The sequence below is a fragment of the Heteronotia binoei genome, chromosome 6 (genome assembly GCF_032191835.1).
Source record: "Heteronotia binoei isolate CCM8104 ecotype False Entrance Well chromosome 6, APGP_CSIRO_Hbin_v1, whole genome shotgun sequence".
In the NCBI taxonomy this organism is placed as follows: domain Eukaryota; kingdom Metazoa; phylum Chordata; class Lepidosauria; order Squamata; family Gekkonidae; genus Heteronotia; species Heteronotia binoei.
This window is the reverse complement of record NC_083228.1, coordinates 108,408,000-108,647,675: the sequence shown is the minus strand read 5'-3', so window position 1 is coordinate 108,647,675 and position 239,676 is coordinate 108,408,000. Positions and strand designations below refer to the sequence as shown.

Below are 239,676 nucleotides of genomic sequence, written 5' to 3'. Positions count from 1 at the left end.
CCTAGTAACTTTGAAAGCTTGCACACAATTTTGTATTATTTTTAGGTTAGTCTTAATAAAAGGTATTGCATGGCTGTTGTTTCAGCATTTTGCTTTGGAACAGCATGGTTGAGCTCTGCAAATTAGATGCTTTTCACACGGACCCTCACAGGTTCTGTCCTTGACATATCCAGTTAAAATAAAATGTAAGTAACAACAGAGAAAGAGATCTTCTCCTGGAATCTGGAGAAACTCCTGTTGGTCAAAGTAAACGGGCAGTATCATATATTCACCCATTCTGTCTTTAGCCATTCTAGCCTACAGACCCCGAAGTATCTATAATCGTGTCATTCATAAGCTATGGTGGATGAGGTAAATGCATTTTGTGGAGCAGAGATTGTTTTCTAAGTGAAGTACTTAAATTAGTAGTGTTATTAGTTAGTATTTACCAGGTGAAGGATATCATATCATAGGACTTCCATGAGTTTGTGGGGTTTTTTTCCATCCACTGCAATAACTGGGGTCATTGCACTTCTCTTTATTTGCACCCCATGAAGAGAAACTAGAACTTCAGACTACTTTAATTATGCATAACAACTTATTGTGTTACTGTGTCTTACATAGAGAATCATACCTGAAAGACAGAAGACTGAATTTATGCCAGTGGTCTCTCTGCCCTCAACTCCTTCCTTTTCCCTCCTTCCCTTCTGTTTTCCTCACAAAAATGTGGAAAATAATATCTTCAAAGCTTCTGAAGAAGTGAGTTTTGACCCATGAAAGCTTATGCTGGAGTAAATGTTAGGTGCTACTGGACTTTTGTTTATTTTCATTTCAGTGTACATTGTAAGGGAGCGAGAGGGAAAGAGCTAGGGTCCTCTCATGCACCCATGAGAGAGGATGGATTCTGTGAATAATGTCAGCAAGGGCCCCCTCGCTTTGATTCTCTCAAGTAGCCTTTTGGTGGTTTCTCTTTTCTCTGCGTGATCGAGCACAAAGAATGTTCACCAGAGCAGCAGAATCAACTGGGTGGGATTTGTACTGTAGAGTATCACAGTGAGCTGCTGAATTGGATCATTTAGAGTTTTGGGATTGGGTATTATTCATAAATGCTGATGACCACCTTTTCTGTATTTCATTTCCAACTTACAGATGAATCCATGCTGGTTCTGAATAGGTGCTTTGAGGCCATGGTTAGATGGCTGAGACTGAACAAGATGAATCCAGATGAAGCTGAGGCAATGCTTGGCCTGGATGGAGTGGAGCTAGCTTTTACAGAGCAGGTTAAGAGCTTGGGGCTGCCCATAGACCCAGCCTTGCCATTTGAAAAACTGGTTGGCACAGTGGCCAAAATCTGTCAGCTGGGTCCTGTTCACCACCGTTCTCCTTTTTTTAGACTCAGCCCATTGGGCCATGCTGATCTATGATTATGTAAACTCATGGTTGGATTACTGTAACATGCTTTGCATGGGGGGCTTCTCTGGAAGACAGCCTGGAAACTGAAGCTGGCCCAGAGTATAGTGCTGGGGAACGTCCCAGTTCCCAGACCCAAATTCCAATTTGGAGTGTAGGGCTGGCTGGACAACATTCCTTGCTAGGGGGAGAGAGAAAGAGAGAGACAAGCCAGTGCTCTTTTGTGAATTCAGCTTATTAGATTCCAAGTAGTAAAGATTCACTCAGAATATATAAAGAAATATACTTTGTACACTCACTGTAAGTTAGGGAATATATTCTGGCTACACACCAAGGCCCAGTGTCAACATGTGGCTTTGATGAACGGCCCCAACCATAAGTAAACCAGAGGTATATATCTTTCTTGGACCTACAGCTGCTAACATAATTACTAATGTATAGATGTGGTAAATATGATGCAGGACAAACTGGAACTGACCCAATGTACCAACCCAAATCCCTCCTTTCTGTCTCTGGAGCCAGGAAGCTCTCAGTCCTGGAAACTAGGTTCTGATACTCTTGACTAATTAAATGTTAATTGTGGCTCCACTAACTCCTGGAATGTATAAACATCCTCTAAGGCAAAAATCATGTACAGGGTTATCAGTACCAGAAGGCCACAGCATCAGCAGCCTCCTGAGACACAGAACCAAAAATTCAACTGTAGATGTTAATCTACGATAGAAACTAAAGTAACAGGTTTAGTAGGGGACTGAGGCTCAATCCAGCCCTAATTCTGTGTAGAGCACCCCAACTACTGCCAGGAGTTAGCCAAAAAGAGCATATTTTGTACATTCTGAAACAGCTGCATTGGCTGCTATATCGTTTCTGAGTTCAATTCCAGGTGCTCCTAAAGCCCTTCAGAGCATGAGACCCACATAGCAGACAGACTCCTTCAGTGTATATTCTTGTGTGCCAACTATAGTCTTCAGGCTATCACCTGGCCTCAACCACAGTCCAGCCCTCTTCTATCTTGTCTATGGAATGGGGAGGCGAGGCCCCTCAAGTCCCGCTTATTTGCCAGGACTTTTGATGGGCTATGAATAGAAGGCATTTGGGGAGGGGGTGGTGTTTGGGGTTTACTTATTTTGCTTTTAACGTGATGTTTGTAGTGGCACCATAGCTAACCAAAGCAGTGCTATCACTCTACACTGGTATCTTCCTCTTCAAGATCCTGTGGAAAGTTGCATGATTGCGCCAGCCTGAGAGTATTCCTCTTAGAAAGCAGACAAGCATTCTCACATGTAGGTAGTGATCGAGCCCTCTGACTGACCGGGAGCCTGCCGTTTGTGTCTAGAGTGCTCATATCATACTAGTTTGAAAGCCCCATTGAACTGGTCTTTTTCAAAAAAAGTCTTAACTGTGGGGGATGCTATAACTTTAGGGGAGCAGGTAGATGCAGCGAATCTGATCATCCCCTTAGTTGGAACTGAAAGTCAGGCGATACGGACCCGGATAAAATCTTCAACATTGTACTCCCTTGTAGGGGCAGCAGCCCCAAAGGAACCGCGGAGAAAGGCTGGCGACGCTCGCCTTGCCGGAGCCGATTTCCGCCTGAGAATCCCGAAAACTTCCTTCACCCACCCCCAGGAGGCTCCTCTTGCCCGGCTGAAAATCCAGGAGGGTCTGGCTCTCAGCGAAGCCGTGGGAGGACTAGCAGTGGGTGTAGCGTGTAATCGGGCCGGTCCCAGACACTGAGCTCATGAATAATGCAGCTGCCAAACTTTCTGCGCCGCCCTAACTCTGAGAGTTTTGGGTAACTTTGTTTGGGATAGTCCGAGAGCAGTCGCTGTTGCCGCCGCCTCCTCCGCGGAAAGTAGTTAGGGATTCAAGAGCCGGAGGATGGGTATGTAAAAAGGGCAGGGGGGAAAGAAAATATTAAACTCCCCCACCCATTCGCGGATTTGGCCGCCTTTAAAGAAAGGCTGACAGATCAAACACTTTCGAGCCTGATCGCTCTTCTTTGCTCGACCCCAGCGGGAGGAAGCGTCGGGCAGGCCTGGAAACGAAGGCTGCAGCAACCGAGGAAACACCAACGTTCTAAATCAGAACTTTCGCCGACCCTCCAGCGTTCTAAGTCAGAACGTTCAGCCCCCCCCCCCCTCCCCTTCCTCCGATACTCGCTGGCGCCCCAGGCCGCTTTGGAATTCCGGCAGCAAGTGAGCCCTCCCTCCCGTGACAGCCGCGAAGCGGAGAACTTTTCCTGCGTCCTTTAAAGGAACTGCCTTCTTAGGGTGAATTGGAATAAGTCTGTAAAGTTGCGGGAGGGGGGTGGATTGCATAACTTTCCGTCGGGGCCTGACTTGGACGTGCTTCATCTGCTTTCGGAGATCCTGTGAGATAAAGATAAATTCGGAGAAGGGAAGGGGAGGCTGTCTTGGGATTGCTGCTGGGCCTTTGGAAAAGCGGCCCGAAGAATTTTTTGGTTCCTTGGTTGAGTGCCTTCTGTCTCGGAGGAGGAGGGAGTTCTCTTGTATCTTTTGACTCTTCTGTCGAGTAACTATTTGCCGGAGGACGGGCGGGGAGGGAGGTTAGAAGTTGGAAGGGCGTTTTTGAGAAGGTGAGATCCTGACCCTCCCGCTCTGTTTCTCTGCAAGGGCTTCTTGCAGTCAAAGTCCTGCCAGCGCAAGGTGGGAAAATGAACCCTGCATCCGTCCCTCCCCCGCCGGGACAGCAGGTGATCCATGTCACCCAAAATCTGGACACGGATCTCGAGGCTCTCTTCAACTCGGTGATGAACCCGAAGCCCAGCTCGTGGAGGAAAAAAATCCTGCCCGAATCCTTTTTTAAGGAGCCGGACTCGGGATCGCACTCTAGGCAATCCAGCACCGACTCGGGCAGCCACCCGCCCCGACTGAGCAGCGCTGCTGCCGGGGTCCACCACGTTCGCTCGCACTCTTCGCCCGCCTCCTTGCAGCTCGGTGCCGGGACTGGAGCCACTCCGAGCTCGGCTCAACAGCACGCTCACCTCCGCCAGCAGTCCTACGACGTGACCGACGAGTTGCCGCTACCTCCTGGCTGGGAGATGGCGCTCACGCACACAGGCCAGAGATACTTCCTCAAGTAAGTGTGCAGGGGGCAAGAGTGGAGGCGGCGGCCATAATAAGAAGGCCTCGAGGGCGACTGGAGAATTATCGAAGGGGTTGGGGGAACTGGATGTTGCAGTTGGTGCTCAACTTCTGAAATGCAGGCACTCCCCTGCCTGCAGGTCATGCCCTCAGCACTGGTGCCTGGTTAATGCTGCTTCACACCTGGTGAATTTTCTACACGGAAGTCGCCTTTGTCAAGGAAACCGTAGGCTTCTCCCGTGCAGTTGCATCATGGTTGCTGGATGCATTTGTGTATCTTGCTACAGGGCAGAACAGTTGCGCGTGCCTCATGATGTGTGCCAGAGAACATTCTCACTTCCTACCTGGAATGGCAGTAATTATTGTGGAGTGAATTTTCACTTGTACAAAGTGGCCCTTCTTACTGGGAAGAAAGGCAGGGCTGTACATGCTCGGAGGTGTTCCTTTAGCACTTTAGACGTTTACGGTGCAGGAAGTAGGCTCTGTTTCTTTTACAGGATGCTTTCCAAAGGCCCATTCAAATATAGCCACTTTGGAAGGGGTCCTAGTAGTGGTCTGTGACAATTATGCGTGTGTGTTGAACTATGTGTTGATGTTTCATCCACTTATATGTTTATATCCCATTAGTTACTAATATTAAGTGTGCCCTTTAATCTCTAAAACTGATAAAAAATTAGGATGATTTATTATTTATTTCGGATGAATTTTCTGTTTTCTTACACATTCCTCTTTCCAGATCCTGTATGCTCTCGGAAGTTCAGGTGATTGGTTTATCCACTCTTCTTTTCTGTGTAACTGATGCTCTGCTATCCTCAATACTCTGTTCCTTCTGGAGCATATTTAATTCTCATGGGCCTGAGAATTCTCTCCCCACCCTTTTTGTTTAATTTATAGAGTCGTGTTTTTCCCTGTATGTATACACAGAGCGCTAAGTAGATAGAGATCCCAGCACTGACTGTGGGTGGCCTGGTTTTGCTGATGTCATTATCCAGCTAGAGGCCAGTCAGTGTACAATTGAATATAGCAATGGGATTTCCACAGAGCATCTGTACGCTGGGTTGAGGGGTAGGTACCTAGGAATGATTTGGACAAGACAGGGAAAGGACAAGACAGGGACAAGCCACAGTGTGTGCATGGCATCCCAGTCCTAACCTTAGGAACAGACCAGGCCCGTAGCTATGGGTGGCTCGGGGAGGGGGGAAGACCGTTCCACCCAACCCCCCTCCACCTGCATGGTTCCTCTTTACCTGCTGCTTTCGCCACCACTGCTCTTGCCGCCACACACTGGCTGCTGCTCTCCCTGTGCTCTCGCTGCCCTGTTCTCTCCGCCGGTCTCCTCACTGCTCTTGCTGTCACTGATCTCCCCGCTCTCTTTGCTGCCCCTGCGCTCTTGCTGCTCTCTCTACCTCCACTCTCCCTGCTGCTCTTGCTGCCCTGCTCTCCCCACCACTCTCGCTGCCCTTGTTGCCGCAGCCACTCTCCTTTTTTATTTATCTTTTTAAAAAAGTGTGTAATGTCATTTTGGGCCCCAGGGCCCCTCCACCTACAATTTTATTCCCTGCCCCCCCCACTTAAAGTTTTCTGGCTACAAGCCTGGAATAGACTAGAAAGGGAAATTGCTGAGTTGCAAGTTATTGTAACTCTCAGAACAATGGAATCCCCAGGACTTAACAGGGATATTGGTTTCTTATCTCACTACGTATGCTAATCCTTACATCTGTATTCTCACCAATCCCCCATAAGGATTTCTTATTTGGAATAATAGATTAGAATAGTAGATTGTAATGCAACATAATGAATAGTAGAATGTAATGCAATTTGGAATGGTAGATTGGAATGTATTTCTCTGGTCTGGGGACAGGGGATATAACTACACAGCCAGTTGCCCCACTTCAAAGAAGATGATGCAGTAAGGTTGCCTCCATGCTTGAGAGGAGAAGATGTAGCTTAATGGCAGGGTCTCCGTTAATTACTCTCAGCATTCTCAATGAAGTATACATCTGCCCATAAATCTTCAATTTTTGGCATATTTATTCCCCAGTAATTAAACCCAAACAAATAGTAACCATATAAACTAAGCTTGTTATTCCTGTTTGTTCCTTAAACATTTTCATTATGCTGTATGCTAATTTACTGCTCACCCTCTACCTATATGTATGGACTGGTAATTTCCATTTCATTGTATCTGAAGAAGTGTGCTTGCACACAAAAACTTATACCAGGGGTGGCCAAACTGTGACTTGGGAGCCACATGTGGCTCTTTCACACATACTTTGTGACTCTCTCAAAGAAGAAGATATTGGATTTATATCCTGCCCTCCACTCCGAAGAGTCTCAGAGCGGCTCACAATCTCCTTTACCTTCCTCCCCCACAACAGACACCCTGTGAGGTGGGTGGGGCTAGAGAGTGCTCTCACAGCAGCTGCCCTTTCAAGGACAACCTTTGCCAGAGCTATGGCTGACCCAAGGCCATGCTAGCAGGTGCAAGTGGAGGAGTGGGGAATCAAACCCGGTTCTCCCAGATAAGAGTCCGCACACTTAACCACTACACCAAACTGGCTCTCACTGTGTTGGCTGGCTTGATGAAGGGAAGGCATTTGTCTCTTTAAATCACTTCTCCAAGCCAAACCAGCCAGCCTGGAGAATGCATGTAAAGAAAGTTGCTTTCTTTTCACCTCTCCCTCCCTCCTCCCTCCTTCCACCTCTACCCCCACCCTTTTGCCTCCCTTGCTTCCTTGCAGCTCTTAAACATCTGATGTTTATTCTAGGCGGCTCTTAAGTTAAGCAAGTTTGGCCACCCCTGGCTTATACCTTGAATAAAACTTTGTTGTTCTTAAAGATGCCACTGGACTCAACCTTTGTTTACATTGCTCAGAAGTAAGTCCAGTAATTTCAGCCAAATTTACTCCCACTTGCTATGTTCAGGGCATAATTGCCTAAAGCATGTTGAAGGGTCATCACAAATAGAATGAATAGGAGATTCTGTACCCCAGGCAGTTGAAAGAGGATTTGGGTTGCTGTGTTTTTGACAGGATAAGTCAGGGAATCACAGGGATACTGAATGTTGCCATGGCTTGACTGGGATTGAGCTGGTTGCCCAACAGCTGCCATAAAGGGAAATCTGGGTGACAGAAGCCTCACCACTGCAAAGAAAGTTGATGTTTAGGAATTGTCCTGAACCCCAGAGGCTTCAAAATACGTGGATCCAACCACCTGCTTCTCTAGAGAAGTTCTTGTTAACTGCTTTGTTCTGCCTGCACTCAACTTGTGAGCTTTTGACCCTTTCCATCTTTATTCTGTCCAGATTAGGGCTGCTTTCTACATAGAAGAGACTTCTGTTTACAAGGTATACATTGGTCCAGGCCTCAGATTCAGTGGGAGCTCATTGGTCTAAGGCAGTGTCATGTAGACAGAAGATCCCAGGTTCAGCCCTTGGCACCCCTACTTAAAAAGATAGTTATAGAGAGATCTTATCTCTGTCTGGGAACCTTGAAAAACTTTGCCAGAGGGCAATACTAAAGCTAGACAGGTCAAATGGTATGATTTGATAAAAGGTCAAAGTAATAGGGCCATTTATACACAAACTGTATATGTCACTGGGTTACTTATCTGGTACATTTTATTCTGTTCTTTCGAGGAGCTTAGCACCGTGGCACAGAGTGGTGAAGCTGCAGTACTGCAGTTGAAGCTCTCTGCTCATGACCTGAGTTCGATCACAGCAGAAGCTGGATTCAGGTAGCTGCTCAAGGTTGACTCAGCCTTCCATCCTTCCGAGGTCGGTAAAATGAGTACTCAGCTTGCTGGGGGGAAAGTGTAGATGACTGGAGAAGGCAATGGCAAACCACCCCGTAAAAAAGTCTGCCGTGAAAATGGCATGATGCAACATCACCCCAGAGTTGGAAACGACTGGTGCTTGCACAGGGAGCTACCTTGGAGAGCCAGTTTGGTGTAGTGGTTAAGTGTGCGGACTCTTGCCTGGGAGAACCGGGTTTGATTCCCCACTCCTCCACTTGCACCTGCTGGAATGGCCTTGGGTCAGCCATAGCTCTGGCAGAGGTTGTCCTTGAAAGGGCAGCTGCTGTGAGAGCCCTCTCCAGCCTCACCCACCTCACAGGGTGTCTGTTGTGGGGGACGAAGGTAAAGGAGATTGTGAGCTGCTCTGAGACTTTTCGGAGTGGAGGGCGGGATATAAATCCAATATCTTCTTCATCTTCTTTTTATTTTTACTTTCAAGGAGCTCAGGGCAGCATATGTGCTTCTTTCTCCCTTCCTCTGTTTTTATCTTCCCAACAACTCAGCATGATAGGTTTGGCTGAGAGCAAATGACTGGCCCAAGGTCACCTAGTATAAATGAGCATGGCCCACCCTTTGCGGGGGTGGGGACACATGATATTGGTGTTAGAAACTGCAGGAAGTAATTTCCATCATAAATGAGACCTTCCAAAACTGGGGAGTAGAATAGTGTCAGTGTGCTGGTACAATATCCAACAGCCTATCTGTTATCAGGGTTAGCCACTGATGCTAATGTCATATTACTTCTAACTGAAAGTCCCTTCAGTGGCTACCTTGTTTGTTCTGGGTCCAGTTCAAGGTACTACTGCTTACCCTTTATTACCTGTGGCCTACTACATGATCAAGGAGAGCAATTGTAATAGTGGGAGGTCTCCAGGCCCCACTTGGAGGTTAGCAACCCTAGATTCTGGCCCAGGCTTTTCCGGTGGCTGCTGCAGTCAAACAGAACAGCCTTCCAGAAGAGGTCAGGTGGGGTTTTGCCTTCCTGGATTTCTGGTGATGCTATAAAAAACATTTTGTAGAACATTTGGTGTGATATGAGTCTGAGCCACTGGGAATAGGTACTTGAGTGTTTTTTAAGTGGTGATTTCAATGGTATTTTATTAATGTTATTGTTTAATAATAAACATAAGATGTTTGAGAGCTGCAAGGAAGGAAGGTAGATAGATGAAGGAAGTGGAGGTGGAAAGAAAGCAACGTTAAATGCATTCTCCAAGTTGCCAGCTGGCTTGGAGAAGTAATTTAAAGAGACAAAAGCCTTCTCCAAGCCAGCTGATGGGGGAGGGGGGCTTCAAAAGTTACACAATGTGTGCGAATAAGCTGCAGTTTGGCCACCCTGACCTATACACTGTGTGAACCATGTATGACTTGCAAGTTGGATGTTACATCCTACCCATAGCTATTGTAGAGCTCTTGAGAGATCCTACAAATTACTCCAAGCAATTATATCTGTTTGATGCAACAATCTGACTATTAGTAGTTACAGGTTCTTTAATAAAGGATGAAACTCTCTGGAGGCTAGGGTTGCCAGCCTGGAGGGCCCTGGAGATCTGCTTTTGCAACTGATTTCCAACTGGCAGAGATCAACTCCCCTGCAGGAAATGGCTGCTCTGAAGGGTGGCCTTGTACTATACTGAGGCCCCTCCCCTCCCCCAAGCCCACCTTCTCCTAGATCTACCCCCAAAGTCCCCAGGTATTTTCCAGCACAGACTTGGCAACCCAAGTGGAGGCCAAGTATTAAGGGAGTGCAAGAACTGGAATTTACATAATGTTTCTGGCAATGTTGGTTCTCCTGCCTCCACATCTTTGGTTTGCAAGTTATCTTGATGGTGAATTCTAAAAAAGTAAAAATATGCCTGCTTCAGCCAGTGTACTCTTAAGTGTGGAGACTTGTGAGCAAAAATTCTATTTTGTGAGCTACTGGCATTAAAGTTGTGAGCTGCTACATACATTAGCTTGCTCTGTGGCCGTTTTTCCTGAGCTAAGACAAAATTGTGTGAGCTGGAGGCTACAACTGTGGGCTAGCTCACACTAACTCAGCTTAGAGGGATCACTTCTCTGCAGTGTATCTAGCTGGCGACGGTATTGCTGTGTTATGTTTTCATGAACTGGGAATTATCTCAAAAATTTGTCTTCAAGGACTTTTACAATTTGAGAGTCTCCCCCCCCCCCACCCTTCCATTCATGGTACCATAGGTGCTTCAGAGGCACAGTGGTCCCTGTGTGTGCACCTAAAAAGTGCGCTGGCTGCCACCAGTGTCATGGCTTGGCATTGCTTTTGCAAAGGTCCTAATTCTCACCAGCAGTGCATCCATGTAACTTGTGGCTATTGTGCAACCTTGAGCTGGTGACTTGGGGACCACTGATTGCCAGCAGATCCTGCTTTTCTGTGTCTACCCAGTTTCACTGCTGTCTTTTAAATTCTTGTGTCTTTTTAAAATGCATGCTGTCAACTTATATATGTGCTGTACCAGTGTATACTAAATATTGAGTTATTTCTTCCCAACCTACTGAATTGAAGGCCAGAATGGAAATAACGATAGGGAGTGTGTTTTCTTACGTGTGTGTCTGTTCGAGTTGCAACTAAACTGGGGATGGGAATCGGAGTTAAAAGCAAAAGGAATGTGTGGATGGGGATTACTGTACAGGAGAAAGGTGTGTGTGTGTGTGTGGAAATCCCATCCTTTTCTCAGGGGCTTTCCCATCTACTGGGCTCACTTCTGTTTGTGCCTGGCAGAGAGATATTGAAGGGTTTACTGTGAGGCAGAATAGATTCAGTGAGTGTTGGTCCACAGTAGATTTGAGTGCAGTAGCACCTTAGAGGCCAACAAGATCTTCAGAGTGTAACCTTTCGAGAGCCAGAGCTCCCTTCCTCAGGCAGGAGTAGGAATGGAGATCTTTGAGTCTTATTATCCCAGTCAGAGGGTGGGAGGGATGTTGCAAAGAATGGTGGTAAAGGATGCAAAGGATATAATGCATACTGTAATCAGCTTGATGAGAGCAGAGGGGAAATGCTAGGAGGCAGAAAATTAGCATCTGTACTGAGATAAGAATCCTATAACCATATTCAGCACTGGCCCATTATTCTAAACGTGTGAATGAACCCCAGTTCAGCAATCTCACATTATACTTTTCTCTTGAAGTTTCTTTGTTTGAGGTCTCCCACTGTTAGATCAGCAGCGAAAAGACCTGGAAGACTGGGGAATGTTGCACATTATGGGGAGAATTCAGTGTACTTGCACATTTCTTTGGCTCTTTAGATTGGATTATCCCCTTTAAGTTTAGTTTAGTTTAAGTTATTTATTTTTATTTATTTATTTATCAGATTTATATCCCACCCCCCACCCCCCGACAGGCTCAGGGCGGCTAACGTTTGGTTTTATTGGATTTATATCCCACTCTCCCCGCCGGAGCAGGATTGGGGGAGCGAAGAGATCTGCATTGAAAAAGATGCATCTACTGGCCTTGTTTCTGCACATAATTGCCAAGGGCCAAATTAGATAACTGAACTGTAAACATTCTGAACTGTGCAAGCACAGTAAGGGCAGTGCTGCCTTTGCCCTGGATTTGGTTCTGGTTTTAGAAGGAAACTGCTTTAAACAAGACTCCTGACCTTGATCCTCGAAGACTAAAGCAACTGGCCCAATTCCCACAGAAGTGGATAAATTTAGGAGTGGTCTCTGCTCGGCACACCTTTCTTAAGTCTCTCCTGGCCTACATTAGAGAGAATGGAGGGCGTACCGAGCAGAGAATATCAAAAGCCTGTGACTGAGTATTGTCTGCTGCTTCACTGGTCAGAGGCATATTTAATTATTCAACACTACATGGATTCTGAAAAGAACCGTGATTCAGCTACAGGAGGGAGTGGCTGACAGGCAGGTATATAATCCTAAATGACAAAATGTGATGCCACACCTGAGATACCAGATAGTTTGAAATGGTGTTAGCTTTCACCAGTATGGACTGTGAGAGCTCTTTTTGTGTAGTGGTAGGGGTGCCTATGTTACCGTGTGCATGGATCAGCAGGCCATGCCAGTAATCTGTTTAGTGATGCCTGGCCCTATATGGTTCCTACCCTTTATTGAGAACTGCAATTGTAGCTCCAAGTTAAGATTCCGTATTGGAGAGCACTGGCACATGTCTATGCGCAGTTTCCTTGCTGGCAAAGTATCTCTCTAAAGAAGTCCACTTCTGTCTGTATATCAAAGGCATTTATATTAGTCTGGTCAAATTTTTCTGAATTCTGCTGGAAGTTTCCAGCTGTGGGAATTAACCTAAGTATCATGACCCAAAACCATATTTTCTAAATCCCCGATGGCAGTTGAATTTTGTAGTGTGGTTTCTCCTCCAACAGCAACTCTTTTTCTTGGTCTTTGCTCCCCTTTGCGTGAAAGAGACTTTTGGCGTTCAGTGTAACTGCTGCACTTTGGAGCAGAAATAGCTGGCAAAGTTGCAAACCTTTACCCTTCCTTGGCAATAAGCCCCACTGAACAAAGTGGTACTTACTTCTAAGTAAACATTAATGGGCTCCATCTGCAAGAGTTTCTTGAAAGGCTGCATCCTTCAAGCTCTTTGCAAAAGGAATATCAGATAGCTGCTGCTTTTCTGAACTTGTGTATCTTATCATCCCAACAGAGGGCTCTTCCTTTGGAAGGGGCTGTGGGAACAATCCCAAACTTGAATAGCATGATTGCTGCCTTCAGTGGGTAGTAAACTAACGTTGGGAGGGAAGGTGACATGGTATAACCCATGTCAGATGGATGTGACCCATGTCAGATGGATCTTGTCAGATCTCAGAAGCTACTTGGACTGCCAAGGAGGACTCTGCAGAGAAAGGCAGTGGCAAACCACCTCTGCTTCTCACTTGTCCTGAAAGCCCCTTGATGGGGTTGCTGTAAATTGGCTGTGACTTGACATAAGTACATATGTAAACTATTGTTGTTTGGAAAGATAGGCCTTTTCGTTGCTTTCGTTTGAGAAACCTGACATTAGGCCACTAGCTAATCCAATAGTATACATTTCCGTCGGCAAACAAATGAAAGTGAACATGGAAATCTGGATCAACCATAGGTTTTGCTCAGCTTTGTTTACCAAGAATCAGCTGCAACTTACAGAAATTGAAGTTTGACGTGTCTGTTCCTGTATGGAATATTTTGCTACTATGATTTTAAGAAATTCAAGTAGCTCCAGACCAGGACCACCCCCATGCTATAATGAAATGTCATGCCACAAGGGGGATGGAAAACAGACTTAGAGCACATCCAGACCTGTTTATCTGAAACACTTTTCTGTTAGAATTGTTTGCACTGTGCTCTCTAGACATTCACATTTTTTAAAAAAAGCCTGCTTGCTGTCAATTTAAAGCAATATTGGATGTTAAAAGTTTGGAGGGAAACTTTAAAAAGCTCCAATAAAAATCTGTTAGACATAAGAAGTTTGGAGGAAAACAAGACAGTTGTAACCTTTGGGTATGTCTGGCATGCCTCCAAAATGTGCAGATTAATTTCATTTGGAAGGCTTATAGCTTGATATCACAACTGACCCCTTTTGAACATCTGGAAATGAACTCAGAAAGTGGAAGAACACACCTGGAACTTAAAAAAACCAAAAGAAGTTGGAAGTGTGTTAAATTCTCCCAACATAAACTATTAAAAACAAAGAACTGGAAAGAGATTTCCTTTTGCAGGGCCAGAGGATTTCACATAAAGACTGTTCACAAAGGAAATATAATTTGCAGGATAGTTTGCAAAGGAAAAATTAAAATTCTGTATCCACATGATCTAAATATTGTTGCCTGCTTAAATTATGCTCATGGAAAAATGTGTATAATATTTCTCCTTTTTAAAAAACTATATGGTGTAATTATATATTTACTTTGTTAGCCATGAGGTGTGTTCACATTACACTAAATAATGTGTTTTGCAACTAGATTGTTTCTATTCTTACACAGTATAAATCCAGTTGCAAAATGCATTATTTAGTGTAGTGTGAACACACTCATGGAAGGCAGAAGAAAGTTTTGGAGAGTAATGAAGTTTTGCCTCCAAGTGCTAGAAATTTGCTGAGTTGTTTCTGTGGCTTCTGAGATTCCAGCAAGCATTTCCTGCACATCTCTAAGTACTTAACAGTCATATGATCTAGAAACTTGCTTCTTGTTAAAGCTTGGGAGCTGAAATCTCTTTTTTCTTCCCATGTAGTATGTTGTCCTGTTTTTCTATGCTCCTGCAGAATTCCAGCATACACATAGCAGCCCAGACTACTGGGAAATAGGGAGACAGAATAATCCAGGGAAATGGTTGTGCTGATTGTGACGGAAAGCAATGGGTTAACCATAAACTGAAGACGCACAGGGCTGCGTCAGGTGACCTGAGGGTGAGGGCAAAGTGCTTAGAGCTCTCAGGGAGGGAAAGTAGTGGAGTGAGAGAAGCTGCTGAGGCAGGGGTTCAGTCAGCTGATGTCTGACAGAGTGGAGGCCTGTCAGAGAAGTCTGTCAGTGGGGACCTGACAGAGACTGAGAGGGTCAGTTCGAGCCTGCCAGAAGGGCTGAGAGGGCAGCTGATCCTGTGAAGGAGCTTGAGACAGAGACGGGGAAGTCTTCCAGAGACTGCAAGCTCGACAAAACCAGCCAAGAGGGCTGTGTGTGTGTGAGTCAGTCAAGACCTGAACGGTCACAGACACCTATAGACAACTCTGAAGATCTAGTAAGGTGGTTGAGGGAGTGGATGTGGGTCTGAGACACCAAGAAGGGCTGCGAGAGGGACTCCAGTCAAGGGGTGAGACTTGGCACATCATTCCCAAGAGGCCAGACCTGTGCTAGAGGTGGAGAGAGCAAGATATAGGGAAACTGTGAACTGTGTAACTGAGAAACTCAAAGGAAGAAAAAGTTTATGAAAAGCCTGAAACAACTGAGCAACGTGTTAGCCTGTGTAAATATCTCCCATATCCCCAGTTTAAAGACTTTGTGTTATAATAAATCTGTGGTTTAAGTTAAAGTTCTCGAGAGCCTATATTTTTGGGAAAAACAAACAAAGCTGCTGTGGTCCCCTATGAAGTGAATTATATTTCCATCAAATAAACAAGTAAAACACCCCGAAGAGACTGAAATAAAGAGATCCAGTGAGGCCGTGAGGCGGGCGCTGCTATACTGATGTTCTGGGTTGATGGCTTTCAAGCTATTAAGAGATTATCTCGTGGGAGGCATGGCACCAGAAAGGGACCCTGTTACCACCAGTATGTCCAACTTGCTGGCAAAGATCAGTTCATTGAATGAAGCCGTGTGTTGATTAATTAGAGATAACAGGTATCAGTTCGGTTTTGCTTACCTGGAATCTCCCTCTGAATTGTCATATGGGTTTATTAAGTACACTCCTTTTTATTTTCTGCTTTTTTGATCTGGGAGAAGAAAGGCAACACACCAAAGGAACTTTCCTGATTTTAACTTAAGCTGTATTTAAGATGTTTGAGTTGGTTTGGGGTTGGTTTGTTTTTGTATATCTGGGAATAGTCCCTGCATCTGAATTCATGAGATGAATTAACATGTGAGCCAGTAATATGGATTTCAGCCGCAGGAACTTCCATGGCTGTGGAAATATTGGCAGCTGAGATCCGTGACTTAGCAACTTGCATGTTATGTTACTTGAATGAATGCAGACTCTGGTATGGCTCCCAGACCTGCAAAAATGTGAGCCAGTGTAAAGTCTGGAGATGAACTTCCTAAGTACTAACTAAATGCCATCCTTTGCTTTCTTGGATTAGGAAGGCCAGCAGAGTAGGAAATTATCTACCATTTGACCAGGATACACTCTTTTTTTTTTGCCATCAAGTCACAGCTGATTTATGGAGACTGTGTAGGGTTTTCAAGGCAAGAGATGTTCAGAGGTGGCCATTGCCTACCTCCATGTAATGACCCTGATGTTCCTTGGAGGTCTCCCATCCCAATACTAGCCAGGGCTGACCCTGCTCAGCTTCCAAGATCTGAGAGGATTGGGCTAGCCTGGCCCATCCACATCAAGGCAGGATACACTCTATGGCCACTGATTTTTGACCAAGAGCTGTATGTTTAACTCCTGCACGTTGGGGAGGGGCCATGGCTAAAAAGCCCACATCTCCCTCTTCTCCATCTTCTATCACTTGGTGGGATGGCAGGGGGGGAGAGAAACTGCTGGAGAAGTAGCATTGTGCCAACAGCACAACCACACTCCAGCAAATACCCCACAGTGACATGATGCTGACATGATGCTCTGGTATTTGAACAAAAATTTATTTGGTTTTAACATAGAGTTCTGGCAAATCCCGGAGCATTATACTGGCACCTATGTTGGTAATTTGATGTCATTCCTTGGTATTCATCAGAAATGGTGCTGTGCTGTTGTTCCTGTCTCCCACTGGTTGGCAGACAATAGTTGGCAACAGGCAGCTCTAGCCATTGCTCCATAGCAGAGCTCCTGCTTTGCATTTAGTCTCCAGTGATGTGAAAGACTTCTTCCCAAGATCCTGGTGAACTGTTGGGCATCTGAGTAGACAATATTGGCCTTAATAGATCCGTGGTCTGGCTCATTATAAAGTGGCTTTATAATGGAACCATAAGATAGAATGGCCCATAAGGGGGCGCCATTTTTTAATTTTGCCCCCCTTGAAAAACATGTCGATCTGGTCCTGTGAGTTAGCGTGTATCTGCTAACTTAGCCCACTTAGGCAGCAATATTACTTTAAATCCAAATTTTTGCTAGGGGAGGGCATCATCTTAGAAGACACATTCCTTTCTCTCTCCCTCTGTTTCTCTAACTCTCTCTCTCCCTCCTTCCCTTTCTCCCTCCCAGAGAGAGTGAGAGGACACACACACACATATAGACAGGAATGAGAGAGAGAGAGAGAGAGAGAGAGAGAGATCAGAGAATGTTTCTCTTTTTCATCCCATGCCACTTTTATACAACTTTCCAAGGTGGCTTACATTTGGATAAATCTATCAAGTACATATATAGCATTAAAATTTAAAATCACCATGTGCACTAAGAAACACTAAAACAGACAATGAACCAAATAAGGAGGTGGTACATAAAGGAAAATCAAGTGAGAATATTTCCCATTCAACATTTGAGTTTATTCATTACCCCTATTTGAGTGCCAACATGGAAAACACCCCAACTCCAGTCATATGTGTACCTTATCTAAAAACAGAAGGGACATGATCCTTTGCCTTATTTATAAGAACATTTGATGCAGATTTTGCAGCTCATATGGGTTTTGAAATGTTAGCTGCAGTTAGTTTTAATTAGCACATTTTATGTAGGTTTATTTTAGTAAGCACATTTTATGTAGATTTTGCTGTTTATGGGATTTGAATTGTTAGCTATGGTATCTTTTAATGAATGAAAGCCCCAGGCATTTCAAATTTAGGAATGGCAGCCTTCAAGTGGGATCTGGGGATTCCCTGGAATTACAGCTCATCTCCAGACTACAGAGATCAGTTCCTCTGGAGAAAATGGATGCTTTGTAGGGTGGACTCTATGGCATTGTACTCCACTAAGTTTCCTATACTTGCCAGACTCTATCCCCAAATCTCCAGGAATTTCCCTGGATCTGGCAATCCTACCCCCCATTCCCTGCCAGAGCCCCGGGGGGACCTGACAACTCTATTTAAACTGTTTAGGTCATTCTTAGCATTTGTGAATAATATTTCTAGCTTATAACATGGTACCTTTTCATTCTTGTCCACATCAAAATTTGTTGTGTCAGTAACAGTGCATCAAAATGCTGTTCTTTTCTTTGTGGTGCTTTTACTTTAAGACCAACATTGGAGCCACAGCCAGGACTACCGGTATATGCTGTAGTGTATACTATTTAGAGCAGGGTTCTTCAATGTGTTACCTTTGGGTACCATGATGCCTGGCAGTACTTTGGTGTCTGCTGAGCTTTTCAGAATGTGGGCAGGGGTATTGTAAGGCAGGTTTTCTTTTGGGTTTCCCTCATTCAAATGAAAGGGGTTTCCATCGGAGGATGAGGATGACTGTCAGGCGTCTGGGATTTCCTCAGTCAGAGTGTAGTTGTTTTCCCTCTTCAGGCTCTCCTTCTTCCCAGAAGGTGTGAGGAGGGAGATATTCTGTTCAGCTCAGCCTTGTCTCATTTTAGATTTGGCTCCAATTCTTCTGGCAGCCATTTTGGGGTGGCACTCATCATTCCCTCACAATTTCAAAAGTGCCCAGAAGCTCAAAAAGCTTGAGGATCCCTGATTTAGAGTATTTTTGGAATACTTCTAAAGTTCTTTGTTCTTCTGCACTAAAGAAAAAATGACTTCCTGGTCATTCTGAGTAATTTTCCCATCTTACATTAGTGTTTAAAAGTCATCTTGATGGATCTTGCAAAGCAGAAGTATAATGCCTTGGTTGCATTCAGGACTTGTATAAACATGTAGCTTCAGCAGGAGAAAGAGCAGGCACTAATTCAGCTTAGTTTAGTTTCCTGAAGGCACATTGTCCTGTTACCTTTCACTTGAGCTGGGGTTTGAAATGCAGATGGTATATCCAGGACTTTTTTTTTGTAGAAAAAGCCCAGCAGGAACTCATTTGCATATTAAGGCACACCCTCTGATGTCTCCATGGTTTCACACAGGGGTTTTTTGTAGGAAAAGCCCAGCACGAACTCATTTGCATATTAGGCCACACCCCTGATGCCAAGCAAGCTGGAACTGTGTTCCTGCTAAAAAGTTCCCTGGGTATATCAATACTGTACATTGTACATGGCACGATTAATTTAAAACTTGCTTTCATCTCTAATTGACTCATTTTATTTCTTTGCCTCATTTGCAAGTACAAAAGAAGATTACTGTAAAAAGGGTTAGCTTGAAGAGGCTAAACTTGGGGAAAATGAGAAATAAATTCTGAACAAGTGGAATTATTCTTTTTTTTTTTTTAAAATTGTGGAAATGTATGAAGCTAGCAGAATCACAGTGTGCATCAGGGGATGAACATGGAATATATGCTAGAGGGACTGAGCACCATGCTTGTACTACTGGGTAACCCAGTTAGGTCTGCAAGTTCATAAGAACTTGGCTTTTGACATCCCCTCCCCACTTCTTGTAGCATCAGAAAAATGGTGTAGTTGGTGTCATTAATGGGCAGGGAGGTTACGGAGTTTGTTTTCTATCTGTTACTCATAGAAAATGTGAAAACTTCTCTTTAACTCCTGTTGATGTACAACTATGCATATTTACTCAGAAGTTCTGCTATGGTGGATAGATTCAGGTGGTTAGCTGTGTTGGTCTGAAGCAACAGAACAAAGTTAGAGCCCAGTGGCACCTTTAAGTTCAACAACGTTTTATTCAAGGTATAATCTTATGTATGCAAGCACACTTCTTCAGATACAGTGAAACAAAATTTCCTTCAACCTTTACATATAGGTAGAGGGGGGATTAGTTTCCAAGAAGGACTAGTTAGAGACAAGATGCATAAGTAACTGGGCGATTATAGTTGAAATTGGATTAAGGTGGTTTGTAAGATCTGTGAATAGCATTAAATTAACATAAATACAAGAAAAGAAATAATGTGAGAACAAAGTTTTGAGTCCAGTGGCACCCCCAAGACCAGCTATGTTCAATTCAGGACATAAGTGAAAAGAACTGAGATACTTAGCATGTGTAGATGCACACTCCTTCAATAAATTGAAACAGATCTCCTCAAGTGTTACATATTGGTGTGGGAGGATTAGTTGCCAGGAAGGACTAATTAGAGTCAAGATGCGTAAGTAACTGAGCAATAAATAGCGAAGACTGGAGTAATGCATTTGGTAAGACCTGTGGGTAGCAGCCAATTGGTATATAGATAATAAAGGAGTTAACAACAGATGCAAGAACTACATTTTGAGTCCAGCGGCACCTTATTTATAAATGGGGTGTTACTACAGCACTCAGCACAATTGATCCCTCAGGGCTTAACAGAGATATTGGGTTCTTATCTAACTACTCATGCTAAGTCACTCAGATCTTCTACGTGGTCTCTGTGCATCACACTGATGGGATATAGGCGCCCGCGCCGATCTCGATCGGTATTCTTGAAAGCTGCGGATTTCCGCGCCCCAGGCCCAGTGCGCATGCGCAGAAGCCCCACCGCGCATGCTCACAGGGACCGGAGCGGACATCCCGCCAGTTCTCTTCTGACCGCCGCTTGGATCAGTCGATCTCTCGCCACGGTCGGTAGAAATCCTTTTTGAAAGTTGCGAGCTATACTTTTTAGATTCTATTGAAACTTTTCTTTGGCTAAGACCACACAACAGTCTTTTTAAAGACTAAAGAGCGTGGGGGTAAGCAGCTTTATCTTCTCAGAATTCGCCTCAGCCCCCCCCCCCCGCTCCCTCCCTCACCCTCCCCGCATGGAAAAGCGGTGGGGATTTTTCAAAAGGTGCAAGAACTGTGGAAGCAAAATCGCCCCTCCAGACGGGCACGATCTCTGCCTTTTCTGCCTAGGGGAAACACACATCCCGGAGACGTGCACCCACTGCGCGAAGTTTTCCCGCCAAACGAAGAAAAACCGCGCGGGCCGTCTGGCAGCGGCACTAATGGAGAAGGCACTCTCGCCCAAGAAAATGGCGGCGGAGACACATAAGCCGTCGACATCGGGACAAAGCGGCACCGACAATACCGCCCCCGACGCCGATCGCCCTTCTAAGGTGGGCTCGGCATCTAAGTCCGACTCCTCTACTCCTGTAAAACGGATAAGGGAGGAGAAAGGACTTCAGCCGGAAGCAAAGAAAAAGAAGAAAGCGGACAGACATACATCATCCGCAACCTCGCTTCCGACGTCGCCATCGAAGTCGCTGGCGAAAATACCACCTCTGAAGCTCTTTGCTTCACCACGCCGCCGGTCAAGCCCCCCGGTATTGGCATCGATGTCTACACAAATCGCCATCTCCTCGGACTCCGATCGAGACTTGGACTTGACTCAACAATCGGGAACGGAGGACAGCCCGCCAGACCACACTGTCGAAGACACCGCTCGGACCCGAACACCGACTCGGGACCCATCGGTCAGCCCTGATCGTCGACGAGCCCGGACCCCGAAAAGAGACCGGCCTACCTCACCCAGACGGAGAAGCGTCGGGCGCGATTCTTCCGACAGTCCTCATAGACATCAGCGCAGCCCTCGGGGTCGTCATCGATCCCGAGACTCGGAGGAGAGATCCCACGATAGGGACCGTTCCCCCCTTCACAGACCACCACCACCACCCATGTCATGGGACCAGAGGCAGTGGCAGTATCTGTACGGGTCCTGCGCCATGCCCTCCATGTTCCCGTGGTTCCCTCCTAAACATTTAGACTGGGACCAACAGTCCGAAGCTTCGGTAAGATCGCGGACGTCGTATCGGCCCAAACAAGCATCTGCATCAGCTTCGAAATCTTCGGACGCGACGCCTCCAAAGAGACAAAAAACCCCTCCACGTACGGGGAGCCCGGATCGCCGAAAGACGCCTGGCTCACCAAAGGTCCCAGAGACACCCAAATGTTCTCCCGGACGTTCTGAATCAGGAGACGCCTCTCCTGAATCTAACGAAGGTTCCCTTCGGGAAGAACAGGATATCTCCTCCCCGGACGAACCTACCCCATCGAGCAAAGTAGGTGAGGAATTACCCATATCTCCTTCCGAGGATTTAAAATCCTATGGGGACTTAGTTAAGAGGATGGCGATGACCCTATCGCTACCGACGGTCCAACCGACGCCGATAGTTACGGACAATGTATTCGATGTTGTACAGCTAGATACCTCGACGGCTATCGCCCTACCGCTCACGACGGTCATGCTTCATACGACCAAATCCTCATGGGATAGACCAGCCTCAACACCGATAAGCTCCCGAAGGCTCGACCACATGTATCGGGTGCAGGAATCCACAGCAGAATTTTTATTCAACCATCCAAAACCGAACTCTGTAGTGGTAGCATCCTCCTCAAAGGCCAGAAAAACGCACGCTACTCCCCCAGATAAAGAAGGGAAGAAACTGGACAACCTAGGTAGAAGATTCTACACTGCAGGTTCGTTAGGCGTGAAGGTGGCAAATTATGGTGCATGTATGGGTTGCTATCAGTATGCCCTATGGGACCAGTTGTCATCCCTCCCGGACCTGTCGGAACAGGCTAAACAGGCAATAAAGAAGGTCCAAAAAGAAGGTATCGCTCTTGCCAAACAGCAAATCAATTCTGCCAAGCATGCAGGTGACATAGCAGCAAAAACACTCACCTCAGCGATTACTTTGAGACGTCATTCCTGGCTCAGATCAACAGCACTCCAGCCAGATACTCAATCCTATGTTGAGGACCTCCCTTTTGATGGAAATGGATTGTTCAGCTCCAATACAGATTCTGTATTACAGGAAATGGACAAAAGCATTAGAACGTCACGCAATTTAGGGGTTCCCATCTCGGCTAAGTCCCAAGGCAAACGCAGTTGGAATAAGCCATGGAACAAGAAGCAGTTTCCCAAACAACCAGCTGAACAACAATGGAGGCCCAAGGGCTCCACATCATACTCCAAACCACCTTACAACCCCAAGTCAAAATATTCGCCGACTTCTTCACAATCGGCCAGGCAAAAGGGGAATAGGCCCTCCAAACAGGGCCTTTGACTGCCTTCTCCCCTATTTTACCCCTTCCCCCCTCCACTCGGACCATACCAGACTTTTCCCATATTTCCACACTTGGTCCACAATTACTACGGACAAATGGGTTTTAAGTATAATACTCAAGGGCTATCAGCTAGAATTCAAGGAAAGGCCGATAGTTCCCACCGTCATCCACACCAGAACATCCACCACTCTGCAGATGGAGGTCCAATCTCTCCTCCAAAAAGATGCTATCGAGCAAGTACCAATCAACCAAATTGGGGAAGGTTTCTACTCCCGATACTTCACCATCCCCAAAAAGGATGGTGGCCTTCGACCCATTATGGACCTCCGGGGCCTGAACCAATTCATACTAACCCAAAAATTCAGAATGGTCTCCCTACAAAACATCTTGCCCCTACTAAATCAAGGGGACTGGATGGCCACCCTGGACCTGCAGGATGCATATTTCCACATAACTATACACCCAGATCACAGGAAGTTCCTCAGGTTTACAATCGGAAACACCCACTTCCAATACAAGGCCCTACCCTTTGGCCTCTCCACGGCACCGAGAGTGTTTACAAAGACTATGGTGGTGGTGGCGGCTCACTTGCGTCTACAAGGGATCAATATCTTTCCCTATATAGACGATTGGCTGATAGTGGCAAATTCCAAACCTCTGTTGCTACAACACATACAGCGCACCCTAGCCCTTTTGGAAAATCTGGGCCTACGGGTCAACCCTCGGAAATCAGCACTACAACCCTCTCAAAGGGTACAATTCATAGGAGCCATACTGGACTCACGAATCTGCACAGCTTTCCTCCCGACTCAAAGAGCGGAGGACATCGTCTCACTGACGCGTGTGTTTCTTACAAACCCGACGGTTACAGCGTTCCAAATACAACGCCTCTTGGGCCTAATGGCATCGACCACAGCAGTGCTCAAATTTGCCAGATTCCACATGAGAACATTGCAGTTATGGTTCCTGCGCGTGTTCAATCATCAAAGGGATCCACCCTTATGCCAGCTGACCGTCCCGATGACTGTACTCGAGACCCTGTCTTGGTGGCAGGAAGAGGAGAACCTCCTCCAAGGAGCCCCGTTCCACAAACAGACTCCCACGGTGACCATAACGACAGATGCGTCACTATGGGGCTGGGGAGCCCACATGAACGACATATGTGTGGGGGACAAGTGGCCCCAGGATCTCCTCCGCTACCACATCAATTTTCTAGAATTATTAGCCATACACCATGCCATTGTCTCATTCAAACATCTAATTGGGAGGAAAACGGTGGCGATTCTGACAGACAACACTACTGCCATGTCTTACGTAAACAGACAGGGTGGCACAGTCTCGAGGAAGCTGTGCTCCCTAGCCTTAAGAATCTGGGAAATTTGCAGAGAATCAGACACGACCCTGATAGCCACGCATCTTCCGGGCACTCTAAACACCTGTGCGGACTATCTCAGCCGCGGGGGAGCTTCGCTCCACGAGTGGGAGCTCAATTGGAAGTTTCTCCATCCCGTGTTCCAGAAATGGGGCACACCGGAAGTAGACGTCTTCGCCACACGCAGCACCTCGAAATGCAACATGTTTTGCTGCAGAGGAGGCGCGGACCCCCTAGCACTGGGAGACGGGCTGTTGATAACATGGACTCACTTACATGTGTACCTCTTCCCACCGGTACCGCTAATCACGAGGGTCGTCCACAAGATCCACCTCGAACGCCCCAAAGGGATCCTCATCACACCATGGTGGCCCAGGCAGCAGTGGTTCTCCCCTGTAATGACGCTGTCTCACGGGATATTCCATCAATTCCCGACGAGCTCGGACCTTTTATTGTCCCACGAGGGGCAAGTAATCCATCACGATGTGCCCCACTTGAAACTGACGGCGTGGAGGCTGGCGTAACAAGTCTCTCTGACAGGGTTCTACAGGTTATACAAAACTGCAGAAAGTTATCTACTAGGAAGTCATATGAGTACAAGTGGAAGACATTTGTCCGATTTGTAACCGGAACAAACAAAGAACCGAGGAAGGCAGGCCTTCCTCTAATATTGGACTTCCTACTCTCACTTCTGGATAAAGGGCTAACTGTAACGTCAGTGAGAGTATATTTAGCAGCCATATCTGCCAACCACGATCAGGTTGAAGGCTACTCGGTGTTTTCACACCCTAATGCCAAAAAGTTCCTGAAAGGGTTATCGAGGTTATACCCTGCGGTGCGAGACCCAGCCCCTGCCTGGGACCTCCCAGCTGTATTACAAGCACTAACGGGGAAACCCTTTGAACCCATGGCAACATGTTCTTTACAGCTGTTATTCTGGAAGACAGCCTTCCTAGTAGCGGTAACTTCGGCTCGCAGGGTGGGAGAACTTGCAGCCCTACGCTGTGACGAGCCATATCTGAAGTTCAATGCTGAAGGAGTAAGGTTGCGACCTGATGTAACCTTCCTGCCGAAGGTGACATCGCCTTTCCATCTGAATGCGGAAATATGTCTACCCACATACTTTCCTAACCCAGGTTCAGACCTGGAACGAAGACTGCATACCCTCGATGTGAAAAGGGCACTCTCATTCTACCTACATAGAGTAAGGCCGGAACGCAAGGACACCAGGCTCTTTATTTCGTATTCCACTACACCGCGAGGTGTTAGAGTTTCGTCACAACGGATCTCGAAGTGGATAACTGAGACCATAAAGTTATGCTACTTACTCAACAAAAAACCTCTGCCGAGACAAATTAGAGCTCATTCCACTAGAGCCCTAGCAACGTCAGCAGCCTTCATGAGAGGGGTACCACTGAAAGACATTTGCGACGCTGCCACGTGGTCAGGGTCTCATACGTTCGTGAGACATTATGCATTGGACCTGCACTGGCGTAGTCGTTCTTCAGTGGGCCGTGCGGTGCTTCAAGAGGCCTCTCGCTGATGGACCGTTGCACCCTCCTCCAGGTATGACTCTGGCTTGCTAATCTCCCATCAGTGTGATGCACAGAGACCACGAAGAAGATAAACAGGTTTCCTACCTGTAACTGATGATCTTCGAGTGGTCATCTGTGCAGTCACACTACCCGCCCTCCTTCCCCTCCGCTGCCGGTCCATCTCTAAGGGCTTACGCAGCGGTCAGAAGGAACTGGCGGGATGTCCGCTCCGGTCCCTGTGAGCATGCGCGGTGGGGCTTCTGCGCATGCGCACTGGGCCTGGGGCGCGGAAATCCACAGCTTTCAAGAATACCGATCGAGATCGGCGCGGGCGCCTATATCCCATCAGTGTGACTGCACAGATGACCACTCGAAGATCATCAGTTACAGGTAGGAAACCTGTTTTTCTCACTCATACTCAAAAAATTAATTGTTAAAATTTATATTTATCTGTAGCTGATGCTAGCCCCTAATTGTGGTATTAGGCAAACCACTGTTCTCTTAGTCTTGAGCAGAATCTGAAATATGGAGATAATATTGTTCTATCTTGGCAAGTGGATGTAAAGATTATGGAGAAAATACATATGAAGCACTTAGAACCCATGAAATTCTAACATACAGTGCAATCCTGAACAGTTATCCCCTGCTAAATCCATTGAAGATAGTGGGCTTAGAAGGGTGTAACTTTGTTCAGGATGATACCGTCCTCAGAGGTGCTCAATGAAATGAATTATTTTCATTTTCTGTGGTGTTCTTACTAAATCCACAACTTCACTTAAAATATATTACAGTAATATTTAAATTAGAACACCTAACATCAGGAGGTGAAACTTGGAAGGCTGGATTTGCAGAAACACATTCAAACAAATATAATCAGTATTTCTTAAAGCAGAACAATTGTGCTTTGTATTTATTTTTCACTTATACTTGAGTAATCATTCATTATGGGAGATTATTAACTTGGTTTGTAGTTAATGAAAGATTACAGAGTTCATGATGGTGCATAGGAAATCTGATAGATTCTCTGGCGCCTCTGCTCCAGCAGCTAGCTAGCTTGCTTCCTTCCTTCCTTCCCAAAGTTTATGGAAGATGACAGATGTATCTGTTTTACTGTAGATGTATAAGTAACTATTACAATGTGGCAGACACCCCAATTACTAATGAAGCATTGGGGTATATTAGTACATAATGACACTTCTTATGTTGGCATCCTTCCTTCTGTCCCTCTCCAGTCAGCTGATATTTATGTCATATAGATTTTTGTCTCAAGGGCTGGGTGAGGGCATTTTGCTGTGTCATGTGACTACATGGTATTATCACATGAGGTTTCAATGAGGAGTTACTTTCTCTACAAAGGATGTTGGGGCATAGTGCTTGAATCTCGTGTTGCTTCACTGGTACCCAACACGGTCAGTACTGTGTATGAGGTACCCATTCCTTTCTGTTTTATAGTCGGTATGTAAGATTGGCTTCTGCTCTGAATCCATGTAGAAGATTAATTCATCCTCAGCTGTGTGTGAAGGTGCAAAATTGACACAAGAAACCACGTTCTATCCTACTTTTCCTTCCCTGTCTACCCTTCCGCTCGTGCTTTAGAGCAGAGACCTTCTAGTGCAAACATAGCTGAATACTCCCCTCTTGTACAGGATGTACAATACATATGTCTCCTTATTAAGGAGAAACAAGTAGAGTATGATATGGCATGTGTTTAAAGAAAAATGGTATGGGCATTGCCTTCTATGTCAAAGAAAGGCTGCTTGCGCTGGAGGTAAGTATGGCTGTTAGTGGAACAGATCCACAAGATCAAGCCCTGTATGTTTTTGATGCTCTACTGCAGTTATCTATTAATCCAAATATGTAGGAGGATTTTAATTATGGTGGCTGTTCTATTCTAGCAAAGGTGGAGTAGAAGTTAAAAAAACAATTTCTGGAGTTCTAAGAAGGCTTGTTTGAGACCTGTTTGACATCTTGTTGACTGATAGGCATCTATTTCTGGTATTGGCTTGAGAGCAGCTGAAAAGAGCAGAGTGGGCAGTTCTAACTTGGTGTGTTATAAACTGATTCCCTTGAGCTGCCACAGCTGAAAATGACAGATTGCATTTACTGATGCTAATTTTCAATGGACTGTTTAAACAATGTTTGTTTTGTACATGAAGGAAGTGGTCTACCAAGTGTAAGGCTTAAAATATAATTACAATTTTAGAGTAAAATGAAAAGCAAAAAAAGTGGAACAATGCTTAATTCCATTAAAATATAAGGTTTCCTCATCAGAGACTTATCCAAAAGCTTGGAGCAGATAATTTTAGAATCAGTAGTATTCACTTGAGAAAACTGCAAGTATGTGGGCTGACTAGATAAATGAGTTTCCCTCACTTACACAAAGATGCATTTTTTTTTAAAAGGGCTTTTTAAATCCAGTCTGCTAGAATTTAGATACCTGTACTTAATACTGAGGTGAGACTGGAAAGCTACGGTATGAAAGGAAAGTAATTAACTGAATAAAGGTACATAGGGACTTTTAGACTGCCTCATCCCTGGGCTAGACTACAGTTGCAAATGTGAAATACTTGTGGGGTCCACAGGCAAAGATTAACTTGGTACTATTTGGGATAGGTGTGGACAAGGAAAATGAGACAGGAAAAGCATGCTGGTGACTCATCAGACAAAATGCCAGGTTTCCCTACAAAGTTTCTACTGGTAGCAGCAACTTCCTGGCTTAGTTATAGTTAAAAGGACAGGAACGAGTGGGATTCTACTCTTCCTTTGATCAGATTCCCACCCCCACACCCCAAAGACCACATCTGCCAGCATCAGCTTGGTAAATCTATGGAGATTTGGGAGTAGTTCTTGGTAATGTTCCCAGTCGCCAGGTAGTAGCTAGAGATCTCCTGGGATTACAATTGATCTTCAGTCAACAGAGATTAGTTCATCTGGAGAAAATGGCTACTTTGGAAGGCAGATGCCATGGCATTTTGCCCACTGAAGTTCCTCCGCTCCCTGCCCTCTTCAGGCTCCACCTTCAAAATCTCCAGATATTTCCCAACCCAAAGCTGGCCACCCTAGTTCTTAGAGTTGGTGAAATTTTGGGAGAGGAGGGTGCTCAGCAGAGATATGATTTCACAACTTGCTGTGTCACATCCAGGCCATAGGTTAGCTCCTCCAACTCTTCTCTTTCCAGTTACGTCACTTCTTCCCGCCAAATTCAGGTTTTGAATTTCCATTCTGCCTTTTTCTTCTGCTCTGTTAAGATTCATAGGAGGACGCTAGCCAACAATATTTCTGCCACTGTGTTGATCCCAACCAATCTCTGGCATTGTGTGTCTGTACAGGTGGCAAGTGATCAGTTTCTCCTAGTCTTTGTGATATACCACAGTCTTTTATGGTATGCATCCACTTTCTGTAGCCGCTCCAGACTTTGGGGGTGGAGCCAGGAACAAGTGTGTGACAAGCATAACTGAACTCCAAGGGAGTTCTGGCCATCACATTTAAAGGGACAGCACTCCTTTTTAAATGTCTTCATTCCATAGGAAATAATGAAGGATAGGGGCACCTTCTTTTAGGGCTCATAAAATTGGACCCCCTGGTCCAATCGTTTTGAAACTTGGGAGGTACTTTGGGAAGAGGCGCTAGATACTATACTGAAAATTTGGTGCCTCTACCTCAAAAAACAGCTCCTCCAGAGCCCCTGAAACCTCCAGATCAATTCCCCATTATACCCTATGAGAATCGATCTCCACATAGGGAATAATGAAGTGCTCAGCAGACGTTTCCCTCCCCCCCCCCCCGTTTCTGGCAACTCTGAAGTGAGGGATTGGCCTTTCTACTCACGAGTTGCTGCCAACTTCTTCAAAGTAAGACACACCATCCCAAGAGGAAGCCTTTCAATCGGAGCCTGAAGCCTCCAGAGGTAGAAAGGCACATGGTCCTCTGGGGGCGGGGCTTCCCCCCCTGCCGGCCAGATGACTGGGGGCGGGAAGAAGCCAGGGAAAGCAGAAGAACCCCCTCTGGGACCTGGGGATTGGCAAGCCTACATATACCATAGCCTCTGCCCTCAGAAGTTGGTGGGCTCTCCAGGAGAATTTATCTCTTTTGTTTGGAGATTAGTTATTCTGAGAGCAATTCAGGACTCATCATGAGGCTGGTAACCCTGCTTAGCTCTATATACACAAAACAGTGAATATATGGAGTATATAAGTGAACTTGTGTCTGAAAGGGCTGCAATGTAGGGTATTGTTTTAAGTAAATGTTGGCACCTGTGTGAGTCACAGTTAAAAGTTCCACTTAAGCAGGGCTTTTTTTGTAGCAGAAACTCCTTTGCATATTAGGCCACACACCCCTGATGCAGCCAATCCTCCAAGAGCTTACAGGGCTGTTATTACAGGGCCTACTGTAAGCTCTTGGAGGATTGGCTACCTCAGGGGTGTGTGGCCTAATATGCAAAAGAGTGCCTGCTGCAAAAAAAGCCCTGCATTTAAGTAGGAATGTGGACTAGCCTCAGGGCTTTTTTTTGAGCAGGAACACACAGGAACGCAGTTCCGGCTGGCTTGGTGTCAGGGGGTGTGGCCTAATATGCAAACGAGTTCCTTTTGAGCCTTTTCTACCCAAAAAGCCTGTGTGAAACCATGGTGATGTCAGGGAGTATGGCCTAATATGCAAATGAGTTCCTACTGGACTTTTTCTAGAAAAAATGCCCTGACTAGCCTCATGCCTTGATTAGACTTAACGGACTGTTAATGACAGTGCCAACATATAATGTTTAAGGTGTGAGGGAAGGGTTGTGAAAAAGGAGCACATGTCCCATAGCCAGCTCCTAATCTCTTTGCCTTGATTAAGAGATCAAACCTGTTACACCAACACTAACTACCAAGGAGTTTTAGTGAAGGGAAATGTAGGCTTCTGGCATGGTTGCTTTACTCATCCTGCAAAGTCTATTCTTACCAGCATCAGTAATCCAAAAGTAATTCCAGAAATGGCAACAGGGAGACTTTGGGAAAAGTTGCTTCCTCATCCCTTATGCAACAAGACATAGCAGTAGAAACCATCTGTCCTGCTGTCTAATAGTCATGGGCTGGCCACTATGGAGATCAAAAAGTCTGCAAGATGGAGGCCAACCTTGGCTATAATTTAGGGTTCCCAGGTTTGCTGGAAATTTTTTTTTTAAAAAAATAAGGAAGTCAAAAATTCTAATGGTAAGAGTGATATCCACAGACACTGCAAAGAAACACAAGGTGTGGTGACCCAAAATAGGAGGAGGAAGTGGGGGAAGGAATCAAGCCAGAGCATTGGGGGGGGGGGGGGGGCGGTAATAGTGACAAGGCTGTGGGACAGGGACAGGAAGGGAGCCAACAGGAGGGAGTGTGGGCAAGTGAAGCTGAGAAAAGTACAGATGGATTCTGACTCAAGAAATATCTGGGGACTTTGGGGGTGGAGCCAGAAGCAAGGGTGTGAGAAGCATGATTGGACTCCAAAGGGAGCTCTGACCCTCACATTTAAAGGGACCGCACTCCTTTTAAATGCCTTCCCTCCATTGGAAATAATAAAAGATAGGGGCACCTTCTTTTGGGGTCCAACCCTTTTGAAACTTGGGGATTGTTTTGAGGCAAGGCACCAGATGCTATGCTGGGGATTAGCAACCCTAAAATGGAGACTGGGGAATAAATGAAAATGGAAGTGGGGTGGAGCAGGAGCCAGTGACGGGGACGGTATATCAGGTGATTTAGATGTGGGTCACCTCACCCTTTCTGCATGTCACTCTAACTGGCTGGGAGATATCAGAGAAGATGAGCTAGTAATCCTACCTGCACAGGACTTCATGCCTTTTTCATTCCTTGGCATCACTTTGGTGCTCACCTTTTGTTCATGAGTCATCTCTGTTCTCTTTTCTTCACACGCTCGGGAGAAGTAGCTGCAGTTATTTAATTCTTCCAAACCATGATGGACCTAACTTGGTGAGTTGTATTCCTAGAGCAATGTGCTTCAAGGACTCTGTGTATGTGAACTTGATGAGGATTCTTGCAGGAAGGACTCTAAACAGGAAGCAGCCCAAACTCGGTGTGTTAGCAAACGCTTGGAGCCAAACAGTCCCAGAATGGCTGGATTAGTGGTATAAGGCAGCTTCATAGGAAGAGGTACAAGAATGACCCATCACAATACCTCCAACACTTAAATGGGGAAGAATATGAAAAACATAATGAAAAACCAACAAAATGATTACAGTTAGTGGCATATTTTTTAAAATCTCCATAATAGTGACCCACTTCAATGAAGTGTTTGGGATCAGTCCAGAGGTTATGTGCTATATTACAGAAAAGGAATAGCCCTGGCTAGCCCAATCTTGTCAGATCTTGGAAGATAAAGAGGAGATAGCCCTAGTTAGTGGTTGGATGGGAGACCACCAAGGAATGCCAGGGTAGAGGCAGACCATCACAAACCATTTCTAAACATCTCTTGCCTTGAAAGCCCAACATCATAAATTTGACAGCATTTTATACATAACACGCAAGAAGGAAGAACCTACCAGGTTTCCTCCCCACATAGGTCTGTAATATGCTGAACTTGTTTCCAGTTTCTAAACTCATTACATTTTTTATTTAAAAAGATTTAATTTTAAAAGATTTCCATCTGAAGGAAACTCAAGTCCCTCTCTAAGCACCTCCAAACTGCTCTGCTTCAACTGGCTGAAGTTGGCATGACATTCCATTGTTGATCAGCTATCTCATTCCAGCTGTGTCTGAACATGCAGGGTCTGCATACAGTCTGGTAGTTTTCTTCTAATCTCTCTCTGCCCTGATGGAAGAACCCATGGTTAGACTGGACTTGCCTACTGTTTGAAGTGTGCTTTGGATACAGTTGAAGACCTGTTTATTTCACTCTGGCTGCTCTGCCTTTCCTATAATTCCTTCACTTTGATTATTGAGGTTATTATAGGACAAGAGCTCCTTTGTAGAAAGTGTATTGAGCACTCTGGGGCCTAGCGTGACTAGCAGATATAAATTGTATGGAAGCAATTAAAGTGGGAGGAAATGTCATCCAGGCGGAATTTAAATGTACAGACTTGTGGCATTGATTAATTTCTCCTTCTCCTTTCAATTTTTAAAGAAAGAAATAATAATCTCTTTAAAATGTCTGCCTTATCTATGCTCTGATCAAATGTTAAGGTAATGCAGGAGTCTTTGACCTGTTGGTACTTCTGGAATTTTGGAAACAGGTAGCTGGCACCACTACAAAATGGCTGCCATGGGGGCTGGGTCATCACAAAATGTTGGGTGGTTCCAAACTGAGCCTCCTCCTGTGATCCAGATGGATGCTTCTTACAGACACAAATGCCTCCTGCAAGCATGTCTTGCTCCAGTGAAGTATAAGAAAGACAGGATTTGGATCTTTAAGGGAAGAGGTGCTTTGAGGAAGAAAGGTGGGTGCCGGGAAAGATATTGATGGTCATCCATGGACACTTCATTGAGGATCCCTGTCCTAATGCCTCTGCTGCGGCTGCTCAGGAAGAAAAATCCCCTGAGGGTTGATATGCATTGGAATAGAATAAAATAGTCAACAGGAAGGGAGCTGGTGTTGTGCAATGGTTATAGTGCTGGACTAGGTCTTGGAAGACCTGACTTTAGGTTCTGACTCAATCATGAAGCTCAAGGGTGACCTTGGTCCAGTCATTCTCTTAGCCTAACATATCTGTTATGAAAACAACGTTTGAGTCCAGTGGCACCTACATGTATACTTCTTCATATATCTTCATAAGGTTGATGGAGTTCAGTTCCATGCACCTTAATGTAGTGCCTTCTGTGAAGGTAGTTTCAAGTGGGTAGCCGAGTTGGTCTGAAACAGCAGAACAAAGTTTGAGTCCAGTGACACCTTTAAAAACCAACAGAGTTTTATTCAAGGTATCTGAAGAAGTGTGCTTGCATAAAATGTTGTTGGTTTTAAAGATGCCGCTGGACTCAAAGTTTGTTCTGTTTAGACAGCACAACTACCCACATGAATATGTTTGTTATGAGGATAAGATGGAGGAGACTAGAACCATGTGCACTTCTCTGAGGTACTCAGAGGAAGAATGGGGGAGGGGGAGTGATAGAGTGGAAGATGGGGCTTCAAGAGGCAAGGTTTTTCAGCCTGGCCATTGGAGATTCTCCCAATATCTGCTCAGTAAACTTAGAGCTTGGGGCACCTATTGTTTTTTTAACTTTTGTTTTAGAATTACCATCAAACCGTCATGAGGCCTAGAAACTTACTCTCTTCAAAAACAAAATGGTGGGGTTCTTTTTCAATTGCAGTGACTGGTAGAATGATTGTGAATTTACCATAAACAAGCAGCCCAGCTCCTAAGTAACCCCTCATTTTTATTTCAAAGGTAGCTTTGTACTTCTGTCCATACTTCTACCACAGTAGATCTTCAAATAGCTGTTCCCTTGAATGATGGAGTTTTGATGCCCTAACCTTGATGTTCTAGATGGGGTTTCCAGCCTCCAAGTGGGGCAGAAGATCTCCTGCTATTACAACTGATCTCCAGTTGGCAGAGATCAGTTCCCCTGGAGAAAATGGCTGCTTTGAAAAGTGGACTCTATGACATTGTATCATGCTGAGGCCCCTCCCCTTTACCAACCCCACCCTCTCCCAGCTCCATCCCAAAAGTCTCCAGGTATCTTCCAACACAAACTTGAACCTGTCTAGAATGTGAATGCTGGGAATTAGGAATAGGCTAAAAACTGCCAGTCTGAAAACTAGGTAGGTATCACAAAATATATCTTACACTGAACACAAGGCTTTAGCCTGGGAACAGGCATGTGGAGTGACCGTGAAGTTGCAACTTGAGACAGTGGTGTTTCCCCAGTTGGGGAGAAAAGCAGGGTATAAATATACCAATTATTAGCTGCTGTAACCTACATCCAAGCTTGAAACTGGTCTTTCTCGCAAGTGTTTAAAATATGCAGAAATTTAGAATCTGCCTAAAGTTGAGGACATGCTGTGCAATCCTATGTATATTTACTTGGAAGTGATTCCCACAGAACTGAATGGTGCTTACTCCCAAGTAAGGACACAGCAGTGTAAGAAAAATGTCAGAAACAATTAAGGCTGGAAAGAATAAGATCTTTTGTACCAAACTCCCACACTAGAATCTAGTTCCATTGGCTTGAAAATGTTGACCTTTTAATACATTCACAGACAAGGCTTTACAGTTTGGCCTGCAGCAGTGACCGTACAATGCTTTAGACTAATTTACTGCTTGTAAGACCAGTTTGGTCCATGTTCTTTGTCAGGAATTTTTCATAGGTGATGGGGCAGAACAGGACTATGCAGAAGCCACCTCAATTCCCCAGATACTGCAGAGCCTTCCCTCTGGCCCGGTTTAATTTGTTGCCTTCAGTGCTTCTAGAAGGGAGATACATCTGCATTCCATACTCACAGCACCTCTGCCAATCCTGCACAAAGTGGTTGAGTGTGTGTTATTGCACTGTAAATTTTACAAGGACATAGGTTTGCCTGGGCCTGCCTCGTCACCAGTGGGGGACTTTGGGGAGAGCGTGGCGATATCCCCAAAGCAATGATGTCATGCAGAAGTGATGTCAGCACATTAGGAACCTTCCCTTTAAATTGCTTTTGCAAGCAGGCATGCTGGTACCCTGCACACTAAACTCCAAGTGGCAAATCCACCACCTGGAATTCAAGTGCATATGGGCCCTGATTGCAAAAGGTATTTTAACGGATACCTTAAATACTTTTTTGCCAGTGGAGGCCACGGCTTGGGGTAGGGCTTCTGCTGCTGGCCTGCCAGCTGGTGGCAGACAGAAGCCTGTGAAATCAGGGGATCCCCTCCCCCCATCTGGGGATTGGCATCCCTACAAGGCCATATATCCCATATACCTCACCCTTATTCTAACTTCCCAGGTAGATGGGATCAGGACTTTGTAGCAGGAACTCCTTGCATATTAGGGCCCACATCCCTGATGTAGCCAATCCTCCTGGAGCTTACAGTAGACCCTATATTAAGAGCCCTGTAAGCTCTTGGAGGATTGGCTACATCAGGGGTGTGTGGCCTAATATGCAAGGAGTTCCTGCTACCAAAAAAAAAATGCCTGGTAAGACATATGGCAAGACTCTTATTATTTTGGCTAACATGGCTACTTTGGTGGAATTTGTATTATATGTTATTTTTTGTAGCCCGAGAATCTATAGGTTGGATCCTGCAATTTTATTCTGCTATCAGTGCTCCTTCTGCTCCACTAATTACTAATGCCTAACAGTCAGAAACCATAAGTAACTACAAAAGACATGTACAATCAATTGACTACAAATATATCAATTTTCATATTTCATATCAGCACATGGTCCAGCATTACAAAATCACATCAAATTATCATCAGTATTCATTATCATTGCAAATCACATCCAGTTCACTGGAAGCCATAAATGTAATGAAAGCTGATGTGACAAATAATGAAACACAGTCTCTTTCAGAATGGAAATTAATCCATGCTTCAGGAACTCACATCTTCTATAGTCAACTTACAATAATAGTCTTTCAGCAGGACATGAACATGTCCAAATATCAGTTGTAAGAAGGCTGATGAAGGTACCACTTCTTCGTACCATCCCGGCTGACAAACCTGTTGACTGGATAGTTTGTTTCCCTGATGGCTTTCTCCCAGTCGGGACAGATAACCAAGATTCACTGAAGCTCAAAATGCATACATTCACAAATTAAATCTTCAGCCTAGTCAATTTTGTATCAATTTGGAAGGCGGACTCTGTGGCTGCGTTGGAAGGTGGACTCTATGGTATTATACCCCTCACCTCCCCAAATAGGCTTCCCAAACCTCCCGCTCTGGTGGGAGACTTCTGGGTTCCCAGCCTCATCTCCCGCTCTGCAAAACTCTGGAAGCGGGGGTGGGGGTGGAGGGGGGGGAGAACATACCTTTAGGCTTCATGTTGTAGAGCTCCTGAGCCGTTTGCAAAATGTCTGCCCCTTTAAGGCTGGGCAGGAAGCTGGAAGCAGGAAGGGCTTCTGAGAACGGCCCCTCCCTTTCTTTTGCTTTCGTTTTCACAGGAAGTAGAGTTGTCCGGAGGAAGATCTGGTAAGTGTGTGTGTGTGTGAGAGGGAGGGGGCAGGGGATTCCGTAGTTTGGAGGCCCTCCCCCCCTTTAGAAAGCGTAGGGGGGGAGGGAAATGTCTACTGGGCACTCTATTATTCCCTATGGAGAACGATTCCCATAGGGAATAATAGGAAATTGATCCGTGGGTATTGGGGGCTCTGGGGGGGCTATTTTTTGAGGTAGAGGCACCAAATTTTTAGTATAGCATCTAGTGCCTCCCCCCAAAATACCCCCCAAGTTTCAAAACGATTGGACCAGAGGGTCCAATTCTATGAGCCCCCAAATATGGTGCCCCTATCCTTAATTATTTCCTATGGAAGAAAGGCATTTTAAAAGGTGTGCTGTCTCTTTAAATGTGATGGCCAGAACTCCCTTGGAGTTCAATTATGCTTGTCACATCCTTGTTCTTGGCTCCACCCCCAGTGTCTCTTGGCTCCACCCCCAAAGTCTCCTGGCTCCACCCCCAAAGTCCCCAGATTTTTCTTTAATTGGACTTGGCAACCCTATCCCCAAATCCCACCCTTCTCAGGTTCCACCACCAAAATCTCTAGATATTTCCCAACCCAGAACTGGCAACACTAGGTAAGTCCCTCTGTCTCAGCTGAACCTTCTTTGCACCCCAGCAATCCAGCAATCCAGTGGGGAACACAGTACAACTTCTCTTCCCTTGGTCACAAGAGAGGTCCCATTGTGTACCAAATACCAAGCACAAACATGTAATTGAAACTATTTACACAGCACCTACAAGAACAGTAGTGCATCTGTTCCCTGGACTCTAAGCTGCTTACAATGTATTTGCTAATAAATAATTAAGAAATTATGATGAGTAAAGTAATATTTAGATGTTGAAATTTTTTCTTCCTTAGACATTTTTAGTACAGCAGAGTCAAGACACAACCACAGCTTTGTGGATTCTGTAAGGCAAGGGGCTGGGATAAGGGTCTCACACACTTATTTATTTAACTTAATGAATCACCCCATCTCGGCTGGTGCTGGGCTGTAGGTGATGTACAACTTCGGGAGAGGCAAGCTTTAAAGTGAAGCAGTGCTGGTGCCTTAAATAGAACATTTGTCCTTCAGGTCTCCTTTTCTTGCTTGAGTTGCAGGAGCAACTGCTCCACAGCCTGCATTCTGCAATGAAACCAATTGTTTCCTAGAATGCTGAGGCAGTTTTGTGGTATTTTCCTTCAGTGAGATGAAAAGGACACTGAATACCCAGGATGATGAGCCTGGATGCAGGGCAATTGTTCTAAAAATGACTGGACATTCATATCTTTGGTATCAAAATGTGTCAGCGAAGAATGTATTTAATGCTCATGAAATTAGAAGATCAATATACCTAACTTGGAAGTGGGTAAAACCCCAAATATACAAACATATTCTGAAATGGATATCACCTCTAGAAGCATTAAGCCAACCAAAACTATTAAATTTTGAAGAAATTCTTATGAGAAGATACTGAATGAGACTGATAGCTTAAGAATAGAAGAACATAAAGCATTAAATTGGTGGACGAAAATACAATTAAAATCCAGATATATGAATGACAAAGGAATGGGTTTTGCAAAACAGAAAAATGAATTTGACCAAATTATAACAGGACCAGAAGAAAAAATGATTAAAACATTTATAATTATTTACTAACTATGAAAATGCAAGATGAAATAGTAAAAGACAATATGGTGAAATGGGCACAAAACATTGGTTATAATATAGACTTGGACACTTGGGAGAGATTATGGAAAGAAAATAACAAGATTACAAGATCAGTTACTTTCAAAGAAAACTTTTATAAGATGTTTTATAGATGGTATATTACACTGGATAAATTGGCAAAGATGCACTCAAACGTTTCAAATAAATGTTGGAAGTGTCAAAAATCGAAAGGATCATTTTATCATATGTGGTGGTACTGTGATTTAGCAAAAAGTTTTTGGAAACAAATTCATAGTTATCTACAAAAAAATTTAAAGATGGATTTACAGCATAAATCTGAGATGTACTTGTTAAATATTTGCCAAGATTCGCTTCCCAAACCGATAATTCTTGATCCATGCTGTAACTGCAGCAAGAATAATCTATGCAAAACAGTGGAAAACACAAAAAATACGTAAACAAGAGGACTTTGTTCTGAAACTTTTAGAAACAGCTGAAATGGACTTGCTGTCTGCAAAATTACGAGAAGGAAATATACAAGACAACAAGAAGACTTGGCAACCATTGTATGACTGGTTGGGTGCAGTATAGGTGTGGAAATTGTGACACTAAGAAATAACATGTTTGTACATAAAGAATGCATAAAATAAGGAGTGAGTACTGTATAATATACTGAATAAGATTAAACAATTTTCAGGAAATGTGTAGCTGAAATGTGTAGTTGTAAGCCAAAGTAAGAATCCTAGAGAGCAGAAATGTTATAAGAGACAAAATAGAAAATACCAATTGTAAATGACATATAGACTGATTATGTTTGAATCAGATGTATATGAAATGAGAAAGAAAATGTAATTAAGAGAGGTTTTTTGTCCTCATCTTCCAACCGTGTCTTTCCCAAATCCCTTTCCCTATGACTGAAATTCAATAAAACTTTTAATTAAAAAAAATAATAAAAAAGGCTGGACACAAAAGGTTTTCTTAGTTACTGTACAAAACTTTATTATTTTATTTTTATTTATATTTTTTCCATGATTGAGACCCGAAGTGGTTTTTCACACCCTTCTCTCCTTCCCTATGATATCCTCACAACCACAACTTAAGATGCAGCTAGATTCAAGTCTAGTACTACTTTAGAGGTCACGTTTTTCAGAGTGCACACTTTCCAAGAATCAATGCTCCCTTCATCAGGACAAAATGCAGTGTGGAAATATGCACAAAAATATAATAACAAAGGGAGAGCCAAAAAGCAACAAAAAGAGGTTTTTTTACATTACACAATCCTCTTGCAATTAATAGTAATCCTCCTTTATGCAAGGAAATTCTCCAGCAGAGTTTTTACAGAACTTTCGTAACAACATATGCCTAAAAAATGAAAATCTAAAACTTGCTTAAGTAATATGGCAGGCAGGTGGTGCATCACACTCTCTCATTATTTTTCCAGCACCTTTTCAATTCATCAGCATAGGGGGGGTGGGAATAATCCACAAAGGACCCCAGGTGCAAGTTTTTAAAAGAACACTGCTCAGTCCTAAATGTTATGGGTGGAATATTTTACTGCAAAATTACCATATTGCTCCTGTGGTTCTAATGCACTGATTTGTAATACTGTGCTCATATTGCAGTCAATGCTCACTATCCATATGCAGTTATTTACCCAGCAGTCAATCTTAAAAATGGGTCTATATACCTGCAAGTATGACTAGTTTTGAAAAGTATAATCTCTTGCTGAGGAATAAGTAAGTGTATGGGGATGGTAACCGAAACTCACTATCTCCTGTTGTCTTAAACTTCCCACATGACCTGGCTCCAGATATTAATGTAAAGTTAGGAAAAATAGCAAATTATTCCTCAGGGTATAAAACAGCAGTTATCTTTTTGTATACAATATTCCCACCAATTCAGACGCAACTGTGTGGTTCCGATTACATCAACAGTCCTTGAGTTTACAATTTACCAAGAAGGCCGTGATATAAAAGATCAGGATAACTTTTAAAGCAGGATTGTCAGACTTAACTCTAAGCATTCTGAAGAGGTCAGGAGTTGCTAGTTCAAAAACTGAGAAACATGCAGAGCAACATGGAAGAGGGAAAAATAAACCCTTGAAATAGATTAATTAATGAAGTAACTAATTTAATTTGTACCTTGGGTTAATCCTCAGCGGGAACCCAAAGTGTCTTACAGCATTCTGCTCTCCTCCACTCGAGAGCCAGTTTGGTGTAGTGGTTAAGTGTGCGGACTCTTATTTGGGAGAAGGTTTGATTCCCCACTCCTCCACTTGCAGCTGCTGGAATGGCCTTGGGTTAGCCATAGCTCTCGTAGGAGTTGTCCTTGAATGGGCAGCTGCTTTGAGAACTCTCTCAGTCCCACCCACCTCACAGGGTGTCTGTTGTGGGGGAGAAGATATAGGAGATTGTAAACCACTCTGAGTCTCTGATTCAGAGAGACAGGTGGGGTATAAATCTGCAGTCTTCTTCTTTTCTTCTTCTTATTCTCACAATGTTCATTACTTGTTGGCACCACCTGAAGGTTTGCAACCCAACTTGCCTAAGGTCACCCAGTGAGCATCGTGGTTGAGTGAGTATCTGAACCTGGGTCTCCAAGACTCTAGTCAGGCTAACTAATACCACACCATATTAAACAACCTCTGTGACTGTATTGGGATAGAAGGTGACCCTGGAGATGGGGAATATAGCAATATATAGCAGGGGTGGCCAACAGTAGCTCTCCAGATGTTTTTTGCCTACAACTCCCATTAGCCCCAACCAGCATGGCCAATGGCTGGGACTGATGGGAGTTGTAGGCAAAAAAAAATCTGGAGAGCTACCGTTGGCCACCCCTGATATATAGAAATATTCAGTCAAGAGAATAGAATGCTTTAGTTTGTGCTGGTTCTGTTGACATTTCAAAGAGCACAGCCATTAGTGGAACAGATCTATGAGATCCAATGTGACATTTAGATGGACTTGATTGAGAGTCATTGTGGTGTAGTGGCTAGTGTTGGGCTAGGGTCTTGGAGACCTAGGTTTAGGCTTCCCAAGTCCAACTCAGAAAATACCTGGGGACTTTGGGGATGGAGCCAGGAGACTTTCCAATCCCCTAAAATAGAGACTGTGCTCTAGCTCTCTCTCTCTCTCACTCACACACAATGCACACTTACTGGCTTTGGTTCTTATGCAAAGCGAAAGCAAGTAGGGACTGATCTTCACACTTTCTCTTACATGGGGCTCTGCTGCTGGCCCTTCCCGATGCAGCTTTCACTTCTTGCTTAAATTTAAAAGTGTGCACACATTTTTTTTAAAAAAAAGGCGTTTTCAGGCTTCTAAACCTGCAGAGATCTCAAGGCTCATGGTGGCTGTGGGGGCAGGGCTTCCCCCACTGGCCAGCTGGTGGGGGGGGAGGGCGCAGTGAAGCCTGGAAAACTGGGAGTTTCCCCACTGTGACCGGGGAGGGGGGTTAAGGAAGCCTACCCAGGTTTGAATGCTTGAATACAATCTTACACCAGTCAAATACTCTCAGCCAGGGCTTTTTTTGTATCAGGAACTCCTTTGCATATTAGGCCACACATCCCTGATGCAGCCAAAAAAGCCCTGCTATCAGCCTAAACTACCTCAAAAGATCGTTCTGAGAATAAAATGCAGGAGAGCAGAATGTTGTAAGTCACTTTGGGTCCCTGCTGAGGATAAGTGTGAGGTACAAATGAAATTAGTTAATTAATCTATTTCAAGGCTTTATGTTTCCCCCTTTCATGCTGCTCTGCATGCTTCTCATTTTTTGAACTAGCAACTCCTGACCTCTTCAGAATGCTTAGAGTTATGTCTGAGAATCCTAGTTTAAAAGTTATCCTGATCTTTTACATCACTTTCTTGGCACCTTCTTATATTGCCTTCTTGTAAGCTCAAGGACTGTTGCTGGCTTCCCAAACCTACTGCAGGGGATGCCCCAAGAAAAGAGTGCTATCATTGCCTGGGACTCATCCAGTATGCCTGACTTCAAGCCAAACCAGACTAGACGGCAGCAGATTGTTGAACCACCAACAGAGGGGAAAAGATTTAAAGTGTGTCATGATTATCAAAGATTTCAGGTTTTCACAGCTGGTAACATCATTAGGGTTTGTAGAATCTTTCGGGCTCACGTGCCGTGTTCTACTGGAGAAAGTTTTCCTTCCAGACGTTTCACATTCAACAGCCAGTTTCCTTATCACTACCCTTCCAGGAAGCCCCACCAAACAATGGGCACATCCACAAACCAATTGCCCTTTCACCACACCCCCTCCAGCCTAGAAATAGCAGCTCTCCAGCAGCCCTGGCCCCACTCAATGCACAGCAGCCAAGAAGGTCAGAGCGCCTGCTCCAGCTGCAACGCCACTGAGGTTGTTCTCCGCAGTTGAGAACGAAACGTCTGGAAGGAAAACTTTCTCCATTCGAACACGGCACTTGAGCCCGAAAGATTCTACAAACCCTAATGTGTCATGATTGGGTATATATGTGAGGAATTCCGAGCTGTACCTAGGGGCTAATGAAAGACTGGTGAGCCCTTGAGGAGAGAGTAAGAGTGGAGATGTTCACACCAGGGAGATCATCATGTCAGCTTCTGAATTGACTACCAGTTGCCTAAGAGAAACCAGCTGAGGCTGCTTTTCTCTCACCTCATATTCATGCACTCTGAAAGGAAGGCAAGAGAAGAGAAACCTAGGCCAAGAAGCTCATATCAGCAACTCCTGAGGAGACAGCTATTTTCTTCACGGGACCTAATCTCTGTAGTCTGTAATTCGGGGAGAACACTAGCTTCTGTTTGGAAGTTGGCAATTCTATCTGAGACTGTTTTGGGTGTTCCTTTCAGATTGTAAATCACCCTTCACCCCACCCCACCTTCAGAGACTCTGCACTCTCTTGAGTTGGTTCATGCTGCCATCATGTCTAGCTAGGCCCTGTGTGTCCAGTTATGCACTGACCCTGGAAACCAAAAGCACACAGGAATTTCCGAAGAATTCATTGAGCCTGCTAAGAACTGGAAATCGACTGGTTAAATACTGCAAGTAACTGAGACACAGCATTATGTATAAAGTTTCTGTTTGCCAGGTCCCCTGTAATCATCATAGCATTGTGGAGGAATGGTGGAGAGCCATGTTGGATATGCGCCAAATACATGTTGAAACAGAAGTCCAGGAATGTGGAGGGTTTAATGGCAAGCCACTAGCTCTTAGCGCATTGTTATGCTGCGAGTGACCCTGCAAGTTCAGATGCTGTGTGTATGTTGGGGGCGGAAGTGGGCTGGGAAGAAGGAGAACTTGAAAATTCCTACAATTAACATTTAACTCTGGTTGCACAAAGTCAAGATTGCTGTAGTAAGAGTGCATTCATCTGAGTGGCTGATTCTGCAGGACCTGAGATTAATCTTTTATGAGAATTTGGACAATTTTGAACTGTAACTTGATAGAAAAGCTCCTTCCCAGGCCTCTTGCCTTCTCTCTTTCTGTAACTGTTATCAAAAATCTTGATAAACCTTGTCCCAGCAACATACGGTGGAAACAAGAAAGAATTTCTTACTCTTAAATTAAGAATGTAGAATGACTAAGGATTAAATCCAAACCTTTTGAACAACATAAGTTATTTCCAGAAGTGGAGGATGACAGTTTTTGTTAATTTCCCCCCTCTCACTGCAGCGCATAATTTTCCCCATACTCTATTCGTGAGGGATTCCACCCACCAGGAGCAGTATTTCAGAGATCTCAGTTTGAAGGTGGCAGCTGGAAAGTTCTAGTCTGTTAGTGGAGCTCCAGTGATGGTACTTGGTGTCACTTGGGCTGCTTCTACACAGAGAATTTTCTCCACTTTGATATCCAAACTAGAGCACTTCAGTATTTGCCCATCCTTGATACTCTCTTTTCCAAACCTGTTTTGCTTTGAGCCTTGTGGGAAGAGCTCAATCAAAATGTGATCTTATTTATTTATTTGGTAAATTTATATTCTGCCCTTTCCCAGACAGGCTCAGGGTGGATCACATTCAAGTAAAATAGGTCACATACAATAAAACCAATAAATACAATTAAAACAACAGCATTATATAACAAATGGGGGTGGGCACATAGTGCAAATTAAGGTATAATCATTCAGTAGCCCAGATGTAGTCTGTGGGGAGGATAGCCGATGGTATAGGCAATACAGTAAAGGATGCCTGCTTGCCTCGACTAAATGCCTGGTGGAACAGCTCTGTCTTACAGGCCCTATGGAAAGGTAACAAATCCGGTAGGGCCCAAATCTCTACAGGGAGCTGATTCCAGCAGGTTGGGCCCAGGGTTGAGAAGGCCCTGGCCCTGGTCAAGGCAAGATGGACGTCCTTAGGTCTAGGGATGACCAGAAGATGTTGGTTGGCCGATTGCAGCGCCCTTCAGGGCTCATATGGGGAGAGGCGGTTCCACGGGTATGTCGGTCCCAGGCCATGTAAGGCTTTGAATGTCAGTACTAAAACCCTGAAGTGGATCCGGTATTCAACTGGTAACCAGTGCAATGTGCACAGCATCAGTCGACTGCTTACCCATACAGGCAATCCAGTTAGGAGCCTTGCTGCTGCATTTTGCACCAGTTGGAGTTTCTGGATCAGTCTCAAGGGCAAGCCTTGTAGAGCGAGTTATAGTAGTCCAACCTGGAAGTGACAGTTGCATGGATCACTGTAGCTAGGTCCTGGGATGTCAGATAGGGTATCAGCTGTTTGGCCTGCCCTTTGGGGAGCCAGGGCTTCTAAAATTGCCCCCTGTTCCCCATTACCACTTATCAGGCCAGTAGGGGGAACATGGGAGGCTTGCAGGTATCATTGTGATGCATGTCACTTCCAGCACAAAACCAAACGTGAGGTCCAGGGCCCCTCCTTTTTTTTAAGCATTAATGCACAGGAATGCACTTCTGGTTGGTTTGGCACCAGGAGGTGTGGTCTAATATGCAAATCAGTTCCTGCCAGGCTTTTTCTACAAAAAGTGTCCTGGTGATGTTGTTGTGTTATGCTGATACTGAAGGATTTGCCCAAAACTCTATGGTAAAATCAAAGAACCTTAGAAACTACAGTGTTGGTATGACATGATGATTCAATTTCCTGTTTGCTCTGGAGGTGATGTAGTGTGGTGTGTCAACACCAGCACAACTATCTCTGGTCTCAGGATATCCTGGCAGGCACCTCAGGATATCCAAACAGGTTGCCAGAGGCAGCTGGCATCACTAGCTGTCATGCCATCTCAAAGGGAAGGTGCACATTTTCAAAAGCTTGCCCATATGAGAACCATCTTCCTGTCATCTGCACCTCACAACCATAATTTTCCTCCCCATTTCCTCATAGTCAAAACTGTTCTGCAAAAAGATAACAGATTTTCCCTACCAGCAGCAGCAATTTTGCTGTGTGTGAAGCTGGGGTACATAACCAAGTGAGAAGTGATATTTGAGACTGAATGAGGGAAGCATGATTGTAAAGAAAGGGCATTCAGCAATATCCAAGGAGCCATTCTTAAATTCTTTGGAGGCTGATATGTGGAATTAGCAGTGCATTTATAAAGCATTTATATTTGTTTAATAACTGTAACAGTTAATGGACACCATTTTTTTCACCAAATGGATTTGTGCAAGTATAGTAGTATAAAGCCCCAGTTAATTTGTAACAACTACAAAACAGCTGGCCTGAGATATAGGTACTTCTGAAGCATAATTGGATGCAGCATGCAATTGATTCAAAAGAATTTCACATATGCACATACCTTACTTGGTATCTCATTACTGATGGCTGAATGTGCAATGTGCTTCTTTTGAAAAGAACTGATATGCAGTTTAACATAGGAGCAGAATGGCTGTAGGATTGTCTCTTCCTTTTGGTCAGTTGTTTTAAATCGGTTACACATGGAGGGCAGTTTTAGCAAAGCGAAAAAGCCAACTTGAAAAGGAGGTCTTGTGCAAAGGATGTTGTCTCATATATGTTTCCTCTTTGTATCAGGATAGTCACTATTATAACAACATTGTTATCAGGCTTCTCTCTTTTTTATCTCTCTGAAACACAGATGTCTGATTCATTTTCCTAGGAAAAACAGGATGCAGTAAAGCACCCCAAGTGACAATGAACATTCATCGTAATAATATTTCTTTAGGTACCAAACAATGAGAAAATAATAGTAACCCACTAATATATGTAGTACCCTCTGTTTCCTCCATATGTTTTCTTAATCATTCCAGGACTCCCCCCCCCCCCAAATATTTACCCTTGGTGAAGTTCTCCAATAAACAAGGTTATTGCACAGATAAACAAGAGTGGGTGCAAATGAACAGTGATTCTGCATCTCTGATCTCGCTCCATCACTGAAATGTGGCAAGTCTAAGCCTGCCAGATCTTGCCCAGCATGGTACAGTGGTTAAGAGTGTCAGAAGAAGATCTAGGAGAGCCAGATTCAATTCGCCAGTGTGCTATGGAAGCTTGGGTCAGGCACACATAATTTTCTGCATAACTCACCTCTTAGAGATGTTGTGAGGAAAAAATTGAGAAGGAGAGAACAATGTTGGATCTCCACTGGAGAGAAAGGCAGACCATGAACAAATGTATAAATAGTTGGACACCACTATTAATAGTGTGGAACTTGCCTTGTGGAGTCCCACGAGGCTAAGTTTGACCACCCCCCACAGTGTTTAATCTCTATTCAGAGCCCTTCAGAGAAATTTATAGTTTTGGAGCAGGCTGCCACCAATATGCTGATAACACTCAGCTCTATATCTCTTTATCCAGATCATCTGGTGAATCTCAGGAGATCTTGAACCAGGGCCTTACTGCTTTGGTTCATTGGCTAATGCTGAATAAGCAGAAATTTTACCTTGATAAGACAACAGTAATGCTGGTTAGGAAGGCTGAGGTCTTCAATATGGTACTCCCCATTTTCTAGTAGGATCCAGCTGACCCTTTTGGATTCAGTTAACCTAGGGGTTTCAGTGGACTCAACAAGCCAGTGCAGATGCAAGAAGTATTCTTATCAGCTTCACCAAGCCTAGCAGTAGGCCCTTGACTCAGTCAGTCTTGCCAATGGATCCATGCTGTGGCTTCCTTGAAGCTAGACTACTGTAATGCACTCTACATAGGTCTTTCTTTGAAGTCAACTCAGGAACTTCAGTTGGTACAGACTGTGGCAGCCCAATTACTAGTGGATGCCAGGCAGAACTAGGGTTGCCAATCCCTAACTGGGGGCAGGGGATCCTCTGGTTTGGAGCCCCCCCCCCACTTCAGGGCTATCAGACAGTGGTGGGGGGATGTCCACTGGGCACTCCACTATACCCTATGCAGACCGATCCCCATAATGAAGAATCAATCTGTGGGTATCTGGGGCTCTAGTGGGGCTGTTTTTTGAGGTGGAGTCACCAAATTTTCAGCATGGCATCTGGTACCTCTCCTAACCCGCCCCCCCCCAATCCCAAGTTTCAAAAAGTTTGGACTGAGGGTCCAATTCTATGAACCCCCAAAGAAAGTGCCCCGTCCATTATTTCCAAAGGAAGGAAGGCATTTAAAAGGAACATGGTGCCTTTAAATGTGATAGATCTCCCTTTGGAGTTCAGTCGTACTTGTCACAACTTTGCTCCTGGCTCCACCCCCAAAGCCCCCAGATATTTCTTGAGTCAGATCTGTCAACCGTAGGCCGAACAAGCATGTCACACCTAGCCTGCCATCACTCCATTGACTACCAGTCAGTTACCAGGCTCAATTCAAGGTATTGGTTATCATCAACAAGGCCTGTTGAGCTACTTCTCCTGCCATGCTGTACTGCAGCAGCAGCAGCCATCTTAATAGATCGGCAGCTGTCTGCTAATGTACATTCACTGTGGTGCCTCCCACCTTGTGGAATGGCCTGTCTGAGGTCAGGAAGGCTCCCGCAGTACTATCATTCCTCAAAATGTGCAAAACAAAAATCCTCCAGAGGCCATTTTTATAATGGAATAGATATGTAGTTGGTCAGAATGGAGCAGAAGGGCACCTTTGTTTGGGGAGTGGGAATTGCATTCCCTTTTACGATTTGTGTTCCCATAATCTGCACTACTTATGCTATGCCAGCCTGGACAGTTTGCTGTTTACATAGGCTACTCATTTTGTAATCATAGCCCAAGTGCATTGGTGTTGGCATTCAGTTTTGTATTCTTAGTTCTATTGCATTCTTCATGTGCATTCTTCATTGTATATTTTATACTGTATGTCCATATTGTTGCTTGCATTGTTATTTGGTTTTGTGTTCCTAGTTCTATTGCATCGTTCATTTGATGCCCTATACTGTAAGAGTACTTCTCTTTTGTTCTCAGGGCTGCTCAGACAAGACCCGAAGAAGGAATTTCCATAAACTGCTGACAGAAATTAGAAACCAAAACAGGAATATCAGGGAGGAAGTGGGGCTGAGGACTAGAAAGGGAGCACAGGAAATAAGGAATGGAAGCACAGTATATGGAGGAAAAACAGTGTTAATACCTAAGGGAAAAATAGCATGTAACTGAGAAAAATAAGGGTCAGTGGAAAAGGAAGCACTGAGGGAAATCACCTCACAAAGGTACGAACGGATTGTTCAGCTTGTACTCTAGATAACCTTGGCAACAGGATCAGAGGCAGGCAATTTTTTGGCTGGCAATTTTTTGGCTGAAGGGCCAAGATAATAAAATTTTTAAAATTGCAACATCAACTTGTAAAGACATTCATATACCAACAAACAAAAAGTAGAAGTGTGGTTGTGAACAGAGACAAGTGTCCTTGGCTGGATACCCTGGGAGAAAGCTGAACTTCAGTGACTCTGTCAGCACCTTACAAATTCACCTCCGGCCCAGAAAGTGACTGCATGGGCATAATCCATAGCCAGTTGCTTCTCCCATACTACCGGCCCCTGAGGTACTGCCAGCTCATCTTGGTTGCTTGGGCAGAGAGAACTGGCCCTGCGTTTTGAACAGAATTATCTGGCATGTTACTGTTTGGCATATGTATCTGGGGCTGCCTAGCTCTAGGCTATTGACCTGTTAAGTCAGAATAGCAGGTAAAGCCTCTGTATGGTGAGTTACTGTAGCCCTGTGGATATGTGTGAGGGGGCTTATCAATGCACTCAGTCCTGTTTTTTACATACGGTGGCAAACAAACATGCTTCTCCTACAATCTTATAAGGAAAACCCTGCTGGATACTTGGCCCCAGGGTGCAACCCACCCTAGTGACGCCTCTGCTGGATCAGTCTAGTGGCCCATCTAAGTCCAGCATTCTGTTTCATACAATGGCCAGCCAATTGGAGGGCCAAAAAAGGGGCCTTTGAGGCAAAGGCCTTCCCTTGTAGAACTGGCATTCAGATGTTTGCTGTCTCTGGAACTGCAGCTTCCCTTTAGTACTTGATGGACCACTCTTCTATGAATCTGTCTGCTTTTCTTTTAAAGCCACCTGTGCTCATATTTCCACTGGCAGAGAATTTCACAATTATTTGTTGAGAAAAGGTAGGGTTGCCAAGTCCAATTCAAAAAATATCTGGGGACTTTGGGGGTGGAGCCAGGAGACATTGGGAGTGGAGCCAGGAACAAGGGTGTGACAACCATAATTGAACTCCAAGGGAGTTCTGGCCATCACATTTAAAGGGACAGCACAATTTTAAAAATCCCTTCCTTCCATAGGAAATAATGAAGGATAGGGGCACCTTCTTTTTGGGCTCATAAAATTGGACCCCCCTGATCCAGTCGTTTCGAAACTTGGGGGGTATTTTGGGGAGAGGCACTAGATGCTATACTGAAACTTTGGTGCCTCTACCTCAAAAAACAGCCCCCCCCAGAGCCCCCGATACCCGCGGATCAATTCCCCATTATTCCCTAAGGGAATCGTTCTCCATAGGGAATAACAGAGTGCCCAGTAGACATTTCCCTCCCCCCCACTTTCTAAAGCGGGGGGAGGGCCTCCAAACTAGGGAATCCCCTGCCCCCTCCCTCTCTCTCACACACAAACACTTACTGGGTCTGGTTCCTGCACAACTTTCCTTGCTCTGAAAACAAAAGCAAAACAAAGGGAGGGGCTGTTCTCTGACGAAACTGTTACTGACCCTTTCCCATGAAGTGCTTCCTGTTTCCTGCTTCCTGCTCAGTTTTAAAGGCACACAGTTTAAAAATGGACCTGTTTGCAGGTTTCTAAACCTGTGGGAGCTCTAGAGGTACATGGTGACTGTGGGGGCAGGGCTTCCCCCACTGGCCAGCTGGCTGGGGGTGGGGGGAAGCCTGTAAAAACGGGGGATCCCCCGCTGGGACCTGGGGATTGGGAAACCTAAGAAAAGGAGTATTGCGGTTTGTTTTTATTGTATTCTTATGGTTTTAGTTTGTAGTTTTTAATTGTTTTAACTTTTGTTGTTTTCCGCCCTGAGCTCATTCGCGGAAAAGGGTGGAATACAAGTTAACAAAAATAAATAAATAAGGGTATGAACATGGTGGCAACGCACAGGTGTCTTTTCTCTTGTTATTCTGAAAAGCTCACATTCCAAGGCTGCAATACTGTGGCACTTACTTGTGAGTAAGTCTCACAGAATTTAGTGCAAACACTTCTATGTAAACCTTCATAGGATCAGGCTGCACATGGAAAAGACTCTTCTTTAAAATATGTTTGAGGTTGCCTTGTTCAAACAAAATACTGTTTCAGATCCAAGAAACCCTCTTATCAGTGTAACATTTGAGAGTTTACACATCCCAAGCTAACATTTGTAGGAGGGCAGTTTCACAGGCTTCAGTAAACATACCACCAGTGAAAAGCAATGTGGGGCAGCATAACTCGAGGAGCAGGGTTCACAGCAGCTGCCAGTGACGTCAATGAATACAATTGCCTTGAATGTAATAGGCAGGATGCAGGCAGCACAAGCTGAGACGTTCTCATATGAAAAGTTTTAAGGCTGGCCTATAAGCGAGAATTGATGTCATGCTGATTCTAGAGAATAAGAAAGTATTGAATGCAAAGGATAAATGATAGTCAGAGTTTCTAGGTCATTATAAGAGTATGTAACCCCCTGCTGATCAATGGGTCTTTTTGTCTTTTTACAGTATTCAATAGCTTATGATTGTTCAAGCATCATTTATTTGTTTTTGGAATCTGATTGTGTAAAGAAGTCAGAAAGACTTATTGCTGCATCATGCATTGGAATGCAGCTATGCGTGCTGCAAATTGTTGCAGATATCCACCATTATCACACTACTGACTTGTAGTGAGCTCAGAAGGTGAGGACATAGCACAAGTGCAAGTGCTGGGATCGGTGTCTCTGTGGAAGAGCACTTGCTATGCAGACCAAAGGTCCCAGGTTCAATCCCTCAGTATCATCAATTAAAGGGGATCAGCAGGTAACATAAAAGACCTCAGCCTGATAATAATAATAATAATAATAAATTTTATTTCTATCCCGCCCTCCCCACCTCAGCAGGCTCAGGGCGGCTAACAACATTTTATAAAAACATACAATAATAATAATAAAACCTTTAAGTTTAACAATATAAAACATCAACAATAAACTTAATAACATTAAAAACCAGTTCAATAAATACAGTTATTCTGCGGTATAGTTCTTCAACCGCATTGGCGGCTCCTTAATTTCTGATCTTCCTAACAGTCCGGGTGTGCAAATTTAAAAAGGACGGTCTTGCAGGCCCTGCAGAGCCTGAGACTCTGGAGAGCCAATGCTAGTCCCAGTAAAGAACACTGATCTTGTTGGACCAGTGCTTTGACAACTGCTACATCCACTTTTCCCACTGCCAAATAAATAGTTGGCTGCAGAGCTTTTTTTTTGTAGAAAAAGCCCAGCAGGAATGCATTTGCATGTTAGGCCACACCCCCTGAGATCACCACTGTTCCACACATGGCTTTTTGAAGAAAAAGCTCATTTGCATATTAGGCCACACCCCTTCACCAAGCCCTATCTAGAAGATCGAGGGCAAAGAAGGAACAAAGTGCTTATTTGTGTTCAGCTTTGTCTTTAGGCCTAGCTCACTCCTGAGTCACTGAGAAGAACCAGCAACTGACTGTTAGTACTAAGGGCTCAAACACAGAGGACTTTAACTCTTCAACCTCCACTTTGTCTCACTAAGTGAAATCAGGCACTGTGTTGTTAGTACTCTGTATAGTACCTGTTACTATATGTATTATCCTATGATGTAATTACCACATAATTTAATATGCCTAGTACTTACACTATTTTTAGTATTTACACTATGTCAGGTTAGTACTTACACTATTCTAGATCTTTACTTAGTTTTAATTTCCTAGTCCTATTTCATTACCTATTGGCTATCACATCTTATTGACTGTGTAATCCGCTTTATTCTTCATAGTCCACCTTGAGAAACATAGAGTGTAACTAAATAAATTGTAACTAAATAAATAAATGTTAATGGCACAGAGGGCAAGACAGTTTTGATTGCTGAAACTGGATTTTGAAGGGTTAAACCCCTTTTCCCTTTCCTGCGTGAACTGGGGCAAATGGAGGCCATAAACTGCTGCTCATTTGCAGATGGAGATGCTCCTATCTGTTTGAGCGGTATGTTTCAGCAGCATAGTTTTGTTGCTACATCACAGTGCTGTAAATTTTAAACTGTATTTTAACTGTATCTTTTAACTGTATGTAACTTTTAAACTGTATTTAAACTGTATCTTTTATTAATTGTATAATTGATCATGGTATACCATGTCCTGTTAGCCGCCCTGAGCCTGCTCCGGCGGGGAGGGCAGGATACAAATAAAAATTATTATTATTATTATAAATCTGCCATTAGGCATACTGTTGCTTTAACAATTGTTTAAATCAGTTTTGACTCACATGGCAAAAGCACACCAAGGGTTAATGCAGTAAGAGTTTGCTTTATGACAGGACAGTGTATATGATGACTATTCATCCGTGTCCCCCTCCCCCCACCACCTATCCCATGTCCTGTGCTAAAGTGCCAGCAGATACAATAAACCTGGCTCTTCTACCTAGAGGATTAGAAGGGTGGGAGAGAAGCTGGTTCACGATTAGGATACTACCTAGAAATGCAGGTGGCGATAGCTTTCATTGGTATCGCCACCAGAATAGCACTAACTCAGTATTCTGTTTTAACTGTTTTAATCATTGCATATTTATTTTATTACTGAATGTGTAATTTTAATACTTATTAATTTAATTGTTTGTGGGATTTTATGTTGTGAGCCGCCCTGAGCCTGCTTTGGCGGGGAGGACGGGATATAAAATAAATAAATACATAAATATTCTATACCTCAAAACCTCTCTTGAGTGTCCAGAAGGGCAACAGGTGCAGCCTCACAAAGGCAGAGATCCTGGTATCCACAGGCATTGTTGTCTGGTCTACAACACAAACTATCCTTGTGCAAGCTTCCTCCTCTTCTCCTGTGCAGCCCTGTAGTCACTGGCATCTTTTGCCTGTGTGAAGCTGCAAAAGTCAGCCTTCTGATCATCCAAGTGGCTTTGAGGCTTTGAAAGGCAGTGACTTCTTTTTCCTCCCCTCATCTCCCCAGTCAGGAAGCAAAGACTAGCAAGGACAGGAAGATCCCTTCTTAAAAAGAGTGAGAAGAAAGAAATGCCAGATTCATGAGGAAGAGAGTGAGGAAAAACTCTTGGTTGTCTTCACCACTGATAGTGTCTCCCTACCCCTCACCCCAGAATAAAACATTTGTGAGAAGCATCTGCAATAGTTATTGTGGGACTGGAGGTTACTTGGATATAATTTCCACTGTATTCAGAGGGGCTTACTTCCAGCTAGGTGGGCATGGAGCAGAACTGAGCCTGAAGGAAGTGGGTAGCAACATCCAAGAAATAAAGACAAAGACAAATTCTGAATCAAAATATCCTCACTACCTTCTGTTTCATCTATTTTGCCTCACCCTCCCACCCCCTTTTATTTACCACAGTCTTAACTATGGCTCTGTGTGGTATGTGAATGCTGACATCCTGAATTGTTCTTTCATGCCTCCCTCGCTACAGTGCAGGCTGGGATACTAGCCAGGTCTCAGTGGGGGAAAGAGCGAAAGTAATAAAGCCAGCATTTTTAAAAGCAAACAAAGATTTGTGCGAGTGCCTGTGAGCCAAGTCACAAACTAACATAGTGAAAATAAACCATGGTTTTGTGTTATGTCTGAACCAACCCCATTGAATAATTTCAAAACTGAACAAGTAGGGGGGGGGGGACACAGCAAGGAGGCAGTGACTGGTTTTCACCCCACATTTATATTTTGTACTAGCTGGAAACCCGTGCTTCGCTATAGTATTTAACTACTTTTAATCCAGTTATAATACTGAATTCTGAGTGAACTCCAGACCTCACCTGGAGAGTGGCAACAATAGTTCCCCAGGAGGAAGTGCCTGGTTTGGAGGGTGGAGTTTATGGCATTGTATCTGTCTGAGGCCCGATTCCTACTTAAACCCCACCCTCTCCAACTCCAAGCCTCCAAATCTCCAGGAATTTTCCAATCTGGAGTTGGCAACCCTATCTCCTTCCCAGCAGCAGTAGCAGTATTATTATACAGGAGACAGAAACTCCCTGAAGACCAGCTATCTTCAACTGTCTGCAGTATCCTTGAAGTGATTTTTACCTAAGAACATAGAGCTTCACAGCTGAGCAATCAGAGGGGGGGGGGGAGTACTTCAACTGCCTGCAGTCTCTGTCAACTGATTTTCACCTCTGAACACAGAGGCTCCACAGCTGACTAATCAGAGAGAGGGGTGTGCAAGCAGGCAGCAGCCTGCCACAGCACACAGCAAAGCTTTACCCCTTAGCAAAACACTTCTTAGGGGTCAGACTTCTAAAAAACCCTTCTTAGTGGGTGCTTACATCATGGAAGGAATGCACTCCTAGGTCCAGGGGTTTGGGCTGGCCGTTGATGAGTAAGTCAGAACACTTGTGTGAATGGATGGATGGCTATAAAATAAAATGAACCAACTGATGCAGCACTATTGTTGCCATTTTGTGTTTTTGCCAGTCAGCATTAGCTCCTTAACCTCAAAGGTACACATCCACATGAAGTAGAAGGCTTTGTGTCTTAATATGTCAAATGATGTTGTCAAGTGACATAAGAGCCTGGAAGAGTGATGTTCGATCATTTCACAGTGCTGTTTGCTTGTGAAAGCCCCTAGAATGGTGGAGTCAGTGTTTTGCATATAGTGTCTGTGGCCATCATCTAGTTGGTGTGCCCAGATCTTGGAAGGCATGAGATGAATACAAATAGTTACTGTATAGGCCTGCTCCTCTGTTGCTTCCAGGTTTGCATGATTCTCCGTCACTTGGAGGACTTCTTTGCTGTGAGATTGATCCCAACTATTTGGATGGTCCTTCTTGCCCATGCTTTAAGAAACTTGCAAAAGTAGCGCAGCAGAGATTTGCTTGGACCTCCAGTTCAACAAGGGTCCTCTCCCAAAGTAAGCTCCAAGGGTCCACCTGAGGCCCATAGAAGGGAGAGATTGAGAACTAGGGTTGCCAACATCCAGGTGGCACGTGGATATCTTCCTCAATTGTTCTCTAGGCAATTAAGATAAGTTCCCCTGGAGAAAATGAATGCTTTGAAAGGTGGGCTCTATGGCATTCTACCCTACTGAGGTCCCTCTCCTCCTCAAAACCCTGTGCTTCCCAGGCTCCACCCGCAAAATCTCTGGGTATTTCCAAACCCAGAGCTGGCAACCCTATAATGAGAACAGAGGGGTTTTAATTCAGCTCCGTAACTCTCTGTAATCATTTAAATTATCCTGAGTGAACAAACAGGAAATTTACCTGCTATAAAATCTCAAGAGGTTTAACAAACAAGATGTGGGAGGTATTTAGTGATACCCAACTGTGCTTATATCTTATTGTTTCATTGTTATGGGTTACTGAAACCCTCTGCCACAATATGAACAGACTCTTATGTTTTGGGAAGTGACTTAACTTTGCCTGAATACACAGCAGGCTAAAAACAAAAAAAATTTAAATATTGGTGGATTTTATCACATGGATGTTTATCTCCTAATTTATGTGTTACTGGAACAGAATGCCACTTATTGTTCTATACTAAATAGACAAACAAGAAAATGGTATAAAATAGAATCTGTGAACCCATAAGACCTCATAGGGTAGGCTATAGTCCATTCTGTTCTCTCCTTCTGGTTACTGGTGTCTCATGGAGACCAGCAGCTTGTGATGGAAAGCCTTCAGAACAGTAAATGTGTCTGCTATGCTTTCTTCTCCAAGGTACCTCTGAGTTGCCACTGAGATGTCCTGAGTCTGACACTAGGGCTGGCAAGTTCCTGGGCCAGGTGGGGTTTTCCCTACCCCAGAGGTTCCCAACCCACTGGTCCACATTGGGCTGCTGGGGGGATCCTCCCCCAACATCGCTGGTACGATGACAGCACTTGCAGTGACATCATTGTGCTGGCGACATCACACACTGGCTACTCTAGGAGTTTCCAGGATGCTGGATGCTCTAGCAATTTGGGAGGGAAAACTCTATGGTACCAGAGTTTCCCCTCCCAAATTGCTAGAGCATCCAGGAAAACCATAGAGTTTTCCTGAAAGCTCCTAGAGCGGCTGGCGCATGATGGTGCGATGATGCCGTATGTGCATGCGAAAACAGTCCCCCGACAGAGGCTGCAGGGGACTTGGCAACCCTACCTTATACAGGGTCACAAAATTTCCTTCAGCTTTTGTTGTTGTAGTGGTGTCTGTGCTTGTGTAGGCATTGTGTTTGCATTTGAGTGCTGGTTTTACCACCACCCCCCTTTAAAGTTTTGGGAATTTTCTACAAAATTAGACGTTCTTCTAGGTTTGTAGAAACATTTTCCCTCTCTGTTCCTGACCCACTGCAGGGATTTTTAAAAATCTGCATATTGAGGCCAAGTTCAGAATTAAATAGATGATGTAAGTACACTCATGATTTCCCTTTTACCATAGGTCACAGCCTTCAGGATACAGAAAATATGTGTATTCTAGGTCATAGGTATCACAACTGAAGAAAGAACTTCCCTGTGATTTCTGTTTTGATAGAGAAACACAAGTGTTCATTTAGAAAAATAAAACGATGGCTGTTAGAATATCTGTTTTTATGTAGGATTAGAATTGATAATGGTGACGATGATAAAATCTAGCATTTATATATCACTTTAGAATGGTCATGTCACATTTATTATCTTGGTAATCCTAAAAAGAGTCCTGTGAGGTAGGTCAAAGTGTCTTGTCTGCCTTTCTTCTCCCTTACTCTTCCCTTGTGTTCCTTATCATTTTAGTTTGTAATCCTGAGGGATGGGATTTGGGAGTCTTGGCTGATGTGAGCTATCTTGTCAGTATAACTTTTGTTAAAAGGCCCTATATGCCCTTGTGTATACCACAGGGAATGTGAGATTTCCACTGCTGGCATTGGTTTTCAGCTGCTAGACTCCAACACAGAATTAACCACCCCCTTGCTTTTCTGTCAGGTTTTTTTGGGGAGTTTTTTCCCTTCAGTTCCACCACAGTCATTCTGATTGTCTGAGCAAGATAAGTAGCTGTGTTAGTCTGTCTGTAGCAGTAGAAAGGAATAAGATTCCAGTAGCAGTTTAAGGACTAACAAACTTTGCGATAGGGTATGAGCTTTTGTGAGTCACCGCTCACTTCTTCAGCTACATCTAGAATGTGAGTCCCTCTGTCCTATATATTGGAAAGTGGGATTATTTCAAAAGCCAAATGACATTAATAGGCAAATGACAATAGACAATTCTGTTGTGGGAAAAAGCAAAGACTGCTCCACTGCCTATGTGACCAGACCAGAGTAAATGCTGTTAATGTCTTTTTGAGGTGACCCAGCTATCATATTAAATTGTTTTATTGGCCTCTCCTCGCCTTGGAATTTAGAAAGGGAGGTGGGGAGTCCATCTCTCCCATCTGATCCTGCTTCTGCTGGCATTCTGACCTTCTCTGAGGTAAGTTAGGCTGAGAAAGAATGGCTAGAACAAAGTCACATCCAAGCAGGGAACCAAACCCAGATAGTATGTTGGATTTAGAAGTCATTCTTTGGTTGACAAAAGGAACTTCTGTTAGCAGAATGGAACTCCACTTGCCCCCCCCCCCCCTGCTTAAGCACCCTACTGAGCTCTGTGAAATTATGCTATTGTGTGACAGGGGGTCCTGGAGAACAGTAGGGGGGGGGAGGTGAGAATTAAGACCCTGCAGTGAGTGGAAAGGGGACTGGCAAAACCTATTCTCTTTTTTTAGTGGCAGAAATAACATTTTGGTCCACCCTACTGAATGTATGAGAACTTGATAATATAAAGAAAAATATCTGTGAAGCACTGTATACTATTTGTATACATTGGGTTGCCAGCTTCCAGGTGGGGGCTGCAGATCTCCATGAATTACAGCTGATCTCCAGACTACATAAATCACTCATTTATTTAAAACATTTATTTCACTTCTCCTGGAGAAAATGGCTACTCTGGAAGGTGGACTGCATGATGTTATACCCTGCCAGGGTCCCTACCCTCCCTAAACCCCGCTCTCTCAGGTTTTGCCCTCAGATCTCCAGGTATTTTCGAACCTTGAGTTAGGAACCCTATGTATACAGAGTGGCTGTGTTCACACACATTAAATAACATGCTTTGCAACTGGATTTTTACTGTGTAAAGAATACCAAAATCCGCTTGCAAACAGTTGCCGTGTGAAAGCACCCAATGCCTGCAAATCTATCAACCCAAGCTGAAGAAGCCTTCCTTCCAAGGATGATGGTCGGCTACCATGCAGGCCTGAAACCTGGCTTTTATAAAATTAGGCAATACTTTACAGAATTTTGTGGGTGGGAAAATGATTTGCATGTGTTCACACTTTTTCAAGATTGTAGCCCTCTGGTGAATCTTAAGTAAACCTGACTGTATCTACTTAACTTTTTGCCTCTTTTTTAACCTAATTGCTGAAAGAGGGAGGGGCTCATTTGGTAGAGCACATGTTTTGTATTGCAAAAATCCCCAACACCTTCACCTTCACTTGACTACTCTTAGGCAGCTGGAATGGGAACCGACCTCTGCTCCTAGACAGCTCTGGGCTAGACTGACTAACGGTCTGTTTGAATATAGGGCAATGGCTTGTATTCATAAGCCTCCTCATCAGTCCTCCCTTGCTGTCTCTCCTTGCACATAAGAACAAAATACAGGTCTACTTTAGAGGAAGGTAGTTTTGGATAGTGTCACAAATGCACAGTCAAAACTGGCTGTACTTGTACCTTTTTAGTGCAAGACTGCTTAAATGTATATCCACCCCCTTCACATCCTTGAAGCAGGGTTTAAAGGCTGAGCACTGGCATGGATCTTCACCCTTCTTCAGTTGAGGTCAGCTAGCAGCCAGCAGACATTCTCTTTATTTTGGAAAGGTTTCATTTGGGCAAAGACGGGTCTCTTTTAACCAGATCCTGCATTTCATCTGTTTTTGATGGCAGAAGACCATATTTCCCAGCCGTTTGCAAACACTGACTGTCTGACAGGATTTCCTGGATACACAGTAGTTCTGAGATTGTGAAAGGCTAACATTCTGAACTTCACAGATTAGTCTGGTTATTTGTACTGCCTCTTTTTTCCCCTTATGGGAATTAATCAGTTTATCACCGGGGGATGCAGGTGTGTAGCCTGACAATAAGTTATTGGCGATTTTGTCCCCTTCTGTTCACAAATTGGTGTCTCAGTCTGTCAGGGGGGAACGTAGCCCCATTCCTGTCAATGGAATTTGCTTCCCAAGAAGGTATGCTTAAGATCATGTACTTCAAAGTAAAACCCGTGGAGTCAACAGGATTTATAAGGGTTCACCATCCTTCAGACTGAATTCTTGCTTGTGTCTGCTAGAACTGTTATCCTAAATGCATTTGGATGTTAGAAAGAAAGAGAATAGTACAGAGGGATTTCTGGGCAGTCCTCAGGCAAGTGTGTCCTCAGGCAAGCTCCTACTCTATGGTCAGCCCTTACCTAGGTAGATCAGGCCGGCCCAGTCTCATCAGCTCTAGGAAGCTAAGCAGGATCAGCCCTGTTACTATTTGGATGAGAGATCAGCAGGCAATGGCAGACAACTTATGAATATCTCTTGTCTTGCTATTACTTGGCTGTGACTTGACAGCAAAAAAGGAAGGGAAAAAAAACCCATGTGGTTCCTTCTGGTTTATCTAGGTTGGGGCCAGGGATTATTTTTCCCCCAAAGAGTTGAAAGAGGAAAGTAAGATGGAGATAATTGTGGTTTCTGGTATACACTAGCATCCCACTCTTTTGTTCATAGGTTTTTCAGGCTTTTGTAGTTTTTAAAAAATCCACTCCGGTTGTTTTGACCGAAAACAAAAGAAGTGTATATACACATCACAGAAATGATGCTTCTATTGTACTACCTTCAACTTTCTTTTCTCTTCTTTTCACCACTAGGTATTTTTAATACATCTAGACCGTTTATGGATTTGGCAGTACATAGAATATGTTGGATTCCTTTGATCATTCAGACTCCTATTAGAATTGTGGAAGGTCTTAACTGCAGAGGGTGTTATACATAAATCCCTGAAATGGGGGGAGATGACAACTCTCATTCTCATTAGAAATGGCATTGCTTTAATATGGAGTCAAATTGGTGTACTGGATGAAGTGGGGGAACTTTGGTTCACAGCCATGACAATGTTTGGTAGCTGACTTTGGGTCAGTCACTGTCTGTCAGCCTAAATTTAGAGTTGTGTCAGTAAAAGAGTAGGGGCCCAGGTGTATTCCCCCCCCCCATTTTTTTTTAAAAAGCTGGAATGAAAACTGAAAGGCAGACATATTGCAAAATATAGATTAATAGAAGGACAAAAGTCTCCTTGTTATGACCATGCTATTTTCAAACTGTTGAGGACTGTGACTGCAAATAGTCACCATGACTAGATAAAAAGACAATTGCCTTTAAAAAAAATCAGAGAGACTTAGAGAAGGTTTTTGTTTTGTTTTTTGAAAATTAATCATCCAGAAAACTGGAGCTGTAGAGAAAAATTGGCTTGCAAACAAGAGATGTGGCAGTACTAAGACCTGTTTTGTATGAACTGTTATATGAATGTTCTAAGGAAATAAAACTTTTTTATTGGAGAAAGGAATTCCTAGAGCCCATTGTGTTGACATTTGGAAACTCTGACTAGAATTGGGAGGGGAAAAGTATATTGTCATAGGAAAATCTGAGCAGTGCTAAGCACATTTGCCGAAATGGCATAACTGAATCCTGCTGGAGTTCATTTTGTTGTCTTTTCTGTGATGGACTCGCACTGTGATGGACCCTCTGATCAGTCATGTTGTTGATGTGTTCTCCTCTCCCCTTTGCAGTCCTGGGCAGGCTGGAAAACAAAGAGGCTGATCCAAGCCCCTGACAGACCACAATGTACAGCTGGTGGGGCTGCATTTAGTTTGATGGCTCACAAGTAGCATGTGAACTTGCTCTAAGTCGTTCCTAGTTGAAGAATAAAGAATGTGTCTGGTGTGTGGCTCTGTAATGAAATGCACAGCCAATTCCTTTCTTCTGTACCTCCCTCATTCCAGTTTGGCAACAGTGATCAAAACACTGTAGAACAAAATTTGAGTCCAGTGGCACCTTTAAGACTAAACTAGTTTTATTCTTTATTGTGGAGCTAGAGACCTGATCTGCCAGATACATCTCCACGATGGAGCATCACTGGAGAGATCAAGGCTATGATCCATGGGGATCCTTAAACAGCAGTAAGGGAAATCAAACTGTGCTCCAGAGCCTTCTGAACAAGTAGATAAGGGGGTAAAAGGGACAGGCACCTCTGAAGAAGTGGTTGTCAGCTTCTAAGTCTTCTCAGCCTTCCGAGGTGGAAAGGCACATGGTGGCTGCGGGGGCAGAGTTTCCCCCACCAGCCAGCTGACCGGGGGTGAGAAGGAGCCTGCAAAAGTGGGGGAACCCCCTCTGGGACCTGGGGACTGGCAAGCCTATTCTGTAGTGAGGCCACAGAATCAAGCAGTAGATCAAGGAAACTCCCACTAACACCAGTGCTATGACCTAACTCAGCTCTGGTGCAGCAGCAACTATTACAGCTGATATGCCACACCCCTCTGAGTCTTTAGACAGCCCGGCCATGAAGCACTAGATGCTTGTGTGGCTTTGATAGTGGAAAAGTGGGATACAAGGTAGGGGTGACCATTTTCTCTTGTATGGCACACGAAGCAATTTGGGAGCCTGCCTTAAATGTGTATTGGAATAGGGAAAATCGGGATTATAAATAAAACTTCTGAAATAAATTGAAATATAACAACAGTACTTTCCTTGATATATGGTATGCATAACCAGTTGGGCAAAGAAATTCTGTAATGCCATTTGGGTGGGTTGTGTCATTATGTTCCATCACTCCCACATGTTCCTCTAACACAGCATGCCTCCTGCTAACACAGAATGCTTGTCTTGTGTCAGTGGAAGGTGCCTTGCACCAGAGGAACAGGCAGGAACTGATGGAACAAAATGGTTGGATCCAACGCATGATACAGTATGTGCACTTGCTTTTTCTGCTTTACCTCAATGTTATCTATAATGATGTCATTCAATGCCCTTTCTCTCCCTCTCCCAAAAAATGGGATTTGATCCAAAATTTAAAGGTTAAATTATCAATAGAACTCAAAGAATGTTTTGTTTCCAGTTGTGTAGGTTCGCAGCATATACTAACAATGAAATCAGTCAATTACTTGGGAGGCTTTAGCAGAGCATTCTTGAAAAGTTCCTTGTAGATGCTGCTGAAACCGATTGAGGAAAAAAAGAGCAATTCTTTTCCATGAAGAAGTGATTTTAATTAGTAATTCATGTAGAATAATAGATTCTGAAGCACTTCAGTAATGTGCCAGCTTGGAGATAAAGTAGTTGTAATGACCGTTGGATGAGAAGATTGTGTCACAAACCCAATCTGTTAATTAAGCACAATGACTTTATATATTGTCTGTTCTTTTAAAGGTCCTAAAAAGTCATGGTATCTGCAGAAACAAAATGTATTGTATAAGGCATCACTGCAGGTTGAGATGCTGCAATGTGAACTGAGAGGCAGAAGATCTGTCGCCACCCCTGCTTTAATAGAAGAAGCAACATGGACTGATTTGCAGTAGGGTGGTGGTGGTGGAATCTAATACTATTAGCCAAATTGGTACTGGGTTATTTTCCTATACTCACCTGTACTGTCTAAAATTAAATAAACAAATTTGGCTGGCAAAAACCCAAAACCATCAGCCCAGCATGATTTTCTTTTTAAAGTTAGGTGGTAGATCTGCTTAGGACTATATATATATATATATATATATATATATATATATATATATATATATATATATATATATATATATATATATATATATATATATATATATATATATCAGATTCATAAGAGTCACTGTAGTCAGATTCAGTGTAGTCCTTAGAACCTTTTCCTGGGAGTAAGCCCTATATATATCAGATTCATAAGAGTCACTGTAGTCAGATTCAGTGTAGTCCTTAGAACCTTTTCCTGGGAGTAAGCCCTAAGCAGAATTCTGAATAGACGTACCAAGGCTTGCTCCCTGTATCAAATTTCAGAATCCCTCAGCAGCAATTAAAATCCAAACATTTTCAGATGTATGTGTTAAGATGTCTAGCTGTTTTATGAAACCTGAAGCTGTTTTGGATGAAACAGATTTCAGTCCCATTCCAGGGCTGAGTTTTTGAGGGGCTATTTTGGACCAAAGTACCCTTAGTAGTCCTGATGGAAGATCTTCACCAAGAAAGTGGCCGGGCAAGTGCATCCCTGTTGATTCTTCTTGACCTGTCATGGTATCCTTCTGGTTAGGCTTATTGAGCAGGGGGTACTGTTTTCTGGTGATTTTGCTCCAGACCTACTCGGCTGAACATTTCTGGAAGGCGTTGCTAGGGGGACTATTGCTCAGCCTCATGGCATTTTTTTTGTAAGATCCTCCATGCCACTTAACTTTTGCTTGATGCTTCTGGAAGTGATTGTTCAGCTATTGAAGTAAGTTAGCCTTTACTAGTTGAATCAGGTGGCCTGTGGAAATCTTAAATAGATTCTTGGAGAAAGTGGATGAAGGCCAACAAACTGAAGTTCAATCCAGATAAAATTGGGGGACTACTGGTCAGTGATATAACCAATCAGGGGCTAGAGATGGTAATACCGTTCATAAAAGAGTAGGATCATAGACTGAGTAGTACTGTGCCATCCAGACTTGATACAGTTGGAATCTCAGGTTTCCTTTCTATTGTCTAGCCTGCTCTCATCAGATCTCAGACACTAAATAGGGTCAGCCTTGGTTAGTATTTGGATGGGAGTCCACCAAGGGATTGCAGGGTTGTGATGCAGAAACAGACAATGGCAAACAACCTGTGTAAGTCTCTTGTCTTGAAAACCCCATGGGGTCACCTTGAGTCAGCTGCAACTTGACATCACTTTACACGTATGCACATAGTACCTTTTACAAACTTTAGCTGGTTCTCCAGCTTCAACCATTCCTTGAGAATCAAGAGTCTAGCCTCATCCATACTCTGATCAAGCGAGATTCAGATTAGGTTTCTGCAATGTACTTTGTGTTCTCACACTGTTATAGGACTTATTTGCTGAGTTGGGGAAGGTCAGTGTCTTAGTATTCCATGTGCCTGAAATCTTGTACTTCCTAATAATAGCAGTTTGTTTATGTATTTTTAATCTTACATTCTTAAAATACTAACTGATATAAAAACAGAGCGTTTAGTCCATAGAGAACGGAGATTTGCAAAGCCAAGACATGGGTTCAGATTCATGCTCAACCACAAATTTAATTGAGAGAATTTGGGGCAGTCACTCTCAATGTAATTTAATTTCAGAGAGCTGGTTGCAATAAAGATAAAATTAGATAACCCTCATGTGTGCTGCCCTGAGCTCTTTGTAGGAAAGTCATGATATACATATGGTTAATATACATAGGCAATAAAGTAACTACCCTTTTATGGTTCATGTTCACAGCTGCATTAATGCACTGTGGGTGGCTTGTGTCAATATCTTCGAACTGATGGGAACTAAGTCTCAGGCACTTGGGGAAAAGTAGCAACAGCTGCCAAACCTTATTATTTGCTAACTTTAGCCTGCTATTTATTTCCTGGTACGGACAGGGTTGCAAGTGAAAACTTTCAAAAATAAGACATGCTATGGCATTTTTGGCATCTGTTGTACTGAGTGCCAGGAGAGGGAAGGCAGCATGGTATAGCCTGGGCTGCAATCACACACAGCAAATAATGCACGGTCAATCCATTTTCAATGTACTTTCCAACTGGATTTTACTGTGTGAACTGACAAAATCCAGTTGGAAAGTGCATTGAAAGTGAGTTGAAAGTTCACTATTTAGTGTATGTAATCACAGCACTGATCTCAGATTTCAGAAACTAAGCATATTGAGTATTTGGAAGGGAGACCACCAAGGTAAACTCTGCAGAGGAAGGCAATGGCCTTGAAAGTGTCTGTTTTCAACCTACCTTGAAAGCCCCATGCTGAGGTTGCCATAAATCAGCAGAGACTTGATGGCACTTTATATGTGCACACACACATGTTGAGTGCTGTGAAACTGTCATATTGAGCAGTGGGCAACATGCTTTGGGTATATATTCAAAGTGGAGGGCAAATAAGATAAGGGGTGTCTTTTGAAGCCATGGATTCCAGTGTAGTGGCCATGTAGATCTGAAGCAGCAGAACAAAGTTTGAGTCCAATAGTGCCTTTAAAACCAACAAAGTTTTCTTCATGGTATAAGTTTTCATGTGCAAGCACACTTCACCGTATATCTGATGGAGTGTGCTAGCACACAAAAGCCTATACGTATGTTCGCCGTATGTTCCCCAGGGAACACTGTGTTCAGGGACACAAAATCTACTCTCCATCCCTGGACCAAGGGAGGCCAGACTGTGTTCTACATGGGCTAGGGCCTTCTCAGTGGCAGCACCAGAAATGTGGAATGTTCTCCCGGAGGCCATAAGGACCCTTTCTCAATTCTGCAGGGCCTGTAAAACCGAATTATTTCGACAGGCCTTTAACACCTAACCGGGGAAGGACTGCCATCCTACACTGCTGAGGAACTACAATCACTATAGGATCACTGTCAGAGGAAAATAAGATCCCACCTGTTTTGAAGTTAACAGTACCACAAATGTTTTAAATTGTATTTTACTGTATTTTATTGTTTTAAACTTCAATTGTATTGTCTGAATTTGCTTGTTAGCTGCCCTGAGTCCGCTTGCGGAGAGGGTGGGATAAAAGTTGAAGGTAATAAATAAATAAATAAATAATATACTGTGATTAAACCTTGGTTGGTCTTAAAGGTGCCACTGGACTCACATCAGAGACCCTCACATCAGAGGAAAACCCCTCTTGCCAGAAGACAACACTTCAGCTACTGGGTCACATCTGTCAGTAGGCTTACAAGAGTGTAATTGTACTTATGATGGGACAGTTAATGTGCACATCTAACAACTATCATCATAAAAGTTTTTTTACAATGTATATTTGAAACGAACATAATACAGTCTTGGCTCTGGCTGGATTAAGATGATGACTACCATAAAGGATATGCAGACCAGAGACTGTGGATTTAAAGAGACAGGTGTAGGATATAAAATGTCCTGTAAATGCTGGGGAAGCAGGGGCAGTTCTGAAGATTAATTTGATCTGGCCATAGACAGCATTCTGAGCTAATGTGGAACACACACACACACAAATACACACCATCTCACTGGTTTCAACAGCTGTCAAAAGATTATTATTGGGAAATTAGCTCAGAATGGCTCTGCCTGACCAGATCAAATGAAATGCAGATTTTCTTTGATTGTTTCTATTTAGATCTTTAAAAACAAAACAAAACAAAAAACACCAACCACCCCCTTCCCTTCCACACCCAACACCATTCTTTTTCATAACAAGTTACCATAAGCCTTTGTATTCATAGTAAGAAAAAAAAAAGTAATACCATTTTGTCTCTGGCTTTGAGGAATTGTCATAGTGCTTCTATGTCCAAGGGCATTGACATTTTAAAATGTAGCAATAAATAACTTTTATCTTATGATTTTAAAAAGACCCCTTTCAACAGCATATTTCTGCAAGTGTTTTAAAATTGCAGTTAAAACTATATTTAAAATATCTGTCACATGCAGGATTGCATGGAGCTGACTTCTCTCACTCCCCAGAGCCTCATGGTTGCTTGGATGAAGGAGGCATAACTTCCAGTCCCAAGTGATCACTGACGGAAAAAGAGTGACCACAGTTTTAAGTGGCTGAAGGTTGTTTGGTGGAGTGTGTGTGTGTGTGTGTGTGGGGGGGAGTAGAGCTTGAGATACAAAATTCTCTATAATTGAATTTCTTAATCAAATTTGATCTGGGTATTCACTGGCCACAGTACCGCAGAGAAGACCCGTGTGTCCAGCCCCCCTCTGAGGTCCCCTTATTTCTCTAGCTATAAAATGTGAATTATTAGGTTTATCGTGAACACAGGTGTGTTTCAGCAACTGGGCTAGTAACTATTTTTACAGGTTACCAATTTTTCTGGACTGCTTCTTTTGCAGAACTGTTTCATATTCATGTTCGGTTGATTCACATGATGTGATGCTTCCTGCTTATTCCCCTTCATAAAGTTAATGTAAAAGCAAATCTTAATCCAGCACCAGGCTCTGGGCTGCTTTTTCTTTTTGTAATCTTGAAAGACAGAAGAGGGTATATGATTGCTCAAGATATTTGACCAAAAGAATGTTAATCAGAGGAAAGGAAAAAAAGAAAGCCCAACTTAAAAAAAACCCCTCTGTCAAAAACATTCCTTGCCAACTAGGGTTGCCAGGTCCCCCTGGCCACCAACAGGGGAAGGCGTGTGTGCCAGATCCAGGTTTGGAAACTCCTAGTGATTTGGGAATGGAGCCTGGGGAAGACAAGAACCTGAGTGGGGTACATAAAGTCCACCCTCCAGAGCATCCATTTTCTCCAAGGGAACTGATCTTTATAGTCTGGAGATAAGCTGTAATTCCAGAAGATCCCCAGATGCCACACTGGCATCTCTGAATGCAACACAGCAAGCACTTGACAGCGCTATAAATGAGCCATTCTGTGGTAATAGATAGCAGTTTAAAACGCAGGACTTTCTTTTGACACAACTGGCCCAATTACCTGTTGATCTAGGGATGGGCACAGACTGAGAAAAGCCTATTTGAGGTTTGCAAACTGGGTGGCCTTGAACCAAACCCTTGAACCAAACCCCCAAATAAAGCCTGCCTGAACTGAATTGGTTCAGGGTCCCTCTGGTGGTGTGCGTATGTCACTTCCTGGTGGCATTATTTATTTATTTTATTTATATCCCACCCTCCCTACCGAAGGCAGGCTCAGGGCGGCTCACAGGTGAGGGTTGAAATGACCAACGAGATAAAAACATTAATAATACATAAAGCATAAGACAAAGCATAAAACGATATTAAAATATCATTTAAAACAATATAACAATGGATGCTAGTACTGTGGTTTATCATGCAATTACGTTTCAGTGGTCAGTGTTAGATGTTCCATAGGACCCCAATTACGCCCTAGCATGGTGGGAAATCTAGAATGATGTTAAATTCTGATTTATGGGTCTAGTCTATTGCTGTAAGTTATCCTTATGGAAAAGCAAGGTGGAAGAGTGCCGTTTTACAGGCCCTGCAGAACTGTGGGAGCTCTCTAAGGGCCCTAACGTCCTTCGGCAACTCATTCCACCAGCTAGGTGCAGCCGCGGAAAAAGCCCTGGCTCTAGTTGACTGAAGCCTCACTTCCTTGACACTGGGGACTACCAGCAGATTTTGTGATCCAGACCAAAGTGCTCGCTGGGGCATATATGGGGAAAGGCAGTCCCTAAGGTATGCAGGACCCTGGCCATATAGGGCTTTAAAGGTTAAGACCAGCACCTGATCCATGCCCCCCCTCGTGTGCCTGCAGCGTCCAGAAGTGACACAAGCACAGGGCTTTTTTTGGGAGCAGGAACGCACAGGAACGCAGTTCCAGCTGGCTTAGCATCCGGGGGATGGTGGCCTAATATGCAAATGAGCTTCTGTTGGACTTTTTCTGAAGAAAAAAGCCCTGCACACACATGTTGGTTCCCCACGTGCACATGCCACTTCTGAGTGGTATCAGACAACACACTCGCATTATTTCCAGATGGCGCAGCACACTAGGGGAAGTGCCCGATGCCACTTGGAAGTGGCGTGTGTGCATGGGGTGGGGGACACACCCAAACCAAGCAGAAGCTTCTTGGGAAACACTCCTTCCCTGAACCTCTGTCTGGGTTTTGCAAACCAGCCAAAGTCTTGAGTTTGGGTTTGTGCCCATGTTGGTCTGATCCATTGGCAACTCAGACTTAGGCCTAGGAAAGTAAAGTTCAAATCCTACCTTGCCTACAGACATTCGGGGTGGTCTTAGGTATATTGGTCTGATTTCTCATCACTAATTTCTCATCACTACTTACTAGGCAGACTTCCATCTCTTAGAACATATCTGCATCACAACTTTAAACTGGTTTTAACAGATGTTACTTTTCCCCCAGAGAATCTTGAGAACTATTCTTTTGTGGGAGTTTGGAGGTAGGGATGTCTTGCAGAGTATTCTCAGCTCCCTGGCCAAAGTACAGTTCCCAAGAAACTCTAAGGGAAGTGTTGATGCCATAGTGCCAGTTTCTATGTCCAAATGCAAGTAGAAATGACCCACTTATCTGGGTTGCTTTAATACTGAAGTTGGGGCGGGGGAGCACACCTAGAGCATGCCTAAGAAATATTAGTTCTAGCAAAAGCTGTAAATGCAAAATAGATAGTCTTTTGTTGAGATACTGGTGGGGGCTGTTCATGCATTTACCTTTCCAGGGAGATACAAATGTATGCAGATGAACTACCAGAGATTAGCTGCTCTTGAGGTAAATTAGTTTGGATGCCTTTCAGTCAAGGGAGTGGCCACATAGGCTGGAGGGCATGCTATCCAAAACAGGCTGGAGCTTGCCTTGCAAATCTAACATCAGTAGCAACAAGGCAAGACCAGTTCTCTCCTTATCTTGCATCACAATAGTAGATAAATTCAGTGGGGTAGTCCTGTTGGTCTGATGAAGCAACAGAACAAACTTTGAGTTCTGTGGCACCTTTAAGACCAACAACATTTAATTCTGGATGTAGGCTTTCAGGTGCAAGCACACTTCAGAAACAGACAGTGTATCTGGAGAAGTGTGCATGCACGTGAAACCTTATACCCAGAATTAAAACTTGTTGATCTTAAAGGTAGCACTGGTCTCAGACTTTGTTCAATAGTAGCTAAGTTAGTCTTTGGGAAAGATTGATGAGCTCCTTAAGAACATAAGAGAAGCCATGTTGGATCAGGCCAATGGCCCATCCAGTCCAACACTCTGTATCACACAGTGGCCAAACACTTATATATATATATATATATATATATATATATATATATATATATATATATATATATATATATATACACACACACACACACACACACACACACACACAGTAACTAATAGCCACTGATGGACCTCTGCTCCATATTTTTATCTAACCCCCTCTTGAAGCTGGCTATGCTTATGGCCGCCACCACCTCCTGACTCTGCATTGTGTTGAACAAAGGAGTTGGGTTACAAGGAGATGTATAATTCTTGGCATCAGCTTTGTAATCCATGTGCACTCTAGGAGGTAGTGAAATAAGTATTCTCAGATATTGGTATGTATCTAACCATTCTGTTTCTCCAACAGAACAGCATTTCCATTTGTAGAAGAGGGGGTGGCAATTTTTGCCAATTGCTAGATACCACTGCAGACCACCCACTGTGCCATCTATTAGGGTTGCTAACTCCAGGTTCAGAAAACCTGGAGATCTGAGGGTGGAGCCTGGGAGAGTACAGTTTGGAGAGGGGAGGGATCTCAGTAGGGTATAATGCCCTGCAGTTCACTTTCCAAAGCGGCCATTTTCTCCACAAATTGAACAAATGTTGTAAACAACTACCCAAGAAAACCTATTGCAAGACCAGCCCCAAAGAGACAATAACAGAACACCACTAGTGGTCAACTCTCAACTCAAAGCAGTTAAATGCATCATCAGCAATTTCCAACCTCTACTGGATAATGACAATTCTTTCACAAAATCTTGAGCCCCCACCTGAAGATTGGCAGCCCTACTCCCTATGATGTTCTTGAGGGCCCACAGATCCCCAGGAACAAAATTCTGGGGGAGGGGGTTCAGTGGGCTGTGAGAGAAACTCTTGCTCTGTGAAGGCTGCAAATGGTTGGATGGATGCCATTATTTCCTAGGTGAGGCCATTCTGCAAGATCCCTCCTCCTCTCCCTGCTCATTTACCATGTTCCCAGCTAGACCGTGAGCCCCTCGTACACAAGACTATATGACTGCCAAGTATCTGATATAGGGAGACCACCCAACTGCATTCTTGTGGCCTTTAGGATGGTTTCTAAGGGTTTACTGTTAAATTACCATCTGCCTCCCATTGCAGGGGAGAAAGAATAGCTTTGGGCTGATGCAGGGGAAGATAGGGGAAAACAAACAAGCGAGCCATATTCTAGCTGTTCCAGAGAACAAAAAGTTGGGCAATGATTTGGCTGTGCTTACAGGGATGTAAACAGATTTCCCAATGTTTAATAATGGCTCTGTATAGTTGGAAGGGGATGACTGGGTATTCTGCAGGACAATGTAAGCTGTCACTCTGTGAAGAGCGGTAAATGAGCGAGAACATGTGGGTTGTTTCTGATGACTCAAACTTCCTACTTGCTGTAAAGCGGGCTTACTTTTGATGTGGCTCAGGCACAAAATTCGGCCCCGGGACACAAAGCCCCAGTAAAGGAACTCATGTGATAGTTGCTCCGGTAGCCAACATGTACATTTATAATATCCTGTTTAAGCAAAAATAACAGACCTGTAAATCTCTCCTGTTTCCTCCTTAGCAAGTTTTTGCTTCTGGTTTAATGAGGTTGAGTAAATATGAAGTCAGGAAATAGGAGCTGGTGTAGTTAGGTGTATCATTACAGGTAGTAATAGCTGGAGGAGGAGGAAGACAAATCTTTGCAGGCAGTGCCTGCTATTAAAAACAAAAAAAGGATTCTGTCTCTCTCCTGCTCTTGATTAGAGTGCACTGGAAGTGAGGGATTAGAACTCAGTCACTCCTTATAAATACGATGTGCGTCATGACTTCAGAATGCTAAAGGACATATGACCTTTTCAAGTGGGAAGCGAATATTCCAAAAGGAAACTTAGCCTGCAGGGGAATTTAGAAATTGGTCTCAGATATCCAGGATAGCCTGGATCCGCATTTTATTGTTACCATTGCAAAGTGGTCTGGCCACAAATTCCTTCCCTAGTGTCTGCCTTGTGCTATCCAGGATCCCTCACTTCTGAGATGTTAACCTTGTATAAATGATAAGGTTCCACATACTAAACTTGTTGACAAGTTGGTAAAATGTGGTTTGGATCCTGTTAGCGTTAGGTGGATCTGTAACTGGTTGACAGATTGCACCCAAAGAGTGCTTGTGAATGGTTCCTCATCCTCTTGGAGAGGAGTGACAAGTGGAGTGCCTCAAGGATCTGTCCTGGGATCTGTTTTGTTCAACATCTTTATCAATGATTTGGATGAAGGAATAGAGGGAATGCTTATTAAATTTGCAGATGATATTAAATTGGGAGGGGTCGCAAACACAGAAGAAGACAGAAACAGGAAACAGCAGGGGTGGCCAACGGTAGCTCTCCAGATGTTTTTTGCCTACAGCTCCCATCAGCCCCAGCCAGCATGGCCAATGGCTGGGGCTGATGGGAGTTGTAGGGAAAAAACATCTGGAGAGCTACTGTTGGCCACCCCTGGGATACAGGATGACCTTGATAGGCTGGAAAACTGGGCTAAAATCAATAAAATGAATTTTAACAGGGATAGATGTAAAGTTCTGCATTTAGGTAGGAAAAATCCAATGCATGGTTATAGGATGGGGGAGACTTGTCTTAGCAGTAGTATGTGCGAAAAGGATCTAGGGGTCTTAGTGGATCATATGCTGAACTTGAGTCAGCAGTGTGATGCGGTGGCTAAAAAGGCAAATGCGATTTTGGACTGTATCAACAGAAGCATAGTGTCTAGATTATGTGATGTGATGGTATCGTTTTACTCTGCTCTGGTAAGACCTTACCTGGAGTATTGTGTTCAGTTTTGGGCACCACACTTTAAGAATGATATAGACAAGCTGGAACGGGTCCAGAGGAAGGTGACGAAGATGGTGAGGGGTCTGGAGATCAAGTCCTATGAAGAAAGGTTGAAGGAGCTGGGGATGTTTATCCTGGAGAGGAGGCGGCTGAGAGATGATTTGATCACCATCTTCAAGTACTTGAAGGGCTGTCATATAGAGGATGGTGTGGAATTGTTTTCTGTGGCCCCAGAAGGTAGGACCAGAACCAATGGGTTGAAATTAAATCAAAAGGGTTTCCGGCTCAATGTTAGGAAGAACTTCCTGACCGTTAGAGCGATTCTTCAGTGGAACAGGCTTCCTCAGGAGGTGGTGGACTGTCCTTCCTTGGAGGTTTTTGAACAGAGGCTTGATGGCCATCTGGGAGCAATGAAGATCCTGTGAATTTAGGTGTTTGTGAGTTTCCTGCATTGTGCAGGGGGTTGGACTAGATGACCCTGGAGGTCCCTTCCAACTCTATGATTCTATGAAATGGTTCCTGTCTTTTGCTTTCATGCCAAGGATTGCAGAAGACTGGGTAAGTGGCAATTCTGTAGGGGAAATGGGGAAAGTGTTAACTACAGTTAAAGAATTTGTGAATGTCAATCGCATCTTGTTTGGTGGAGCCCTTTAATTATTGAATACACAAACACACTTGCTATAGCCTTGTTCGCATGTTACAATGAATTCACACATCTCCTTAAGGTACATCTGTTTGTAAGAAAGAGCTAATGCATGTTGAATTTGCAATTATTTATCTATTTATACTCTGCCTTTCTCTTCAGTGGGTACTCAAAGTGGCTTACATTATTCTCCTCTCCCCCACTTTATCCTCACAACAACCCTGTGAGGTAAGTTAGGCTGAGAGTGTGTGACTGGCCCAGGGTCACCCAGCAAGCCTCCATGGCAGAATAGGGAATTGAACCTGAGTCTCCAGATTCTAGTCCAGGGCTAGCCAAACTTGCTTAACGTAAGAACCACATAGAATTAACGCCAGATGTTTCAGAGCTGCAAGACAGGAGTGTCAGATGTTTGAAAGCCACAAGAGAAGGAAGGAAGAAGGGAAAGGAAGCATCTTTAAATGCATTTTCCAAGCTGCCAGCTGACTTGGTTTGGAGAAGTTATTTAAAGAGAGAAATGCCTTCTCTAAGCCAGCTGGACAGGTGGTGGAGGCTTTGAGAGCTGCACAATATGTGTGAAAGAGTTGTATGTGGCTCCCAAGCCAGTTTGACCACCCCTGTTCTAGTCCAACACTGTAACCACTTTACCACAGTGGTTCTCTTTGAGATGTCTGCAGTGCTTTTGCCAGTACTTTTGAGCTGGATGATAAGGTACTGGATCAAATGCTGTGCATTTATAAACTGAAGGCAGGTTTGGCCAATATATGAATTTCAGGTTAGAGCTGTACATGAAATGTTTGCTGAAATTTATAGAAGGATGTCCATATTGATCCTCAATCTATGAAAAATTGTACATGGGCAATAAAAAAAAAATCGCCTTGCATCCAAGAATAAAAATGAACCTCTCTTTTCATACTTGCTAGAGTCGTCTTATCCTATAAAAAGCGCTGACATTTTTCCCCCCAGCAAGAGCTACAATGCATGGGCTAATTTTAAACTGGTCGTAGGATTTAAAAATAAATAAGTGGCTTTCCACACCTTGTGAAGTTGAGCAGTGTTAGCTAGCTGTTGCTTTTCCTTGAATTCCTTTGACTTGAGAGCATCAGTATGAATGCCAGCCTATGGCCCTCCTGCTAAGTGGACTCTGCCTTCACATTGCTCTTTAGTGAAGTCGAAATGCTTTCCGCTTTTGCCAGGATGCCACCAGAAGGGGCAATCCAGGGCGCTCAAAGCTCCTGGCTTAAGGCCCTTTGAACATCGAATGTTTACACAAAACATTCCAGTCTTTCTCTCTCTACTTCTTTTTAAATGCAGCTGTAGAGCTCCCGATCTGTTCTTTTCTCATGATTTGATCCGCTTTTGTCAAGCACTGCATAGTTCCTATTGCCCCACGTCTTGGTTCTGTTTATTTTTACTCTTTCATAAAGCCAGACAACTACTACAGCATCGCTCGTGCAGGTTACAGTGATAAGAGTTGTCAGGTCGCTGGAAGTAGGGTTGTCAGCCTCCAGGCAGTGGCTGGAGATATGCTATTACAACAGGTCTCCTGGTGAAAGAGATCTGTTCACCTGGAGAAAATGGCCATTTTGGCAGGTGGACTCTATGGCATTGTGCCCCACTGAAGCCCCTCTCCTCTCCAAACCTCTCCCTCCACAGGCTCCCCCCCCCAAAACACTCAAGATGTTTCCCATCTTGGAGCTGGCAACCTTAACTGAAAGTGAGGACTGTGTTTACACATGAGTAAAGCCATCAAATGATGACTGTAGCCCTTTTCAGGTATTCAGGAGGGAGTGTGCAGTTGCATGGCCCTGACCTGGATAGCCCAGCCTCATCATACCTTGGAAGCTAAGCAGAATTGGCCCTGGCTAGTACTTGGATGGGAGACCACCAAGGAAGTCCAGGGTTGCTGCACAGAAGCAGAAACTGAACATTTCTTGCCTTGAAAGCCCTATGGACTTGCCCGTACGTTGGCTGTGACTTGATGGCAAAAATAAAAATGCAGCTGCATGTACCAGGAGCTGCTATCCTCTTGATGCATGTGGTTGCCATTCTGTCATTCTGTCTGAAATGGCCATATATCCTGCTTCAGTGCATGCTATATGTGGTGCCTGCTTCAGACAAAATGGTCATGAAGACTGCAGGCAGCATGTGTGTCCTGGTACGTGCAGTTGGATGCCTTCAAATGTAACATCCAAAAAGGGCTTTTAATCTCAAGCAAAACATTTGAAAACTCTTCCACTCAGATCAAACAATGCAGGTAGAGAGTTTTTCACCTGAAGCACATTTCTTTTCAGTGAAAGTCCATTGAGGTGTTGAGACATGAGTCATAATGAAAGGATGCGAGCTCAAGATGTGTGTGTGTGTGTGTGTGTGAGAGAGAGAGATTTAAAGTTGGCGTGGGTGCATATGAATAATTGAGTTAACATTCACTTTTTGACTCTGTGAAGAGTGTATAAAAGTAATATCTTGGGAAAGGGGGTAGAGTAGGGGTCCCCAACCTTTTTGAGTCTGTGGGCACCACTGGAATTATGACACAGTGTGGTAGGCTCAGCCACAAAATAGCTGCTGCAGAAGATGGGCCAACCATGATGGCCCATCAGAAGCCATGGTAGGCAAAAGCTCCACCTGCTTTCTAAAAAGAAGATGATATTGGATATATACCCTGCCCTTCACTCTGAATCTCAGAGCAGCCTACAATCTCCTTTACCTTCCTTGCCTACGACAGACACCCCGTGAAGTAGGTGGGGCTGAGAAAGCTCTCACAGAAGCTTTCCTTTCAATGACAACTCTGTGAGAACTATGGCTGACCCAAGGTCATTCTAGCAGCTGCAAGTGGAGGAGTGGAGAATCAAACCCGGTTCTCCTAGATAAGATTCCACACACTTAACCACTATGCCAAACCAGCTCTCAAGATACTTGGTGGGCACCAGGAAAGGTATCAGCAGGCACCATCCTTTTATATATGATCTCAGACTGAGACTTTCTAGTATTTGCTTACACTTTCCCCCCTGGATGGGTTGGTATGGAAGAGTCACCCTTTAAAGCCCTTCAGGGCAGGATGTCTCCTGTGGGCACTTCTCAGTTTATGAAAGGGGTGTAGAGAATTGGCTGGCAGAAGAAAGGGTGGGAGCTGGAGTGGACTCCACAGAAGTGCAGCGCCTTTCATTTTAATTTGGTGAGCAAGAAAGCAAATGCTAGAGCAGGGAGTGTTTGTGACAAATGTGTTTCCCAAAAGGGTAAATGTCACTTGGCACGACGGCATTGCTAGGATGCCAACGCCAGGAGTGAAGGGGAAAGGCGTTGTTGATAACAATGGTGGCTTTTGAGTGGCAGCAGTTTTAAAATAAACAATGGCATTTGTCCTGGATGTCATCTCTTATAGTATTTATGACATTGTCTTGAGACAGGAGTTCGAATAAAGTAAAAAAGTTGAGCTTCGTTTCGGATCTCAGATTCACTGGGAGTGGGGGTGGGGGTGGGAAACTAAATTAGAAACCCAGCTCAAAATGTGTGGTTGGATTCCACCAGCTTTTCTGCTGGTGAAAAAGGAAGGGGGTTTGACCATTAGGGGGGGTGGGGAAAGGCCATGCTAGGTGGGGACCATGGGACCTGCATGTACAAAACCCATAGGTGGGTGGATGGGGGAGATGGAGTAAAAAACGTTGGCTGGATCCAGTCCATATATTAGAAAACAGTTGTTGGTGACTCACAAATTGCAATGAAGGGGCATGCACGTGTTTTGACTTGCTAACATTCTTAAAATCCAGTTTATTCTGAATCTAGAGACGTTCTCTCTAGAGTTGCGGATGTGGCTAAGCATTAATCTGTTCAAGGGGTGATCCTATATTGGCTAGTGTTGGGGAGTACTGGGGAGGGGCTGTGGCTCAGTAGGAGAACATCTGCTTGGCATGCAGAAGGTCCCAGGTTCTGTCCCTGGCATCTCCAGTTTAAAGGAGCAGGGAGGAGGGGATGACCACAGATTACCACTGCGCTGTGCATAGCAAGCTAGGTGTTTCCAGGGTCTTTAGCAATCAAGAATCAGAGGTTATCATTTTAGCTGTGTTGAGGTGAAGACCCTTGTTTATATGAAACATGAATTTTTTCTGCTGGCTCTTATTGACAGTTTGGAGATAACAGTAAATTGTGGTGTGTGTATCCATTGAAGTGTGCATGCATCAGTGAGAGTTGGCAATCTTATTTCATTTTCTTGTATTATATCTACAGTGTACACAATGTTCCCTCTAAACTGAGTTAGCGTGAGCTAGCTCACAGTTTTTTAGCCTCTGGCTCACACATTTTTGTCTTAGCTCAAGAAAAACAGCCCCAGAGCAAGCTAAGTTATGCAGTAGCTCACAATTTTAGTGTTAGTTCACAAAGTGGAATTTTTCCTCACAAGATTTCACAGCTTAGAGGGAGCTTTACAGTATTATAAATAAGAAAGTGGCTTGCAAGGAATTGTGGGGGAAGAAAAACCCTCTTCTTCCTGCTTCCCCCACTCCTTGCTCACCCCTGCTGTCCTTATGTCTGCTTGTTCTCCATTACTATTTTCTCCCGTTGGCTGCTCCTGGTTTTTGTTGGGCAATCTCATAATGCTGACTGTGATCTCATAACATCTCAGTCTGTGTTTTTTGTTGTTGTTTTTGGAAGTTGCAATATGTGTACTTGTGCACATATCAAACTTTTGAGGTTTGTTCGGATTTCAAAGAACAGCTCCCCTTTCTTTACTGGGCCCCACTGTATAAATTTTTTGATCCACATGCCAGGCCAAATTGAGAATTAAATATGGAATAAACTGTAAGCAATTCATTCCTTAGTCATAGCTTTCTGACATAGTGCGTTTCAATTATTTTTAGTAACTTTCAGTGCAATCAATAATTGACATGTGGTAACAATTTCATTTATAGATCAGGGTGCAGTCATTCATGCAGGCACGTGGTTTAAAATCCCCTTACAATTACTAGGAGTTTAAGCATCCTAGCTGTGTGCAGGATTGTATATTCGATGTATAATCCTGATATGCAGTCTTTGGGATTCAGTTTTGTTGCAACAATGAAAGAGGGAAAGATTTTTAAATTTCATTTCTCACATGCTGTGCCTATTTAAAAATTAAGCTCCACAGTTACATGTTTAAAATAAAAATTAACAATATCCTTTAATGTTAAATGATTGTTCAATGTTTTGGAGTCATGAGTCACTATGTAAGAGATGTTTGTCTAGGAATTAGTGCAGTGATGTTTAATCTGATACTGGGAGAAAGGAAAAGAGGAAGATGATGCAGATGAAACAAGAGTGTAGATTTTTTCCAAAGAGTAATGTCTAGTAGAGTACTTTAATGGGAAATGAAAGAAAGGAAGAGCATGCACAGGATACAGGAAACACAAATATAACATCATCTAATGCAAATGGAAAAGAACTGGAATTAAGAGAAACTGGAATTGAAGAAAGGAAATGACTCAGATGCTGGGAAGCAGAGTGAGTGAGACACGGAGTGAAAGTATGACCTTGAGCTGCAGAACTGGAAGATTTAGGCTAAAGGTGAAACAAAGATTCCACAGCAAGTGGTATCATCTGTTTCTTCTGTTGTGCTGCTACTGATCCTAGTATTAGTAATATTTATTAAATATGTTCAGAAGTGAAGTGGTTTACGGCAAGCTAACAAATAGTAATTCCTGTCCATAGGCTCACAGTTTTATAAGGGGAAGAGTGTGAAAGAAAACACAGGAGGGGGAACAGGGGTAGAAAGATCACTGCACAGAGAAGGAAGATGTCCACATGCCTTATTTGAAAGCCCAAAGTGAGAGAGATCTATCCAAAAATAAGGCATTCTTAAAGGAAATGGAATAGAAGAAGAAAATTCTAAGTTAATATTAAGCTTATATCCTACCATTCCGCTGTGCAAAATTTGAAGCCCCTCTCCAGCCCAAGAAAGCCAATGGAGGAGACATTTAGTCTGGAAGAAGTTCTTAGTTCAGAAGCTTAGGGTGGAGGAAGTTCCTACAGCCTATGGTAGCATATGTTGTTGTTATCAATAGAAACTTAAAATTATGTAGTTAAGTATAAACCTAAATTCTACAGGATTCAAGCAATGTTCCCTCTAAGCTGCAGAGTTTTGTGAGGAAAAATTCAACTTTGTGAGCTACTGGTATCAAAGTTATGAGCTACTGACATTAAACCAGGGTCCAGGCAAATAGGTGTGAAAAACCTCAGCTTGAGACCCTGGAGAGCCGCTGCCAGTCTGAGAAGACAATACTGACTTTGATGGACCAAGGGTCTGATTCAGTATAAGGCAGCTTCATATGTTCATATATGTTCAAACCTGTGAGCTACTGCATAAATTATTGTGCTCTGGGGTCATCCTTCCTGAGCTAAGACAAAAATGTGTGAGCTGGAGGCTAAAAATCTGTGAGCTAGCTCACGTTAACTCAGCTTGGAGGGAACACTGGATTCAAGTACCCTGTCGTAGCTTGGCAGCTCTGATCTTCTGAGATTCTTCCAAAATGCTGTCCACAAGAAATATGACAAGGTGGAAAAAGCTATGTACTAAGTTGGATGCAGCTGAGAAAGTTTTGTAGCCACACTGAGCCTCTCTGGCAGCCTTATTCAAGACAGTGTTGGTCATAGGTACTGTAGCTGTGGATATCTTGTAAACAACCAGTATTTCTAGTTAACAACATACACAGGCTTGCACCTTGACTTGGGTTGCTCATGTACTCATTATAACTGGAGGTGTGCTCTGCAGAATTATCTGGAAGATATTTGTTCCACTGCTTGTGTACACAAACATGTTTTCAGGCTGTGATGGTACAAGTAACCCGGTAAACCAGGATGTAAGAGGAGAAACAAAACATGGATACCAGCATAATTTGAGGAGAGTAGCAATGCTGGAGATGGTACTGGGTGTGGCTTATGGCTGTAATTTCCTCCCAGTTGTTTTACTGCTAGACTGCCATTTACTCACTTGCAGAGTGTAAAACCCTGTGCTTGGTCCCAACCCCCATCATTGAGAAATTGAGGAGTGGAAGAACAAATGGCTGGAAAATGACTTCCATAGTGATGCTCTAGGTCATTTTCCCATGTCTTCATGGTCTTTACTACAGAGGTTAAGGGGCAATTCCAAGAGTGCCACCCAGAAGTGACATCACATCCTCCCCAAACTTCACCCTGTGTGGGCATTGCTCGCAGAATATCCTGGCATTTGCCAAGGCAGTGTTGGCAGCCATATTCATGGCTGCAAGGGGCATAAGGGAAAGCTTCAGCTCCATGCAGTGCTGCTGGGCTCACCTGCTTCTCATGTCCTGGGTGCAGGTGGTGCCACTTGGGAGGAAAGTAAATTTAAGCAATGGGGGCAGAGTGGCTGCAGCTCTCCTTCTTCCTGTCTGCCAGCATTGTGGGAGGAGATAACGGGCATAGACTATGCCTGTCTAATCCTCAACCCAAGGGAACTTCAGCAAGCCTGGCAGCACCACTTAGGATCAGCATGTTTTCAGCTGCCAGCAGTACTAATGGAGGGGATGCATGTAGGGTAGGCTCACTGCCTCCCTGACAGGTGTCACCTTGTGCCGACAAAATGTTTGGAGCTGGTCCTGGAGAGCAGTCATTTCAGCAGAGACTTACAATTATTGGTGGTGTTGTGACACAAAGCAAAAGTAGGGGGAATGGATCATGTGCACAAATGAATGACCTGAATCCTTTGTGATGGACAAGGTATCTTTAATCCCTGAAATCCCTGTTTTCTGTTTTGCAGCCATATAGAAAAAATCACAACATGGCAAGATCCTCGAAAGACAATGACCCAGCCATTGAATCACATGAGCCATCATCCACCAACCACTTCTGCCCCAGTATCCCAGCGATCCATGGCAATGTCACAACCCAACCTTGGTGAGTCACCAGAAGTTAGGACTGTACTGGGAGAAAAAGGATTCTCATGCTGACAACTGGCAATGGTGGGTTGGATGGGAATTTACAGGCTCTTGTAATTCATGGACAGGAGACCTCTCTCTCCCTTCTGGCCTAAGAGCTCTAGTGGGTAAAAGGGATGATGATAATGGAAGAGCCTCCTTGGATGGCTGTCCATGCCTTCATAGGAAATGTAGTCTTCAGCTTTAGAATTATTAGCATAGTAAATTCAGGTTATTTAATTCAAGAAGCAACTGCTTACTCAAAAGAACAATAGTCATATAATACCTTTTTAATGGGAATCATCCCCATTAAAGAGCAAGCTTTCAAGTTCCTCAGAAGTCTTTCTCAGGGTGGATCAAAATAAAACAAAGCTGGTGGGAGAGATAGTTCAGAGCAATCTCAGAGATACCAAACAAGCATGGTTTAGTAAAGGATCCGCATTATTTTTTAAATGATGCATTTTAAAAAATGCTGTTCATTTAGAGTGCTTGCAGTATTCCTCATGTGGATGACTTCCCAAGACTGCAACAGTACACTTTGGAAGGACTATATCTAACTGGGTTGAAGACATGTTTGACCTATGTACATATATTTCTGTTAAATTAAACAAAAGCCAGTCTTTCCCTTCTGCTTGGCTTCTCCTGACAACTGTCGCCAAATGCAGTGGATATTTGTAGTGTTAAAAAGCGAGGGGTTTGCTTTGTGAGTCACAGGACAGTAGCAGATGTATCATAAGGATGTTCTTTATATATCAGAGGCCAGAGAATGATTTAGTGAGTCATATGAAATGGTAATAATAATGAGCTTGTTTCCTGCAATATCCTAAGGATCGGGTGAGTAATGTGCAAAATTAAATCTCCTCTACCACTTGCTAATCATGACATAGCAGTTCATTCAGAATTTTTTAAAATGAGCTAAACAACAAAAAGTTTAAGCAGCTTCACAAATTTATATGCAGAAATCAAGAGGCCTCCAGTAGAAGGCTATTCCACAGCTACCTGCCAAACACTGTCGAATTTTGGAGCTGATGTGTTTATCTAATACATTTGTATATAACTTTTCCTCATTATAATGGCATGGTACATTGTAATGTGCCATTGAGTTGATCCTAATAAGATATATTACATAGAGATTATGCTCTTCTTTAGCTGGATTTGATTTTCGGATTACCAGAGTTGCAAACAACTTCGTTGTCCAGAAGGCCATTTTAGAGAGTATGAAAGGATACAGCAAAGAAGGCGGTCTTTAAAGTATGCGTGAATGAAGCAGTCTGCGATGTTGTGTACCCAAACAAACAAACAAAATTAAACAGACCAGGAATGTTTAGTATTTTGTGAAAATACACACTTTCTATTTTGAATGAGGGGCATTTGTACAGCAGCATGTGAAAGTATTGCCAGTCTGCAATCCACACAGGCCTCTGGCAGTGCACATGTGCAGTTCCATGGCAGGCATGAGTTTTTAGTTGGAAGGATGCTCAGGTCAGGCACAGTCTTAACTACAACTTGCTGATATTCAAGAAGATCCTGATCTTGATTATTGCTTAAACCAGGAGTGTCGAACTCATTTGTTATGAGGGCTGAATCTGACATAAATGAGACCTTGTTGGGCTGGGCTGTGTGTGTCATAAAATGTAATACCAGGTAGCGGAGATAAAAACTTTATAAAGGATGCAAACACACACAATTAAACTTAATATAAAATGCTTAAAAGATTAGCACTCATGCAATATTTTATTTAACGGTCTGTGATAAGTGAGACCTCTTGCTCTGAATAAAATCTGGAGACAATGTCTGTGCTGTTACAATCTTGAGTATGCTGTTCAGATGTTGTTCAATTGTGTGTCTGTAAGTTGCAAACCTACTTTTGATTTATTGACATTCATTACAGAAATCTCACGGTCAATGTCTTGACCCCAAGACCCAGGGGAAAACATGAAATGGCTGGGCATTGCTAGCATTTGTACATAAGTTGCTTCATGTGCTGGTCAGCCAATGGAGAAAATAGAGGCTTTGCTCTGTAGCTCCTGTCTGATTGAACAAGCCTGGCAAAGCAAACTGTGATACAGAAGTGAAGCAAGAAAGAGAGAAGGAAGGAAATGACAGTGAGTTGCTTATGAGCCTGATAGGAGCCCTCTGGGGGCCTGATCCAGCCCTCAGGCTGCATGTTTGACACCCCTGGCGTCAATGTAACTTTCCTTGTTACATTGCAACCTGGGTCAACATGGCCATCTTGTCTTGTAAAGGTACCATTCCGACAAGGAGCAGAACAGGTTCCCCTTATTCAAGGACATGATCTGTCTATTAGGGATGGTAGTTGAAAGCAATAAGGCAGTGTGCCTGGCAGATGGAACTTTGCCTGTTTGCAAACCATGGCTTGTGCAAGAGAAAGGTAACCAAGCTGGAGAAAGCTCAGCTTGCACACCATGGCTTCAGGAAGCTATAACTTTTAGCTTCATGTCATAATTTTCTTTTCTTTTCTTTTTTAAAAAAGGATCTTAGACAAAGAGGGAATAAAATAAACATGTCCCTTTCCCCGCCCCTGTCCTAGAACAAGTGTTATAAAATAATTGTTGGGTTCACATCAGGTACTTAAGCAAGCAGTTCTTTGAAATCCAGAGCTACAGTGCCAACATCCTTCCAGACATCACAAGTGGAATGGAAACTAGATAGGAAGTCCAACCGCTTTTCTGGCAACAGCTAGTTCAAAACCTTTCACAAAAGCCAGGCAGCCAGGCCTCTGTCGGTTACCCTAGATTTTTTCAGTACTGTATAAATTAACAATGTCTTTTGAAGATGTGCCACGGATAAGGTGGGAGCTTGATTTTCCAGGTCTGTGTCCTGGCCTACACTTTCCATTACTAACACATGTTTGTTTTTTATGCCTTGCCTCTAATGATGAGGTGGAAAATTGGCTCTTCCTGTATGACTTGTTGCGTTTAGTTTATAGGGTCCCTTCTACGTAGGTTTTGAAGGACATACACAACAAACACTCATAATTGGTTTATCATCAGCGCAGTGACTACAGTAGTGCTACATCGTCAATGTGCCTTTAAGCAAAAAGTTCATTGAGATTCGCATTAGTTCTGAAAGAGACATGTTCTGCTTCTTCCATCTTGTTTTGGTGGCTGAGATTTATAGCACATTTTAATGAACCAAACATCTGTAAATTCCCAGTTTAGAATTTTTTTTTAAAAAAAAATTGCCTTGGGGTGTTTGAATGCTGTTATTCCTTTGTGATGTATGTTTGTCTTTAATGAGATTTTGTTAATCCTAGGCTCATGTTTATGGCAAGATTTACTTCTCAAGTGTACTCACGCACAATTAGTATTGATATTGGAATGGTCTTATGCTAGGTCTGAACTGCTCTTCTTTCCTTAAATGGATATATAGAAAGAATAGCCTCTTAGACTAAAGGGGTTTTAGAAATTTATATATATGATATGATAGATTCCTCAATAATAGGGTTGCCAAGTCCAATTCAATAAATATCTGGGGACTTTGGGGGTGGAGCCAGGAGACATTGGGGGGTGGAGCCAAGAGCAAGGTTTGACAAGCATAATTGAACTCCAAAGGGAGTTCGGGCCATCACATTTAAAGGGACCACATACCTTTTAAATGCCTTTCCTCCATTGGAAATAATGGATAGGGGCACCTTCTTTTGGGGCTCATACTTGGAGGGTATTTTGAGGAGAGGCATTGGATGCTATGCTGAAAATTTGGTGCCTCTATCTCAAAAAACAGCCCCCCCGGGGGCCCAGATACCTGCGGATCAATTCTCCATTATACCCTATGGGAATAAGTTTCCATAGGGAAGGAATACCCAGCAGACATTTCCCTCCCCCCCTGCTTTCTGATGACCCTGAAGGAGGGGGAGGGCCTCCAAACCGAAGGATCCCCTGCCCCCACCTGGGGATTGGCAACCCTACTCAATTAAGAGAAAAAAAAGGAAGTAACCTGCCTCTAGGCTTCCCTATCCCCAGGTCCCAGAGGGGGATCCCCTGGTTTTACAGGCTTCCCCCCGCCCCCCACCAGCTGGCCCGTGGGGGAAGCCTCTCCCCCACAGCCACCATGTACCTCTAGATCTCCGGCAGGACCTGCAAACAGGAGTGGTTTTAAAATGTGTGTGTGCCTTTAAATTGGAGCAGGAAGTATTTCATAGGGAAGGGTTAGCAACAGCAGACCTCGTCAGAGTGCAGCCCCTCCGTTTGTTTTGTTTTCGTTTCAGACAAGTGAGTGTGTGTGTAAAAGAGAGCAGCGTAGCCCCTGTACTTTCCAGACCTCCTAGTGGAGGCACCAGAGACAGTTAAGCGTGTGTGTGAATGAGAGAAAGCGGGGGTAGGGGAGGGAACTCTTATTATTCCCTATGGAGACTTATTCTTATAGGAAATAATGGAGAATTGATCCGCGGGTATCTGGGGCTCTGGGAGGGGCTGTTTTATGAGGTAGAGGCACCAAATTTACAGCATAGCATCCAGTACCTCTCCTCAAAATAACCCCCAAGTTTCAAAAAGATTGAACCAGGGGGTCCAATTCTATGAGTCCCCAAAGAAGGTGCCCCTATCCTTCATTATTTCCTATGGAGGGAAGGGATTTAAAAGATGTGTGGTCCCTTTAAATGTGATGGCCAGAACTCCCCTGAGAATTATACTTCTCACACCCTTGCTCCTGGCTCCGCCCCCAAAGTCCCCAGATATTTTTTGAATTGGACTTGGCAACCCTACCTGCCTCTTTGCAAACGGTATTTCTGTATGAAGAAAGGTGTGTATGTGTAGTCTCAAGTAAGCCTCTGTACTCCATCTCTAAAGATCCTAAAGCATCACTAAATTAAAAACTCAAAGATACGTGTTGGTGTGAGGAAAGATGATAGGGGATGCTATGGATCCCTTTGGTTTTGGCCAAAAGAAAGGTGATTACCGCACACCTGGTTCCTTCCTTCTCTTTGGTGATTTTTTTTATTTCTGGCTAGAGAGAACCACCAGGCTCCTTCCTTTGTCTTAATCTGTAGCTTTGTTGCCATACACACTTCCTGCCTCCTTTCCTAGCCTTTGAGTAGGCCTTTATTCATGAATAGGCCTCTCTCTTACTTTTGGCCATCCCATAATCCATAATTGGCAATAGCTGTGGATAGACATGGGCCAAGGGGGTGGTGGTGGGGAGAGGCATGTATGCTGCCTGGAGCTTCAAGGAACAAGTTTATATGACAGATGCTCAGCAGAACAACCTTATATAGGAACAAATCAGCTTGCAGAGCCCTCTACAAACAAGAAAGAAATTCTGAACGGCTTTCAAAAAGTGATCATAGTATCATAGAGTCGGAAGGGGCCATACAGGCCATCTAGTCCAACCCCCTGCTCAGTACAGAACCAGCCTACAGTATCCCTGACAAGTGTTCATCCAGCCACTTCATAAAGATTGCCAGTGAGGGGGAGCTCACAGCTCCCTTGGTAGCTGATTCCATGTTGAACAACTCTTACTGTTTTTTTTATCTAAGATTTATTTACTGTAAACTGGCAACCTCTGTAGTGCCAGCCTAAGTGGCACACAAGTTCATATCTGCTAAGTAGTTGTTGGCTTTTGTTGCTTGGTGGCTTTTTTGTTTGCTTGCAGTATTATGAAGATTACTGTTCATTCAATTATTTCTGTATTTCCCCTCATTACTTTAAAATTTCAGATAGTGCACTTTAACTTTGCCACTGAGTTAAACAGTTGACAGTCTTTGCTCTGTAGTGACTGCAGTCTTGATTCCAGTGAAGATGTTACTCCTTTCTCATGCTTTGGAAAGGCTTTGGCTGTGCTTAACCTTACTCATCCTAGCGTCCATCGTGTTAGTCAAATGTATGCCTATAGTTCTTTTTTAAAGCCACTTTGCTTGATTTCTTTTTTTTTTAAAAAGCCATTCAAAATTGCTGTTGGCAGGAGAAGGGGAAGCGAAGTAGCTTTGTGACTGTTGTAAGGGCTACTTAATCAGCATTCTGAGTTGTGGTGGGCTCAGGTTGTATAGACTTGATCTAGGGTTGTCCTGGAGATCTCGATTATAGAGATCAGTTCCCCTAGGGAAAATGTCAGGTTTGGAAGGTGAGCTCTATGACATTATACCCTGCTGAGGTCCTACCCCAGGTGTTGCCCCAAATCTCCAGGATGTAGGTTTGACCTTGGTTAGAACTTGGATGGGAGATTACCAAGGAAGTCCGTGGTTGCTACATAGCAGCAGGCAATGGCAAACCACCTGTATTAGCCAGTTTGGTGTAATGGTTAAGTGTGTGGACTCTTATCTGGGAGAACCGGGTTTGATTCCCCACTCCTCTACTTGCACCTGCTAGCATGGCCTTGGGCCAGCCATTGCTCTGGCAGAGGTTGTCCATGAAAGGGCAGCTGCTGTGAGAGCTCTCTCCAGCCCCACCCACCTCACAGGGTGTTTGTTGTGGGGGAGGAAGGTAAAAGGAGATTGTGAGCCGCTCTGAGACTCTTCGGAGTAGAGGGCAGGATATAAATCCAATATCTTCTTCTTCTTCTATTAGTTTCTTGCCTTGAAAATCCTATGAAGTCACCATAAGTCAGAACATAAGTAAGAACAAAAACCAGCTCTGTTTACAACTTACCAAAGGACTGCCATCAGAAGTAGTTCTCCTCAGTCTGTATATTAAAAAAGCCATGTTACATCAAGTAGCTTTCTGCACCTCAAAAAACCTTGCTACTGTGGGTGCCCTCCTAATCTCGTCAGGGAAACTGGTGCCACAGCTGAAAACCTTGCTTGAGTTGCAGCTGTTCTAATATATTTAGGGGAAGGGACAACCAAGATAGAGAGCTGAAAAGATTGAAGTTAGTATACCTAGAGTAGATAAGCAGCATGGAACTGAGTGATTCAATAGTAAGGGAAAGTGGATTAAACACAATAGGACTGTGATCACACATGCTAAATAATGCACTTTCAAGGCACTTTCCAACTGGATTTTACTGTGTGAACAGGCAAAATCCAGTTGGAAAGTGCATTGAAAGCAAATTGAAAGTGCATTATTTAGTGTGTGTGATCGCAGCCTAGGATTCTTGGTCATAGAGACATGTAGAACAAAGCAGGAATCAAGTCTCACCTTTAAGACCAACCAATTTTTATTCAGAAAGTAAGCTTTTGGTGCTCTCTTTTCATCAGACGAGGGGATCAGGTATTGTGAGCTGAAATACAAGCAGTCTGGCAAACTAACTGGTCACATGGTCACATAAAACAGTGTGGCTAGGCCATTTGGTCTGGATAGCCATAAAAGGTAATAAAATTCTCTGCAAAATGGTATTTCTGCAAATCTAGGTGAATCACAAAAGGACATTATAACAGTGCGCCTCGCGGTCTCACTGGATCGCTTCTATATGCGGCTTATGGCTACCCCAGCCCCTCTTCCACCTCAGTTCTTCCTTTTGAATTTTTACCTCACGACTATGGAACTCAAGGGGTGGATGTAATATGGATTTCTCACTACTAGTCTCTTCGGGGTTTTTGTTTTGCTTTCAGATGGATATAACCTCAGTTTGTAGGTAGGGGACCACAGCAGCTTTGATAGCTTTCCCAATATACTGGCACCAGAAATTTATTAACATACACACACCGTCTTCAACTGGGGAATGGGAAATATATACATGGGCTATATTGTATATCAAGCAGTTAACAGTTTCTTCGTAGTTCAGGCTTTATAATATCTAGTTCACTTAGGTCTCTCAGGTTTCACAGATCATACAGCTTTCACTCTCCAACACTATTCTGGGTTGGCCTCTTGGGTATAATGTGCCAAGTCCCTTAAGTCGACTGGTATCTCTTCTCCCAGCCCTTCAGACTTCTACACCCACATCTTTCCCTCAACCACCTCTTTAGCTCTTAAGAGAAGTGTCTCTGTGTCTGTGACCTCTCAGGTCTTTTACTGTGACCTCTCAGGTCTTTCACACACAGCCCCGTGGCTGTCTAAATAGAGTGAACAGTGAGCTTTGCTTCTCTCGAAGACTCTCCTCAGCTCCTGTCTCAGCTCCTTCTCAGACCAACTGCTCTCTTCAGCAGTCTCCCCCAGACTCCGTCTGACACTAACTGCCCTTAGCCGTTAGCTGTCAATCACCTCTGAGAGTTCCGAGCACTCTGGTCCCCACCCTCAGATCACCTGACGCAGGCTCTATGTGTCCTTAGTTTTCTTGTTAACCCGTTCATTACCGTCACAGACATGTATATCCAACTTGCAGTCCACCCAATCAACTTACCAACATCAATCTTTACATATTAAACATCATTCTAGTCTGCCATTAGAAAACAAGAATTCTTAAAATGAAAATGGGTTGAGTATATGTAATGAGATAAATAGCCAATATCCCTTGTTTGAGCATGTCAATATAAAACATTATTCTGATACGCTATTATAAAAGAGAAATACATTGGAATACTGTGGATGTATAGCTATACTCACTATACATCCTTTCCATACTCAGAGGAGTCCCTTGGCTTTTAAGATCTGTGTAGAGGAGATAATTTCATTCAGTTCTGCTTTTCTTCATCACAGTTGCAGTGTCAGGAGAAGCTGCACTTGGTAGTCTCCTCTTCTTTGCCACTCTTAATAGTCCAGACCTGGAAACCCCAATACCAACCTCTGGATTTGGATTAAGGGGACCAGAGGCAAAGGAGTGTCATGCTCCTATATACACTTTGTTCCATTTGATTACATTCTGGCTGGCACCCACATGTTATACATGATGTGATGCTACTTTGCCTTTCTTCCTAATTGGCAGAGTGGCAAGAATGTACAAAGCAAAAAGACCTCTCTGGCTTTCTAGCCAAAAAGGAATTCCTCACTGACCTCCCCACTTGGCAGCCTGAGCATCTAGCTTGCCAGGCAGGCTGTAGGCCTTTAGCAATCCTTGCTGTGATGTGATTAATGGCAGGCAGTTGGAAGAGTTCAAGCTGGTTGCCAGGCGAGAAGGGTCAAAGATCAGAGGAATCTGCCACTGCCGAGTGCAGAACTCTCCCTTGGCATTTTAGGCCTACTGCATCTGTTCAGAGGCACTTGGGTAGTTTTCCTCATAAAAATATTTTCTCCTCTGGCTTCATCTGTGCTGCTGCTGTTTACAGCATTTCTTGGGTAAAATTCTCAATAGAAAAGGGGGACCTTAGGCTTGAATCTTGCATACAGATGACTAGGGGGTTCTTTGTAGAAAAAGGTCTAGCAGGAACTCATTTGCATATTAGGCCACACTCCCAGCATTACCATTGTTTCACCCAGGGCTTGTTTGTAGAGAAAGCTCAGCAGGAACTTATTTGCATATTAGGCCACACCCCTGACACATTGCTATGTGTTCTTGCTCAAAAAAACCCTGCAGATGACAGTAGAGGAATTACTTAAGATGCAGCTGTGCGAAAATAGATCCAGTTGACAAAGTCTGTATATTAATTAAGCAAACCACTAAAAAATAAATCATGTTATAGTTTATTGACTAGTTATAGTCTGCCTTTCTGATTGCTAGGTAACGAAATTCAGAACCAGTGAAATAAAACAACATAATAAATAATACAACAAGCAATGCCTTAAACTGAATTGCAGAATTTGAAAACAATGTGCCAAAAATGGTATAACACATACTGTTTAAAATACATTCATTAACATAAAGCAGTAGAAATTTTGGGGAGGCTGGCACCTGGGGATCCCCTGGAATTACAGATAATCTCTAGACTACAGAGATCATCTCCACTGGAGAAAGTGGATGCTTTGGAGGGTGGACCCTATATGGCATTGTACCCCTCTGAGATCCCTGTCCTCTCCAGGCTCCATGCCCAGGAGTTTCCAATATGGATACGGCAGCTCCACCTCCCCATCCTCTACCAGTGGCCAGGAGGGGGACCTCGCAGCCCTACTTATATAGGGGAGTCCTACTGGACTCCCTGTCTAATTCAGCATTTTGTTTCACATGGTGGCCAACCAGATAGAAGGCCTAAAGGAAGGCATGGAGACCAAAGCTGTCTCCTGTTCTTGCCCTCTCCCCCAGCATGGGTCTTCAGAGAGTTACTGCCTCTGAAACAGGGTTGCCAACTCTGGGTTGAGAAATTCCTGGAGATTTTGGGAGTAGAATCTGGAGAGAATGGGGTTTGAAGGAAAGGAGGGACTTCTGATGGGCATAATGCTATACAGTCCACCCTGCAAAGTGGCCATTTTCTCCTGGGGCACTGATCCTGGCAGATCTCCAGGCCCTACCTGAAAGTTTCTGAACATGAAGATTCTATTTAGTCATCATGGCTTTTGATGAATCATTGATTTGTATAAATTTCTATTAAAACTGGCTACACTAGTGACCCATCACTTCATCCTTTGGCAGTAAGTTCCACAGCTGATTACTTCTTGAATGTTTGTTTATTTCATTTCATTTATTTATATCCTATCTTTCTGCTCATGCCCTGTGGATTGAGTCATCATGAATTGGTTGTGACTCAGCAGCACTTTCTTTTTCTCTACTTTTTTTCCAAGTGTCTTACATTGCTCTCTTCCCCTCTGTCTTATACTCACAACAAGCTTGTGAGGTAGGTTAGGCCAAGAGTGTGTGACTGGCCCAAGATCACCAGCGAGCTTCCATGTCAGAGAGGGGATTCAAACCTGGTTCTCCCAGATCCTAGTCTAATAGTCTAACCCAGGTTAGCCAAACTGTGGCTCTTTCACGCATATCATGTGACTCTTGAAGCCCCCACCACTCCATTGGCTGGCTTGGAGAAGGCATTTGTCTCTTTAAATCACTTCTTCAAGCCAAGCCAGCCAGAGGCTTGGAAAATGCATTTAAAGTTAAAGTTGATTTCATTCCACCTTTCTCTCCCCATCTTCCTTCCTGTTTTGCGGCTCTCAAACATCTGATGTTCATGTCTTGTGGCTCTCAAACATCTAGCATTTATTTTATATGGCTTTATATTAAAGAGGCTTGGCCACCCCTGGTCTAACCCTACACCACAGTGGCTGTCTCCAAGCAGTCCGAATACCTGTTTGCCTTGGGCAAGTCTTTTGGCCCTTGGGGCAGGGAGGTATACCAGAAGTCATTGAGCCCCTTTCAGTGCACTGGTTTTAACTGTTAAAATACATTGGTCCAGGCCCATAGCTACGGTGGGGCCCGGGGGGCACAGCCCCTCCACCCAACCCCCACTTCCACCTGTGTGGCCACTCCTTTCCCCACTGCTCTCCCTGCGGCACCATTTTTGCCGCCGTCACCACTCTCCCCGAGCTCTTCCCACCCCGTTCCTGCCTCCCCTGCTCTCCCCACCGCCCCGGTTTTGCTGCTGCCACTCTCTCCAGACTCTTCCCTGCCTCCCAAGCTCTCCCCACAGCCCCATTTTTGTCGTTGCTGCTCTCCCCAGGCTCTTCCCTGCCTCCTCCACAGCCCCGTTTTCACTGCTGCTGCTCTCCCCAGACTCTTCCCTGCCTCCCCCACTCTCCCTGCAGTCCTGTTTTCACCACCATCGTTCTCCCTGGGCTCTTCCCTGCCTCCCCTGCTCTCCCCACAGCCCCATTTTTGCCACCATTGCTCCCCCCAAGCTCTTCCCTGCCTCTCCCGCAGCCCCATTTTTTGCTGCCGCCACTCTCCCCAGGCTCTTCCCTGCCTCCCCCACTCTCCCTGCAACCCCGTTTTCACTGCTGCCTCTCTCCTCGGGCTCTTCCCTGCCTCTTCCACTCTCCCTGCAGCCTCGTTTTCGCCGCCACCACTCTTTCCAGACTCTTCTCTACCTCCCTAGCTCTCCCCGCAGCCCCGTTTTCGCTGCCGCTGCTCTCTCCAGGCTCTTCCCTGCCTCTCCCACTCTCCTTGCACTGCCCACAGCCCCATTTTCCCCACCGCTGCTCTCCCTGGGCTCTTCCCTGCCTCCCAAGCTCTCCCTGCAGCCCTGTTTTCGCTGCCGCTGCTCTTCCCGGAAAGAAGTGACCAAGACTCCACGGCCGCCCCCATCCAAAATTTTATGTCCTGGATCCCCCCCCCAAAAAAAAAAATTCTGGCTAAGGGGCTGCATTGGTCTTTAATAGGTTGAAAGCTACATAGACTATATTGGCAACTGCACTATCACTTTCACGAATAATTTGTGAACTGACATATTGGGGTAATGGAACTGGCCCCCAGCGATTACATATGCTGACATTTTCCACCTATTGTGAAAACAGTATCAGGAAACCCTGATGAATAAAACAGTGCCAATCTGTGTAATACCGGGTTGGACCATATTTTCCATATCCTGCCATGATATATTTTATAGGGGATATGACCTTTGTCCTGTGTCCAGGCTGGATGCATTAATCATATGGAACTCGCAGAGATAAAGAGAACTAATTTATGTTAAAGCTGGTTTTTACCAGAACCTATTTAATTGAAATAAGACAGGGAACTTGTAATTTCCCCCTTCCTACACACACACACACAAGGGTGCACACACCCTGACTTGTCTATATCTGTGCTCCACCTGTACTGTGAAAAGTTCTTCCTGTTTCAAGCTGTGTTTGATTACTGGATATCCTGAAATGATCTGACAGGTGCCAGATGGGATTAGGATGACAAATAAATTCAGAAGCTGGCAAAGAACATATCATTTATAGGAGAACTGAAACTTCTTCTGCCCACTTTATTTAAGCAGGCATGGTTCTTTTTACCCAATTTTAATGGGATTGGGGAGGGGGTGGGTGGAATATTGCTCATGAGAGGAGGATCAGTTTCAAAGGACTGCGCTGAGGATACAGGGGAGTAGCCCATTTTAGTCTTGAGCGTAATATAAATATGATATGTAAATACTCCTCCTTACCAGTCTTATTTGCACCAGCACTGTCAGCAAGGACCTTTTGGCACTAACATGCAGATTGGGATAATATAACTAGGCCAACACTGAGGGTGGGGGAGGGAAGGCAGCATGATCTCAGAAGCTAAGCAGACTCGGTACTTGGATGAGAGACCACCATGGAAGATTGTGCAGAGAAAGGCAATGGCAAACCATCTCTGCTTCTCATTTGCCTTGGAAGCCTCTTGCTGGGGGTCACCTGACAGGGTTGCCAGCTTCCAGGTGATGGCTGGAGATCTCTGGCTATTACAACTGACCTCCAGGTGACAGAGATCACTTGGAGAACATGGCTGCTTTGAATAGTGGACTCTATGACAGTATACCTCCATTGAAGGCTCTTCCCCAAAGCCATCCCTTCCTGGTCTACACCCCCAAAACCTCCAGGTGTTTCCCTCCTCAGAGCTGGCAACTCTAGGTTACCATAAGTTGTTTGTGACTTGATAGCACATACCTACATAATACTTAGGGTAGGAAGTTACGATTTCTATGTGGAGTGAAAGCAGCTTTTGGGGGGGAGGAATAATTAGGGTTGCCAACTCTGGGTTGGGTAATTCCTGGAGATTTGAGGGTAGGGCCTGGGGAGGAACCTCATCAGGTTCTAATGCCATGTAGCCCATCCCCAAAACCAGTCATTTTCTCCAAGATAATTCATATTTGTTGGCTAAAGATAAGTTGTAATTCCATGAGATCTCCAGGCCCTGCCTGGAGGTTGACAACTTTGGGAATAATGGCTAAAGCAGCCTTGATTAATTGTAAAGAGTTTGGGAACAGGTTTTTCCTCAGTTCCTCAGGGGTTAAAGCTGTCCCCTTGTAGCTTGGCTCTTATGTTTGGTCCTTCTGGAGCTGTGAGCTTCACGGGTTATCTTGAACCATTCATGATCTTCTTCGTGGTCTCTGTGCATCACACTCATGGGAGAAGGCGCCGGCGCCGATCACGATCGGTAACTTCAAAGCTGCGGATTTCCGCGCCCCCATCCCGGTGCGCACGCGCAGACACTCCCCTTCCCTGCGCATGCCCACCAGGACAGGAGCGGACATCCCGCCAGTTCTCTTCTGACCGCCGCTGGGATCAGTCGATCTTCGCATCGGTCGGTGGATTTCTTCTTTGCTAGTTGGATTTCCTACTAGAACTGACTTACATCTATCCGTGAGTGGGGAGGAATCGGCGTTTGTTATTTTTCCTATCTCTAGTTCCCTTTCCCCTTTTTCCCCCCTTAGCCTTTCCCCCCCCCTCACCCCTGCGCCTTCCGCACATGGAAAAGCGCTGGGGATTTTTCAAAAGGTGCAGGACGTGTGGCAGCAAAATCGGCCCTCCGGACGGCCACACCCTGTGCCTACTCTGCCTAGGAGAAGCGCATAAACCGGACTCTTGCCTACACTGCGCAAAATTCTCCAGGCAAACGAGGAAAAACCGAGCAGCCCGCCTCGCGGCAGCATTGATGGAGCAAGTACTGGCTCCTCGCGAAATGGCGGCGGCGTCTGAAAGCGCGCCAAAGTCCTCGGTGTCGACGGTCGATGTCGACAACCCCTCCGACGCCGATCGCCCCCTGAAAAGAGCGGGCTCGGCCGCGAGGTCGGATGCCTCCACACCAGCCAAGAGACCTAAGGAGGCCAAAGGGGATTCTTCGGAACCGAAGAAGATGAAGAGGGCGGACAAGCAGAAGCATGTCAAATCCGCTTCCCGCTCCTCCCCGAAGTCCCCGCAGGACCCGAGGGCGCTACTCGTGCCGCCGATAAAACTGCTCGCATCTCTGCGCCGCCAGCAGAGCCCACCTAGACTGCAATCGATGTCGACGCAGATCGCGATCTCGTCGGACTCCGACCGGGATCTCGACCCAGCTCAGCGTTCGGTGAGAGGGGAGAGCCCTCTGGATCTCCTCCAGGCCGATAAGAGCAGCTCTCAAGACCGCAGTGAAAGATCCAGGCGGGATCGATCTCGGAGCCCTTACAGAGTCTCCCCCCTGGTTTTGAGGCGCGAATCGGTGCCGACAGGTCGTTCGAACAGTTCGCATCGGGATAGGTCCTGGAGCCCTCGACATCGACGGGACTTTAGAGTGTCGAGAGACAGATCCCCAGAAGACCCATCCCCTAGGAGATGTCAGGACTCCCCGGGACCAAGAGCGCCACCCCCGCTGTCTTGGGATTAGCGTCAATGGCAGTACCTATATGGATCCTGCCCGATGCCTTCGATGTTTCCTTGGTTCCCCCCCAGACAACCTGACTGGGACCAACGCTCGGAGGCATCACACAGGTCGAGAACATCCTATCGACCACAGAAACGGACCCCGTCGGCATCGGTATCGAAGCCCCCGGTGGAAGACCCTCCCAAGACAAAGTCACCCAAACCCCTTGCCAAGGAGACCGCACCATCAGACCCGCATCGGGACCGACCATCGCGTCCGTCTGCACAGTCTGAATCTCCCGGGACATCGCCGAGGTCGTCAGGAGACTCGGTATCGGGGGACCCTGATCCTTCTTCCCCGGAAGAAAGCCCTCCTTCAAACAAGGTCGGCGAGGACCAACCCATTTCTCCCTCGGAGGACTTAAAATCCTATGGGGACCTGGTCAAAAGAATGGCCCAATCCCTATCCCTCTCTACGATCCAGCCACAGCCCGTCATCACAGACACTGTGTTTGATATCGTGCAAAGGGATACATCATCGGCGGTTGCCCTTCCAATGACTACGGTGCTACTTCATACTGCCAAAACTTCGTGGGACAAGCCTGCGTCGACACCGATATCGTCGCGCAGGCTTGACCACATGTACTGTGTACAGGAGTCTACAGCTGACTTTTTATTTAACCATCCGAAGCCGAACTCTGTAGTTGTGGCATCATCGTCTAAGGCTCGGAAGACCCATGCTTCCCCCCCGGATAAGGAGGGAAAGAAACTTGACGGTCTGGGCCGATGGATCTATTCGGCGGGAGCTCTGGCCCTGAAGGTTGCCAACTACGCCGCTTGTATGGGGCGATACCAATACGCCCTATGGGACCAAATCTCCACACTACTGCCTGGTCTCCCGGAACAAACAAAAACCGCCATCAGGAAGATCCAGGCTGAAGGCATGACTGTGGCTAAGCAACAGCTTAACTCTGCCAGGCATGCCGGCGACATTGGGGCAAAAACCCTTACTTCAGCTGTCACGCTAAGAAGACATTCTTGGCTTAGATCCACAGCTCTGCAGGCTGATACCCAAGCTTATGTTGAGGATTTACCGTTTGATGGGAAAGGGCTGTTCAGTGCCAATACTGATACAGTCCTGCAGGAAATGGATAAAAGCATCCGCACATCCAGAAACCTAGGGGTACCAGCTTCGTCCAGGCAACAAGGCAAACGCTCCTGGTCGCGATCTTGGACCAAGAAACCCTTTCCCAAGCAGTCAGCCGAACAACAGTGGAGGCCTAAGTCCACGGCCCCTTTCTCCAAACCACAATATGGCAACAAGTCCAAGTACTCCCCAACTTCCTCTCAGTCGTCTCGTCAGAAGGGAAACAGGCAGCCTAAGCAGGGCCTTTGACTGTGTTCCCCCATGTTTCCCCCGCCTTTGCTCTTCTTCGGACCGCACCCGGCTCTGGCCTTTTTACAACTCATGGGCAGCAATAACTTCGGACCAGTGGGTACTATCAATAGTCCGGCTGGGCTATCAAATAGAATTCCAACAGGAACCGAAGGTTCCAACATTCGTTTACACCACTCCGTCACCAACGCTTCAAGAAGAAGTGACTGCCCTTCTTCAGAAAGAGGCCATAGAAAGGGTCCCGTCGGACCAATTGAGACTGGGGTTCTACTCCCGGTATTTTGCGGTTCCAAAAAGAGACGGCGGCCTCCGTCCCATCATGGACCTGAGGGGCCTCAATTTGTACATTCCACACCAGAAGTTTCGAATGACGTTGCTACCCAACATACTTCCGTTGTTGAATCCCGGGGATTGGATGGCAACCCTAGACCTGCAGGATGCTTATTTTCATGTAAGCATCCATTCATCCCACAGGAAATTCCTCCGGTTCGCCATCGGGACTATGTACTACCAATACAGGGCCTTGCCGTTCGGGTTATCAACAGCCCCCAGGGTGTTTACGAAAATCATGGTAGTGGTAGCGGCTCATCTCAGACTACAGGGTGTAGCGGTATATCCGTACATCGACGACTGGCTTCTGGTGGCCGAGTCGGAGGCCAGGCTCCTCCAGCACATTGCAGTAACTCTATCCCTTCTAGAAGAGTTGGGACTGAAGGTGAATACAAAAAAGTCCTGTCTTCAGCCCTCCCAGAGGGTACAATTTATAGGAGCAATCCTAGACACACGGCTGTGCAAGGCCTTCTTACCAGAGAAGAGGGCAAAGGACATCATGGGCCTGGTGCAGATTTTCTTGGAGAGCAAGTCGGTCACTGCTCTTCAAGTGCAGCGGATGTTAGGACTTATGGCATCCACTACAGCTGTACTGACATTTGCCAGGTTCCACATGAGGATCCTTCAGTTATGGTTCTTGAGAGTTTTCAGATGCGGGCGAGACTCCCCTCGTCGCAAACTATCAGTTCCAGAGGAGGTACTCAGGACTCTACTTTGGTGGCAGCACGAGTGCAACCTGCTGCAGGGAGCTCCCTTTTACAAGCCACGCCCGACAGTGACTCTGACCTCAGATGCGTCCCTGTGGGGGTGGGGAGCGCATGTGAATGGACTATGTGTGGGCGACAGATGGCCCAAAGAGCATTTGCAATACCACATCAACTTCCTGGAGCTTCTGGCGATCCATCATGCACTCCTCTCATTCCGACACTTGCTGGCAGGGCAGACGGTTACGGTTCTGACAGACAACACCACCGCACTCGCATACATAAACCGCCAGGGCGGCACGGTGTCTCGGAAACTCTGCCTTCTAGCCTTGCGGGTCTGGGAGATCTGCAAGGGGATGGACATGTATCTGGCTGCAGCCCATTTGCCGGGAATTCAGAACGGATGTGCAGATTTCCTCAGTCGAGGGGGGGCTTCCATACACGAATGGGAGCTCAACTGGACCTTTTTGCAACCGGTCTTTCAGAAATGGGGGACACCGGAGATCGATGTCTTCGCCACCCGCGACAACAGAAAGTGCGAGAGGTTCTGTTGTCGGGGGGGGGGACCCAATGTCGTTGGGAGACGGGCTGTTGATACACTGGGACAATCGCCATGTCTACATGTTCCCCCCGATCCCTCTTATTGTTCGGGTGGTACAGAAGATTCACAGGGAACGCCCGAGAGGTGTTCTGATCACTCCATGGTGGCCCAGACAACACTGGTTCACCCGCATCCTGCGGTTGTCCGAAGGAGTTTTTCACCAGTTTCCCCCTGTTACGGAAAAACCCTATTTATACGTTACCAATTTCAGCCGGATCAATAATGGAGGCAGCGGAGACGAGGAATCAGGAAAACAGCTTTTCTTATTTAACGTGCACGGGCCCTTTGTACACGGGCTTCAGAGAAACTCTGAGCAATGACTGTAGTTACCTGCCATCCTTTATAGGGTGTCTCCACCCACTCACTATCTAAAACAGTCTCAGCTTCCCAGGTCCCTGGGACACTGACAAAAACATGCATCGACCACAACTTATGTGATGTACTAGTCTGTTGGTTCTTCTTCCTAGGTTCGTCCTTATATGGGCCTTCCCCTGCTAGCTGCACCCTGTTTCCTTATTAAGAATATTATTACACACATTCCTTATTGCTAAATTGCTACCAACCTGCGTATATGTTCTACCTTCAGAAAGAGGAAGCTCCTCTTCAGCTCGCTGCTAGGGCCCCAGCTAGCCTTTTGCAACCTGCGGTTTTGCTAGGGAAGTTACAAATTTTGCTGCTTGCCTTCTTCGTTTGCTTAGCTGGCAGCCAGTTCCCCTCTTGCTTAGGCAAAAGATTCTAAAAGCATTTCTGTGGGCCTTATTAATTCCACCCTTCTCTACCATTTCCAATTATCCAGCAATCCATATTTTCCTTTATCAATATCCCTTCTTACTCTGCCGTCTCACCCCTGTGCCAGATCTACTGCTCTCACAGCAGGGACGGGTGGTCCACCACGATGTTCCACACCTAAAACTGACGGCGTGGAGGCTCCGGTGACCACACTTTCAGAAAGGGTTCAGCACGTCTTCCTTAACTGTAGACGGGAGTCTACAAGGAAGTCATATGCCTATAAATGGACTCGTTTCGTGCACTTCGTCTCTGGGGCGGGGGGTGACCCCAGGAATGTAGGCCTTCCGAGCATCCTTGACTTTCTCCTTACCTTACTGGACAAAGGCTTGTCAGTGTCCTCTGTTCGAGTATACCTGGCGGCCATCTCAGCCAGTCATGAGCGCATCGACGGCCACTCGGTTTTCGCTCACCCGACTACAAAAAATTTCCTGAAGGGACTGCTACGACTGTACCCTGCGGTTAGGAAACCGACCCCATCCTGGGACTTGCCGGGGGTGCTAGAGGCCCTCACGGGCAAACCCTTTGAACCTATGGCCACATGTTCGGTACAGCTACTTTCCTGGAAAACAGCGTTCCTGGTAGCTATTACTTCAGCTCGGAGGGTAGGGGAACTAGCGGCACTACGCTGCGACGATCCCTACTTTCAGTTTCGACCAGATGGGGTGTGGCTACGCCCCGACGTGACTTTTCTGCCTAAGGCAGTGTCCACTTTTCATCTGAATAAGGACATTTGCTTACCAGTGTACTTCCCGAATCCGTCAACGGACTCGGAACGACGACTTCACGCTTTGGACGTGAAAAGAGCGCTCTCTTTCTACCTGCATAGGGTGAAACCTTCACGTAAGGACCCTCGGCTCTTCATCTCCTATGCTTCAGCCTCTTTAGGGCAGAGAGTTTCCTCGCAGAGACTGTCAAAATGGTTGACGGAGACTATTAAGCTCTGCTACCTGCTACGCAAGCGACCTTTGCCAGGGCCGGTCAAGGCCCATTCCACAAGGGCAATGGCCACTTCCGCTGCATTTATGAAAGGGGTGCCGTTGCGGGACATTTGCAAGGCGGCCACTTGGTCCTCTCCGCATACGTTCATCAAGCATTATGCGCTGGACCTCCGGTGGAAGCATAGTTCATCTGTGGGCTGTGCAGTCTTGCAGTCGCTAACCTGTTGACGGACCGTACAACCCTCCTCCAGGTAGGCTGCTAGCTTGCTATTCTCCCATGAGTGTGATGCACAGAGACCATGAAGAAGATAAACAGGTTTCCTACCTGTAACTGATGATCTTCGAGTGGTCATCTGTGCAGTCACACTACCCGCCCACCTTCCCCACTGCTGTGGGTCCATCTACAGGGCTCCTGCAGCGGTCAGAAGGAACTGGTGGGATGTCCGCTCCTGTCCTGGTGGGCATGCGCAGGGAAGGGGAGTGTCTGCGCGTGCGCACCGGGACGGGTGCGCGGAAATCCGCAGCTTTGAAGTTACCAATCGTGATCGGCGCCGGCGCCTTCTCCCATGAGTGTGACTGCACAGATGACCACTTGAAGATCATCAGTTACAGGTAGGAAACCTGTTTTTCTTTTAGCATGGAATTTGGGTTACCTTGGTATATAATATAGAAGCACAGCCAGGGCTTTTTTTTTTAGCAGGAACGTGCAGGAACACAGTTCTAGCTGATTTGGTGTCAGAGGGTGTGGCCTAATATGTAAATGAGTTCCTACTGGACTTTTTCTACAAAAAAAAGCCCTCAGCACAGTCAAATAAAGCAGAAATAAAGGTGTGGATGAATATCATGCAGAGATTTGGAGTAGTAACACCTGCCCCCAAGGTTGGGCCCTCTCCACAGACTCACTATTACAGTTCAGTCCATAATGTGTCATAAGCAGACAGCAGGTGCATCACAAAAGTCAGTGCGATGGAAGGATGCATGCTTTCAGATGATTGGCATGGCACCTGTGAGGCTTTGACTTTAGCCCATCCCGCCCCCTCCCAAGAAAAAAAGACAGGAAAGAGTTGCTAAATCCATGTAACTCAGACCCCTCTAGATATCAGCTCCCAATGGCTGAGCATTTTTTTTTTTGCATGGTTATTCTCAACCCAGAACCCTGAATAGAAGGCTCTGTATGCGCTTAGGCCAATGCAACGTTTTTGTTTAATACTTTACAGATTTTTGGACCACAGTGCACTCTGCACTGAAAAGCAGTATTTTTGCTGACCTTGTTGGAAGGCTAATGCTGTTTCTGGGAAGTAAGTGAAACAAGCAGTTCTTTGTTGGCAGGAGCAGAGAGAGAAGAGGGAGACGGGCCTCCCCCTCCTTCCTTTTGCAGTATCGTGACTAAGTCAAAAGTGTAATGTGGCTGGCTTTTTTCTCCTTACTTCCCCAGACATATGTTTTTCATCAGGCTACTCTGCATGACACTTGAGACTGGCCAGTTACTAATGAATTAGGCAGGAGGTGGCCCTTAGATAGCAGTAAACCCACAGCTGGACCTAGGTTGTGATTTTTTTTTTAAACCCAACCTGTTGCGCTCACTTTAAGATATGCATCAGGGATAATTTACACCTTTTCCAAGTTGGCCTCTTCCATGCCAGAATGCTTCTCCTGCAAATGGCCTTTGCTTCATGCAGAAAAGCCATCTCAAAACTTCAGTCTTTGGACTCCGAAGAGTAAGTCTGTATAATTGCCTTTTCCTGTCTCACCTCTAGTAATAGCAGGATTGCTAACCTTCAGTTGGGACTTGGAGATCTCCTCCTTGAGTAATATCTCCAGACCACAGGAATTAGTTTCCCTGGGAAAAATGGCTGCTTTGGAGGGTGGATTCTGTGGCATTATAGCATGCTGAGTTTTCCCACCTCCCCAAGCCCCACCTTCTCCAGGCTTCATCCCTCAGATCCCCAGGTATTTCCCCACTAGGGTTGCCAAGTCCAATTCAAGAAATCTCTGGGGACTTTGGGGGTGGAGCCAGGAGACACTGGGGTGGAGCTAGGATCAAGGGTGTGACATATGAACATATGAAGCTGCCTTATACTGAATCAGACCCTCGGTCCATCAAAGTCAGTATTGTCTTCTCAGACTGGCAGCGACTCTCCAGGGTCTCAAGCTGAGGTTTTTCACACCTCTTTGCCTGGACCCTTTTTTGGAGATGCCGGGGATTGAACCTGGGACCTTCTGCTTCCCCAGAAGATGCTCTACCACTGAGCCACCGTCCCTCCCTTTCTTCAACCTTTCTTCCTAGGGAAAGCATGGGTACAAACTTTCCAAAGCCTACCTTCCCTTCCTCAACTCCCTCACAGCTGGGCAAGCTGAGCTTCATACAGCCTCGAGCAATGCCTGCTTTCTGTCTCCACAGCCCCCGGGCACCTCCACGCCTGCGCATACAGAAGAGGACAAGAAAGCCTGAGTTAGCAGCAGGCAAGGGGGGTGCCCGGGCAGCTTTGCTCAGGCAACGCAGGCTGCGCGGAAAGTTTTGCCGAAGCCCCGCAGGCTGCTCCGGCCGCACGCCAAGCTCGTCCCAGCTCACCTATGCCGAGCCCCACCACGATGCGTCCCCCCAGCAGAGTCTCCTTGTTCTGGGCAGCGGCCAGCAAAGCCGAGCCGGCTGTGAAGATGCAGCTGGCCAGAAGAATGCAGGCTCGGCGGCCGCAGCAGCCGTTGAGCGCCCCGCTGGCCAGAGCCGACCATGCTGGAGACGAGCAGCTCCTGCCAGAAAGCGTCCAAGCGCAGCTCCTTCTTGAGGAGCAAGAGGGCTCCTGACACCACGCCCGTGTCGTAGCCGAAGAGGAAGCTGCCCAGGGCCGAGAAGACCGACACCACGTAGACGAAGGCTGGCGTCTCATCCTGCTGGAACTGGCGCCGAGCCGCCCGCTCCAGGTCAGCGCAGCCACCAGCCGCAGCTTGGCTCGTGAGGCTGGAGCACGACTCGGCGCCGGCAATGAGGCTCCGCTCGCCCAGGCTGGCCACGTCGGGCACCACCTGCTGCTGCTGCCGGTGGTGCTTCTCCCCCATCAGGCTGCTCAGGCTCCGCAGAGTGTCCTAGAAGGACCCAGATTCGCAGCTCAGAAGGACCCGGACTCGCCACGCTCCTTGGCGCCGTTCCCCCTCCTCCCCCCGCTTCCATTTTTTTTGACAGCGGGGGAAGAGGCTGAAAATTCTGGGGTACCCCGCCAGGGCGGGAGGATTGGGAAGCCTATTCCCCACCCAGAGCTGACCACCCTACACAGACATGAATTTAATATATGGCACATAATAACAGGAGAAGGAGAAGATATTGGATTTATATCCCTCCCTTCACTCCGAATCTCAGAGCGGCTCACAATCTCTTTTATCTTTTATCTTCCTCCCCCACAACAGACACCCTGTGAGGTGGGTGGGGCTGAGTGGGCTCTCACAGTAGCTGCTCTTGCAAGGACAACCTCTGCCAGAGCTATGGCTAATCCAAGGCCATTCCAGCAGCTGCAAGTGGAGAAGTGGGGAATCAAACCCGGTTCTCCCAGATAAGAGTCTGCACACTTAACCACTACACCAAACTAATTTTACACGAAGTCTGCATGAAGCTACATGAAGCTACTGCCCTTGATTTCCATCAGCTGAAGATTAGGCTGCTACAATGGAAAGAAATGCACATGACCACAAATCTCATCCTGGGACTCAATTATCATAGTCACTGGTGGAGGTGACCATAGGTTTGTGCCCTTCATGGCTCGTTCTTTATTGGTGCCGCCTTCATCTATCCCATATTTGTTTAAGCAGTCTGTCTGTCTCTGACTGCTTTTTCTTTCTTTCTCTTGTCCTTCCTCCAAGGAGCTCATAGCAGCAGATGTGCTTCACCTTTCCTCCACTTTAGGCATCCAAGTGACCTCACCTGTCAGCTGATGGCAAATGAGATCACTTTCTTATTTATCTGCCTTGTTCATTGATCAAGACTCAAAGAAGCACCTGCAGCTTATGGGGCTGTAATGCTCTGATGAGTCTGAAACTTGGTATTGGGGAGTTTGTGAGCCACTTCTCCTTGCTTCAGCTCAGCTGCTGAAAAGCAGTGACAAAGCTGGTGGGTAGGCAGAAGAGCAGAGCACAGCAAATTCAGGACATTCCGTAGGAAATGTGGATCTTCCTTGGCTTAAGTATGCCTTCTTGCTCTGTCAGATGAAGCAGGAAAGGACTCAGTGTCAATTTATCTCCTGCAAAAAGAGACAAGTGTGTGTATAGGGCAAGTAAATGGATTACAAGAAGTCCATGAAACTTTCAATTAGGTATAACAACATGGGACATATTAACAAAGCAAGTTCCAGCTACATAGGATATAACTTGCAGTGCAGACATCTGTTGAATTTTTTTTTTTTTAAAAAAATCCCATATAGCTCAAGCCTTTAAACTGCTTTAGAAATAAATTTATCCACCACCAATGAATGGTGTAAAGTTAAATTTACAAATAAATAAGCAATTATAAGAACTTTGTTCACATTTATTCTTTTATCAACTTGGGGGGCACCTAATGAAGCTGCTGGATGATAGGTACAGGCAGCGGTCATTTTGTAGAAAAATAGGTGGTGGAGCTCATCCAGGGATAGTTATGCAGCTGCACATACTATTCAATGGACAAGGAGGTGGAACTCTCAGAAAGGTTCTGGAGCTGTGCTTCTGTGAGCTCCCACTGAATCTGAGGCCTGGGTACAGGACAAACAAAGCGAAATGTTTCTTTACTTAATGAGTTATTTAGTTGTGGAATTTACTGCCCATGGATATTATGATGGCCACAAATATAGCTGGCTTTAAAAGGGGATTTGACAGATTCATGAAGGATAGGTCCATCAGTGTTGCTAGTCATGGTGACTACGATACCTTCATATTCAGTGTGGCAATAAATCTCTAAAACCTTCATATTCAGTGTGGCAATAAATCTCTAAAACCCAGTTCTAGGAGACAACATCAGGCGAGGACCTTGGCCTCCATTTCCTGTTCATTGGTCATCCAGGGCAACTGGTTGGCCACTGTGGTGAAGATCTGTTCTGATCCAGCAGGGGTCTTCTCATATTCAGGTTCAAATAACCACTGTACCATGAAAGCTTGCTCACTTGGTTACCTTGGGCCATTCACTCTTTCTCTTTGCTTCAACTTTCTGATAGGTCATTGTCAGGGTAAAATGGAGTGGCAAAGATGCTATAAGCTGCTTTGGGGGTCCCCAGTAGGAAGAAATGGGGGTTATAAATAAATGATTGTGTTTTTATTCCAAGATGCTCAGAGTACATTATCTGGGGATGCCCAAGCAGTCTCCCATACAGGCAGTCGTCTACAGCTGCTTAGCTCCAGAAGAAGAAGAATCATAGGATCATAGAGTTGGAAGGGACCTCCAGGGTCATCTAGTCCAACCCCCTGCATAATGCAGGAAACACACAAATACCTCCCCCTAAATTCACAGGATCTTTTTTGCCATCAAGTGGCCATCTAGCCTCTGTTTAAAAACCTCCAAGAAAGGAGACCTCATCACCTCCCAAGGAAGCCTGTTCTACTGAGGAATTGCTCTAACTGTCAGGGAAGTTCTTCCTAATGTTGAGCTGGAAACTCTTTTGATTTAATTTCAACCCATTGGTTCTGGTCCTACCTTCTGGGGCCACAGAAAACAATTCCACACCATCATTGTGAGGGAGAAGAAGAAGAAGAAGAGCTGCAGTTTTATACCCCGCCCTTCTCTCTGAATCAGAGACTCAGAGTGGCTTACAATCTCCTCTATCTTTTCCCCCTGCAGACACCCTGTGAGGTGGGTGGGGCTGAGAGGGATCTCACAGTAGCTGCCCTTTCAAGGACAACTCCTGTCATAGCTATGGCTAACCCAAGGCCATTTCCGTAGGTGCAAGTGGAGGAGTGGGGAATCAAACCTGGTTCTCCCATGCACTTAACCACTACACCAAACTATGTCAGATGATGATTTGCAGACCATTCTCTTGGCTCCCTGTTCTGATGTTAAGGTACCCTACTATATTCTGTGGTTGGTGCATTATATATTTCTTTTACTGCAGCACTTGGGGGAAAAAAACTTAATTTTTAAATTTTTGATAGGTGCACAAAGACAAATCTTTGCCAGGTGTGACCAGTGAAGCTGGTGACTACAGAAATCATTGGCATAGACTTTTGAGCAGAAGAAATAGATAGGATTAAAAAAAAAAGATTGCTGACATAGCTGGAAAGTAATTGGGGTAAAATACTAGCAGTTTGTAAAATACACCATTCTGCTGTTCATGTAATTCACATACTGTAATCACAGATGGCCAGATTTCCATTGACTGCAGCCCAAAGCCAAACATGCAAAGGCCATTTGAGGGAGAAAAAGCACTCTTTGTTCAAACGGTATAGACAGATCGCTCAAGGAAAAAGCTGGCAACGACCAACTTGTGTCAATTTTCATTTCTCTCCTTTTTTTTTTTTAATTCATGAGAGCACTGCAGATTCAGATTAACTTTCTTGCTCTGAATTTATTATTGTTTCACCTGCTTTGATATGTGAACTGTATGGGTTTAAACAAACGGTCTTAGTTTTCTCCAGAAAAATAGCTACCAATGGCCTGCCAGCACCAATAGCTGAGCTTTCATTCTCACAGAATCAGTCTTTCCCTCAGACTGCTTCTTCATCCTTACAAATTGTCTCTCTGTTCTCAATGTCCAGCCTGTCTCCCTTGTTGACATTCTCCCTTGCTCAAGTAGGGTTGTCAACCTCCAGATGGGGCCTGGAGATCTCCCAGAATTAGAACTGATCTCCAGACAACAGAGATCAGTTCCCTTGGAGAAAATGGCTTTATACTTCACTGAGGTCCTGCCCTCTCCCCAATCCCCTCCCTCCTAAACCTCCATTTCCCCAGGCACCACCCCAAATATCCAGGTATTTCCGAACCCAGAGTTGGCAACCATACCCCCAAGTGGTCTTAAGAGTAATGGTGTTGTGGCCTTTTGGGCTGCTACTGGCTTCAGTGCTCTGATATCAGTTTGGCCTTGGACAGTCAAAGGCAAGACAATTGACTGTTGAAGGGAATTTGGGAGACCTGAGAAATACTGGAATTCTGAGGTACATGCGCAGTTTATATTCACATATTCAACTTTTGCTCAATTAAACTGAGTCAACAATGTCTGTACACAGTGGGTGTTTGTGTGTTGACAGGTCAGTTTAGATTTGGAGGGGTTTTTTTCCAGTTAAAAGTATGTATGAGAGAGAGTTGCTTATGTATATGATCATTTTAATACCAGGTTGACTTTCAGTAACCTTTAATATGGTTTCTTTGGTACAGCTTTTAACATAAAAAGTCTGAGATTGAAATCACGGCTCCGTCATGAATCTCAATGGATCACCTGGGCAAACTAATAGGTGCGAACTAGTCTACGCCTACAGAGTCACACGAGTAGCAATCATTGTCATTCCCAGAATGGAAAATTCTCCCTCCTTCTGTATAACCTTAATTGATTGGATCTGATTTTATGTTAATCTTACTCTGTTTATCTTCAATAGTTAGGAGTTGGCCTCACCTGATGCTCTGAAGGGATTAATTTAATCTCTGCTTGACTGCTTATTGTTTCAAACTAGCCTCTGTTTAACATCTCCCAGCACCCACTTTTCTCTTGCTTGTCACTTTAAATATAAATAAGTACTGTGGATGTACTTCTCATGCATCTGATGAAGTGAGCACTGACTTGCTAAAGTTTTTGCTGAGATAAATTATGGTCTTTAAAGTGCCTCTGGATGTTTAGTTTCCTTTCTTGTGGCCCACAGTTCAAGTGGCCTCTTAAAACCATGTGCAAATTTTAAAGAACAAGGCAATCAGAAAACAAAGTCTCATTACAGACATGTGAGCTATTAGGAGGGTCCTTTCATGTAAATTGAATGATTTTTGAGATAAAAAATGGGAAAGGTTCATATTGTGGTTTACAGTAGTCCATTAGGAAAATTTGGACATTCACAGGATGTATTTGAACCAAACCTTTACTGTTGAATGAAAAGAAATAAATATAGCCAGTCCCTCAGCCCTACATACACAAAACACATATCCCTGGAGTTCAGGTTCGAGTAAAGGGAACCCATTTCCCTTCCCACATTTAGGTCTTGGTTTTGCTGTTGTTCAGCCACACAGTCAAGTCTGACAGTCAAAGTCATGCCAGGCCCTCCTACCATCCTCTGAAGTCTGCTCAAATTTGTGTTAGTTACATCAGTAACGCTGTCCAGCCATCTCATCTTTTGCCGTCCCCTTCTTCTTTTGCCTTCTGTCTTTCCCAGCATCAGAGTCTTCTCCAGGGAGTGATCCCTTCTCATTTGGTGGTCAAAGTATTTCAGCTTCAGCATCTGACCTTCCAGGGAACAGTCAGGGTTCATTTCCCTTAGGACTGACTGATTTGATCTTTTTGCAGTCCAAGGGACTCTCAAGATTCTTCTCCAGCACCACAGTTCAAAAGCATCTATTCTACTGTGCTCGGCCTTCCTTATGGTCCAGCTCTCACAGTCATACATTACTACTGGGAATACCGTCGCTTTGACTATACAGACTTTTGTTGGCAGGATGATGTCTCTGCTTATTATACTGCCTATGTTCGCCATAGCTGTCCTCCCAAGGAGCAAACGTCTTTTAATTTCATGGCTACAGTCACCATCTGCAGTGATCTTGGATCCTAGGAATGTGAAGTCTGTCACTACTTCCATGTCTTCCTCTTCTATTTGCCATGGTGTGATGGGGCTGGGTGTCATGATCTTAGTTTTTTTGATGTTGAGTTTCAAGCCTACTTTTGTGCTCTCCTCTTTCACCCTCAACAAGAGGTTCTTTAAGTCCTCCTCACTTTCTGCCATTAGAGTGGTGTCATCTGCATATCTGAGGTTGTTGATGTTTTCCCCGGCAATCTTAATTCCGGTTTCTGCTTCATCCAGGCCAGCATTCCACATGATGTACTCTGCATATAAATTAAATAAGCAGGCTGACAATATACATCCTTGTCGAACCCCCTTTCCTATTCTAAACCAATCAGTTGCTCCATATCCCGTTCTGACAGTTGCTTCTTGACCCTTATATAGGTTTCTCAGGAGACATGTGAGGTCTTGCATGCACACATAAATAGCCCAGACTAGCCTGAGCTCATCAGCGCTTGGGTGCTAAGTGGGGTTGGCCATGATTAGTACTTGAACGGGAAGCCACCAAGAAAGACCAGGATTGCTATACAGAGGAAGGCCACCACTGCTTGTCTCTTGTCTTGAAACCCCTATGAAGGTTGCAAGTTGACGGTTAAAAATTTTAAAAAGTTATACAAATGAAGTGTATTTACTTCCATCTGCTTGTTTAACTGTGCCTGCTTCTTTTCTGAGAATGTAGAGGATTGGGCAAGGTGAACAGGGACCCCAGGATATGTTGCCAGGAGTTGTGACAAAACTGAAGATCTGTTGCTGCCTGAAAAGAACTGAGGCTGCTGCAGCTTACTAATTGCTAAACTTCTTTTGTTCCATAGTAATGAATCACCAGCACCCACCGCAAATGACGCCAACTACAGCCATGTCTCAACAGAGCCACCCTAGCCAAAACCCTCAGGCTGGCTTGTTGAACATGCCAAATGCCCTAACTTCCCAGCAGCAGCAGCAACAGAAACTGAGGCTTCAGCGGATCCAGATGGAAAGGGAGAGAATTCGCATGCGCCAGGAGGAACTGATGCGACAGGTATCATTGCATTTCTAAGTATTTCTTTTTGGTACCGGCAGGTTGCCCAAGATGTGACTTGGGAATTCCTTGGTTATTGGAACTCTCCTGACCTGAAAGGTCAACAATGGATCTTGTGCAAACTTGGTCCCTTCAAAGTACATTTATTTCAGTGAGCTTAGTCTGTGGTAGCTTGCCATACAGTTGCCCAGTAATACCTTAATTAAAGAGGGATGAACCCTGCAGAATCAGGAAGATTCCTGCATGGAGATAATCATCAGGATTGGTCAATTCAGAGGTTCTTCCCTTCCTTTGATGTGGGAGTGCATAAAAGCAATGTCTGATCCTGATTCCAGGGAGAATGCTAGAGCAGAAAGTTAACAACAACAACAACAACAGTAATAATAACATCCCATCCCAATTAGTATTGGGCTTTGGGCGATTTACAACGATGGATAAAATACAGTCATATATAAAAAATAAATAAAATCAATTTACTAAGATAACCCTGATGCTGTCCTCTTAACATCCTTCTAGTCCAGATTTGCAGATGCTGCATCGGGTGGGGGGGAACCCCATAGAGGCAAAAGAGGAGGGTACCAGCTCGGCAACCATTGCTATCCTAATCAAAAGCCTGGTGGAACATCTCTGCCTTATATGAACAAGTCTCAGGAAAATAAGCCATGTGGCATTAATTTCCCCATGTGCATTGTTCTCACTGGAAGTTAATGTCCAAATGCGGTGTTGGGACTGTTGTATGGTGAATGAAAGATGCATATATTTGTGTGGGTTTGTTCATAAAGCTTCCTCAGTGGTTTGGGTGTGCTTCTGTGACTGACACAAAAATGGTGCCATGAGTTTGGAATGTCATGGATTTTCATCATTAACTATTTTATGGCAGCTCGAGACTTTATTCACAGTGCTTGTGTTGTGCCATCTTGGATTTTTGTGCATGTTGTGCTATCTTGGATTTTTTTTTTAAATGTTTAAGGTTCAGGTTTTTTAATGACTCTCATTGTTCCAGATGGATTTGGCGCTTCCTTTAAGTAGCCTTGGGAATCCAAGCATTTTGAACAATTGCAAAAGGATGTGTTTCAAACGTCAGAGAGTATTCCCTCCTGATGACGTTGTGTTTTTCCCACTATATTAATCAGCTTCCTCAAAGAACACAATTAACCTGTTGCTCTGAGGAGCAGTGTTGGAGCTCAGTATGTTGCCACTTAATGGAAGCTGTTCCCGCCCTAGCAACATAAACAATTAAACAGAGTTCCAACTCTCCTCCTCTTCCCCGCCCCCTATACTGTGGACTTCCTCTCAGTTCAAAAAAACAGAAGTTTAGACTGCAGTCCTATACGCAAAAGGGAGTAAGTTCCATTGAACTTGGTAGTGTTTGTTTATTGAGCAAATGTGCCTGAGATTGGGGTGCAAATCTAAATTGGTCGGGGGGGGGGGGAGGTCCTCTTTTTGCCTTTGGAGTCCTTTTTGCCTTTGGGATTTGTGCCTAACCCCCCTTGGCTATTCCAGGATAGCATTTGTTTATACTGTATTTAGTAATACAGTATCACATTTCTTGGCAACAAACAGAAGTATGCTTTCTATTTGTGCAATGACACCAGTTGGCATCTCCCCCCGCCCCCTCCCCCTGTGTTTTATTTAACACTCAAGGCAGATCCACCAGGATGAGGCTCAGCCTAGCAACGCAGATCCAGACTACTGTTTTGCAAAAAGTTTTGCCAACGTTTTTTTTTTTAAAGAAATTGTAGAAAGAGGCTGAATATCACATCTTCTCACCTGAAAACTCTCTGTGTGTTCATATGTCAATTAAACAAGTTGGAGTACTTTTTCTATCAGAAGAGGCTGAAGAATCTGGGACTTTCAGTTTAGAAAAGAGAGTAAGGGGGGGGACACGATATAGCTTTATAAAATTATGCATGGGGTAGAGAGGATAGACAGAGAAAACTCTCTCCCACAATACTAGAACTTGAGGGATTCAATGAAGTCGATAGGCAGTAGATTCAGGATGGACAAATGGAAATACTTCTTTATACAATGAGTGATTAAAATGTGGAATTCACTGCCGAAGGATGTAGTGATGATCACAAGTATAGATAGCTTTAAAAGGGAATTAAAAAGATTCATGGAGGATAGGTCGATCAATGGCTAGTAGGCAAAGTGACTAGCCAAAGGGAACCTCCGAATACCAGTGCCAGGAGGCATCATTAGACAAAGACCTCTGCCTCTATTCCCTGTTGTCTCTCCAGAGTAACTGGTTGGCCACTATATGAGACAGGATGCTGGACTAGATGGACCACAAGTCTGATCCATCAGAGCTCTTCTTAGCTTCTTAACAATGCATTTTCCCCCTTAGGCTGCAGGGTGCGTGAGGCTAAAATCTGAGTTCTGTAGTGACCATAACAGGCTTCTGATATATCTCTTCAAATACTGTTTTTATGTCTCTTATATATCACTCATGGGTTGTCTTCTGTTTCTTTACTGGTTAACACTCCATCACTTGACCTCTCCATTCTCTTCCAGCTCACTTCTTTATACTGGTTTCTCCTGGATCCCTTCTCCCAAGTATACTCTGCAAGTGCAAGTCAGAAAAAAAAAATTATACTACTTCTGATTGTGTATCTGATGTAAATATTCACATGATCATGGCTGTAGAAAATAAGAATTTGAGAAACTATTTGGTTGAATGAATAATGTCTAAGGCTGGGTTCCCCACTCATTTGAGTCTGTGGGCTCCTTTGAAATTCTGAGACAGTGTGGTAGGTACAGCCACAAAACAGCTGGTACAAAATGGCTACCAGAGAAGGAGAGCCAGCCACAACATATCTGTCACAGGAGGTGGAGCCAACCATACAATGGCTACCCCACTTTACCTTCAGTTACACAATGAAATCCTTCTGCTGCTGTGGCAGCTGCTGCCAAAATGTTTTAAGAAATCTGCACAGCCAATCAAATCTTCAGTGGCACACACGCCAGCTTTCTAAAAATGCTTGAAACATATTGGAAGGCTCCATGGCACCTACAGGTACTAGCTTGGAGACCCCTGATCTATGGGCAAGTAGACTGGTGCTTGCAGTACTGCAGTCCAAATTCTCTGCTCATGACCTGAGTTCGATCCTGGCAGAAGCTGGGTTCAGGCAGTCGGCTCAAGGTTGACTCTGCCTTCCATCCTTCTGAGGTCGGTAAAATCAGTACCCAGCTTGCTGGGGGGAAAGTGTGGATGACTGGAGAAGGCAATGGCAAACCACCCCATAAAAAGTCTGCCATGAAAACGTTGTGATGTGACGTCACCCCAGAGTCAAAAATGACTGGTGCTTGCACAGGGGACTGCCTTTACCTTTTTAGTCAAACCTACTTGGGTTTCATTGCAAAACCAAGTGGCAAAAAGATTGATTTCAGGTTTAAGCTTTCTGTGTGTGGTGATGGGGGGGGGTGCATTTTTTTTTTGTATATGCTTATATTTTTGCCATTTCTGTAAAACTTGCAAAGTACTGGCCCCCATGCAGGTAGTCAGATCTGTGCAAATGGGGCCAGCTGTGGATTTTACTGAGGTTTCTGTAAACATGAGGAAAAGCTTCATTTTTCTGAAAAATCACACTGCCTACTCCCCCCCCCCCAGTTTTGATATCTCCCCCCCCCCTCAAGTGAATGGTAATGTCTGTGCATCACAAAGAGGAACACTGTAGTTTGGATTGCCATAGGATCCTTGTATACTACTGTGGTACTGAATTGGCATCAAGCAGGTAAAGAGGGAGGTAGGATAGGGTGAGGGCTGAAGCCAACAGAAAAAATGGGAAAGGGGAAAATGAGATTTCTCATAGTTCCTCATAGGTACCCCTCTTGTATTATCTATTTCTTGTCACAAATTGAATGAAGAACATGTTTTTAATGGCTTCTCTTCCCTCTTCAAAGATGAAACAGGGGTTCCAGTCTGCTTTAGTTTTGAATATGCAACTAAAGAAAGATAAAGACAACTAATGTTAACAATACTATATGCAGAAATGTAATATTGGGTACATGGACAAGTGCTTAATGTATCCTTAATGGGATGGATTTAAAAAACCCATGAATAGAAGGGAGAGGGAACTAGTGTTGTTCAGTAATCACACAAACTTGCATCAGGTTACAACACACCTTGATTGATATCTAGTTATCTTCCTTAAGCTTTCTTGGGAGTTTGCACTATAGCTGTGGGAGAATATTTTAGGATTCAGTTTCATTTTTTTTTGTACAAAGGCAGCCCTTCCATGAGCAGAAGATACCTGCAGAAGAACATCTTTTGATCCAACTAAATATCAGAGAAGAAATATAGTGTAACAGATGGGGCCAATAAATGTGACACATTAGAGATGTTATGTTTTAAATGTTTTTTTAAAAAATTAATCTATCTAGCCAAGCAGAGCCCTAGACATACAGCAAAACCTTGATATAACCAGGTACAATAGGACATGAATGTGGGTAAAGAATGGGTGTGCCAAAGGATGCTCCAATTCTCTTTATGTAAACAATTAGGTACCCTTGGCGCTAGGCGGGATTCAGTTATTGGCAGTGCAAGACTGTTCCCAGTAATTCAGCTTCAAGTTTCCCTTCCCCCGTGCGTCCAGATTTTGCTCTGAGTGTATGTTAATGTTCCTGTTTTGCACCCTGAAAAACTCTATCCAAGCAGAATGCAAAAAAGGCAGGTCTGGAAAGATGGTCCTGTTTGCACTCTGAGCTGCAGTTGTGCCTGCTAATTTTAGCAAAGAACAGATTTTTGTCCCCTCCTCCAGGCTCTGGAGCGATCTGTGGCATGTCGCCTTAACCAGTAGGGACTTTATGAACTTCCGGTCAGTGGTCAAGAGTGGTCCAGAGGCCCAGCCGTCTGATGGGAGAACATCAAGTTCTCTGAAGGGTGTTGTTAAGACAATTTTCTAGTTTTGCCCCTCTTTTTTTTCTTCAGTGCAGCTTTTTCATTTTTAACACAACCTGTTTTCCCAGGGGGCGGAGGGGAAGAAGTGCTGAGTAAGAGAGTGTGCTGGTTGCTAAGCAACTGAAAGGAGGTGAAGAGGGTTTGGGTGAAAGGGAGTGGAATTCTTCTGGCAAGGACGGTTCTCAGGCCTGATGGCAGCTGCTGGCTGGCTGGCTGACAGGAAGCTCCTTCTGCAGAAATTTCTGACGCTGCAGCTGCTCTGCCTAGAGTGACACACCCAGCAGAGATGGAATACACAGCTCTCTGGAGCTGTCTGGTTAAATGGAGGGGCTCTTCCCATCCCCTCTTCCTGTCCCAGATTCATTTCAGAACATTGAAACAGTCATGTTCACGCCGCTTTTTGAACTGCCTGAGGAAAGAGTCAAGGGAGCCACTTTAATGTCACAAGCGACAGTGTGATCTATGCTTTGTTTACATATATTTAGTCTAATCTCTTCACCATTTTTGTCCTGATTTGAAAATGAAAATGGCAATGCTTTCTAATTAGTAAAGTGGCTGTTAGATTTTCCACAGCTTCCCGAGATGTTCACCTGGAAGTTAGGCACTTTTCAGAGAATGGGTCTGTTTCATTTTTCCCCTCTGCCCTTCCTTCAGGGAGTTCAGAGTGGAACACATTACCCTGGCCTCCTCCATGTGTAGCCTCACAAAAACCTTGTAAAGTAAACTGAGAGACAATGATTAGCTCAAGGTTATCCAGTGAGCTTCATGTAAATCAAGGTTTTAATCTAGGTCTTCCCAATCCCAATTTCTAAACAGTTTACACATAATTTAAGAACATGTATATAGTACTCTCACCATAGGGTTGCCAGTCCCCAGGTCATGGCTGGAGATCTCCCATTGTTACAACTTTTCTCCAGGTGACAGAGATCAGTTCACCTGGAGAAAATGGCTGCTTTGGAAGTTGGACTCTATGGCATTATGCCCCATTGAAATCCCTCCCCTTCCACCCTCCTCAGGCTCCAACCCCCAAATCTCCAGGTATTTCCCAACTCAGACCTGGCAACAGCCAGGATTTGAAGAATTGTAGTGGCCCCAACCTCCATGACCTTCTCTCCTACCACCACTGAGGAGGAAAGCTGCCAGCTCGCTGCCATACAGCCTCCCCCCTCCCCACAGCTGCCCCAAGGTGATCCCTTTCAACCCCTCTTCCAGAAGCTCTGGTGGGGAGCCACTCAGAGGTTTAGATATGTGCCACACTGTCTCCTGCCCTTACCTGTAGCATAATCCAGCTAGGCAAGCCTGGTGGGACAAGTGGGGGGGGGGGGGGTGGAAGGCACCACCAAGTCGCAACTGACTTCTGGGGCTACAAGACCTCCAATTCAGATTTCTTCCTGTTGGAGGGCGAGCCGAGGCTGCCCAAGTGCAGCTCCCACCCTCGCAAGGGTGGCCAGCGAGACCAGGCCAGAAAACCCCTGCAGGCGAACATCACCTCTCCACTGATCCTCAGCCCCAAACTGCAGCTAGGATCTCCATTTATGTGCGCCAGCCTACCTTACCTTGCCCTGTCTGCAATGGAGCCATCCGCCCCCTACCCTTGCCGCCCTACTTGAGGGCCAGAACGGCCTCTTCTTGCAGGCACCCTCTAGCCCAACGTCAGCCCAACATGGAGCTTAACTTTCAGTCCTGGGCGCTGAAAGTGCCCCGTTGTTTCTGCTTGCTGAGGGGTCAGAGATTTCTCCCAGTCCCTAAGCAAGCAGAAGCAACAGGGAGCTTAACTTTCAGTCCTGGGCACTGAAAGTGCTCTATTGTTTCTGCTTGCTGAGGGGTCAGAGATTTCTTCCAGCCCCTAAGCAAGCAGAAGCAACTCGGAGCTTAACTTTCAGTCCTGGGCGCTGAAAGTGCCCCGTTGTTTCTGCTTGCTGAGGGGTCAGAGATTTCTTCCAGCCCCTTAGCAAGCAGAAGCAACAGGGAGCTTAAGTTTCAGTCCTGGGCTCCGAAAGTGTCATGTTGTTTCTGCTTGCTGGGGGGGGGGGGTCAGAGAATTCTTCCAGCCCCTAAACAAGCAGAAGCAACTGTGTATGATCACGTCCCCTAATGACGGCAGAAAGGAGAAGGATGCAGCTGAGGCACTGGAGGTTGGTTAGGGGCCTCAAGTCAGGGTGCTGTGCCCCCACGGGCCCCCTCGTAGCTAGGGGCCTGCCTGGTAACCCTATTCGACCACCACCATTACCCTCTGTGTGCATCATGCCAGTGCTGTTAGGTGGGGAAGGATATCCCAGGATTCTTCTTGGTTTCACTTCCTATTCTGTAAACAGCCATGATCTGTGCTGGGCAGAGCTCTAGGGCTGTCAATCCCCAGATGGGGGGCAGGGCATCCCCTAGTTCGGAGGCCCTCCCCCATTTCAGAGTTATCAGAAAGCGGGAAAGGGTGGAAATGTCTGCTGGGCAACCTATTATTCCCTATAGAGACCAGTTCCCATAGGGTATAATGGAAAATTGATCCGTGGGTATCTGGGACTCCAGGGGGGCTGTTTTTTGAGATAGATGCACCAAAGTTTCAGCATAGCATCTGGGGACACTCTTCAAAACACCTGCCATGTTTTAAAAAGATTGGACTGGGGGGGTCCAATTATATGAGCCCCCAAAGAAGGTGCCCCTATTCTTCATTATTTCCTATGGAAGGATGGCATTTAAAAAGAGTTGTGGTTCCTTTCCTAATATGCAAAGGAGTTCCTGCTACAAAAAAAGCCCTGAGTGAGGATAATGTTCCCCTTGAAAGAGGAATCTGTACTCATGGCTCCTCAAGAACTTAAAGAGTGTTTGCTAAACTGAAGTATCCACTTTTGCAATGTTGTCTAGGTAATTCCAAGCCTGCATAGCTCGACATACTGAGCAAAACAGCTCACCAGCCACATGCAGTATCCCACCAGGGTTGTCTGGTTATGTAGATAAGTTATTCCAGCATCCTTTCTCTTCGAGGTCATTGTAAAATTGCTTTCGTAAAGAACTCCTAGGCCTTAGCAGTATAGGTATGTCTCACTGGTGCATGCCTGCATTCCCAGGAGCAGCAGAGCATGTGAGTGGATAATTCACAGAAGTTAGCTCTGATTGTAAAGCTGTAAAGAATGAAAAAAACATCTGTTTCTCTTATCCCAAAGCAGGGTGTATATTCTCTCTACTCTTATTATTTTTAATTATTGTATTTCTAGAGTGCCATCTGCAAGATACTTTGCAAAGTAACATGAGCAAAAAAAAAAAAGTATTTGCTTGAGGAATGCTTAGATTTCAACAGAGGACAAAGAGAGACTGAGAGGGATGAAGACAGCAACGAGCAAAACCAGATCTAATGGAGGATATGCATGAATGAACTTAAAAATAGATGGGAAAGATCTGCTGCATCAGTCCATCAAGTCCATCACCCTGTTTCTCACAGTGGCCAACCAGAAGTCAGTGGAAAGTCCACAAGAGGACAGAATGTGGGCAAGAGTCCATCCTCTACTGTCCCCCCCACCGCACCCCAGAACTAGCATTCAGAGATTCTCTGTCACTGAACATGGAGGTTTCATTGACCACTTGTAGCTAATAGCTGTTGATAAACCTACTCTAGTCCTCTTTTAAAGCCAACTAAATTAGCAGCCATCATTATAACTTGTGACAGCTAGTTTTGCATTGTCTGAAGAGGAGTTCTTATTCTAGTTCTTATTAAATTTGGTTCTGTTATGAGAGAGGGAGAAAAAAATTCTCTCCATTTTGTTCACACCATGCCTAATTTTATAAATGTCTGTCGTGTCTCCATTAATTTTCTTCTTTCTAAAACCCTGTTCTTTTTAACCATTTCTCATATGTTGTAATTTTCTGCACCATTTCCAGCTCAGGTTTTCCCTTTTAAGGCTGTGTGACTAGAGCTGTACACATACTTAGGTTTCTTTCAGTTGGAATTGGGAGAGTGGTGTTAAAACAGAGATTTCTTGGAATAGTTTATTTGTACCACACTCCCCTCCCTAGCTCTGTCCATAGAAACTGGATTACAGATTGAAGTCCTTGCTTCAGATCACTTTGATGAGACAGCGAAGGCAACTTTTGTGTCAGTAACTCATTGATCTGGGGCACAACAGCTCTCTCTTTTTCCTTGCTGCTGCTACTTTCTCTAAAGCTGTGATCACGGTGGAGTTGTCTAGGGCTGGGCTCTCCTGCCTTGGTTGCTAGGTAGAGAGCCAGTTTGGTGTAGTGGTTAAGTGTGTGGACTCTTATCTGGGAGAACCAGGTTTGATTCCCCACTCCTCTACTTGCACCTGCTGGCATGGCCTTGAGTCAGCCATAGCTCTGGCAGAGGTTGTCCTTGAAAGGGCAGCTGCTGTGAGAGTCCTTTCAGCCCCACCCACCTCACAGGGTGTCTGTTGTGGGGGAGGGAGATAAAGGAGATTGTGAGCCGCTCTGAGACTCTTGAGTGGAGGGTGGAATATAAATCCAATGTCATCTTCTTCTTCATGAGATCTCAGTTGGCATTTTTTGGGCAGTTGAACCCCCATCAGTTTTATTACATTTTAGGAGTTTTCTGTAAACCTAGCAGTTTCTCTAGGTTTACAGAAATCTTAACCCTATCTATACATGATCCCATTGTGCAAAGTTTTTGATCCACATTCTTGGGTCATATTCAGAATTAGTATATATATTGATGCCTCTCCTGGCAACTACCTGAGCCTTCCTAAAACAAATTAATGTTTTTTTGAATAGCCTAATCTCGACAGAACTTGGAAGCTAAGCAGGGTTGGTCCTGGTTAGTATTTGGATGAGAGATCTCTAAGTCCAGGGTTTCTATGCACAGGTAGGCAATGGGAAACCACATCTGAACATCTCTTGCCTTGAAAATCTGGTGGGGTTGCCATAAGTTGGCTGGCATGTTCCACCATCAGTAAGCAACACAATTGGCACCACAGACCAAAATTAGAACAATATCCAACCGCAGGCCATTGGGTAACTTTGTATATTACACATAAGTTACATATTCTCATTTTGCATTAATTCTTCTTGAAATAGGGAGAGATCAGCTAAAACCAGGGCTTTTTTGTAGCAGGAACTCCTTTGCATATTAGGCCACACATCCCTGATGTAGCCGGTCCTCCTGGAGTTTACAGTAGGCCCTGTACTAAGAGCTCTGTAAGCTCTTGAAAGATTGGCTACATAAGAGGGGTGTGGCCTAATATGCAAAAGAGTTCCTGCTACAAAAAAAGCCCTGGCTAAAACAAATGTGCATCTTGCATTTAGCATGTTAGTCATTATTCTGAATATTTCATTCTGAAAACTTGAACTTCAGTCAATCTGTGGACATTACTGAAAGTTTAGAATCAGAATGAATCAAGGCTTATTTGTACTTTCTGGTTTTGTTATGTTAGTAATGTTGTCTGTTCAGAACCCATGCGAACTAGAGACTTTTTGCTTTGTTGTTTCTAATGCAAGGTGGGCATCTGAATGTTCATTTGGTGCCCTGAATCAAAAGACTGATGGAATGGAAGTCTAGTGAGAAGAAGCATAAAAAAAGACCCTCCCCACATTCTGTGGAGACAAATTAGAAGCGCTGGATGTGGAGCAATTTCTACCCGGAAGGATTCCAGGAAACACGATGGGAGATTTCTTGAATCTTTTGGCATGTAGTTAAAAGAAGGTTACGTCAAGAGTCTGTGCGTGCACTGAGACTTGGTGAATAATCCAACATGCTGCAGCCCTTTGAAGCCTTTACAATTTTTGGCAGCTTTGACAGAAAACACTAGAGGGGGGGAAGGCATTCTAGTGGCGATATAATACCAGGCATTTTAATGCTGTTGCTCTTGTCGCAGCTGCCTTGATCTTCCCTTTTGTTTCCACTGGCTCCTTTCCCCTTCGTTTTTTTTTTGGAAGGCGTTTTGTTCATGGCAGCACCAAAGAGAACAGATCATAAGGACTGCCAAGGTTGTTTTTTTTAAAAAAACCTGAATGTCACTGAACGAGTCATGACTGGCCAACAGGAGGCGCCTCTTTTGCCAAATGATCTGCCACACTCTGAGATCACAGTTTATATTGTGCACTCACAAAGTAGTCATCTGTGTGGCATTGCAAGATCTTTCCTTCCTCTTCCACTTTCTTTCAATGGCCACAAAGCCTGAGGGATACAGCTGTGCTGCTGGGTATCTGCTTGTCCTGTGGTGGCAAATGAGCAGGGGCTGGTAACTACTTTCTCACCTCAGTCTTCAACTGTGGTGGCTCTGGAGACACCTGTAAAATGAAAGGATCCAGAACAAAGAGGACATTGAAAAAAGGGATGATCCAGATGAATTGGATTTCATGTCACTTGGACATAGAAATATGGAAGTTGGATTGAATTTAACATTGTGATCTGCCTAGAGTAAATGTCTAGAAAGGCAGGTTAAAGTAAGTCTTAAATAAAAAAAAAATCTAGGGTTAGAGTTTCTAAATAAAAACACAACAATTGAACCATGTCTGTTAACATTAATCTGGACTTCTCTGTTCCTATGCATCAGTGAATAATATTGGAGAGAGATCCTGTGCTCCTGAACCCAGCCGAGTTTGCTCCAAGAAAAGGGAAGCACTATATGAAACACAATGTCTTTATTTACCTTCTTAAGGATTTTAATATATATGCAAAGAGGTAAAAAGATAAGGGCAGCTTGTGGTCAGGCACAATGTAACTTGAGTGTCTTGGGTATTGCCACTCAAGCTTTAGGAGACCACAGAGGACCCAGCCCTGGTCCTGAATGAAAAACCCTCTGAGCATCCAAGGCTCCCTCTCAGAGAGGGTTGGTTTACCTCAGCCCAAACATCTTGATCCATTTTGATCCTGCTCTGTGACCAGAGGCTGTTCTGTCACACCTCTTTGCCATCAGGGCTGCTGTATTTGTGGCTTCGGAGCTGTTCCTCCCTTCCCTTTATCTTCTTGCAGCACAATGTGGAAGGGGAGGCTACCTGGCTCCTCTGTCCAACAACCAGAGTAAGCATTTGGCTCCCCAGCTGCTCTCTGAGCTTCTCTACTGCTACTGCATGCTTCTTTTATGTAGGCACCTCTACCAAGGCACCTGAGAGGTGCCTGGGGCATCACTTCCAGAGTACTCCAGTGCACTGCTGGTTGCTATGGCCTTGGCAACTTCATCAGGACTCTGGAAAATTCTGCATTAGAATTATGCTAAATGTGAGAACACTCCCAGTTCAATGCAGAAGTGCTTTTAGGCTACATGTTATTTAAGCTCTGCAATTTAGTGGGTACCCCTTCCTGCATAAGAAGGATAGACATGAACTGTATGTGCTAATCTCCAAGTTGTCACACTGGGCACAGATGCCACTTGTTTCTTGTACTCCCTCCATTTCCACTCAGTTTGGTGTGGTGGTTAAGTGTGTGAACTCTTATCTGGGAAAACTGGGTTTGATTCCCCACTCCTCCACTTGCAGCTGAAGGTAAAGGAAATTGTGAGCCATTCTCCTCCTCCTTCTAGGATTTCTGGTTCTCTCTGTTTGACAAATACAGGCACCCAGGTAAATTGGAGTTTGATTTGAATCCTGGTTTGGAGGAAGTAAACAAACAAAATTCCCTTGGGTGCCAGCAATTTGTACATTACCTAGGGTTGGTTTCAAACTAGGAGTCCTTCTTGAGAAAAAAGGGAATGAGGGGAGCATGTGGACAAGAACTAAGCTATGTCCATGCCTTTTGCAGCAAATTTTGGCTCAGCATGTCAATTCAGCGTTGATGTGGGTTTGCCTCTAGTCTTCTCATGCCTGGAAAACACATAAAGGCAGACCACAGAACTGGCTGGCTGTAGGCACACTCAGAAGTGCTACAGGTTCCTGTGCGACTTGATATCACCTGCACTGCAGCTGGGCTGTAATTGAACATGGTATCCTGTGGAGAAAGTTTGTCTGTGGAGACTAAGGTGCTGAAATATTAATGAAATCCAACTCCAGTCTCATTTAAAGGACTTCACATCTATATTAAACAGCATAGGTAACAGCCTCAAACATTGTGGATCTCCCCCCCCCCCCGATCAGATCCCATGACTGAGACACTGCATTCTCTGCCGCCATCTTTTGCATTCATTGATAAAAAAGGACAGTTTTGTTACTGCTCCACCCAGTCCTCCAGGCCCTTCAATAGGATAGCATGATGTGCTGTATTAAAGATGGTTCAGAGGTTTAGGGTTGCTAGGTCTGTTTTGGAAAATACTGGAGGCTTTGGGGGTGGATCTGGGAGAGGGCAGGGTTTGGGGAGGGGAGGGACCTCAACAGGGTACAATGCCATAGAGTCCACCCTTCAGAACAGCCATTTTTTCCAGGGGAGCTGATCTTTGCTAGCTGGAGATCCACTGTAAAAGCAGGAGATCTCCAGGCCCCATCTGGAGGCTGGCAACCCTACCATTTTGATAACAACAGGGATGCTTTCCCCTTATCAGTCTATAAACATTTAATCCACTACCAAGGCAGTCTCTGTTCCTGAGCCAGGCCTGAAGCCAGACTGACAATGGCAGATGTGCCATACAGACGCCCTTGCGGATGCTCTGCCACAACCCTGCCCTGGGGACAGCTTTTTCAACAGAGGCCTGATGACGGCTTCTTTGGTGTGATGGTTAAGTGCAGGGACTCTTATCTGGGAGAACCGGGTTTGATTCCCCATTCCTCCACTTACAGCTGCTGGAATGGCCTTGGGTTAGCCATAGCTCTGGGAGAGGTTGTCCTTGAAAGGACAGCTGCTGTGAGAGCCCTCTCAGCCCCGCCCACCTCACAGGGTCTCTGTTGTGAGGGGAGAAGATATAGGAGATTGTAAACTGCTCTGAGTCTCAGATTCAGAGAGAAGGGCGGGGTATAAATCTGCAGTCGTCTTCTTCTTCTTTAAGGATTAGGAAATGTAAAAGAACCCCTTTTAATAGGAGGCATTTATAATTTTTAGCACTGGAATCCTCACTGCCTCTTTTCATGGCAGAAAGAATATGGATCTGAACTACTGGTATTTGCTGGTGTTCACACTGCTCAGAGAGACTGAGCAGGAATGATCCAAGCCGGTGATATGGCCAGACACTGCTATAGACACCCCCACCCCGGCATTTATTGACCAGTTAGCATCTTATATTGAAGTGGATAGATTTTATCAGCAAAGAAACATTACAACACCATCACAGCTCAATGCCACACCTCTATTGTATTGTATTGAACTCCTGGGAGTTGTCAATTATCTAATTACTGTATAGCATCATGCTGAATGTAATTCAACAGACACAGTGGTAATTAAGAAATCCAATGTCTTAGTACTATAATGCATCATTTTTAACATTTGATGTTTATCACTTTTAATTTTACTCAGGTATACAAGGTAAACAATAAAACAACATGCCACTTCATTCTGCCTAACCCACAACTTTCTCCTCAGATACAATGAGAAATAAGTAGCAAATAAGAGGAGAAGGGGGAAATGGAGGGGGGCAAGTTCAGGGCACAGGAAGATGAGATGCAAGAGATCTCAAACTGGATCCTCTGACATCTTTTACTTTTTGCTTACAAACTGCCAAGGGATTACCCTGGAGGAACTTTGCCATCTTCCCATGCCTCCCCTACGGTCCTGCCCTGCAGACCCAATCTAATGTGCCCTTCTCCCATGACTGTTTCTTTAAAAGAAAATTAAATTAACCATGACAGCAGATCCAGTGCTAGATGTCTTTCACTTGTCTCGTTTCACCATAAAGTATGCAGAGAGTAAAAAAGAAATAGGTCAACCTGGAACCAGGGGTCGCTTTGTAGAAAAATAGGTGATGGAGCTCATCCAGGGATTGTTATGCAGCTGCACCTACTATTCAATGGAAAAGGTGGGGAGGAGGAGGGGGAACCCTCAGAAAAGTTTAGGAGCTGTACTCCTGTGAGCGCCTGCTGAATCCGAGGCCTGCCTAGAACTCATGGAAGGTTATCTTGAGATCAGAAATGAATCCACAGATTGCTGCAAAATCAAAATGTAAGTTTCAGGAATCTCTGTCTTATTTGAAACACTCTTTTCGCATATCAAGTCCAACATTCTCTCTATCTAATGCTCAACAGTAGGGGATTTGTAAGACTTGGATTAACACTCTGTTTGCCACCAGTAAAGCTCAAAGTACAATAGCTGGATCCAACCAGTTTCACGGCTGGTGAAAAGGGAATGAGGGGTCCCCTTTGACCACCCAAGAATAGCTATGCTGGTGATAATTGGGCCTGTGTGTGCACAAGCCATGTAGGTCAGGGGATGTACTAAGGAAAGGAATTCAGCAGCAAGATGGTGTGAAAAATTTTGCTGGATCCAACCCAATATTTATAAATCACCCCATTAGGATGGAATATAACTCGGGACAAGATACAGATGAAGGCAAAGCAAGATTAATATAATACTTGGATTCATGCCCCCAAAGACCAGTAACCTTAGGACAACTCTGGTAAATACATACAAAGGCCACCATTTCCCAACACCTTTGGTCTAAGGCTGTATTTGAGATATAAGTAGGGAGGCCCTCGTGACTGGAATAGAAAATTTCAACAGTATCGTCATTTGAAATACTGACATTATATTCAAGCCCCTCAAAAATCTCTCTGACTGTACTCTTGGCAAGATTCAGAAAATTATGGATTTCATTGATGGCTGAAAGGGAGGGTCTTCCAGCACAGAACAAGCTGTCCAATGTATTCCTCCGTCACTCTAAACAGGGCTTGATTCCCATTCCAGGAGCAGCATCTTTAGATTTCCATGCTGACAAGTGATGGGGTCAGCTCAGCTGGGCAACAGGAAATAGCCAGCGGTATTCAGTTGCAAGAACATACCGTGATACTGCAACTTCAGTAGACATGATAAATGCAGTTAGTGAGAACAAAAGTGACCCATCTTGACTGCTTTTTGTACAGCAAGGAAATATTTGAGAAAGTCTTCTAAGTGTCTGAAATGGCATGTCACCTGCAGATACAGAGACGTACCTGGAATTTTGATAAAAGGACATGCTCAAGAGTCTGCTGGCATTTTGCAGTTTTCTGTTACTTTTGACCATAGGTACAAAGACAACATGCTCACAAAGTGTGATGATCCCCACATCAGGGAGGCTGTGCTGGGGAGAGGGGTGTGGTCTGATACTAGTGGAAGCTGTTCTGGGAGGCCAGGTCTACCGCCCAGGGGAAGGATCTAAAGCAGGCTAAGTGAAGAGGGGGGTGCAAATGATAGGCACTCTGATGCAGAGCTGGACAGGCAGAGCCAGATGGGCTGGCAACCACAAAGAGCTGCCATGGAGGAATGGCTTCTGGGTCTTGGGTCAGGCTGACAGGTGGTCACTGAGTCCATGAATGGGCCCTGTTCCACTAAGCACTTATGAATCTAAGTCCATATACACCTGAGCCTGAAGAGACTGGATGGCTGAGCTGTGGAGCTCTTGCTTTGTGTGGACTCAGCTGAGGTGCGGCACAGTTGGAGGAGGAGCTGGCAGAGGAACAGAGAAGATGGGAACAGGGTTGCTCTTGGGAGCAGGGGGAGGAGTTTCAAGGGGAAGAATTGATAGGGAGCAGTGCAGAGGGAGAAACAGATGGAGAGGTGGTAGCAAATTCTTCTGCTGCGCTCCATCCATCTTTCTGGGTGTCTGAACGCAGGAGTGTGCAAGTGAGGCAGATTGGTGGTGTGAGCCCAACCAATCCACTCTAGAAGAAGACTGCAGATTTATATCCTGCCCTTCTCTGTGAATCAGAGATTCAGAGCGGTTTACAATCTCCTATATCTTATCCCCTCACAACAGACACCCTGTGAGGTGGTTGGGGTTGAGAGGACTCTCACAGCAGCTGCCCTTTCAAGGACAACCTCTGCCAGAGCTATGGCTGACCCAAGGCCATTCCAGCAGGTGCATGTGGAGGAGTGGGGAATCAAACCCAGTTCTCCCACATAAGAGTCCGCACACTTAACCACTACACCAAACTGACTCTCTAGGTGCTCACCAGTATTCTGCGCTAAGGGAGTGGTGTGCAACAACTGTGTGAATGTGCCAAAGTGCCCCCTGCACAACATACGGGCTCATCACACGGGAGAGTCTGATTGGGATTTGGCTGCTCCAGTTTGGGGTGGCACAGTTTGGGACACCTCTGGTTTACCTGAAGCTGTCCATCTGTACCCAGCCAAAGACGGACCTGCTGGCACAAGAGCCTGTCTGAGGTGGTCAGCTGGTGGGTGCTTCCTTCTTTTCCAGTTACTGCCTTCTGTGTCACTCATGCATAACCAATGTCAATACTGTGAACACCATTTCCTTTAGAACCAATACCTCTAGTAGCACTCTGTCTTCAGGAACATAATCACAGTTTTAAAGGAGGGACATATTGTATATGCTTGCTTAAGAAGAGATGCTCAGACAGTTGGGGCAGACAAAACACTGCTTAGTAGTTTTTCCTGTTCCATTATGTATCCATTTTTTGATCCTGCCCTTCTCCAAGTACATGGTTCTCTCCCCTTTTTAACAGAATCCCTAGGAGGTAGGCTAGGCTGAGAGAGGGGGTGGCTGACTGGGCAGCCTGTGAGTTTTGTGGCTGGGTTGAGGATCTGGACTTGGATCTCCCAAGCCCTAGTGCAACACTCTAACCACTACATCATGCTTTCCAGAATCTAAAAGAGCAGTGCTGCTGCAGCAGCAGGACCATCTGAGGGCCAGGGAGAGAAATTTTGCCAGCGTAGTCCTTCATCAGCATCATGGAGCAGAAGCTGCACAAAAACAGAATTTTCCAGATGTTTACTCTCCAAGTGAGCAAGCTGATAGAGTAGGGATGGCAGCCTCCAGGTGTAGGGTGACCATAATGTCTGAAGGCCAGCCAGGGACACCTTTGGGGGGGGGGGAAGGTAGGGGTGCGTGCGTGCGAAGCGCGCGCGCCGCCAGAAACAGGAAGTGACGTCACTTCCGGTGACGTCATGCCACCGCCGGAAACAGGAAGTGACACCACTTCCTGTGGCATCATTTCCCCGCGTCACCTGCCGGAAACGGGAAGTGACATCACTCCCTGTGACATCATTTCCCCCAAATGCCACTGCCGGAAACAGGAAGTGACTTCACAGCACTTCCTGTGACGTCCCCAAAAATCCCCCAAATATCACCGCCGGAAACAATTTTGTTCTCAAATCCTGTATATACTTCATCAGTATATGGGATAAGGCACTTTCTCAACTGTGCTGCATAATGCAGCCTATTTATTTTGTCCTGTTTGCTCTGTTGGCTCTATCTGCGCCACCTTCATCACTTTCGGGGTGTGGATCCCCCAGTGGGGTGGTCTCCCGACTCCCTCCGCCGGCTGTTTCTGATAGCCCTGCGCCCCCTCTTTCATTTGATATGTGTCCCGTGCGGGTGCCACCCTCCCGCCAGGAGATGCCGCAAAATGAGCCCCCTTGAGGCTTATGGCGGCAGGGCTCGGGGGAAGCGAGCTAGACTGCTGTTCTTTTGAGGGGTTATAGAGTGTTTCGAGCCCGCCCCTGTGGCATCGGTCCCATCGTTGTGGGACCCAGGGGGCCGGCGCAGCGGCACGCCGAAGCAGCCTGTCACTAATAAGACAGGTCGAGATGCAGGACAGGAACCCGGAACCCAGGGACCAGCGCCAGCCTCTCCGTGGCCTCCGCGGGCCTCTGGAGGGCCTCCAGGGACCCGCGGGGGCCTCTCCACTGCCGCCGCTGGCCTCTGGAGGCCTCCAGGAACCAACGCCGGCTGCTCCGCGGCCTCTCCGCGGCCTCCGCTGGTCGCTGGAGGCCCTCCAGAGTCTCTGGAGGACCTCCAGCGACCAGCGGAGGCCGCGGAGAGGCCTTCGCTGGTCGGCGCTGGAAGGTCTCTGGAAGGCCTCCCGGGACCAGCGCCGGCTGCTCCGCGGCCTCTCCGCGGCCTCCGCTGGTCGCTGGAGGCCCTCCAGAGTCTCTGGAGGGCCTCCAGCGACCAGCAAAGGCCGCGGAGAGGCCTTCGCTGGTCGGCGCTGGTCGCTGGAGGCCCTCCAGAGTCTCTGGAAGGCCTCCCGGGACCAGCGCCGGCTGCTCCCCGGCTGCTCCGCGGCCTCTCCGCGGCCTCCGCTGGTCGCTGGAGGCCCTCCAGAGTCTCTGGAGGGCTTCCAGCGACCAGCAGAGGCCGCGGAGAGGCCTCCGCCACCGCCGCCGGGCCCTGCACACGGGCGGGGAAGGCGGCGAGGGAGGGAGGGAGCGTCCCTGCGCGTGCGCAGGGGCCCTGCGCACGCGCAGGGACGCTCCCTCCCTCGCCGCCTTCCCCGCCGGCGCCCGCGGCCCACCGCCTCCGGGGCTGGCTAAACCGGGACCTCTAAATGGTCCCGGTATAGCCAGCCCGGGAGGCGGGAATAGGGGGCCAGAACCGGGACATTCCCAGGTCTGGCCACCCTATCCAGGTGGGAAATTATAGATCGTCTCCAGACTACAGAAATTAGTTCCCCTGGAGAAAATGGCAGCTTTGGAGAGTTAACTCTATGGCATTGTACTCCACTGAGGTCCCTGTTCTCCCCAGGCTCCATCAGGAGAGCCAGTTTGGTGTAGTGGTTAAGTGTGCGGACTCTTATCTGGGAGAACCGGGTTTGATTCCCCACTCCTCCACTTGCACCTGCTAGCATGGCCTTGGGTCAGCCGTAGCTCTGGCAGAGGTTGTCCTTGAAAGGGCAGCTGCTGTGAGAGCCCTCTCCAGCCCCACCCACCTCACAGGGTGTCTGTTGTGGGGGAGGAAGGTAAAGGAGATTGTGAGCCGCTCTGAGACTCTTCGGAGTGGAGGGCGGGATATAAATCCAATATCTTCTTCTTCTTCCTCAAGACTCCAGGAGTTCCCCAACCTGGATCTGGCAACCCTACTCTCCCATCCCCTACATGTAGCCAGGAGGGACCTGGAAACCCTAGGATGGAGGGCTGCACATTTTGAATTGCATTGTGTTTTACAAATGTTTACTACTTTGCTATGGCTTATGGCTGGGCCAAAACACAATCAGTCATGGCTATATGACAGACAGAGCCATACGTGTTGCCTGTGCTTGCTATTAAGAAAGTCTTGTTCCCTTCCTCAAATCCTCCCTTTTGCACTGCTGTTATATTCCACTAGGTGTCACTGTTCAGCTACAAAAACATAGCTCCTGGTGCTTTCAAACCCCCCTCCGCATCTCTTGTAGAGAAATCTCACCTTCTACCAATTACATAATAGCTTGTTGCTGGACCATGTTTGGCCACCTGAAAAAGTTAATTTCTGGCTGGATTCAGGGACTGAATCAAATTGTGCCAGCTGCGTCCAATCTAAATGTTGGCACTGTTGGATTTTGCTTACACGGATCAGACTTGCTCCAGGAAGTAACCAGTGGGGTCAACCTTTTAATAAAGATGCCCACACACAATCTATGTAATGCCACCAACCAAACTGACACAAAAAATTGTTCAAACTTTTGAGCTTTTGCACAATGTTTTGTGTCAATTTGGTCAGTCCACACAGATTTTGTTTTTGAAATTTGTGTGGACCAGCACTGACAATATGTGTTCCTTGTTTGTTTTTCCCCCAACTTTAGGAAGCTGATTTGTACAGACAACTTCCCATGGAGTCTGAGAACATGGCCTCTGTTCAGACTGCTGTGAGTCCACCAAACATGACCCAAGATATGAGATCTATTACAAATAACGGATCGGATCCTTTCCTGAACAGGCAAGTACTTGATTTGCTTATCCTCTCTCTCACAGAGGCCGTATTGGCATTCTGTTACCTGAAAGTCCCATTCGTGCCCTTTTGAATCACAAGGCTATATATTTTGTAAGCTGCTAGAAGCACAAGATGGAAAACAGCATAGCCAGTTCTCACTCTTACTATTCTTTACTTGCGTCTTTTAGATGCGTGTACAAAAATCTTCATAACTTGACCACAAGGTCTAGGTGTGAATGCCATCTAGTCGGACAAACACTTCTGTGTCCTTTGAACACTTGCATACTATACAGTGGCTCTTTGTTGGCCTTCATTACTGTCCTCGTGAATTTTGCTTGAATGGATCAACATGGCTATACAGCTCTGGAATAGTTCAGCATCTCTGAAAGTGTGACACGGTTGCATGGAAATCATTGTCTCTTAGTTACGGCAGTGATGTGTACACACAAAGCCCCGAGACAAGGGAGGCGCATTTGCTTAAATCACACAAATCAGACTGCCTTTGTCTGCTTACCCTCTGTAAGCCTCCTTTCAAGAGTCAGGCTCCTCTGAAGCGTTTGGAATGGTTTGCAAAGAGTGGGATGGCTCAGGGAATGAGGGGCATGAATGTTGTGGGTGTAGGCAGGGTGGGTCAGGGGATAGGGAATAGGAGCCATGAGATGCCAGGAAGCTGTGTGGGGCACTGAAACCTCACTCCTGACCACTGGAAAGTCATGCCTCTTTGAGCCTTCGCTGGACACTGCCCCTCACCTACTGGTAACCATGGTGACTTTGTGTGAAATCTAAAACTTCCAGGTTGCAAATTCTGTGCTAGATTTCATGCTGGCACAAGGGGGATCCTGTGAACATGCTGGGTATGCTTGTCCCTCAATTAGAGCACTTGGGTCTAGCCCACATGGCCTGCTATCTTTCTCTCAGTAATAACCATTCTGGGGGCATCTGTTTCAGAAGTATAATCTTGACTGAGGTTTCTTCATGTCTCAATTCATAGTGGGCCATACCATTCCAGGGAGCAGAGCACAGACAGTGGCCTAGGCTTAGGATGCTACAGCATACCAACTACACCCGAAGACTTCCTCAGCAATGTAGATGAGATGGACACAGGTAGGATACAAGAAGCACATCTTGTTTTTTAAAAAAATAGTTAATGAAACCTTAACGGCAATCCAGTTAACAACCAACGTAATGTGATGCTTGCATGAACCACAAATTCTATTGCCCATGTTTCCATATCTAAGACCTGTGAGACCATGGTGCTGGGGGGTCAAACTTTCCAAGAAGCCCTTCCCATCAAACCAACTTGGGTGGGCGCTGGTGCTGTGGCCCAGTGGTGAGGAACAGTTTCTTTTACATATGACCAGAGAAGTGCTCCTCTCCAGCTGGTCAGTATGTGAGATTACCAGATTCCATGCTCAACAACAGCTTCAGAAATGGGCTGCAGGGCCTACATCTGGAATGCATCATTTGTTGAATGTACTCAGTGCTGCTCAGGGTGGGCTTTGTTAAGCATGTTACCTTCCTCAAAATTAAAAAAAGAAAAAATGTGATGAAATCTCCAGGTTTAGTTCCTGAGCACTCTTTTCGAAAATGCTATATTTTAATTTTCACCAGGGAGGTCTTCTGCTTCTTGCCCAAACCTGACAGCTTTGCATTTAAAGACAAGGGAATTGTTTAGCTGGATCACAAGAGTGGGATTCAGGTTGGGCAATTTCAAAATTTGTCTGTTTCTTAGAGATACTGTGCCAGTGGGGTTACTTGCAGGAGTTCTGTTGCATCAGAGGTCCCCCTGTCTGCAAAGACTCAATCCCCATTCACTTCTTTGGGAGAACTGATGCATGGACAGAGTTGCTTGTGCCACTGAAGAGGGCATGACCCTCTTCTGGAATTCTGGAATGGGGCACTGTGATGGCCTTTCTGTATCCACCAGATCTAATTTGGGCAGCTCCTATCTCATAGCCTTTTCACAAGGCCTTGTTCTCACTGAAGAAGTAAATCTTCAAAAATTCCCTCTGCATAGGAAGCAGGCATTTCTAGAACCCTTTTCCTTGATACCTAGTTATGTAGAGGACATTTTTGTGTACAGTTCAGGGCACAATCCTGAGCAAGCCTTCGTGGAAGTAACTCCCATTTTATTCAGTGGGGCCTACTTCCAAGAAAGCATTTTTAGGATTTCATCGTTTGTCATTTATGGGCTAGAAATCTCATCTCACCCAGTTTGAGGTTAGGGTTAAAATTTCTTGTTAGGACTGTTATACAGTATTTGGAGTTAGCAGTAAGGTTTCATGTTTGAAGGTTAGGGCTATTCTGTGTTACAACTGGGGCTATTTGGGTTTAGGATTATTTTATATGTGGGGCTAAATTTAGGTTTTTCTTATTTAAGGATTAGGGGTTATTTCTTATTGGGAGTAGGGAGAGAGCTATCCTGTGCTAGAAGGGTTTGATGCTGGGATTAGAAGTGTTGTATTAAACTCTGCTTTATTACCTGTTGCCTAAAGTGGTACAAACCCAGGGGTAACTATGCCTCCAGCTGGGCAGCCATGAGTTTTCTGCAGCCTATCCCAGCAGCAGCTTCCATTGTGGCATGTGCTGTTGAAAGTCTCCTTTGGTTCTGTTGGCATGTTTTGGCTCCTGCTGAGAAATACCGCTTAAAAAGCACTAAATGGGCAAATAAGATCCCCTATGGATTCAACTAATGGCAATATTGTGGTTACTTATGAATTCATACTTTATATTCTGTCCTTGTTGAAAACTGAAGACACATTTTACATAATACATTGTTTTGTTTTGTTTTTGCCATCGTCACAGCTGACTTATGGCAAAGCTGTAGGGGTTCCAAGGCAAAGAGACGTTCAGAGGTGGCTTTCCACTGCCTGCTTCCATGTCTCAACCCTGAAATTCCTTGGCTGTCCCCCAACCAAATACTAGCCAAATCTGACCTGCTTAGCTTCTGAGATCTGACAAGATCAGGATAGCCTGGGCTATCCAGGCCAGAGCACACAATTCATACATAGAGACATACATAATTGCAGCCACACGGGAGCCACTTTTCTCCTGGTGCTGTGCAGTGCTTTTGTGGAATGTGTATGAATACCCATATTCAAATGGATGAGACCAGTTATGTGAGAAAGACACACACAATTGGCCCTGTCCAGACCGTTTCAGTATTCCCATGTGCCTTGCATACATAGCAGCACAGGGAAGCAACTCTTGTGCTATGGCATACTTTCTTCCAGCCAGGCACTTACTACAGGGAGACCTACATAATTTGAACAATGCCATGGCATTTTGCACTCTCAGATCATTGGGCCAATTGAATCTTCAAGTCTGATGGCTTCTGATCTACCTTGTTCCTACAGATTGCGTTGAGTTTTATATTGAAGATGGCACTCACTAATTCTCTCTCTCTCTCTTTTTTCTTTTCTTTTTTCTGCAGGCGATAATGTAGCACAGACTCCCATGAATATCAACCCACAACAAACCCGTTTCCCTGACTTCCTTGACTGTCTTCCAGGAACAAATGTTGACCTTGGGACTCTGGAGTCTGAGGATCTGATCCCTATCCTCAGCGATGTGGAATCAGTCCTCAACAAAAATGAGCCCTTTCTCACTTGGCTGTAATGATACTCAGTGAATGATTTGGCCATTGAGATGCAAGATTTCTTTTTTGCCTCTAGAAATAAATGCAGAACAGCCTCAAGTCCCTCAGCTAGACAACTATGCCTTACTGACTTCCAAGAGACCCTTTTATGTCAATGAATCTTTGTCTAGGCTTCATTGGCAGTAACTTAAGTATGAAATATATGCAAATATATACATACATATCTATTTTTAAGGAGCAGAACTATGTATATGCATCTATAGCCTTTTGTTTTTAGTTACATAGAAATGTTCTGCGGACACGGGAGGTTTTCTTGTCTGTGTCAGCAGTTACAGTTGTTAGTTACATGGCCAGATTTTAATGAACCAAAAAAGTTGACTCCAAGAAGCTTTAGGTTGCAGAAGGCAGCATGGTTCCAAAAATCTTATATGTAATAAAGTCATATGCAGTTCTATCACTGTGTTTATGACAATAGTACCAAATATGGTTTTTAATCTATATAACTTGAGCTTTAAAACTCACTGTATTTTTCAGTATACTTGTGCTGCATGGAATACAGATATATTTTTTTTTTAAAAAAAAATTCAGATCAGCCAATTTGCTCTAGATCATCTTTAATACATGCAGAGGCACAAATAATACTATTTTGCATTTGTTCAGTATAGTTCTTTATGGCATTTAGGTAGTAAATATTCCCAATCTGGTAAACTGTTTTAGTTACACTTTTTTTTAATACTACTCCCTATTGTAAAGTAGACCAGATTGAATACTAACCATTGCCATATATATATATACACAAACAGGTCCTTTAAAAAAACATACACTTTAGATGTATCTTTAATATACACTACAATGGAACATACCAACACTATTTAAAAAAAAAACCTTTAATGCAACTTTTAATTGTCAAACAGAAACAAGACTAGTCAGCAAAATTATATTTTAAGAATTCATCACACAGATTGACATTACAGATTGCAGTAAAGGGTTATTTTGTAAAGTCTTATTTAGCCTTAAAAAAAAGAAATTATGTATTTTGTTGCTGAAGCCTAAAATACTAAAAAGAGAAGCTTCATTGTCATAAGGCAACCTATCAGTGATAAGCCAGTCAACCTGGCAGAGATGCTAAAGGATTTTAGCCAGTTGCTTGCTACTTTTGACATATGGGACACAAGGCACTATATATTTGTTGCAGGGCTATCCATACCTATCATATTCATCTAACGAGTTTTTAAAATATCTGATATTTGGGACTGAGAATGCATCAAGCATATCATATCTCTAGTACCCGTGGAATGCAAATGACGTCCTGAGATTCTTAAGTATTTTGAATGGATAGTATTTATAGTTGTATGAATTTAAGCTTTTTTTATATTAAAAAATGCATCTCTTTATGGAATGCATTACAGTTAACACAGGCCTTCAATAGATGCTATGCAAGACAAGCAAGAGACTATTCCAGACTTTGCTGGACAGAGGAGGCTGTTTTTCTCACCTCCTTTTGTTGATGAAAAAGGTAGGTGAAGTAGATGGGAGGCTGGAATGGCTGGAATGTAGCCTTGGAAGGAGAATGGTTGTAGCAAAAATACAGTAATGCTGGAGTGTCTGAGAAAGACAGATCAGGGGAAATGCCAGAGAATCACCACTGATCAATGATATACCTGTGAATACTACCTTAGGGGAACTTGTGGCTTGAAGGTAGATTTGTACTGTACTTTTAAACTTTTTAAATGCGGGCAATCAAAGATCAAAAGTGATGAAGTTTGATATTGATTGAGTGAACACTTTTTTTAAAAAAATCAGGAAGTGGGGAGTGAGCGGAGTTGAAAAGCATATAGTTATGGGTTCAGAAGTTTTGTTTTTCTTTGTTTTTCTTTTTAAGTGGATATCTGCATACAACATTTTCAGTCAATGGGCATTTTTCCTTTGTAGCTCCAAAGGTCTCCCCCCCCCCCCCTTTGCATATCAGGTTAATTATTGAGCAGAAAACTTGACTTCCTGAAGAAACAAGGGATTGTGCAAACCTGAACTGCATTTTCCATTATTTACAGTTATTAGCCTAATTTTTTTTAAAAAAACAAACAAACCAGGAAATCCAAAGATGTTTATTCCTTTAGTTACGCAAATTGTTGAAGGTTTATTGTTGAGGAGGGAGAAGGTTGCTTAAATGTTCAGAAAACAAGTTTTTAGAGCCAGATCCAAACCTCATGTTCAGCCAAGAGTTTTGTCCTCCCATACATTATGCAGAGACTGATTTATGGCCCTCTTTGTATAAAAATTACATGACAGTGCTTGGAGTCTAAGATTTAGGGATTTATGAGCAAGTTATTGGCATTTGCAAAGGAGTAGACGGAGCTCAAATTGAGTGAATCGATAGCTGCCTTTAAGGGAGGAAGATGGACTTAGTGTAGGGGAAGATCAAAACCAATATTTCAGAAGCAATCCTGAGTGTGTCTGCTTGGGAGTAAGTCCCATGTTATTAAGTGGGATTTAATCCCATAAAAGGGTTGTTAGGATTGCAGTCTTTATTGCACAGAAGCAATAAAGAAAGCTTTCAAAGGTAAACTTATACATCTGGGCCTTGACAAAAACACACACCTGCGAGAGATGTTGTGGACCATATGCTTAGTTCCACTGCCTGCCCAGACATCATCTTAGCATTCAGTATAAATCAGAAGTGCTTCTGTGTAAGAAGAAAGTTGGCTTAGAGAAGGCAAGTGGGGTGAAGAGCCACATAAGAGAACTTGTGCCAAACTAGGCTATCTCTAAGACAGGGATATGGGTGGCAGTCCTACCTTGAACCACTGAGCCATCCTACCAAGAAGGTATTTCTAGAATATGAGCGTTCTTGTTCATTTCAGTGATATGAATATCACTATGAAAGCATCTCTTGTTCTAGCATAAAAGTCCTCCATAAAAATCAATGGTAAAATTCAGTGTTTTGCACATTTCTGGAATTTTGAATTGAGGGCTGTGTAGGCAATAGATGAACATGAAAAACTGGAAGGAAGAGATGAGAGGGACAGTTGGCTAACAGTATAGTTCCTTTTCCTCTTTCTTCCCCTCCTTACTCTGAGAAAAGTGAAAACCCATAGAAGGTAATGTTGGGACTAGCCTAAAGTGAACTGGAGAGAGTTTTGGTTAAGAAGGCAAGCGTGGTTAAATAGTGGGGATCTCCACTGGGCTTAGACTTCTGAAGCAATTGTAGGGATGAGTTATGGCTTTGCGGTTGGGTACCTGTTGGTGTTGAGCAGTCTCAGACCCAATCTCTGACTTCTTCAGTTAGAGGATCTCTGGTAGCGGGTGTGGATGAAAGACCCTTCTTTACCTGAGGCTATGGGAAGCCACTATCAGAGTGGACAGGACTGAGCTAGATGGACCCCTGTGTGCTTTGGTATAAGGCATCTTCACATGATCATTGCTGAGATGTAAAGGATGTTTTTTACAAGCTCTGGTTTTCTGTGACTGATGAAAAATGCAGTATGGCAGAGTTAGGAAAGATAACATATAAATGTTGTAAATCAGCTTTCATATCCCACTTTTTCATGAACCAAACAAATAGTGAAGGCATTATTTTGTCATTGTTTTTATCATTCTGCTATTCACAGAAATTGGGGGAGGGGTTTTTGTTCTGTTTAGAGTGAAGTTCTCTTTTCAGGGTTATTTTTTTAAATTTTCAAATAGAATGGAAACACAATTGCAATGGAAACACAAAATATTAGATTCTCATTGAATCTAATATTATTTTTGGACAAAATTTTGATGTTTATTATTTAAGATTGTGAAACTGATTATTTTTTTTTACACTACACAAGGGAAATATGTTAGTGGGTGCAGTAGCTGAGATCTGCTGAATGGACAGCATACAAAGAAATGCTGATTTATATGCAAGTTGTGGGTGTTAAACAGCTTGTAATCTGGGCAGTGCTATTAGAACAGTGGCTTTCAAATGTAAATGTGGGAGATCTCCAGGCCCCACCTGGAGGCTGGCAATCCTAGGATGTGCTCCTAAGGATATACTCCAGAATCCTCTGCAACACGGGGGCAGGGGGTTATGGCAGATGTCTACCTGGAATCTTTTCTCTGGAGACAGAAAGTTTGAAAACCACTGTATTAGAAAGTAACAATTAGAAAAGATGACTTCATAAAGAAATGCTGTGGGTTTTTTTTTTAAGAGTTGGGGGATTGAAATATCTATTTCATGACAGAAATGTATGATGAAACAAAAGGGTCTTTTTTGTTTTCTTAATATACTGCATCCATGTTATGTGCTAATACTTTAATACTTTTTTATTTACATCAGTTTGTTATGCTATATGCCATCTTGTGTGAGCATTTGTTTTCAATGTAGAAAAAAATTGCATACGTACAGTATGCTTCAAAATCAATCAGATCAAACTGTTGTATTCAGAGTTTGGTTCTGTTTTTTATTTCTTTAATATTGTACAAGAAAACAAATAAATAGAAATGGATTTAAGCTCCATGTGTTCTTGCTTACGGAATGTTCTTTCTGTGGGGAAAAAATATGCACATCTCATTGAGTGGGGGTATGTAATGATACTAGGAGTAAAGTCAAAGAGTTGGCACCACAGAAGGTTGATAGATTTATTGAATTTTTAAAGGTTTTACCATATATTTTTGAAGAAGATATTGGATTTACATCCCACCCTCCACTCTGAATCTCAAAATCTCAGAGCAGCTCACAATCTCCTTTATCTTCCTCCCCCACAACAGACACCCTGTGAGGTGAGTGGGGCTGAGAGGACTCTCACAGCAGCTGCCCTTTCAAGGACAACCTCTCCCAGAGTTATAGCTGACCCAAGGCCATTTCAGCAGGTGCAAGTGGGGTGGAGGAGTGGGGAATCAAACCCAGGTCTCCCAGATAAGTGTCTGCACACTTAACCACTACACCAAAGAAGCCGTCACTAACCACTACACCAAACTGGCTTTCTTTGGCTATTTAAACATTCCCCAAGGAAGGTTTGATACACTTAAAGTATAGGTCTTTGGGTCAAACTTTAAGCAGTTTGCTGGAATTGCCCTTGTTTGACACACATCTCTGGTGGATCCTACAAATCCATTTCACTGCCAGCGAAGGCTATCACTGGTCCAAGAAGCCTTGCTTCTGACAGAAGGCTCCTGGTGCTGTCACTAGCAGAACAGATTCATAGCATCCAACCAAATGTGTCAACAGTAGCCAAAATGTATTTGGAAATCAAGTTTTTCCTTCATCTGGATCCTGTGTGATGAGTATATAAAATGGCAGCCTAGGATCAGGGAGCCCTGGATTTAAATCTCTGTTTGTCCACAATTGCCATCTGTCAGCCTAACCTACTCAGAGAATTGTTGTGAGAGTAAAAATCAAGAAGCCATGGATGCTAACCAGAGCTCCTTGGTGAAAGGTCAGGGTGAAATGTAATAATAATTTTATTGCATGGAAATGAGTGAAAGAAAAAGCGTTTGCATAATGTCTATGTATACCAGGAGGCTAGCAAAGGATCAGGATCAGGGGAAAGGTGGCAGCATTTCATGGAGAACTTATTTATCATGTTAACTCTAGTTCATTGCTCAGTTTTGGGTGGCGACAGCTCTTTTTCTAGCAGGAGCTCCTCTGCGTATTAGGCCATGCCCCCTGATGTAGCCAACCCTCCTGGAGCTTACAGTAGGCCCTGTACTAAGAGCCCTCTTAAGCTCTTGGAGGATTGGCTACATCAGGGGTGTGAGGCCTAATATGCAGAGGAGCTCCTGCTAGAAAAAGAGCCCTGGTCACACACACTAAATACTGCACTTTCCATCTACTTTCAGTGCACTTTTTAACTGGATTTTACTGTGTGAACTGGCAAAATCCAGTTTGAAAGTGATTTATTTAGTGTGTATGATCACAGCCCTGGTGACGTATATTATTGACTGTCATCCACAGAGAATCAAGAAACAACTACTAAGGGAAGTTTAGCCTCATAACTGGCTTGTGAAACATAAAAAGAACCAGTACTGTTTAATGGTTAGTGTACCAGATGAGGCCCCGCTCTGCTATGAAGCTCACTGGGTGACTGTGGACCAGTCACAATCTCTCAGTCTAATTTACCTCACACGTGTTCAGAGGATAAATTGGAGGAGGGGAGACCCATGAATGCCACACATGGAGGAAGGGCAAGATAAAAATGTGATAATATAATGAGCAATGGATGCAGTAGGCCTTTATGTAAGGGTGAGCAAACCTTAGGGTGAGAATTTCTCAGATGAGGTTGTGCCTCTATCTGATTTATTGTGATGAAACCAGATGCTTCTGGAGAATCAACTACCCAATAACTTCATTTTTTGCCTGAAAAGCAGTTCACTGAAAGACCACATGTATTCACAACTTCTCACGGGCTAGAACTCTCTCAAGAATCAGAAAAAAGATATTGCCAGAGTTGCATTTATTTCTGGAGCCAAGTCACAAGAGGGCAGTACATTTCTTTCCAGTTATATTTCTGCCTAAAGTTTGCAATCTGCTAACCTATCTGAGACTATTGTTGCTAAAACTATGTTTTAATTGATAGCATTAAGGTGCCACCAAGTTGCCTTGCTAGCTTGTTAGTTCTGCCTTTCAAAGCCTCATAGTGGATCCAGAAATTACTCACTCATTAATCATTCACATATTTTCAAGGGAAATATGCCTGATACAGTTGCAGTCTGTTTCTTTCTTGGGATATCTTCCTCCTACTCTTCCAAGCCAGAACGAATACCACATGTGTTGTTATCTTCACAGGAAGTGATAGAACAACTTTCCATTTATTTGCCCCATCAAGCATTAGAGGTCTGTCCTATTGGAGTCTCCAGGCCATATCAATCATGGTCTTTGTGATCTATTGAGAGGTTCGGAGTCTCCACTGGGGCTGGCTGCAACTGTATTCATGAAGGACAACCACCACCCTGAGTGAGCCATCTTTTACCAGCCCTCCTACTTTATGTACCTCATCAAACTATGGAGGCCTGTAGAGAGGCAGTGGTGAGAGACAGGAGCTACCTTATTAATTTTCCTGGAGACCTCAAGAGCAAACCATGACAACTTCAAAATCATTGATTTCTTGGGTCTTGGTTTTATGCACCCTGGAATATATTGGAAGATTGGAAATAATTTTTTTGGAAATAAAGCCATTGCTTTGCTGGACCAGACCAAAGTCCAGAACGCTGTTTCTACCAGTGGCTACCTTGATGCCTTTAGGGGCTCACAAACTAGGCATGGAAGTAATAGCTGTTGGGTTTTTTGTCATACATGTACCCTGTCAGATATTCAGAAATAGAAACCTATAGACAAAAATACCCCAGTTGTGTTACTTCACCACAAGTTAACATCCTGACTGATTGCCTAGTGAGGTAGGCAATTGTATTTCTCAAGGCTGTGCAATCCTAAACGGAGTCTCTCTAGGCTAAGACAATTCATTTCACTGGGTTTAGACTGGAATAACTCTGAGTAGGGTTGCACTATAAGTCAATCATTTACCTGGGAGTACATTTTTTCAATAGTTTATCAATATTCCAGTCCTAGAAGTCCTTGAGATGGTTGTAACAAACTGATGACTTAGGTGTTTCTCCCAGAGTCACCATGGTTTATATATATATTCCCATTGCTATGTATGTTACAGTACATTTATTTTAGCAAGAAACATTTATTTAGTTTATTTATACTGATATTCTTCTCAGCTTAGGATGGCATGCGTGGTTCTCCCTGTTTCCATTTTATCCTCATATCAGCCCTATGATATTGGTTAGGCTGAAAGAGAATGACTCATCCAAAGCTAGTAAATTTCATGGCAAATAGATTCTTGAACCCAAGTCCACCATAGTCAACTACTATACTGAACTGGGAAACTAATCATTAGCCAATGAATTATTTAGTAATGCGAAGCATATTCTGTTTTGTACAACCCAAACATTGCTGCCCCTGATTTGAGTTCTTCATCTAAAGGAAACGTATAATCCTAATTTGTGTAATCATTTTCTACTGCTGGGTAGTGGTGTCTGCCTGGACTTTTGGTCTCTTTTCCTGCTTGAACAATGAGGTACTTAAAGCTTCTCCCTATAGCCCAGTTTTCTTTAATGTGTGTTCACCGCTTTCAGCATCATAGGTTGAATTCCTACTGACTTTTTTCATACTAATAATTTGTCTCCCAATATTTATAACAAACAAGTCATTCTCACCATGTATGTGAAGTCCTTCAGTGAATCTAACCATTCTTGTTTGAAAATGTTAATAAAATGGCACCCCCTTTTCAGGAAAGTTAGCTCTTTCCTTTTCAGATATCCCACTCCCCCTCTCTGACCCAAACCCAGATGAGAAGCTCTATCATCCAGACAACACCAAGCTCCTTTTTGACTAGCAGGGCTTTATTTTTTTTTCTGCTGGAGCCCACAGAAGCGGAGCTCTGCCTGGGCATGGCCCAACCTGCCATGCAGCAGCCACATGCTCCCAGGCTAGGTGGTGGAGCCTAATATGCAAATAAGCTCCTGCTGGGCTTTTTCTACAAGAAAGCCACTGTTGACTAGTATTTATTATCCAACAGAAATCAAGCTTTCCCCCTTCTTCCCATTGAGCTCTTCTTTAACCTTAATATGTTTCTTTCTCTTTTAAACTCTTCTTTATACCCTGTTCAAATAGAAAAGCCACTTTCAACCCCTGAAACACCAGAACAGAACTCTAGAAGAGCCTGTCTGAAGGTGTAGGCCTGGCATTCTTTCTCTGATGCCACTGAACTTCTGGTTAATCCAATGTTTTGGGATGGTTGCCAGCCCACTCAGATAAATATATTTGCATTGTAGTTTGTTCTCAGTTAAGCAACATTCAGTAGTTCAGCCAAGCTGAGGCACACAAAAGGAATGAATTTAGGAAGGGTGGGCTCAGAATCAAGACAGAACTCCTTACTTTACTTGACATGTTCACTGAAAATGTCAAGACGGTGTGCGTTTGCAATAAAAAAGGCCAACACCATGCTGGGAATTATTAGGAAGGGAACTGAAAACAAATCAGCCAGTATCATAATACCCCTGTATAAATCGATGGTACGGTCTCATTTGGAGTACTGTGTGCAGTTCTGGTCACCGCACCTCAAAAAGGATATTATAGCATTGGAGAAAGTTCAGAAAAGGGCAACTAGAATGATTAAAGGGCTGGAACACCTTCCCTATGAAGAAAGGTTGAAACGCTTAGGGCTCTTTAGCTTGGAGAAACGTCGACTGAGGGGTGACATGATAGAGGTTTACAAGATAATGCATGGGATGGAGAAAGTAGAGAAAGAAGTACTTTTCTCCCTTTCTCACAATACAAGAACTCGTGGGCATTCGATGAAATTGCTGAGCAGACAGGTTAAAAGGGATAAAAGGAAGTACTTCTTCACCCAAAGGGTGATTAACATGTGGAATTCACTGCCACAGGAGGTGGTGGCGACCACAAGCATGGCCACCTTCAAGAGGGGGTTAGATAAAAATATGGGGCAGAGGTCCATCAGTGGCTATTAGCCACAGTGTGTGTGTGTGTGTGTATGTATATATCTATATATTTGGCCGCTGTGTGACACAGAATGTTGGACTGGATGGGCCATTGGCCAGATCTAACATGGCTTCTCTTATGTTCTTATGTTATAAGGAATAAAGTGATGGAAATCATGGGATGTAATTGTTTACGACCAGGCCTTTAATGTCCATTTAGGAGTGTACTTAAACATCCATCCAATCACTGACTGACATGGATACTGTTCCCTTCCTGGTGGGTGCCTCAGCTGGTGTTCATAGGTGGGGCTTGGTCTCTACCTCTTTCTGGCTCTGCTTCTTGCTGTGATGCTTCCAATCTTACTTTCTTGCACTGTGATGATTAAATGTTACCAGGTCCCCGGTATCCCAAACTCTGAGATTCACGGTATAGGGCCTAATGATGACATATGCTTTTTTTAGTGCCACCCATTTAACTCTGACCAAAGTCACTTCTGAGCTATGTAATTGTTTTAAGTTGGGCGACACTGGGTAAAGGGGACATGAGATGATGATGTGTAAGCATGAAAAGAGGTTTGCTGGATCCATCAGGTCCTGTATCCTAGTTCCCAACAGTGGCTAACCATACAGGGTTGCCCACTCCAGGTTGAGAAACTCCTGGGGATTTTAGGGTGGAGCCTTCAGGGAGGGGAGCTCAGTGGGGCATAATTCCATTGAATTGACCCTCCAAAGCAGCCATTTTCCACACAGCAACTGATCCCTGTAGTCTGGATACTCCAGGCTCTACCTGAAGGTTGGCAGCTCTACAACCAGATGCCCCACAAAAGAACCACAAGGATGACCCCAGAGGCCAAAGTCTCACCCTACTGCTGCTGCCCCCAACCAATTTAAAAGTATACTACCTTAGAATATGAAAGTGTCATTTTGCAATCATGTGTGAAGGGTGAGGAGGCTCAAGAATCTAATCCCATGCACAGCTGTTTAGAAATATGTCCCACTGAATTCAGTAAAACTGCCATTCAAACATGCACAGATTGAGTTCCATGGGCTTCCACAAGGGACAGAACCATAATGTATTAGTAAAGAAAAATTTTAGGCAGAACATTTATAACACAGAGCACAATTTTCCAAAACCCAAACATTTTAATGATTTGCACATTCCCCCCCCCTCCCAGCACAAAGGTCTGATATGATAATCTTTTGGTAAAAAGCAGGCCACTGGAACATAATTCCAAAAGCAGTATCAGCAGATGCCCTCAAATTCTTATCACCCGCTAGGGTTGCCATCTTCACCCCGCCTTGAAAGGCAGTCTAAGAAAATGAAGCAACTCAAGAATCTTCATGGCAGGCATAAGGGCAGGGCCAGACTTAAGCTTGCAGCCTTTTGGAGTTCAAGGTAATTCAAATGGGACTCCACACCTGCCAGAGGTGTGTGACAAGGAATAGTCAGCAGTTGTATCCTTTTGCTTCACTGACAGGACATTTGCCCACAATGAAGGTCTCCATGATACATAGCAATCAAAGCAGGGAAGCAGCATTGTTGGCTTAAGAATACACAGTTCTCAATTTTTGGTCATTTAGGGAAGATAGCTTGAATCAGGCTGGCCTAATCAGACTGAATGAGTCCAGTGATTGAATGAGTCCAGTGATCAGACTGAATGAGTCCAGTGGGCTAATCAGACTGAATGAGTCCAGTGAGAAAGGCTGCCTTCATGCTAACACTTCTGGAAGCATATGCTTGTGGTCTTGCTACTCGGCAACTAAAGCACAGTCATATAGGATTGCCTGCCAGTAGCTGGCCTCCAGAGGGAGGCTGGGTGGTGGGACATTGCATTGGCAGCAAGACACTCTAGGGATTCAACAGAACTCTGGTTTTCCCACAAAGTTTCTAGTGAATCCTAGAGCATCTCACCAATAACATGATGTCACTTCCAGGTTCATCCCAGAAATGACATCACATCATTGCCACAATGGTGATTTTCTGCTTATTAACCCCCCTCTACCCTACTGAGTAGCAGTAGTACCCTACTGAGTACCACTGGGAGATCTTCCACCATAGTGGGAGATCTGGCAGGCCCATATTTGTAGCTTTTGGATGGGGAGGTCAGCTTGCATCTTATACATGAGACAGTTTAACCCTACAAGTTTACACCATGCATTGCAGGTGAGCAGCCCTGACCTGGAGGAAGGGGAACTGTCAGGAAAAGAGATCGTTACCTCTGAGAGCAGAGTCTGAAAACAGAAAGCAAAAGAATATGCAGGTTAGGCCAATATCAGAATCAATCTCTAACTGGGCTCAGGTGCAGCAGTCAGGATAATATAGTAGCCATCTTTCCTCAGTTCAAAACAGGTGATTAGGTGAGGAAAGGCAGCATGGGTCTTTCTGAACAGGTTAGTTTCTCCTGGGAAAGCGATTCATTACAAAAAAATAAATATGCTATAGATAAAACACCTGCTCGGTTCACTGGAAAATGAGAACTTTCTGTGAGAGGAGAAAGGCAGTCAGGGCAGTGAGGAAAATGCCCTTCATTCTAGTTCGGTTTGCTATGTAAAAGGCACCTAGACCTAAAAGGGTATTCTCTGCTTCGTAAGAGGCAGTCTCTGCAATCTCTGCATGCTTTAAACAGCTCCATCTCCCTAAAACAAAAGAGAAGAAAGCACAGTGATAAGCATATGATGTTGTGATGATTTTTAGATTATTGCTCTTTTATTATATCTTTATTATTTCTAGAAAAAAGCTGCCAGGTAAGTTTTAATCCTGGGCCACCCTTTAGAACATAAAATTAACACATCTTCGTCAGCCTCCCTATTTCTACACTGTTTAGTCCTTCAGTATTAGGAGGAATCTCCCAGGCTTTCCCACATCCTGCTGTGAAGGAGTCTCTATACCTGATTTGAATTTACCATTGGATCATGATACACTGGGAAGATTATTGAGCTCTGTCTGTAACTTTATTGTATTAGTGGACACTAACCACTTATCTGATTCCATAACTGGATATTATTCTCATCTCTTGACAAAGGAATATATCCAAAAAAGATGTTATCAAACCACCATAGAGATTTTCAAGAGATTCTTATATTGAATATGAAATTTTTGGCTTAGATACATTTTGGAATCAGCTTTTAACATTGTTATAGGCATTGCATCCCACTGATGAAGACCTGCTATATTACTTTGGGAAGTTTTGGGAATTCAGAACTTGGGCATGATGCAGTTATAAGGGCCTATCCCATATAGTCTCTGATAGTTTTACTGTCAGGGAGAACCATGTCCCTTTGTTAAGTTTCAATAACACACAATCCCAGAATGAGCAATCTTCAGATAACCTGTGTTTCCATGCCAACTAGGCCTTAGATAAGTCCCTCTGATTTTTCTGAGCCTGTCTAGAAGTTTAATATAAACATCATAGTTTATGAGATGTGACTAGAAAAGCTGGTTATGCCTTGAAGGGCACCACAGTGTGCAGTTCTGCCCGCATCCTACTTATACATCATAAGCAAACTAGCTTTGCTTTTTACTGTCCATTAAGGACTGAAAAATGGCTTGCATGTTTTTAATTCCAAGGACATTTAAATATATAGTAAGAAGATATTAAGTCAGCCATAATAGTCAGAGGGCAGCAGGAGTACTTCTCTATGTTGTGATCACACAAACAGCCTTACCCCACAACATGTGCAGTCCCCACAGAGTGTTCCAAAGAGCCCATTGATAGCCTGAATGGCGCACAGCACCACTTGAGCTCCACTCATTACCAGCAGCAAAGAGAAGAGAGTCAGATTCCAGGGCACGACAGACTCAGGTGACACGCAAACATCCCAAAGAGTATAGTTCCCCAGATAATCCCTGCACCACAAAGCAAAACACAAAGGTTAATTAGCCATCTTCCCCCCATACACATACACACCAATATGAGACCCCCTTAGGCAGGATTATACTAACAGGGTGGGCCTGATTCTCAGTGGTTCTACTGAATTCTGTGAGAGAGACATTGATGTGAAGGGGCAACCTGCTCCTCTCAGCAGATAGCAGAAATTACCAGAATGAGACAAATTGGGAAAAGGGCTGGCATTCTCCACCTTCTCCTGTGTTCATCAAGGGTCTTTAACTAGGCATCATTATCAAAACAGTATAAAGAAAAGGGATGTGTGACTCCAGAGCAGTCCAATTAACAACTTTATCCACAAAACAAAGTTTTGAGTCCAGTGTGGCACCTTTAAGTTTTATTTAGGGTATAAGCAGAAACCCTGAATAAACTTTGTTGGTCTTAAAGGTGCCACACTGAACTCAAAACTTTGTTCTGTTGCTTCAGACCAACATGGCTACCCATCTGAATCTAACTATTCACAATTGAGGCCACATGCCAGTGCTGCAAACTTTGTCCCACATCTGGACTAACAGTGGCTTTACAGAGGGGGTCAGAATGGGTCATTAGCACTGGGGAAGAAGGTTTAACCCTTTTCTTGCCTGCATTGTGAACCCCTAAGCTGTTAATTGCCACATAATGGAAAAGAAATATGGGAGAATCCTTTGCCAGTTCTCAGTATGGTACCAGTTATGTCTGAAAGTTTGAAGTGAATGTTACCCCACCCTTTCTCCCATGTTAACGGCAGCAAGAAAAAAAATGAGGCAAAGCTTTTTTGTCATGGAGACAAAAAGAAAGGAAAAACTTCACCTGATTCATTTCCTAGTTTCAGGCTGCTATGCAAGATATAGAATCATGGTCAGCAGGTAACTAGAAGCAAATCCTGTCCCAAAATGTATATGAGCCATAAACCTACACCACCTATGTTGCTGGTTGTATCTGTAACAGCTACTGATTCTCTAGAGAATCGGCAAGATTAAATGAACAAAAGTATTAATTTAAAAAGTATTAATACAAAATTAATACAAACGTATTAATACATCATTAGCTGGGACATTTTAAAAATAATTTATTAAAACTGTGATAAACAGATGAGGAAAGAGTGAATAGTCCACTTGTATTCTTTATGGGGAATGAACCTTGTTCAGATAAAATGAAGCTAATGTTCAGATAAGAAGAATAACACATACGTATGACAGTGATCTATTAACTGCAATTGACTGTGATGTCAAAAACAAGCAGATACAAGGATGGATTTTCTGCAATTTTCTGCAGAACAGTTGGTGCTTAGTCCAATGGAGCACGTACACCTTAGATATGTTCTAATGGGCGGAAGTGATCCAGTTGTCTACCAGGTTTGATAAGCATCAAGCTTCAGAAGTATAACAATAATACCCTTCTTAACAGCAATGTCAATTTTCTGTATTCTACTATGTTGTGATGTAGTTCAGTGAAAAAAGATAATTGACTTACCCATTTTCAAATGGATAGGTCCATGTGTCATTGTGCAGAGAACATTTAGGGCCTCTATTCAGAGCAACAGCTGACAAAATAAAGCTGTACCCAGCTCCCAAAACTCCCACTCCTGCAAATATTACAGAAGTAAACATCTGGCAAAAAGAGGAGAAATGAAAAAAATCAATCAAAGTCTACTCTGAACCAAACCATCCAGCAGGCAATTTGCAGCTGTTACTATGGCTCACAAACAAAATATAAGAGAGTTATGTGGTCACGAGCTGGCTATGCTGGTAGAAGCCAAGAGTGAGGCTCCCAGCCTCAAGAGATTCAGTTCAGTGGCCTATAGAAACCTCATTGAAGTTAGCCAATTCAACTTTGTTTGACTCAATAAGAAAGAATAGATGAGACCAGTGGTCCATCTAGTCCAGCATTCTGTTTCCTGCCATAACCAGCCAGGTGCCTCAGGAGGTTCACAGAACAATACTTTCCCTTATTGCTGCTTTCCTTTTGGCCAACTGGCATTCAAAGGTCTACTACTTCAGAACAAAGAAGTCCCATTTAGTCAGCATGGCTAGTACCATGGCTTTTTTTGGTAGAAAAAGCCCAGCAGGAACTCATTTGCATATTAAACCACATACCCCACCATCACCATTATTTCATACAGGGCTTTTTTGTAGAAATAGCCCAGCAGAAATTCATTTGCATATTAGGCCACATCCCTGATGCCAAGCCAGTCGGAACTGCGTTCCTGTGTGTTCCTGCTCAAAAAAACCCTTGGCTGGGACCACTGATGGCCCTAATTTCCATGAATTTGTCTAATTCCATTTAAGACATCTAAACTACTGGCCATTACATGAACAAGATTCTCTAAAAAGATTGACAATTATATTTTGATAAAGATTTTTTTTTTGCTTGATATAGTAACAAAATTAAAAATGACAGTATACTATTTTCAAAAGTATAGCATCCCTTGGATTAAGACTCATCCTATGAGTATGAGAAAACTCTTGACATTTAAAAAGAGAGTTCTTCTAATCTCAGCCACAGCTGGCTCTGCAGTGTAGCAAGCTGAGGCAGTGGCCTTGGGCAATGGATCTGGGGGTGTGGCAACTTCCACTGCTGACACTGCCTTGCTGTCCCCTGCTACCCCCCCCCCCCATCTTAAACACCTGATACATCTTTCTTCCTCATTCAGTATTGTGTTCAGTTTTGGGCACCACATTTTAAGAAGGATATAGATAAGCTGGAACAGGTCCAGAGGAGGGTGACGAAGATGGTGAGGGGTCTGGAGACCAAGTCCTATGAGGAAAGGTTGAAGGAGCTGGGGATGTTTAGCCTGGAGAGGAGACGGCTGAGAGGTGATATGATCACCATTTTCAAGTACTTGAAGGGCTGTCATATAGAGGATAATGTGGAATTGTTTTCAGTGTCCTTGGAAAGTAGGATCAGAACCAATGGGTTGAAACTAAATCAAAAGAGTTTCTGGCTCAACATTAGGAAGAACTTTCTGACCGTTACAGCAATTCCTCAGAAGAACAGGCTTCCTCGGGAGGTGGTAGGCTTTCCTTCCTTGGAGGTTTTTAAATAGAGGCTAGATGGCCATCTGGCAGCAATGAAGATCCTGTGAATTTAGGGGGAGGTGTTTGTGAGCTTCCTGCATTGTGCAGGTGGTTGGACTAGACGACCCTAGAGGTCCCTTCCAACTCTATGATTCTATGATTCTCCAGGTATCTCTAAGCTCAGCATGGGAAGTAATATAGGCTTTCCTGGAATTCTACTGAGAAATGAGTTCAGGAAGGCCTATTGGCTGTGCTAGCTGTACTCTAAAGTTTTCCAGGGAACCAAAAGGGAAGAAGGGCTATTGGCTCCAGCTTCTGGTCTGGGTGGTGGGGAAGAAAGGATGCAGGCAGCTGGGATGGCAGGCTAATGTGGCACCCCTTGTTGAGCCACCTCGATTGCCAGGCCAGTCTGCAAATGATGGGGTGGGTGTTCTTCAATCTGTAAGGTGAATGACCAGTTTATACAATTTATATTCTGCTTTCCAGGATGCTTTATTTGCATTTCCTTGTGAAATGCCTGGTGTCTTGTTGGCCGGTTCCAAGAGAACGGCCAATCACAATGTAGGCCACAGGATCCTGGTTTGCAGTGAGTGCCTGCCTCAGGCTCAGTTCAGCAATACATAACTAAATATATAACACTTACATCATTCAGTTTCTCTCCATTTTATCCTTGCAACAGCTCTGGGAGGTAGGTTTGACTGAATGTGACAGGTCCATGGTCACCCAGTAAGCTTCCACAGCAGCGAGGGAATTCAGATCTGGACTTCCTAGATCCTAGTCTGAAACTGTATCAAGTATGCCACACTTGCTTTTGTGGCATGCTTGGACAGCAGCAAGCAGCTAGGCTGGTGAGTCATGCCAGTTGAGTGTTATCAAGTTGCCAATGGTTGCTGGTGGGCCTGGCCCAATAAATGATCGTTAAAATGCCAATACACCACTGGAAAATGCCCTGCCTCTCAGATAGCATTTTAATCACAGGAACCAAAGATAGAATAATAGTTGTGTTGTGGTTACCCAGCCACAGCCACAGCAGGCATTTGTTTCTTAAAGCTACAGGCACTGCTTCTATGATTTGGGGATGGTTAACCCTCAATGTATTTTCTGCAAACCTGGAGCTTTTCTCAGGTTTATATGAAGATCTGTAATCTGTTCCTGACTTCAGTCTCTGGCTTTAGGTATCCACAAATTTGGTCAGGATGAAAATTATATACTTAGAGAAACAGTATATATGACTTAGAGAAACAGTAGCTTCTCTTTCTTATTCCTAGTGCACCTTGAATATACATTTTTCATTTTTGCTCCCGATGAACTTGGCTCTAATAAGCTCATCTCTCTTCTTCGGAACCTTTAAAAATACTTTTTCTATTGTAGTGACCAATAAGATGGTTAACTCTGACCAGTAACTATTGGTAGATGACTTTACAGTTTTGCAGTGATGACCAGCTTAATACTTTCTTTGTACAAAGCCTGCATTCGGACATCAAGAAGAAAATAGGGTTTGTTCATATATATATATCCAAACAGGGCTTTTTCTGAGCAGGAACGCAGTTCCAGCTGGCTTGGTGCCAGGGGTGTGGTCTAATATGCAAATGAGTTCCAGCTAAGCCTTTTCTACCAAAAAGCCCTGTACGAAACAATGGTGATATCAGTATGAAAATAAGTTCCTGCTGGGCTTTTTCTACAAAAAAAGCCCTGTAACATTTTCAACAAGTATGCTCTGTCCTCCTGTTGTATCCAGAGTCACAAATGAAGTCTTTCTAGTTTAGGAACTCTATAATCAAACTCTAATTTTACTTTGATAGCCAAATGCAGGCTGCTTAATAATTTTCTTTTCAGTTCCAGTAAGTGGGTTTCTAACAGTGCAATCTTTAGAACACTTTTCCATTGACTAGCCCTGAGTACGATTCTAAGAAGACCTGCTTAGAACTGTTATCTCAACTATGGTTGCCACTGCCAGGTCTGACTCAGGAAATATCTGTGGACTTTAGAGGTGGAGCCAGGAGCAAGGTTGTGACAAGCACAACTGAACTCTGAAGCCAGTTTGGTGTAGTGGTTAAGTGTGCAGACTCTTATCTGGGAGAACCGGGTTTGATTCCCCACTCCTCCACTTGCACCTGCTGAAATGGCCTTGGGTCAGCCATAGCTCTGGCAGAGGTTGTCCTTGAAAGGGCAGCTGCTGTGAGAGCCCTCTCCAGCCCCACCCACCTCACAGGGTGTCTGTTGTGGGGGAGGAAGATAAAGGAGATTGTGAGCCGCTCTGAGACTCTTTGGAGTGGAGGGTGGGATATAAATCCAATATCATCTTCTTCTTCTTGAAGGGGGTTCTGGCCATCATATTTAAAAGGAAGTGCTCCTTTTAAATGCCTTTCCTTCATTGGAAGTAATGGAGGATGGGAGCACCTTTTGGGGGGGCTCATAGAATTGGACCCCATGATCCAATCTGTTTGAAACTGGGGTAGGATGGGGTTGAGAAGAGACACCAGATGCTATGTTGAAAATTTGGTGCCTCTACTTCAAAAAACAGTCCCCAGGGACACACGGATCAATTCTTCATTATACCCTATGGGGACCAGGCAACCCTAACTCAACCACTGAGAGGAGAACTGTGATACTAGAGAACAGAGCATTCTTCATTCAGTATACCTCTAGATTATATATTTTCCTTGTATTAATTTCTGTGAAAATTAATGTTTTATTAATTAATATTATATAATTCTGTGAAAACAGAATAAAAAAATGAAGGCTACTACAATAAAGTGAGGTGAACTGGATTTGATGAGAGAATACTGAAAATATCTCTAACTCCACCTGAAATTATCTACAAACCTCACATTGTTAATTGAACTGTGCGAATGTGACTAAGACTGCAATCCTATTAAAATTTAACTTCTTTATTTCCAAGTAAATATTGATAGGATGGGGTTACATGGCCAATTCAAATAACAATAATGAGGTAGACATGAGATCACTTTTCCTATGGGTTTTGGCACACTGCATGGGTGTTATTAATGTAAATAAGGTTGTAGCTATAATTGACCATTTTCTGCTTCAAGCCATACTTTGAAAACCTCCATTTCTCCTTCTGCCACAATGACATGAACATTATATAAGCATGATGGTAACTATGTTTCAAAGGAAAGGAAAGGTCCCCTGTGCAAGCACTAGTCGTTTCCGACTCTGGGGTGACGTTGCTTTCACAACATTTTCACGGCAGACTTTTTACAGGGTGGTTTGCCATTGCCTTCCCCAGTCATCTACACTTTCCCCCCAGCAAGCTGGGTACTCATTTTACCGACCTCAGAAGGATGGAAGGCTGAGTCAACCTTGAGCCGGCTACCTGAAAACCCAGCTTCCGCCAGGGATCGAACTCAGGTCATGAGCAGAGCTTAGGACTGCAGTACTGCAGCTTTAACACTCTGCGCCACAGGGTTCTTATCTTTCAAAACAACACTATAATTTTAGAAGGGTGCAGTTCTGTTTAGAATTACCCTGCTGATAACATGTTAATCTTTGGACCTGAAACGTATAGGAATATATTGATTAAGTGCTTGATAACACTGTCCTTACTACAGGGCAAAATGAACTACAGTATTTCTGTACATCCTGGAGCCATGGACACCTGCCATTAAACAGACTTTGCTCCAAGTAATTTCAGCTCTGTTCCCAGTTTCTTCCTTTATATCAATGGTTCCCAGTCTTTTTGATATGAAAATCCACGTCCAAATTAATTTGGTATAGTGAACCCCTCCAGGGCTCACCTAAGGATTTTGTTGTGCTAGTTAACTTTTACCTATTTGGTAGGTACAGTGCCTATTTTTATGCACAACAAATTTGTAACTGATATTATATTTGGGAGCTGAAAAGTATTAGATATAGTGTGATACCTGGATGAGGTTCAAAGAATACACAAACATACAGGAATGCAAGAACACAGACACTTGGGAATTAAAGTTTCTGTAATTCCAAATTAGGATCTTTTGATTGTGGAAGCAAATCATTCACCATTTGCTCATAACTCTACTATGCTAATACAGGGCCCAAACAAAGGGGGAAATTGGGCACAACTAAACTAGAGCCTGGCTGTTGATGGCTAAAAGCAGACACAATTTATGATTCTGATAAGAAGAGCAATTTAGGAAGCTAACAAGGCTTATCTATACTATATCAGAAATAACATACAGAAATGTGCATTGATAAGTTTTTATTAATAAGTATTTATTGGCATGGAGGAAGACAAGATGCAGCCCAAGTATCAAAGTTATTTTAAATGTTGTGAAAAACTGGGTAGCGATGAGATGCATAAATATTTCCCCCAAAGACATTTCCTGAACTTACCGCAAACCTCTTTCCACAGCTTTCATTCCCACAGCATCCACAGCAATCATTGTTCTTAAGCCCAAAAAAGACCAAGATAGGAAACACCATCTGAGGGGAACAACATATATTCTCAGATATTATCATTGGTAATTCCCAGAGAACTCCAGATACCACATACTAGACTACCAACCCTAATTCTTGCCCATCGAAGGCAATCCAGCAGTAGCTTCAGTCCCAAACACACTTACTATGGAGGGAGCCCCACTGAAAACAGTGGAACCTGTTTCACACTGTACTATATGTTTTAGAATACATTGGGCAAGTGGCCTTTTATTTAATAAGAGATTAAATAATTTTTCCCAGTTTAAAAAAAATTCCCAGTTATGTTATTTTTGAACAAATTGACAATCTATATTTCTGACATAAACTAGATTTCTGCAAAGTCCAACGTTTTTTGCTCAAGATAACAATAAAAATGAGAATATTATATGGAACTACTCACCAGTACACCCGAACCCAAGATCCCTCCAAAGTACCAGACTTCTACAGAAATATGATCACTGGATTCAGGGTATCCTCCAGGAAAAAACAGCAAAATATTGGCAAGGGTACACAGTACAGCCAGAGGAATGAGAGTAATTCCAAGGCACTTTGCACACCCTCCACAACACATTTTCCCAAAACAATATTGTAATCTCTACTAACAAAAAAATTAGAAAACTTTCCCCCAGAATCCTTTTAGCGTCTTTATCAAGAGCTTCTTCTGATATTTTACCCCAATTCAGTTGGTGTTTGTTCTCAACTTCGGGGTGGTTCCTTTTCCAGAGGTTACTGTCTGCTAGCAACCCAATGGTCTGATGATTTGAAAGCTTTCATTGTCATGATCTCATTTTTCTTCATCTCTTCCCCCACCCTAATGAAATTACGTTCACAGCAACCTCTAATTTTACCATGACAACCAGTGAGCTCGGTTAATGTTCTACCAGCATGGACAAGACAATAAGTTTAGAACTGGTTTATCAGAAAACACTCTTCCCAATGCTGATTTATTTCTTTTGACAACGTGGAAGCTTTATCATTGCATTTAAACTGACCCCCACCCCAAATTCTTAATCATGACATGAACATGAAAGTAAATCATTAGGCAATGTGTCATCGATTTACCCAGCCCTGGTCATTTACGAAGGAAGTTCCCCAGTAAGCATATGTGGATTAACACAATCAATCCACAAAAACACAGAAATACTCATTTCTTTATCTATGTTGTCTTGAAAGTAATAAGATAACAGTATATTTTTAAATCAAATAACTATTTGGGGATATCCAATGGAAAACTCAGGCAAGGTTAGCTGGTCATTATTATTTAACTGTTCATTAGCAGCTTTCTCTTGAACATAGATCAGTTCTGGTATTACAGACCAAGTGGTCTTCCAGGTTATTACACTATTTTGCCATTTGATCCTAACATTGTATCACTTTACACGCTTAATCCACCAGCTATATGTAGTTCCGCTCACTGTACCCCATTCCTTCATCTGAAGAAGTATACATGCATTCTGAATAAAACATTGTTGGTCTTAAAGGAGCTACTTGACTCCTACTTAGCCCAACAGGCACTCTGCCACTTCTGCACTTTGCACCAACACCTTAAAAGATACTTCAAGATGTTCTAACTTTTAAGACCTGCAAGCATTTTAAGACCACTAGCGCTTTAAAATCTGTCCTCCAGTTAATGAATTATCTGCTGTAATACATAGCAGTGTTTTTAGACTGATGACCCTACCCATATATTATTGCTTATCCTGAGGTTTTTAAAAAATTGATTGTAATTGGACCTAACTGAAAAATTTTATCTGCTAAATTGAATTGACATAATAAATTTTGCCAATTAATTAGATAGATAATAGGGGGGAGGGATTTTAGATTAATTGGCTAGGATAAAAAATTATTAGCAGTAGGAATAAGTTTTAATCAGGTCATAGGAAACATTAGTGGTTAGAGTGTTAGGTAACGTGAGTGGATGGGAGGAGCAGGACATGCAGACGTGAACACTGCTGGTGATCTGAGACTCTATGGAGACCATCAGTAAAGAGATGGCTGGCAGGGGATTCCAGTGCTCCTGGGGAGGGGAAAGTACAGCGGTGGGAGCAGGCAAAATTGGAATGGAAGGAGATTGAGACACGAGGGCTTGCTTCCCTTCCAGCCTGTGTCCCATCCCAATGATAGCGGGTGTGGGGGCCAAGTGGAAACACTCGCCTCTGTCCCTGGTACTGTGCAATGCCAGGTCTATAAATAATAAAACCTCAGTCCTGCAGGATTTTTTGATCAAGCAGGACATGGACCTGGTTTGCATGACGGAGACCTGGGTGCTGGATGAGGAGAAGGTTGCTCTCTCCCAAGTAGCCCCACCTGGGTTCTCCGTTCTCCACCATGCTCAGACTAGCAGGCCGGGGGGGGGGAGGGGTGACTTTTTTCATATGGGAGGCTTGCTCCTTCAGGGTGCTTCTGCTGCCAAGGATCGAGGGCTTAGAATGTGCTGGCCTGATGTGCGATGTTGGGAAGAGGTTGGCAATCTGGCTGGTGTACCGTCTGCCTAACGCACCGGCCAGTGCCTTACTGTCACTGATGGAGGCTGTAGCAGGCTGGGCATTGGAGCATCCCTGGCTTATAGTCCTGGGTGACTTCAATGTCCATGCCGAGGACGCGACTTCCAGTCGGGTGATGGACCTAGTGTCTTCCATGGCAGCATTGGGACTCTCCCAATATGTAACAGTGCCCACGCATCGGGCTGGACACATATTGGACCTGATCTTTGCAGCAGGAGTCGCAGTGGATCAGATTTCTGCTGAGGCAGTGCCATGGTCTGACCACTATGCCCTGAGGACCCGTGTGCATACTCCACCCCTACCCCATTTAGGTGGTGAGCAAATTCTAGCTCACCCGTGAAGGCAGATGGACCCTCTGTGGCTTCAGATGACTTTACAAGATCCCTGGCCCTTTGGTGACTTGTTAGATGGGCTAGTAGAGATCTGGAATAGCCAGCTCTCGACAGCCATTGACAAGATCACTCCTCAACGTCCTCTTCATCCTCGTTCACGATCTGCTCCATGATATACCCCGGAGCTGCGATCAATGAAACAGCAATTGAAACGACTAGAGAGACAATGGTGACACACTCGCAACGAAGCTACGAGAACATCTTATAGGTCATTTATGTGAGCCTATGAGATGGCAGTCCGGGCCACAAAGAAGGCTTACTTTGCATCCCAGATTGCGTCTGCGACCTCGCGCCCAGCACAATTATTTAGTATAATCCGGTCATTAACAACTTTACCGCAAGGTAAACCAAACGTTAGAGAATTGGAAATTGGCTGTGAGGCTTTTGCGAGTTTTTTCACAGATAAGGTCTCGTCACTCTGATGCAACCTTCCGACCATAATTGATACAGTGAAAGAACTTGAGGCACCAAGCGCGTCTTCTGGTCCAATTCTAGATTCCTTCAATCCACTCAGCCTGGAGGAAGTTGATAGGATCCTTTTGGCTGTTCACCCTACGACCTGTGGGTTGGACCCATGCCTGTCTTGGCTTATAAAAGCTAGCCAGGTGTTGTTACGTGAGCCACTACAGGGCATTGTCAACAGATCCTTGGTAGAAGGGATCTTTCCCACACCTCTTAAAGAGGCTGTGGTCCGTCCCCTCTTGAAAAAACCATCTTCAGATCCGGCTGTATTGGTGAACTATTGGCCAGTATCAAAACTTCCCTTTTTGGGTGGTGGTGGCAGGTGGTGGCAACTCAGCTACAGGGATTCCCGAATGACACTTCCGCACTGGATCCATTCCAGTCCAGCTTTTGACCAGGTCACGGGATGGAGACGGTTCTGGTCGCCCTCATAGATGACCTCATGCAACATCTGGATCGGGGCGGCTCAGTGGTGCTGTTATTATTAGATCTGTCAGCTGCATTTGATATGGTTGACCATCAGCTACTGACTAGCCGCCTTGCTGAAGTGGGGATTCAGGGGTCTGCTTTACAGTGGTTGGCCTCTTTTCTCCATGATCGGGGACAAAGGATGGTGATAGGGGAGGAATCATCCTGAAGGCACCCACTTATATGTGGTGTGCCACAGGGTGCAGTTCTGTCCCCGATGTTATTTAACATCTATATGCGCCCCATTGCCCAGATTGTCAGGAGGTATGGGCTGGGATGTCACCAATATGCAGACGACACCCAACTCTATCTATTGAGGGGTGGTCAGTCCAACTGTACCCCAGAAAATCTAGACCTGGCCAAGTCGTAGCAACTTGGCTCAGGCTGAGTTGATTGAAATTGAATCCAATGAAGACGGAGGTTCTCTACCTGAGTCGGGGTGGTCCAGGTGTGAGGAAAAGACCCCTCTTTCCCCAATATCATAGTCACCAGTATGGTTGCCAGGGCGCCTGGAGAAGTGAGCCCACACACCTTTGGCCAGAGGGTGTGAGCAAAACCATCCAGGGACTAAAAGGGACTCATGTGTGTAAACAGCCTAAGTGTGCAGGCATTCTAAACCGGTATAGAGTGCTTGCCAACATGCACGGACGTTTCCCCGTCACTGCGTGGGTTCGCCATGGTAGGGAAGAAGCTGCGCCGCTACGGAGCAATCCAGGCAACCGGTGAAGAAGCGCTGTACATGGAATCCACTGTGTATCGCTGACACCACTCGTAGCCATCTTCCCGCCAGGCTGGACTTCATTCCTTCATAGTGAGAAGCTCACGTACACACCCTGAGTCACCCTTAGCCCGCAAGCAACCCATTTGCCCCATGAATGGATTAATAGCTCAACTGTTAGTCCTAGCAATACCCTAAACAATAACTCTTGCCCAGAAGATGATGAGAAAAGAGGAAGAACATCTCCTGTCACATCCAAGTCTTTTGTATACACCGGGGATACCTAGATCAATATTTGATTCCCTATTGTCACCTTCCCAGATAATCCCATCTAATCTTAAGTACCCTGCCATTCCCATTCTTACCCCAGTCTAACACCTTGGAGCCGCCTTAGGCCATATGGCAACTTGGAAATTTCCAGGTTCACAGGACTAAGGTGAAGTTCATTGGTCAAAGCTGGCACCCAATTAGGAGCCACCAAGGAACTCACCATTGGCTCTGTTAATGTCCAGCCTTCATGGTCATCATAGAGCCTCCCATCTCTCCTCCCCGTCACCTCCCATCCCCTAAGGGGGCCAAGGGGGCCTATTTAACCTCTGACCCAACTCCACTCATGTGTGCTTCTATCAGCAACCCACCTTCCGCTGCATAGATCCATCCCCGATTCCTGATCAGTTTCGGGTCCTCCCCCATTCCCTCAACTGTCGCCACCGGAGCCTTCCTTGAAGTCTGCGAGAGGTAAATATTACCCTGTCTGTCTACCCTTATATGTTCCCCTATCAATCTATCTGTGTTTCTTAGACCTGTGTGAATGTGTGATTGTTTTGTATTTTATCTTGTGTGGAAGAACTATTATTCTAAATAAATTACAATTAGTTTTTATTAAATTAGAGTCCTTTTATTGAGCAATTACCCTCTGGATGGTTGAGCCTGGTATAAATTGGTAAAAAGATTCCTAGTGAGCCAGGTGCCCACCTAACCTCGTTTTGAGGGCATTTCGGCTTACACAGGGGGGGGAGATCCCTCTGCCGGCTCTTGATGGGGTGTCATTAATACCGGCCCCTAAGGTCAAGAGCTTGGGTGTGCTCCTTGAGTCCTCTCTTACAATGGAGGCCCAAGTAGCAGCCACTACTAGATCCGCCTTTTTTCATCTTCAGGGGGTGCAACAGTTGGCTCCTTTCCTGGAGCGCGACAACTTAGCAATGGTGATCCATGCTATGGTCACCTCAAGAATAGATCACTGTAATGCTCTCTACATGAGGCTACCCTTGGCACTGACTTGGAAACTACAGCTAGTGCAGAATGCTGTGGCGTGGCTGTTAGTGGGGCTCCCCTGGTGGGAGCACATTTGGCCAGTGCTGAAAGAGCTGCACTGACCACCTATTGTGTTCTGAGTCCGTTTCAAGGTGCTGGTACTGACCTTTAAAGCCCTCTATGATCAGGGGTCTGTCTATATGTGGGACCACCTTTCCCCACATGTTCCCCGGAGAGCACTGCTTTCAGGGACAAAAAAGCTATTGTCCATCCCTGGACTAAAGGAGGCAAGGTTGCAGCTGACGCGAGCTAGGGCCTTCCCGGTGGCAGCACCAGAATTGTGGAATGCTCTCCCAGAGGCCCTAAGGGCCCTGCAGGGTCTACTTTCCGCAGGGCCTGTAAGACCGAACTGTTTCCACAGGCCTTTGAGATCTAACTGGGAGAGAGCTGCCATCCTACATCATTATAGAGCACTATATGATCACCGCTTATATTATATTATATTGTAGAGATACAGCACCATGTAATGAAATGTTTTAAATAATTTTAAATTGTAATTTTTATTGATTTTAAACTGTAAAAATGAATGCTGTTAGCTGCCCTGAGTCCGCTTGCGAAGAGGGTGGGATAGAAATTTAAAGTAGAAAATAATAAATAAATAAATAAATAAATAAATGAATGAATGAATGAATGAATGAATGAATGAATGAATAAATAAATAAGTAAGTAAGTAAGTAAGTAAGTAAGTAAGTACCTGGTTGGATGCACTGTAGAGTAAGAGCATCAGACAGGCAGAGGGGAAGTTCATCATCACCCTTGTATCAAGCCCTTTGACTCTTTAAATCGCATCCCATGTTCAACTCACACATGAGTCTGCCCCCATTATGCATTGTTTGGAAGAACTTTTTTCAAAGGTTAATGCCCCAACTGAAAAGTCTGAGGAGACATTTCCTAATTCTTTGAAAATAATTTAGCAGATATATTTGTAGAGGCAATATAACTGGTTTGTAAGCAAGCACACATATGCAGATTAGCAACCCACCCCATCTCGCCCTGGATTAGGATTACCTGGAGATTTGGGGGTGGATCCTGAAGATGGTGGGGTTTGGAGAGGCTTCAATAGGGTATAATGCCAAAGTCCACCTTCCAAAGCAGCCATTTTCTCCAGGTGAACTAATCTCTGTCACTTGGAGATTTGATCTCCAGTCACCATCTAGAGATTGACAGCTTTAGTTCAGATACTTGATCTGTTGCTACATTCTACTTCTACTACACACTTAAGAGGCCAAGTTTGGCTAGTATTTCAAATGAATATGTTCTATTGCCCCTTCAGAGTCTCTGGCTTTCACCACATGGGGCCAGAGGTGTGATTGCTCCCACTCTGCTCCTGGTAATCTCTGCAACTTCTTGTCAGGGAATGTTCATTTATGACATTAATAAAAGCTATCACTAATCATATTCAATGCTACATAGAAATGCCTACTAACATAGAAGCCGGGGTAGCAAGGGGGGGGGGGGGAAGAGTAGAGAACAACTTCCCATGAATATCAAAGGTTGCCAAGGTCTCTTTGAAGTAGACAGTATGTGCCAGATTCTCACCTCCTCTCCAGAGGCCCAAGGACATTGCTTCCGGGAAATGTAACCATCAACTGAAAAAGATAAGGGGGGGGGGGAAGCATTGGAAAAAATCTCACATGCAAAGCAACCTTTTGTTTTGGGAATTAAGGGGTAGAAACAATTGCTTTGATGTAGAAGAATAAATGCCAATAGTTCGAGCTGATCTCCATCAGTTCCAATACCTGCCATGCTGAAGTAACTCTAAAGTATCCAATAAATGCAACTTTGTTTCAAAATACCAAGTCTGCTTTCTTGTGAGCATCAATGAACCCACGCCTGACACTTCTGACCAGATGGTAAACTAACCAACCTTGCTGATGACACACTGGCATTGCCACCTTGATTCAAAGATATGCCCTGTCTACGGGCAGGAAGGACAGACAAGCTTAATGCTTTATTTGTGTCAATGAGAGGTACTGGTCAGCTCCAGATGAAGCTGATCAATAAGACTGTCAGCCTACCAGTCTAGGTACATAATGCATTGTTTAATTTCATTGTGGTCCAGCCCATGAATTTTTTACTTCTGTCTCTGGTGCTAGCAAGGAAATTTTCAATACTTGGTTGTTTTTGCCAAAATTCAGAATGCTGATGAATCTGAACTGTAATATAGCTCAGAGTTAATGAAGATATTTGGGTTGACTTGTAACCTCCAACAGAGTCCCTCATCTTGAGTTTATTTAGCTCTATTAAAACCAGTGCAAAAGGCACATCCTGCTATTCCTGTCGATTTGTGGATCATGCTGACTGTAATCTGATTTTTGTTATAAATCTTAGCAATATTTCCTGGCTTATCCACCATAAATAGGTTTGCAAGGAAGTAAGCCCCGATGACTTCCACAGAAAGTACTTTCAAGCCAACAAACATTATCCAGTTAAGGTTATTAAAATTAATACAATGGGACTTAATCATGACTATTTCACCTTTGATTTCAACAGTAGTTTGTCCTGACTAACATGGACTGCATTGCATCCAATGTGTTTAAGGCTGCTTCCACCAGGACCTTGTTTCCTAAAAAGGAGCATTTCATCCTCAGAGCATCCACACAACCTCATCATGCACACCATCCATCTTCCAGTGATCCTATGCTTTGCTGCCACTGGTTCCAAACATTCTCTGGTACAATTTGTCCAGAATGAGTATGCTCAAAGGCTTGCCTACTACACATTTGCTATATCAATATAAAACTATATCAATATAGATAATATGCATTTTTATTTTAAAAAAAACACCTTTCCTGCAGCACAGGAAGGGGAGGTTGTTGTGGGGTAAGAGGATACTGAAGAAAAAGGGGAGCATACCACTATGTGGATACTCTGTTGCCAATGCGAAGGGCTCTATGTTTGCAGCATCCTCACCAGCTTTTGTTTTTTTCCATTTTGGGGAAACACTACCATGTCAAAATGCAGTAAAACACGTGGAAAAATTCCTTTTATGACAATTTTATTCTTTAGCAAGTGAAAATTACAAAAACATATTGCCTGGGACCATTTTGGAGATTACAAGGTTGATTTTGCTGAGTAGGGAAGTGAAATTGTAATATTTTACTGCAAAAATTGAGATTTGGCTACCTCTTACGTCACTCCACGTAACGAATGCCCTCCATTCTGCTGACAATGGTGTGTTCTTCCATTCTTTTTGAGATTTTGACTATGCAAAGCTAAGGGATGCTCTTTTACCCAGTATCTAGTGCTTTTTTTGAAGCAAGAAAGCACAGGAATGCAGTTCTGGCTGACTTGATGTTGGGGTGTGTGGCCTAATAGGCAAATGAATTCCTGTTGGTTTTTTTCCACCAAAAAAAAGCACTGCATGAAACAATGGTGACATCAGGGGGTGTGGCCTAATATGTAAATGAGTTCCTGCTGGGCTTCTTCTACAAAAAAGTCCTGCCAATATCTAATGCCAGTTCACAAAGCTAAAACAAGGCGATGCCTGTTTTTCATATTAAAAGATGTGCTGGTTAATTGGGTTTAGCTGGAATGAGTTTTGTACTGACGGTTTGCAAACTCAGCCCATTTGATTTGCAGTAAGACTTCTTCATTGCAATTGTATTTATATTTGTGAATTCAGTGGGACAGACTTTTTCCTTCTTCTATGTGTATGGCTTTTGCAATGTTCTGCAAGCAGCTCTACCGAAATTCTTTCCAAATATCAATCTTTGTAGGACCATCGAACTCATTTGGGTGATGCTGTTTTCCAGCCAATAACCACTCTTTGCATTCTTGGAGGCAACTTTGAGAGCCCCTTCCTTAACCTTCAATGTTTGCCACAGCTCATAGATGTTATTCTGTCACGACATCATAGGGCTGATGTAAACATGTGGTACATTCCCCAATGGAGTTAACACTGGGAACGACCTAAGAGCAGATGTAACTTCAGTACTTTGGGTTTGCTCTGTGCTGCATTTACTGGACTCCCGTTCAAATTTAATCTTTTGTTCTTCTTGCACTGTGAGATTTTATTCCCGCTGTCTTTTTCATGTAGGAACAGTACATGTGATCAGTGTTCCTTCTAAACTGAGTTAGTGTGAGCTAGCTCACAGCTCTGTAGCTTCCAGCTCACACATTTTTGTGTTAGCTCAGGAATGATGACCCCAGAGCACAATAATTTATGCAGTAGCTCACAACTTTAATGCCAGTAGCAGACGAAGTAGAATTTTTGCTCACAAGACTCTGTAGCTTAGAGGGAACATTGCATGTGGTTCTAGTGTAGAAAATCAGTTCAGGGACAGGGCTGAACCAGGATGAAAAGTCTAGTGCGGAAATGGTTTTATGCAGGTGTAAAGCAAAATTAAACTATGCAAGCTATTCTGTTACATTCTGTTGCTTCATAGCCACACTGTTATTTCATTTAAGACACATTAAAGTATTATGTGTTGCTGCATCTGTTGTACTACTACTTGTGCAAGCAGAACTGCACTGAATATATTTGGCTGTCCTCTCACACATTATTGCTGGAGTCTGCCGTAATTGATGAGGAAGAGAAACTGCCAGATGTATCATGCAGTTCTAATCTAATGCCTCCCAAAAATAATCAGATAACATCACTATTAGCACCCTCATATTCAAGGAGGGGAATGTTAGAAAAAAACAGGAAATAATAGCGCTACATTATCTGATTCATGTATGTTTCCCCAAAACAGGATTGTGGCCTTAAAATGTGACAGATTATGTCTACCAAAAACAATAATATCTGGTGTTTTGTTTTCTGAAGAAACGCTTAATCTAGTAAAGAGTAAGAGTTCAGTAGCACCTTCAAGACCAGCATAATTTGCGTAGGGTATGAGCTTCTGTGAGTCACTACTCACTTCTTCAGGTATCTGAAGAAGTGATCTCTGAGGTCCAGAGACGAGCTGTAATTCTGGGGGATGTCCAGGTATCTCCTGGAGACTGGCATCCCTCGTATCAGGCTACAAGCGCTGGAAAGTGATGGTCACGGTGAAAACGAACCTACTATCCGGCTACACAGAGGTAGCCTGGCTGTACCCTTTGTAAGGTGCGTCCCTTCCCTCCTCACTGTCCTTGCCATGTTGAAAGAATGCAAAAGTTTCTTCCGATGTCGCAAGTTTAAGCCAATTTCTGCAAACCGCTAATGAACAGGCGGGTGGATCAAAAGAACCACTGACGGTTCGAGTCTCATGCTCCGATTTTTGATACCGTGAATCACACGCGAGGAACCGAACTCTGCTCCTCGGCCTTCGCCTTCAGATTTCCCTGAGGAAGAAGAGTCGCAGCTCGGGGCAGGCTGCTGCCACTGCAAAGGAGGCGTCGTCGCGAGAAAGGTAGGACGAGCCCGGCGGGGAGGGCGCGCGGTTTTTTTTTGTAGCTGCACAGATCAGCCTTTCTAGTTTCCCCCCATTTCCTCCCGGCCTCCGTTTTTAACATGTGTGTTAAGAAGCGTTTAAATGAAGGCTGGCGAGGTCGCTTAGGCGCCCTAAGTCTAGGCAGGCGGTGGAGTACTCGTGCCAACCCAGACGGGCGCTGCGCGTTCCATGTTCCTGGAACTGCACACGCAACTGCCGGCGCACGTCCTCCGAGTTGGCTCTTTAAGCCGGCCAGAGCCGGACGCGTCTGCCTTTGTTCCAGTTTTGGGCGTGCGTTGGACAGTAGCGATTCACTTGAACTTAAAAGGACTCACCTCTGACCCCCCGTGCACACGCGCAGTGAAAATTTCTGAAGTTAAACGGAGGCAGTTCAAAATAATATCGATTATATCTGGGGTTCTGCTAGCTGTCTCTGCAGCATAATTTTCCGGCCCCCCGCCAAACAAAGGGTTTTTAAAAACAGAAAGTGGCGTGTCTCTTTGACTGCTGCAGAAATTGCTATTTAAGTTCTACATGTGTGGTTCTTTTTCAGAGGTCTGTGTATGCCATGTCGATACCTCTGAAGCACCATATATATATATATATATATACACACACACACACACACACACACACACTGACTGTGGCTAATAGCCACTGATGGACCTCTGCTCCATATTTTTATCTAACCCCCTTTTGAAGGTGGCTATGCTTGTGGCCGCCGCCACCTCCTGTGGCAGTGAATTCCACATGTTAATCACCCTTTGGGTGAAGAAGTACTTCCTTTTATCCGTTTTAACCTGTCTGCTCAGCAATTTCATCGAATGCCCACGAGTTCTTGTATTGTGAGAATGGGAGTAAAGTACTTCTTTCTCTACTTTCTCCATCCCATGCATTATCTTGTAAACCTCTATCATGTCACCCCGCAGTCGATGTTTCTCCAAGCTAAAGAGCCCCAAGTGTTTCAACCTTTCTTCATAGGGAAAGTGTTCCAGCCCTTTAATCATTCTAGTTGCCCTTTTCTGGACTTTCTCCAATGCTATAATATCCTTTTTGAGGTGCGGCGACCAGAACTGCACACAGTACTCCAAATGAGACCGCACCATCGATTTATACAGGGGCATTATGATAGAGTCCTGTTCCCTGTTCACTTTGCTCAGAGTTCATAAATTGAAGACTTACTGGTTTGTGACAAACCTCAATTTATTGTGGCATCCAAATGGGATCAAATGACAAATTGTTTGTTTCCTGCAAACAAACCAAATTATCAACTGAAATTTAACCCAGGGTTGTAATTCTAGCAAAACCCAAATATTTTATCTCTCTCTCTCCCCACCCGCCACGATTTACACATCATAACTAATTGCAATTTGTTGAACATTGGGGAATGTAAAACAGAATAATTCAGGAGGGCATTTTTATAAAGAGAATAAAGCTCTAGTATAATGGAATGGAGAGTACCTTTATAAAGGGAGTAAGATTGCAATCTATTCCTCTGTTTATTGTGTTTATTTACTGTATATATTATCTTGTTGCCCCTGGATGGTTTTCTCCATTTTTTGCTCTGTTTATGACATGTCTGAAATAGGTTTTTTTCTTCATTTTTTCTAGTTTTTGTGACTCTGGTCCAATGATACTTGGTGGTCTGGGAGCCATGTCTGGCTCTTTTGGACACTGATCCCCAATGTGGCATGATCTGCCCTATGTTCTCAGCAAGTGAGCAGTGTCATTTCCCTGTAAGGCTTGTGGCTGGCAAATAATTCACATCTTGAAATAGCTATTTCTGCAGGGGTTGAAGGACCACTAAGTTGTGTGTTCCAGGCCTCATGGCAGGGGTAAAATTCATCTTTACAGCAACCCCGTTTCTCTGTGTCATACACACCCTCATCCCAGCCCTCAGACTGCTGTAAGGAATGGAGAAGCTGGCTGTAAAGAAGAGAAAGTAAAATCACAGCGGTTTCCTGGGAAAAGAGCAAGCTGGCCCCAGTGGTGTGCTATTTTCTTTGTGACCAACTTGTTCTCTTTTTTGGGTGTTTTAGTAGTCTCACTCTCTTTCCTAAGCTTCTGTATCTCATGTTGAGAAGAGGGCAGAAGGCAGAGGGGGAAGCCCTTCCCATCATTCCAGATACACAAGGGCTGTCCAAAGTTCACCAATGGTGGGGCAGATAACCCTTCACGTGCAGAAATACCTTGGTAATTGAGAAGGTTATAGTTAATAGATTTAATATTTAAGAAGACACAATATAACTAATATTGAAGCTGGGATGATATTCATTAGCTCACTGGATAGAACTCAGTTCAGTAAAAACAAATGAAACATTGAAGAATAAGACCTGCGTCTTGTGTTTTGCAAAAACGTGTGGCATTTTGTGAAGTGCTGTTTGTATTTAATGACTGGTGGATTAAAAAGTTCTGTTCTTAATGTGTATTTCTTTACAGAATTCATGCTGTTATCCAAGTAATGTCTCAGATGAAGTTCTGCTCTCGAAGATCTCCCGTGGTTTGCATGAGTGGTTGTGTTGCATCCAGCCAGCCCCTTGCAACAAATGCTGGACTTGGTAATTTTCTTTGAATTGAATTGTTCCTTTGAGTGGGAGCTGGTGATTTCCTTGGGAGGGGGCTGTCTTTCCCTGTATATTGATTACAATCTTCTCACGACGGTCAGTGCAACCTTATATAAGAGTAATGGCACTTTTTTAATTTGCCAAAAGTGTATATACCCACTTTAATTAATCCATGACAGTCAAACCAAATATCTGCAGCAATTTCTTATTTAATGTTTGAGAATATGACAAAGTCAACATTAGCAGGAGGTTTCTAGTACCTTTATGGAAATAAGAATAGGAAATAGGAATAATCTTAGAATTGAATTTAGCTGTGTATGTTTGTGTATGTGTGGTGGAGACTTTCCTCCCCTCCAAAAAATGAGGCCTACTTTTTAGGAGGGAAAAAGTCATATATTTTTAAAGAAATAAGTTTCTCACAGTTTGTTTTTTATATACAAAATAAGGTTGTTATTCATCTTAAGCCTTCTGTGAGTATACCAGGCTATGCCTAGGTGAGATGAGATGACAGAGCTCGCAAAGAGAGCAAAAAAAACATACAAACGAACAAAAAACTGTGAAATTCAAATAAACTTCATGCTGGTTCTTTGGACTGCAGATCGACATCTTTACATGATTTTTTATTTAAGCACTTTTAGGCTGCTTGGAGGAACAAGAGACAGGAAGTTAATTGTCTTTTTCTAGTCCAAGTGACCAATCAAATTTAAATATGGACTTGCAGATGGGGGAGATACAGGTGACACTTCCTCTCTGGGTGTTATTCGTCTCTCCCATGCAAGATCGCTTTTCAACATTATATTTGGCATACAAAAGATGTGCCATTTACACTTCCTCTCTTCCAGTATCTGAATAACATGAAAAACCATTTTCTGATCACTTAATTAAACTTTGAAAAATCAGCTTCTCTTAATCTTTTAACTTTGATAATTCTGTAATGTAGACTTACTAAGCTAACACTTGCTATTCTGTATAACAAGTAGTTATGCTTTTAGACTCCCCTTCCCCCGACTATCCCCAGAAAGTTAATGATCTTCCTTATTGCAGATATTTTAAAGAGCAGAGGAAATGCTGTGGATGCTGCTGTAGCTGTAGCAGCTGCCTTAAATGTTACTGAGCCATGCAGTACTGGTGTAGGTGGAGACTGCTTCTGCCTCTATTATGATGCAAAAACCAAACAGGTGTATGGGCTCAATGGAAGGTAAGCTTCAAAGAAGGAGTATTTCTCATGTACTGGGACAAAGAGACGTTTTCTTAGTGTAATAGAGCTATAGTAGACTGGCATATTCAGCAGTATTTTGTCTTATGTATAAAGGAATTATGTCCTGCTTTTTCACAAGCAGTTGTGCTCAAAATTTAATAGCGCATGTTTTTATATAACATATTTATACCCTGCTTTTCTTTCCAATGGTGATCCAAAGCACCTTACAACATTGTTCTTTGATCCATGTTATCCTTACAACAGTGAAACAGGTTAGGCTGAGAGAAAGCGGCTGGCTCAAGGTAACCCAGTGAGCTTCCATGGCAGAGTGAAGATTTGAACCTGGGTCTTTCAGCTCCTAGTTCAACTCTCTAACCACTACACCAGGGGTTCCCAACCTTTTAAAGCCTGGGGGCACATTTGGAATTCTGACACAGGATTCTCCAGAGGGAACTCAGCATCTTTTAGTGATTCCCGGTCCGAGAGAGGTGAGGCTGACGGCTACCAGGTATCGCACCTTCTCAGTAGCAGCCCCCTACTGATGGAACCAGCTGCTGGAGGAGGTTAGAGCCTTGCGGGACCTTGCCCAATTCCGCAAGGCCTGTAAGACTATATTCTTCCAGCTTGCTTTCAGCTGACCTTGAGACTTGTAACAGCGGGAGGAATCCAGGGAATACTGACATCATCGAACTTGAATAATATCAGAATTAGCACCAACTGTTTTTAAATTGTTTTAAATTTAATTGATTTTATTATGATGATGCACTGTGTTAGTCTTCTATTGTTTTATGAATTTAATAAAACCTAAATTTGATAAAACCGAAACCTATGGTAGCTGCAATCACAAAATGGTTATCATAGGAAGTGGAGCCAACCAAAAAATGGCAGCCATAGGAGGTGGAGCCATTCACAAAATGTCAGGGAGTGAAGTTAAGCATAACTGTAAGAGTAACTTTTTGACATTTCAGGCAGAATAGTTGAACGAAAGCTTCGTCTGGCCCCACCTGCTTTCTAAAAACATTTGGTGGGCACCAGAAAGGGTGTCAGTTGGGCCATGGTAGCCAAAGGCACCATGTTTGGAATCCCTGCACTGTACCCTGCTGGCTATATAGATGGAGAATTGTTATTGCTATGGCAGTAAGAAAAGGCCAGATTATTGCCACTAACGTTACTGCATGAGAATAAGTACATTTTCATGGGAGGGAAAACAGGTTATTTGGATTGGATTTCTCAGTGGAATTTCAGATATGCAGTAAGGTGGATTTAGTTATACTATTTAAGCTTGTTGCATTTAAAAAGAAGAGTTTGGATTTATACCCCACCCTTCACTCAGAGTTGAGTGGTTTACAATCTCCTTTTCTTTCCTCTCCCTACAACAGACACGCTGTGAGGTAGATGGGGCTAAGAGTGCTCTTTCAAGTTTCAAGAACTGTGACTGACCTAAGATCACTCAGCAGGTGCTTGTGGAGGAGTGAGGAATCACACCTGGTTCTCCCAGATTAGAGTCCACGCCCTTAACCACTACATCAAACTGGTTCAGGACAAATGGCATTCAGATGAGGATGAATAGCATTTGTTCAGTTTTTGTGTGTATGCCTTCAGGCTTGTGTGCACAACATCACTCTAATTTATTTTCAAGCTGATCTTGATAAACATTAGAAAGACCATCTTGATGGATGTAAAGTCTACAGTTCTTGATTCATTTGGAAGGCCTTTGTTTTAATTAAGAGGTCATTGCCCAGCTTTGCACCTCATTTCCTTTTACTTCTGATTTTCCCACATTTTGAATTCTGTTCAAATTTTCATTATTGCAGAGGAATAACTGTCCTTCCACAACAGGTCAATACTGCATGTTAAGAGGAAGGTACTTTTAAAGGATACCATCAGTTCCATGTGCTTTTATGTTCCTATTGCTGTTTCAGGAAGCCAAGAGCAGAGTATGCTGCTAGTCATAAGCCTGCTTTTCCTTCTGCACCTTTTACAAAGAAACAGGAAATCACTTTAAATGTAATGTTTTTGAGGTGTTTCCAGGGGTTATGGAGTGCACACTGTGCCAGGCACCCCAATGAAAATATAATGAAAGCATCGTTTCCTTAGGAAACTATTTTCCATTATTCATTGCAATAGTTGATTGTAAAAGCATACTGGAGCCATTAAAAAGGAGCAAAATGAGCCAAATTAATCAAAAACCAGTGGGGAGCTTGATGGAAAAACACAGAGCAGAGCTTGAAGCGAAAGTTGCAACTTGTTCTAAAAAGCAACATGATGGCTGCCAGTGAAGCTAAATACCATGGTTGCTAGAGAATATCTGTAGTCTTTTAGGTAGCTGTGGTGGTGTACCCAAGTTGTCACCTTTTTCTACAAGGGTCCTGTTCTTTGAATAACCAAAAGGTCAAGTAAATATCGCAAAAAGACAGCATTGTTTTCACATCACAGATGACAACAGCACCACAAATATTTAGGCTCAAGTAGTCTACAGCTTAAGGTTGACTCAGCCTTCCATCCTTCCGAGGTCAGTAAAATGAGTACCCAGCTTGCTGGAGGTAAATGACTGGGGAAGGCAATGGCAAACCACCCTGTAAAAAGTCTGCCAAGAAAATGTCATGTTCTGATGTCACCCCATGGGTTGCACAGGGGACTACCTTTACCTTTTTTAGTCTTTGTTTTTGTTCAGTCGCACAGTTGAATCCGACTCTTTGTGACCCCATGGACAAAGTCACACCAGGCCCTCCTGTCTTCCACCATCTTCCAAAGTCTGCCCAAATTCGTGTTTGTTACGTCAGTAACACTGTCCAGCCATCTCATCTTTTGCTGTCCCCTTCTTCTTTTGTCTTCTGTCTTTCCTATCATCAGGATCTTCTCCAGGGAGTGCTCCCTTCTCATTTGGTGGCCAAAGTATTTGAGCTTCAGCATCTGACCTTCCAGGGAACAGTCTGGGTTGATTTCCCTTAGGACTGACTGATTGGATCTTCTTGCAGTCCAATGGATTCTCAAGAGTCTTCTCCAGCACCACATCTCAAAAGCATCTATTCTTCTGCGCTCGGCCTTCCTTATGGTTCAGCTCTCACAGCCATACTTTACTACTTGGAATACCATAGCTTTGACTATACGGACTTTTGTTGGCGGGTGATGTCTCTACTTTTCATTATACTGCCCAGGTTCACCATAGCTGTCCTCCCAAGGAGCAAACGTCTTTTAATTTCATGGCTACAGTCACCATCTGCAGTGATCTTGGATCCCAGAAATGTGAAGTCTGTCACTACGTCCATGTCTTCCCCTTCTATTTGCCAAGGTGTGATGGGGCCAGATGCAATGATCTTAGTTTTTTTGATGTTGAGTTTCAAGCCTACTTTTGTGCTCTCCTCTTTCATCGTCAACAAGAGGTTCTTTAGGTCCTCCTCACTTTATGCCATTAGAGTGGTATCATCTGCATATCTGAGGATGTTGATGTTTTCCCTGGCAATCTTAATTCCGGTTTGTGCTTCATCCAGGCCAGCATTCTGCATGATGTACTCTGCATATAAATTAAATAAGCAGGGTGACAATATACATCCTTGTCGAACTCCTTTTCCTATTCTAAACCAATCCGTTGTTCCATATCCCATTCTGACAGTTGCTTCTTGACCCTTATACAGGTTTCTCAGGAGACATGTGAGGTGGTCTGGTACTCCCATCTCTTTAAGGACTTGCCACAGTTTGTTGTGATCTGCACAATCAAAGGCTTTAGCATAGTCAATGAAGCAGAAATAGATGTTTTTCTGACACTCCCGTGCTTTCTCCATAATCCATCGAATGTTGGCAATTTGATCTCTAGTTCCTCTACCTCTCCAAAACCCAGCTTGAACTTCTGGTAGTTCCCAATCTACATACTGCTGAAGCCTAGCTTGTAGGATCTTTAACATGACCTTGCTGGCATGTGAAATGAGTGCAATGGTGCGATAGCTTGAACATTCCTTGGCATTACCCTTCTTTGGGATTGGAATATAAACCAATCTTTTCCATTCCTGTGGCCACTGTTGTGTTTTCCAAATTTGTTGACATAATGTGTGCATCACTTTAACAGCATCCTCTTTTAGGACTTTGAATAGCTCAGCTGGGATACCATCATCTCTGCTCGCTTTGTTGTTAGTAATACTTTCTAAAGCCCATTTGACGTCACTCTCCAGCATGTCTGGCTCAAGATCGTCATCGATTTCACTGTCATGGTTGTCCCAGACATTGAGATCCTTGTATAATCCTTCTGTGTATTCTTGCCACCTCTTCCTGATCTCTTCTGCTTCTGTTAGGTCCCTACCATTTTTGTCCTTTATCATGGCCATCTTTGCACGAAACGTTCCCTTGATTTCTCCAATTTTCTTGAACAGATCTCTTGTCCTTCCCATTCTATTATTTTCCTCTATTGCTTTGCATTGTTCCTTCTGCATTCAGTTGAGTGAATCTTTCCTTTTCACCTTTACCTTTCACTTTCCTTCTTTCCTCAGCTATTTGAAAAGCCTCATTAGGCAGCCACTTTGCTTTCTTGCATTTCTTTTTCTTTGGGATGGTGCTGATTGCTGCCTTCTGTACAATGTTATGAACCTCCATCCATAGTTCTTCAGGCACTCTGTCTATCAATTCTAGCTCCTTAAACCTATTCTTCACCTCCACTGTATATTCATAAGGGATGTGATCAAGGTCAAACCTGAATGGCCTAATGGCTTCCTCAGTTTTCTTCAGTTTGAGCCTGAATTTTGTGATGAGTAGCTCGTGATCTGAGCTGCAGTCAGCTCCAGGTCTTGTTTTTTAGTCTACAGGTATCCAATTCTTTTTTACTGGCTATCTTTAAGAATACATGCAGCTACTGTTTTTCCTGCTGTATAGATGCAGTGATAGAGAGAGAGGGAAACCACACCTCTGTATCACTGCATCTATACACCTCTCAATCACTGCATCTATACAGCAGGAAAAAAAGTAGCTGAATCTCTCCATGTAGTCCAAAGGGATCTGTTGAGGCTGGGTGAGTTGGCGTCAACGTGGCAGATGAGGTTCAGTGTGGCCAAGTGCAAAGTAATGCACATTGGGGCCAAAAATCCCAGCTACAAATACAAGTTGATGGGGTGTGAACTGGCAGAGACTTACCAAGAGAGAGATCTTGGGATCGTGGTAGATAACTCACTGAAAATGCCAAGACAGTGTGCGATTGCAATTAAAAAGGCCAACGCCATGCTGGGAATTATTAGGAAGGGAATTGAAAACAAATCAGCCGGTATCATAATGCCCATGTATAAATCGATGGTGCGGTCTCATTTGGAATACTGTGTACAATTCTGGTCACCGCACCTCAAAAAAGATATTATAGCATTGGAAAAAGTCCAGAAAAGGGCATCTAGAATGATTAAAGGGTTGGAATACTTTCCCTATGAAGAAAGATTAAAATGCTTGGAGCTCTTTAGCCTGGAGAAACGTCGACTGCGGGGTGACATGATAGAGGTTTACAAGATTATGCATGGGATGGAGAAAGTAGAGAAAGAAGTACCGTACTTTTCTCCCTTTCTCACAGTACAAGAACTCGTGGGCATTTGATGAAATTGCTGAGCAGTCGGGTTAAAACGGATAAAAGGAAGTACTTCTTCACCCAAAGGATGATTAACATGTGGAATTAGCCACAGTGTGTATATATATGTATATGTGTGTGTGTGTGTGTGTGTGTATGTGTGTGTGTATATATATATAATTTTTTGGCCACTGTGTGACACAGAGTGTTGGACTGGATGGGCCATTGGCCTGATCCAACATGGCTTCTCTTATGTTCTTATGTTAAAGGCAGCCAGTAAAAAGAAATGGATACATGTAGACTACTTGATCCTAAATATTTGTGGTGTTGTTGTTGTTTGTGATGTGAAAATAATGCTGTCCATTGCAGTGTTTCCGTTGCAGCAAGACAGTAAATGACACCTAAGCGTTAGATCTTGCCAATGAACTCTGCATGTTTGTTTTCACCCAGAACTACTTCAGGTTTGGTGAGAATTTATGCATTCAAATCAGTGACACAGCACCTTGCATGGCTCCACAGTATGCCAACATTTTCATGGCAAGTCTAGAACAGCATTTTCTGAATACCTATCCATTCGCACCTCTCCTTTCCTTGAGATGCACTGATGTCATTTTCATTGTCTGGACAATACCTTGCCACAAATTGTATTAGGCCATATTGAACTCTTGCTATTTTCTTCTGCTACAGACTAACACAGTTACCCAGCAAATGTTTTAACCCCATTCTTTTCATTTTTGAAGTTAGAGTGACAAGTGTCATATTCTATGAAACTGAAAGATTGCAACCCACTTTTAAGTCCATGGCTAATTTCAGAAATGAGGTTAATACTTATTACTCTACACATGTTTCATCCACACATTTTATCCGCTTCCTTTCCACAGGCATGCTCTATATATAGCAAGGGAAGATTGGGGGGCATATTCATTTCTCACTTAGCAGATATGAAGATAAAGGCACGTATTAAAGATTCTCCATTTTCCTATCATAACTTCTTCAATGCAAAGGCATTTGCACTGAGAACAGAGCTTCCACTCAGAGTTTTATGAGCATTTCTTTCCATCAGCCAGTATTCTCCCCTGCCATTTCCCCTTGCTGTATCATTAGAGGGTTTTTTGAGTGCTTAAAAAAACAACAACCACTTATTCCTATTGTGTTGTATCATAATAATTTCATAATGATCTATTGACACTATCTACTAGTTTCCCTGAAGCAGTACTTTACCCATTTTTGTTCAACATTTACTTTTAAAAAATGGAAGCTGAGAATTCAGAGGAACCAGTAGATCTTGGCAGCAGGTATTTATAATTTGATTCATTTATTTACTTAGTTCTGATCTATCACTCCAGAGTCCGAAATGACTGGTGCTTGCACAGGGGACTATCTTTACCTTTTTTAAACCTTCTAATTCTAAGTAGGATTCAAGGTGGATTACATTGTGTAAGACTCAAATAGCGTGAAATATCCAGTCAACCATGCAATAGGACTAGGCTCATAAAAATTAGAAACAATGCAAAAAAAAGTAGAACACAATGCAGTAAGAGCAAGATAATACATACAGTAAACAGTGGAATAGAATACAGGCTTGTTCTCTTTATACAAGCACTCTCCATGCCATTATAACTGCAGTTTGGATGCCAAGAAGAAGAAAAACTTAGGTATGGATGCAACCAAAGTGAAAGGCTACAACTTCATAATCTAAGAAAAATTTCAAAGCATGCTGTTTCTGCCATCTATAAAAGCAACCATTATAAACGATACCCAGTCAGTCACGAAAGAGCCCCAGCATTCTATACAGAGCAGTCTAAAATAATATATAACAACAACCTATTTTTGGTTCAAACATTGTGCATTGGCAGCTCTAAAGGAAACCTCCAACCCACTGATTCCAAGAAGGAATGGAGAGTGCTTTCAGGCCTTCTCATTGAACAGTTTTTGTAAGCTTCAGTGTGATAAGAGTTGTTTATTCTTTATCCCTGTAGGGACATTTGCTTTATTGCTTTGCATTTTCAAGCAACGATTTTTAAAGTTTTGTCCCCACGCTAAAGATTGGTCAGGTATCTGTGTCCCAACAAATGTCAAACATGGTATATGTTCTAAGAAGCACTAGTTTTAATGCAAAGCCCTGCGGGACCCCACAGCTTATTTCCCTCCTTTGTGAGAACTGTCCTTTTACTTGGACCTCTGGCTGAGGCTCCCTGGTATCAGTCTGTATGCTTATTGCCCTTTTCCATGTGTACATCTGATTTTCATTGCAGTGGGAGGTCTCCACAGTTTCTTACTCTTGGGCTGCTGAAGGAACATGGCTTTGATGAAGCAAATCCTCCACCTCCTCTACACGCATATAATGTCACGGTACCTGGTGCAGTGGCTGGCTGGTGCGATGCTGTTGAGTTGTTTGGAAGCAAAAATGTGAGCTCCTAATGAGTATGTTTGTTTAAAAGTACAGTATGTTTGGGACTGCTTCTTAAGGAGAAGACATCATGTGTGATGTTCTAAAGGCTAACTAGACCTTGCTATTTCTTTGGAATGTTTTAGCTTGCCCTACTAATGCTGTGAGCTCTGTAGATTTGAGTGTAAGTAGGAGGGGAAATGTTGGTGCCTTGTTCAGGATTACAATTCCCTGAAACCCCAAGCCGCAGAAGAAATAAGTAGTTAGAAGCTCTACCTGCATTTTAGATTGAGCATAATGTGGCAGTCAAAAAATACTCCCCAAGCCTTTTCTTCCTTAGGAAATTTCCTGTAGGAAAGATAAAAATAAGTCTACTTTTTAATGTAGGCATCTTGAAAATGTTTATGCTGCTAAACTTTCTGGAGAGGTTGGGGATGTTTTGAATTAGACTAGAGTATGAATTAAGCTTCATAAGCTGTTGTTGGAACAACTCTTGATTGCAAATACAATGGGACACAGGTTTGTTTTTTAAGATGCAACTCCACTGAAAATAATCTCACAGTCTTTCCTGCTTATTTATTTATTCAGCTTTCCATGGGGCAGATACTGCAGCCAGCTATAGAACTGGCTGAAAAGGGCTTTCCGGTGTCAGAGATTACTTCCTACCACTGGAAGCATGATGTTCATGTTCTTCAGGCTGCTGGAAACCCACATGGGAAGGACCTATTGATTGATGGCCAGGCGCCTGAGCATGGTCAAGTTTTTCACAATCCATTTTTGGCAAACACTTTTAAGGTAAGGAGATCTGTCTTAAGCAAGTATCTCTGGATGCTTGGGGTTAACAAAGGGTCAGCTGCAGAAGTCCTGGTATCATCTTTAGAGACTTGTATCCATGAATAGATTTATTGTGATTGCATTTGTACCCCAACCAGCCAAAAACTGGCTCCCAAAGCATCTGACAGAAATGATATGATTTAAATGAATCCATTAAAATGTTATTTAAAATTATTTTTGCATATCTATTTAGCCTGTCTGCTGCATTTTCTCCTTCTGGTCTTGCTGATTGTAATTGGCTGATGGGTTTAGGGGCTTTCTCATCTAGAGCTGGACCCAAGTGTGATGGATGACAACAATGATGAATATGATATTGGATTTATACCCCACCCTTCATTCTGAATCTCAGAGTCTTAGAGCAGCTCACAGTCTCCTTTATCTTCCTTCCCCACAACAGACACCCTGTGAGGTAGGTGGGGCTGAGAGAGCTCTCACAGAAACTGCCCTTTCAAGGACAGCTCTGCAAGAGCTATGACTGACCCAAGGCCATTCCAGCAGCTGCAAGTGGAAGAGTGGGAAATCAAACCCGGTTCTCCAAGATAAGAATCTGGACACTTAACCACTTCACCAAACAGGCTCTCTGGATGATCGGGGTCTGCTGTTACTGTACTCCTTGCAAATGTGTGGTATGTTTGTGGACTAGGACTGTGGAATCCTGGGTTAGAACACCCACTGTGCCCATGACTTTGGATCAGTCACTCTCACAGTCTAGCCTACCTATAAGATTGTTTTGAAGATAAAGTAACAGTGGGGAACCATGAATACCACCCTGAGCCTTGGAGGAAAGGTTGGATAGGGTTATTTAAAAATATTTTCTTCTTAATTTACATTGTAAAGCTGCTTAACATTTTGGAGGCTAGCACAGCTGGCTAAGAAGCCTCTCTTTGTTTATCAAATATTCCTAGAAAGTCAAACTGTCAATTTGTAGTTGCTCCATATTTAAGAAAGCTGGGAATCAAGTTACAGTTAAATTTTTGTTTTGAATCCTAGTCAAGAGTTGAGGATTCTAATGATCTTCAGATTGTGCAAAAGTCCCTCAAGGATAAGATGTTGTCCACCCTTCATAGTGATGTTCCATGATTAATTTTACCTTCAGGACTGTGTGCAGTTCAATAAAATGTACAACAAACTGAACATCTGGTTTTATGCTATATGATTAATCCGATGCTAATTTGTGAAGTATTCTGTCTCAAAGCTTGGTAATTCTGTGGCAGCAGTTTGACAGCAAGATTCTGCTATGATATACATCAGAACCACATCCTTTGCTTGTTTAGATTTCAAAGGAGGTACTAAAGGCAGGCTGGTTAGGCAAAATAAGCAGGAGTCTTGTGTTACCTTAAAGACTAACAACATACTTTGTTCTAGGACAAGATTTTGCCAGATCCTGGTTGGGAAACACCTGGATATTCTGGGATGGAGCCTCAGGAGGATGGGGACTTTAGTGTGGTACAATGCCATAGAGTCCAGCCTCCAAAGCATCCGTTTTCTCCAAGGGAACTCATCTCTGTAGTCTGCAGATGAGCAGAAATTCCAGGGGATCCCCAAGTCCCACCTGGAGGCTGGCATCCCTAACAAAACCCAGTTTTTCAGTTGCTATAAGTGGATCCTCATTTTGCATTCATGTAGTCAATCTGAAAAACAAACAGCAGGATCCATTGACCATTAAATGTACAGAATGAAGAAAGTTTCAAACCGAATGAGGAAAAATCCACTCACTAGTTAAGCTAAGCTAGTTAGCACCTATAATGAGTCACACACTTTTAAAAAGAGTGTTGAGTTGTAGTAAAATAAAAAACCCCTAAACTTCAGTTAAATCCTGAACAGTAGTGTGTGAAACTTTTGAATAAATATAGATTTGCTCAGTGTGGAGAGCGGAAGGGAAGGGCATTGCTGACACATGATAGTGCATATCTCATCGGAGGATGAGCAAGTAGATGAGCTCAGAATGGAATATCTGATATTATTAGGTCTCATAATGGTTTTGCTTGAACATATATGGGATAATTAAGCCACTTAGGAACTATTTTTTTGCTGATTTGTTGAACAGCAGATTAGCTGGGACAGTGCTGGATGGGAAATTGATCCCATGCTACTTTTCACTGGCCCCATCAGGATCTCTTGGTAGGAAGTGAGATTTGCAGTCTGAGAGAATGGTAGAGAGTAGTATTTATCAAAAGAGAAATGTTTTAACCAGTAGAAGTATGGAAATGTTGTACATAAAATTTAGTTTCAGTTCAATTAAGTTTGATTCCTGACTAAGCTTTACTTTAGCAAATGTTTAAAAATGTTTGTTCTGATCATAAACCTCAGTATCCTGACTCACAAACGCTGCCTCTTAGCCTTATTATGAAACTAATGTAATGCTGAAAACCAGCTCTACTGCCACAGATATAAATAAATAGAACAGGGGAGATGGAATTGAAGAAAAGAATGTTTTTTTGTTGTTATTACTTGTCTTCTTCCCATTCCACTTTCCAACTTATATTAATGTAGTTTCATCCACTAGTGCTTTAAAACCTGCTTGTGTTTTCCCTCCTTGTTCTTTCATTTATGTAGAACCTGCCTCTGGGCTCAAGGTCGTGGATGACATGCTGCAGTGTCCTTACGTGCTTGTGTCAGCAGAGGTGACATGACCTTCCATGGTTGCTCTTGATTTAGGTGTTCTGATGGCTCAAAGAACTGAGCAGCTGTAGGTCAGGTTCTTCAGAAGGGAATGTTAAGGGACAGTGGACAGATCTTGCTAAGATGAGTATAAACTGCACAGATAGAAACAGTAGGTCATGCTACTTTGAATGACAGCTTCCTAGTGCAAAGAAATTGAGCAGTTACAGAGCCTTGTAGGGAGCAGAGTCCATCCGCCACAGACATATGGTGCATGTTGCTTGGTGTAGCTAATCAAAACAAATGCTACACGTCTATTATTTTCCTTTAGAGTACAGGCCATGTCGACAAGTATCCAGAGGTTTACTATCAGCATACCCAAGTGTTTTGGTGTGTCCCTTGAGAGTTTTTTTTACATGTTCCCTTTTTTAAATCACAAATCCCCTTGATTTCAAAAGGACTTTGTGATGTGGCATGGTGGGTTGGTATTTCAGGAAGTTCAAAGGTTTTTTTGTTGCAAAGAACTATTTGTGCAATTCCTTGGATCCTAGCCATAGTGTTCCTGAAGTTTGTCTAAAGTATGTATGGAGAAGATTAATATTTCTAGGCCTCAAGTACAGCTGTTCATGTTCAGCTGTAAATGCTACACAACACTGAAAGTTGGCATGAAATACTGTTTGCATTTGATGGACTGGGCTGTTGTTTGTGAAGCTCATGCCTAAGGTAACCACAACCATTCTGCTGACAGATTTTATACCGTTATAGAGAAGTATACAGTAACAACATGTTTTTTCATGTCCTATGGTATTTAGTTCATTGTAGGGATACACATAATGGGGTAGAATTAGCCATCTTCCAGGGAGCCTTCCTTCAATTTGAGGATTCTTCTTCCAACCTGAGTTGTTTCTTCCACCTTCTGAGATGCTTAGGTGTAAGGAAGTCTCCTTGAACTGGAAGAAAGCTTCAAACTTTGCTCAGGGAGGGGGGGTCCACCCCCACCTACAGAGCAATGTGTGCACTGTATTTACATTGAATACAATGAAGCAGTCCCTGGAGACGTTTGTTTTCAACTTCAGATGTTCCTTTTTCATCTGGGAATGCTGGAAGAACTCTTGGATGTGTGTGAGTGTGGGTGTGTGCAAGGCTTTTTTTCTGAGGGAACGCAGCAGAATGGAGTTCCGGAACCTCTTTGTGGAAACAAAATTCTCAAAAGTTTAAAAGTTCATGAGGGGCACCCATGTGTTTCTCCTTTCCTTCCCTTCTGAGAGTTCTGGCACCTCTTTTTCCAGAAAAAAAGCCCTCTGTGTGTGTATGAGAAAAGCAGCTTCTTGAGAACCCAGTTTCTGCCTGTGCTAATAGTAGGTTGCACCCACATATTGTGTGATATTGTTCAATTGCTGTGCTACAGGAAAAATTCATAACTGGTTTTCATGTGTGGACAAGCCAGATGGGAATAATTCCTGTAACACAACAGTAGTGCAATATCCTATGCTGTATGGGTGCAGTCATGGAGAGGATTTTTCAAAAGTGACACAGACAAGAGTACATTTTCTGGTTTTGGTATAAGAAATATGTGGGTTTTCCAACTTTCTAGGAAATTGTGATTTAGATTAAAACAACCTGCAAGAGGAAGTGACCAAGGACTGCATTCCCTTCAAATGTTTTGCTAGCTGCAGTGTTTGTTTGTTTGTTTTTAACACAAAACAACACTTTATTTATCAATTACTTGTACAGAACTAGGTTATACATATATATAAATACACACAAATACATACATAAACCATCACCCAACCCTCCACCCAAGGAGCTTAATAGGCATCACCATAACAGAGTTCCAGTTTCTTCATGCTAAGACCCATACTTTTTATCCAATCATATAGATAGTCCCAGGTCTTTCTACAATCTCATATATTACCGCCTTTTAATCTTACAGTTAGGGTATCCATCTTAGGTGCATCTAATAATCTTTGTAAAAACTCTCCCCTGTCTGGCAGTTTAGAGATATTCCAATACTTTGCATACAAAATTCTTGCAACAGTTATTATATGCAGCAACAGTTTCTTCTCTTGTTTAGGTAAATTCCCTTTATAGACATTTAATATATATAATTCTGGAGAATGTTGAAGCCTTATTCTTAATATTTTTTGTATCCATGTACTAATCTGGGCCCAGTATTTCCTGGCGAATTCACACTGCCACCAAATATGATAGAGGGACCGCTAGCTGCAGTGTTTTAGGTGAGGTTGATCTGGGTGGTTTACATATTCTATAAATGACAAGCTTTTCTTGACTAATACATCTTGTTAATATTTAACAGTTTGGTGCCAGGTGGTAACCTGGTTCATAGAGAGCAGTAAATGAATTGATGACATGAGAAGAATGAGGAAATGGGTTCCTCCTTTTATTTATTGCTTTGCTGGTACCAGGTACCAACAGTTTACCTTCTTTGGTTCCCCTCCCCATTTTTTTTGAAGGGGATCTTCCTTGGAATCTGGTCGAGAATCACAGGCAATTTCCTTTTTGTGTACAGAAGCAGATAGTTCTGTTCTTTGAATTCTGTAGCCGTTTACTGTGCATACTGTAATTTTTTAATTTTAAAATTTAGCCTTGCTTTCTAAATAGATCTATGTCACAGATCTAGAATTGAAGTGTATGTGTGTGTTAAGTGCCATCAAGCTGCATCTGAAAAGGAGTGCCAGCCTCCAGATGATGGCTGGAGATCTCCTGCTATTACAACTGATCTCCAGGAGACAGAGATCAGTTCACCCGGAGAAAATGGTTGCTTTGGAAGTTGGACTCTATGGCATTATATCCCACTAAAGTCCTTGCCCTCCTCAGGCTCACCCCACCCCAAATCTCCTGATATTTCCCAACCTGGGGGTGGCAACTCTGCTTCTGACTTATAACAACCCTGTGAATTAATGACCTCCAAAACATCAGCTCAAGTCTTACAAACTGAGGCCTATAGTTTCTTTGAGTGAGTCAATACATCTCATGTTGAGAAATCATGACATGGAGCCAAAGCTGCTCTTCCAAAGAGAAGAAGAGTGTTTGTGTTGGTGCAGGGTTTTCTGATTATTTCACATCCAATGTGCTTCTCCCCCCCCCCCACTCACATCCTCCCCATGGGTTCCTCATCCTTCAATAGTAGGAACCATAGCAGGGAAGGGTGGCAGCAGCAAAGCCACTGTGTTCCTTGAGCGGAGCTGCTTGTGTTGAATTGGAACCAACCAAGCCATATAACCACCAGGAACCATGTCCTGTTAAGGGTTGCCAAGTCTAATTCAAGAAATATCTGGGAACTTTGGGGGTGGAGCCAGGAGACTTTGGGGGGTGGAGCCAGGAGACATTAGGGGTGGGGCCAATATCAAGGCTGTGACAAGCATAATTGAACTCCAAAGAGAGTTCTGGCCATCACATTTAAAGGGACGGCACACCTTTTCAATTCCTTCCTTCCATAGGAAATAATGAAGGATAGGGGCACCTTCTTTTAGGGCTCATAGAATTGGACCCCCTGATCCAATCTTTTTGAAACTTGGGGGGTATTTTGGGGAGAGGTACTAGATGCTATACTGAAAATTTGGTGTCTCTACCCCAGAAAACAGCCCCCCCAGAGCCCCAGATACCCGCAGATCAATTCTCCATGATTTTCTATGGGAATAAATCTCCATATGGAATAATAGAGTTCCCAGCAGACATTTCCCTCCCCTCCCCCCGCTTTCTGATGACCCTGAAGCATGGGGAGGGTCTCCAAACCGGGGGATCCCCTGTCCCCACCTGGGCATTGGCAACCCTAGACCTGTTCTGTTCTGGTCGTTCTGGAATGATGTGCACAATCATAATTTGATACTGCTAGGCCTGATTTCATAATCAGGAATATGTTTCATTTTTTCAGCATATAGTTCTGAATATAGTTCCAAATTGACAGATTTATTCTAGCACAGGCAAAGAATGCCTGGGCATCTTTAGCTGTCTCTCCTTTTCACATTATTGCCAGTCAGTCTTAGGCTGTTGGGTGGGTCCAGAGAATTAGAACTCCATTTTATGATTCATAAGTAATTACAGAGATGCAACAAAGAATATTAGGCATGTTCAAGAGCCAGACTGGATTAGAAGTTGATGGGTCAATGCGTGGATTAATGAATGGATCTCCCAAGTAGCTTTTATTAAACCTTCTCACCCATTATATGGATTGAACTTGCATAGACTTCCCAATCCCCAGGTCCCAGCGGGGGATCCCCTGATTTTACAGGCTTCCCCCCTCCCCCAGCCAGCTGGCCAGCGGGGGAAGCCCCGCCCGCACAGCCATTATGCACCTCCACCAACAATTCCCATAGGGAATGAAGGGGAATTGATCAGCGGGTATCGGGGGCTCTGGGGGGGGCTGTTTTTTGAGGTAGAGGTGCAAAATTTTCAGTATAGCATCTAGTGCCCCTCCCCAAAATGCCCCCCAAGTTTCAAAAGGATTGAACCAGGGGGTCCAATTTTATGAGCCCCAAAATAAGGTGCCCCTATCCTTCATTATTTTCTATGGAAGGAAGGCGTTTTAAAAGGTGTGCTGTCCCTTTAAATGTGATGGCCAGAACTCCCTTGGAGTTCAATTATGCTTGTCACACCCTTGCTCCTGGCTCCGCCCCAATGTCTCCTGGCTCCACCCCCAAAGTCTCCTGGCTCCACCCCCAAAGTCTCCAGATATTTCTTGAATTGGACTTGGCAACCCTAAACTTGCAGCAAGGGGGAGTATTTTCCCTATATTTTTTCCCGACCTGAAGTGACTTGACTGAAGCTAATACTTGCCCTGCTGGGGAAGGTATATAGGTGGTCTCCAAGGAGAACATTTCAGGTCAGGAATATGACATAGGGAAAGCTTTAATTCCTCCTCCCCTTGTGCATCATGGCCTTGAGTCATGGCCTTGAGTCAGGGAGCCCTGGCAATGTCTGTTTACTCAATAAAACAAAGCTGTTCAGATTTGACCTCCCAAAATCTCATAACCTGATAGGCTAGGAATGCTCCGACTGTCTGAGCTTTCCACAAACTATGCAAAATGGAATAATTCAAGAGGGGTATTTTTGCACAGGTAAATAGATCCCTACTGTAATGAAATAGCAGAAAGTTGCATTGGTAAAAGATCAGGGACTGTGACCTACACCACTCTGTTGCTTTCTAACACTAAGTATGCTTCAGACCAGGTAGTTTTTGCACCACTTAACATATGTTTAATAGCGCATGCTTTTTTTTTTAAAGCTCTGTTTGAAATGTCTGTTTGTTTTCAGATTTCTGTAGTCCAAACCCTATTGTATTGCTCATTGGATGTCCCATTCTATTGGTTACCCTTGATTACATTATGTAATCTCACTTTGAGTCTTGCTGAGAAAAGTGGACTATAAATAATCACATAATAATAATAATATGAATTTTGCTCTAAATCCTAATTAATTGTGCTTTCAAGGATCATTTCATACATTATGGCAGTTGCACATAGAAGTCATGTTTCTGTGTTGTATTTCTTCTGTGCAGTGGTTGTAATATGTGGTTCATCATGTTGTTACTCCTCTTTTTGATGGGGGAATTAGCAAAAGGTAGACCTAGGTAGAGCTATTTTGTAGCAGGGATCTTTTACCAATAATACAAAGGTCCAGTATCAGAAGGAAGACTCCAGAGTTAAAATAGTTTTTAAAAAGTTTGCTAAGAAAAATATGTAAAAATACAGTTACACATACACAAGCAATAAATACATGCAATCAGAAGACTAGGAAAATAGTGGTGAGGAATAGAGACTTTTAGGAATTATTACAGAGGTAATATTTACCTAATCCAGATGCGCAGACATAGAAATTAAAGATGGAGATGTGCACAGCCATCGTGCCACGTCTAAGAGGCCCATTACTTAGAGTAATGGGAGTGCAACCTGTCTATGTACCTAGATTGAACACTGTCATGTGATTTGCTCTCAGCGTTTGGAGGGGCAGGGACCCTCCCAGAGCTATGATGACTCTTAATGGTCATTTGATGGGTCTTTCCAGGGTTCCTAAATAGATTACCAATTCAAGACAAAGACGAGAATGACCCTTAATATTTGTCAGGAAGGGCCATGATGGGCTTAATGTTTGATATCAATTTAGTTTCGATGGGCTTAATGTTTGGTATCAATCTAGTTTTGATACTTTGAGGAGAAGTCAGGATAGAAAACAAAAGATTTGCACAACATGTCTTAGCATAGAGGTAAACAAAAGAAGCTGAGTTGTGACAGGAAGGCAGGAAGATGGACCATTAGTTAGTTAGCCGGAGGTTAAGTCATGAGCAATACATTACCTGTGAACCCTATTGTTCTGTACATTCCTTTGGGAGGGAGAAAGGAGCCAGCCAGGAGGCTGCCTATGTTGTAATCAGAACAAACCCAGACATGTTTCTTTGGCCCTTTGCAGAGAGTGGCTTCACTTGGCCTATTTCTGACAAGTGGCTTCCATCTTAGATCCAAAGCTGGGGACCCCACCATTTGTAGGGTACTCCCAGAGGCAGGCAGCGCCCCCTGGCTACAATGTGGCTTGGTCCTACTCCCATAGAGAGGCTCCATAGCAAACTGGCATAATTCTTGTCAATGACTAATCAAGGTTGTTGTTGTTTGCATTTTTTAAAAATGAGTCAATTATTTATAAGTTTATTTTAGTATCTGTAACTATTTCTGTGGTTACTTATAGACATGTACACAATACAAGTTGGGAGAGAAGATTTCTATTCCCTTCCTCTCATTTGAGAGGGTAACTAGTACCTACCTGTCTGCAGTGGCATGTGTTCAGTTATTCATCCCACACTTTTAGTAGAAGTAATTACTTTATGTGGACACTTTCTGAATATTGACAACTCAAACACCAATTCTTGATGCCTTTCCTCAAAAGACTACGAAGTAGTGCACAAAGTAGTGCATTCTTCAGGCCTCGAATTGTTCCTGTGAGCCAGGTGCTACCGCTGTTATCTATATTCTAGTCACATTTGTGACCTAACTGTGCACTACATTTGCTTCAAGAATGCAGAATACATTTGCTTCAAAAATTCTCTGAATTCAATTCTTGGGTGTGCAGAAACAAATTTGGACTGGGACTGTAAGCCTTCCTCCATGACCATTTTCCAACTTGAAATAGCCTCAAGGGTATGGTTTGCCCTGCTGGAGAAACATACATGATGTAACCCATCAGTACACATGGTTTCTCCAGTGAAAAATAGCACCCCAGAGCTGTTTCAGGTTGGGAAAATGGCATGGGACGAAAAGTTTAAGCCCCTGTGCACTATGGTTCCAGCCTGGACTATTCCCCAGATACCTGGGGATTGAGTTCTGGGCATGGAACTTGCAGCACATGTCTGATCACAATGCCCTGGGGAGGAGATAAGGAAAATATAATGCATAGTTAGGCTCTAGCATAGAGTTCTGTAATGCATTGACTTGGGACTGTCTTTTGAAAGCAGCCTGGAAGAGTCATTTGCTGCAACATGTGGTAGTCAGACTACTGACCAGCACTCATTATAGCGGCCATATGATGCCAGTCTGAAAATAACTGAATTTTGAAGCCCAATTCAGAGTTCTGAATCCTGTCTTTAAAGTGCTGCAGCTCAGCTCCAGGACAGCTTGTGGACTGTCTATGCTAATTTCTTATCTGTCCTGTGTCACAGTTCCCAAGTAACCGTTCTGCCTCAACTGCATATTTCTGGGGGAGATCAAGGTCACTAGTTATCTGCTGTCTGAACAACATGGTCACTTTTGAAAAGGAATCTATGTACTGTGGGGTGGTAAGGTGACTGCTTTTGAATGACTGCCTGCCGTAATTTGTGTGCCCATTTGCACTGCGTAATGCAGCTATAAAGCTATAAAGGTGTGTCTTGACCAGAGTTAACCAATTTTGGCAAAGTCCGTCTTTGTTGTGATTATGTCTGTCATTTCAATAAAAGCCTAATTTGATTTACATCACAGAGGTGGACTGGATGATAACTGCACAAACTTGACCATAGGCACTGATCTCCGTGCAGTGTTCCAACTATTTGGATTACCTCTGAAGTACTTTAAATGAGCAATGTGGAAAGATTTCACACCAACACTGTTTGTTTGTTTTAAAAAAAAGAAGCTTGCCTTTGCCTCTCTATTATTCTCCTGTTTCCAGGAGTTGGCTAAATCTGGCAAACAAGGATTCTATGAAGGCCGTGTGGCCAAAGCTATAACTGAGATTCTGAAGAGTAATGGTGGAGTAATGAATTTAGAAGATCTGAAAAATCATGCCACTGAAGAAGTCAAACCTATTGTCACAAATTACAAGGTATGCCAAGGTACCAGTTATGTTCAACTGTTAGGTTAGGTAATGATCTGTTTAACCATTCTCTGCCTTGAATGTTTACTATATATTAGTCTGTTCTTGGGGTATATCCCAGTAAAGTCAATTTGAAAAGAAAATAATTTTGGTTAATTTGATAATGATTTTGGATTAACATAAATATTAAACTGTATTGTTTCTGCTACAGAAAAACAAATACAACACAAAAGCCCAGGGCTTTTTTTGAGCAGGAATACACAGGAACACAGTTCCGGCTGGCTTGGTGTCTGGGGATGTGGCCTAATATGCAAATGAGATCCTGTTGTGCTTTTCCTACAAAAAAAGCCCTGTGTGAAACAGTGGTGACATCAGGGGGTGTGGCCTAATATGCAAACACATTCCAACTGGGCTTTTTCTAAAAAAAAAAAAGCCCTGCAAAAGCTTATCAGGTTTAATAGCACCTTAAATTCTAAAGATTTCCCAGAAAGTTGTGAGGTTAGAATTTAACATTTATTGTCACCTATGTTTGCTCCATTGTCTGAAGCAGTTGGCTATTTAGCATTACAAACTCAAAGCCCTCAGCAGGACACTGAGGCATACACTTAATTAATGTCTGCTAAACTGGGAAATTTCCAGGCACACTGTTGAACTGGGACTCAAGACAAAAAGAAAGAAGAATTGAGAGAATACTCTGAATCCTTGCCCAACTTTTGTGTTCTCTTTCCTCCACCCACATAAGTTTCCACAAAAGAGGGTGTTGTGTTATTTATTGTGTTTCTCCTGAAAATTCAAAGCAAACTTCCAGTTCCATAGCCAAGATTGGAAAGAAACTGGGCTTTCCTTGCCAAGTTATCCTTGGGATTCCCTCCTCACGTTGTTCCATAGTGTCTGTTTTGTTTTTCTCTGGTTTTCTGTCTGTAGATTGTCTGCCACACCATACTGTCTTCCCAGGCCTATTCACTGCACATATACAGGCACAAGAAACTAGACTTGGGTTTAACTTAATTAGCTTTTAAGTTAAGTTAGTTAGTTAGCTTTTAAGGGAATGAACTGTATACGGGAGCTGTATTTAAGAACAATGTAATTTCTCTAAAACCTGGAGTTTAGTTGCAATTGAAGAACAATGTAATTTCTCTAAAACCTGGAGTTTAGTTGCAATTTATGTGCAAACTGTTTACAGTCAGGCTGACTCACTTTAAATCCAGTCTCTCTCTCGGCTTGGCTTCGCGAACGAAGATTTAAGAAGGGTGCAATAGTCCACATCTGCTGCAGGCTTGCTGGTGGCTGACAAGACCAATGTGGGACAGGCAGGTCCGGCCACAGCGGCTGCAGGGAAAAGTCTGATTTAGGGTTGGTGCTGTAGCAGTGCGATTCTTCCTCAATCTCCTTTTGTCCTCAAGACCAGCTATGCGTGCGTTCTCAAAGGAAGAGACAGCCTGGTGGATGGTGTGCCTCCATGCTTTGCGACCTGAGGCTAGGTCAGACCACTGGTGATGGTTGATGTGACAGGTGCTAAGGGATTTCTTCAAGGAGTCCTTGTACCTCTTCTTTGGTGCCCCTCTATTTCGATGGCCGGTGGAGAGTTCGCCATACAGGGCAATCTTGGGAAGGCGGTGGTTTTCCATCCTAGAAATATGCCCTGCCCAGCGCAGCTGCGTCTTCAACAGCAGTGCCTCGATGCTGGTAACCTCCGCCCGCTTGAGGACTTCAGTGTTGGTCACAAAGTCACTCCAGTGGATGTTGAGGATGGTGCGAAGGCAGCGCTGATGAAAGCGCTCAAGGAGTCGCAGGTGATGACGGTATAAAACCCACGATTCGGAGCCGTAGATGGGGGGGTGGGCTCCCTCTGGGAATCCTACCCCCCCCAGGGAAAGTGTATGCGCAATACATAGCCTCTCCTCTCCCGGTGTAGTGAATGCCGCGTGGTCACTGTCTGGCTATGCCTGGCAGATGGTCACTGCAATGGCCTCTCCTGCATTACTGCATCCGTAGCAACACCTTCTCGCTGGTCCCCCCCGTTTTCACAGAGTTTGCTACGTCATGGTGCGACCGAATGTCCGGCGGTATAACCGGATGGGCAGGCTGGGCCCACCAACCTTGCCAGCCTAAGAGAAGGGAAACTCTAACATCAAACCCGGGCAGATAGAGCTCGTTAATGTAACACCTACCACCTGGAGGACTCGCTGCCGGCGTCCCGGCTTACTGGGCCATGGCAGATGACCCCCAGGTGAAAGGGTGGAGCCATTACCGCGCACACTGCGCTTCACCTAAAAAATTCCTCTGCGCAGGCCTGAAGGGCATATCCACATTAAATCCAGTACAGCCCAGCAAACTGACTGTGTGGAATTTTTTTCTTCTCCTACAGTTTAGCCATTATTATATTTAGAAGTCTAAATTATCTGACTTTGCAGGGTTTTGTTTGTTTGTATTCTGAATTCTCAGTTGCCTTATTAAAGCTTCTGTGCAGCAACAAATTGTTGTAACCTTTCATCTGTTTGTCAACCTGTTATTCTCAGTTCAGTATAGAGGAGAGATGACTGATAGTGGGTTGTATTCTTCTGCCAAAGTTAAGATTTCTCACTTAATGGAAGGCTCATTGCTCCTAAAATATGTAGTCCATTTCAAGTGCCCAAAGTTCATTACTTTGTAGCAGTAAAGTTATGGCATTTTTCCAAATCTGGTACATATTTGAATCCGGCTAGTTTATCCTTGCTCATTGGTGACAAGCCCAGAGCAATTTTGAGAATGATGAGTGCATGGGTCACCAGTGTGATCTTAGGAATTGTGATGCTGGAGTTCTCACTTAAGCAAAGGAGACTCTTAATACCCATTTATTAGCCAAGGTGTGCCAAATTGCAACCATAGCTTTCAATACTGCCAAGAATAGTCTCTTTCTAAACCCAGACCTAGCAATAAGCACATTAGTCACTCTGGGAGCGCACATGTACCTGGCAATGAGCAATGTGTTTAAACAAAAAAATTAAAGCATATGATGTTCAGTTGAACATACATGTGTTACTTAGAAATTGCTAGCTGTGCATTGACCTTAGTCCTGCTAAATAGAACTAAATTCTATTACTTCCATTCTAGTAAGGTATTTCTGAAATATATCTTTCCAGCAGATGCCACTGTTATCCCAGGGCAAATGATGGGATTTCCTGTTGTGCATAGAGAGAGTTCTGGACTTTAGTTTTTAAGATTTAGGAGCTAGAGCTAAAAGAAGCTGGCATTTGTATGAAAGACTTCAGGGACAGAAAATAATAGCTTTCAGGTGCAGTAATTGTAATACATACTACCCTGAATCAATTTCTATTTAAGTATTGTTATTTGCATGTTAAAGAAGTAATATAATTAAGTTGGTTTTGATCCAGTGATACAACAAACACATTCATATAGATCAGGGGTGGCCAACGGTAGCTCTCTAGATGTTTTTTTGCCTACAACTCCCATCAGCCCCATCCATTGGCCATGCTGGCTGGGGCTGATGGGAGTTGTAGGCAAAAACATCTGGAGAGCTACCGTTGGCCACCCCTGATATAGACAATTACTAGTGTGTTTGGAAAGATACTCTTTTTCATTGCATCATTGCAGATGTTCAGTATAAAATGTCAGAATTTTCTTTTGCAGGGTGTAAATGTTTGGGAAATCCCTCCCAATGGACAAGGAATCACAGCATTGTTAGCCCTGAACATTTTAGAAAATTTCAATATGAAAGGTATATTTCATTTGAACATCTTAAGTGTCTGCTGTTTTTTGTAAAAAAAAAAATTAGATCCAGAAAGGGAAATAAACTGCCAGATGAATCACTTTTAGGGAAAGAAAAGCCTGCCACCAAATCCAATTTGAATAAGAAGTTTCTGTAAGTCATTTACTTGTTCAAAAACATTGTTGATTTGCTGACACATGTTGGAGCAGTAATATGGAAGAGCTGAAAGTGTTAGCTGTTTGTGTTTCCTGCTGCAGCATTGTATGGAGTAAAATGACAAAGTTCTCTAACAGTGACTGTGGTAACTGTTCATTCTAATCTTTGGAAGCTTGATATAAACATTTAACAAATGTTTACCAAATTATTTTTTTTTTAAATTATGCTTTGGAAATTCAGTAAATGTTATACGCGGCCTGCTGTCAGTTCAGTATTTAAATTACCATCTAACAGTAAAACAATAAATTGTCCAATTCCATATAGTCCAGTGTTCCTTGACAGTATGTCAGTCTTCATAGGTGTCACATAAAGGAATAATCTTTTCAGAGGTACAGACAATCTCTTTTGTAGCTCATGATCATCTTGATTGTTTTGTTTTGTTATGCCGTCTTTTCTTGAGTCAGAAGTTTGGTAATGCTTCAACATATAGTTGGGAAAAGCCTAAATCAGCCACTAGAGATACAACCTGTAAGCATATCGAGGTGTTTGTATTATAATTACTGTTGTGGGCAGATAAGGGAAGTGTTAGTTCATCACTGAATATAAGACACAGACATGGTTCCGAGGTAACAGCAAACTCTGGTTTGCAAACTACATGTCGGATAAACAGTATCTTGTCATTACACCTCAATTATTTACAATTTTATAATTTTTTATTGATTTAAACTACAAAAGAAAGAAGCATTGCAGAGAATGCATAAAGGGGGGGGGGAGGGCATTAACAGAATGGGGAAAACAGAAACAAAAGCCAGTACATACCAATTATGATTCTATCTCCCAATAAAATACTCAAATCATTCTACCTACAAGTATAAAAATCTCCATAAATTTTTCCTTCCTTTCTTCCATTTACAGGAAAAAAAGAAAAAGAAAAATTTCTTTTAAAAAACTAGTAGTAGCAATATGAATTTAAGCAATTCTTCTTAAACACAAATAAGTACAACAAGTTAAAAAAAAAGAATTTTTTTTCAAAACTATCTCAACGCCAATTTTATCTAATTTCACTTAATTTATTTATTTATTTATTTATTTATTTATATTGGAATTTATACCCCGCCCTTCACACCGAAGTGTCTCAGGGCGGCTTACAACATAATAATTTAATACTACAATTTAAAACACTTACAAGTAGAATTAAAACCATAAATTAATAAAAACAAGATAGATAAAACCGGCGGTCTACAGATGCATTTCGTTCCATCCAAAAGATTTCCTTGTCAGTCAGTATTATAGGCCTGCCGGAAGAGGGCTGTCTTACAGGCCCTGCGGAACTGCCCTAGGTCCCGCAGGGCCCGCACCTCCTCCGGCAGCTGGTTCCACCAATAAGGTGCCGTTATTGAGAAGGCCCGATCCCTGGTGGATTTTAGACGGGCCTCCTTTGGCCCGGGGACTACCAACAGGTTTTGTGAACCCGAGCGTAGTACTCTCTGGGGAACGTGTGGGGAAAGACGGTCCCTAAGGTAGACAGGTCCTAGGCCATATAGGGCTTTAAAGGTAATGACCAACACCTTGTACCGGACTCGGAATATTACCGGCAGCCAGTGCAGATCCCGGAGCCCCGGCCGAATGTGCTCCCGTCTTGGGAGCCCTAATAACAGCCGGGCAGCAGCGTTCTGCACCAACTGCAGTTTCCGGGTCCGGCACAAGGGTAGCCCCATGTAGAGGGCATTACAGTAGTCTAACCTCGAGGTGACCGTAGCATGAATCACTGTTGCCAGGTCGTCACGTTCCAGGAAGGGGGCCAACTGCTTCGCCCGCCTAAGGTGAAAAAACGCGGACTTGGCAGTGGCTGCTATCTGGGCCTCCATTGTCAGTGAAGGCTCCAACAGCACCCCCAGGCTCTTGACCCTGCCCGACGCTGTTAGCGGCGCGCCGTCAAAAACTGGCAGGGGGATTTCCCCTCCCGGGCCGCAGCGACCCAGGCACAGGACCTCTGTCTTCGCCGGATTCAGCTTCAGCCCGCTCAGCCTAAACCACCTAGCCACTGCCTGTAACGCTCGGTCCAGATTTTCTGGGGCGCAGGCGGGCCGGCCGTCCATAAGCAGATAGAGCTGGGTGTCATCAGCATATTGATGACACCCGAGCCCGTACCTTCGGGCAATCTGGGCAAGGGGGCGCATGTAGATGTTAAATAACATCGGGGAGAGCACTGCCCCTTGAGGCACCCCGCAGTCAAGCGTGTGTCTCCGGGACAGTTCCTCCCCAATCGCCACCCTTTGTCCCCGACCGTCAAGGAAAAAGGAAAACCATTGCAAGGCCAACCCCTGAATCCCTGCGTCGGCAAGGCGGCACGCCAGAAGCCGATGGTCGACCATATCGAACGCTGCCGATAGGTCCAACAACATCAGCACCGCCGAGCCGCCTTGATCCAGATGCCGCTGAAGGTCATCCACCAGGGCGACCAGCACCGTCTCCGTCCCGTGGCCCAGGCGAAAACCAGACTGGTAGGGGTCAAGGATAGAAGCGTCCTCCAGGAAACTCTGTAGCTGCAACGCCACTGCCCTCTCGATAAGTTTGCCCAAAAAGGGCAAATTCGATACCGGCCGATAGTGTGCCAATTCGGTCGGATCTAACGTTGTTTTCTTCAAGAGGGGGCGGACCACCGCCTCTCTGAGCGCTGATGGAAAATGCCCCTCCAGTAGGGATCTATTTATGATATCCCGTATAGGATATCTTAGCTCCCTCCGGCAGGTCTTAATAAGCCAGGAGGGGCATGGGTCCAATTTACAAGTTGTTGGGCGTGCAGATAGGAGGATCCTGTTAACTTCTTCCAGGCTGAGCGCGCCGAAGCCGTCCAGGACACGATCCGAAGACAGGCACGGAGCCTCAGGTCCACTAACTGTATCTAATATGGCAGGAAAGTCGGAACGGAGCGATGCGATTTTATCCGCAAAAAAATCCGCAAAAGCCTCACAGCCAATTTCCAATTCATTGAAATTTGGTCTGCCCTGTGGCAGCGTTGTAAGAGTCCGGATTGTGTTGAACAGTTGTGCCGGGCGCGAAATTGCGGACGCAATCTCCGCCGCAAAGTAAGTTTTCTTTGCGGCCTTGACTGCCATCTCATAGGACTTCATAACCTCTCTATAAGATGTTCGAGTCGCTTCGTCTCGAGTACGCCGCCATTGCCTCTCTAGTCGTCTGAGTCCCCGTTTCAGCCGACGCAGCCCCTGGTTATACCAGGGTGTCGGCCTTGAATGAGGGCGCAGAGGACGCCTAGGCGTGATCTCATCGATGGCTCCGGTGAGCCTATTATTCCAGGACTCCACCAGGTCATCGAGGGAATCGCCAGGGGGCCAGGGATCCCGCAGAGCCGTCAGGAACCATTCCGGGTCCATCAGGCTCCGCGGGCGAGCTAAAATAAGCTCGCCGCCCAAACGGGGTTGGAGTGGGACGTCCACACGAGCCTTGAGGGCATAGTGATCCGACCATGGCACCGCTATAGAAGCAAGATCGTCCACTAGAACTCCCGACGCGAAGATCAAGTCTAACATGTGACCGGCCTGGTGAGTGGGTGTCGTAACTACTTGGGAGAGTCCTAGTGTCGCCATGGAAGACACTAGGTCCATCGCCTGATTGGAGGTCACGTCATCGGCATGGACATTGAAGTCACCCAGAATCAAAAGTCTCGGGTGCCTCAATGCCCATCCTGTTGCGACCTCCATCAGTGATAGTAAGGCGCTGGCCGGTGCGTTAGGCGGTCGGTACACCAGCCAGATCGCCAACCCCTCCCCAACATCCCACGCCAGGCCGGCACATTCAATGCCCTTGATCTCCGGAGCCGGGAGGGCCCGGAAGGAGTAAACCTCTCGAATGAACAGGGCCACCCCTCCCCCCCGCCCGCTAGTCCGCGACTGGTGAAAGACCGAGTATCCCGGGGGCGCCATCTGGGAGAGAGCTACGGTCTCCCCATCGCAGACCCAGGTCTCGGTCACGCATGCCAGGTCCATGTCCTGCTCAAGCAGGAATTCCCGAAGGATAGAGGTCTTATTATTAATGGACCTGGCATTACATAACACCAGTGACGGAGGCGAGTAATCTCGCCTTGCCCCACTACCTGTCACCATCGGGATGGGACGCAGGCTGGAAGGTGGTCGAGCACTATCTCGTCTCGATCTCCTTCCCTTCCATTTCTGCCTGTTCCCACCGTCATACCTTCCCCTCCCCAGGAGTACCGGAATCCCCAGACCAATCATCTCTCACTGGTGCCACCAGCTCCTCCACTGACTGTGTCTCCTCTCAACCCTCCCACCTCCAATTGGCCTATCAGTAAGTAAATTACCCACTAATATTCTAATAGTTACTTAATCTGATAGTTACTTAATCTAATAATTACTTAATCTAATAGTTATTTAATTTACCCCCCACGTGACCCATCCAATCCACTAGCTAACAATAATAAATTATATTTCCAATTGGCTTCTTAATTAAAACTCTTCTATTATAAACCTATTATAAACACAGATTAGATTGCTGATATAACAAAATCCTTATTAAAACAAGCATATACAATCATTTCTTTATCCTTAGCAAATTACATAAGATACAACTGAGTAATTTGTCTTTCTCAGTCTATACCATTTCTCCAAATAACATTAAAAACAAATCATTTCTTTATCCTTAGCAATCATTTCTTTATCCTTAGCAAATTACATAAGATACAACTGAGTAATTTGTCTTTCTCAGTCTATACCATTTCTCCAAATAACATTAAAAACAAATCTACCAAGTTACCAAATCTTCCAGATTACCCAGCAGTTATGCTACCTTTCCAACCCTTAATCCAGTTTTTACATCAGTATAAGCAATCTCACTAAGTTGACATACTGTAAATACATCTACTATATAAAGAAATATGTTAGCTACACTCATTAACATTAATCCAAACTGACTGTATATTTAAACACAATTTTACCAATTCTTTTACTTCATCAAAATCTCCCTTATTCTTTAGAAATAAAATATCTGTTCATTATTAATAGTCACATGTTTATTTGTCCACAAAGAAAAAGAGACCCCAAATTCAAAAATCCTTCTTCCCAAAGGTTAGAGACTTTTAAGTTCCTTTAATTTTTGCATCCATATTACATCTGAGTCAGCCCATTTAATTACAGTTTGCCTTTTAAAATCATATACCACTTCCTAGTCAGAGTTCCATGTCCAGCCATTCACAAAAATAAAAGAAAAAGTCCAAGATCCTTTTTCCAAAAAACTTTCCAAATTTTGATTTGTTGATTGGAGTGTATCTTTTCTCTTCTCAATATGGCCTGCCCCTTCAACCTCGGGAGGAAGAATTCAGCAACATTTTTCCCCTCTCAGCCTACATCCACTGTGTCTTGATTTCCGGTCTGGTTTTAAAATTGTGACATAGGAGACCATCTTAATTTTCCTTTGTTTATTTTGAAGCGTATCACCTCCCCCTTCCAATTTCACAGCCATCAGCACACTCTCTTTAGCACTCAAACCCTGTAGATTTGCAATTTCATTAGCTTTCAGCATAAAACAACTCACTTGGTGTTTAATAAGCTGCATAAATGAGACAAGATCTCGTTTCAAAGAAATGATATTTGAGCAATTATCTTTTTCATGAGACATTTTGCTAAGCAGTGCCATTTTTCTCTAATAACAAAACTCAGTCTCTTAAATCAGCTTGTTAAATGCCATTCTTTCAAGTACAGTCCGGCGATAGAGACAGATCTCTCTAGAATATATCTCCTTTGTGTTCAGATCTTTTGCAACCTCATAATAATCTCTTTAGTATATGTCCAATTATAATCCGGGTCAATTTTAGTAATTGTGTTCAATCCAATTTAAATAGTTAAGACTGCTCATAACATTCGGAGGCCTCTTCTTGTTCTTTTGAGATAGTCTCTCGTTGTCATGCAAAGTGACCCATCAGGGGATAGAATTAGAAACGCACCTACTTGTTAAGTAGAATCATCACTTTAGGAGTAGAAAAACACTACTTCAAAGATGTAATGGAGAAAACGAAAGCAAGAAAGCGGTCGGGAGTTCTTTTTTGCTGGTATGCCAGCTTTCATGACTGCGGAGCTTTAGGACATACAGGAAACACAGAGGCAGCCGCTGCTGAACTCCTCTCTCCCCGTAAAAATCCCATGGCGAAGAAAAAGCCTCTTTCGGGCTTTTCTATGGGGTATCACTTCTGTGACACCCCTCCAACAGCCAGACTCAGAGTTGCTGCAGAGAGACGATCTGCAAGCCCCTCTGAAGCCAAGATGACGGAGCCCTGAAGTCTGCACCTCAATTATTTTGAATTATTTCCCTTATACTTTCCTTTTATAATTTTGAAACTTTTTAAAAATTAAATGAAATAACGGTTGAAACAAAGAAACAATGCAAGCTTGCCCCTTCCCTGAAAGCAATGACCTGCCATTTCAATAATCTTTTCTTATTTTTAATGTGTTTCTTCTCTAAAAGCTGTTGATTCCTGTTCTTGAGACTGAGATTCACATCTTTAAATTTGCAAAGTTTTTTCCTCATCTGAGGGGTCTCTTAGCAAGTCCTCCCCCTCTTTACATGATAATGATGATTGATGATGATGATGATATTGGATTTATATCATGCCCTCCACTCCAAATCTCAGAGCAGTTCACAATCTCCTTTATCTTCCACAACAGACTCCCTGTGAGGTTGATGGAGCTGGGAGAGCTTTCACAGAAGCTGCCCTTTCAAAGACAACTCTGCGAGAGCTATGGCTCACCCAAGGCCACTCCAACAGCTGCAAGTGAAAGAGTGGGGAATCAAACCTGGTTCTCCCACATACTTAACCACTACACTAAACTTGTTCTCTGCATTTACTCTGCACTTAAATGATTCAGACTTCAGGACAAGTACTATCATAATAAAATTTGATGGGGAAATTGCTTCAGTTGTAGAAGACCATTACAGTTGTTACAGTTGAGGGAGCAGATCTGCATGTTAGAAGGAATCCACATTTATAACATTTATATTACTAGCAGCAATTTTAGCAAGTTGTATTTCCATGGATGAAATACATTCAGGAGTAATAAATCGTGCCTTCTTTTTCTGTTTCTAGAAATGGATCATAATACTGCTAATTATTTGCATGTTCTAATTGAAGCTTTGAAAATCAGTTTTTCTGATGCTTTCTGGTTCTGTGCGGATCCAGTACAAGTTTCTGTTCCAACAACAGAGCTCCTTTCAAAATCTTATGCCAGAAACTGTTCCCAGCAAATCGATTTACAGAGGTGAGGTCTCTTTACTTGTTTGCTTTTAAAAAACTTGTTAGCATAATCATAGTTCAGATCCTGATCTGTGAAACAATGTCTGTTTTGTCTAATACTATTAGCCAAAGCTTTCTTTGAAAAAAAATTGCTGCAGTCTTTGTTTACATAAATTACAGTCCTAGTTTATTTGATGTGGCCAGGATCCAGAGAGCTACTTTGAGCACACCTAAGGGCTGAGGCATGCCCTACAGAACACTTCTTTTCTTTTGAAGATCTGACCTCCAGGCAGTATCACACAGTTGTATGTGGTACAGTGCGGGGAGGGCTTCTGTTTGATAAATCTAAAGCCCCCCTAGATGTTTGGAACTCATAACTCATTTTACATTGTGATATATTAGTATGAAGTGTAAAAATTAGGGGTTTTTTTTCCTTTTGAGATTTATAATGATTTATGTCCTAAATAATATTCTTATAGAAAATCTGGAAAGTTTCAGGGTTAGAAAGTGGAAGGGGCTGGGGGAAACTATAGGAAAAACGATGTTGGTTCTTAACTAACAAAGAGTGTGGTGCTTTTGGGTTGAAAGCAGCCAGGCGGTGCAGGGGGAAAGCGGTGGCACGGCAGCACTCTTGTGCACCGCCCATTGCTCTCCCCCCCATGCCATCCTGCACAATGACGTCACTAGTTTAGTGAGGCAGTTTAGTAAATTCAGCCGGAGCTGTGACTTCAGTGGTACTGCTGCTGCTCAGCCAATGATTAGGGAGGGCTTTCAGACTGGCAAGGATAAGTGATTCCCAGCCTGTGTTTAAAATTCATACACCACTTAAACAACCCAGGGACAATTAAACCATGTGATGTTGGTGTGCTGCTTATGCAAACTGAGCTAGTTTTCAGAAGAAGGGAGTCTCAGAAATGTGAAACATCTGCTGTAAACATTTTATATATGCCCTTGATGTTCATTGATGTGGTCTGGGAGGTTGGGGCACTGCATATATACTGATTTTTGTTTTTGATCCAGTGGTCTCTCTAAGCATCAGGGATGTAAATGTTTAATTCCAGTTGATCAGTTGCAGTACATCTCCTCAAACTGCAATTGATTTCCCTAGCCTTGACAGAATAGGGAGTGATTTACTCACTAGAGAAGGAAGGAAATAGGAAAAGGGGAGAGGCTATGGGGGTTTGCAGGAAAGATGAAATACTGAGAGAAAAGAGACAGAAAAAAATGAGATTCCCCTCCTTAAGTCCTTGCAGATTCCCTGCTTGTTATGCAGCAGCTCAGGGTTGACAACTAATGTTAGATTTGAGGCAGATACAACACTATCTCTTCAAATAGCACATAATTAAATGATCTGTTGTTGGCCACTGGCTAGTTTTCTTAAAGGTACAAGGAAAAACAAAGGCAGTATTCTGCCCAATTTTCTAGTGTACAGCAAAACTGTTCCATCTTCCAGAGTTCTAGTCAGTGAAACCAAAGGTGAGGGATGACTGACAAACACTGAACTAGGCAACTGACACTTTTGTTGGAATTCTTTAATGTTATTAATAAGCGTACTGACTGCCTGTATTTAGTTTTTGGTTGTTATACCTTTTGCCTTTTATCATGAACGTACACCATGTGTACTTCTTACCAGGTGAGACCATTGGTTCCTTGAGCTCAATATTGTCTAGTCTGATTAACTCAGGAGCATAAAGACTCTTAATGTCTCTGAAATCATTTAACTGGAGATGCCCAGGAATGAACCTGGGACTTTCTGCATGCAGAACATACACACTGTTATGGAGCCACAGCCCCTGGAGAACAGATCTGTCTAAAGGTACCAGCCATGACAGATGGAACTTCAGTGTTCAGGGGCAATAAGCTTCTGGTCCAAAAAATTATTCACAGCCAAAGTGCCTCTGACTGACAGAGAAAGGGGAAGAAGCAAATGGTTCAGGCTGCTAATGATAGGCCCCTGCTCATGGGCTTCCGGAAACATCTGGCTGGTCATTGCTATGCTTCCTTGAAACAGATTGCTGTTCTCCAAACATGGTGTAATCGATCACAGTACTTTTGAGAATACTACTCCTGTAGAGTGAAAAGCTGATTTTCCTACTGTCAGATATGAATCCTTTGGTCTCTCGTAGGGTAGCACTCTTTGCACTTGCAGCTGGAAAAGTTAGATCCAAGGTGGCTCCTAGTAATGCATCACACTGAACTCTGTAGTTCAGCATAGTTAATATTATTTAACTATTTTAAACATTGCATGCTTGGAATTTTAGAAGCGCCATACAGTTTTAACAAGACTTGGTTTTTAAGCTTGGTATTTTGAATGTAAATTCTATATTGGGTTTTTTATAATGTGCTTTTATATTGTAACGGCCAATGGCCACATACAATAAACTATTCACTTCACTTCACTACTCCTGTAGAGTGAACCAGGTTTGCTTGGAAAGTGAAACTTGAAATTTTGATTTAGGACTTTGTTCTGTTTCTGTGCAGAGCTACTTACAACCTTAATCATGGAAATCCTTTCTCAGTCGGAAGTGACACAGTCTATTTCACTGTGGTAGATGGTCAAGGCAATGCCTGCTCTTTTGTTAACAGCAATTACATGGGATTTGGCACGGGGCTGGTACCTGAAGGATGTGGGTTTACATTGCAAGTAAGAAAATATTTTTGACCTTTTGTGGGTAAGGTGAGAGGGGTTGGCACATATTATTAATTCTGGACTCTGATTCAGCATATTTAAACAACGTTGTTTTAAAATTCACTTTAAACTATACCAAGTTGTAGAAGATTTTAAGTGTGGGAACAGATCTTACCTCAGAAGGAGATTTGTCATCATTTTATGGCATTGGTTGCCAGCTGAATACTGGATCTGGTTCAGGGTTCTGATATTAACCTTAAAACCCTATACAGGCTGGAACCATACTATCTGTAGGACATTATACTCTTCCTGTATAACCCCCAGCAAGTCTTGTGCTCTTCTGAACAACACTTTCCAGTGGTGCCTTGCCCCAAAGCCTCAACCAGGGTTCCTCAGCCATGGCTCCAGCCTGGTGGAACTCTCTAAGGGAGATCAGGGCCCTGTGGGACCTATTACAGTTCTGCAGGGCCTATAAAACAGAGTTGTTCCACCAGGCCTTTGGTTGAGGAGGCGGGTTCCTGGACATGGCTTTCCCTGCTTATTTCATCCTATATATTCCATCTTACAAATGGTGTTTCTTGTCTATATATTCCATCTTACAAATGGTGTTTCCACCAGGCATACATGCAATAGCTCTTGGAAATTTTGTGAGTTTGTTCAGCCATCTTGTTCTGCTATCATAAATTATGGGGTTTTATATTTAATTATTGTTTTACTGATTTAAATGTTTTATTCAGGGCTTTTTTTGTAGCAGGAACTCCTTTGCATATTAGGCCACACACCCCTGATGTAGTCAATCCTCCTGGCGCTTACAGTAGGCTCTGTAAGCTCTTGGTGGATTGGCTACATCAGGGGTGTGTGGCCTAAAATGCAAAGGAGTTCCTGTTACAATTGTTTATCTTTTTGTAAACTGCCCTGAGCCTGTTTGCGGAGTAGGGCAGGATATAAGTGAAATAAAATAAATAAATAAATTTTAGAGTCTAAATTGCTGCAAGGGCCTGATCCTGATCATAGAGTGCAGTGGGACTTGGTGATCCCCCCCCCCCACCATCTTTTAAAGTGCTGAAACAGCTCTGAGATGTGTGAGACAAATTACATTATCCATTCATGTTTGGAGCACATGAACTGGCTCTGTCTTACATATGGTAACAAAGACCATCCACCCACAATTTATTTCAGCAGGGTTGATATTAGTAAGGGTGGGTAGCTTCAGGTAGTAACGTAAGTTTTCTTGAGCAGTTCTAAAATGAAAATCGGCCATTCCACCCCGCAACCCTTTCATGCAGATCAAATTAAAATTGTGCTTTAGAAATACATATGGTGGAGGGGACAAGAATGAAACCCACCCCTGTACTTGGGGAATCAAAACTCCTGGCATGCCTCCCCAGCACCCAGTGGTGCCCACTTCTCTTTTTCAAAATCCCCATACTTCCTGCAGGCTCAATAAGTTTGCTTTTTGTTTATGCAGCCCCCTTTGGGTTGCATTTTGAGAGTCTTTGGTTTTTATTGAGTTTGCTTATTCATTTTTTAGAACAGAGGCTTCTGTTTTTCACGAGATCCTGAACACCCAAACTGCCTGGCACCTAACAAGCGGCCATATCACACAATTATACCTGCTCTGGCAACAGCTGCAGAGTCAGGAGAACTTTTGTGCTCTTTTGGTGTGATGGGTGGATTCATGCAGCCCCAAGGACATGTTCAGGTAGGCACCTGATGGTTTTAGAAGAGGGATTTGTGAGAAGACACTTTCAAATTCTATGATGCAAATATATAAAAATTAAACCTAAGAAAAAGAAGAATTGCATTTTATATCCCACTTTTCTCTGTCTTAATGTAAAGTACTGGGGTCGGCGCAGTAAGAGACCAGAGTCGGAGAGTGATTTCAGCAAGCTTTACTTTAGTAACACTAACACACTGAGCTCTATTCAAACCTCCCGCTCTTTTATACAATTCTTGCCCCCTTCTGATTGGACCTTAACTATGTACATGGATTGGCTATTTACAGAGGCCTAAGGGCCTATCAGGGTACAGTATGAGCCTAGATGTTGATTGGCTACTTATGTTTCAATCCTTCCCCTGATTGGGCACGCTTAGGCCTTCTCTGGAACCCTGGTGTGGAGTACAAGCTTGGCTTGTTCAGCTTCCCTCCAAAGTAACAGTTCCCTCCAAAAGTAACAGTTCTCCATTTGAACCTAGGACACAACACCCCTCCCCCCATAGTTCCAGCTATCAGGTGACATAGTCCTGGAGATATGCCGGAGGGCGGCGGTCTCGTGTCGAGCGTCGGAGCTCCGAGGGGACTGGGCGTTCCGACTCGGTTGGTGGTTCCGCGGCTGCAGAGCTGGAGACATCTGGGACGGCGGCCCCGGGAGACCTGGGTTCAGCTGCGCGGTCGGGGGTCTCCTCCTGCTGGGCCGAAGCGGGCTCTATGGAACCCTGTTCTGTGTCAGGCTCACGGGGACTTACGTTGTCCGGATCTGGAGCCTCTGACCTTGGCTCCCCGGCAGGCAGGCGACCACGGAGTTGGTCGATGTGTCGCCTCAGGAGATGTCCACCCTCCAAGGTCACTGCATAGGAGACCGGTCCGGTGACGTGGTCCACCTTTCCAGGGAGCCAGGCGGGGCCAGTGGTGGCATAGTTCCGTGCCCACACTGTCTCACCTGGGTAGAACCCTCTAGGGGCTTTAAGGTGTTCCGGCGCCGGTCGCCTGTCTGGGGCTCGGTCAGGGTGCAGCTTGTCCAGCAGGGTGGTGATGCGGCGGCCCATGAGGAGTTCGGCTGGACTGCGACCTGTGGAGGCGGTGGGTGTGGTCCGGTAGGCCATTAGGAAACACGCCAAGTCTTTTGGCCAGTCTGAGGGGCCCAGACGGTTCAAGGCCTCCTTTGCCGTGCGCACCATCCGCTCTGCCTGGCCGTTGGTGGCTGGATGAAATGGGGCAGAGCGAATGTGCCTGATGAGGTTCCTGGCTAAGAAGTCCTGGAATACTGCGGACGTGAATGCTGTACCGTTGTCGGTGACGATGGTCTCCGGCAACCCGTGGGTTGCAAAGATGGCCCTCAGAGCCGTGATGGTCGCCTGCGATGATGGCGAGGGCACCTGGACCACCTCCAACCACTTGGAGTATGAATCCACTAGTATGAGTAGAGTCCGCCCATGGAAGGGGCCAGCAAAGTCCATATGCAGTCTTGACCAGGGGGTTTTGGTGGATTCCCATGGTTGCACTGGGCCACGTGGGGGGTCAGGCCTTGACACCTGGCATGTCGGGCACCTTTTAACCCAAGCCTCAATTTCTGCATCGAGGCCGGGCCACCAGACATAGCTCCGTGCGAGAGCCTTCATGCGGACTATGCCCGGGTGTGCCTCGTGCAGGGCTCTAAGCACTTGGTCTTGCAAGGGTTTGGGGATGACGACTCTGTTGCCCCATAGTAGGCAGCCTTTGTGGGTGGATAGTTCATCTTTCCGGGCTGCAAACGGAGTAAATTCCGGCCCAGTCGAGCCCTTGGGCCACCCCCTCCCCACCCAGTCCAAGACACGGGAGAGGACTGGATCACGAGCGGAGCGGGCAGCAACGTCGCGGGCGAGCAATGGCCTGTCCGGAAGCATGTCCATCAGTAGGATCTGATGAGCCGGGGCTGGATCGGGATCCACATCAGGCAAGGGCAAGCGGCTCAGGGCGTCAGCGTGGCCCATTGCCTTGCCCGGGCGATGCACTAGGGTGTAAGTGTAGCCGGCTAGAAAAATGGACCAACGGAGGACCCGTGGGGACAACACCTGAGGGGTCTGCCGGTCTGATGCAAAGAGGCCCAAGAGGGGTTTGTGGTCCGTATAGAGGGTAAAGGGCCGGCCGTAGATGTAATCATGAAATTTTTTGACGCCGGCCACAACTGCCAACCCTTCTTTGTCGATTTGGGCATAGTTCCGCTCCGCCGACGAGAGGGTCCGCGAATAGTACGCGATAGGGACTTCGGTCCCATCAGGGAGTCGGTGGCCCAGAACTGCCCCCACGCCATAAGGGGATGCATCGCATGCAAGGACCAAGGGCAGGGTCTCGTCGAAATGGGCAAGGACGGAGTTGGACATCAGGAGGCCCTTGATATCCTGGAAGGCTTTAGCGTGCTGGCGGCCCCACGCCCAGGGTCGGTTCTTGTCAAGAAGCCGGTGCAGGGGTTCAGCCACCGCTGCCTTGTGGGGGAGAAAAGCATGATAAAAGTTTAGGAGGCCGAGGAAGGCCTGGAGTTCTTGCTTGTTGGTGGGCGCTGGAGCATCTCTGATGGCACGCAGCTTGGCGTCGGAGGGGTGGACCCCCTGGGCATCGATGGAGAACCCCAGGAATTCCACCCGATCCACGCCCAGGAGGCACTTCTCCCGTTTGACCTTGAGGCCGGCTGTTTCAAAACGTTGTAGGACTCCTCTAAGGCGGGCGGCGAATTCTTCAGGCGAGGCTGCAGCGATCAGCACATCATCGAAGAATGGAGTGACTCCGGGAAGTCCTTTTAAAAGAGAGTCCATGAGTTCCTGGAACAACCCCGGAGCCACACTCACGCCAAATTGCAACCGCTTTACTCTAAAGGGCCCCCGGTGGGTCACAATTGTTTGGGCGTTGGCCGTGGCCTCATCCACCGGCAGCTGTTGGTAAGCTTGGGCCAAGTCCAACTTGCCAAAAAATTTTGCGCCGGCTAGGGTGGCTAAAACGTGGCTGACGATGGGCACAGGGTATGCGTGGGCCTGAAGAGCCTTGTTGAGGGTGCACTTATAGTCTGCACAAATCCGCACCTCCCCACTGGGCTTGACTGGAGTCACGATGGGAGTTTCCCAGGTTGCGTGGGTGACAGGCTCTAGTATTCCCTGTGCAATCAGTTTATCCAGTTCCTCCTCAATTTTAGGCTTGAGCGCAAATGGAACTCGCCGCGCTTTAAGCCTAATAGGCCGCACTGTGGGGTCGAGGTGTAGTGTAACCGGGGGACCCGTGTAGCAGCCCAAGGTGCCATCAAAAACGGCCGGGAACTCTTCGCAAACCTTGTTAAAGTCCACTCCGACAGTCTTATTGACCCCCCTGATCTCTATTCCCAGGGGCTTGAACCAGTCGAGACCCAAAAGGTTTGTAAGGTGGTTCTTGACCACTAGCACTTGTAGCTGGCCCTTGAACCCCTTGTATTGGACTGGGACCGGGCCCACTCCCAAGATAGGCACCTTATTCTTCTGGAAGACCACTAAGGTAAACCCTGGGTCCCTGAGACGAGGCCTCAGCCTGGTGGGGATTTTAAAAAATGTCTCTGCTGCTATAATAGATGATGCTGACCCAGAGTCCACCTCCATTTGGCAGGGCACCCCCCCGATCCCTACATTGACCCGGATTTTGGAGGGCCTGACTGGCGAGGGTAGGTACTGTACCGGGTATGTGTGGGCATGGAGAGCGTCAGTCTCGAAGTCTGGCTGGCCTTCGGAGTGCGCAGATCTTTGCGGGACGCGTGCTCGGGATGTGGATCTGCAGGCACAGGCGATGTGGCCTTCCTTGTTGCAGAGTCGACAGGTGGCATTCCGGAATCGACAGGTCTTTCGCTCGTGCTGGCCCCCGCAGCTTGCACATGCAGGTGGTGTCTTGTGTCTCATGCCCTGTGGGGCATGGGTGGTCTTCCTTCCTGCTGAACGATAGCCGGTTTGTAGAGCTTTGTCCTCGTCTGAGTCCTCTGTAGATGGTTCAGGGTTGATCTGGTGTGCCGCAGCCTGTCTTGTCAGCCGTGGCTCTGCTGATCTGCCCTTCTCCCAGCTGGTGGCCACATCGATTGCCTTTGTTAGGTCGCACTCGGAGAGGGACAGGATTTTCTGTACTAGTTTTTCGTCCCTCAAGCCCCATACAAACTGGTCGAGAAGGGCTTCGTTGAGGTCTGCGAAACTGCATCGGCTTGCCACCCGGCGCAGGCTTGTCAAGAACGCCATCATGGTTTCGCCTGCCTTCTGTGTCCTTTGTCGGAAGTCCCAGTGCCGGGTGAGCTTGGTTGGCTGGGGCTGGAAATACTTCTCCAGAGCGCTGATGATGTTGTCCACCGGCGTCTCTGAGAGCTTCCTGGGTTGGAGAAGAGCCCTGGCTAAGTCCACGGTCTCTGTGCCACACGTACTGATAAGCAGAGCTCTCTGCATGGTAGTCTCTGTAATCTTCTGGAAGGTCAGGTATGACTGGAAGCCTTCGACCCATGAGTCCCACAGCTCGGGGCGATCGATGCTAAAGGGCTGTAGGAGGTTGGCTGGAGCCTCCATTCTTGGCAGCGTGTCTGGGCGGCTTGCGAGCTGGGGTGTGCGCAGAGCGGAGGTGCGGACCCAGATGGCTTGGATTTAGCCACCTTTCCGTGTTCCTGGTTCTGTTGCTGGTTCTTACTGGCATCCCACCTTCGTCGCCAGTGTAAAGTACTGGGGTCGGCGCAGTAAGAGACCAGAGTCGGAGAGTGATTTCAGCAAGCTTTACTTTAGTAACACTAACACACTGAGCTCTATTCAAACCCCCCGCTCTTTTATACAATTCTTGCCCCCTTCTGATTGGACCTTAACTATGTACATGGATTGGCTATTTACAGAGGCCTAAGGGCCTATCAGGGTACAGTATGAGCCTAGATGTTGATTGGCTACTTATGTTTCAATCCTTCCCCTGATTGGGCATGCTTAGGCCTTCTCTGGAACCCTGGTGTGGAGTACAAGCTTGGCTTGTTCAGCTTCCCTCCAAAGTAACAGTTCCCTCCAAAAGTAACAGTTCTCCATTTGAACCTAGGACACAACACTTAAGAAGTCTCAAAGTGGCTTATAATTACCTTCCCTTCCTCTCCCCACAACAGGCACCTTGTGAAATAAGTGGGGCTGAGAAAGAGCTGAAGAACTATGACTGTCCCAAGGTCACTCAGCAGGCTTCATATGGAGGAGTGGGGAATCAAACCCAGTTCTCCACATTAGAATCTGCCATTCTTGACCATTACACCATGCTGGCTCTCAGCCACATGCATGTATACATTTTGAATTAATTTGTAGAATTGAGAAGCGTTTCATGGACATTTTTCTTTACATATCCTGTTTTGTCAAATTGGTTCAGTGCAGCAATGTGTGCCCCTCAATTACCTTTACCACTTCTGACATAATGAACCTAAAATATTACTCATTTTCAGCTGTTTCTTACTAGCAATGACCTCTGGCAAGGAGACTCCTAGCTCTATGATATAGCTACAGTGAAACAATAAGGGAAAGGCATTAGCTCAGTGGCAGTGGGTGTTCTTTGGATGCAGAAGGTCCCAGGTTCAGTCTCTAGTTAGAGGACATCTCCAGTTAAAGGATATTTTCCTCTGCAGATCCTAAGTAATCAGTCTCAGCAAGAGATGCTGCAAACTTTGTGGTTAAAATTTATTTTATTTTTATTTTATTATTTTGGATTTACTTGTGAGTCAAATGTTGTATCTCCTTGCCTTGCCACTGTCTGAATCAGTCAGTTGCCAAACAGCTTTGTGGCTGTGCAATAGCTGTGATGGTGGCACTTCAGTCCTGCCTCATGGCTGCTTTTGCACCTGTGCAGTGGGTAAAACTGACTCTTCCCTTGGTCATGGATGCTGTTAGCTCTCTCTTTCCCCTGGCATCATTTATCTATGACTCCCATGAAACTCTACAAAAATGCACAAGTGGAACAACCCAGACAGCAACAAATGGTAAAACTTAAAAAAACCCAACAGTATTACCACTGTCTGCCTGACTGGTTTATTGATAGTTTTTGAAACTGTTGGCTGCCAAGCAACATGGAACAATGACAGGTCAGGGAGGAGGCTGAGACTGCAATAAGGTTGTGTGAGAATGTGCGTGCATGAACTATTTCCCACATTCACGAGCAACCAAAACGCAAATTGGTTCCCTGCTTGTGACCTGTAAGCAGGACGTGAACAGAAATGGCAGGTTCTGGGCATTCCTACTCAGAGTAGGCAATACTGTGCTTGATGAACTGGTTGTCTGACTCAGTATATATTCATCCAGTATCTGTTAATTCAGTATTCATTTTACAAGGACAAGTCTGGTTGGTGATCCCATATTGTGAATTGCTTTCCTTTCTACTGATACACAGGGCACCCCCTATTCTGGGGAATGAGCTCCAGAATTACTGGGAGCAGGGTGCGACAGCTGCTGCTACTCAAGCGCATTGCTTGGCCAACACTGCCTAATACATGGACTAGGTGGTGGTGGTAGTGGATCCCCCAGGAAGCAGAGATGCAGCAATAAGATGGTCAGTGGTGGGGCAGAGGAGGGTCAGTTAGGTTTGGCCAGGGTTTTTTTTTTGTAGCAGGAAGTCCTTTGCATATTAAGCCACACACTCCTGATGTAGCCAAACCTCTAAGAGCTTATAGTAGGTCCTGTAATATGAGCCCTGGCTACATCAGCAGGATGTGGCCTAATATGCAAAGGTGTTCCTGCTAAAAAAAAGCTCCGGGTTTGGCCGTTCAGAGGGCCCTATTGGTGCAATGGGATTCTGAAACAAATTTGCCTCTTCTTAGTTCTTTTACCCCATTCCATTTCCCTCTCTGTGTTCCTAAAGGTACTACTGAACATGTTGGAATTTGGGATGAATCCACAGCAGGCCTTGGATGCTGCTCGTGTTTATGTAGAATACAAGAATAAAGGTAAACCTGTTTTTAAAATTCAACTAATATTTAGGGAAATATCTCAAAATGTGTGGTTAGGCATCTGTAGAAACTGGAATGCTGGTTATACTTAGTGCTATGCAGGGCTTTTTTTTTTTTTGCAGAAAAAGCCCAGCAGGAACTAATTTGCATATTAACCCACACCCCCTGATGCCACCATTGTTTTATGGGAGAAGCCCATATTAGGCCACACCCCTTGACACCAAGCCAGCTGGAACTGCATTCCTGTTCAAAAAAAGCCCTGGTGCTATGGATGCTGTGAAATTTTTGTTACCTGGGGAGATTGATCAGAACAGATTAGGATAAGAGAGGTTCTACTGAACTTTTTTTTTTTTTTTAAAGATGGATTCAGTTTTTTTCCCTTTCCCTCAATAATAGTAATGCTGTTTATCACATTTGAACTCTGCTAAACAATTGAAATCAAAGCAGTGATTTGGTCCCATTAAGGACCTCTCATGTAACATATAGTATGACTTTTAGTAAAAAGTCATACTATAGGTTACGTGAGAGGTCCTTAATGGGATCTCTGGAAATTTTTTTAAGGTTAAAAAAGAAAGTTAAGTGGGAGGGAGGATTTGGATTATGTCTGTAGTACTGAGATAGGAGGAAGGTCAACCCTTTCCTTCGTACCTCTTTCCCCATAGCAATGCCCCCTTCCCCAAACTGCTATCAGCCATGGTACGACAACAGAGACTAATATTGTACCCCCAGCCCCTCCAGCTGAGGGATGATAATAGCTCTGGAAACTGACTGCTATTGGGGGAATGGCACTAAGAAAAACAATACAGCTTCCTTCAGTACAGTGGCCCTGATGCAGAGCACCTGCTGATGAATAGTTTTTACTATTAAAGAATACAGGCATGGATCTCTCACATTATGTAGTTTGGTTCTTGGTCAATTTGTATGCAGACTGTCGTAGGGCAGAATTAGACATGTTAGGGGCATCCATATGTGTTTATTAAAATATCCACCCACTAGGTGTAAAATGGAGCATGGGGCAGATTGTAATCTGGAGTGTGAGGCAAGAACATAGATTTTAAGCTTTTCTGTGAGGAGAACTAAAGCCTGTGCTTACCCACCTCACCTCACTGAGCTCTATTGTGTAAAGCATTTTTCTCCCAAGCTGGGTTCTGGAATTAGGGCTACACTGGGAACAAAATGCTTCAAGCAGTTCAGTGACATATCAAGGTGCAGTGAGGATGTCTCCTGAGTTAGCTTCCTTTGCCTTATACACTATTTTGTATAAAAATACCTTTCCCCACCCCTGTTCTTCATATGAAGAAGTAGACATGATACGTGCTTATGGGTGCAGTGTTAAAGTCTAACCAACTTTCTTGTTATATGCTTCCATAAGTCACTCCATACACATGCAGAAATAGCCTGTAAGTCACCAGAGGACTTTGTTGGTTTTATGAGATACTGTGGGAAGGGGCTTTGGCTCACTGGCAGAGCATCTACTTGGCCCAGGGGAAGTGTACCTGGCTGGCCTCCTCATTGTAGATCCTCAGGAGGCATCTGAAGCCAGTTTTTGTTTAAGATTGCATATGATTCATTTAGCTTTTATTATTGGCAATTCTAATTCAGGTTTTTAAACTGTGGCTTTTATGTATTTTATAATTTTTTGGTGTGTGTTTTATAACATTTATTTACCGGTATATTGTAAGCCACTTTAAGTTTCTCAAAGGAGAAAGGCAGCACAAATAAATGTTTTAAACAAATATTATCTGGGTCAGATGATGATGCATATTCACAATGTCAACTCTGTTATTTTATATAGAAGGTTCATGGCATGTATTCTTGGAAGATGGTATCCCACAGAACGTCACAAAAGAACTGAGAGCAAGGGGCCACTCTGTCATGACGCCTGTAACTGGGCACAGCAGGAGCATGTTTGGACGAGGTCAGATTATCACCAAAGGAGACTGGTGGAGACATGGGAGAAATCTAGCTTCTGCTAACCAGGTGTTGTGGGCTGGATCTGATCCTCGAGCTGATGGTTGTGCATTGGGGTACTAGCATCAAAGGGAGGGGGGAAGCAACATCTAAAAATCAATTTCTGATGTGACTGAAAATGACAGAATGTTAGAAGAAATGGGTGGACATCTTCACTGCTGTTGTTTGTTAGAGCACACACTCTGATTTAATCATGGATGCCTCAGCATGAAGCTCTGGGAAATAGCTCCACAGGGGTAGACAGGCTGGAATAGATCACTGTATGGATTCCATAGAATCATAGCATTGGAAGGCACCTCCAGTCCAAACCCCTGCACAATGCAGAAAATTCACAAATACCTCCCCCTAAATTCATAGGATCTGCATTGCTTATGCTTTTGTACAGAAACAGAACCCAAAGGGGTAGGGGGTGGGGAAATGCTGTTTTTACAAAGATCCATATTTGCCTTAATGAAAAATATATCATCATACCTTTAAAAATGGGAATCCATTTAAAGTTTATTAATTAGGTGTTCTCCTTTTTTCTTAGCTTTTAAAAATGAAATCAGTGACCCAGTGTATATGTATCTTGTGTGATTTTTATTAACAGCTTTTATTTCATTTTGAGACAATGCTAAAATTATGGAGGATCCCATCTGTTTTTGTTTACTTTTCCGACAGGGTTGCTATAAGTCAGCTATAACTAGACAGCAAAAAATTCCAATTAGACAAAAAAAAATCAACAAAAATGGACAGACAAGAACTAGGAACAGATCTGTGCATTCACACTAAGCTAAATAACGTGTTTTGCAACTGGGTTTTTAATATTCTTACGCAGTAGAAATTTAGTTGCAAAATGCATTATTTAGTGCAGTGTGAACACACCTGTAGATTCAGCTCCCTCTCCTGCCATAGATTCTGCTGGGTGGCCTTGGCTCAGCCATTCTGTCTCAACCTAACCTGCACCTCAGGGCTGTTGAGGAGATGAAGCAGAGCAGACAGAAAACCAGGTATACTGCTCTTAGTTCCTTGGAATAAAGGCAGGACACAAAATAGAGTTACGAATATTTTCCCCAAAAAATAATTTTCAGCATTAATTGGCTTTCTTATAATACTGTGCTTCTAGAATAAATTTTTATGATATGTTTTGCTATAATGTTTCATTATTGCTGAATAAAGGGTCATCTTTTAATAATGGTGTCACGTGTATCTCGTGATTACTGTAGTAAACTAACAAACTGGTCTGAATTATATTTGAATGCCAAAAATCTCAAATTCCACATTCTGCCGAGAAGAACTAAAAAAAACCCTGTGGAATTGGTTTGGTGTAGCCACAGGAGTGTGGTTTTGCATTTCTGAAGCATCACCCACCTACCACATGACAAACTGGTTTTGAATTAATAGGAGTTTCCAAAGTACGTTTTGATAAAGCAGGAGGTTCTCCTATTGTAGGGTGAGGGGAAGTAAACATTTCTTTCAGGTGTATGAAGGCCCTTGAGCTGCCTAGGTAGTTCTTTTAATCCCAGCCTCTGTGTTTGATCTGTTGTAATGTAGGACAGATGGACCTGCCAAGACTTGTGAAGAAGGGGAAAATGCATTTCCTCCTCTGCCTGTCCCCACTTCCCCTCTTGGGCTCCATCTCTGCTTTACTTCCTACTTCCTAGGGATGTCAGACTTCAGGTTGGACCTGGGGATCCCCATGAATTACAGCTCATCCCCACACTACATAAATCAGTTTCCCTGGAGGAAATGGATGCTTTGGAGGGACCTGGCAACTCTAACTGGCTGAGCTCTCCTTTCCTCTCACCATCACTTCCTGATTGTGGTATTTGTTCCTATACTGTCAGACACCAGTTTGGATTGATATGGCAACCCAGTGTGCTGCCTGAACTCTCATTTGTGTGTGTGTGTGTGTGTGCATGTGTGCAAATATCACTGTTAACATGGGGAGGGGACAAATTAAATGTTTTCAAAACTAGGATTACAGAATTAGAGCAATGCTAAATAATCTTTTTATACTTGCAAATGCCAGTTTAAACCAACTATTTATGGCAAGGTATACTAAAAACAGTGCAAAAAGTGGATTTCAAGTTAAAAACAATTTCCATGGAAAAACAAAGATGAGTAGAAATTCACACAGTAAATTGACAATTGAGTTGGTAGTCAGGCGGTTGCCTGATGACGTCTAGCTTCTTCCTTTTATTGATGACATAATGGTCAAAACTGCAACCGCCCAATAATGGAATCATTGCTAGAATACAGTGTTTTAAGTCCCTTGTTCTCACATAGTGTGTGGCGGCTGCACCAGATATATGGATTCATGGTTCCTAGCAATTGTGAATATAATTTCTGTGCCTGTGGTGAAGAACACACAAAAGTGGTGTCTAGGTGGCAAAAATTATTTTTCTTTAATATAGACCACAAATATATTTGTGATATTTGTCACTAATAATTAGATATATATTTCCTGATGTCATTCTAATTGAAGTTATAATCCTCTCACACCACAAAGAAGAGGCAAATGCTGGCTATAGGCAGAGTGTATCCTTCTCTATAATTTAGAGGCCAGAAATAGAAAAGGTAGCAAAACTTTGTGTGTGAGGCAAACACCTCCCCTCTGCCCTGCTTCTAACATCCCATTGTTCTTTGTGTAGATGACGCTGTGCCAAGTCTGAGTGTATAAACCATGGAGAAAACCCTTGGATGTCTTTATTTGCATGTTGCAATATATGAATTTCCACTCACTTTCTTTGCTGACAGTAGTGGCTTGGAAATTACTTTCCAGAATTTTTGAGTACTAAAACATCAGAAGAAAGGGAGACCCTCAGGATTCTTATTAAAAGCATGATTCAGCTACACTGATTGGATATTGGAATATTGTCATGGAGGCCAAAAGGAAGTTAATAGGACCACACTTCTCTTGCAATGAAAATGCAATGTTACTGTGATGGCATTTTTTTTTTTATGGATTATGCAGCCGTGAGAATGCAAGAGGACATAATGTTCTGTTCCTCTGTATTTTAACTTACTTTAAAAAAATTTTTTTGCCTAAAAGCCAATATGCAATATAGACTTTTCTGGAGTAAAGAAAAGAATGCAAGAGCTGATCTGTGCTTTTGCAAAAGTAATTATTTTTCAGACCTGGCAGGAAGAATGCTTTGTATGTCTGCTGAATTTCCAACTGGATCTATTGTTTTAAAACTTGCATGGATACACTTGCCATGTTCAAGTAATGCATAATGTGAATGTAGTGCATTACACAAAACTTTGTTAGCATTAAAAGCCTTTATTGCTTTTTGCCAAAGGCCATTGCAAGCAACCAGATGAGAGAATATTAGAGGCAATAAAACACAAAGTTTAAAGAACAGGCCCCCCAAGACATAAAAGTTAACCATATTAAACTGGTAGAACCTGAATTTCTTAAAACTTAAGAACATATGATAATTTAAAAGCAGTCTTTAAAAGCAATATTAAGTGAACTTGAAAGGCATTTTGGACCTATTACATATTGTGAGAATTATTACTTATAACTGGAAAACCAAAATTGTAATTGGAAATGAGTATCTAATGGAGCTTCATGGCCATGAACATATTCAAATTCTGTGGTTATTATATTAATGCAAATGCCTATAAAATAAAAATACACGTGTATGCATATGTATGAATATAAAATATAGTCAAAATGAGGGGGAGTTGAATGTCCTCTCTCAATTGCACTATAGGTCCTTAAAAATTGATGGTGCTATAACACATCAAGCTGTGTTCAGGACATTTGATTCTGTGTGTGTAATGATCCACGTACAGTACATATATGTGCACTTTGTGATGGAGGGAAATTAAAATAGCTTCTAGTGATCAATGGTTGTGCCCATATGGAAATGCAGTCAGCTTTCAGCTCCTAACAGTGTGGGTGGAATCCTAACACTGTAGTATATTGCAAGCATTCACGGGATTTCTTAGTTTGGTGCTGCAGCAGTGTGTACTTATGGAAACATATAAGTGGACCAAGATGGTCTCCAGACATAGAATTAGTTTTGATAAACATTTGAGTTACTCTCTGGAAATCTTGTTGGTCTTTAAAGGTCCTACTGGGCTTTGAATCTTGTTTGTCATAAGAACATATTGTGAACATATAAGAGAATCCATGTTGGATCAGGCCAATGGCCCACCCAGTCCAACACTCTGTGTCACACAGTGGCCAAAAACCCCAGGTGCCATCAGGAGATCCGTCAGTGGGGCCAAAATTATTGAGGAAGATTCAGCATGTCCCTGCGGGACAGTTCTTTGAGGGGGTGAACAAACATGTGGACAAAAGGGACCCAATAGATGTTGTTTATCAAAAGCTTTCTGGAAGTCAAAGTAAACAACATCTATTGGGTCCCTTTTGTCCACATGTTTGTTCACCCCCTCAAAGAACTGTAACAGGTTAGTGAGACAAGATCTTCCCTTATAGCACCCATGCTGAATCTTCCTCAATAATTTTGTTCATCAGTGTGCCTACTAATTCTCTCTTTAGTAGGCTCTCTTTAATTCTCTCTTAGGCTGAGCGGGCTGAAGCTGAATCCGGCGAAGACAGAGGTCCTTTGCTTGGGTCGTTGTGGCCCGGGAAGGGAAATCCCCCTGCCAGTCTTTGACGGGGCGCTGTTGACAGCGGCGCACAGGGTCAAAAGTCTGGGGGTACTATTGGAGCCTTCATTGACAATGGAGGCTCAGATAGCAGCCACTGCCAAGTCTGCATTTTTTCATCTTAGGCGGGCGAGGCAGTTGGCCCCTTTCCTGGAGCACGACGACCTAGCAACGGTGATTCATGCCACGGTCACCTCGAGGTTGGATTACTGTAATGCCCTCTACATGGGGCTACCCCTGTGCCAAACCCGGAAACTGCAGTTAGTGCAGAATGCCGCTGCCCGGCTGTTATTAGGGCTCCCAAGATGGGAGCACATTCGGCCGGGGCTTCGGGATCTGCACTGGCTGCCAATAACATTCCGAGTCCGGTACAAGGTGTTGGTCATTACCTTTAAAGCCCTATATGGCCTAGGACCTGCCTACCTTAGGGACCGTCTCTCCCCACACGTTCCCCAGAGAGTACTAAGATCGGGCTCACAAAACCTGCTAGTAATCCCCGGGCCAAAGGAGGCCCGTCTGAAATCCACCAGGTATCGGGCCTTCTCGGTAACGGCGCCTTACTGGTGGAACCAGCTGCCGGAGGAGGTGAGGGCCCTGCGGGACCTAGGGCAGTTCCGCAGGGCCGTAAGACAGTCCTCTTCCGGCTGGCCTACAACAACTAACTGACACTGAGAATTTCTGAATGGAGCTAGAATGCATTTGACAGACCGCTGGTTTTTATGTTCTATGTTTTATTAATTTATTGTTCTAACTGTTACTATGAAATTGTTTTTAAGCTAAACTTTTAACTGTTACTATGAAATTGTTTTTAAGCTAAATTTATGTAAGTTTACATGTTGTGAGCCGCCCTGAGCCACTTCGGTGGGAAGGGCGGGATATAAGTCGAAATATAAATAAATAAATAAATAACGGTCTCCACTAACTTTCCCAGTATTGAAGTCAGACTGACCAGCCTGTAATTTCCCAGATCTTCTCTGGAACCCTTTTTAAAGATTGGGGTGACATTAGCTACCTTCCAGTCCTCAGGAATGGAGGCAGGTCTGCTGGCTTGGCATCAAGAGGCATGGCCTAGTATGCAAATGAGTTCCTGCTGGGCTTTTCCTACAAAAAGCCCTGTGTAAAACAATAGTGATGTCAGGGATGTGTGGCTTATTATGCAAATGAGTTCTCGCTGAGCTTTTTCTACAAAAATAGCCCTGATGGTACCAGTCATGGACCTTCCTAGTCCCACTCTGTCAAGTTTGCCAGTTCCCTGGATTCCCTGCCCCTTCTCTTGTTTCCTACCTCTGGTTTTCCCTGGAAGTGATATCACACAGTTTATGATGGCAGCTTCCATGTCCCTCCCCATGGTCTCTCTGCACCCTATAGCCATCACAATGAAGCCCTCCCCACATCATAAAATACTATACATATACAGAAGCCACATCCAGACATTGGTGGATACTGCACTATTGCTATGCTATCACAATAACTTCACAACTGATCGTCTGGTCTGCACAGAGTCCAGTTGCAAGTGATTGTCATAGAGCACCAGTAGCATACTACCCACTGATGTGCAGATGCAGGCAGAAAGTCAAAGAGGAAATGTGATGAAAGTTTTGTACTTTCCAGAGGCCCACAGGCTCTTTACTGTTTGCCATCACAGAGAGAAGCAGCTGTGGCTTCCCACCCACCTGCTTTTTGTGTCCTTAAACTGTTCCTATTGAATCCATGATTTTTACTATGGTGTAGTGTGTGGGTGCAAAAGCAGTGGGAGGAGGCAAGGCCACTGTAGTAACAAACAGAAAAGAGCCAGTATGCATCTGGGAGGCATAAAACTCCCTTCAGACAGCGATAGAAAGTTCTCATGCTGTTTCCCAACAAGCATAAAGACTTTGTAATGTGTAGATGGACCTGTAAATTTCTGTCTCAAGTTCAAGATTTTATCGCTTAAGGAGCTTTGCAAACTCTTGAAATAGCTCCATGGAGCCTGCATGGCAGGTATGGTATGAATGCACTTGCAGTTAAATTGGATCAAGAACAAAAAATGTACTTATTACTGCTTTCTTTTTTTGTAATAAACCCTTTTCTTTACTTCTCTTTTTATATCAGTTCCAGTCTGTATTCAAAACACAAGTGGAGTGCCCTCTGCTGTCATAACAGCCAAGGAAAAGATTAACAGACATTTCAGCATGGCAGTTGCAGGAATGGAACTGTGTTTAGGGATGCAACTTGCAAGTGTCTTTGGAAGCCCCAGTATGGAGCTGTGGGTTTCCAAATCTCAATGGAGCAGGGTTAGCCACCAACTTGCTTATTGGGCCCCTGGAAAATAATGATTTAGGAGTCGACAGTAGGACAGAATTAGCCCTCTGCTGCTGTTACTGCACAATCTCATGTAGGTTTACTCAAGTAAGACCCACTGCGTTCAAGATGGCTTAGTCCTAAGAAAGAGTGCATAGGATTGCTGCCTCAACCTCTGAATAGCATTTCATAACACTGTGCCCAGGCAGTTCACATTCCCACTTCTGCTTTCATCATTCCAAACACAGGAGAAGATACACTCCCAATGTGCCTTCCCCTAAATTCAGCTACAGGCTTTATATATTTATGCCAATTAATAAATAATACAGATGTGTACAGACAGCATTCTCTTTTTTTGCATTCAGCTTTAGCTGTTGTGCTCCTGCTAGTGGCAGGGAAGAAGCCAACCCAACCCTTGGAGGGACTGTGATGCAAAGGTCAAGAACAAAAAAGCCAAAAGGCTGTCACAATCACACTTCGCTAAACCAAAAGTTCAAACTATCTGAAAACAATACAAGTCTTTGTGTGTCACCTTATACAGTCTATTACTTATAACCATCATATATTGCAATCATGAATACTCATATTCTCATGTACACCATAGTAAGCATTGCTATAAATGCCATGTATGGATTGAAAACCTCCTTAATGATAATTAAAGTCCAAAGTCTTCTTTAAATAATAGTCCAACGGAACCAGGCAAGGTGAACCATAGTCACCGCCAACAAACTTATCAACCTGTAGTTCATTTCTCCAATGCTTTTTCTAGATGGAACTTGCTGCAATAGCCAAAGTTCAAACCAAAAGTAGTAAAAAGGGAGCTTACATATCATAGTGAAAGTTAAGGTGTTGATGGGGAAAAGTTTTGGATGTTTTTTCCATTTTCCATTATAGTCTATGGCAGGGTTTCCCAAACTTTTATTTCCTGTGGCCTGGTTATTTTTATACTTCTCCTTTGTGGCCCACTAAAATTCGGGGGGGGGGGGGGGGGGTGGAGCTGGGGGTGGAAAGTGGGCCGTCCTCTCCACCCCCACACCTGCATGCAGCTATCTGTTTGTGTGTTCTTCTCCAGCTTGCAAGCACTCTTAATGCCCATGTTCAATTGCCTGCACACCTACACACCCCTTCCTCAAAAGCACTGGCTAGTGTATGCAGTTGAGAGTGCTGTTGCCATTGCCATCAGGAATGCCAGCACTGTGTACCACCCACACTGGGCCCTGCAGCTCCTCTACCTCAAAATATGCTGACACATATAGTAGGCCCTTCCTTCAGCTGCTACTACTGGAACCTTGCCTCAAGCTACAACCAAGCTTGTTTGGTTTCAAGAAAATCTTTGGATGGCTATTTTTCATACTTTTCCTTGGCTGAAACACTGGGAAATTGCTGTAAAAGATAGCATACAATTGTACTGCAATTAATGAATTAATTTCAAGTTATAATGAAGTTCATACAAGCTTTTCTGCAGTTATTCTAAAAAGGATATTCATGAGGGGCTTGCAGCTTTTTACTGGCTGTGTTTCCAATGCCTTTAAAAGCAACCTGTTGTGCAGATATTTAGCCAGTGAACTTCTTTCATCCTTTTAAATATCTACAGGAGGAGTTTAATTTTGATGTCAGACAGTTGTTAAAAGCAGGACCAGTAAACTGGTGCCAAGTTCATAGTACCATCACTTCCAGTGCTGTTAAAATATACAGCAGTAATCTCCAATAATCTCTTTCTGCCCCACACCTCTCACTCTCACTTACACAGAAATCTCATAGAAAGGCCAGGTGGCTACAACAGGGGGTGCGAACTTTTCATCAGCAGAGCCCCTATGGCTGCAACAACAGTATGATTAACAGAAAAGATTCATCCAGTAAAAATGAAAGGAAGGAAGGAAGGAAAGAAAGAAAGAAAGAAAGAAAGAAAGAAAGAAAGAAAGAAAGAAAGAAAGAAAGAAAGAAAGAAAGAGAGAGAGAGAGAGGGAAAGAAATAAAGGGAAAGAATGAAATGGAAGGAAAGGAAAAGAAAAGAAAAGAAAGACATGGAAAGAAAGATATGGAAAGAAAGAACATAAGAGAAGCCATGTTGGATCAGGCTAGTGGACCATCCAGTCCAACATTTTCTCACACTGTGCCCAGAAAGCACCAGAATGTCCACCAGTAGGGCACTAGAAGCCCTCCCACTGTTGTTTCCCTTCCCCCAGCACCAAGAATACAGACAGAGCATCACTTGCAGGGAAAGAAAGAAAGAAGGGGGGGACAAAGAGTAGGGGAAGCCTTACTCACCATCAGATGACTCCAGCCAGTAACAAATCTACCCAGGGGTCATTTGGTTAAAAAAAAATAGCTACTGGAATGCTCACTCCCTGCCCACTGTCGCTGAAAAAACATCCCCCCCCTTCTTTGCCCCCCAGGCATCTCGGGGAAATCTGCCCAAAAGAACATACTGAAAGCACATGAAAGGTCATACCTTGAAGAATACTTAATGGGTCTAAATGCCAGTGGACTCCAGCTTTTCTCTCAGACATTGGGGGGGGGGGTGGAGAAGGAAGGAGAGGCAGCTCAGCTCCTCTCTGCACAATACAGAGACATTGGGGGGTGGAAGGAAGCAAAACGGGGGTCAGGCTTTGCATCCTGTGTTAGTCTTCAAGCCTAGATTTTATCTGCACAACACAGAGCTGCTGGGGAATGGAAGGAAGGAAAACAGAGCTCAGGTTTTGCAGCCTGTGTCAGTCTTCAAGTCTAGCTTTTACCTGCATAACATAGAGACATTGGGGGATGGAAGGAAGGAAAACAGAGCTCGGGCTTTGCAGCCTGTGAACACATGAACAACACATGAAGCTGCCTTATACTGAATCAGACCCCTGGTCCATCAAAGTCAGTATTGTCTTCTCAGACTGGCAGCAGCTCTCCAGAGTCTCAAGCTGAGGTTTTTCACGCCTATTTGCCTGGACCCTTTTTTGGAGATGCCAGGGATTGAACCTGGGACCTTCTGCTTACCAAGCAGATGCTCTACCACTGAGCCACCGTCCCTCCCTAAGACTGTGTTAGTCTTCAAGTCTAGCTTTTATCTGCATAACACAGAGATGGGGGAAGGAAGGAAGGAAGGAAAACAGAGCTCAGGCTTTACAGCCTGTGTCAGTCTTCAAGCCTAGCTTTTATCTGTACAACAGAAAAACAGGAGAGGAAGGAAGCAGAGCTCATGCTTTGCTGGGGGCAGGGCTAACTTTGGCATTTCTTGTGACCCGGTATTGAGGCTTTTGTGGCCTGGTACCAGGTCATGACCCTGCAAATGGGAAATGCTGCCTTAGACTTTAATGGAGAATGGAATAAGATCCCCTGTCATAGAATCATAGAGTTGGAAGGGACTTCCAGGGTCATCTAGTCCAATTCCCAGCACAATGCAGGAAACTCACAAATACCTCTTCCTAAATTCACAGCATCTTCATTGAGGTCAGATGGCCATCTAGCCTTGGTTTAAAAACCTCCAAGGAAGGAGAGCCCACCACTGCCCAAGGAAGCCTGTTCCACTGAGGAACTGCTCTAACGGTCAGGAATTTCTTCTTAATGTTGAGCTGGAAACTCTTTTGATTTATTTTCGACTCATTGGTTCTGGTCCTACCTTCTAGGGCCACAGAAAACAATTCCACACCATCCTCTAGGTTCATGATGGCGAACCTATGACACGCGTGTCACTGGTGACACGTGAGGCAATTTGGCTGACACACCGGAAACCAAGGAGCGTGGCGAGCCGCGAGTCCTTCGGAGGCTGCTGAGCTGGTCTTGCAGGAGCAGCAGCTGCTAAGGTGAAGGCGAGAAGAGGCGGCAGCAGCGCAGCGGGCCGCCGCCTCTTTCCCCGGCTCCAGGCCGGGGGTGGGGGTGGGAGGGAAGGTTGGGGGTGGGAGGGAAGGTTGGCCGACGCTGCCAGCGCCTCGCCTTGACCTGGGGGTGGGAGGAGACAGCCTCCTGGCGCAACCCGTCCCCCACCCAAAGCAGAGGCAGCCAAACGCGCCTCCTCCTCCTCGCAACAGGGCCGAGCTTTGCAACCCCCTTTTCCCGCCCTCCCCGGGGCCTGAGGAAATAGGTGGGTACAGCAAGAAAGAAAAAAAGAGCATTGCAAAAAAAGAGGCAGGGGGGGAAAGAAGTGCCCTCCTTGGCGGGTCGCGCCTTTGCAATGCCGGGGCTTTGCAAATGCAGGAGCAAGGCAGGCGTGTTTTTTTCCGTTTGTTTGCACGGAGCGGCAGGGGGGGGGGGAGGCAGAGATGGCATTGCAGCAGTGTGTGTGGGGTGCAATGCCCGAGGGGGCGTCGCTCTTGGGCCTGTTGTGGGGCTGTCCCCCCCCTCCTCCACCCAGTCCTGGTTTTTTTTTTTGCAACCAACATGATCTTTCTCACTTTGCTCTCTCGCTCTTTCTCATGGCCGCCTGCCGGAGGCGGGGTTTCAGATTTAAAGGACAAGCTGCCCTTTTCAGCTTGGAAGAGGAGGAAGGGGGTGGGTGATGGGGGCTGTGTGTGGGTTGCAAAAGAGCAAGGGGAGGGGAGCATTGGGTCGCCCCCCTTGGCTTCCCTTGGCAAGCGCTGGAGGAGAAAAGGCGGGAAGAAAAAAAGATACACCCTTTCCTGCAGGGTTACCAATCCCCAGGTGGGGGCAGGGGATCCCCCTCTCCCCAAAATACCCCCCCCCCCAAGTTTCAAAACGATTGGACCAGGGGGTCCAATTCTATGAGCATGAAACAGGATGCTGGACTAGATGGACCTCTGGTCTGATCCAGCAGGGCCCCTCTTATGTCCTTAACCATCATGTCCCTTGAACAGAAGCTTACAGTGCTATCCAAAGCGGAGTTATACTTTTCTAAACCCAGTGACTTTAATGGACTAAGAAAAGTGTGACCCTGTTTAGGATTGTATGCTAACATGTGCAAATGAGCAGCTGAAGCCTTTTTTAAGAGAACTAAAACCTTATTGGTTTTTTTAAAGGAACATACAAAATATATCATCATCATCATGTTATGCCAATAAAGGTGTGATTGGGTATCATCATCATCAATACATACCATCACTATTTTGTTGTTACTACACAAAGTTACAGTATTAATGCAAAATAAAATCCAAATATTTAAATGGTATTTAACTATCTATAGAAGGTTTTCCATTTATATATATATTTTAAAGAACCATTTTTCAACAAACATACTTGCTATTTTAGGATTTTCTTGTTGTAATATTTGTGCTGCTAATTTATCTTGAACAATGTCCCAAACTTTATCAAACCAATCTTAAAGTTCTCCAACAACCTGTCAGCACTATTTTTAATGATGATGATGACGACAACAATGATGATGTAATCAGTTCTTTCTTAAGTGGTGACAGTGTGAAGTCTAACCAACGGTACAGCAATATAGATTCTGTGGTATTTGGAACTGAACAGCCCACTGTTTCCTTTATCTTTTTTAAGAATTGCTTTCCAAAACTCCTTGACTTTCAGACATGCCCACCAACAGCGTACAAATGTGCCCACTTGGCCATATTCCTTCCAACAATTGGTGCTAGTAGTCAAATTTCTCTGAAACAAGCCATATGGAGTTATGTACCATTTTGAAAAGAGCTTGTTATTCTGTAATCTTATGAAAACAGATCTAGACTTCCAAATGTTTTCCTTTGGTCTTCATTGATTTGGATACCAAAGTCCTAGTTCAATAATAAATATATCATTGACCTTGCATCTCTTGTACATGAGGTTTCATTTTGTAGTATTTTTTCAAAAGGGTTATCTCCATATATAACCAGCATTACTTTGTTAAGACCATGGTACAATTGATGGTACTGTAGCCAGGGTATCTGCACATTAAATCTTTTTTCTAGTTGATGGATAGTGCTGAAAGTACTATTTGTACTGATATCAGTTAGTCTAAAATTTTTGTTTTTCTCTAGATCTGAAATTCAGATATCAGTTTACCTGAAGCAATCCATGTTTGTCCTAGAAAAGCCATCACTGGAGAAGGAGGTGTTAACAATTTTCTATACTGGTCCCATATATCAATTGTAAATTTTTTAAATGGGTTTTTTAAATGATGATGTCCTTTTCTATCAGATTTAGTATTCCATATATATCCATGTAAACATAAATTCGGTATGTCAAATTTTTCGATTTGAACCCCATGCTTTACTGTTTTCTTGTAAAGCATATAGCAGCTGAAGCTTTTCATGTCATGGAAATAAATAACATCACCTGGTAAATAACATCCCATATAAAGCTCTATTCAAGAGACAGGGTATTTTTTTCTCCTGGCAGTTGGCAACCCTACTTGGGACCAAAGTTTCTGAAAGACTGCTTCCATGTATATAAACCTGCCCAGGGCTTGAGATCTGTTGGTGGTTTGAGTCCATATTTACACAGATAAAGTTAGCAGGTGTCTCTGAAACAAGAACTTCATGAATGCCTGCACCAGCTCATGGTATTCTTTGCCTCCTCAAACTTGTTTGGCTTCTTCCCTCATGGTTTTTTTGTGATCCACAGGGGTGGGATTCTAGCAGGAGCTCCTTTGCATATTAGGCCACACACCCCTGAGTTAGCCAGTCCTCCAGGAGCTTACAAAAAAGAGCCTTGTAAACTCTTGAAGGATTGGCTACATCAGGGATGTGTGGCCTAATATGCAAAGGAGCTCCTGCTAGAATTCCACCCCTGGTGATTCGTTAATACCATTTTGTTCCAATGGCCCTTTGGAAAGGATGAATTAAGTAAATCAACAAAAGCGCTATCTCCATTTCTCTGTCTATGTCAAATTTGATTAAAACAAAATAAAAACCCAAAAGTGCTTCCTGCTGAATATGTGTCATTGTGCTTGTCCCCCTTCCACAGGTTTTGTCTAGGTAGTAAGTTTTGTTTATTTAATTTATAAACATTTATTCAAAGGGTTTATAAATCTGCCTATCTTCTAGACTCTCAGGGTCTGAAATATGAGATTTAATTTTATTTTTTTTAATAGACTTTTGCAAGATGTCAGGGTTTGAATCAAAGACATAGCTGGATTCCATTAATAGACAACATTTTTACCAGTAGTTGCTGGCCATGATTCTTAGGGGAGTGTCTCCTTGCACTGACAGTTTTAATGACCTATACTATTAATTGTCATGCAAAGAAGAGACACAATCCATGCTGCATCTTGGGATCTGTGGCTGTTCCATTTACCATTTCATATGTGCAAAATCTTCTGCTTTGTACATACCTTATGACTGACCATGCAGCTGAAGTCTTGGGCTGCACTAATTTCTGACCACTGACCCACCGGTCTGTTCCTAGAGCCTTTTTGAAAGTATCACATTTCTTGTAGCAGAAGTGAAACCTTCATGGGTGTGTAGACCTTTTATTAAGAAGAGAATTGAGCTTGCGACTCCAGGGAAAGGAAATGCACAAGTGCAGGAAATGCACAAAGACATTCTGGATACAAATGAGGGAACCAATTAAAACAGATTATGACAAAAGAAATGGAAAATAACAAGTACCCAAATGGAAATCCCAAATAAGACTGTAAATTTGGCCTGGGTGCAGTCTAAGAATGGAACTTCCATTTTCAGAGATGATATACTTTACCAGCTGCAATCTCTACTAAATCTGTTTGATAAACCTTGCAGGAGCGGTGTGTGTGTGTGTAATCTTAATTATCCATTGTTAGACACAGACTGCTGGACCTGCTTTGATTCAGCAAGACATTTCCTATGTGTTTATATATTCACTATTCTACCTTCTAAACAATTTAAATCAATGGAGAGTTACATAATCTATATAAATGTGGTTAGGACTGGATTGTTGACCAGTGTGGATTGGTGTGGAATAAAGAGCGTTAGATTAGTATCTGGGAGACCCAGGTTCAAACCCCTACTTGTGCCATGGAACCTCGCTGAGTGACCTTGGGCCATTCACCCTCTCTCAGCCTAACCTGTGAGGATAAAAATGAAGGAGAAAAAATGATGTAAGCCTCTTTGGGTCCTCATTAGGACTGAACTGAATAAATAACAAATAACTACATTTTATATTGTAACAGGAAGGACTGCATTTTGCTTTCTTTCCATTTATTCCTTGTGAACTCTTTCCAGTCCCCACCTCCCCCCCCCCGCAAAAGCTGCCTTCGTGCCTAAAAACCTGTTATTCGTGTGTGATTACACACGCTATTATTCATTCCAATAAGGAAAAATTAAAGCCAAGAGAAGCGCTGTAGCAATTTGATGAACCTTTGATTGGAAATGGGCAGGGACTCGGTGCCTTTGTCAGGTTTTGCATTCTATAATCCTGACCTGACCGTCCAGCTGAGAGGTAATCACCATGCAGGTAACTAGGTAACCCAGAGTATTTAAGAAGGTATGAGCCTGGCTCACTCTCCCCTTTTGGTTTCTCCAGTGGGTACCTTCAGGCTAGTCTTGAGCAGAAGAACAGCACTACGGAGAGTATCTTTGCAACACTGCAAGCAACATGTGCTTTGGGAGGTGTGCTCGGTACACTGGATACCAGCTACTTGTCCTTGCCTTGCTCTGTATTGTGGCAAATGTTTTGCTTTATTTTCCTAATGGTGAAACAAGATATGCTGCACATAACCTCCTCAGCAAGTACGTGGGCTGTCTTCATGGTATTATAGGAGGAGGTCTTGTGGTGAGTACGGCTGAAGAATTCTTTCATGTCTCCATTCTGACCATGCGGGTCAGGAGTGTTTTCTTCCTTTAGCTGTTGGATTTCTCTTCTGGAACATTTCAAGTTGCCTAGTTAGATTAGGGGTATAAAGATGCCTTTTGGCGGGTTCTTTTCCTTTCCACTCATTCAAGACTTCATAACTGATGCTTTCAGGCCTTGAATTCAGCAGGAGTTCACAGGAGCGCAGCTCCAGAACCTTTCTGACACCCCCCCCTCCTCAGCTACCTACCTTGTCCATTGAATAGTAGGTGCAGTTGTATAACAATCCCTGGACTAGGAGAGCAGGCAACCAGCCAGCCACCAGGAACTTTGCCACACCCCCAGCAGTCCTCATTAACCTCTGGAGAAGCCCACACTACCCTTTCTCCACTTCTTATGTGATTCTGGGCAGCAGATGGCTTGCTATTGATTGGGGGGTTGGCCCAGGAGAATTCCAGGCAAGCGAAGCCTGCTTGGGTTGGCTGGATCTCTAGTCAACCCAAGCAGGCCTCGCTTGCCTGGGGCTCTCCTTTCTTGCATTAGGTTGCTTTTGGCTGGTGTGGGGGCAGCATATGCTAATGAGTTATGCTAATGAGCTCCACCACCTCTTTTTCTACAAAATTACCCCTACTTGTAGCCATGTGCAGCTTTGACCAAGACCCCTGGCTGACTCCCTAGAGATGGCAAGCCATCAAGAAGTCTCTGGAAGACACAGTGGCCAACAGCTTTTCCTTTTAATAGAGGCTTGAGGGGGTGCTGTTTACCAGCTGATGCTATTTACCTCCATGCCATGAAAATCTTCAGCTGTTCACTTTCACACTTCAAGCCTCTGTTAAAGGGAAAGAACCTTTTGCTGATGGCCTGCTGACAACCTACTTGAAGAACTATAGCTATCAGAAGTAGTAACAGAAGTCTTTGGGGAGAAATTATATTCCTATGTTTTCTGTCCCTGGGCAAATAACTATTGGCGGGGGGGAGGGCAGAATCTGAATTGTAAATTTTAAACCCCCTTTCCTGCCCTGTGTCTCCAATCCAAATCAGGGTTCTACTGGGCGGCAAACAAAACTTTGAACAACAGAAAACAATCCCGTCACAGATCTCCCATTTCTACATCCAGTCGTCCCTAGTGATTCCTTTCCTGCTATGCTTTGTGACATGATTATGCCTGGGGTTGGACTGAGAAGTTAAAATGGCCCTGGTGAAAGAGCACAGGCATAGGCAGCAATAGGGGGTTAGACAGATTCATGGAGGATAGATCAACAGTTACTAGATGTGGTGACCTCCATGTTTAGAGGCAGTTGACCTCTGAATCCCACTGCCAGGAAAAACATCAGGGGAAGTCCTCAGCCTCTGTGCCCTATTGTTGGACTTTCTGAGGAACTGGCTGGCCACTATGCTGGAGTAGATGGCCCACTAGTCTGGCCCAGTGGGGCTCTTCTTATGTTCTTATGCCAGCTGAGTGGCTCCGGCTGAGCAACAAGCCAGAACCACAGATCTATTCAACTCAGCCTTGCCCTAATGAGACTGGAAGAATACTTGGGTGTTGTGCACCAAATGCCTTTTCTGGAGCCTCGCTCCTTATTGTGGTTCATTGAATGAATGCAGATGTTAAATGCCGGCAACTGCCCTTATAGCTAATTTGTAGGAGATTAATTTTGAATGCAGGAGGCAATGCAGTACAGCAAGTAGACTGTATGTCTCTATGATCATTTTTAGGAAATGCTTCAGTGTAAATTATAAACCTAAACCACTTCTATCAAACACAAAAGAGAGACCCACCCCACCTTTCAGCCACAGAATTTACATGTATAAAAATGCCTTGCATGTATACATTTACAGATGACCTATAAATACCACCTACAAATACGTAACCTATTATACATGAAAGTCATTTTACTCATGTAACCTCTCTCAGTGAAAGATCAGGAGGTTATGTTGTTTTTACAGCTGCTATAAATAAATGGTAGCTGTATAATTTGTTTTACAGATACTTAAAAGTAACTCTGTACAAAAGTATTACAAAAGTGATTTTAAACATTTAAATACCTTTTTGGATGGCTTCTGTATGGAATCTAATCTCCTGAGACTTGCTAAGATTAAAGTGGTCAGTAGGTATATGCCCTGAGGGTTGAGAACTGGACATTAACAAATTTAGATTGCAAACTGGAAGTTTAAAATTATAGAACTTTTGCCCTGAAACTGTTCAAGTTTACAAAAACACAAGTAAAACTGCACACCTTTGTGAATACCTCATTTTTTAGTCTTGTCTCAACCATGGTACATTGTTTTAAATTTTTTCATCAGACAATTTGAATGTTGCTTCCTTTCTAAGGCATCTGGGATTGTCACAAGTAGAGACAGGATTTTGAATCATATGCACTTGAATAAACTTTTCCCTCAATAAACATTTTCCCTGGGATAAGTTTTGCTGAAACTTGGCATGTGATAGATCAAATATGTTATTGTTAAGGATAGCAAACTGGTGGTCCATGGGTTGGATCCATTCACCAGAGCAGTGTCCTGGATTCTGGATAATCAAGTTTTTCATCTCTTAGTTGAGGTGTGGTCAAGTTTGCTGTAAGTTTCATAAAGCAAAGCAAAATAATATTGTCCAGTTGAAAGAGACAGAGGTTAACTTTACTGTTGCCTCTGTCTTTACACTAAAAAATCTAGATGACCCTGTAGAACACAGTGATCACCTCCCCCTTCCTGAAGATGACCATTCTTGGCCTAAAGTCTGGTTGGAGTGTTTCCTTTTCTGATGAGACTCCTTTGAATCATCTGAAAGTGTTTGGCGTACAGGCAATTTTTTGGGCTTCACCTGTTCTCTCCTTTGTGGTCTGGATAGCGTGGCTTCATCTGCAGAGAAGCCTAGTGTGCGATGCCTAATTAGTTGACCATCCCATTTATCATTTTTGATCAGTCATTTATTGAAATTTTCCAGCATCACAATAACAAAAGAAAGAATAAACTATTTGCAAATTTTTAAATTCAGAAAAGCATTATCTAGATGGTACGAACATGTTCTAGAAGTTCCTAAAGTTAGATTATGTTATTAGCCTGCGATCTCTGTGAATTCTTTAGGATACTGCAGAACTGGGAAAAGTACAGAAGAGGGCAACCAAGATTTATCTACCAAATTTTTCTCCTGCCCTTTCTCGCAAGAGATCCGGATGGCATATATGTTTCTTCGTCTTCCATCTTGTTATCCTTACAACAACCCTGTGAGATCAGTTAGGCTATGAAAGAGAGTACCTAGCCCTAGGTCACCCAGTGAACTTCATGGCAGAGGGTAGGTTGGCACTCATAGTTCCCTCATCCCAGCCTGAGACTCTATGGTTGATAGTTTTGGTTTCTTTCTGAATTCCATGATTCTATAAGCAATTGTTTCAAATTGAATGGGGTACATATCTGAGCTGTGCCATACTGATCAACACAATTAGTTTGGCAGCTAATCAGGAACTTGTGACATGGAGATGAAAATAAAAACACAAGAAATAGAATGAAATGTAAACCATATCAAGAGCCAATGTGGTGTAGTGGTGAAGAGTGTCAGACTAATGTTTTGCAGACCTGGATTCAAATCCCCACTTTTACCATCGAAGCTTGTTGGGTGACCTAGGGCCAGTTACTTTCTCTCAGCTAAACCTAACTTTCAGGATTGTTGTGAGGATAAAAATAGAGAGGAGAATGATGTAAGCCTGTATGGAGAAAGGTGGGGGAGTACAAATGATTTAAATAAATAATTCCTTATTTTATATTAAATCAGGTTTTGGTCCCAGCATTCACACTTATTGGATTAGAACACAATCATTTCCATGGATGCTTTGCCCACGAGTACTATGGAAGAAATTGCTCAGTAAGTGAACCCTCTTCCCTTCCAGTCATTTAAAGATGAGTGCCCATTAGAAATTCCATAGATGTTGATGATTCTTTTCTCTTTTCATACTGCAGCCTGTGGTAGTAGTCCTGGTAGCCTGTATTGGCATTGCTGGTGCAGCATACTGCTTCATCATTTGCTGTCTGGCCTTGTCCCAGGGCCCATACTGTTTTTGCTGGCATGAGAGAATCTGGTGCTATCCATTCTCAAACTCTTACGGAGGGTATGTAATTTTTTGCATGCATGAAGGATTCTGGGTAAGCACTGTGTGATCATGGATCTGAACAATTCCAGAGTGTTGCATGGTAGCCATCAGAACTTCTGCAGAGAATTTGCCCTTGGGTACTGATGGTCCCTGCCTATTTTTATCAACTTGCACAGGTATTGGAATAAAATTACATCTCCTGGCTGACTTGATCTGAATGCAGGTTATCTTTAAATTATATAAACTGTCAGCAACAGTGTATGATACTTTAATTTGAAATGGTAAGTCTGGGCTTTAGCATTTCAGAATGCAAGAGAAGACTCACTCGATAGACTACTTCCCCTACAGGGTTGGTCTTAGTGTTTCCGGAACCTTGTGGAAAAGTCCAGGATAGGGCCACAAAATTACTGCCACCCCCTGCCATCCTCCCACTGGGGCCAGCCAGGGAGCAGCCGTTACCCCATCTGAGGTGGGTGGGAGCCACTGAGGCCACTGGAAGCCATCTGACTGAGCCCCAGATTAGATGGGTGCAAATGATGGCAGGAGCATCTTCTTTTTTTTCATCCTTTGAGAAGGCAGAGTGTGGGCAGTTGGGGCTTCACCATACACAGGACCCCAGGCAGTTACCTTGTTGCTCCTGCTTCTCTATACAAAAGAATTCTTGAAAAATTTTCCATATATAATTCATTTTATTACCATCCTGCCCTTTCTGAAAGGAGTTCAGAGAGGTGTATGAGGTCTGTCCCTCCTGAATTACCCTCACAACAATTCAGTAAAATAGTTTAAGGTGAGACAGAATGACTAGCCCGAGGTATGCACTGCTGTGTACCTTACCACACAGTTCCAAAGATTTAACACTTTGGAAGAAAGTGAAGCAATTTCCACTGATTCTCTGACTTTGCCCCTTATTCTGTTCCTGAGGGCCCACTGACACCCAAAAATAAAATTCGAGGGCTCAGTGGGTTGCAGCAGGAGGGGGAAGGGCAAAAGTCCTGCTCAGTGAAGGCTTTGGATGGTTGGGTATGTGCCACTGAGTGTTTTAAAATGTTAACTTGGTTTCTCATGGACTGTTATTCAAATATGCAATCACTAGATGAAACCACCTTTTACACATACCTGAAGAAATATAGATGGGTACCAGTTACCACCTCAGTGAGAAGTAGGCCTTGGTCAATGCACTTTTTTTTTTTAAAGGGGGAAATTCAATGCTAAGGAATGGTGCCCAAACTGATTTAATTCTGTGCAATTTTGAACTTCTAGGCCATACATAAGTAGCAAGTAGCATTGCTTGGCTGCCAGATTGTTTGTTAGTTGTTTGCAAGTTGAGTTCAACATACTGGCTACAACCTTCAAAACCTTTGACAGACTAGGACCCACATATCTGAAAGATCATCTCTCCGTTTATGTCTACATGCACCAATTACTATGTTTGGCTGTCACTTTCTTAATGTTTCCCTGCATAAGGCTGCCTGCTTGGTATCTGTTAGAGTCCATTTCTTTTCAGCAATGGCTCCCACTTTTAGGAATGAGCTCTCTGAGGAGATGAAGGGAGATTATGTCCTTAGAAGAAGATATTGGATTTATATCCCGCCCTCCACTCCGAAGAGTCTCAGAGCAGCTCACAATCTCCTTTACCTTCCTCCCCCACAACAGACACCCTGTGAGGTGGGTAGGGCTGAGAGAGCTCTCCCAGAAGCTGTCCTTTCAAGGACAGCTCCTATGAGAGCTATGGCTAACCCAAGGCCATTCCAGCAGGAGCAAGTGGAGGAGTGGGGAATCAAACCCGGTTCTCCCAGATAAGAGTCCGCACACTTAACCACTACACCAACCTGGCTCTCCAGGTTGGAGACATTGTGAAGCAATTTTTTCCCAGTGAGGTTTAACCTTTGAACATTTTTGGAGGGCTGTTACAGGGGGTTTACTGCATTTTGTTTCCTGACCTGCATGGTCCAGGCTGGCCTGATTTAATCAGTACTTGGATGGGAGACCACCAATGAAGCCTGGGGTCGCTACACAGAGCCACTTCAAATGCCTCTTACCTTGATAACCTTATGAGGCCACCATAATTCAGCTGTGACTTGACAGCATTTGCCACCACTATACTTTGTTTTAAATCTTGGAACTGTAAGCTGCCTGAGCCACAAGGCAAAGGAGGGGTATAAATGCTTGACCCATAACCTGTTGGGGCTAACTGGCTTTTTTTTTTTTTGTAGCAGGAACTCCTTTGCATATTAGGCCAAACACCCCTGATTTTATCAACCCTCCAAGAGTTTACAGTAGGCCCTATAATAAGAGCCCTGTAAACTCTTGGAGGATTGGCTACATCAGGGGTGTGTGGCCTAATATGCAAAGGAGTTCCTGCTACAAAAAAAGCCCTGCTAACTGGTGTAGTTAGTCCAGTTCTCTCTAGTGACAGAGTGAACGGAAGGAAGTTGTCCCTGAGAACAAAATCTACATTTCAAAGGCAGCAGTGGCAGAAGAGTAAATACAGGAAGGAAAGGTCTGTGTGCCTATCTAGCTATCTACTCTTTTTTGCCACTAAGTCTGGAGGCTGAGGCAGGAGACAGCACCTTGACTACCAACCATAAATATAGTAATAATGTGTGAGAAGCATGCCTCCTCAAACTAAATTAAAAGAAAAATAGGGACAAATAATTGCAATTGGGCACAGCAGCACTGTGGAAAAGGATGCACCTGTTGGGGTTCACAAGCCAAGGTGTCCCCCCCCCCACCATTCCAAGGCTACAAATTAACATCTGCTCTTTGTCTCAATAGGTACTTGCTTCAGCACAACAACTGGTCTCATTGCCAGGAACCAAGGTATATTGTTCAGTGGAATGTAACCCTTTTTTCAATCCTGCTGATCTTGAGTGGGTATGAATTGATTCTGTGTGTCATCCAAATAATACATGGCTGCATTGGAGGTGCCTGGGCTATGTGTCACGGTGAAAGAGAGGTGAGTGCATTTAAAAGCTACCCAAAGCTGCACAAAAGTATTCTGGGATTTCTTTGATCACAACAAAACTGCCCACATGCTTTTATGAGCTGACTCAGCCAGCCGAGTATGGCCATAACAGCTTGCAAATTCATGTGTGGGAAAGTGAGAAGGGAATTGCAGCAGCTCAGGAGAGTCAACCAGGTGCTTAAAGCAGTGGGACTTCAAGGTTTTTGGTGGTAATCCAGTGGGGAGTTAAGTTACACTTGTGTTCATTGGTGTGTTGGTGTTTGTGTGGTTTTTGACCTAACCTGAATAATTTTAGTACAACCTTCCCCCTCCCCCTGGTTGTCCAACATCACATAGGTGGTGTTTAAGTGACAGTTCACTTATAAACAAGTAGGAATGCTACATCCCATTGGACTGATTGACTTTGACTTGGCCCTGTGGTGCTGTTACGTCACACACCAGCAGGTCCTCCAACATGGCAGGGGTTTTTTTGTGTTTGCAGAAGAAGGGAGGCTGATTTTTGCTCATTTCTCGCTTCCTAAAGACTCCCCATTTGCCCTGTCCCTCAGTTCTTTTGAGACTACCATCTCAAAGAAATATGATTTCAGGGGTCAGTGATGGCTGCAGTGAGGGTCATGCAGGGCATGACCCTCCAGTGCCTCCTTGTGGGGGTCTCAACAGACTTGAAAAGAGAAGGGATTAATAGCACCCTAGATCTTCCTCCTCTCTACTGAACTCCCTTGTAGTCAGTGAGCTGATAGGAAAGTTAGCCTCTTCCAGCTCCAAGTCCCTGGCTCTTAAGAGAAGAGTAGGTTTTTATACCCTGCTTTTCTCTACCCTCAGGAGTGTCACAGCGGCTTAGAATCACATTCCTTTCCTCTCCCCACCAGGGGCATCTTGTGAGGTAGGTGAGGCTGAGAGAGTTCTGAGAGAACTATGACTGGTCCAAGGGCATTCAGTAGGCGTTTTGCGCAGGAGTTGGGAGTCAAACCCAGTTCTCTAGATTAGAGTCCACTCCTCTTATCCACAACACCATTCTGACTCACATTGGTTTAAGGGAGACGCCCTGGAGTATGCCCACCCCCTCCTCTTCCTGCCTCCCGAGAGATGGCCCACCTTCCTGGATTGATTGGCAGGAACTCTTGCCAATCAGGTGTGACTGGATCAGGCTGGCTTCCAGTCTCCACCTCCCTTAAATGCCTGTCCTGCCTCCCTCCAACCAGCTGCTGCCAAAACATTAACACTCAAGGTTGCCCCACATGTGCTGGCTGTTCCTCCCTTGCCCAGCTAGAAATGACAGCCTCCAGGTGGGACTTGGGGATCCAAGTGCCACTCATCTCCAGACTAAATAGATCATTTCCCTTGAAGATAATGGTTGTTTTGGAGGATGGGCACTATGGCATTGTACCCTACAGAGTCCATGTCCTCCCCAGGCTCCATCACCAAATCTCCAGGAGTTCTCCAACCTGGTTCTGGCAATCCTACTCCCCTGAACCTGGTAAGCCAATGCTCA

The 239,676-nt window shown here is 44.1% G+C and overlaps 4 protein-coding genes across 4 annotated transcripts; 3 read left to right on the top strand and 1 right to left on the bottom strand.

Moving 5' to 3' along the window:
* The first annotated feature begins 3,549 nt into the window (after positions 1 to 3,549).
* Positions 3,550 to 136,408, top strand: WWTR1 (WW domain containing transcription regulator 1). Its single transcript, XM_060242330.1, has 6 exons — positions 3,550 to 4,491; positions 82,105 to 82,241; positions 111,474 to 111,679; positions 132,114 to 132,247; positions 133,233 to 133,345; positions 135,675 to 136,408. Exons 1-6 carry the CDS (start codon positions 4,067 to 4,069, stop codon positions 135,857 to 135,859), a joined length of 1,200 nt encoding a protein of 399 aa, XP_060098313.1. The 5' UTR covers positions 3,550 to 4,066; the 3' UTR covers positions 135,860 to 136,408.
* Positions 136,409 to 148,796: 12,388 nt separating this feature from the next.
* Positions 148,797 to 157,505, bottom strand: TM4SF4 (transmembrane 4 L six family member 4). The gene is made up of 4 exons (XM_060242329.1): positions 157,010 to 157,505; positions 156,526 to 156,615; positions 150,647 to 150,783; positions 148,797 to 149,154 (listed from the first exon to the last, which is right to left on the bottom strand). The coding sequence occupies exons 1-4, from the start codon at positions 157,178 to 157,180 to the stop codon at positions 148,956 to 148,958; spliced, it is 597 nt and encodes a 198-aa protein (XP_060098312.1). The 5' UTR covers positions 157,181 to 157,505; the 3' UTR covers positions 148,797 to 148,955.
* Positions 157,506 to 170,268: 12,763 nt separating this feature from the next.
* On the top strand, positions 170,269 to 215,676 carry LOC132573383 (glutathione hydrolase-like YwrD proenzyme). Its single transcript, XM_060240886.1, has 11 exons — positions 170,269 to 170,382; positions 171,433 to 171,586; positions 179,375 to 179,528; positions 180,097 to 180,303; positions 191,095 to 191,247; positions 194,869 to 194,956; positions 202,218 to 202,389; positions 204,846 to 205,008; positions 206,525 to 206,695; positions 213,548 to 213,632; positions 215,431 to 215,676. The coding sequence occupies exons 1-11, from the start codon at positions 170,286 to 170,288 to the stop codon at positions 215,667 to 215,669; spliced, it is 1,683 nt and encodes a 560-aa protein (XP_060096869.1). The 5' UTR covers positions 170,269 to 170,285; the 3' UTR covers positions 215,670 to 215,676.
* Positions 215,677 to 230,813: 15,137 nt separating this feature from the next.
* TM4SF1 (transmembrane 4 L six family member 1) lies at positions 230,814 to 238,741 on the top strand. The gene is made up of 5 exons (XM_060242703.1): positions 230,814 to 231,116; positions 234,904 to 234,993; positions 235,089 to 235,237; positions 237,995 to 238,175; positions 238,733 to 238,741. Exons 1-5 carry the CDS (start codon positions 230,940 to 230,942, stop codon positions 238,739 to 238,741), a joined length of 606 nt encoding a protein of 201 aa, XP_060098686.1. The 5' UTR covers positions 230,814 to 230,939.
* Positions 238,742 to 239,676: the final 935 nt, after the last annotated feature.

Coding starts and splice junctions, on each gene's coding strand:
- LOC132573383 (XM_060240886.1), top strand. CDS start 170,286: ATGTCTCAGATGAAGTTCTGCTCTCGAAGATCTCCCGTGGTTTGCATG. Junction 170,383..171,432: donor TGCAACAAATGCTGGACTTG/GTAATTTTCTTT, acceptor TCCTTATTGCAG/ATATTTTAAAGAGCAGAGGA. Junction 194,957..202,217: donor AGAAAATTTCAATATGAAAG/GTATATTTCATT, acceptor TTCTGTTTCTAG/AAATGGATCATAATACTGCT.
- TM4SF1 (XM_060242703.1), top strand. CDS start 230,940: ATGTGCTTTGGGAGGTGTGCTCGGTACACTGGATACCAGCTACTTGTC. Junction 231,117..234,903: donor TTATAGGAGGAGGTCTTGTG/GTGAGTACGGCT, acceptor ATATTAAATCAG/GTTTTGGTCCCAGCATTCAC. Junction 234,994..235,088: donor ACTATGGAAGAAATTGCTCA/GTAAGTGAACCC, acceptor TTCATACTGCAG/CCTGTGGTAGTAGTCCTGGT.
- WWTR1 (XM_060242330.1), top strand. CDS start 4,067: ATGAACCCTGCATCCGTCCCTCCCCCGCCGGGACAGCAGGTGATCCAT. Junction 82,242..111,473: donor AATGTCACAACCCAACCTTG/GTGAGTCACCAG, acceptor TTTGTTCCATAG/TAATGAATCACCAGCACCCA. Junction 133,346..135,674: donor TGTAGATGAGATGGACACAG/GTAGGATACAAG, acceptor TTTTTTCTGCAG/GCGATAATGTAGCACAGACT.
- TM4SF4 (XM_060242329.1), bottom strand. CDS start 157,180: ATGTGTTGTGGAGGGTGTGCAAAGTGCCTTGGAATTACTCTCATTCCT. Junction 150,784..156,525: donor GCTGTGGAAAGAGGTTTGCG/GTAAGTTCAGGA, acceptor TCTTTTTGCCAG/ATGTTTACTTCTGTAATATT. Junction 149,155..150,646: donor ACCTATCCATTTGAAAATGG/GTAAGTCAATTA, acceptor TTTGTGGTGCAG/GGATTATCTGGGGAACTATA.